This window comes from Simochromis diagramma, unplaced genomic scaffold (assembly GCF_900408965.1).
Source record: "Simochromis diagramma unplaced genomic scaffold, fSimDia1.1 OVJJ01000389.1, whole genome shotgun sequence".
Lineage (NCBI taxonomy): Eukaryota > Metazoa > Chordata > Actinopteri > Cichliformes > Cichlidae > Simochromis > Simochromis diagramma.
This window is the reverse complement of record NW_024387227.1, coordinates 874,142-1,162,499: the sequence shown is the minus strand read 5'-3', so window position 1 is coordinate 1,162,499 and position 288,358 is coordinate 874,142. Positions and strand designations below refer to the sequence as shown.

Genomic DNA, 288,358 nt, shown 5'->3' with positions numbered 1-288,358 from the left:
CGCTTGTGATGTCTAGTTTTAAAACAGCTGCTCCCTTGTCACACGAGGTCACCACAGCATATGGCTGTACATGTTTTATTTGGCAGTTTTGTGATGCCCTTCCTGGTGCCACTCCAAAAGGGATTTGTGTCTCCAGCTGGAATCAAACCTTTCACTTGGCAAGCAAATGTGTAAACCACTACACTATTGGAGCCACACTTTAGGAGAGCTACAGTAGCAGTGGCCAAAATGCTTAGCTAAAAGATTTGGAAATGGCAGATGTTACACTGATCTTTTACGTACAGTCTAGGATTATAGTCTATGGTGCAGTAAAATGTGCATAGAGATGAGGTCTCAGCAGATACATGGGTTAAAAACAGGGAGACTGCGGTTCGTCTTGTTTGAAACCAAAAGTTAATAAGGCAAGCATGTATTTTCCCTGACATGACAGCAACTTAACTAAAACTAAAACTAGCAAAACTATTTATGGCAATATCAGGTTGTGCAAAACTATATGCAGGGGAGAGTGAAGGAGCAAGAGGGGACAAAAAAGGGGGCCAGAGAGAGGTAAACTAAGGAAAGACTAAATAACCCTGTAGGGAAAAAACACAAAAAAGCAAAAAGAATAATCGTGACCATGTAAAGACATCAATAAGTAAGGAAAAAAGTAAATCCCTTTTGCCTTTTTTTTTTTAGTACAACAGCATTAGGCATTACTGTACATCCTGCTTTAGGACTTTTCTCTTTTCTTTTTTTTTCATTGGTGTAAATGACATAAGCTCATTTCTCTGGTCAGAGTTTTAATATTTGACTAAAACTCCTGCTAAGTCCTGCCATGCCTGACCATCCTAATTAGCTTCATCACTAAATGAAATCAGCAGTGACACACACTGTAATAATTCGGCAGCATATACCATGGAGCTGCAGGGAGGAACTGCATGGTTGCACAAGTAAAGTATATTTGCCTTTTCCATTTAGTTTCCCCTCATAAATGAGGTGGTTTTCCAAACAAAGTAGGTTAAATGTAGCTTCAGGAGATTACCAATGAATGATCGTGTTGTTTGAGTCATATGTTATGAAGAACAAGCTCTAAATGCCAACATTTACCATAAGGTAAAACATTTGCTGCTTTAATATAGAATTACAAGACTTGAATTTAGCAGATTTTTCCAAATCGCTGTGTTCTTAGTTCAGCTTCTGCTTGTTTAGTGGTGTAAAACTGATCGTGTATTTGTTGACTAAATATTAAGATTTCATAGTTTTAAAAATTAGTCATTGAAATTACTTTTAATATACTTTCGTGTTGTTTACTTCTTTTTCGGGGGGGATAAAGCAAATCTTATGGTAATTGCAAATCTCTTCTAGTGTTTCTAGTGTACTATATGTACTATATATATTACGTGCATGGTTACATCTACCAAACTGAGTTCTTGTAGCATTTTGTACCATGCCACTAAATGCCATGTCATTTAGTTGAGTGTTTAAGATAGGAGTCTTAAATCGATTTGGTGTTGGAGTCGGGCTCAAGTGGACATTAGAGGAACCACTTGGAGCTTTCAGTACTCTTTTACTGGCTTCATTTTTAAGCTCCAGAATTGGCCACTTAGCCTTAACTATCTGTTAGTATGCAGTGATAAACTTCACCGTGAATAAAAGGGATGTAAGGATGGTGTAATCATTTTTTATTCTAAATTAAATGTGGTTTTTGTCAGTTCATTGTAGGGACAACAATAACACAGAAACACTAAGCTTTGCATTTATTACATTTTACATTTATTTACTGTAACATAATTCAACACTATGTTTTTGATTTTTCAGTTAAATCATTCAGGCTCCAGTTGCTTAGTATATCTTAGTATGATCATCAAACAAAATATATGTTGCTGACCCCTGAGATAAACTCTTGCTAAATATGCTTCAGCTGCTAAAGCCTAGATACTGTTAATGCAGTTATGGACATTTGTTGTTGGTGTATGTGTATAAAGCATGACTCTGTGCCCTGATATGTTTGTCATGTATAAGTGTGTTTGATGTGTGAAGGCAGGGCTTTTTTCTGTGTCCAACGCAGTGCATTATTCTTCATTAGAAACAGATCAGTGACTCTGTCTATTCCAGGACTGCCCCTGGGTTCAAATCAATCCACCACCCGGACACCCACACAGAGACGCTCACTCATGCGCTCTTATACAAATTCACCATGTTTGTCTGAGACCATTAGAAATGAGTCTTGTCCATCAGCCAACATGGCTCAGTTTGTGTTCTGTGTATGAATAAATATATAACGTATTACAGCAAACAAATGCTCTAGTTATTTATCATAGTCTACCCTAATGCTTAACAGAGGAAAGTAAACAGACAACTCTGCCAGAATGGAAATTCCCAGTGCTGCAATGGTAAAAAAATGCAAAAAGTTTTTGTTTTTTTAAATAACTTTTAATTAGGGCGTCCTGTAAGTAATTAAAGTTTGAACGTTATTTCGATTTTTGCTGAAAGGTTTTCAAAGGTGTAACTTTAATATCCTTGCCACATTTGGTCTTTTAATTAGCCTTTGTAGTGAATAACCTCAAAGGCAATTAGCCTCCCTCAAAAATATAAAGCACAACTGCAATTGATACACTTTTACAAATATATATTAACTTATCTGTGATTAAAACTCTCACATTTAGAATATCTTAATTAAAAACGTTCTGAAGCTCATGTACCCTAAAGATGTCACATCAGCCACTTCTCATGCAGGCCAGGTTTTCAGAGGTATCACTAGAGGAATATAAATTGAATTTCAGGATGGATTGAATTGCATGATTTGACTTAATATTGCCTACAGCCACACTGCCGGCTATTTGTTGGATGGAATTATCCAGTATGCTAACGTCTCACTTTTTTGTGCTTATTCAGGATGGATAAAGCCTCTGTTTGGCTTTTTTCATTATGTCAAAACTCATTAGTGTTGTGCATAACTTCATATAACTGTGGCTTTAGCTGATTGTTCTAGAAAAATATACATAAAGTATTATTTAAAATAACTAGTTTCATTTAAAAGGAGCACACAGTGTTACTTTAAACTGGGAACCAAATTTGAAGGGTATTACGTACCAGATTACTTTGACTGGCAGGTGAACAATGGATCCAGTTTACAGTGGTTGTCTGCATTTGCTAAGTCTGCACATGCATTTACAATTCCTTCACACAAAGACAAGAGGTGTATTTGACTTCTGTAGCCTCCACATTGTTGGCAAATCGGCACCACTGTAGAGAGAGCGACAGACAAAGAAAGACAGAAACAAGAGAATGTATGGAGAGAACAGATTACATAAGTCCTTCACCTCACATGCCTGACTATGTGACTGCAAAATGCCCAAGAGACTGAGGGATGGAGGAAGGCAGTGAGAGGAGAGGAGGTGGGGGAAGCGGAGTAAATTGGAGAAAATTAAGTGGAAGAGAGGAGGGATTTGAGAGAGAGAGAGGGATGGGGTGACGGCGAGGGAGGATGAGTGAGCCAGAGAGAGGGAAGCTGATGAGAGGTTTATAAAAAGGAAAGTGAAGATGATGTAGAGAGCATATGAAGTATGCTTCTGTCATTCTAGTAAATGCCAGTCGCCTCGCCTCAACAACAGCAAAAAGACTGCTGCTGAAGAGGGCTCTGATATGCAGCCTGACAAAGGCACTTATCAGATGCAGCACAGCTTGAAAAATGCTGACACGCTGACAAAATGTTGAAATCAAGTGAACTGGGAGGCAGATTGATGACCCTATTTAAATTGCCTGGCTGACAAAACATGACAGAAAATGTGTTTTGTAATCTTTTTTTTTTTCTTCTAATTGCTGCAGTTACCCTGAACATTTTAATTAGAAAAAACTATTTGGATGATGGGATGAAATAGTTTGGCATTAAAAAAACGTCTTTCTCCTTTTATGTTGTGAAGCATATTTTTGATCTATGTGTATCAGAAAAACATGGTTAAGTCCAGACATAATAAGTTAACGTACAGTAGTTTTCTTTAAAGAGATTAGGTTCACACAGCACTGCAGCTGTTACAAATCCAAATCGCTAAAGCCGTTAAGGATTAAGTGTCTTGCTCAAGGACACTTCAGAAGGACATGTGCTTTTTTTTCTTTCTTTATATATCCATATATATATATATATACACCCACTCTAATGGTGGAATGCAGCTAACTCAGGTACCTACATACAAGCTTAAAACATGTTTATTTGACTTAATTTGCAATTCATGCCACCTTACAGCTGCACAGTACAGTTCAGGGTTAATGCAGTACTTCTGTCTATGTCTTACAACAGAATTCATTTATGAATCATGATAGATTCATGAAAGAATTTTCTCAGGGTCAAATGATGTTTTGTTTTGTATTTTTATTAGTTTATTCCTATTAAAGGTAAAGTGAATCATTTATAATTTAGGACCTGTTCAACAAATCCAATAATTTGAAGATGTACGTTTGGCTTTGGGATCATTTTTGAATACACTGCATACGTCACACCCCCATTAAAATACTGCGAAATTATTTACAACACCACGTGCAGGGTGTAAGTTACAGTCAGGTGGTTCTGTTTTTTGAGAAAGTGCCTTAAATTACAGCGCATTGCATTTACTCAAAGGTAACATTTGCTGCAATATGATAATAGAAAGCTAAAACTCCCTGTCATAAGTAGTCATAAGTCATAAGTTAAGTACATGAATGAAAGCCCATTTTCATTATACAGTATGTGTAATATGGGCTTCATCTTTCTTACAAAGATAACAAATGGCTGTGATGCTGCTAGGCTGCCTTCATGTGAACCCTATGTTTAAGTTTTCAATTAATCCATCTATTCCAGAAAATGTTGAAATACTGCACAAAAAATAATTTGCAAACAAAATGACAGAAGTGTAGGAATAGCTTCAGTGGGGCTGGAAAGAGGGATTCAAGAGAAGGAACGAAGGAAGTAGTGTGGGGAGTAAATAAAGGTCAACAACAGTTCCTGCATTACACTGTTTCAGTGTAATGATTCATCACTGACATTTCAATCTCTATAAAACTGAACTGAATTTTAAAAAAACAAAGGGAAAAAAAAAAGCTTCTAAATCCTCTGCTGCTCAGATGCCATTTCGATCTCTACCGCGTTTTTAGGTTCAGCTATTTGTTTAACGTAGAGTGTTGACATTTGCACCTGATGGTTTTGTGTACCTTATGCCAAACAAAGGTTACAAAGTCAACTTGGAGTTGCAAAGTCAACTCTGAGTAAAAGAGAGTGCAACTCATGTGTGAGTAGCTGAGATTTACTCATCGGTTGGTTCGTTTACAGTGAGTGACTGAGTGATGCTATCTAACTGTTCTGAGATTTACCACATTTACAAAAACTTTACTAAAGCTTGTATTGATTCCGGCCACTGAAAAGACATTTTTGGGGGTGTTTTCTTGCACTATGAGCATTTCAGAGCTATATAATGGATGACATACCCTACATGAGAGTTGCTTCTATTTCAGCAGGTACAGAGCTAACCAGAAGATGTCACTGTTGACCTAAAAAAAACACAGCATAGTGCTCTTAGACACTTGCAATATTCCTTTTACCTTAAAGAAAATAGCTAAACATAAAGGGTGTTGATAATCTCAGTATCAGTGATCAGACCCTGTCAGGGGGACAATGATTTATAGGACTGTGGCTTTAATAACAAATCTAATGTCTGTGGCCTCTGATTGATTTCCATCAGAACCATCTGCTTCGTTTTACAAATATTATGACCCCACACAACAATGCACTGTAACTGGCATTGTAATTATGGATCATTATGGGTTGCCATAGTACGGAGTGACGTTAATGAAATTAGCAAGACCTGTGACGTACTCATTATAAGCCACTTGCTGTTGTACAGCAAGTAGAGTGAAGGTTCAACACCACATGCCGAAGTAGCTGGACAGTGTGTGTGTGTGTGTGTGTGTGTGTGTGTGTGTGTGTGTGTGTGTGTGTGTGTGTGTGTAGAATCACAGTGGTTTAGAAGGGTATATATAAGTGCAGTCTCTACTCATTCATACATACAGCTCGATACACACACATTCTCCTATTCACTATGCACGTACTGACACTAGACGCACACACTTACACACACACACACACACACAGAGGAAAGAAATGTGATTGCTCATACACAGCTGTGCACTATAAATAGAAAATCTTAATTGATGTACATTCTACATCATTATCTGCATAATTTTAAAAATAATTATATGAAATACTTGTCAGCTCATTGGCCCCATAGCTATCACAGCACTGTCCTTTATCTGTGTTCATTTTTACTTTGTATCCTGAGTAGTTTTTTCAGTCTGTAAACAATGGCAGGCTTCCTTTTTCATGAATAAATTCAATCCCTCCACTTTCTGAACGCAGAGCAGAGTTACTTGACTGTTTATTTGGCATTTATTGAATGATGGTATTTTCCCAAAGGAGTCCAAAAGTTCAATATCTGGAAGTCATAGGGTGGCAGAGACAGCTCTGTCATAACTGTTGCTTCTTTCTTAGCATTTATTTTAGGCTGCCATTACTTTGATGTCTTATCCTCTCCAGAAACCACACACACTCACACACACACACACACACACACACACACACACACACACACACACACACACACACACACACACACACACACACCTGATGATTTTGTTTACTGCCTACTTTTCTTTTTCCTCTCACTCTTGTTTTTTACCCTTTCACTCCACTCTCCCACCCTTGCTTCCTTCCTCTCTTTCTTTTTCTCACCTTCTAACCCGACCATGTCGGGTGACAGCAGGGTTACTTTTACTTTCCTGAAAAAATAAATAAATAAAATGACTTTGTTGGTGCATCCAGTGGTGTAAAGAGGCCAGCTTGGAGTTACTTACTAGTTCATTTCTATACATCTGCTGCTTGCACAGGTGTAACACAAAGTATAGCTTGTGAATTAAAGCTCCTGCACACCCACACAGGTGTTTACGTTTCACTCTGTTTTCATTAGACGTAACGTTGGTTTCTATTATACAACAGCTACAAATCCATTTTTACATAACAAATGCAGATGGCTTCACCAGCTGTGTAACAGTTCACACTTCATAAATGTACATAACAATGATCCTGAGCCTCTTTTAATGGTTTAAACCTGTATCATCCTGATGGTACAATCACGGCTGCAACTATTGTGTGTGGAAAATGTGTATTTCTCATTAATTTTGACCCCTTCTGAACTTAAGCAGAGTCGTGACAGGGGTTTGCTAGTGTCACCGAAATCCAGACAACAGAAAGGACTAATTGTGTCTCACCCTGACAAGAGCGTGACCCAGCAGTGAGCGAGGATGGAGTGATTGAGACTCGTCACTATGTGCCCACACAGTCCCCAAAGAGAGGTCTGACTGATCAAAAATAAATGTAAACTTCTGCGTACGTATAGAACTGATGTTCTATACATACTCATTAATTAAATATGCTTAAATATTAACCATTAACTCAAATTAATGATTTAAGACAAAATCATGATGATTTACAGTTGTTCTGACCTTCTTACTACATGGCAAATCTGCTTTGCAAATACTGTGCATGTTTATTGTGCATCAATAAACATGATTGCACAATAAAGGATTGATGTGGGTAAATTATTCTTAAAATGTCCATATTATCCTGGCATGTATACTTGTTATAGTAATAAACAGCGTGATTACAGGAAACAGATAAATATTTCAAAATGCATTAAATTTCCAAACTAATGATGATCAATGATACACTAAAGTTTCGGAGTCATTAAATGTTTCTATGAGATTTTTTTTTTACCATTTTGTTTATTAAAGGAAGGACAACTAATTGGCCTGAACCTTAGACTCGGTCTGGTAATTAGGGCCCATTTGCAACCATCATATCGTTCACAAACTATGACTACTGACGCAAAACTCTCAAGAGAGAAAAATGTGTTGACTTTGATATCACTATTTGGTATAGCGCTATGGCAACAATTTTTTCATAGATTTATAAACACAGTCAGCGTACAGATCGTGATTTGAACATAGAAAAATAGACCACTGCTTCTACAAATGTGCCTAATAGTGAGGTCAGGGAGGAAATATCTATCTGAAAAGGCGAATTATCTGTACAAGATTGGCTGAAAGAAGCTCATTCTGATGAAATGTCTATCGAATCCATTAAAATGAAATCATTCTTTCAAATGAACCCACTCCAACCTCTAAATGTAGTGTTATAAAGTCTTCATCCTGTCGTATAGGTAGTACTTCTCAGAATGGACAACCACCTCAGCTCCTCATGCCTTTGCTGGGAAGAATCAGAATTTATTTTATTTATTGCATTTTACAGTTTTTTCTGATTGCTTAAGCACATTTTTTGTAACTATTGGCTAATTTTGCAAAACTCTTCACACAAATAAGAAAACCTGTCACCCAATAATCAAAACATTGTAGTTCTCTTGCAAAAGCAAACACAGCTAGATTAACTCTTCACACCTTCGTAAAAATGGTGTTTCCGTATCAAACAGTACACACAAGCCATCATCTACTAAGCACACAATGCGCCAACTGCACACTGATGGTATGAATACAAAACACATCTGGCTTTTGCTTTCTCTGTGCACAAGGTAGGCTATGTCAGTTTGAGCTCATACTTCTGTCATAGATCCATAAGCATAGAGGGATCCAAACTTCAAGTACTGGTGTTTATTCAAACACATCAAAACAAACACAAGTGTTTATTTCCAAGTATAGGATTATTTGCAATCGCCATAATGACTATATGGGTTACTTGGTCTGCAGTGAACATGCTTCCTCTGCCCCCAGCATCTGGTCATCTAGCAATTCTGTGAAGTAACAATTTCAGTATTTTTACATCAATGGTATTGGTGTGTTTCTCATTGGCATATGGCAGTGCTACAAATCTTTGTGCGAAGTGACTGTACTAACCGATTCTCATTTCAAGATGTCCTTATGATACTTGCTACAGTGTAGCGGCTCGAGTTAGGCTGGACCCGTTGGCCAGCTACCCTCAGGGTCATTCCACGGTTGATTACATGGTCCACTATTGTAGCTCTGATGTCATCAGCAATTCTATTTCTTACTCTTCCTACCCTTCCTCTCCCCCCTCCTCATCTTCCTCTCCCCCCTCCTCGTCTTCCTCTTGCTCCTCCTTGTCCTTGTCGTCCTCTTCATCCTACTTCTTCACCTCCACGTCCTCTTCCTCGGCCTCCTCTACTTCTCACTCTTTCTGCTCCCTCCATTGTACTCCGCACACACAGCTTACCTGTATTATAGTGCTTAGGCTGATTGCAAAGTGAACTAATTATCTAAAAAAGTTTTCACATGTGAAAGTGTGCCAGACAGTTGGCAAATTAGTGTTAATGATAGCCATACATGTGTATACTTTTGCTAGGAGTGTGTTGGAAATTTGGTAATTGAGTGTTGTGCAGTGAATTGTGCCTACAGTTTTGCAAAGTGTGTGTTACAAAATTGCAAACTGAGTGCAAAGCAGTTTTTGTGCTTTTAGTTTTGCAAACTCAGTGAGTGGTTTTGCTATAAGTCTGAATAGTTTTAGAGATTGTGCTACAGGAATCACAGTTATGGTTTAAGCATTCAGAAAAAACTGTAATTGAAATAATCTGGAGCTCTTTGGAGGTGTGATGTACCAAGGGAAATACCAGAATGTTTAAGCTTCACAGTGAGAGCATCTATTGGGTTTGTGATGCTTTTTGGATTTTTACCAGCATGATTTGGATCCACTTGCTGCCTTTGATGAAGGAGGCATTTTTTATGTCAACATCCTGATCAATATAACATGAGAGGGTCACTGAATGGTAGAAAAATTATATGAATCATATGGCCTTCAAAGTCAAATCAAATCAAATCAAATCAAATCACTTTTATTGTCACATCACATGTGCAGGCACACTGGCACAGCACATGCGAGTGAAATTCTTGTGTGCGAGCCCCACAAGCAACAGAGGTGTGCAAACACAACAACACAAACGAGCAAAATACAAGAATGGCCGACCTGAAACTAATAAATATATGTACAATATATAATAGTGTATGCATTTCTGGATGTGTATACTAAATATTTTCCTACGTGTGTGTGTGTGTGTGTGTGTGTGTGTGTGTGTGTGTACACATTTTACAAATTAAATAGTAAAAAAAATATATATATATATATAAATATACAGAGTTGAATATGTGCAAACAAGTGGCATTTATATACAGTGTGGAGTGCATAATGTTAAAGTTCCAGTAGTGAAGCTGAGGTGTCTATGACGTGTTCAGCAGTCTGATGGCCTGGTGGAAGAAGCTGTCTCTCAGTCTGCTGGTACGGGACCGGATGCTGCAGAACCTCCTTCCTGATGGAAGCAGTCTGAACAGTTTATGGCTGGGGTGACTGGAGTCCTTGATGATCCTCCCCGCTTTCCTCAGGCAGCGCTTCCTGTAGATGTCTTGGAGGGAGGGAAGCTCACCTCCAATTATCCGTTCAGAGCACCGCACTACTCGCTGGAGAGCTTTGCAGTTGTAGGCGGTGCTGTTGCCATACCAGGTGGTGATGCATCCAGTGAGGATGCTCTCAATGGCACAGTGATAGAAGGTCCTGAGGATGCGGGGGCTCATGCCGAATCTTTTCAGTCTCCTGAGAAAGAAGAGGCGCTGCTGCGCCTTCTTCACTGTTTTGTTTGTGTGTACTGACCACGTAAGATCCTCAGCCAGATGTACTCCAAGGAACCGGAAGCTGCTCACTCTCTCCACAGCAGCGCCGTTGATGGTGATGGGGGTGTGTACTTCTCTACACCTCCGGAAGTCCACTATCAACTCCTTTGTCTTTGCGACGTTGAGGGTGAGATGGTTGTCTTGACACCAGTGGGTCAGGGCGCTGACCTCCTCCCTGTAAGCCGTCTCATCACCGTTGGTGATAAGACCTACCACTGTAGTGTCGTCCGCAAACTTCACAATGATGTTGGAGCTGTTAGTGGCTGTGCAGTCGTAGGTGTAGAGTGAGTACAGGAGAGGGCTCAGTACACACCCCTGTGGAGCACCAGTGTTCAGTGTGACGGGGGATGAGGTGATGCTGCCCAGTCTGACCACCTGACCAACAGATCTCAGTCCAATTGGACACATGAGGAGATTTGGACAGATGTTAGACGGCTCTCTCTATCATCGTGATAATCCTTCTGTTAGAGTTCCAGACAGACTCATAGCTGTTCTGTTCAAAACGTAGACATTATCAGGGGCTGGGTCTGCCACCCAGTGTTTAGTTTACATTCTTGATCTTCTTATGTAAGATTACAATAATGTTAAGTTCTTGTGTTAGTGTTCAGTTAGGGTTTAGTTGAGTGTTATTCTAGTTTATGCTTGTCCCCGTATTCATGAGTTTTTTCCTGTCTTTTGTCTAGTCTGTTTTGTGCTCTACGTTGAACGTTTAACTTATGCCTGTGCCTTCATCTTCCTTATCTGTTCCCATTTGCCTTTCTTTGTGCTCCATGTCTCCCCAATCTGTCCCCAGGTATTTCCACTTCCCACATTTCCCTTCTGTGTATTTAAGTCCTCTGTCTTCCTCTCTTCAGTGTCGGGTCATCTGTTTTTCTCCCTCCACGTCACATCAGGTTACCCCATGTCCATGTTTCATTTTCATGCTTTTTCGTCACAGTTTCTCGCATGCACCTGCTCGGATTCATGTTCATGTTTTTCTTGTCATAGTTGTCAGAGTCATTCCTAGTTATTCCCAGTATAGGTTTTAGTTTTTGCCTCTGTTCCCTGTGCCATGTTTTGTGTTCATGTGTTCATCTCAATAAAATGTTGAGCATGGGGTAGGGATTAATAAGTATGTTATACTTCTTCCTACTCCATTTCAGACCTAATAATTGTCATTTCATGTCATTTAGATTTTGTTTTATTTTATTTTATTTTATTTTTTTATCTGAGCACATACGTGTGTGTGTGTGTATTTACATATATATTCGTATTTGTAAATGCAAGTATGTGTAGTTGTGTATATATTGGGTTTTTTTTCTGTATATGTCTGAAATAAAGATACAATACAATACAATACAATACAATACAATGTTTTTTCAGCTTAATAAATGGTTCGCTTTTTGTTAAGATTCAGTTCCATCTCTCCCTTGTCTGCTTTTGGGTTCATATTGCAAACTCATCTGCCATCCCGGCCGTGATAGACATTAGTAATGTAGACATCAGCAACAGGAACAACCGTCAGGCAACCCAAATAACTTAAGCAGAAATGTTTTATATAGGAACTTGAACTCAAGAAGAACTAGAGCCCAAAAAGGTATTGACAGTACCTGGATTTATCTTCTACTTCCTGATATGAAGCTTTTGGGGGAATTGCGCATTTCTGGAATGGATACTTCCTAAGGACAGGATCTGACAATTGTAAAGACTATATGACTCCACTCTGGTCAGTTAAACAATTTATCCGTTAGTTCTGGGTAAAAATCCCACTCTTGCGGTGGTGAGTCATTCATTGCTGTGGGTGGACGTGAGACAGCTGGTGAGTGTATACCAGGTCAGCGGTAGATACAAGCAGCCTACCTATATGTAACTCTTGTCAATCTGGAAAAAATATATATATTTATAAAATAAGAAAAAATGAAATCTTAAAACAACAGTACCAGTAGTTTTCCTGACCTCTGACTGGGTGGGCAGCCTGTAAGCCCACTCTTAAGTAATCTAATCAACACTTTCAAAAGTAAAAAGCCAATAAACAAGTTTTCCTCCTCAAGAAACACTGGCTTCTGAAGCAAGACAACCCAAGCAATGTGACAGACAGACAAGTAGTGGGCAGCCAATGAGCTGAGCAGTTTCTTCCTCAGGTTCATTTCACAGCCCTCTGCTGCTTTCTCCTGCCCCGACAAACACATACCCTCACACCCCTACTTGGCTGTGACTTCTGCCCCGGTTAGCTGGAGAAAAACACTAAACCCCACTGGCCCTGATGGCATCACAGTTCTTGAACTGTGTAGTTCCTGCACTTGAAGGGTGACACCATCGGAGCGTAACAACTATGGACCAATATGGACCAATATAGACCAATATGGACGAAGGTATACTGAAAAAAATATATACCTATTAAATTAACATAATGTAAATTGACTTTGTACAATAAAGTTATGTTTAATCAGCATCAGTTTCCTGTGTTAGAATTGCAGAATTTTTATTTTTACATTAACATGACTGTAAAATATTGTTTTTGTGAATTTGATTCATGTCTTTATGTCATGTTAATATCAGATGAAATGATCATGCTTATATTTAAACTTTTTATATGAAGTGTATGTACTTACCTTATGTTAAGCTAACCTAATTATTTCATTTTAATAATTCTATTATGTATTCTGTCATTATATCTACCAAACCACTGTTTAGTGACATGTTTTCAGAATTTGCTTAAGTATTATTAGAAACTACAGTCTTGTTTAACTAATGCCTCTACGTTACTAAATCTAAACACTTTTTGGGCAATAAACAAAAGGACACTGATCAAGTCAAGTATATGTTTTCTCAGGAATGCACAGTTGAGTCATTTAATCACAAATCAGCACAGGCCTTTAGCTCAACCGTCAGAATCTGTCATTTGGGACAGCTATGGTGTAAAAAAAAAAAGAAAAAAAAAGAAGTCCTAGCATTGTATAGTTAATAGAAAAAAGTATAGCACTGCTGCTAGGGCTGTGCGATATGACAAAAATCTCATATCCCGATATAAGACATTTATCATCCTGGCAACGATATAAATCACAAAAATGTATTTTCTGTAAATTCTGTGAATCTTGGGCAGCTCGACTTGCATTTAGTTTTTCCAGCTGGGCGTCCTTTACCTGGATTTGAATGTTTTAACCGATGCATGAAACTATACATTTTTAGACATAAGTTGTAACGGCCACCATTTTCTTTTGAGTCTAAGGTTTATTTTTTAGCACATGACGGCTCTTTTTTGCTTCTCATCTGTAAACTCTCTGCATACTCTTTCACGTGATTCAGTTTATTTTGAAAAGTCTCAAAAGGATCTTGAGCTTTATTGTGAAAGGTTTACGTGGAAAACAAACAAGCGGACAGCGGAGTAGTTTTTACCGTCATTGTTGCTAACAACAACATGTAAAAACAGGCACTTGTCCCTCCATAGTGTGGTTATATTAAATATAAGAGAAAGAGAGAATTTAAGAAATTAATATAGCCACTATAGTGACAGTCAAAACGATGAAAAAATATTGCTGTAAACAGTTTATTTTACGACACCACGAAACAAACGATAGGGTAATAGGAAACGATAGACGTTTTTATATCGTCATCCGATATATATCGTTATATCGAACAGCCCTAACTGCTGCAAAGTTCCATATGTGAGCACACACTAATAAAAGAACTTCATATGTCAAAAGACAAATAATTACAATTTCTGAATGGTACATAGTTGAGCATGTAGAATGCTTTCTAATATTAAATTCTTAGTCACCAAAATGAAGAAAATGTAATATTCATTCAACTTTCATGTTTTATCCACCAAATATAATGGGTTGTACCACAGAAATATCAATAGATTGTCATGTCCAAATAGAACAACATTCTGGTGTTTCTGGATGTTGCTCTAATTATAACTCTGACATATTTTTCCTTTTTAAGACCTGGGTCACTCCCATTTCAAATAATGCAATTTTCAGAGCATTTTCTGCTCCACTATCTTCAAATTGGCTGATTTGAGATTAAATGAACCAGTCAAAAAAAAACTGGAATTGCAATTGCAATTAAAAAAAGAAACATAACGCACAACTGAAAATTTCCAGTCAATATTATGTGTCCCTAAAGTGGATTTATGTAAAAAAATAAAAAATAAAAAAACAGACTGTGAGATAAGGTCCTATGGCAACAGAAAATAAAATCAGTAAAACTGCTGGGCCTTACCATTCTCACTGTGGTCTGCTTAATGGGTCTTTAAAGGTGAAATAAAGTACAATGTCACAGCTGCGTTTCAAAAGCTTCAGCCCTGCATCAAATCGAAATGGAGGAACATATAAGACATATAAGATGGATTAAAATGTAATTTAGCTGAATGAGCTGAATTTCTCTGTCTATCAGTATCAACACACCGACTAGAATAATACTGCAAGTGAAGGCAAACAGCAGGAGTTGAAATGGAAGCGATTTTAGGACACTTAGGGGTCAAGTAGTCAAGTAGGTGCCCCTTTTGTCCTGCACTTCACCCACTCAGGAACAGTGCAGTAGTTTCAAATGGTCCAGCTATAAACAGAAGATAGTGGTAAGGCCATACTGTTTTTGTACATGACTAATACGTTCTGAGCAGAAGCGGAAGCAGACATTTGAAACACCCGGGGCTTAGCCCTAAAGGGTAGTATGCATGTGGGATTTGGGGGGGGGGTGTTTAGAAATGACTGAAAGATTAATTGGCTCTGTTTTGAGTTATGTTCAAAAAAGCATGACTTCATATAGGGAAAATAAATATCACATCTGCAGGATACCTTAAACTAGTTTTTTTAATTAAGGCAAGGCAGAACAGGGCTGCATCAAGACACGAGGACTAGACCCCAATTCAACCAGACCCGGAACTGATCCACAATTAAAACAGGACTACAACAGTTCAAAATCAGGACTACTGAGGACTTAACCAAGACAGAACCAGAATCAGAACTAGATGATAGCAGCACTAAAAATCATCATAGACCTGCACTACACTTATTTTTTTATTCTACCAAAGTACACTATTTAGATTGAGAAAAGTTTATATAATTATTTATCCTTGTTGTGCAAACAAGCCTGCATAACTTAATAAATATAGAATTTGAAAAATAACAAACCTAAAAAGAAACACTAGGTACGAGATACATGAGTACCTATGATACGGTGATACTTTTGGTAAACAACCATTTGACTAACATGTGTGTCTCACCTGCTCTTGTTCATCTCTGTTCTGTCCTCATTCTCCTCTCTCTCCCTCTCTGCTCCTCTCTCTCCCTCTTTGTGCTGACAATCATCAAATATACAGTTGAAACCAGATATTTACACACTCTTCAGAAAACATAAACACTTTTTTAAATGTAATATCAAATCAGACTAAATCTTTATTTTTTTAGATTGATAAATATAAAAAACATATTTGTTAACTTTAAGAGTAAAGAGAGAAACTATCTGTATTTCTTAATTGTAAATGGCACCAAATTGTATTCATAATTGAGCCACACTTATGGAGCTCCACAATTCTTCTCCTGGTGTTTTGGTTGACATCTCTCGATTTTCCCATTTCAAAGAAACAGGCTCTGTGTTTTGCCTTATATGCATCCACAGGTGTGCCACCAATTTACTCACATGGACTCTACTAACCTATCAGAAGCTTCTTCAGCTCAGAATGGAATCGTCTGGAGTTTTCTTATTAATTACCAATAAACTTAGTGTATATGTGCTCCTAAATTTGATGAAAGTGATAATAAATAGACAGCTCTGTCTCTCTTTATTCTGACATTTCACTAATTCAAAAGATATTTCAATATTTATTTATCCAAAACAAAACAAGTTTACTTTAAATTGATGTTGTACAGTAAAAAAAATGTTCTTGTGTTTTCCATAAAGTGTATGTAAATATCCGGTTTAAACTGTGAATATACTGCTGTGTATTGAAATTCCTCTTGTTTTGCATAGAAATATACTGAACAACACACAAAGCATAATATATAAAATAACATCTACCAGAGTTTTTTCTTTGAATGAAGCCCCTTATGTCCATTCTTGTATATCAGTACATCACTGAAACCGATTTATTTAGCCGTGGAGGGTAACAACTGAAAATATAAAATAAACACATGTAAGCTAAGACTCTCTAAAGAAACAGCATTGTTGTTGTTCGGCTTTTCATTTCGCCATTTGTTGATTCACTTGAAGAGCAAGTAACGTAATAATGGGTCAAGTGATCAGTTTGATTTCAATCTTTCGTGATACACCATCATATTTACATTATTTGTACAGTACGAATGATTTGCTTTGGTACCTGGTCGAACTTCAGTTCTCCTCTGTCTGCCTGGCTGCGTTTCTCCAACAGCGCACTCGCAGGCAGCAGCTGCCCCGCTCCCTCGCTCAGGCTTTGTGCCTGAGCTCGGATCATACCAATATTAGGGGGGATTTACGCACAGTCGTAAATTCCCACAGTGTGCACTATGTGCTTCGAATATTGTGTGTAGTTTTTGTTTTATACAGTTGTCAGCCAGGCATCTAACTATGAAAAAATTACACTCCAAAAGACCCCGGGCTTCTGAAAAAACAACCCGGGCTTAAACCCAGTAAGCCACCCCACCCTCCGCCACTGGTTCTGAGACAAGTCCAGGAGGTCTGTGTAGAGTCAACCTACAGCAGATTTCTTACACAGTTTGCAGACACATAACTGCACATTTTGATCTGTTTAAAAGATTGAAAAAAAAATCGCTTAAAGACTTTTTATATACACTTCATTTTCACATTTAACTGTATTTTCATCTCCATTTACAGATGAGTGGGAGAGAGAAAATAAATACATTTGCCACATCATGGAGCATTTTTGAAAATAACAGATATGGGATATGCGCAGCTAAAATAAATGCAGTTTGAATACTCATCAGTACTAGAGAGCATTTGCAGAGACACTCAGAGTGAAGGGAAAACTGATTACTGTATTTCACAGGGGAAATATCAGATATCTGTAAAATATCAATTATGCATTATGCATTTCACCTCAGAGAGGATCAACATTCAGCACATTTCTTTCTTAACTGTGAAAAAAACAGACATCCAACCTGTTGGTGAAGCATGCAAGAAATAAAGTGGTTTGTTGTTTTTTTTTGTATGAGACAGCAAATCCATGTAGTATTTCAGATAATCAAAGTACATATGAATTTAAATTAATAACATAAACATGCCTATGCAAGACATTAATTATACAGTAGACCTTGGAATATTATTTATAATTACACAGATTTCTGTCAAAATTATACTTAAATTTCCAGAAATGTTCATGAAACACATAAATTATCCAGTTAAAAGATCTTAAAAATACTCACCAAAGCACAGGACCTGAATCAAAGTAGAAGTCACTCTGCAGAAACAAGATGTATCATCCAGATCAACACCAGGTATCTATACAGCAACAAAATGAGATGTTACATCTTTGTGTGTCCAAAAGCAGTAAGCACAGTCACCAGTCACTTGTTATTGTAATGAACTCATTTTTCTGTTTATTTGTTATTACTGGTTGATATGTCTCTCTGGATGTAACCTATGAAAGATTTCGATCCAGTGAGCAATTTCCTCTTGTGAGTAATAGCATGTGAGAAATAACACACAGCCTCAGGCTCTGTAAAGTGCATGCCAAAAGGGACCTGAACAGGTGCAAGATTTTCCATAATGGGTTTCCATATTCTGTGCATGTGGTACAGCATGCTGTTTGCTGTTCCACAAACAAAAGCTGGGTCATCACTACAGTGTTTCTGTAGCTTCAAGCTTATTTCAGGGATTTTGGTATCACTGAAAAAGAGCTACTGTTTTGGGGTTTGTTTGTTTTTTATTAATCTTGGCCCAAGCCTGCAGAGGAAAACACCTTTTGACCCTCTGCTGTTTCCTTACAGTCCAAATCTAGGAGCAGTCATCAGCTGCTCATCTGCTGCAGAGAGCATTCCCATATGTGATAGCAACAGCTACAGGGTGAGGATCACCTTCTTTGATTTCTCAAGTGCATTTAATACGATTGAGCCACTGCTACTGAGAGAGAAACTACAGGAAATGTCATTATACATGTCCAGCATCTCATGGATTGCTGACAGACAGTTGGCAGTATGTGAGATTGGGCAGCGCTCTATCTGATTTGGTGATGTGCAGTACAGGAGCTCCACTGGGGGAACTGTCCTGTCTCTGTCCTGTTCACCTTGTACCATGGCCCAATTCTGGGTCATGGCACCTACAAAAATTTGGCAGTGGTTGGACCTGTTATTGATGGGGTAGGAGGGAGAGGACAGAGCACCAGGCAATTATTTTGTGGAGTAGTCTGGAGTGGTCTCCTCCTGAATGTAAAAATTATTGAGGCGGAAAGTGACTTTTGAAAGAAGAAGACAGCTGTTTTGTCTGTCCAGGGGCAGGGTGTTGATATGAAGGAGGCTGAACAAGTTGAACTGGAAGACCAACATAGAGGCTGCTGCAGAAAGTGGAAAAGTAGGATCTACTGCTTATGAAAAAGCTGAGATCCTTCAGCGTGTGCAGCAAAATGATGATTTTGATCAGTCAGTTGTGGCATGTGCAGGGTGCTTTGCTGTGGTCTGACGGGGGAGCAGCATTAGAGCAGCTTGATTAGGAAGACTGGCTCCATGAACCTGGCTTCAAACTTCAAACTGAAGTTGTGGAGAGGATAAATTGTTATTCATCAAAATCTTGACCACCCTCTGCATCATTTACCGGACAGTCAGCAGAAAACCTATAGCAGGCTGATTCAGCTCCAGTTCCACAAGGACAGGTACAGGAAATGTTTCATACCACATCAGCCTCCATTATATATCTGTCTCGCTGCAGATATATTTTATCTGCAGGATAATATTATGATTATCGTCATTTTGTGCAGTAGATATTATTCATCATCATTTCAACTGCTGTAATAAAGATTGACCTAAATATGGTCTATGTAAAGTATTTCTCCTCGTATTATCTTCTCATCTACTGCACAAAATTAGCTCTGATGACTCAAGTTGCCTACAAGTAGTCTCACTGCTTGTGCAACCCCCCACCACACACACACACACGTACTTAATAATACTAATACAATCCACACCAAATCACCAATACAATTTTACAATTACATTTAAACTTTTAAGTGTCTTCACTGGATCGTCTGACACCCAACCCGAGTTCAAGAGTTCAGGACACCCGCTTTTTCTCACAAATTTCCATTCTTGGCACACAGATCACGCAGTTTCGTCATTTCCTTTTCTGTTTTGTGATTGGAGGAATTTCTGACGTTATCATTGCCTCTTACGAGTGGTCTCTCATCCCTGCTGGTGATCCTTACTGATGTCCCATCATCTCTCCATTATGCTGAATGTTAATCATATGCACAATTGTAGCTTAAATGAGTGTTAGAAATGTAAAGACAAACAGGTGTTTCCGCACTCTGTCTGAGTGTTTAGCATCCAGTGTCTTTTTAAAATCTCTTATCTCCAGATTTCGTGGTATAGCTCAATGGAAGTTGCTCACTGCGTCTTGTACAGTGAATCATGCACTGATTCATGCCGCTGCAAATTAAAGTGCGCCAGCTCATCCCGTTCAAGCAACAGGATATTTTTTTATTGCAGGAGTAGGCTCTCCTGCTGGAATATTATAGAAACTCCAAAGTTCATCAGAGGGAGAGAGAAAGAGAAAGAGAGCGCTGAGGAGAGAGTGGGGGGAAGGAAGCAGACGTTTTTCTTCGCAATCCCAACCTCTGCCCCTACAATCCTTTTCTGATTTTCACCGGGAATACACGCTGGAATACGAGGATTTTCTTTCAGATGCACCTCTACATCAATGGCAAGTATGAAACTGTCTACTTTCTCTCGCACTTAAGCCTAACTTATTTTTTTAAACCGTTTAACTTTTTACTTGTTTTAAGGCAACCGAGAAAAGCATTTTGTATCACGACTATTCTTAGAAACTATACATGTTTGAGGCGGTGCTGTAAACCTAAACGTTTCCTGCTGCGGCTCAACAGGTGGTTCTTTGACGCCGACTTGTAGTATTATATACGAGAGCCATTTTTCAGTTTAATAGACGGGCTTCATTAGGTCTCACGGTTCATCGGTGTTATTATGAGATTAGACGGATAATCATATTATGCAATTAGTACCGGATAAATCATCCTTTCCTTTTTTCTGTGACAAGAAGTGCGTTGCTCAAATGCAGAAAACGCGCAACAGGTTTATTTATGCCTCCTGTGAATTTCGTCAGCAATGAAGGTCCTAAATATTTGTGTTGTGGGGGCAGTTGTTGTATAAACAGGGGCTGTATACACAGAGACGTGATTTGCAGTTATAGATAATGAGTCAGACTCAGGCAGAGATAATAAAAAAAAGGTTGCGAAATCATTCAAGTCACTCGAATGTATTCAATTAAATCACGTAACAAGAAGCTCACAATATGTCAGATAAGCTGTAAATGCAGTTATATGCATGCTCGCTTTCCCCCATTTTTCTGTATATCTAACAATTGGCCAGTGCGTTTTCTTGGTAATTTCTGTCTTAAAACTGCTTTTTCTCCTCTTGAGATATTACCCTGTCTGTGTCTGCGCTTGAGGAAATCATGTATAGACCTACCCTGAAGGCATAACACTTTAATTAAATCCACTTTATCCACCCAGCATCCACACCAAAGCTCCACAGTTCATTTATTTGGAATCTAGATTTCTATTTTTTCTCGTAATAATTGTTCCAGTGTCGACTCATTTTAATATCAAATCATCAGTATGAGTCAATTTTCAGTGGACAACATCACTAAAACTTTCCAGCCCCGACTACTGTTATTTAACCAGTAAGATAAGTAGCCCACTAAAGTTTTTTTTTATGTGTTTCTCCTGAGTGTGAGTCATCTTTGAGACACATACACAGATAGATTCCAGCACTGAAAGAGGAAGACCACAGAGAAAGAGTGAAAGAGGATATAATGAGGGTTGGTGTGACAGAGGAGGGATGTTAAGGATAGGATGAGGTGGAGGCTGATGACCCCTGAAGGACCAGCCGAAAGAAGGAAAAGATTAATATGTAGCTTTTGTTTTGTTTCCCCTGTACAGTACAATTCGATTTAAGTGAAATTACATGATGATATTGCCAAAATTACACAGATTAAATCATTTATTAGCATGGGAGTGCAGGGACTGCTGAAAAATGCAAAATGGCATCTTTTATCTCACACATTAATCACAGAAAGACAAACAGAAATGTCACCTGCATCCATAGCAACAGGTTTATTTCAGTCTACTTTCTTAAAAATCAATATCCCAAATAGTTCAGATAAGTGCTTTTCCAGTACCATATTGATATGCTTTAATAAGTCATGCTGTGCTTTTCACATTCAAACATAGTATCAAGTGTAGTGTTGAATAGGCTTTTATCAATCCAAAGGTTCCATCATACAGCGCTGGCAGCATATTCACGGCTCCTTTCCGCCTATGACACAGTTTGTCTACTGTGTTGTTGAAGGGATTCGCCGCCCTCCCTTTGCGTAAGTGTGAAAGAAAGCCAGCTGGACAGTGAAAGAGATGGAATAAGGGAGGTTTTAGACTAATAATAATTCAAACCCAAACTGCAAAGGTGGAAAGATTACAGGAAATGTTTATCTGTGTATTGAAATATTGCATCATCACTGTATCTTCTTCACCTTATCTTTCTTCGGGCGGTTTTCTCAAGCTTTCCTGTGGTCATGTTTCAGCCATGTTCTTTGAATAATGATTTGTGTTTTTATTTTCAAGAGTAAAAGTGTTTAAAAACTCACAGTTAGCTTTCAAATGTTGTGTAGCTCTCTTCACGACTACACAGACACAGACCGGTTCTTTGAAAGGGGCGTTTATTACTTGGACTTTCTCTTCTCCTTAGTTACACCATCGTCAATACGCCGTGAGAACTGGTTATATGAGTGAACAGTGCAAACACATTAGCAACTTTACAGTACACATATTTAGTTCAAAAGTTAAACATAGACATTTTTAAAAAATGACAAAAACCTCGTTGACCGCTTGTCCTGAAAAGAGGTCTTTAAGTCTTTGTGTTGCTTTGCTTTCAATAAACCTTTAGCTTAGCAGCGCTTCATGAGAGACATCTGCTCACCTGCAGTCCATGAAAAGTCTTGTATACTCTCGCTAAGGTTGTTCTCGTGCAACATTAGTTCTTACACATTTCAAGTGAAGACATTTTTTAACCCTAAATTATATTCATGAAATTATGTAATCCATTATAAATCAATCATCCACATCATGAACTCTATACAGAACATTGTTTAGCAGCATTTACATGTCTAATCTTGCCATTTTTTGTGTTTTCCAGATGCTGTTACTTGGGGTTTACAACAAAATGGACCGTAGACTGTGGATAAACTGACCAGGGCTAGTGAAGGAATACACATTTTCCAGAGTGAAAATCAACTTGTCATTATCCATTGAGTGTAAACACACTGATTAAAACCTGCCGTTCCACACATGCCATGGTGTTTAGTTAAACAAGCACTGGATGAAAGCTTTCCAAAATGTGACAGGATCTAGAGGTGTCCATCTCACCTAACATGATGGAATCTAGTCTGTCACCTTCAGCAGACCCTCTACACCACAATGCCAGTAGCTATGTAAACTTCAGCAACAACAGCTGGAGTGGACTCCGTGATGGTGACTCATTGAGGAACAATCAAACCCTGACCTTCCATGATCGCATCAACAGCGCCCTGCTGGGAGTTTTTCTGGGATTTCTTTCCCTTCTCACGATCATAATGAACCTGCTCGTACTGTATGCTGTGAAGAAAGAGAAGAGCCTCCACACTGTAGGGAACCTCTATATTGTTAGCCTCTCTGTGGCGGATCTCATTGTAGGGACCACGGTCATGCCTTTGAACTTGGTATATTTGCTGGAGGATGAATGGAAGCTGGGGCGGGCTGTCTGCCAGTTTTGGCTGATTATGGACTACGTGGCAAGCACAGCCTCAATTTTCAGCTTATTTATCCTCTGTTTGGATCGGTACCGCTCAGTGAGACAGCCGCTTAAGTACCTAAAATATCGAACACGGGGAAAAGCCAGTGTGATGATTTCTGGAGCCTGGCTGCTGTCCATGATGTGGATTATTCCTATTTTAGGATGGAGGTCTTTCACACACGTGGACCTCAAACCTGAAGAGGAAAATAAGTGTGACACAGATTTTCGTTTTGTCACGTGGTTTAAGGTCATTACCGCAGTCTTCAACTTCTACGTACCCTCTGTTTTGATGTTGTGGTTTTACACATATATCTATTTGGCAGTAAGACAACATCTACGGGACAGAGAGAGAATCATTCATCCAACTGATTCATTTGGAGAAAACGACAATGGACAAAATCCTCAAACCCCTGTGAAAAATGACTCCAAGTCACCTAAGAAGGAAAGTGAGGTTTTAATGAAAGGATCCAAAACAGAAAAACTGCTAGACCAGAATACTCTCGAACAGACAGATCCCCTTGAAGACGCTGATAAAAACAGTAAAACTGCTCTATCGAGAGCGCACAGAAAAATTGGTGTAAAGTGCCAGCAGACGTCATTGCTTGCCATGACAACAAAAGGACTCAGAATGGCACGAAAGACTAAAAGGTGCTCTTTGTCTCCTGAGGAGAAGCAACCAGACTGCGAGGTTCCCCAGAGCCAGCCATCGGCACCACAGGACATGATTTGCTCAGGTGGAAATAATGAGAACAAACTTCAAGCGTCTTTAAACGAATGCCATGTGACAGTGCCAAACCCAGTGAGCGGAGTCTGCGATACCAACAAGGTATCAGACGTGCAGAGATACACATCTGTGCTCAGCAACAACTACGACCCCAGCCAAGCTCTACCTTGGGCCGAGGAAGGAGTAGAAGATGCCAAATTAGACGCGGATAATGAAATTACTCTGAGACAGGCGTGGCAAAAGTTCATTGACCAATCACGCCATCGCATCCACAGTCTGAGGATCCACAAAGAGCACAAAGCAGCCAAGCAGCTGGGCTTCATAATTGCTGCTTTCTTATTGTGTTGGATACCATACTTCATAGCTTTCATGGTCATGGCCTTCTGTAGAGAGTGCGTCCACCATGACCTGCACATGTTCACCATATGGCTGGGTTACATCAACTCTACTCTAAACCCTTTTATATACCCGCTCTGCAATGGAAACTTTAAACGGGTCTTTAAAAATATTCTTAACATTCCTTTGTGACTGTAAATGAGCAGAACACAATCACAGGCGTCTAAATGTTGAGACAACAGCAGAATTAGCAAAAAGAAAAAATGTCTCATCAAGCATTGACCAAAAAAGTGTGCTATTCCTTTGATGTTCCGCATTTTATTTTTACAAACACCAATTCTTTGGACTCAAGACTCAAGCTGAGGATAATATGTCAGTTTAATGTTATTTATTTTGTTTATGTTACACTAATTATAATAGTAATTATAATAATAATAATAATAGACTTTGTCACAGAAGAATTTGAGCTTAAAGTTTTGCTAAAAACTATGTAAAAATTGTATTTTGAAAAAAATGTTTTTAATTGATTTTCTGTGCTAGGAATATACCATAAGACACATAATGTGAAATATGATTAATGTTGTTTAAAAAAAAGAACAAGGAGAAGATTTTCTTTGAAAATGACAACCACATTGTGAGTCATTCTCCTTCTTATTATTTAAACAGAGTACGAGACTTTAGATGCATCTTGGTGCTTGGTACTAGTGATCGAGGAAGGGCTGAATTATGATACCTACTGTCTTTATTTTTTATGTTTTTTTTTATTAAGAATGGCAACTCTAAACAAGCACATTCAGTCACCTACACTCCCTTAAAGAAAACCTCTGATCTTGTTCTACCTGTTCGTGCTTTGACATCTATTTCCTGCCATTAAGTCTAATAGGTTAATATATTGAATTGAAAGCCTTTATTGTCATTATACATAGTATAACGAAATTGGAAATATATGAGCAAAAACCTGATTATGAAGACAAAACTACTACCAGAACAAACTATTTGTCACAGTGTTCTTTCGAACTGCAGAAAGGTTTCGTTTCTCTCCCTGATGGGAATAAGTTGCTTATCTGTTATAAGGTGTAGCACATCGCTACACGTCATTAGCCAAAGAGTGTCGAAAATGATTCAAAAATGCTGCAGCACACTATAAATCTGAGACTTCTTTAATGGATTTGTGTCAGTATTTTGTAACAAACGCATTCAAGTGCATCCAGGCTATACACAGAGCTTCATGGTGCAACTCTTTCTCCCAGTAACTCCCGTGTTAGCTATGCTAGCAGCTTCCTTGTAAAAAGAAAATAAGGATAAATGGAATTAAGGACATTTCCTTACACTGTTACTTTTTGCACAGTGTCACTTCAGATTTTAGGGGGGGCAGGGACAAAGAACTGAATTTCATATTTTAATATGTGAATCATAGTGTCTGAAATAATGTTGTAATGAGCGTGGCAATGTTGTGAGTCACTGTGCAGCCAAATCAAACAAATCAGAGGAGGCTGAAATTGAGCTGGAAGAGGTGATGATGGGAAGACGGATGTGTGTGACTGCACAGAGTACACTTCTCATTAAAAACAAGACAAAGGGGAAGAAAATTTCATTTTATATGCTGTTTCTCTGTTGCTTGAAAAGGTTCTGCAAAGAGCTTCCCCTGAGGTAACTCTTTGTAATGAATATTATGTCCCACTGAATGTTTTGCTGTTTGTGTGTGTGTGTTTTTTGTTGTTTTTTTTTAAAGTAGTTTGGATACTTTTATGTCAAAGTGAAGTTGCTGCCTATGCGCTTTTAATGCTGGGTGTCTCATGTTGAGGGCAAAGTTTTTGAATAATGCTTATAATGATCACCAGAGTATGATTAAAACCTGTGGGTGTACAGTGTTCTGGTTTATATTCTGTTTTTTGTTATCGGTGTCTTGTAAGCCTATTTAGGCTGGCATATTATTTCATGCATGATACAGTAATGAAATAAAATTGAAGTCAATCTGAAAGAAAAAAAAATTGATGACATTTAATGTCCTGTTTATGATGTACACCTAAAACTAAAAATAAAACGTTCTAATGTGCTAGTCCTTCGAGCCTCACGTCATTAACACTATTAACTTCAAACTGTTTTTCCTAATTGTATTTTGTCATTAGTTTGAGGTGCTGACTTTGGCAAGAACATTTATGTGAAATGCTGAACACATGACCTAATTAACCTGGGACAAAACCCAATGCCCATGCTGCAGCAAGATTCCATCAAATGTACCCATTGGTCACTTTATTAAGTACACCTGTTCAACTACAGCTTTTCAAACCAATGATCTGAATGGGGAAGAAAGGTTATTTAAGTGACCTTCAATGCGGCATGGTTGTTGGTGACAGACAAGCTGAGTGTTTCAGAAACTGTTGATCTGCTGAGAGTTTCCCACACAGCCATCTCTAGGGCTTACAGAGAACAGTTCGAAAAAGAGAAAATATCCAGCAAAAGGCAGTTCTCTGGAAGAAAATGCCAGGTTATTTTCTCAGATCAGGGGTGAATAGCCAGACTGCAGCATTAACTTAGATAATCATTTGTTACAACCAAGGTATGCAGAAAGGCATCTCTGATTGTACGACATGTTGAATCTTGAAGCAGATGGGCTACAGCAGTAAAAGACCACAACAGGCGCCAGTGCTTCCAGCTAAGAACAGGAAACTGAGCTACAGTTCACAAAGGTTCATCTATAATGGACAAGCGGAGACTGGAAAAACACTGGCTACTCTGCTGAGTCTCAGTTTCTCCTGCAATGTTGAGATAGTTTACCTAATTTTGCCTAAACAAGATGATAGATAGAGCCATCCTGCCTCGTATGAGTGATTCAACCTGCTGGTGATGTAATGATGAAGGGATATTTTTTTGGCACAGTTTAGGTCCTGTAGTACCAAGTGAAGATCATTTAAATGAGCACTGTGTAAATGCCACAGCCTACCCGAGTAATGTTGCTGACCACGTCCATCCCTATATGACCACAGTGTAGCCATCTTCTTTTTAAGCCATATTGGGGAATTTTAGCATTTTTTTTAGCAAATTATGATGCACATATACTGTCAATTAATACATTCATATTTTCTCCTGTGCAAAATGGAGAAATAGCTCTAGAAAAAAAAAAGACAAGAACTTTATTTCTCATAATATAGTGCCACTTAATTTTCTTTGTGGCAGTTTCAATAATATTCACCAAAATCTGCAAAGCTTGTGACTTACCAGCATAAGTATTTTATTTAACTTTTCAGTGTGCTGAAACTGTTATATTTCCTCTCTTGTATGGGACGTATAACAAGGACATTTTCAACAATATGCCAATGTCCCTCATCCCCTCTCTCTTAATAACCCAGCAAGGGCATCATTCATGAGTTTCTATGGCGTGTCTCTCAGGTTACTTGTACTAAAATAAGAACTGTTTTTCATTTAATCTGTAATCTTTAAACTGGAATGGACTCCATGGTACAGATCTGAAAATCTCAATTCAGTTTTACCTCATAGTTTACTGTAATAAACCAGTTTGTGTTGAAGGTCTGAATCAGAAAAACATACACATGCTTTCATCAAAAATTGAAACCTGGAGCGGTCTTATCCAAGCGAGAAAAGTCTGAACAAAAAAAAGAAATTCAATTATTAATACTAACACATATATCTCACCTTACAATAATTAGACCATGAGCTGTTGAAGGGGAGGAAATCAGCCTGTATGAGTAGGAGCAGTTTTATATCAGTCAAGCTTTTTTTTTAAAGATTAGTTAAGAGCAACACAACTCGACACAGTCTGCATCTGCATGAGCATCATTGTGAGATGTTTCCTTGTTTCATTAAACCAGTTAACACAGCTCACACAATGTCCCTGAACTTACCCCGTTGAAGATTTCCACTGTAAACATGTACTCCATCTAACAAAAGGAGTACTTTCAAAGCATTTTATGCTTTCGTTGAACCGCTAGTCTCATCTGCTACTTCAGAGTGTTCTTGTGTTTAAATGATAAGGTACAAGGAAACCTTGAGCACTTGTACTTTCGTTCCTGTGTTTTCCTTCAGGAAGGATTCAAGAGCTCAGTGGCTTTTACATGTGGTAATAGCTGTTCCATGTAGAACAAGCTATTTAAAAAAGGGGGGGGTGCTATTATTACATGCTGTCCTTCACAGTGCAGGGGCTACCACTGGATACTGTGGTTGTCATCCAGGGAAATACAAATACAAAGAGGTGACACTTTGTGGGCTTCATATTATTTTAGATGGATTTTCTCAGTTTGTTTTAGCCTCCTGGCCAAAACATGACATCTTTTAATTTATATCGTGCGTTTTTGTACAGCAGCACAGTTTTGCGACGGTCCCTAACCCTGTTTCCGTACGGTCCGCCGCTCACATACAGCTAATTTCTGGTGAAAACTGAAGTCATAATTGAGCCCAAAAGTAGGAGCAGAAGTAGCTTTACCGGTTTGACCACTATTATGTTGCGTTTGTAATTTCACAAGCTAAAACCGGCGTTCATTACAAACGCTTCAGCCTGTGTAGCAGTCTCCGAAATGAAAAGAAACGGCGCCTACAGGTTTTTGTCTGTTTTCTCCTGCTTTATCGTCTGCGCGTTCTTGTTTATGTTTTGGTTCTTTGTATTTTACTCAATGGTGCTTGCACCATAAAGACAAGAAACCGTAGCAAGTAAGCTAAAGCTTACCCACACTGCACTGCTTTATTTACAAGACTCGCGATCACATGATCTCCTTCACCAGGAAGTAAGGTTTTATGGTAAGTGCACAAGTCCTGTTACACGTTAACGTATAAACATGTATGTATCTGTCTGAAGCGGACATAAATTGTCTGTGTTGTGATGCAGGGATGTCTTATTTTATGATTTATTTCCATGAGAATTTTCGTCGCGTTAAAAAGCGCTTGAAGTGCTAAAGCTGCTGGGTTTCATTGTGCGGTCTCTATTGAGCTGACTTTACTTCTCAGCAAGAGAAAACAGTTAAAGACACGAAAAAAAGTAAACGTAGAATTTAATCATTAACATGCCAAGACTGACAGCCATTAAATGCTTAGTCTTGAAGGTTTGGTGCTTATTATTTAACCAGAGTTTAGGCTCTCTTTGCAGCTGAGCTGGCCAAAAATATTGTAAAATCCTTTATCTTTTCATGGATTATGCACGTGGATGGGATACAGGAAAGGAAACACGAATCCTCTTTTTTTTCTTTTTTAAATGTCCAGTTTATTGTTCATGTAGCTTGCCATCACATATGGGGTTATTTGTGACGGATATACAGTACCAAGAGTTAAAGAGAATTTTTATAAGATGGGACTGAGACCATCCACACATCATAGCGTCTCGTATGGTTTGAAGATTGTGGTGCTGACAAAAAGACGGTTGAGCAAAGTGGTTGAGCTGAAAATGTTCAAATCTTGTTGGGATTGACCAAGGTGGACACGGTTAGAAATCAGTGTATCAGAAGTTTAACGGTGTGGAGGTAAAGTTAGAGAGCCAAGGCTGAGGTGGTTTGGACGTGCAGAATAGTAATAGAGGATGGACAAAGGATGTTGAATATAGACACGCCAGGGAGGAGGAAAAGACGAAGACCTCAGAGAAGATTCACTGATGAAGTGAACGACTGGGACAACAAATGAGCCCTGGCATATTTGGTCCAGGCGGCTGACTATGATCAGTTAATAAATAAATAAATAAATTTTTATGCTTTATTTTTCTTTAACCACGTTGGTACACTTGTTGTTGGGTTAGGAAGTCTTTGTTGTGCTTTAGTGCAGCATGGCACAATTAAAAGCTACCCTTTAGCTATTAGCAGTGGCTTTTGGTCATTGATGGTGGGTTATTTTACTTGAATGTCTCCCTTGATAATCATGTCCTTCCATTTATTTCTTTACCATATTATTTACACCTTCCCCGCTCTCTTGTTGGAACTGCTCTCCCTCCTCCATCATTTCTCCATGGCTAGTGCTGGAAACAGGAGCAGTACTGTGACTGTGAGAGCTTTATAGTAGTGCTTGCTGGTACTACTGTTGACAGTGCAGTTGCTAATATGTATATAAACATTTTGCTGCATATATGCCTAGTTTCTTTTTCTTTTTCTCTCTTGGCTTTTCACTGACACCTTTTTTTTTGTGCTTTTGTTTGTCCATCTGTGTCTGTAGGAGAGGGATGGTTGCGTTAAAAGATTATATTGGTCTATCCAGGGTTACTAATAAAAATTGTCCACTGGACTAAAATGGTAAATGGCCTGTATTTGTATAGCGCTTTACTTAGTCCCTAAGGACCCCAAAGTGCTTTACACTACTAGTGTCAGTGTTTGTAGTGCCAGTGCACCATGGCAGGTGGCCTGTGTGATTATAGCAACAAAGAAAAAAAAATTATATTGACCCACCAGGAAAATGCCTAATATGCATTACAAGTCCAGCCCTAGTAGTGAAGGAGGATTTACAAAGGGTTGGTGTGACTGAGTCGAATGCTAGGGGCAGGGTGAGAAGGAGGCAGATGATCTGCTGTGGTGACCCCTAAAGGGAGCAGCTGAAAGAAGAAAAAGACAACTGATAATAGTGTGATTTTTTTTTTTTTTTTTTTTTTTTTTTTTCCTTCATTTGCATGTGTGGCAGATACTTTCACATATCAAAAGCACATATAGTTACAACTCTGATATCTTGGGCGATGTACTCATCGAGTAATTTTAAACCTGGCTGAGTAATAAGCTTATTCAAATCAGATTCTTCACTGGGTTGTCAATTAAACAGCAGCATTGGAAATTTAGGGCTCAGCAGATAATGAACTGATTATTATGTGATCAGCAGGAGCTCCTGATTTAGGTATCCACTAATCACAGGGCTCCACCAACATGTGTGAGTGATTTTGGGCAAGACATTGAACCCCAAGTTACTCCTGATGGGCAGGCCAGCTCCTTGCAAGGGAGTTTTCCCATAATTGTTGTGCGAGTGTGAACTGGTAATTGAGGCACTCCAAAGTCATAAAACAGTATACAAGTGCAGCTTTTATTCTGTGCTTTTATTCAGACTGTTTACTTCAACAGTGCGAGAGTTACTTTTACTACTCTTTGTGTATCTAAGTCATAAGTTATTATAGTGCCTGCAAGTGTTTCATAGCCGTCTGCTGTTTTATTTCACAGCTTGTTGAACGTGGCGCTCTGTGAAGTGTAATGGCATCTGACATCAGTGAGGCATCGCCGTCCACTGCAGAACTTAAGCTGCAGTTTGCTCCTTTCAGCAGCGCTCTGGAAGCAGGCTTTTGGCATGAGCTTACTCAGAAGAAACTCAATGACTACAGATTGGATGAGAGTCCTAAATGTATCAAAGGATACTATTACAATGGTGAGTATTCTGATGGCATGGTTTCAATAAAAGATCAGTTCAATTCAATTGTATTCATATAGCGCTAAATCATAACAAGTTGCCTCAAGGCACTTTATATTGTAAGATAAAGACCCTACAATAATAGAGAGAAACCTCGACAATCAAACTGCCCCCTATGATGAAGTACATGGTGCCAGTGGGAAGGAAAAACTCCCTTTTAACAGGAAGAAACCTGCAGCAGGACCAGGCTCGGGGAGGGACAGCTATCTGCCATTACTGGTTGAGGGTGATGGGAGGAAGACAGAATAAGCAACACACTCACTCACTGTCAAATGCAGTTTTCCCACTTGATTGACAGATCTGTATTTTCTATTACCAATGTGGCTGATCGACTTTCATGTCTGATAGGTGATCCTCTTGGTTTGCCTACCCGTCTAACTTTGGAGTACAGTGCATTTGATGTGTAAGTATAAGGCATTATGTTGTGTAAAGAAGCATTACACTTCTGCTAAGTTTTTCTGCTGCCATTGAGTCTTGTGATGCACAGTGTCATTGTAAACAAAGCCAAAATAAAAGCATAGCATAGACTGTTGGGGTCACACTGCTGGGCAGGTGGGAGGACAGCGTGGACACCTAAATTGATACCATCTACTAAAAATCTTAAATGAGTTGAATCTCGGTGACCTCCACCTGAAGATCAGAAGTTTTCTGAAAATCTTGTGAATGTGATAACTCAACAAGGAAGTTACCCAGGATGTTTCGACTTATTCCATAGGTGCAGCTACAGTGAGGCAGAGGGGAAGCACTGAAAGCTGCCAGTATTTTTAAATCGGCTCTGAACAGTTACAAAAAGCCTGTGTGTCTAAAGAAAAAAAAAAATGACGTGGCCTTCATCCGATTGTGCAGTTGTCACAGAGATGTTTTGTGTATGTACTTCTATATAGGGAAAAAGAAACTTTTATATAGCCCACTGGTTTCTGGTGGTCAGTATGTTTACACTGAACATACAGTTTAATGAAAAATGTGTTGGTTTTTTGCTGTTAGTGATGGTTCAACTCCCGCTCGTTGCTGCCCAGCTTTGGGAACGCTGTACAACACCAACACTCTTGATGCCTTTAAGACTACTGATAAGAAGGCTCTGTTGGAGAAAGAAGCCAAGGAGGTAAGAGACATCCAGTGGCAATTTGTTCTGACATCAAAAACATGTTGAAAGTGGATTATCTATAAAGTAGGCATTAGAATGGTCATATTTCCCAACAGAACATTACCTGATTAAATTATTGATTATTTTTTCTTTTGTATTATCTCTCTTTGTTGGGTAGATTTGGGATGCTATACAGTCTGGAGCTGCACTGAAGGACCCGTCCATCCTTTGTAGATTTATTCTCCTTACCTTTGCAGTGCGTAAAAATATGATCATATATGTTTGCTTGTTCTTTTTTGCTTTTGTTTTTTTTCTACACTTTAACAACTTCATGTAACCAGTTTCCTTTCATGTTTCTCTCTTGTTCTGGCTACTCTTTTTAAACAGGATTTGAAGAAGTACAACTTCTACTACTGGTTCTGCTTTCCTGCTCTCTGTTTCAAAGAGGCGATAACGCTTGTTCGACCGCCCTCCGTCCTAGATCAGGTTTTCTCTGCAAAGCAGGTTGGATTTTTAAAGATCACCATATAATTTTAGATATTACACTTTGAAGTTATCCTTAAATGACCTTTTCTGAAAAAGTTAAAACTCTACAATTACTATTAGCTGTTTTATATGATGACTACAAAGTGCTATTAGTGTCTTCCACTGCTTCATCTATATAAACCAAAAAGAATTTTACTGAATAATTCGGTTTTCATCCCTTTGAGGTCACTTGGTTGAGAATTGCTGCACTGACTTCAGCACTTGTGATATGTTTGAATTGCTGGATTTTTCTAACTTCTAATTTCTGTCTTAGATTGCAGCCCTGCAGGATGCTTATGATGGCCTGTGCATCAAAACAGGAGCCACTGCAGTTCCTTACTTCCTAATAAAATACACAGATGAGTCAGTTCAGATGGCCGTGCTGGGGGACTGGGAGACATTTTTCGGTGATACTAAGAAGGTTTCAAGAAGATTTTTATATTTATATTATTAGAAACAGGAATTTAAACTTATATGTTATTATTCTGTGTGTCTGCTACTTTTTTTGCACTTAGATTAATATCATAATAGTATGATTTAAAGTATACACCAAAAGTTTCCAAACCTATTTTTGTTCATTCTGTAATAAAAATAAAAAAAAAAAAAGATTCAAACAGACTCGTTTTTTTAATAAGGTTTAAAATTTATTTTGTTGTGGCTTCAAACTGGATTTCTACTGTAGTTTTATTGGCTCATCACATTTTACTAATGTTGTCTACTGTTACACACTCATACAATAACACATATACGCATTCACGCCTTGCTAATGTAAACACACCTTGTTTGTTTTCTCTAGGTTACTGTGGGTGTCTATGATCCGTGTACTCTGTCCCAACATCCGGGCTGGCCTCTGAGGAATCTACTGATGCTTGTAGCTAACCAATGGTAAACTCTCTGTGTGTGTGTGTGCATGTGTGACTGTGTTTTGAGGAAGTTGTCTCAATGATGTTTGCTGTGGGTCATTAAGTAATTTGGAAAAACCTGCTGAATTTCACTATGAGTTGCACATAAATGAAAGGCTCCTCTTCCTGACTGATTTCCCAACCCTGCTGCAGTGTTAGGAAAGCAAACCTTTGTAATTTAAGAAAATTATCAATTTCAAAAAGAGAAATGTATCAGTTTAAAAATGTTTGCATCAGGACAAAAGCAATTGAAACTCTACTAAAGTTATTCTGCTCCACTCGGACTGAAAAAGAAATATCAAGCTGCTGCTTCGTCTCAGTGGTGTTGCAAGAGTTTAGTGGGGATGTGATTAATTTGATCAATTACATGTGCTCCTAGATGACAGCACTTGCTTACAGAAACACGACTGTTGCTTTTAAGCTAGTCCCATTTGTCTATAAGGATATCAATTTTCCAGATAAACAAGGTTTATTTCTTCCATTTAAGCTCTTGCTAAGCTTTAATCTTAAAATGTAAATCAGGTTGTCCAAACAGTTTATATTGATCTAATCTGCCTTGCTTGAAGAGGATGAATAATGATGTCACTGCTTGCTGATTTATTATTTTTTTCCACCTAAAAGATTTTCAAAATTATCTCCAAATTCCATCAGGAAACATTGCCGCTCTTGTTTGAACTACTTTGTGTGGATTTATTGCCTTTATGTGAATCATATTTCTTTTTCTCAGTTGTATTTATATATTTTTTTACATTTTATTTATTCATTTATTTTTTATTGTGGCAGGGAGTAGTTGCGTGGTCTGGGTAAAAGACCATAGCTGGTTTGTTAACTCATGCCATACCTATCTGTGACACACAGCAGCTACTGTTTGTTCTAACCACAGGCGGTGTTGTTTTATTCTTTGCAGAATATTGACAGATATTTTTAACTAGATTTGATCTATTAAAGGTGCTGTTATTAAACACTTTTAACGGAATATGTATATTTCTTATTCTTTTCGGTTTGAAAAGCGTTAGCAGGCTCTCTTGGGATATTCCAAAGTTGATGGAGGGTTTCTATAGCAGGATAGATCGATAACGGTTGTTACTTTCATGTATGTCACGTAAAAGGAATGTATTGTTACATTGTTACAAGGCCACATTAAGAAAATTCTTATTAATCATTTGGTATAAAGTCAAAATATCAAGATCAAAGATGAAATTCTATTTCAAGAAAAAAACTTCAAATACTCTTTTGAGGAAAAAAAGTTGAAATGTGAAGATTACAGCTGTTATTTTAAGACAAAGTGCCATAGCTCCTATACCCTAACGTTTAGATGAGTTAGTGAAACAAATTGATCAGCCGTCTTATCATGTCTTGTGATACAAAGGACATCCTCTTTATTGCACGAGGGTGTAACCATCAGTATCATTGCATCTGTCCATTACTGGCCTTTTCAGTTTGTACAAATCCAACCAATTCTTCCAAGTCCGTGTGTTTTGTTGAAGAAATGTTGTAGAAGAAATCGAGACACGTCAGACCTGGCAACATCTTGTCGCATTTTCTCTTGTCTTTCTACAGTTGTGGTGTGATATCACGCTGCTCTACCTGCAAATAGTTATTTGAGTTAGTTTTGCCTTTCTATCAGCTAAAAGCAGTTTGGCCAATCTCCTCTGGTTAGAGAGCCCCTGCTCACTGGATATTTTCTCTTTTTTGACCATTTTCTGTAAACCCTAGTGATAGTTGTATGGAGAAATCCCAGTCGATCATCAGTTTCTGAAATACTCAGACCAGCCTGTCTGCGACCAACAACTACGCCTTATTTTCCCCGTTTTGATGCTCAGTATAAACTTTACCAAGTCATAACCACGTCTACATGCATAAACGAACTGAGTTTCTGCCATGTGGTTGGCTGATTAAATGTTTGTGTTAAAATGCAGTTGAAGAGGTGTAGCTGATGAAGTGGGCAGTGAGAGTACATATTTATTCATTTATGAAGGACACGTTTTTTTATGTTTTCGAAAATAGTTATCTGTAAACAACACACTTAGATGTCCTCCTACATCAAGGGGCCATTTATTTTGTGGTTAAATTAGGCTCCTTCATGAGTATATGTCACATATCATCAGGAGTGCATTTTTAAAGCAGGATATTGTGTGTTTTCATCCAATCAGCCTCTTTAAGTGTTGTAGGCTGTGATTTTTGCTTGTTTTGAGCACCTTGTGCTTATGCTCAGTGTCTCCAAAGCAGGTGGTTGTGCTTTATCATCTTTAAATATTCGATTATGATTTTTATTTGCTTTATTCAGAAGTGGTTGATTCAACAATCAGAAAATTTAAAAAATGAAAGGATTCATATCCCACGGGCAATGATATATTTTAACCAGCTTAAGTAAAAAAAAAAAGAAAAGGTTGTTTTGTTTATTTTTTTAAAATATTGTATAAACGATGCAGGTGAAAACTGCAAATCATCTGAAAGCTTTTCGGTACTTTTATTTTCAGATGGTAAATAAAGGAGTTGAGCTGAGAAATGAAACTAAATAGTTTTTGAGTAAAAATGTAAATATTCAGATGTAGGAGTAGATATCAAAATGAAATAACATAACCCCATACCTGATGACTTTGAGCAAGAGGAAGCAATCCATCTCACACAACTGAACATAATGTATTGTTATGTTCTGAGACTGTCGGTGAAATTATCTCTGTATGTTTCTAATTGTGGCTTTTATATCAGTTAAGAAGCGTTGCACACTCTTATTTCAGGTCTATACTGAGGAGTGTTTTGTCACAGAGCTTAGTTTTCCCTCTTTTTTTTTCTGGCATTTAAATTTTTTTTCTTCTATTGTACAAAAAAGGAACTCCCACAGAGGCTTGTTTAGCAATAGTCTTCTGTGATATCAACTCGCTGTCAACAATTAATCAAGAGTTTAGCTTGCATGCTCTGCAGGTTTTATCTTAAACAAACCTCATCGATCCTGTGCTTGACTACATTTTTTTCTCTCTGTTAAACATAAACTGTTGATACTGGCATCGATGGCTGTGATGTCTTGCCTATTCAGTTCTTTTATCAGAGCTTGATTGTGTAACATGACTCAGTTTTTCAGGACCATATTAGAGGAAGTGTGTTAGTACGGCTGTATAAGGTGTCAGAGTTTTATTTTGGAGCAACAGGCACGTTAACGTGTATTTCACAATGATGGATGTGAGATATCTACATGTAAAAAAAAAAAAAAAAAAAAAATATATAAAAAAACACCCAGCACGCCCCTGCGGGCGGTTTTATCCTTCAAGCTCGGGTCCTCTACCAGAGGCCTGGGAGCTTGAGGGTCCTGCGCAGTATCTTAGCTGTTCCCAGGACTGCGCTCTTCTGGACAGAGATCTCCGATGTTATTCCCGGGATCTGCTGGAGCCACTCGCCTAGCTTGGGAGTCACCGCACCTAGTGCTCCGATTACCACGGGGACCACCGTTACCTTCACCCTCCACATCCTCTCGAGCTCTTCTCTGAGCCCTTGGTATTTCTCCAGCTTCTCGTGTTCCTTCTTCCTGATATTGCTGTCATTCGGAACCGCTACATCGATCACTACGGCCGTCTTCTTCTGTTTGTCTACCACCACTATGTCCGGTTGGTTAGCCACCACCATTTTGTCCGTCTGTATCTGGAAGTCCCACAGGATCTTAGCTCGGTCATTCTCCACCACCCTTGGGGGCATCTCCCATTTTGACCTCGGGACTTCCAGGTTATACTCAGCACAGATGTTCCTGTACACTATGCCGGCCACTTGGTTGTGGCGTTCCATGTATGCCTTGCCTGCTAGCATCTTGCACCCTGCTGTTATGTGCTGGATTGTCTCTGGGGCATCTTTACACAGCCTGCACCTGGGGTCTTGCCTGGTGTGATAGACCCCAGCCTCTATGGATCTTGTACTCAGAGCTTGTTCTTGTGCTGCCATGATTAGTGCCTCTGTGCTGTCTTTCAGTCCAGCTTTGTCCAGCCACTGGTAGGATTTCTGGATATCAGCCACCTCCTCTATCTGCCGGTGGTACATACCATGCAGGGGCCTGTCCTTCCATGATGGTTCCTCGTCTCCCTCCTCTTTCTTGGGTTTCTGCTGCCTGAGGTATTCACTGAGCACTCGGTCAGTTGGGGCCATCTTCCCAATGTATTCTTGGATGTTCGTTGTCTCATCCTGGACTGTGGTGCTGACACTCACCAGTCCCCGGCCCCCTTCCTTCCGCTTAGCGTACAGCCTCAGGGTGCTGGACTTGGGGTGAAACCCTCCATGCATGGTAAGGAGCTTTCTTGTCTTTATGTCAGTGGCTTCTATCTCCTCCTTTGGCCAGCCTATTACCCCAGCAGGGTACCTGATCACGGGCAGGGCGTACGTGTTGATGGCCCGGATCTTGTTCTTACCATTCAGCTGACTCCTCAGGACTTGCCTGACCCTCTGCAGGTACTTGGTGGTTGCAGCCTTTCTAGCGGCCTCTTCATGGTTCCCATTTGCCTGCGGGATCCCCAGGTACTTGTAACTGTCCTCTATGTCTGCAATGTTGCCTTCTGGTAGTTCAATCCCCTCAGTTCTGACTACCTTCCCTCTCTTTGTTACCATCCGACTACACTTCTCCAGTCCGAACGACATTCCAATGTCATTGCTGTATAGCCTGGTAGTGTGGATCAGTGAATCGATGTCTCGTTCACTCTTGGCATACAGCTTGATGTCATCCATGTACAGGAGGTGGCTGACAACTGCTCCGTTCCGTAGTCGGTATCCGTAGCCAGTCTTGTTAATGATCTGACTGAGGGGGTTCAGGCCTATGCAGAACAGCAGTGGGGACAGAGCATCTCCTTGGTAGATCCCGCACTTGATGGTGACTTGTGCTATGGGCTTGGAGTTGGCCTCTAGTGTTGTACGCCACATCCCCATTGAGTTCCTGATGAAGGCTCTTAGGGTCCCATTGATCTTGTACAATTCTAGGCATTCCAGGATCCAGCTGTGGGGCATTGAGTCATAGGCCTTCTTGTAATCAATCCAGGCCGTGCACAGGTTGGTCAGTCTGGTCTTGCAGTCTCGGCTGACTGTTCTGTCTACCAGTAGCTGGTGTTTTGCGCCTCTGGTATTCTTGCCAATTCCTTTCTGTGTCCCGCTCATGTATTGACCCATGTGCCTGTTCATCTTAGCCGATATGATGCCTGACAGGAGCTTCCATGTAGTACTGAGGCAGGTTATTGGTCGGTAGTTGGAGGGGACCGGTCCCTTCTTGGGGTCCTTGGGGATCAGGACCGTCCGACCTTCGGTTAGCCATTCCGGGTGTCTCTCGTTAACTAGCAGCTGGTTCATTTGTGCTGCCAGACGCTCGTGGAGTGCAGTCAGCTTCTTTAGCCAGTAGGCGTGAACCATGTCGGGCCCTGGTGCTGTCCAACTCTTCATACTGGAGACCCTTTCTTGGATATCTGCCACTGTGATGGTTACTGGACCCTGTTCAGGGAGGTCGCTGTGGTCTGCCCTCAGATCCACTAGCCACTGAGCATTGCCGTTATGGGTTGCGTCCTTCTCCCATATGCTCTTCCAGTATTGCTCGGTCTCCAGCCTTGGTGGTGCTGTTCTCTTATTGTTCCCCTGCCACTGAGAGTACACCTTTGCTGGTTCTGTGGAGAACAGCTGGTTTATTCTCCTGCCTTCTATCTCTCTGGTGTACCTCCTCAAGCGGCTGGCCAAGGCTGTGAGTCTTTGCTTGGCAGTTTCCAAGGCCTCAGGTATGGACAGCTTGCTGTATTTCTTATGCACCTTCTTTGTCGCACCTTTCTGCAACTCCGTTAGTTGGCTAACCTCCCTCCGTGCTACTTTGATCTTGCCCTCTAGCCTCCTTCTCCATGGAGGGTACTGCCCCTTGTTGCTGTTCAACTTGTAGCCAAGCATCTCGCTGATCACTGCTGCCGTATTGTAGATCAGCTTGTTAGTTTCGGTAATCGTGGTTGTAGGTATTGTCCGTAGTGCTGCATTAACATCATCTAGCAGACCTTCTGAGGGTACTTCACGTAATCTTGGTAAGCGGCTACGGGGGATCCAGGTTTCAAGCTTGGCCATGATCCTATTTTTCAGGTCAGTTCCTCTCACACTCAACGGTCCTTCTCCTATCGCACTTGGGGCTATGTACCCAATCTCGGGTGGGGGTGATGATATCTCCCCCCTGACCTGGCGTCCTGACTCCTCCTTGCCGTAGCATTTGTGTTGTACCTCGTCAATCTCTAGCTGTGACAGCAGTCCCTTCTTTCGAATGTTGGAACACTGAGCTACTAGTTGTTTCGCCGTCATTGTGGATGTTGGGTATCGAAGAATCCATAGGTCCCTCATCCTATTCATGTAGCCCCTTCCGCTGGGGTTACTTGCGTAGTAGCATTCCAACAACGCCCTGTTTTCGTCTCTTGCCCACCGATGCCTTCTTGTTCCAGTAGCCCACTTTTCGTCAGGGTGCCCTGGTTCCTCAACACCTGACGCGGACCTTGTTGATCCGGGCGACGTCCGAGCCGGCATGCCTTCATATTTATCTGTCTCGCTCATGTCATATATATATATATATATATATATGAATGTGCTATTTTCAACATTTCATGTAGCATCTTCTGTGTGTACGTGTGCACTACAGGGGGTCTAAGCTGGACACAGTGGAGGTGCTGTGTTTTAGGGACAGAACTCTGCAGGGAAGCCGCTCCATTCAACAGAGCGTCATCTTCCATGTCAAACTACCTGAGCTTCCCAACAACTCTGGTAATCTCTATTTCTTTCTGTGTTTCTCTTTTTATGTATGGGTGCATTGGTGCAGTTTGCATTGTGCTGCTGTGCATCTTTATATCGGTGCATTTGTATTTGTATTCATGTGAATGTGTGCATGCATTCAGATACATACACTTGTGGATATTAATAGTAAATTTAACACGCATTCTTAGTTCACTTTCCACCGAGACTCACTGCTTCTTTTTCAGGACACACTAATCTCACAAAGCGTTTCCATTATTCCTTTATCTGCTGAATAAGGGAAGAAAGTAATTTAAATGGTAATAGCAGGATGGGAAAGCGGGTAGCTCTTTGATCTGCAAAGGTTTTTGTTGAGTTCAGACAAGGAATCTTTGTTTTCCTCAATCTACCTCTGTGGTTCATCATGTCTTTTAATTAATTTGCTGAGGATATGTTCATGCAGCAAAATATGATTCATCTACTCTGATGATTTGATATTGTTTTGAAAAGGATTAACCAATCAACCTTGGCCCAACTTTACACCGGGTTCAGCTAATCCATCTTCTATATTCTGAAAATAGAGAGGGAGTAGACTGTATGTTTGTGAATTAACATCCACACATCTCAATTAAATAAAGGTTTTGGTGTATTAGAAGTTTCATTAAAGTTGTTCTAGCCTGAAAGTGTTTCTGTATGTATGTATGCATGTATGATTTTTGCTTATTTTACATTGCAAGTGTGTTTTTTGTTGTTGTTTTTTTTTTCTTTTTTGATAGCTTGTCCCAAGAGTGTCGGCTGGGAGAAAAATCCAAAAGGAGCCATGGGACCCAGGATGGTCAACCTCAGTGAATGCATGGACCCCAAACGGTGAAATAAATAATACAAGTATTTGAACTTCAGCAGGTTGTCTCGACCACGTCTACATGCCTAAATGCATTGAGTTGATGTCCAGTGATTGCTGATTAGATATTTGCGATAACAAACAGTTGGTGAAGTGGCTAGTGCGTGTATGTCTTCACTTGTCTTACTTAATTTATTATAGGCTTGCAGAGTCTTCAGTAGACCTGAACCTGAAACTCATGAGATGGAGGCTGGTTCCTTCCCTGGACTTGGACAAAGTGATCAACACAAAGTGTCTCCTTCTAGGTGCTGGGACACTTGGGTGCAATGTGGCCCGGACACTCATGGTAAGGATAGAAAATCAAATCAGTGGGTAGACAGGGTGATGAAGCTATGCTAGAATTTGGATAAGTGCTCCTTGGAAAGTGTTATGGCTCTTAATGCATTAGGGTCTATGACTTGCTTAACCAGAAACTGTTACAGAAGATTTTTAAACACTGATGTTAGTAAAGATGAGAAATGTTATGTTTTGATGATGGGTAGTATTTATTTTTTTCCATGCTATGTTAAGGTGTAGCCGCAAGTCAGGTTACGAAACCTGTATAAAGGTTACTGCAACTTACAGGATAATCCATACAAATACTGCTAATACAACAATAATAAGCAGTAGCCCCGGTGCCATTATCAAGACAGTTATCCTAAAAAGTGTAGATTTAACATTATTATCATCTTACTGTGTGTCTCAGATTTCATTTATACAAAAGAGGAAAAAAAGGACTACTACTCTTCTAACTAATATGCTAGCATTACTGTTTCCACTGTTAACAGTATATATACACATACATGATGCTTGTTTGTTCAGAGTGTTTTTGGAACCACTGACTTTCACAGGAACATACTTGAAGTCAGGATTTCATCAAAGGTCCCTTTAACAGAAGCTCATAAGCTTTGCAACAATTGTCAGGTTCACTGTTTCACTGTCACACACCTCAATTTTTTACATTCTTTTTAAATGTCTTTATTTGATAGTTGAGCAGTTAAGATAGACAGGAAATTGGGGAGAGAGAGGAGGGGGAAAGCAGGGGTTGTAGTTGAACCTACGCCACTGCACTCCAACCACGTGGCATGTGTTCACCAGGCATATGGTTTTACAAAGATTAGAAGATGTTCGACGTTAATTATTTTTCATTCTGGGGATGTAGGCAGCACCTCTCTATAAATAAACCTTCTCTTAAACTGATCAGCTGACACACTGTTCACCACTTGTTTCACTTTTGGTGTCTGAACATGATGTGTGCCATAAAGTTTACAGTATACTGCAAATGAGTTATCTTGAATTGCTTTTGCTAACCACTTGAAATTCTGAAACAACTTTAGCGTTTTAATTAATTTGCACTCACAGAACAGAAGCATAGACATGTCACATTATTTGTGATGATATAATCTTGTCCAATTATCAACTGGACAAAATAGATTTTCTTTCATTTTTAAAACAGCTCTGATCTGCAGGTACAATCATCATCCTTGGTGCTTCCTTTTTTTTCCACCAGTTATTTGATTGTCTTTCACACTGAACCTGGTGTAATGTAGAATAGAACTAAAATTATACAGTTGTTTAACCTGCACACTAATGCACCCATTATTTCAGAGTTAGATTATAATTGCACTAAGTATTCATTTTAAATGCACACAAGGCACACCATCTCCCACTCATTGTCGCTGAAACTGTTTACAAAGCGCCATTTAGGTCAGTGTTCATGTCAGTAAATGGTCGATTATGGTTTTTCTATTTTTCTCCAGGGATGGGGAGTGCGACACATTACATTTGTAGACAACGCAAAGATCTCATACTCCAATCCAGTGCGGCAGCCGCTTTATGAGTTTGAGGACTGTCTTGGAGGTGGAAAGTCCAAAGCCATGGCAGCTGTTGACCGACTTACCAAAATCTTTCCCGGTGTGGTACGTCAAATAACAATGCTTAACTGTGTAATATGACGTCTGTATTTCTGCTCATATTTTAGAGTTAAAGCATGCCCTGCTTCTTGGAAGCCAATGATTACAGTCTGTCATAATCCCTGTTATTCATTTCTTCAGAAATCCTGTGATTCTGTTCTGCATATTTCAGCGTTATATTGGAATCGCACCAAGCACTCATTTGAAATGCACACAAGGCACAGTGCCTACTAGTTACTGTCACTGATGATGCTCACGAAGTGCTGCTGAGGCCAGTGTTCATGTGATAAATGGAGGTTAATTATCTTAAAATAACATTGAAAAAGATGAATTTGTAATCACTGTACAACTGCACTGAATGCAATTGCCATTTTACTATTCTTAGGTTTTTAATTGTATTCCTGTTTGAGTTCTTGTAACTTAGATGTGAAGTACACACCATGGAGAATAATAAGAGTTGGTTTTTATGCATATTAATGCTGGTGGTTTCAATACTTTGCAAATTAATGAGTGGGTTCTCTGTGGGTGGGGTTTTTGTTTTCTTTTTTTTTTTGGGGGGGGCGCATCTATTTTAGCAAATGAAAAAGAAAAAGCAGCCTAACAAACACTCACAGAAGGGCTGTGGGTTGGTTTGAAAGGGGGCAGCCTATTAAGCGACTAGAAAGTGCAAAGACTGGCTGCATATTTATAACGTGAGTCACATGTGCAGTATGCATTTCAAAATGAGGTGATTCACTTGTCTGTCCTGGAATATTATGCAATGTTGGGATCAGAAGATCATGAAGCTTAAAAAAATGATTGGGCAGTTTTCCCTTTTATATGTTGGTGGCAGATTTAATCATCTCGGTATCTGACAGCTTCATTGGCTCAGAACCCATTTATAATGAATCTGTGTGTTTCTTTTGTGTGTGTGTGTGCGTGTGTGTGTGCGTGTGCGTGTGTGTGTGTGTTTCCATGACCAATCATACTGTTTTCACATTAGCTATAAACATTTAAGCCAAAAATGATTTCTCCTTCTGAAAACATGACACTTCAAAGCTGGAGTGAGTTGACTGAATCAATAGCAATCTAATGGACAGCAAATACAAAGCTACTGCCAGGAGATTTTTGGCATAGCTTAGAAAAAGCATCCAGACAGGTTGCTTTGCACAGATAATAAAATTAGCCTCACAGCACATCTAATGCTCACAAACCAAACACGTTATCTTCACTTTTAAATCTGGAGCGAAATCCACTTCTGGAGCCTCTAAATCATTTTTAAAGCATTTGAAGAAGACTGACTAAGAAAAGCAGCGTGTAAAATGCTTTCACACCTTCTGCTTCTTGTCAGCTTGTAAGTTTTAACTAAACTGACCATGTGTAGGAGTCTCAAAACTTGTGTGTCCCTAGCGTGCCTGTGCCTTTATCAGTCACATCTCACACAGCGACTCCCTCAGTGTTTAAACATCTGATGTAATTTACCTTAAACTGTGTAAGATTCAAGCCTCATTGTTAAAGGATTGATTTTTCAGAGCTTGCAATCATCTCTGTAATAACGTGTCGGTGAAACGAGATACACTAGGACGGGAAAATGGTGTCGCACACTAAAAGAAATGTGATGTCCTTTTAAGTTGAACACACGCACACACACACACACACACACACACACACACACACACACACACACACACACACACACACCTGTCATGTCATCAACTTGACATCCAGGTCTCTCGCCACCCTGGCCCACCCTTATTTTCAGTTTCTCTCTGAATGTTCTGGGAATGAAATAGAAAGTGAAAAAACGGACACGTGGCCCCGTGTGGTCATGACGTGTCGTGACACTTTGTGTTTTCACCATCAAACTAGCTGCATCCACACCTGCTCCTATTTGTAACAGTGTGAGCGTGTGCCTGCTTGGCTTTCCTCCCTGCTTGTTTTTCTGCAAACGTATGGGTGTCAGGTGCAACTGTGAAAGATGGAAAGACAAATATGAAGAGGGTGAGCTGAAAGTGCAGAAGTACTTTAATTGAACTGGGGGAATATGGTTCAAACAAGGTCACAATGTTGAAAATGTCAGGCAGATTTCTTATTTTGTATGTGGGCGAACACCTGACACAAGTCACCTGACATTTCCAGGAGCTTCTTTTTCTCGCTTAAAATTTGTTCTCATCAAAACTGGATCATCAACAGCGGCTTTCTTGGATTGTTTTATTTTTCCAGAAAGTTTTTTTTCTCACACTCAAAAAGATGTGTGTCTTTCTTGGCTGTAGGTTAAGGATGTTTATAGAGGAAATTGGAATATGATTACCACCTCTGCAGCTTAGCAACACTTACGTCAGTGAAATATAAATTCAAGACTTGGTTGACAAGCTCCCACACTTACAATGTGAGGAGTGAAGGCAGAAGACCCACTTACTGAGTAAAAGTGCCATTTTTATTTTTTCTTGTTCAAATCTCGCACTTCTGCTTTGCCCTTTCTCTCCTTCTCTTGACTATGAAATGACTCTTGACATTTCCGTTTGCCTTGTTGCCGAGTATACACTCCCTGGAGATAAACATGGCACGAGAAGTTTGGCAGTGGACAACAAAAGACTGAACATTGCCTTTTTTAAGGATATTTTGTTGACTTTAAGATGATCTTTTATGTTTTATTTTCATACTGCTGAGTTATACGGGACCATTTTTTTTTTCTGATCTCCCCGGTCTGTCAGTTACCAGACAGCAGAGAAATTTGCTTTTCAATCTGTGACTGAGGAAATCCATATTTTCATGTCTCAGAAGATTTCTGTAACCTGACTTCTTTTTATGTCCAAGGTGCTTTTGGAATGGCACTATTCTTTTATGTCCTTACATATTTTATACTATAGAGATTTGAGCCAGATGTACTGGAAAAAGAATACCTCCTGAGAGTATTAAAAGTTGGTTTTCCCATAAATAATGTATGCATATGAATCAAATACATTTTAATAATGTCAAAGAGAGCTGATTGTGCAAACAAAAGACTTGTACATATTGTACATATCGTGCTAGTTACCACACATGTCTGCTCTATTTGTAAGCCGTTCCTTACCTCTATTTCTTTCTATTGCAGAACGCAGAAGGTTACAATATGAGCATCCCCATGCCTGGCCACCCAGTGAATTTCTCTCAGGCCACTCTGTCTCAGGCCCAGAGAGATGTCGAGCAGCTGGAAAAGCTAATTGAAGAGCACGATGTGGTGTTTTTACTAATGGATACAAGAGAGAGCCGCTGGCTGCCTACGGTTATCGCTGCCAGCAAGAGGAAGGTAGGAAGGAACGGTACAATATGTAGAATGAACGGTCACAAAGCAGTGCGGTAGGATGTGTGTGTGCGGGGGTGGGGTTCGATTATAGCTCCACTTATAGTATTTTACATAAAAACAATGAATGAAATGATGACATGCAATGTGAAAGTGGACACCTGCAACGAAGTGTGCACTCATGATTATTATTAAACTCTGCAGTTTAGCGGAGCTACTTTCAGCTCATTATTTGGTTCTGCACATTCGCCCTGTCGCCGCTCTCATGAACTCGCTTAGAGGAGACAGCTGTTTTCAGCAAAAAAGCTCTAAATCAATCCACTGAGCAGCGTCGTGTAGCAACTAGACAAACTAGTCAGTGAATAAAAGTCAAACATAAAACACCAGAAAGACCAAAATAGACGTAAATATTCAACCTTTTTACCTAAATGACTAGAAAAGTAATTAGAAACAAAGTTTTTAATAGTTCATTGTTTTATACTGCAGATTAAAAGTGCATGTTATACTCCACTTTTTAAATTATTTTATTCTTTGCTATTAGGGACTTTTGTAATCTACACAATGAATTGTAAAGGATTTTATTACTTTGTCTAGTCTGTACTGGTGCATTGTAGTCTAGTCTCACATGTACATAAACAGAACAGGCTTTATGAGCTTTGTTGAGAGTATTTTGATAGTGGCACAGGAAATCAATACCATGGATTTAAACAGATCTGTTTGCTCAAAGGTTACTTTGGACCTCAAGCCACAGTGCAGCACTCTGGCAGGAGACATTAATGTCTTTTTAACTTTGTTTTTCTTTTATTTACCTTTAAGCTTGAATCTGAAATTGGGAAGCCCTTTCACTTCTCCTTCAGGAAACTAAGATTGCTTGATAACTCAAGTCCAACTTTTCTCTTTACCATTTTATATTAATGTTATTTTATAATTTGCCATGCAAAATTGGATTTATTGAACATTGTGTCAGGAACTTGTAATGCTTCCAGTGGGAACAGTAATGCAACTCTTATGTTGCTGTGTGCTGTTAAGTGGGCTGTTGATGAGGTTTTTTTCTGATGGCTGGCTCAACTGAGAGGTTATTTGGCCATTTGTGCCATGGAGCTGTTTCAGACTTCACTGCTAATTGGCATCAAAATTTGTTTCAAGTGCTGCTCCAAAAATGTAGATGCTTTCCGTAGAGGCCAGTAATGTTTTATGTGATTGATTTTTTTTTTAAATAATCCAACATGATGTTCCCTTATTGTCTGCATAAGAGAAGCCACATTTAACTGGTTGAAAATGTACTCAGGGCAAATGGAAAAATATCAGTAATCAAGCCAAAGCAATTTTAATTCTTTTTTTTTTCTGTTGCTTTGTAAAAAAGCTTTTATGACCATGATTTACCATAATTGTTCTTTTCACAGCTAGTGGTGAATGCTGCTCTAGGATTCGACACATTTGTCGTGATGCGCCACGGCCTGAAGAAACCTCCCAACACTCAGAGCGTTTCCACCGAGCCGGACTCCTCCCCTTCCTGCTCCTCTGCCTCCTCGTCATCCTCCACACCGGCCGGTGCTGCGCCCGCTGTCCCGGGATCGTCCCTGTTTTCAAACATCCCAGGGCACAAGCTTGGCTGCTACTTCTGCAATGATGTTGTGGCACCAGGAGATGTAAGGAAACCACACAGATAACAAGTATACACTCAACTAAGTAGCTCACCTAATGCACTCAAAACCAGGTAGACCCTGCTGCAAAGTCGGCTGTGTTGTTTACAGGAGTTAAAATTAGTGATGGTCGCATGAGCGAAATCTCTTTTCAGATGTTATTTTCAAGCAAACAAGGTTTTGAGATGGTCCCAAGCAAACAGAAGCTGAAGTGAAAATGATTGCTATTAAAAAATTACGGTCCCATATGAGATATGAACTCGAATCTCCAGAGTGAAAGTCTCACGTGATTCCTGTTTTTATGCTTAACTGTTAGGAGCATCACATCAGTGTTGTGTTTAAGGTTGCCTGCACACTTCTTAGTCATCAAAAATCTGTTGGTTTTAAATGCAGCATTTGGTTTAGTTATTGTTTGGTTTTCATATTTTTGAGAAAGATGGTTGTAATTGTTTTTCTGTAAGAGTTACAATATGCAAATCCCCCCCCAAGAAAGAATAAAACAGAACTTGCAGCTTCGTAGCCTCGACACCCACATTCCCACATTCTGCTTGTGTCTCTGGATGTTCTTTGTTTTGGGGATTTTGGATTTTCTCCTTCTCTTGACCTTTTCGGAGTAATGCACGAAGATTCTTCATAGGCTATTAAAGGCTGTGGCATTTGTTGGAAACTTGCTGCAATGGGCTCTGACTTCTACTGTAAATGCCATGTGTCGGTCTCTCTGTGAAACATTAAAGTAATACTAAGATTTGAACTTGAGGCAGAGCCTGCTATCAGTATATCCTAAATGTTGATCTAAGGTTGAGTTCAGTGAATGAATAAATATAGAGTTTTGCATATTGTTTTAAAGGCCTGAAGCAAAATGATACAGATTGTCTAAACATATGGGACATATTCAGTGTGAGAATGTACTGCTGCAAAAATAAAACATGACCAGAAAATAAAAATGAAATGCCTTTGACTCTAAAGGGTTACATGTCAGATTTTGTAGCCATTCCCCTGGTAAGCATGTGTGGTCCACAGCGTAATATCCCCAAAATGAATATTTGCAGGTTTGGCACAAACACTAATGATCCATTCATCCATCCATTAGCAATACCCTCTTACCCTTTTACATGTGAGCCGGAGCCTGTTCCAACTGACACTGGCTAAGAGGTTTGCAGCCACTGACACTAATAGTCCATTTATGAAAATACTATGGCATTACTAACACCCTGCTCAACTGGAAGTATCCGCTAGTCATCAGTGTGTCATAAACAGTTTGTGATCAGCAACTTGGTCAGAATTCCCCTGGAGAAGACCTTCGGCCAGTGCCAAGGTTTCTCACCTCTCGTTTCTCTACTTATTGTGGAGAAAGTCCTCTCAGGTTTACTGGATTGACCTTTGGCTTTCTGGAGTTCCAGGACATGATTCTCTATATTGATCTTCTTACAATTTTTGCTGTGTTTTGTTTTGCTAAAATAGTCAACCCGGGATCGGACTCTGGATCAGCAGTGCACAGTCAGCAGACCAGGCCTTGCCATGATTGCCGGAGCGTTGGCTGTTGAGATGATGGTCTCCATTCTACAGCACAGTGAAGGGTAAGGATGACAAAATGTATGTTTGCTACTAATAAGAAATTGAAGTTGTATTAAGGGTGTAACTACTGGCCGTTATACTTGTGTAGATTTTGATGCAAATAGTCGCTGGGACATCACTCATGGGTTTATTTAGAAGTAGATTACTGTTTTGATTACTGGATTCTGTGAACATGAGCGCGATCATATTGATGACCAGTAGGTAAAAGCGAGCCATGCCCCAACTGTACAACCTATTTTATGCTTAATAGGACTGTTATTTACGAAATGAGCCTTGTACTGTATTGAAGCGACCCCGAAACTAATGGTTGAAGCCACAAAAAAATGTTGACTGAGGGAATAAATCGCTGTTAGAAGTACAGTCATCTTCTCATCAACTGCTAAACAGTCATGTCTCCTTTGCAACACGTGTCCTTCATTATTGTTTAATTTGTTTATGTATATATTTACTTATTTTTGACTGTGGTTATGTGTAATGAACAGTAACTGTAGGCTAAGAAGGAAGTGGAGCCTGATGTCACAGAGTTTAAAATACTCAAATATTTACTGGGAGAGACCAGGGTGGACAGGATAAGGACTGAGTATATTATAGAGAGAGAGCTACAGTTGGATGGTTTGGAGATAAAGTAAGAGAGGCAAGGTTGAGAGTAACATGTGCAGACAGAGATGGGAGTGGATATATTGGGTAAAAGGATGTTGATGATTGGGCTGCCTGGCAAAAGGAAAAGAAGAAGAGAACACTTATGGATATAGTGAGAGTGAACATCTAAAATGCTTCATTTGACAGAAGAGTTTGCAAAGGTTAGGGTGAGATGAAGGCATCTAATCTGCTGTGGCAACCCCTGAAGAGAGCAAGTGAAAGAAAAAGCAGGCTAGAAAGATGCTAGTCTAACAGTAGCTTTACATTAATTCTTGATTACAGATGTACACAAAATCATCAGCCCCCTGATGACATTTTAAGTTGTTGTCCAAATTTGCCCATGTGCTTTTTTTAATTTAACAGAATCAGGGATCTTCAAGATAGCATTTCTAAACATATTAGTTTTCTTTAGAAATCATAAAATACTTCAATTTTCACACAATAACATAATTATTATAACAAAAACATGTATTGTTACCCCCCTGAAAAACGACCCTTTTGTAGAGCAATAGCACAAACCAGTCCTGATGTCCTTTAACTTTGTAAAGCTCGACGGATGTAAAATTGAGTTAAAACTAAAGGATATTTTCCCATTTATTCACTTGAGAAGGCTTCAGGCCAGAAACAAAAGAAAATCAGTTTAGACTGGAGAAAAAGAATCGTTGATGCTCTCAAAGCAGGAGATGGATATACAAAGTTATCACAAGGTTTATAATTGTCGAAAGCTGGAATGAGAAGTATAATCAAGAAATTCAAAGAGAGCGACACAGTACAGAGCAAGCCTGGCAAAGGTAGGCAGTGAAAGAGTTCACTCATTCATAGAAGAAGGTCACTAAAACCCTGCACAGAAATGCACTGCAAGGCTGTAGACTGAGGAAAAACTCAATTTCTGCGTGGACACACCTTCAAGCCAGACTCAAGTACACTTAAAACAACCTGAAGATTGTGCATCATTTAATCACATAAAGCTAGACAACTAGAAACTGAAAACTAGAGCTATTTGGCTACAGAGACACTGCTTATGTTTGGAGAAAGAAGGAGAGGCGTAAGAACATCAACCCACAGTGAAACTTGGTGGTGGGAGTATTATGTTTTGAGGATCCTTGAGTGTGACTGGAATTGGGAATCTCGTCAAGAAGAAAAACGACTTTAAAAGAAAACCTCAAGCAGTCAGCGTCAAAACTGGATAGCTGTCTTCCAATAAGACAACAACCATACATCCCATCTGGTGAAGAACAATGTCAATGGTACTGACTGGCCTGCACAAAGCCCTGACTTGGATTCCCCTGAAAATCTGTGGATTGACTCAAGACTGACAGACAGGTAGATAGGCATATAGATACATAGACACTTTATTGATCCCACATGGGAAATTATTGTGTTATGGCAGCAGGAAAGAATGAAAAGAATAAAAATGGTTCAGTCTACAATAACTAAACAACATAGTTATAGTAAAAGTGACGCGGGCACATAGGCATTGGTGGGGAGGGGTAGTTTTTGTAAAATAATTTTGTATTTGTGTGCAAAGTAAATGCCAGCATCCAAAATAAAACTAGTATGTTTGTAAAAACTGTGTTAAAAATCCTTTGCTCTGTTGAACTGCACTTAGAAAATACTTTAAAACATTTCATTTTCATACGAGCTAACAATTCTGTCATCATTATGTCTGTTTAAAAATAAAACAGCGGCTCGTTTAAGCTCAGCAGGACATGGCTATGGTTGTGTAACAAACTGTTAGCTGGGGGATCTTAGACCACTTTGATCCAGCCTATCCCAGCAGTCATAGTGTAAGAGGCAAGGTACAGCCCAATCATATCCAGCCCAGTCTAAGACTAATGGAAAAACAGAAAACTCTTTGCTCTCACATCCACACTGGGAGCCAATCTAGCATCGTCATTTAACATAACATGAGAGAACATGCCAACTCCATAGAAAAGCCTTAGCCAACCAAGAAGTTTGAACCCAGAACCTTCTTACTGTGAGGCATCAGCGCTAATGCGCTGCACTGTCAAAGCCCCAAACCTGCATTTACTTGCTTTCATCTATAAGGGTAACTACACTTACACTTTCTGGTAAAACACTGTCACCTGGTGGTGAAATTTTTAGTTAAATTGTACAAATTCTGATTACACTTAGATACATTTTACACTTGAAAAAACTATATGTGTTAGAAGGGAAAAAACTGTGTGTATACTGAGCTATGCATCAAGGTTTGACTGCTTTTAATGCCATTAGATCGATATTTTAACACAAGAGTCACTTTTGGAGCAGCCTCACATAGTCATTAGAAGATCTGGAGTTTTTAGCTAAATGTCAAACTGGCTTTATTTTTTGACACTGAAGGTTGACCCTTGCCGTGACATTTTAGACCTGTACGCAACCTTCATCTTTTATGTATTAAAATGTATGGTCTGGCCATGCATTCATAGGTTGAAGTGTTGGGCAAAGTGTGAGAGGTTGACAGCAGGTATTCTTGTCTCTTACCGGTGTCAGTGGATATTCCCCAGTGAACACTTGAGTTTATTCTCAGCACAGTCTGCTTGACTCTTGCGTCACACCTCTGGTTTTTGTGTTTCTGGTATACAATATATGCTTCTCAGCATGGTGCTAGAAAAAAATCATACTCAGAATCATAGTAGAAAAAAAGTTTTTATGTCATACTGCCCTCTTCTTTTACACACACAGTCCACATTCCAATCTGGATTTAATAAAACATCCTTGCAAACACTAGAGGGCTAGCACTCTCCTCCCTTAGTGAACGGCCCTGATTACCAGTACCTGTCTGAAGTACTCTCATCAGTGCTTCACTCCAGGCTTAAAGCTAAGGGAGATGTTACCTTTTTGATGGAGCAGCACAGCAGCTGAGGTCTCACTGCGCTGCAGGTAGCATTGGTAATTTGGTTGTAGCACAGTCCCCCCCCCCGCCGAGCTTTTTCTCATTTTCATGCTTCAAAAGCTCTAACACAGAGGTTCAGTCAGCCCTTAAGTTCTCTTTGCAGTCTGTGCTAGCTCGATATTTCCGTCTCTTAGAATGTGTATTTTTTTCTTAACGCCAATGGGGATGTGTCCATGCCTATTAAGTGTGTAGTCATGTGCACGGGTGTGTCTTTGTGAAAATGGAATTGTGTGTGCCCTTTTTGGTGAAAATCATACTAAAGTGGCTGCTTGCTGGGCCTGATAAGACAGCCATTTTCTCTCAGTATGTTTTTGAGATGTTATAAGCTGTTACAAAGCCGTTCTTTCGGTCCTGGATAAAAAGCTTAGAAAGTAAAGGAGAAGGTGAATTTCCATGTGCTTTTTCCAGAACTTCTGTGTTTATGTAGCTCCTTGCTTTACACCAAGATCTCTCTGTGTCTTGCTTCAGCTACTCTCTGTGTCCTTGTTTTTATCTTAGTAGCTGTGTTTGTGCCTTTCTGTATAACCCCAATTCTTCCAGCTCTTTATCCCAAAAAAGCCCCTTACACCAGCTCTCATTTGAAATCTTACTCCATAGCAACCACTGGCTTTAGAAAATTGGCACTTCAGGATTAATGTTGCTGCAGTTTGACAGAGATTTCTGACTTTGCAAAACCACTGTCAGCTCAGCGCGAGATGTGATATTTCACTTATTGTTACCCACACAGAGTAGAACCTTTTAACCCTGATTAAATTTACTGGGGAGCAGGAGCTCTCAGATCACATGAAAAATGTAAAACCTTTTAATATTCAAGGAAGTAGGGTCTATTAGTTCTCAGTATAGAAAACCAAAGTCAGTGTTTCTTAGCAGCACATTTAGATTTGCTGTGTATTATAAAAAATCATCAGAATGCAGTGTATTATAATTTTCTGTGGAAGGCTGTTTAAGCAGGTTTGCTGGTTTTAATTCTTCATCTTATTTATTTATTTATTCTTTTATTACTTATTTCTTAAAAACTGCCAAAATTGCACAAGTGTGTGTGTGTAGGTATATAAACTTATGTCCCTTTTCTTCTCCTTCAGAGGCTATGCAGTGGCCAGCAGCAGCGATGACAGAATGAACGAACCTCCCACCTCGCTCGGTCTCGTGCCACATCAGGTCAGACATATAGATGCACTCATATAAAAATCTGAAATTAATAACTTGCAAAATGTTGCTAAAAATCCAAAGTATGCATGTAAGAGTTAAAAAATAATAATAAAAAGAATTGCATAACAGACAGTAAACTGTAATTGCTGAAGTTGAATTCAGGGTCAGCATATTTACAGGCTATTAAAGTTTTCCAGACACCTACATACAAAGCTCTCAGTGACTCAGGGGAACAAGTGGCAGATTCTGAAGGCGGAGGCTGAAGTATTGCTTTAACATTCTGAAAAAGCTGCATTTCACTGAGAGTCCAGTTTGGGACTGCGAAGAGAACAACAGTGCAGAAGAGAGATAATTGCAAAGGAGTATCTCAGCATTCACCCCAAGAAGAAATGATTATGTTTTGATTCAGCAAGTGAAAAGGGGCACAGTTTGCTGTGTTGTTATGCATACTCTGTGAAAAGAAGGACAAGCAGAAATGATGGAAGTGTTGCGTAATTCAGCAGCCTCGCTGTTATAGTATTTCACTAAGTGCCCTGCACACAACCTTGCCTTAAAAGCTTGGCAAGTCAGTGATTTTTTTTTTTTCAGTTTTTAATATTCTGCTGGGTTTTTGTCCACATCAGTACAAACATACATATGTAGAGACAACATTCTTACATCTGATGTTTTTTATTCTGTAACAATACACAAAGGTTTCCCGTTTTGGTGACTTTAATAGTCATTAAATATGTTCAAACTGAAAGATCAAACATGACTCAAGGTTCCTAATGAGGAGACTTCATCATGCCTGGAAACCATCATAATTAAGAGATCTTAGTCTTTCCGAGCGCCAGAAGCCCATTTTCTGGGACAGGAAGAGATTTTCTGATATGCAAACTTTAGCTGCAGATTTGCATGTCTTTGTGCTTTATGAATTAGTGCCTTTCAGTCCTTTTGTAGAAATGAGTCAAGAATAAGGCGCTACGGCTCGTCATAACAGGCAGTAACTAGACTTGAATTTGGTGCTGCCAAAAAGAACAAAATTAATTCTTTTTCATAGCTCGAGAAACACAGCACTTGAGGTCAGGCAAGGCTCAGCTGGAAGCTGTGGCAAAGTCATAGCTCATAGTGATAATCAATGAGCTGGTTGCAGCAGCTATTATGGAGAAGAAAGGAAAAAGAAAGGGTCCGTGTGCTTATCTGAATAGTGCACCTTTGTGTAGCTCTTTTTCTTTGGTTTGTCATTAGTAAAACGCAATTTGCAAGTTTTTTTTGTGTGTGGTTTTTTTTTGTTTAATGTTTTTTGGATTGTGTTGAGCGTGATTGGACTAATGACCTAATGACACATTCAAATTGGATTTTGTTTACTAATATATTCATTTTTTCATGTAATAGGAAAGTGTAAATATTTTTATTGATTTTGCAAATTACCTAGGACAAACTGTGCTCCTGGCTAAATGGTGGTTTTTCATCTCCTCTATTTACGTATCACCATCAATATTCATCATCATGAAAACTGCCTTTTGCTTGACACATCTGCTGGCAGCCAAACAACCCATAAAAAAATTGGCATTCAAATGTGGTATTTTATGTGTGTGCTCATGTACAGAGAGAAGGTGTAAAAATGATTGGAGTGAAAAATGCGAAATAAATAATATGCTTGAGATGCACACATTTCTGTATAAATGACTGAGGTGCTCAGTCCCCCGGCACTCTGTGCCTATACAGCACTCGGCAGTTTGTTTGGGGTTTTTTTGTGGTGCCACAGTGACAGCTTCTGGTGATTTGCAAAAATTGCACACTTGTATCTCCATTGTAACTGAAGTGCAGCTATACCATTGCCTTCCCCTCGTTTTCACGCGCACTGTCAATTTTGTGCCCTTGAATAGAGCTGTGTTTGAGAGATGTTCTCAACATGTTTTTGATACTTCTGTGTGTTAAGCCCAAGCTAAATCAAATAATCAACATTAAGGGTTACTATAAGTAACAACTACTACAATAGCACTTTACTTTGATATATATAGAATTAAACTGGATTTAGCTATATTGTCCAGTTTCACAAACTCTTAAATTTACTTCAAAGGGCATGCAAGACCTTTTATCTTCAGTCCCTCAATTAAGGTCCCCAAAAAACAAGAATATAAGAATATAAGGGGTGGACAGCCGGGCCTAAGGTAGAAAATAATCCAAAATAGCAAAATTGCAACGTAGATAATGGATAAAATGATCAAATTAAGCATGGCCTTAATGTGGGAGGAATGTTGAGCAACTTGAACTGGGATCCAAAGCGGCACATATATTATCATCCCTTGAAGTCAAAAGCACTGATTCTCAGTGGAAATGATGCACCTTGATTGCTTTGATGTAACTCAAGGATGCTTTAATACTGCATGAAGTAATTAGTGGTCTTACAGTCTTGAATGACATGTCTGACGAGCCGTGCTTAAACAGCAGTTAATCTTCATGTGTTATCCAAACGCGTGTTGAACTGTGCCTGACGTCGACTGAGCACATTACTTGACACACGTATGTCATATGTGGTCAGTTTATGCTCTCTACAGAAAGCTATAGAGTCTGTTCACGACTGTCTCACTCGCCCACGCTCATCCACTGGTCTGACTCACTGCCCCCCCCCCACAGTTTACCTTACTCTCTGGACATGGTGCGTCACCTGTCACCGCAGGTTAACACACAGCATAAGAAATGAATTTGGTGCATATAAGGACGAACACTGATGCTCTTGATCTTCAAACACCAAAAGCCATGAATTTCCACCTTTTCTCCGTCAATGGGCATCAGCAGTAATTGGCCACAAATGTTTGATATACTCGTCAGTCTCACCACCAGATAATTATACCCAGGAAATTGTTACATGCTCCTCATGTTTTGTGTGTCATCAAAAAAACAAAACAAAACAAAAAAACCATTATTGGCTGAAGCTTTTATTACAAAACAGGAAGCTGGGGGTGGATGAGGAAGGCGATTACAAGAATGTGATGTGATAAGTGATACTGCAACATGCATGTATATGATTAATTAGGAGTGAAGGCATTTAGCACTTAAATATGATGAAATGAATCAAATTGAAACATGCCTTTATAACACCAGAGGGCGCTCTCTGCTTTCAGTTTAAACAGCATACAGAAATTGCTGGCAAATTTTCATTACATATGAAAATTTGTAATTTGTTTTGCATTTTCATCATGAAAATGCAAAACATTTGGCATGAAAATGCAAAATTTGTTTTGCATTTTCATGATTGTCAGTGGAAGCATTACTTTTTGCTTTCAAGGAATAAAAGCATCACCTTTGCCATTTCCTAGCAAGTCTCCTGGTGAACACACCGACTTCCAAAAGCTGCTTGTTTTTCTTGTTGTTCATCTTTTGTTAATGTCAGCTTGTCCCCTCTGTTGTCAAACCTTGATCACATAATTAGAATGTCTGCTTTTCTGAATATTTTCTTAAGGGTCTTATTCTCCTCCACAGATTCGAGGCTTTCTTTCAAGGTTCGATAATGTCCTGCCTGCCAGCCTGGCCTTTGACAAATGCACTGCCTGCTCCCCCATTGTAAGTGGCACCAAATGTAACTGAATAGTTCTAATTATGTGTTTCTGAATCCAGTTTTGCAGCAAGACTGTGTTTTAATGTTGAACTGCACTTTGCCAGAAAAAAGTAGATACAATGTAGATGTGCCTTGATGCTTCCCTCAATCATCCAGGTAAGGAAATCCCAAAAAATGGATTCTGTTCTGAGACTAGCACCAATGAACAATGGGCTGTGAGGTCTATATATATATCCCCTGCTTAAAGTATCGAAGTATCAGATTAGATTCTGTTATTATGTGACAACATTGTTTCCAAACACAAATTGCAGCCTTAACAGAAATAGGGGGATTCCCATCTCTCCTATTTCCACATTGTGAAGTCAGTGTTGAAATGCAGTTCCTTGAGGAATACTGAATCCACACAGAGAGAGACACAGAAAAGCTGGTAAAAGCATATGGTAACAATCAGGCAGCAGTTGTTCATTGATGTCAGTAACTGTCGTTGAGTGCAATTAGCTCCCACTGCTGCTCTCTCTTTTTTTGTCTGTGTGTATGTGTGTGTGTGTGCATGTGCATAGATGGGTTGTTGAAGGGTTCACATATCCTAACTAAGGCCAAGTGGGGTAAGAGAAATTGCCCTTTGTGTTATGTTTTTTTCTCGTAATAGGTTGATATCCAACTGGCCAGTGTGGCTAAGTGTGTAGCAATGTGACTCATTGTTTTTACACTGGTGTAAGACTGGAAACCAGGGGAGTCGCGATAGAAAAGTGCAAATTAAAGAAGGAGAAAGTTTTTTGTCATTTCGTGGCTTTTGTTTGTTTGTTTGGTGTTTTTTGTTTGTTTGTTTTTTTTAAATGGGAATAATATCGAGGGTTTATAAGCAGAGGAAGTAGAGCGTTAAAAGCAAGGGTGTTGTGATGAGTGGAGGGCTGGTTCAGTCTTTCATTCTTCCCTGATCTCAATGCACTCTTTGTGTCTATAAAGAGGTCATAAAGCCCCAGATCTATCACTTTCATGTGAAGACGGGGAGAGAAACCAAGAGGCAGCAGGGGGAGGGAGTTGGCTAGCTTGTGCACTAGAAGTTTTTTTTCCACCTACACTCTGACAAAAAAAAAAGAAAAAACGTCTGCAGTTCCAGCCCATCTTAAGGTGTCATGTTTCTGCCTGTGTGACTGATGAGATTATTCGGTCTGCACAGAGGTTTCATATGGTTTGACAGGGATTGGGTAAAGCCTGTGTAGTTGGGAACAATGAACAACATGAGTTTGGAAAGACGATCCTTTGCTGAGGCAGGGATAAAGGTTATGTAGTGAAGCTGGTGAATATGTTTAATCCCACTCACACATCTTTTCCATCTGTTTTGCATTCGCTTATCATCCTTTCAGTCTCTTCTTTTATTCTTTTTTTCAGTCTAGTCCTGTTTTACATCTCCTTCTTTCCTCTCATACATCTTACCTTCTCTGCCTTACTTCTCTTCCTCCCCCACATCTCTCCTCCCATTGTGTGTTCCTCTTGTCCATCTATCGGTGTATTAAATAGTGTGTGGATGTGTGGGTTTTTGTGTGTGAGAGAGAGAGACAGCGAGTGCAGGTCTTTCTGTGTGTATTTCTGCCGCAGTCAGCTGTGTGCTGCCAGGTCTCTATGGAAACAAAACAATTCAGCCCCTGTCTGGGCTGGAGCAGTTCCTGTAGAGTTGGGGCTTTTCGCTGTGTGTGTGTGTGTGTGTGTGTGTGTGTGTGTGTGTGTGTGTGTGTGTGTGTGTGTGTGTGTGTGTGTGTGTGTGTGTGTGTGTGTGTGTGTGTGTATTTCCTAACTCTCTGGGGCTACAAGCCAATAAAACTATACGCCAAAGAGTAAATCACAGCTGACGTGGCTTTGTCTAAAACTGTGCCAGATACCTCTTACTACAGCTACTTGTACACACCACCAAATATGCTTCCACTATTAATAGCAAACATATACTTTTTCTGTTTGGGTTGTAAAGTTCTGACGACATTTGTAACTGGTCACTAACATAACTCACAGTGTTCCTCTGTCAAGGTGGTCTCTCTTTTAAACTTGTACTTGCTTGTGTTGTTTTATATTCAGAGTAAATCGTCCTTAAACCACAGATTGTAAAGATGAAAAGCAAAGAATATAAGGAGTGGACAGCCAGAGAGAGTCTGCGGGTATTTTTTGTGCTATGTCGGCGGGTGAATTTCCATTTCATTGCTTTTGCTGATGTGTGATATTAAGTTTTTAAAGCACCAACCAAAAAAATTAATAGAAAATAATCAGATATAAAACATAGGATGCAATTATAAGTTACCACAAGTGCGCCCTGGGGAAAAAACAAAAAATAGTCCTTTAGATTGCCTGATCTCCTCTTCAAGGTAGTCTCCTTAGACGGAGCTGCACAGCTGCCAGAAGGGCTTCTATTTTGGGAACGCTCAGTGGAAATCTTGTTTAAACCGCTCGCACTTGTGTGTCTGCATTTTGCGGTGGATGTAGTCCAAAATAGTAACCCTTTAACTTGAACTTCATAATGGGTAGGAGGATGAAGATGCAGGGCATCACTTCTAGCGAGTAGGTAAGATGGTAAGAAGGATGATTATGCTGATGTGCCCAGGAAAAAAAACTCAAAAAACTTCTAGCTACACGTTCTTTGCTAGCTGTACCTTCTCGAAAGTGTCCCTTTTCACCAATACCGTTACACCCACAAACCTATAATAATGAGTCAGTATGGAGTTTTTAAAGCATGTGTCTGCATAGGCGTGATGGCCGTTCTTGTTAACAGAGGAAGTGAGTCAGCAGGAACTGTTTACTCACAGTATTCAGAATATATTAGGTGTCACATTATGGAAACACAAAGTCCTGGTAAATTATGTGCTTAAGTTAAAAATGAAACCAGCTTAAACCACCATTAAAGCAGCTGTACTTTGAAAAGCATCCGGTCCCTCATATTCTTCAGTGTTTACAAGCAAATTTGAGTCTTTTAAAATTTGGTTGTAAAGGAGTCCTCTGTGTCACCAAGACCACCCACTGTTTGATATCTTTAGAAACTGCTAGAGGCACACGTGTAGTGTGTGATGCTTCCAGTTAATGCCTTCTGTATGGATCCAGCTTCAAAAAGGAGGCCTGCCAACTGTCAATAAAGCTCGGAGATTCATTTATGTGGCCCCGAGTGGAAGGAAGCTTTGCTACAAGTGCACGTGTGAATCCATATGTCAGCGTTTATGTCCATATATGCAGCAACCCATCTCATCCAGATGTTTGTTTGTTGGTGAATTTGTAGTTTTGCTTAATTTTGCTATCCAGCAGCAGCACATGATCACTATTAAAGCCATCAACACCGCAAAACACTTCAAAATTTTCTCTCTTTTTTTGGAGTCTTTTCATTTCTTTGTTTGTCCAGTTATAGTATTTACAACAATGTAATTACATTTTTATGGGAAATGCTCTAAACGCAGAGAGCCTTTGTGGACATGTTTTTCCAAAAGGTGTGTGTTTGATGCTCTTAGCACTGTGTTTGTGCAGTGACTTTATTAACTTTATCACAAGATCGTCATGGTCATTAGGTTGCTTCCTGTGTCATGAAAAGCTACATTTCAACAAAGTGGGTTATGGCCGTTGGCGTCTCACATAACACACCCCATGGATCGAAGTGGAGAGTCAAAGAAATAAAAGAGAAAGAAGGAAAGAAAAGAGAGGTTGAAAAGATGAATGAGGGGACACATCAGTGTGTATTGTGTGCGGTGTGTCTGGCTCCAAGACTAGACGCCAGTCTGCGAACTCACACACACAGACAGTGATGCACACATTGTGTTGCTGTCTGAAGCAGAGGTAACTCTACACCTGCAGGGGAGGGTCTGTAGGCATCTATGAAAGGCTTTGCTAAGACTAGCAGGGTAGTCCAGAGGGCAGAGGATCTGTGGATGTGTGGTTTTTGGAAAGAAGGTGTGGGTATTTGAAGTCTGTACTGTAGGGGATTATGGTAAACACCGCAGAGTGATTGTAGAGGTGCCGAATTGTGGTATTACAGAAGTTAAGCCTGAGGGCCAGAGTTTTAAAAGTTCCTTTTTTTTTTTTTTTTTTTTTTAAAGTGTTTCTTCCGTGCAAAAATTGTGATCTGCTTTTATGTAATAATGTTTTTGCGGATACATTTTCTCATGTTGTGATTCTTTAGCATGGCTTACTTGTCCAGTGCAAGCCATATTTAATAAGGACACCAAAAGCGTAATGTGTGGGGAAGGAAAACATTTCATAACCACCTTTGGCAAGATGTAACATATTACTAAAAAACACAGTAAAGGTCAAACAGTGCATTTAGGTTGTAGAACCTTTTTTTTCACCTGTGTGAGTCTGACTCTTGCACCTGAGCAAACTAAAAGAGGGCTTCGTCTGTTTAGTCAGCACACACGGCGACATCTACATTTTCAGAAAGAGAAGATTTATAGATTTTATCTTGTAAGTGTTTAAGTCATTTTGTATTTTTCCCAGTTACTTAGCCAGTTCACGATCAGTTTATGCTGATCAGCTGTTTCTGTATACTTTCAGTGAAAGCAGAAGTGTAGTATCATAGCACACATAATTCAAACAATGGTGTAATACCCCAGAGTTGCATTTTGGATTAAATAACCTTTAACTGTTGTTATGTTTTCTTTTGTTTTTTTAATCTAGGTCTTAGACCACTATGAGAGGGAAGGTTTCAGCTTCCTGTCCAAGGTTTTTAATTCTTCCCATTCATTCCTGGAGGACCTGACGGGGCTGACTCTGCTGCACCAAGAGACACAGGCTGCAGAGGTAGATTGCGTCCACACATACACCCACCCACACAAATAGGTGGAGACATGATCACAAAATGTGCTAAGTGTGGCAAACCTGGTCCTTGAGCCATAATGACAAGAAACTGATGTTTGTATAGCTGGAATGAGAGCTGTGTGTGTATTCTTTGAAAGTAGTTAAGCACACTTGTCACCAATTTTGTGTTTTGTTTTTGTTTGTTCTGTTTGTCTTTTTTAAATAATGTTAGCCACCACTGTCAGGTGAAGTGTTGTTGGGGTCTGGTTTGAAAGTGGGAGTAAAGAGCTCTGCGTGGTAGTGCATTAATAGTGAGTAAGTGCTCCAAAGAGCTATGATGATGCAGGTTGTAGCCTCAAAAATATATGGTGTTTTTTGATGTTTGCACTCTGGTTTGTACTTCACCTTAGCCCATGCTGCAGAAATTTATTATTATTATTTTTTTATAAAACTGTCTCAGCAATGACGTTAAAACGAGTGATGAAAAGCTTTGTACTGCAGTCATTATCAGTCCTCTCCTCCGTGCTTCTTAAAACTTCTTTGATTTTATTGAAATTTGCTGTAGCAGTTCCCTTTCCTATCCATGTGCACAGGCCACAGACTGTTAGTTAGCTCCAGGACCACATGCAAGCAAAAATCTGTTGATTGGTTGATTTTCAGTCATTCTTTTCTCTGCATAACTGTAAAGTTACAAAACAGACATGATTGCAGGATCATAAATCTATTTTTTTGTGGGGGGGGGTTGCTACCACTGCTGCTCACCAACAGGAGGTTGTTAGTGGAAAGTTGTACACAGCACTGAAAAGGCTAAAATGGCATGAAGTTTTTACATATTTACCTCAGACTGATAGTTAAACCATGTGGTCCAGTTTTGTTTTGTTTTTTGTTTTTTATGTTTTTCTCTTTTATCTGTGCTCTTTATGGTGACCTCCCTACACCAACAAAAGTGATTAATGTGTTTTTTAAAAAGTTAAGGAGATTGATAAATGAGCTTCTCTGTAAATGCAGAATCACAAAAAATCAGTCCACCAGTTAGAAATATCCCCTGTTTTTCTCATTTCATTGTGCTGGATCAGTGTCGCTGCTCCACATTAATTTTAAAAGACAGAAGTCTGGGCATGAACTTGTTTGCCTGCCCGTACACGTCCAGACACATCTGTGTTATAAGCGTCTTTTATATGTGGAGATTCAACATGAAAACAACACTGAGACAAATTCAGTTTAATGTTAATGTCATAATAATAAGATGAACTTAATATGGAAAATAACCTAAAAATGGGCGGACTTTCACTTGTCAATTCCTGACATCACCTTTAGCACAACCCTGGCCCAAAATATACTAATTGGTCAGATTGTTTGGATTAGATTGTTGCAATGGAGTTGGACATTAATAGTAAAGAGGCCATTCATTAAATCAGCCGCTAGCCTTCACCTGTGGAAACTAGTTACTGCTGGACTGAGGTAACAGCATTAGTTAGATTTGTGAAGATGTTTCAGCTCCCATTGAAGAGACTTCTTCAGTTTTAAAAACAAATTGGTGGGGTCTCAGGTACTTAACCCTTAATGGGGGTTGTCCCCTTGAATGTATTCCTGAGGCTCATTGACTTTGGGTCATGTGATGACTGACATGAGCCATGGGGTGAAAGAAGTCATGGGTCATTACCATCACTGGTGGTTAAAGGTGAAACCCCTGTGAGATCTTGCTTCAACCTATCATGTGACTTACTGAGGTCACCAGAGACGAGGTGCGAGTGGGGTTGCCTGGGAAGAGAAATCAAGACTGCACTGAAAGTGGCTGACAGCTCATGTTGTAAGCCATCACTTTTCTTCAGTGACGGTTACTCACAGTGGACAAAGATGGCCTCCTTTACTCCTCTCTTAAACCATCTGTAGTTTGTCCTTTAGGTGCACACGTACAGCTAAGTCTGTTGTTGAGGTGGTTCTTATATGTTGTACTGTGCATTTGTGAAATGGCTGTTTAGTTTTACCTATGCAGAGGTCCGACCACACCTCACTGCAGAGTATACACAGCATACATTTTTTTTTTTTTCATCTTGTGTTTGAGAGTTTGTGTCTTAGACAAAAATTGGACCAGGTCTAAGGGGACAGCTGCCACTTGGGGTCAAATACCTGTGGCTCTTTATCGTTTGCTTTTAGAACTGAAGAAACCTCTTGGATGAGAGGTGAAACGTCTTCACAAACTTAAAGAAGTCCAGTTGGCTCTTTTTTTCAGGCTCTCTAGAGTGTAGTTGAAATGGTTTGGGCAGCTCGTTTCATATCGGCTTCATGGCTGACCAAACAGATTTCTGAGCTTCTTGCTTTGCCTTCTCCAACCATGACTGAAACCTAAACAGTGGGGCAGAGATTAATGGCTACATAGCTCTTAGATTGGTCCTGGAAGTTTTACAACCCTGGGAAATTCATACCAATATGTTTTTTCACACAGTTTCAGAATGGTTTTATCCTCTTGTGGAAATTTTAATTTCATCATTGGGATTTCTCTAAAAGCAAAACCAAACAGGACCTAAATTATTAAGCAAAGATGTCGTTTTAATCCCGAAGCAGAGATATTTTCGTCCCATAACCTTCCTCTAATTATTGTGTTGCCATAGAAGCACACAGTCAATGTTGACGGAACAACGAGCGGCATGAAGTTCCAGCAAACACCCAGAATACTTTGTGGTGGAATATGGGTGGTTTTCTTCAAGACTTTCCCCCTCTGACATGAGACAGAGGGAATCGGGGGAAAGACAGAAAACGAGTGTGTGTGGGTGGTGGGGGTTGGGATTGGTCCTGTTGAACTGTGGGAAAATCCCATGTACTTTCTCCCTAATAACACATCGATGAGGAGGAGGGGGTGAAAGAAAAGCATGAGAGCCAGATTCAAATGCTGAGAAACATAAGAGATAAGAGACAGTGGAGATTGTAGAAAAGACAAGGATGAAGAAAGAATGGACATCAAAAGAGGACTGGAGATGAAAAGAAAACAATTTAAGGTGAAATGAGAGAAGCAACAAGTGAAGAAGAAAATGCCTTCCTCCTCTTTTCTCTCTCTCCACAACTTCTACCCTTTCTCACCTCTTCTTCTATCAGTCTCCACCTCATCCCTATCATTTCTCTCCATCTCTTGCATTTGTTCCCACCCCCTTCTGTCCACCCCCTCTCCCCGATGAAGCGTGTTGAAGAGTCTGGCATCGGTCCCATTCTCTTCAATCAGAACACGGAGAGATTGTTTTGATTGCTCAGCCCACTAGCGCCAGAAGTCTTTGCGTCTGTTTCCTGTACACAGATTACTTTTTCTGAAAATTACTGCGCTTTAAGGACGTCCCTTAAAAAAAAAAGCCCTCATTTCCAGGAAAGACAGTAGTGTTTTTTTTCTTGACTTTGAAAGCATATTATTACTTATTTCATGCGGGAACCCACTAGAAACAGGCTTGTGGATCATTTTGGGGCTCGACCCCATATTTTGAGAAGTTCTGGTTTGAAATAATGATGATTCTCACTGCAAAATTAGGGGGTTTAAAGGGTTCTTGTGTGATTCTTTTTAATGTGTACATATTGGAATTGGGTACAGTTATGAGTCCTCATGGGAAGATTATCACTTTCAGTGACTTTTCAGTGACTCACTGCTTTTAAAAGGTTTCCCTGAATTGTAAAGAATAGCTATTTTCATGACTATCTCATCTGGTGTGGGTTTTTTTTTTTAGAAACTGTTGACAGATTTTACAAGTATGACTTTTAAACTGCAGGGTCTGATGAGAAATACAATAGTACTGGTCATATATGAAAAAATATAGTATTACAATGAAACAAGTTATACTTTTCAATGTTCTCGCCTTTCCCTAAAGCATGACACTGAATTCATTACAGCCGTTCAAGTGTGTGTAACCATTCTAAACTATAATCTACGTCACTAGATATCACTACTATGTACTTAAGGCCTATTTTGGGTGAGTTTGTAACCTGAGAACTACTTTTTATGCGGTCACTGCAGGGTTTTGTGGGAGTTCAAGTTCGGTAAAAGTTTAGACTGCCTGAAAGCTGTGCCTGTGCGTGTATGTGTGTGGTGTTAACGTGCACAAGTCCCTTTGAATGGCTTCTTTGTGAGATCAGCCCTGCTGAGATTTCAGCCTGTGATGGGACCATGGCAGAGTGGAAAATGTACTATAAATCTGGCAAATCAGTTACTTATATTTGAAACATTTGTATGCAGCATGCCTCTTAAGGCCGTTCATGTTCGTGGCAAGGAAAATGAAACATGACCTGATTTTAATATTTATGAGCTGATCTGTAGTTGTGCTATACTCCTTTGTTTTTTTACTCTGCAGATTGCCATGGTTAGTTTTCCTTGTGTTGTGCAACTGTTACCTCCACTGTCACTCCCGTGTGTATGAGTTATTTTCATATGGTCTAATTGTGTCATACAGCAACATTTTGGCTCATTTTCTGAGATAGACTCTCCAGCAATCACACCACCTTTATGCTGTCATGTGTTTCAGGCCTCTTTTACCCCTCTTGGTCCCTATTTATCTCATAACCACATGAATGATTATGTTTAAGTTAAGAATGAGTGTGGGCCACTATCTCTATTTTTACTATTTATAGCATTGTAGAAGCAAAAGAGATGAGGGAAAAATGTTACACAGCCAGGAAAAGACCATGGCAACCATTCAGACAAGCCTTGGCTATAAAATCATTGTACTTACTTCCTCCGAGGCCGTAAAACTGCCTCATGCCTCGACTGATACACATTTTCTCCTAACTTTAGATGAGTATTTGTAGTTAAACGTTATCGTTGCCAAAAAAAAAACCCATTTACCACAAGATTTTAACTGTTTCCAGCGTGTGATTTATCCAAACCAGATCAAATAAGACTGAATCGGGTCACATGTTCAACCTGTGTCACCATGTTGGTTCAAAAGTTGAATGGGATGCATTACCTGAACTGAATCAAGCTCCGATTTCAATTCACAATAATTTTGTCATTTAAACATGTTTAACCGGAACATTGCTTCGAGTTTTGGCTGCCCTTTCCTTCCTCACTGTAGCCTCATTGTTGAGGGCACGGTCAGACACACAAACACTCAGAGAAGCTGACAGGAAATGAGTGTCTGTACAGGATGCTCTACCTTTCCTACGATGCCCACTGATTGTCTTTGCCTTGGAAGGATGAGTCACTGCGCTCATTCATACAGCCACTTACAGGGATCAAGGACAAAATGGGTTAATTTTATGACTTTAATGTTAACCAAAAATAGAAGCGCTATACCATTATTGAAAGTTAAAGTCATAATAACAAGCTGGCTTTGCTTTTTTACTCATTTGCAGCTCTAATGCGTCAGGTTAGTAATGTGATTGCAGGAGATTTTGTAAAGGAAGTGATGCGTTACACTCGTATACAGTCATCTGACTTTATCAAGGTTAGATATTATTTTGTGGCTGTGCAGTTTCCTTATATTAACATCAAGGAAGCACGTGGTCATTGATCTTCAGTTGTGTATGTTGTATGTCCCTGTCATCATTGTCAGTAAACATGGGAACGAGCGTGTTTCCCGTATGTGTTAATCTGTCAGCCTGTAAATGGCTCAAACAGAGGATGTGTGACCCTTTTAGCACAAAGGGTCTTTCTGCAGAATCCATGCTCCACTCCCTTCCACCTACTACAACTGGCACTGGCAGCAAGTCACGAGTTAGACACGTCTGTGCTGAACTTGAAGAAGAATGTGTCACTTGTCACACTCTTTTCTGTTTTGATTCTTTGGGACGTAGTCTCATGTTGAATACCGTGACAGCTGCTTGATTTTTAACAAAGGGGCCTTTAGAACATGCTTAGTACAAGAATCTCATATCACACAAGTAACACTTGATGTGATTTGCTCCACAAGGATTTGAATGAAAAACTAGGCAACATTTAATATGGGTTTGGTTATGTGAACACACTCTAGAGAGGGTGTAACCTGTGTTTGTGTAACATCATCATCTTATTGTCGCATTTTGAAATGAAATCATTGTGAAATTACTTCAATCCCTTTTTAATAATATAGGACCATCTTGTATTCCTCCTTTGGGTACAGGGGCCCCTGATTTGGGAGGCATTTGTTTTTAAGTTGATACTCCAAATATCCAAGGTTACATATCGTGAGTCAGTGTCTTGCTCAAGATCGGTTTGTGAGGCACACTTTGGGTAATTGCTCTGACAGTTGCTATCTAAATTATTTCGGTTTTGCTGCGTGACCTAAGATTGAACCGTACCTGTCGTCTAAGTAAAGAAGTGATCCGAGTCTTGCTGAAAATTCTTTTGGTCTAATTTTAGTACACAGAAGCTGTGTTCGATAAGATGTAGATACCTGGATCTGTCCAGTGTGCCTGTGGCTTTTTGATAGCAATCTCAGTGCCATCAGATGCCAGTAATCATCACCCTGAGTCATACTCATCCCCTTGAGGAGGAGATGTTACCCAACCACCCACACACATCCATCCATGCTCTGCTCTGCGCTTATCCACGTAAAACAGTGCGCTGACGATAAAGTTGATTTAGTTATGTTGGCCCGTCACCCAGCAGCTTGGAAAGCATACAAGTGCGGATACGCGCACACACACTCAGAGTAACACAAATTATCCAGTCACATGCTTTTTTTTCTTCTTCCTCTCTCTCTCTCTCTCTCTCTCTTTGTCCCCACATAAACAGACTCTCCCAGTGGAGACACACACACACGCGCGCGCACAAACACACACTTACTCTATGAGCGTCAGAGGGCCCCATGTATGTCAGAGCTTTATCCAAACACAGCTACAGTTGCTACATGCTGCAATTATTACCAGATGGACTCAGGGAAAACATATTAAGTCTGCTTTTTCATTATTGCACTGCACACCCTCCTGTGAGAGGGAGAGTTCGAGTGGAAAAAAAAATAAGGAGGGAGAATGAGAGAGACATTTTAAAAAAGTATAAATTGTCTTTAAATTGACTGCAATCTACCGTCCCTGAGTAGTTGCTTATTTTCATTTCGATTTACCATTAAGTTCCTTTGAAACAAAAAAAAAATCACCTATTTTTTTTTTTAACTCTTTATATCTAAGTACAATCCTTTTGTTTTTTAACTTGATGAAATCCATGAAACTCCATTCAGTAAGACTTGGAAAGTATGGAAATTGTGAGTTAACAAGCTGTTGCTGTTCATAAACACCAACTTCCTATCCAGTTGTTAAGTGATGATGTATGAACCCTGCTTCCGGGTCCAAACTACTTTGCGTTTACTAAGGCTGTTGTTTTTTTTTTTAACACTATCTATTTTCTATTTAATTTTCGATTTAATCTGAACAAGCTCATTAAAAAAAAAGGGGGAAAAAAAGTCAGTGAACACTGTCTGCGTTTCTCAGTTTTTATTACCACTATTTATCGGCAGCACGTTTTAAAGCACCGTTTTTTTTTAAAAAACCTTACAGTGTAACTACAGCCCAGCCCATGCAGCAGTATATTAATGACTAACCTCGTATTGTTGATGAATGATCTCGGTTGTGCTTCTGACTGAAGTTTGGTTCGTTTACAGCAACCTGCCATGCGATTGCTAACTTTTATTGAGTGGAAACGTTACTGTGCTAATGTGTTTATATAGCTAGCCACCACGTAGCACATCAGTACATACCAGCTAGCCAAACTTCAGTAACCCCACAAACATCACTGCTGTTTAGTTTTCTGTCTTCATTTATGTCAGAAGTGATAGCAGAACTGTACGTTTTAATTTTTCAGAAATCCCTCAGTTGGAACAGGGTATATTATGTTTAGATGGAAATTAGCAAGCTAACTCCCTGCTAACTTCTAACTCTGTTAAACTTTAACATCCAGGCATCCATGGAAAAAAAGGATTTATTCATTGTTACACCTGGTAAAGCAGCCAGACTTATCATTTAATTAAAGATGAAAAAATTTCAGTTTTTAACTCAGTGATTCCGCAGTGTTTGTTTGACTTGAAGCGGAGTTTGGACCCGGAAACAGCTAATGACATCCGACTGAAAAACTGAATTTTTCCTGTTTCCATAGTCACACACACGCAGAAGAAACTTTTACCGTCCAACCTTTAAAAATGAAACATCACTAAACACCTTCCCACAATCACCCTTAGGTCTTCTTACTTTGGGTTTAGTCAAAGTCAAAGAGCAGTCAGTGGTCCCCTGGCAAAAACTAGTGTCTAGGGGTAGAAGACTATTCCTCATTTGATTAGCAAGCGGTTGCTGGCTGTCGCTATGTGACATCGGTTGCAAAGAAGGTTCTGGACCAAAAACCTCTCCCACGGTCACCTGTGATTTGCCTGAATGATGTTGATTTGTGTGCAAACACTTGCCAACTAATCACTGAGCAGCAGTGAAACTGGAAGTGGAAAATATTGGTTGGTAACACATTGTTTCAAAATTCCCTTGCAACCTGTGTCACTGGCATTACTGACCGGTCTCTGGATCTGTGGCTGGGGCTTCAGCAATCGATTGGACCCGAAGCAAGCACTTCCTGACCTGTTGAGTAATACACATTTTGTCCTAGTTACTGGTGGTTGCTAGGAGGTCACCGTCAAGTCTCTAGGCCTGTGTGACTGGGCCCTTATTGAGTTTAGCAGCAAAAGCCAAGTATTAGAGTGCTCTCTTGCATTTCTAGACAGCTGACTTTACTCTTGTTTAAACTTTAGATTTCGATTATACACTTCCTCTTCACCTTGCTTTTTATTGCTTTTTTTTTTTTTTTTTTTTTTTGGGCCATGCAGTCTTTATTTATTTTACTTATTTCAACATCTGCTATTACAAGCTAATTCAGGAAAACTACCAGGAAAATGAAATGTTCCTTTTGTTTTGGCTGCACGATTGAAACTTCATTTTCCTGGTAGTTTTCATGCCCAGTGGCAGACAGAAGTGCATGGTGAAAGCGACACTTTTTCATGAAACCAGTCTGGATACAACTACATTATGCAACCAACTCTTATTTTATACGGTAATCAGTTGAAACAAAAAAGCATGCCTGATGCATGTTTTAATATCATCTATTACTAGCATAAAACATCACCATTTGAATTATGTATAATATCTCCCCCTTGATCTCAGCCCAACATCTTCTTTCCAGTAAAAACATGTCAAACCACAAAAGAAGTTAAAATATCACCTATTAAGATGCAGAGAGATGAAGCATTTTATATTTAATTGAGTAGAACATTAACTGGCTGCTTTCATGCAGCAGTTTCCAGGAAAGGAGAGGAAAGGTAGCAGTTGTGGTTGAAACACAGAAGAAGGATTCAGAAAGTTATTTGATACCATGTTCCATAATTTGTTTAGAGTTTGAAAGTCAAGAAGAGATTCTTCACAGATCTCATAAAAAGAAATTTCAGTTTAAACATGAGGAAATATGTGATCATTCTAAATTTATTACTGGAAACTTTAGTCTTCATTTCTTTCTTGTTATAATTTGATAGCTTCTAAGTTCACTCTGCCTAAAATACTTATTGTTACAGATCATTTGAATTAATTGATCTGAAGTTTACTCCTTGAATAATCTCAATTGGTTAATTCCAGAAAACCTTCAAGGAAAATGTACGAAAATATTGCTACATTACAGACTTTTTGTGTGATTTTGTATTTCTGTGTATTAATGTAAAAAGTGAAGCGTGCATACCATCATGTGGCACATGCATATTTATGTCCCATACATATGCCAGCTATTCCTGCTTGACATCTTCTGCACTGCTAATTATAAAAGTGTGCTCTTCTTTCTCTGATGCATGCCAGCAGGGAGAGACAGGTCACATCTTCTATCCTTCCTTTCTTTACATAGTTTCTCACACATGCAGAAACTTTGTTCCTATACATAGTCTAAATCATCCCAGTCCCTTACAGGCTAAATTCAGAAGCTTTGTGTCATCGGTGGCTTGACTTTTAACCTCACTTGCTAATCCTACATATGCTAACCTTAACATATAAGTGGGGCGAGTAATTCTTGTGTGTTTGTTTTTATAACTAACCCTAGTCTTCACAGGTTATAGATTGTCCAGCACAAATTGGCTCTTGGTTGTCTGATGCTGGCAGTGAGTGCTGGCAACCACAAAAGGGAAAATAGTGTAGTGCAAACAAGTGAAGTTTGACAAATAGGGATAACAAAGTGATTCAACCACAGCCTGCTTTACTCAATAGAGTTACCGGATTGAATAATACTTGTTCTGTGCCAGGGCAGGTCATTCAGGACTTGGGTCAGGTGTGGCAGCTACAGTAGGCCATCAGTCATTTAACTGCCCCTGTCCCACCTTTCTGATCCTCTAGCTGAGGTAACATGACCCTTAGAACTAGCAGAGCTGCTCAGTGTTTCCATCATTACAAGGTGCCATGTTCAGCAAAATATAAATACCCAGGAAAAATGCAGTTAACATTAGAAGAAAGAAGAAATATCCAGTCAGTGATCCATTTGCCTTATTAGTACATGCTCATATTGCAATATTGTTTGTTGCCTGTTCTTGTTTGGCCGTGAAATTAAAACGATATGAGGAGCTGTAAGTGTATAAATGCAAACAATGGTCTCTTTTAGCCCATTGCAAGGTGATTGCTAGGCAACATGATAACATTGTCATCTATCACGTATAATTCAGCTTTTGTGGTTATAATGGACATGTTATTGTCATAAAATTAAAACAATAGGATCCTTTCATAAGGTGTTGTAGGTGCATAGAGGCAAAAAATACTGTTCAGCCTAGCCTGTTGCTAGGTGGTTGCCAAGCAATTTGATGGCATTGTAATGGTTGCTCAAATCCTCATCATGTAGGAGGAGTTGGCAGACAAAGAGACAAACACAGAGATTTTGTTTTATAAGAGGAAGAAAAGACTGGTCAATTTTAATAGATTACCTGAGTTATTGATTTAGCACTATGTAGGTTTATTATTGTTGTTACTGATATTAGCATTTTTACGAGCTTTTTCACTCAATGTGGAGATAAAAATGAAGAGGTGAGAAGAACAGCAGGTGATATGTTGTAAAGCTTCTTGGCACGGAAATAAGTCCACTTTTCTCCCTTGGTGGGCTGTATTAATACCCTTATGCACAGGATTGGAGCCAGCAAAGGGATGTACTGTAGGATGGGGGTGGAGAAGAAGCATGGCACCCAGAACAGCTGTCCTGTGTCTTGAGCCCAAAGAAGCTCATACAGAATTACTAATCATCAATCACAGGGAGGTATTTTCATAAGTCATAAATAGGATCCATAAAGCCAGATTTTCCTTCACTACATGGGAAAACTTACAGAGGCCCTGTTCCTATACATGGCCTCTCCTCTCAGGCGCCAGTCAGTCCAAAGTGATGTCTTCTTCGAGCCAGGAAGCGAGCGACAGACAGATGGACAGATGACTGGGTGGCAGCAGACAGAGTAGTAGTCTAGTCGTCCCTGTTTAGCTCCTACTCTCCTTCCTGTTCGGTAGCTTAACAACTATTTCTGTATCTGTGTCAGCTTTGCACTTTTGGAGTGGACTGTCACTTGTGCAAGCACCCCAACACCACTTGCTCACATGTGGATCGGTTTGCTACACAGCTGAACTATTCAATGTAATTTTTGTTTTAACATGGACATTATGTTATTGGAGATTAAGATTTTATTATCTGATTTCTGGTATTATTTAGTCCCAATACAAATAACTTATTTGCTAGTACTCTAAAAACTCTTGAATGATTTATTGATATGACAACACCTATATTATGTTTTTCTCATGGTGTCAAAACCCACCGTCACTGGTTTTTGTCTTCTTTTTTGTATACCCTTTTTTTTTTTTGTTAAACTACGGAGAAAACGCTAAGTAATGCACAATTTTTGAAAAGCAAAAAGATACACATTTTATTGTTACTCCCCAACTAGTCACAGCAGATGGCTGCCTCTCCCTGAGCCTGAGCCAGAGGTTTCTTCCTATTAAAAGGGGGTTCTTCCTTCCCACTGTCGCCAGGTTCTTGCTCATAGGATGTCGTCTGATCATTGGGGCTTTCTCTCTGTAATTGAAGGTTTTTTACCGTACAATATAAAATACGTTGAGACAACAACTGTTGTTATGATTTGGCGCTATCAAATGAAGTGAATCAAGTTGGCGAGCTATGTATCATTTAGAAAAATAGATGTTCTGCCATCTATTAATGGATGATGAGGTAGTGTTGTTTTAGGTATAAGTGTGTAATGGAGTCCTGGAAGCCCAGTTTGATAAATGCATAATTTTGAATATAAAACCGTTTATATTACCATCTGTCCATTTTCTGCTACTTAACCAATTCAGGTCATGAGGGACGGAAGGCAGGGTATGCTGTGGACAGGTTACTAAGTGTCTAATATAAAGTCCCATGAAGAATGCCTTCATCTTTGCTGGATGAAGTCTGGTTATAGCAAAAATTGCAAAAGTTCCAACTTTTATGTCATGTGATTGTTTGTTTGGTTTTTTTTGTTCATTTTTTCCCTCACTGTTCAAACTGGAGACTGTGGTACTACAGTTGCAGTGATATAAGGAAGGGGTCTGCTCTGCATTGTTACTGAAACTGCTTTAAGGTAAAAAGAAAAAAAAAAAAACCCCAGAAAAACAATGATATTATATTTAAAGACATATTATATTTAATTTATATTTAAAGATATTACACTTTTCATTTGAAGGTTGGATTATAAACAATAATCTCATCCTCCTTGATACTGAAACTGGTATTAGACAACATCACTACATATTGGGTCCAATCTCATCTTTCAGGGTGAGTAATTAAATTCAAATACTTTGTTTTGTTCCTCACTAAGGACAAAAGGTTTGGAGATACCAGCGCTGAATTTAATGGATGTTTACCTTTCCAGTGAAGGTCAAATGTGTCATCTGTATCCAACTAAATGCAGCTCAGCTGGAACCAAAGGAAGTGAATGTTATCAGAATGTAAGCACACATTGTGCCCAGTACACATTCTATTGTTTGATATGCTGAAACCTGGCATACACAGATGTATTAGCACATGACGAAATCTCCATTCAGGAGTGTTTCTAACATCAAACCCACTAAGAGTTGTATTTTTCTGTTACGCACAACTACTACAACATACAGAAATTTATTTGAAAAAAAAATGTCAAGAGTAATTAAACGATCAGTTTTACATTCACATGAATACAGGTAGCTGCTGTGTGTACATATAACCTGGAGTCTAAAGTGTTTTCCATGGATTCTGTCAGTTCAGGGCTTTTTGTCCTCATTTTCTGGTTTTGGCAAACACAGTAAAAATCTCCAGCTGCATCAAAGACAGAGATAAGAGTCTGTGTGTGCGTGTGTGTGTGCATGTGTGTAAGAGAGAGAGAGGATCTTGTAGCCTGATTCTGGCCTGCCTTGCTGGTCACAGGTAATCTGCCCAGGAGCTCCGATTTGAAAAGGAATTGCACACACGCACACATTGGACATCTGGCCACAGTGCCGGTTCTTATCTTTTCTCCCGATGCCGTCCTGTCGAGCACATGGAGAGCAGTGATAACATCGAGCCCGGGGTTCTGATAATTACACATACATACGCGCGTGCGCGCGGGTGCATGCACGATAAGTACTGCATGATTTGCATACAGCATGTATCTGTACATATAGTATATTTGTGTTTGTCTGCTATCTGTGAGTGAGACTACGACCAACGCTCAGAAATAGACTTTGGCTAATGTTTGACTGACTTTGTTTCTTTTCTTCATATATGAAGTTTTAAGTTGTTGGCAGTGACTGATTCGCAAAGTGCAAAGCCTTGTAATGAAAGACTGTGACTGTCTGCTGTGCTTAGCATCAGATCAAAAGATTGCTTCAACTGTGGTTTACTAAGCACTTTGTCTTCTTTTCGTCTATTAAATGCGTTTGTGTATGTGTGTGTCTGTATTTGCGCGCAGGGATTGCTGCTCTACAGTAGAACGACTGGTTTGAATAGTATTTGCTCTCAATTTGACAATTTACAGATTTTAAAACAGAGAAAAAAAAGAGTTCTCGTTTCATAATTTGCATTCTGTTGAGGGTTTTTGTTAGGCAGAAGTGCGTGAGAGGATCTGTGAATGTGCGCGCACGCTTACCCAAGCCCGTGTGTGTCTTAGTGCACGTGCCCATGGGGCCCTGCTAGTGTTTGATTGCTGCTCTGACCACAAGTTGGGCTTTGACTCATAGTTCTAATTAAACGTAGGGCAGGTCTGAACTGGCAGGGCACACATGCACGTACACACACCGCCTCTGAAGTTGATCTGTTATTGCCATTCGGTTAGTTGCACCCTCAAAAATGGTTCATTACACTGGGAGCACACACACATGCTAATGCCTCGCCAAAGGAGACTGCAGCTGATCTAAACAGAGGCTTCAAACTTTTAAAGGTTTTAATTGTACTGCAGCTGTGGCACACAATAATAGTTGTCACTGTCATAACAGCTGTAACTGAACAGTGAAAACCAGTTTTTAAAAATCATACGTAATCTGTAAAAGTACTTTTTTCAAGCATACTATTATATATTTTACTATGTAGCTAAATTTGATATTTTTTTTTACCCTTTTTTTAAACCCTGATATGACTCTAAAATGTGTTGATAACCTCTGCTGTACAGGAAATGTGTCACTGGGAAATGGTCAACAGGGAACGGGGAAAAACGTAGGGAAGTGGAAGATGGAGAACGATAGCCAGTGGCTGACAGTGAGAGAAAGGACAGAAAAGTAGAGTAAGGCAGACGGAGCAAGAGACTTTTAAAGGAAAGAGGATATGTCAGTTGTCGAACTAAATTTTGTTTTCAAAAACGGTTTCGATCTAGGGAAACATTTCAGAGAAAGGTAGAAAGTCACTGCCCCTGGAAAAAGAAGACATTTGGGAAATTTAAGCCCCTAAATATTTAAGAAAAAAGTTAAGAACATGGAAGAACAGTCCTCCTGCAAAGAAGGGCGAATAGTCTGTTGGTGTCTCAGGAGAAACAACAGAACCCAGCTGTTGCTCTGCAGGCCACCACACCCAGCTGAGAGAGGCTCCATTTGTTGTTGTTGCTGGCCTTCACGACGCTGACAGAAAAAGTGGGGAAAGGGGGAGGTGGAGGTGGTGGCAGCAGACTCCGGCTGACTTAAAGTAAAGAAAAGAGAGAGTGAAAAGTAGCAAAGGAAATGAAAAGAGGATGCTGCATCGCTTCTGGTTTGTCAGTTCTCCGTGAAAGGGTTTGGTCCAAAGTTTGTTATCTGGGTCGAGTATTGAGAATGCCACTGCTTTGTTTGATTACCCCAAGACTCGGGAGATTATGAAAACACAGCCAAGGGGACGTGACCTCAGCTGGGACCTGAACATTAACGCCGTTCCCACAAGAGCTCCTCTAAGCCATCTCTTTTCCCTTTTTTAACATGCGTCAGACGACTTTCACTCCCATCCATGTTATCCTTCACTTTCCGCCTGACGTTTATTTTCTTCAACCTCCTCTCGAGCTTCATCTGTGTTGTCCTGTTGTTCCCATTTTTCCTTGTGTCACTTATTTTCCCTCTGTCTCCAAATGTAATTGCTACACTTTTAACGACTGGGCTGTTTTTTTGTAGCTATTGTAAAACACACTGCTGTCATTTAATAAAATTATGACCTGGGTTTAACCCTTTTTTCCCCCCAGCCTTTTCAGCCACATTTTCCCTCAGCTACTGGTGAGCCATACAAGTAGCATTCCTTTATCGATTGAATTAAATACCTAATAAATATAAGATAATTGGGTATTGGTTAACATTTTTGTCAAGTTCAGAAGGAAATTAACCCCATAAAGTTGCCTAAGTTACAGAGGAGTCACCAAATTTGGATCCACGCTGGATGTGGGGGAAGCTTTGTGAGGGAAAAGTGCTTCAAACATCGACACTTGAGCCTTTCAGGTCTGACAACTAGAGACTATAAATAAGTAAGATTGCTGGGCTTTGAACTGGGAAGAAGCATATGTGGAATAAAAAAAGCATTGGATTTCATAATGAGTCCAACAGTGTTACTGAAGTGCAATGGCAGCTTGATTGAGTTCTGTTACATTTCCATTGGTATGAAGCTACAAACTGATGCCTGCGAGGGTCACTGCATCGATGTAAGATGATGAAAGCTGAGCTGGCTTCCTGTAGCACTGCAGTGATGTCTGTGAGTGCTGGAGTCACACCACTGCTATTCAGTGAGGTGTCCTATAGCGTCACACCCAGTAGTATTTCTAGTAAGTACCTCAGTAAACCACGACAGAGATAAAAGCATAGACTGCATATAAAAGATGGAACTGGTAACCATGACATAAACCAGTGGTTTGTGAAATCGTGTGTTGAAAACCTCAAGTGAGGCATTTTGGCTCCTGCGAACTTGGCGTTATGAAACCGGACATGACAAACACATGGATCTGAGAGAGAAACTGAGATACACTGCACAGTTTTAGAATAGAGTGATAGGCCCACCCTAAAGAATATCCGGTTTTATCCTTTGTTTTTAACTCTGACGGGGACCATAATTTACAAAATGAGCGTCTTGTTACACTCAAAAAGACATGAAACTGGGAATTGAGAACATAAACTCATCAGTAAAGTGTTTACTGAGGCTACAGATCAAGGAAGCAAAATGATCTTTATTTTTGGAGTGAGAGAAGTCTCACTCTGCTGGAAAGAATAGATTTGCTTTACTTTTTCATATCCTAAGGCTGTCATTTCATATACAGATTATCCTCGCATCATTTATATTTTTAGTGATGAGTGTTTATTTTTTTGTAGAAAAAACAAACACTCTTAAAAAATGTTATTATTTAATAAAAAGTTATTGCCTTTTAGTGTCAAAGAGAGGGTGTGTGGGTCTTTTTCTTTTTTCTTTGAACATAATCTGCACATAGGATATGTGTCACCGATAGGGCAGGTTAAGTTAGTAGGTTCCCCTCCTTTTCCTGTCTCCACCCATCCCCTTTTCCTTTTCCTGTCTCAAGTCCCAGTGAACAGATTGTGTACCCATGCACACCCAATTACACGCCATGTTCACCGAGCTCCCCCATGAGAGCTGCAGCCCTGGAACAAAGAGGACATCAGAAAGAACACAGGGGATTGCTGGAGGAAATGGAAGCACGCATAGTGATCATTTCAAAACGAGGGGGTTGGGACTACCTACATTTCGGTCCAGCTGTACTGTAGTACACAAACCCTTCAGATGTGGAATGTCTTTAGTTTTCGTTAACTTAAGGAATACAGTGCGGTGCCATGTGGCTGCAGAATTACATAGTTATTAAGGCCCTGAGGTTTTTCCTCAGGTTACAGTGTTTTCTGGGTGGGAAGAGGACTATAAAGTGCACGTGCAGAGAAAATAGACACAAATGCTCCTTGTGTGAACCAATCACATAATAGTAAAAATCTGTACAGAAGTGAAGTCTGCTGCCATTTATGCAAGTTCCCAGAATTTCAGTATTGGTACACGGAATTAAATTTGCTGTAATTATAGTGTTTTTGTGTGACCCAGTATGACTGTCAAGAGTTTTTAAAATCTGTGGAAATAGCTGCTAGTTGTGAGATGTTTACACTCAGTATATTTAAACAGTCTTGTGGTCTGTTTCTCGTTTAGCCAAACCAAATCTACATCCTGGTTTGACACATGTACTGCTTTGAATCTGTATCTCTTAGTCCCGACATCTTATATCCACCGAGGCATCTGGAACTACTTTATCAAATGAGTGTTTTTACTTCCAAGCAATACCAGTGACAGTTCTGCTTATTGTGTCAGCGCACACTACACGCTGCCTCCATCCATTTTTTAAAATCTCATTAGCAGTCTAAGCAGAGAATCCCAGACCACCTTCTACTGCATCCCCAAGCCAGGCTAGAAACATAATCTCTCCAGCGTGTCTTGGGTCTGCCCCGGGGTCACTTCCTGGTTGGACGTGCCCAAAGCACCTCACCTAGGAAGCATCCTAGTCAGATGCTCAAACCACACCAATTGGCTCCTTTTGATGTGGAGGAGCAGCAGCTTTACCGTGAGCTCCTGCCAAATACATGATTTCCACACCCTGTTTCAGAGGCTGAACCCTTAAAGCCTTTGCAGGAAGCTAATTTCCATTATTTGTCTCGGCTATCTTATACTTTAGTCGCTACCTAAAGTTTGTGGCCATAGCTGAAGGTAGAAACAAAGATTAACCAGACAGATATGTTCTGCTATTATTCCATTTCTTTCTAAACTTTTTATTTCCTGCATTTGTCTTGACATTTTCACCCTACTTTAAACTGTCTCTCAACCAGTAAAACCCCCAGACTGCAAAATTGACTTGCAGAATTGACAGACTACCCACATGGTGAAGAAATACCACAGAGGAATTCAGGATTGTTGTTGGGAATACACCAACAGTTGGTGTTGCATAGTACCCTATGATGTCATTTTCTTGCCTGAAAATGGGAGCGCACATGCACTTATGTTTTGCCTGTGTATTTGTGTGTGTGTGTGTGAGAGACTGTTTCAAGTGTGTTGCGAAAGAAGAGACTCAGTCAAAAAGAGTTTAACACTTTTAATCCTAATTGACCTTTTTACTGGAATATGACACATTAAGTTTACAAACCCAGATTTATTTCAAGCAATGTTTTCCTATAAATTGCATATGAGTCATAATGTATCACAAATAGCAGCAACTGAATAATTACTGGCTGCCAACAGACTTGTTGCCAACTTATTCTGCAACACACAAATACTCCGTTGATCCCTTTGTTTTCTATCATCCAGTCTTTCAGTTCTTAATCTATGAATTATTTTAAAAATCATTTAACGTTCAAAGATGTTTTATTCCATAGTAGATGCATATCATGTAGCATGATGCTTCATTTGGATCACTTATGATCACTTAGTGATCGTTTATGTATCAGGAGTATTGGAATAGCTGAGAGGCAACACGCTGTGCCAAAATTGGTCCACCCCAAGGATCGGGTCCCCCGGCACAAACGGAGTAGTATAGTGTACGCTGTTAAGTGCCGTGAGGATTGCCATGATTTGGTTGGTGGTTGCTGATCAGTGGTCATGACAGTATGCATATTAACAGTCAAGAAACTGACCTCACAGTCCATTGTTTGTCAGTGGTGCTAGTTTCAGTCATTATGCAAATGAACTGTTTATAAGGTTGGAGAAAACTGGAGTCAGCTGAGACTGAAGAAGCCACTTAGATGAGTGACGAAATGTTTCTCCCACTGAAAACACTACGTCCTACGGTTTCTTTACCTGGATTTTTGAGCGTGCATCAAGATATATGATGTACCCTCTCTACTTTTAAGATTAGGCTGAAAACTTTCCTTTTAGATAAAGCTTATATTTTTTACACTCACCTCTTTTCACACTTTTCATGTATTTATTATTAATCTCCATCTCTCTTCCACAGTGTGTCTTTTATCCTGTCTCCCTCTGTCCTCACCCCCAGCCAGTCACAGCAAATAGCTGCTCCTCCCTGAGGGACTCTGTATTAAAGACTCTGTATTACTTTGCTAACAGAAGTCCATGTGTTTTTCTGTTTTTTGTGGTCATTTGATGCATAAAAATCGATTTTCTGCTTGAGTTAATTCAAAACCATTTAAAAAAAACAGCGGTTATAAAAAAAAAATCATTTTCAGTCCTGGTGATTTTCCTTTGGGGGAAGGCCAAAACCTCTTTGGGAGGTGCCATTATGTACCTTATGCAGATTGGTAGCGGTCAGGAGACTGTAAACAGTTCATGATGGATTTCGAGGTCTGATTTTGATCATTGTCCTTTTTGCAGAACCCGGGATCTTTTCACTTTCACTCTTTTCCTGAGTTTGCTGGAATTTTTTTCTTTTTTCTTTCTTTTTTTTTCCTTTTTTTTTTTTTTTTTTTTTTTTGCATGTAGCACTTCAAATCTTTGGTGACTATGACAAAAAAAGAGCCAAGTTTACCTTCATATGTCTGTGGAACTTGTTTCCAAAAACCTGCAGCTTATCCTGATGTTTGTGCGTCAGCACTGCACAGTAAAATGACATAGTAGTACTCCTGTGTTGGATTAAACCTTCCTGCAGCATCTCTGCACACCTTGGGGTGTGTTGGTCTGCTCAGACTTTCCAAGTGGGAAATCTGAGTTGAGGGGACGTTCCACAAATAATTTCCCAGTAGGAACCCGGAATTTCCGACTTATTCAGGAGCACACCATAAATCCAGACTTAGGATGAGTCCTAAGTCTGGATTTATGGTACAAAAAACCTGGAGTTCAGTATTTCTAGTTCAACAATTCACCCTTAAAAAATTTGAATGTGTTTTTTTTTTCTATGCTTTAAGCTTTTAGGATTTGCTGAGACGTTGCACAGAAATGGAGGTGTTGTAAAATGTTGTATCAGTACCACTTCCACCATGTTTTTGTTATGTCTGTTTCAGTTATTTTTACTTTTTTTTTCATCTGATGAGTGAATGTCCCACTAGCATAGTTTACATACAGCCTAAATGCCCTCCAATGAGAGGCCACACTGTGTATGCACAGATATATGAACAGAGGTTTGTAAATACTTTTATGAACTATCCAAGATCACCTACACGAACCAAAAATTTTCTTCCAACTGGATATCCCTCGTCTTCATCCTCAACCAACAGCGCACAGTCAGTGTTGTATCCAGCAGCCATAAACCACATCAGTCTGTGTGGTCCTCTAATTACATATCAGATGGAGCCAGTCTCCATGATGAAAGCTCGACTTTGCACTTTGTGCTTTGGTGTCAGTCCTAATATGTAAAACAGATGTGTGTTTAATAGCAAAGCCCATCAGTGGTTGTGTAGCACTAGCTAGTTGAATGACTTTAGAGGCTGGATTCCCACTGGGGCCACCCGCACTTAGGAACTATTCCTGTAAGTTGGCTCAGTATTTTGGATCGGCTCTCCTAAGGAGCAGCAACCCTTGTCAGTGAAATGACAGTGATCTGAAAAGTTTCTCCCTGATAAACTGTGATTTCAGGCAGTAAACACCGTAGCTCGGGCACTAGTTTTCGAGATAAACGTTGCCCTTCATGCTGAGGCTTGTGCTCCATTTGCGGGGTAGCAGCAACAATCAGCAGCAGCAGAGAGTTGGCTGTGATTCTACCAGCCTCAGCTTCCAGCTAAAGCCTTCACTATCTGATCAGATCCCGGCCTTGTCTCAACAACTAGCCTGGATTATAGTTGTCATATCAGCCGGAGCCCAACTGATTACAAACACATTCGCACAATGATTACATGCAGCTTACTGTTGGATGTTATGAAACATCCTGCAATCCTTTTGTTTTCAAACCTGCGGTGGCTCAAGGTCTTGAAGCGATAAGGCGGCTTCAAAGGTAAAGATGTTTCATCGATTGTGTTGTTGCCAATTCCTTTGAGGGTGTGTGTGAAGTAGAGGTCAAACAGCCAAGACAAATATAATTAAAGCTAGAGCTGCAAGCAGTCATTAGTTTTATTGTTGATATTTTTCGGATTAATGTAGTCCTTCAAATAAAAAAAGAAAAACTGAATCCTGCTTCTTGCTTTCTTCCATCTGTTAGAAGAGTCAAGTTTTACCTTCTCACGCAGCTTTTTATGGTGATAAAAGTTGAACATGCACCAAGTCTCGCAAGACATAAAAACAGGCTGGTGGCTGCCCCTCCCTGAGCCTGGTTCTGCTCGAGGTTTCTTCCTATTAAAATGTAGTTTTTCTGTCCCACTTTCACGAAGTGCTCGATCAAAGGAGGTCCTTTGATTGTCGGGGTTTTCTCTGTACTGTTGTAGGGTCTTTACTAAGGATGGGATTTAATAAGAATAGAGCGATTCTGATTTCATTATCATTGTCACGTATCGACTTGATTCCTTATCGATTCTCCTGTTGATTCTCATTGGGTTCCATATAGCACACTGGGTATTTTCTCTCTCTGTAAACTCAAGAGATGGTCACATGAGAAAATCCCACTAGATCAGCCATTTCTGAAATACTCAGACAACCTTGCCATGTTCAAAGTCACTCAAATCACCTTTCTTCCCCCAGTTTTAAGCTCAGTTTGAAATTTGACAGGTCTCCTTGATCACATCTGAATGCCTAAATGCATTGAGTTGCTGCCGGGTGATTGGCTGAGTAGATATTTGTGTTAACAAGCAGTTGAACAGGTGTGATTGTACATGTGAATGATGCAAGAAGGAGTTTGGGTTTCAGTAAGTTTCCTAATTGGACAGAGCTGAGAAGTGATTTATTTCGATCTTGGCTTTACAGAAATCTGCTTATGTGTTGCAGCAACAGAGGTGGCTTCCAATGGTTGAGAAACATCCCAAGTATTCAGCTGAGCTCGAAAGAGTGTAGTAAAGTTGTAGGCTTCAGTTTGCTGGAGCTATTCGTGTTACATAAGGTTCACACACACACACACACACACACACACACACACACACACACACACACACACACACACACACACACACACACACACACACAAAATCTCCCTCACTCTTCTACCTCTACCCCCCTTTCCATTTTGCGGGAAAGATTTCACACAGGCCCACATACTCGCCATCAGTGTGGCATGGCAGCCATCCAGAGAGGGGCTCCAGTGTCACTCCCTTTCAAAGAGCTCTTTGCTTGCTGTCCTTTTGATGGCTGCTACCCAGCAGCAGTGGAGCAGAAGTGCAGAAAATCCAGCTTTCATAAAAATTTGTCCTTGATTTTCCACACTTAGTTTATGAGGGGGGAAAAAAGCTTTGTGAAAACTTAGCATTGCTCTGGTGCTACACTCTGTCTTTTTTAAAGACCATATATTCAGTAGTGGCAGAGCTGCTGTGGAACAGGTTGGGCAGCTTTTTCTGCTGGCACACATGATTTTTAGCCACAGGAGCACCTGCGGTCCTTACTGTGTGTAGCACTACCTACGCTACTTCCTGTCAAAGCAGGTTTGTCAGGAAAAGCTAAAGTAAAAGCATCACTGAAATATTCTTGTTTAAATAGAGTCAGATGAGGAGGAAAGAAAAATAATGGAGGAATCTGGCTCAAAGAGACTATAGTATAGCATCGCCAAAACAGAACTCAGTGGCCCATATTTATAACTGCTTGTGATTTAAATGTGAACTTTCTCCTTCAGGTATCAATAAATTCTTTATTAAAGTAAAGCTGGTGTCCTCTGGCAGTTAAGATGTTTAAAGTGGGGGGATTTACATACAAGTAAATCTAACTACAGTTATTAATCTTTCTGTCTGTAGTAAGGTGAAAAAAAAAGGACTAATCCTGGGCTGCTAATAGCTGGAGACAAGCTGTGCTAAGCCTGGCTTAACTTGTAGGGAGGAGAGGGAAAACTGTTTCTTTGCAAAGTGTGAAAACACTTTTAGACCTGGTCTTTGGTTGGTGACGCTCTCATGGTTTGATCAGTCTGCTCTGTTCTGATTCTGTCTATCAGGATTTGATGTCCCTCTCGGGGAGGGGTGGAGGGGGTTACTTGAACATGCGGTTCAGACTTCTCCTGAAAGTTACTCAAAATACTGTTGCAGTGACTTTTAGAAAAAGTGACCCCCGAGTGCTCATTCAGACATGAAGCTGCCGCTTTTAGCCGTGTCAAAATCTCCGAAATGGTGACGTTGCCAGGTTTGGTACCAAACAGAGACGTGCTGTTGCACAAGCTGATTGCACAAAGGCTACTAGGTGGAAGGCTAAACCGTTGGTGGTCAAGCAATAGTTAGAGCAAAAAACATCAGCCACAACACACAAGCTGCATGTTTTTGCGTCTCTGTTTGACACACATTAAACACAGTTTTAAAGCGGAGCCTTTTTTTCCCAAGTGACCGAGCCAGTCTGTTTCTCCAGTTGCAGATGCTAAGCTATCTGTGTTTACAGTGGAGTAACACAGTATTGTTGGACTTGGCACCACACAAAAAACTACAATAATAGTGCATTTCCCTAAATGTTAACTATTCCAACAACCGTAATTTAAACAAGAATGTTCCGACCGCGAGAAAATATATTTCATTGCATTCACACAGTAATAAACCTGCTGATGTTCACACCAGGATGATGTTGTCTTGGATATAACTCCAACACCTTTGTTAAGCTACAAGGCATCAGTAATGATTTATTTGTTTGCATCCATTTCTGTGAGAGATGTTTCCCCTCGGTGGATCATCTAAGAACACAATCTCTGGACATTTGTCAGAATCTAAAATAGGTCAGTCTCTGTTTTAATGAGGCCAACGTGCAGGAGGGTTATGCTTGCAGTAAATTGGTGTATGACATTGATTGTTTCACATAAACCAGCCAAATCTAAATGTATAGTATAAGTAGCTAAGTTGTTATGTATACTATTGATGACATATTTTAAGTAGAAGTGGCAAAGCCATTGGCCCTCAGTGCTGAGCATTCACCCTTACTGTGGGGTGGGCTTCTGTATAATGTCTGTATGTATAGTCTCTCTTCTCTTTGACATAGAAAATCCTACATTAAAGGACAGGTGCAATAATTATTACACTGTTGGTGTAATAATTGCTGTTAATTTTTATTCATGTAAATTTGACCATTAATTTAAACATAGTTGATCATGCAACAGCGAAAATAAAATAAAAGCATAAAATGAAACAATAAAAAACATATTTATTGAATTTATATATGATAAAAAATAATAATAATAATAATAATAACCAACCAAATAAAAAAAATATTTTTTTTGCAATTTCATTGCAACTGCTCTTGGAAGATGTGTGACCTTGTTCTGAATGACCTTCATAGAATTCAAGGCGATAATCAAAGAGACTCGGCTTCACTTAAAAACCATTTGAACGTGTTGGATTTCTGCTTCTTCCCTGAATTTCACATTTCAGCGCTGAAAGCCGCGAAGCAGTGCTTTCAGAGGACGCTGTGTGTGTGTGTGTGTCAGAATTGCGTGTATTTGTGGTTGTGTGTGTGTAACATTCCAGAAAGTGTCAGAGGTATGCGAATTACGTCTGACAGAGGAAGAATGTGAAGACTTCTGCTGCCATGTGAAGGCCGCTGTTGTTTACTGACAGACTCATGCAGAAGAAGTTGCTCAGGTGTGTGTGTGTGTGTGTGTGTGTGTGTGTGTGTGTTTGTGTCTTTTATTGCGTCACTTCCGGAATGTGGGAGTTGCATCACATTTCTGACATAATTGTGTTTCGTGTAAGTTGCACTATACTTTTGGTGTATGTAATTCCTGGTACTCCATTTATCTGAGTCAGAAATATTTTAAACAGATTATTGGGGAAATAAATCTGCTTAGTGTACATGAAAAAGCAGGACTGTTGTGGAGGGCCACGCCAACGTCTTAAAAAGAGATCAAATTGATATCACGCAGAATCGAGTTTAGCTTAGCTTGGGAAAATTAATTACCCATCCTGTGTTAATGTCTTGCTGAATGAATGCGTTCATAGACATAAGTAGGCTACTCACTGTTGTCAGGTACACAGATGACTGAAGTGATGAGAAGCATAAACATTCACATTGTTGGCAATTTTTCCAGCTTTTCTTAGTTTTAAATTCCTCATATTTGTTTTGGACCATAGCTCGTTGTTCTTGTGAGAAACTCTAAATGTGTCCATGATTACGATTGGTCAACAATCAGTGGTGGTTGTGCAGCTAGGCTTTGCAATATGGTCAAATGGCAATGCACGCTAGCAAGCGCACTTCAGCAAGAGACATTTTAAAATATCTTTGCTCAGCTCATTTGTAGATACAAGAACCTGAATAGTAAGCAAAGTTTTTAAGCTTTTAAGCTTTTAAATGTTTGAAGTTGCATCATTGATCAGTGTCTTCTAAGAGCTGCTCTACCTGTCCCTACAGGAATCCCTTTAAACACTTACTGTTCTGGAAACACAAACATAACTGATGTGTTAATTTTGTCTCTTTTTGTCTTTGCTGATCTTTTCTTTTCCTGTTTTTTGTCTCTTTCTCATCAGATTTGGGACATGAGCGACGATGAGAGCATCTGAACAACTGGCGGAGCAAGCACTCAGAAGGACTAAACACATCCATCCATACAAAATCCTGTATTTACAAAGACCAAGTTGTTTACGTAATCAGCACCAAGCACATGAGCAAATAAATAAATAAATAAATAAATGCTTTAAAAAGGCTGTTAAAAAGCTTTAAAATTCCTAATAGTCCTCATTTGGATTCAAGATGGCCCAGATCTTCAGAGCTGGGAAGTAATCTAATAAGCAATTAAGAAAAAGGCAACAAAACAATAACTGAAAGCCTGAACAAGTTTTGATTTTTTTTTTTTGCTTTTGATATGTAAAACTGTTGAACTTACTAAAGAATGTACCTGTTCCTGTCACCTGCTGTTGTCTAAACACACTTTAAGTCCCTGAACAAAACAACAAACCTGCAAAAAAATATTGGAACTAAAGAGTCTAAAAACACCAAGAAACCTCTCTGAAGTGCCACAGTTTCAATCCCCTCCCAAGGTCTCTGCATCAACACATTTAATGATTTTACTGGAGAGATCTTTGGCAAGGCAGTTACGACATCTGTTCACTTATTCAGTTTGAGAAAGAGCTTCGGATAAGTTTTGAAAATAAAATACAGTTCTGCAGATTCATCCATTTTTGGGGTCTTTTGATCAGAGGCTGTGACACGTACAGTAGAAGTGATGCTTAAACCAGCTTTGTTGCTATGAAGCTTTCACTCAGAGAGGACTTGCATACAGATGTTACTGTGATATAATTAGAACTGTGGAAACTGTTGCTCTTGGTTTGTTGGTGTTGATGCATGTACATGTTTGTGTAACTATGTTTTTTGTGTTTCTTCCTCTGCATTGTCCTGGAAGTCTCATCTGCAGTGATGTATTCAGTGTATTCACATGTACATTTTAACAAATGCTTGGATATTTATGAAAGTGATTGAGACTGACTCGAGTTTCAATCATGAGAAAGGATCTGGTTTGTTTTCTGATTAATCTCGGAGCTGTTTTTCTCTTCTGTATTAAAAAAAACTGGAATAAAATCCATTATTTCTCTATTAACATCTGTGAGGTTTATGTCGCTATGCAACAATGTCCTTTTTACTTTAGCTCAGTCTTTCCAAAAAGCTGTTTGCCGCTTTTCGAGCAACTCTCGTAACCATTTCACAAGCACAAACACACCAAACAATTACAAGACAAAAACCCACACAGTCAGACTGTGGTTTAAAAGCACTTTATTGTTCATCAAGGCTACTTTAACGTACAAAAAAGGTGGCCTGCCAAAACCTTTTAAGTAGGAGACACAGAGCCACAAATCTTGATAGAAATTTTATTACAGTTCAGAGTATTACTACCATTAAGTACATGCTACTTCCACTTCAAAAAAGACCTGGAAAATGTGGTGCAGTCCGAGTAAAGACCGACTCCTCTTTGATTTATTTGCTCGATTTTCATGTTAACTTGATTAAGAATGCAAAACGACTTCAACAGATGGAAACTGTGGTGACATATTTAGGAGTGACATCCCCAGAACTCATTTGCTTCTTAGATCATCTACGCCTCGCTGACTGGCACCAAAGCAGATGATCCGCAGCACAAATCTACAGTTTCATCAGTTCCAACAGCAAATTCAACAAATGCTGACTGATAGTTTTACTTCACTCATTTCCCATCCATAGATGAAAAAAGTCATGAAAAAAAAATGCTATTGCTTACGTGCTGTTTGAAATTGTACCTGCCTGCTAGCCCGTGACTAATGGGGACTTTGCTTATATTTTTAAAATGAACTCTTTTGGAAATGGCAAGCAAGACAGAATGGGCTAGAGGCAAAATCTTCCAACAACACAAAACATGCAAATTGCTCAAAAGGCCCGCAAAACAAACTTTGTTTTGGCTTACTGGTAAGTCTTGTTCAAATGTCTCTGAAGTCACATGATCGAACACCATGGGGACCAATGGAAGTAGCGATTGTCACCGACACACCTGTGGCTTACTGTGGTTTCACACGTTTTCTGTGCTCCTGCACTTGAACCTTTACTCTAACAAGACAAACTCTATAAACAAAAAAGATCAACTTTTTCACAAAAAAAAAAAAAGAAAATGCAATGATTACAATATAAGGACAGGGAAAAAACAATTAAATAGCTACATATCATTAACAAATTCATTGTTCCTCAAAAAATACCTACGATTTTTTTTCTCTGTACATTCGTTACGCACAGCGTAATGATGGTCTTATAGTTTACCTATTATAAAAAAGTATTTTTTTATTAAGTGATTTTCCTACAGTGCGTAGGGAGTGTGTGCCAAAGCATAAAGAGAGCCTACCTACAGGGTGGTAGTGAAATGATAACGAGAAAGAATAACAGAAAAACAAAATCCTCTGGACACAGAGTCCATTTCCCTCGTGTTCGGATGTTACTGACTGCATACAGGCTGACTGAATCTGAGAGGTGGGGGGGGGAGGCAACGCTGAGTGGCAGGTGAACATGTCCTGGCTCACAGGTCGCGCTTACAAAAGCTCAGCTTCTGAAAGCTCAGCCTCCCGCCCCAACACTCTGCCTGCGAAAAACCACCAACCCAATCCACTCGAAACTGGTCACAGAAAGCACAAGTACATGACAGAACTCCAGTTAAATGTGAATCTCGGGTAGCATTGTAGAACTTCCATCATCTAGTTCTAGGTTCTGATAGCTGAGACTGGAATGTGTAGACGCTTTCGAACGCGGTACAGAACTCTAATGTACGTACTTGCCATTCTTGACACAAATTACACAAAGCCAACGAATCAAAACCTCACCACCTATCTGCCTTAGCTCAGAGACTTTAAGTCAATCTGTAGTTTTAATGCAGGGTGAGTAATGTTTTCACTGACTGCTAGTAAGACCCCAAGTTCTCTAAATCAGACCACTAAATGTCCTCAAAAATTAAAATTCAGTTGTTCCTTTATTCTCTTTATCTTTTATTCTTCACTATGGCCAATTTATTTCTTAAAAAAGGCAAATGGGGCACCTTTTAATTCGGGCAAAGACACGAGAGATATTGTTGGGAGGGGATGGGGACAAGTAGCCCTCACTACTTATTAGCTCCGCCTGTTGATATAAAGATAGCGAATGCATTGAGGCCTGTACAAAGTTGCCTACAGCAGGAATGTATGCCACCTTGGCGCAGGTTGCTTTGCAGAGTAAAATTCATTTCCTTAGACTGCAGCACTCTAGTTTAAGTTCAGAAAAGAAAGAGAGAAATATGTATTTATATATATATATTTATAAAAAAGGTCTAGACACCAAGTCGGAACACAAAAAGTCAGCTGATGGAGGTTGAGCGAGGTGAAACGTCACACCATAAATTCAGATAACTAATTATCAGCCAAGTGTTTTGTTCTCTAGCGTCTCTCTGCTAGGTCTGCCAATGCTATTTCCGTAATGTCGTCTTTTTAGTGCCGTAACTTTAAGACACTTTTATGCGTCAACAAGATGTTTGAGAGCCATCGCGAACCAACTCTTTTTGTAAACAAACCCTGCTTCCCAAAAGCATCCAGTGCCTGCCAAGGTGACTTTAAGATGGCAGCTGAACAGGCTAGATGCTCAGATGCTTTTGGAGAAAACAAGACCCCGCTGACTTTTTGCTGTTTGTGTGGTGTCTCAGCTCAGTCAAGCTGACGTTTGTAGCATCCTGTACCACTGATGGATCAACATCTTAAGAAAACCTTAATGAGCTTTGGATCCCAAACCCAACTAAACCCCAAGACGATCGTCACTCTGCTGCGGGGATGAGCTGATCGCCTACTGGGTTGAGATGATTTTAGGAAACGTAGCTCTCATCATTTAACAGAGCCTGTCCGGAGGCTGTCCCACTATAGATGTTTGTTACCATACTGCTAGTAATGGAAAACAACAAAACAAAAAAATACAAAATTGTAATAATAACAATAACAATATGGAGTACAACTGACCCAGCAGTGAGTGTATAGTGTCTATGTCTGTTACTGACAACGAAAGAAGTAACAACTAACGTCTGAATGAAAAGGCTAATAAAAGTTATGTTTGAAATGCTAAAAACACTAATAGATACCAGCTATTAAAAAACAAACAAAAAAACAAAACAACATGCATTAATTTACCCTTAAAACCTTGTAGAAATCTACCAAACCACAGTGTGTAGGAGAGGGAGGGAAGGACAGCAGGGTGTATGCCAAATATAATTACTACACCCACGATCAAAGAGACCAAACCCCCCCCCCCCCCAAAGAAAAACAACAAAAACAAAGGTGTGTTTGAAGAGATCTGAAAAATCTTCTCTCCCCCGGTCGAGAAACCAGACTTTTTTTCTTTCAACCACAAAGTGACGTGCAGCGTCATCTATCCCCTCATCACTGTCAGCAGTTAAGCCCGTGAAACACATCAAAGCACGTCCTTCGGCAAAGCCCAGCCTTCAACACACTCGGTCAGTGTTTTCAACCCTAATCTCCTCTCATTACGGTTGTGATGGCCATGAACATCACAGGAGCTGACGGTTTTTTCATTTTTAACCTGACTGTGCTCTTAAACTGAAAGCCAACAGTTTTTATTATTCGATACAAATCAGCGCTGCTTAAATAAGAATCTGGATGTGCGTAGAGCCGATACCAGAGGACCGGGCAGCATGACATGTTAAAATATAATACCTCCCAGGATCAAACCAAGGGGTCTTTTGCTTTTTAGGTATCTGTATAAACCACATACAAACATTCATATTTACACATCTTATGGCCACATTAGACCAAATCTGCAAGCTGCAATTCTAGTGTTTAATTCAACCTACTTATAATCTTGTTCTCACAATATGATGTAGCGGTTTGGGGACTAATGGTGGATGGTAAATTTTTAAGTCCCTCCAATAACTTTTCTCTTTATTTATATTAATACTTGCAGCTCCTTAGTGAAGTGCTGGTGGCTGTTTGAATCACCCAGTATCTGAAGATTTTCACCTATGTGTGTGTTTTCAGCTAACAGCTTCACTACTGAAGTTTCAGTGATGGAGCATGGACAAACGCTAGTCAAAAGCTTGCTGTGAGTCATGCGTCTACTGCCCAACGCCATAAAGGCGTGTTTACATTTTCCTAAATGCTTTCAATAAATAATGGATAATGACCTTGTTCACGCTTTTCTACCAGCGCTGGGGTGGAAATGTGCACGGGTAGATTTCAGAGAGGAGTTAATGGGATGCAAAAACGGCTGTTCCAACAAAAGTTGGAATAATATGCCATCGTGTCAAAGTCAGCCTCGTCCGTCCCAGTGTGTTCAGTGCCAGATCGCAAAATGACATGCCACCCTTTACTCTCTACGGCAGTAGTGCAAATCAGACCGAGTCGATCACTAAAGTATACACATACAGTAACAAAACCACGAGAACACATACACAGAAGAGAGAGAGGAAAAGTGGGGGGGGGGGAAGGCAGGTGAGAGGATGAAAGAAGATAAAAACAGAGGGAGGTGATTGCAAGATGGCTTTTTGTTGTTTTGTTTCCGAGTTGGGCATGGATAAACATCAGCGTCTGAGGTTTCTTTGGTAGAACAGTCAGGTGGTTTATGTTCATTTTCTCCAAAGTGTTTCTCGCTCATCTTTCCTTTGAAACGTCGGGCATCGCATAACACAGAAGCAAGTACACAAAACTACCGTTAAAGAAAAATAACAACAAAGAAGAAAAAAAAAAAAATAATAATTAAAACACCTCCTTTTCCGTTCTCTCCGTATTTACATATAACTACAGACACTTGCTCAGCTCCAAGCTTGACATGCAGGATGATGTATGACTGGAAGGAGCAAGCTCATGCTCCACCTAAGCTCCAGGCTAAACCCTCATCACTCATTACTGATTGTCTGGCATTAGCATACCAGAGGACAGATGGGAAAAATGACTGTGTTGTTATTGCTCGATTGATCCTCTATGAGTGCACAGTGAGAGAGCGGGCTTGAGGGTTTTAGATATTTTTAGCAGACCAGCAGACAAGCATTCCCTCTGGGATGCTGGTGACAGACCAAAGTGATGGGGGCATGGATGTTAGAGCCAGGATAAGGATTGGGAAAACTGGGGTCTATCCACCCCCTTCAGGAGACGACAGAAGGGGAGTGGTTGTGATTGACCATGCGACTGTCAGGGGAGGAGTTTGGGCTGCTGCCAGATGACGAGGGACTCCCTTTGTTTTTGATCTGCAGCCAGGTTTCGCCGAGCGCCTTGGCAAAGTGGTCATCCACTGAGCCCGTGATGGACACCGAGTTGGTGGCGGTGGGCTCGGGCTCCTTGTAGTTTTTCCCAAGGCTGCGACGGAAATGTTCCTCAATCACAGGGTCACACACTGTGTTGGCTTATGCAAGAAGAAGAGAAAAAAAGGGTTTTAGTTACAATTTTAGTTAAAAAAACAACAACAAAAAAAACTAAAATACAAAGAAATGGTCAGCAGGCAATTTGTTTTAATGTGCATGCGAGTTTACTTTTTTATTGCAGGTTTTCTTTTTAAATCAACATTTTAAACTTCACTGTTAACCTCAATGAGATCATAGAGATTTCACTGGGATCATAAAAACCCACAGAAAACATGAAGGAAAAAGAAAACAAATGTTTTATTGGCCAAGGCCTCGAGTGACTCTGTGGGTACAGAGATAACAGATAAGATTGTAATTAAGTATGTTTAAACGCTATCATAACAACGGTTTCGCTATAAAAACAGAAGAACCCTAGCATTACTAGCATTACTACAATACATTTACATCTGAACGTGGAGAGTATGAGCTGTTTTCTCTCTGGGGTGCGCATTGCTGTTGCAAATGCATTTGCAAACGTGTACTCACTGTTGCTTCTCCTGTAGTTATTGGTGAAGTTGGAGCAGCCGTTGTGGGAGACTGTACAGTGAGACAGGTTGCAGTTGCGGTTGTTTGCTGGGGCGCATGTGATCACTGAGGGACGATTCTGAAACACAAAGAGTCTGTGTTAAATGTCGAATTCAGTCTTATGATTGCCGATCAGCAATTTGCTAAAGCGTGTTAAAAGAAGCAGAGTAAATGCAAAATGAACAGAACAGCAACTTTTCAGAAAAGATGGAGAAAATGAAAAGACGTTTCAAGTTTGAGGCAGCAGGAATGATCCAGTGACCACCAGGATTTTAAAACATGGTTTGCAAACAAGCCAAATAGGAAATGTGTACTTTCCACCAACCAAGGAGGCAGGTTAATGAAAGCATATTAGTCACATCATGTGGGGGACCTACCAGAGTTGAGGTTTCACTCGACAATTTAAGAAAAATGTGGTGCGCATTAGAGCCAAAGACAGGACGGGTGTGTTACCTGCTGGCGTTCCACAGTGCTGACTGTGTGCAGCACTGTAGCCATAGCTGCTGTGTTGCTGCGCGCTGACTCCACCATGCTGTTTTTGGTAAGTGCCAGTGGCTGGTCCATGGTAGCTAAGCTGGCCAGGTGGAGGTGATGGGGGTGGCTGTACATGTGGTTGCTCGGCACTCCCAGAGCACCCGGCACCACCACACGTTCGATGGGGCTCCTGCTGCGGTCCTTGGAGCCAGGAGAGCTGCGATAATCTCCATTAGGTTTCCTGAGGAACAGCCAAGTAGCCAAAAAACAAACGCACGTTATTCATCCTGCACACTGGATAAATTCATGTGTATTCTGAGTCTGCTAGCACTAAATTGACTCTGAAGTCAGTATCATAATTAAAATGATAAGAGAAGACATTTGGAGCTTAAACATAACGATCCATGGTTATCAAAAACACAATATTTGGTGTTTGGGATGAGATGAAAAGTAAACATGACGTGCAAAGAGTGTTGACAAACGATGTAAGGAATGGGCAAAGAAAAAAAAGCCAAGAAGTAAAGAGACAGAAAGATCACAAGGAGTTCAGCTAAGACAGGGAGAATGTGACGTGGGGAAAAATAAAGATTATAAAAGGACAATTGTAAATGGTGCTCTGTGTCAGCAGGAACGGCAAAAGCTATTAATACTGGTCTAACAAATACACACTCTCATGGACACACAGCCTTAGCTCTCAGATTGCTGGTGAGGTTTGATAAGACCATATGGTGCCAACACAGGCTCACACACTGTCCTCAGATGGAGGAAGGAACACTCTCCTAACTTTATCCAACATGGACAGACTCCAAACTTATCTCGACACAGGAGGGACAAATGGGCACAAAGTTCAAAGCTCTTGAGAGGTTTCCCCAGCAAAGCAAATCAACTTCATCTCTTCGGCAAGCTGCACTTACTGCAGTCATAATTTAAAAAAAGAAAAGAAAACTACTAACGGAGCATAGATGCAGGCTGATGTCACTCAACATTCAATTAAAGTCACTAAACATCCTTTCTTTGAGTTTTATTCCCCGTCCACACTTACAACAATGAAGTGATTAATGGAGGTAAAAGGAGGTTAGCCATGCACCTTCCATATGAAAGGGAATTATTTAGCAGCACTGTTATCACCAAGCAGTGAGCTCATATTTTAATCACTGCAAAACAGATAAGGATAAGGGATTAAAGTAACAACAGTTTAACAAAACAGGCTTTCTTCCAGCTCTGACGATAATGATTGTGATATGTCTGATATGTAGACAAGTGTCTGCGACTAAAGACCATTGAGTTGTAGTTTAACAAGTTAGTAATTGTTTTGGTCCCTGCATCAGATTTGCTCTGTGTTTTTTGTTTGTGTGTGTGGGTGTGTGTCCGTGTGTGCGGTTCACTCCCCTCTTACAAACTGAGGCCCAGCTACAGGGAGCAAGATTTACTGTACTCGCCTCTGTCTCTCCTTTTCGCCCCAACTCCATAATCCATTCACAGATAGAGACATCGACTTGCTCATTCCTACACAGAATACGCTACACACAAACCATGCAGGCTTGATTAAATTTGCAAGAAATAATACTGAACTCAAGCGAACATCGATTATTATATATAACTTCCTCATTCTCCACCGAATACTATGCAGGGGCATTTCCTAACCCGCACAAGTTAAAAGGCTGCAGGAGCCCTTTAAGTTGCAAAACAAGCTCAAGAAAGCAGTTGTAGATCCATGTGACTAAGCAACCTGACTGATGGGTCAAGCATCTGGAGTCCATGGCACAGTCCTCCACAAATAAACAATCTACACAGAATACATAAAGGGGGAGAGGAAGAGCCGAGAAGAGGTGGGGAAGGGTGAGTTGCATGTGAATGGTCGGGACCTCGACTTTAAGAAAGAGTGAGGTCAGTAGTTTCCTTCGTTTGTGCCGAGAGCTTACATTCACGGAGACCCGCTCTCTTTTTTTTCCTCCCCTTTTTCTCACAATCAGCAGCAAACTTCCTGAGGGTTAAAGAAGGAAAGGACTTGGCAGCGCTTGCATAAACCCTGGCCGACAGCTCACCAACAAGCTTTTTTTGTTCTTTCACAGTGGCATCAATTCTCCATTTCATCTTCATTTTTTTAAACAGTACAAAGAAAAACATACATTCTGGAGCTGATCCCTTTAAATCAGGTCATAATTAAAACTAAAGCCTATTCAACTGAATAAATTGTTTAAATTATTACTACATGAAACATCCACTTTTAATCAGACAATATAAAGAAAGGTCCCCCTGCATAATTTCTCTATTATTTTCAAATATAAACAATCTCTTGATTAGCTAAGAGCCAAGCAGATAACAAAGCTCTCTCATCCCTTCCCAGCAGCTGGGTCTTGAGTTGGGTTGTGGAAGTTGTTCCAAACTTTAATCACTGCCAAAGAGCAGGCATGCCCACATCCTCATTCAAGAGGGCCCATTGCAGGAGCCAGTGAATGGGATCAACAAATCTGACCAATGAATGGAATAGCTGTCGAATCCACCGCCGCCCCCGCCTTCCCCTCGCCTGATTGCCCACCAAACCCTGGACCACATTTCATGCCAGAGATCAGGCTTTCAAAACCCACCCTGTGCCTTTGTCTCTCTTACTCACCTCTTAATTATCATTAAGGTCACAGCTGGGGAAGGAGGGAGAGGACGGACAGGGTAGATGGCAAGGGCTACACATGAAACATGGCCACTGAGCGGTAAAAACGGCTAGAGCTAAAGAGAGCAGGCTGCCAGGACAAGAGGAATAGATGGGAGCTAAAAGTGGGAGAGAGAGAGGGAGAGGGGGGGGGGGCAGCCTTTGATTACTAAATAACACAGAGACTTGGCCCCTACAGTGGGCACTGGGAGACAAACAGCATTTTAAAAAAAAAAGAAGGGGGTGAGGTTGGAAACAGAGAGTAAAGGAAGCCCAAATCCAATAACGTATAAATAAACATGAAGGAAAGCAGTTTACAAACAACAAGTGAGCTCTTACCACCAGCAGTGTGATGACAGGATTCCTCTTAATTGGCAGAAAATGTTTGCTAAAGTGACGTTTCCTAGATAAACTGGCCAAACTACAAAAACCAAACTAAAGCTTTTTAAACGTAGAGCTCAGTCAGAATATGTGAGAATATTCAGTCATATCTTTTTCTAACGTCTCTGATCCCTTTTTTCAGTTGATTCACTTTGTAAATAGGAATGATGTAAAGGACATCAAAATGATCTGTTTGAGAAATGAAATACAGAGAAAATATCTATCTGACTATATTTTACTGCAGGCTGGGTTATATGCAGCCTGGTATTAGTGGTAGTCACTGTGGTGGGCACCTACTGAAAGATCCCTTAATTTAAAACCCAGAGAGTCCAACCCTCAATACATAAATGATATATTCATATATCTTTAACAATGTTACACTACTCAGATCTATCATTAAGCATAGCCTTTTAAGTAACCACTCACATGACATCCGGCCCGCAAGTCAACCTCAAGTTAAAGATCATACTGCGATCATGTGTTTGAATGATCTGGGGGGGTGGGGGGGGCAAGTAATTAATTCATGCTGGCTAGAAAAGCAAGTTTGTTTGAGCTAACATGCCCTAATAGCCACGACAGTAAACTACATAAAACAAATAGAAACATATGAACCAAGAAAAATATGGGTTCTTTTTCAAAGTGTGCCAGGGTTAATCCTGTATGAGACTGCCAGTTTGGTGAATTTGCTATATTTGACTATGAGGCAGCGAGACAGAAGCTATAAAAGCTCGAGGCTTTTTCTCACAATTGTGTTCCAAGGTCTTTAGAGAAAACCTCCCTACAAATCTTTGGTTGGGCAGAGGTTCATATCCAACTCTTTAATAAATGCATTTTTAAAAAAAAGCAAGACGAGAGAGGGGGGGAGAGATACACACAGGAAACATCTGGGAAGAATCAGGGTGTAGAGGGAAGACAACAAAAAGAAAAAAAAGAAGTGGAAGAGGATGAAGGGCTAACCACAGGTTATAACCAGAACCAAGCTCTACAAGTTCTACACAAAACCACAAAAAAGAGATATACAGACACATACACACTCACAGACTGTGAGCCACAGAGCTTATTCAGACTATGTATATATAGTATACAAACATCTCAACACCGTTTACTCTGCTGTTTGAAGTCTTTAGTAGCTGGTGTGAGCGGAAGTTAGCAAAAATATCTGCATCCTTTAGGATCAAAGCCCAGAGGAAATGCCCTTTAATCAAATATCTGTTGAAACAAATGATATATAATACTTCAATTCTAAACCAAAGACTAGCTTGTTCACTGCTCTCTACACGCTGGTGCTGGAGCCTTCAGATTGTCAATCATGCAGAAATACTGATAGAAACAGCACATTTTTGACAGTTAACTGACTGCAGAGACAGAGAACTGAAGAAAATCCTTTGTTATCAAAGCTGGGACAGATCGGATATGGGAACAACCACAACAAGAAGGCAAAGAAAACAACATGTGAACACACACAGACACATAGACACACACAACTAAAAACAAAAACCCACATCTCCCCTCCTTTCCTCACATGCTCGCTACATAAATAGTTTCATGTAAAACAAGAGGGTAACAATGACTTCACCAGCCACACTCACTCAGTCACTCACACACACACACACACACACACACACACACACAGCCTCTTTCCACTCTTATTTTCTCCCCATATAGCCTCTAGAGAAACTTCCATGAGAACAACTTACTGATGAAGTTCCCAGTAGAAAGCAGCTGTGGTTTCTGTAAGCTACAGTATTCTGTGCAGCAATGTGATTTACTTGGATTTTGCATTTAGTGCCTATAGATACAGCCGTACATTTGGAGTAAACTGTAATACTGTATACTGTTTCAGCATAATGTAGCATGAATGCAACTGCAGATCTTCAGGCTTTCATTTCAGATTTTCATCGGTGGTTAAAATTCTGCAGAGTGAAGAGAAATGGAAATTCAGAACTATTATCAAGTGCATGAAAAGCAAATATCTGTTCCAACCAGTGACTAACCAGACATAGTTTGCATTAGTCAAGGTCCTCATGTTTTATTGGCGCATTCACAGAACCAACAGATTTTCATGGTATTTCAAAAAAAACAACAAAAAGCAAACTAGTACCTAATGAGTCTAATGTATTTTGACTGCTGAAAATAAACTTTCCTGTAGTTAAATTCACCAAACTACAGTCAATGCAAAAACTATGTCAGTGGCTTTTAGTCTCAAGGAGCAATGAAACTGTTAAGGACTCTCATACTGGCGAGTCTACAACTACAGAGTGGCAGGCAGGCACACAGGCAGGAGCAAGCTTCCAGCCCGCAGGCTCCAGTGGACAGGATAAGGCTTCTTTGTTCAAGACTCCTCCTACTACTCAGAGAAAATGAAAAAGTAGCCCCTGTTGCCTGACCTCACCCCACACAGAAACACACACACAACCACTCAGATGATCACAGGTAGGAGAGCACACATGCATGTGTAAACAACACAGACAACAGCACATGTGCATGCCTGCACAAATCGATGGATACATGTAGACTAGGGCGACATATAAGCACTGGCAGTTATTTCTATTAAGACTTCAATATTCAGGATTTTGAATGCCAAAAACCCTTCTGTGTTGCAAGAGTCTGTTTTCATTGGGACTTACAGCAACAACAACAAAAAAAGGAAGATATTATTAAAACAATAAGCCTGCTGAGAAAAACATACTTACGGCCACATTCTTAAACACACAGGCAGCCGACAAAAGCAAAATGCATTCACTTATCATGCATGTTCATAAAAAACAAACATAAAAGCTTCAGCTGGTTCAGAGAGTTTACTTTTTCTCACCACTGCCTGTGCACCTCCCCCTAACTTTAGCTCGTAGTGATTGGCCAACAGAGGAAACTTGAGCGTCCCCCCTTCATAGCCCCGCCCTAATCGGAGGTGTCAGGTGTCTGTGTGTGTTGAGGCTCACAGAAAATATGACTGAACTTAAAGACAAAAGAAAGCCAAATACACGGAGCTCGACAAGTCAGCACAGAGGAAAGCAGAGGAAAGCTGCAATACGAGCAAAAAGAGAGAAAAACCCACACTTTTCAGAAAAAAGAAGAATGAACACAAAAGCTTCTGCATGGGCAGGGACACTCAACAGTGAGCTGAGCAATCAGTGCACACACACACAAAAAAAGAGAAAGCAGACAGACAGAAGCAGCCAGGAAAATCCAACAGATAGAGAAGACGTGGGAACTGCTTCTGTGTGTGGTTTGGGTGGAGTTTCATTTTTCTATTGAAAAAAAACCCATTAAGGGCAAAAAATAAAGTGCTGTATGAATGTGAAGGTGAATTGGTGAATAAGGGATGCGGTGTAAAAGTACTTTACTTATTAAGAGTAGAAAAAGCACTGTATTACAGTATCAATCTCCTTACATGGCACAGCTGAAAGGAAAACAATGTATGTTAAAAATCTGGCTGCCCTATGTCGTTTTTCATGTGGGGAGGGTGTTTAAGGAGCATTTTTAGCTCAATTTTCTCTGTAGCAACATCCCATCATTTTCCACTTCACTCCAAGTTCTTTGGAAAGGGAGGGGAGCTACACCTAGGAGGAAAGTGTTTCTGGCTGATGCTGGATACAAGTTTCAACAAGTCGTACAGCAGTTACCAGGGGAAGAATGCCCTCAGAGAAACCTCAAATTAGAAGACTAAAAAAAGACACATTTGGGATGACCCGAGGGGAGCTTGGTTTCCAGGATTAAAAAAAAATATCTTTGTGAACTAGAAAGGCCCTGGATCCATCTTCAAGCTGCAGCAAGTCAAGTAGCAATTGACTTTTGTTAGGTAGAGATTAACCTGCAGCAGCAGGAGTCAAATGACTTCAAGGTCATAATTAAAATGGAGATTAAATACGGGGATTATGGCTTGCGCCTTGGAAATAATCATGGTAAAACGAGCGGTCTAAAAAGCCCTAAACATCACAGACATTTGAATCTTTTTTATTTTTACAGAACCTTATTCTAGTCAAACAACATGGTTGCACGTAGGAGCTGTGGCGAGGATCTGTGACACCAACTGAAAGCTGATATAACAATAAGCTCTACTGTGCTTCATAACACCGACTTACGAAACTTGTGATACACAAGTAGGAGCACTTGCGTATCGATGCATGCAAAAGTTAACCACACAGTGCATATATAATGTCCCACGTGGAGTGAAAAACAACAGAGACAACAGAATAATACCACAAGCAGTGGATGGATTTACTGCAGACTATAACCCTAATGCCCACACAACTGCCACAGAATAACAGGAAAAATGATGATTCTGCACAAATGTCAAATCTCACAAGCTAATCCTTTGTTATGTGTCACAAGATTAAAGAACAAAGACCCTTACCCACAGCCTCAGTAGAACAGCTTAATTCAAAAGTCAGATGCAACCTAGTCTAACCCTGCCAATGTCACACAGGCAAATGGATATATGCAACTTGAGCAGTTACTGTTGTTTTGTTCATGCTTCACAAGTCAAACAATAAATACATAAAAATAATCATGACAATAAAACGACATTATCTGTATGCTGCTATAGGTTCTGCAAACAATTATTGCTTCACAAATATCAGTAAATACACAAACTAGTGTGTAATTTTTTCCATTTATCTGCACTGTGGAGTGTTAGAAAACAGTGCCAGTAATTTGAGATACTTCTGCAGAAAGTTTTTTGAGATTTTAACTTGTTTAACTCGATTTTAACTATTTGGCCAGAGTTGCTCGATTATATCATAACTATTTAATGTAATCCTAAAATCAACATTATTTACTCACTGACTTTTCAGACATACAAACTCATTTGTTGAAGGTTATATTCGCTCTTCCTTGTTGGACTCCCTGAAGCAAAGTGTTTCCAAACAGCTGAACTGGTTTTACCTCTCTTGTTGCCCTAGGGCTCTTTTCTTCATCTTGGCTCGAGGTGAATTAAACCTGCCACAGCATGGCGAGAAATGACTTTGAGCTTTTTAGGGAGGGGTAAAAGGGCCACAGTTGTAAAGGAAAGCGATGCTCTGGAGTCATAACAAAAGAAAAAGCAAGTGCATCAGTGCGAAGCTAAACGTGGCACAAATTTTTTATTTTTCCGGTAACTTGTATTCACAACTACCGGGTGCTAAAACTAACTGATGATGAAAATCAGGTGGTGGGCAACCATAGAATCTATCTACACGTGAACATTTTGTAGGGTTGCCTTTAAAATCTGTTGGTTTCCAAGTCATCTATTCTCAGACACTTGTGGGATATTCCTGTTTGGGCCAGTGGCACCATGTACTACATGTAAGTGTGTGACTATATAAGTTTAGCTATATAATAACAATGCTTGTACCCATTCTCTCTTCTTCCAGTTTCCAGTATATCCAGTCATTCATCTACTGCATCCCATTGTGTCAGTTGAAAACTTCAAGAAGGATAAAAACAATCCACATATTACTTGTATTGTATTTTTGCATGAGGTAGAAATGGGCTTGAATATCTCACTCTTTGGATATTTCCTAATTTTATAGAATATGTAGTTTTCTGCTGTTAAATTTAAATTCATATGAGAAGCAAAAATATAATTTTGCTGCCCCTCTTCCTTTTCTCAAACTGATCATTTTATATACAAGTATAGCCAAAAGTCATAGCACAGCCCTTGTCTAGTCATTTGGCAGACAGCGCTGTGGTTATAAAAATATGTTTGACTTCTGCTCCGCTCCCCACCCCCAACCCCTACCCCCAGCATCTGGACATACTGACATACTGCACGCAAAACTGTACAGCTCTACCCAGCACCCCTTGACTCCATCTGCAATAAATAGCAATGGCTGGAGTCCTATAACTGACTCAGTCATGTCTGACTCTGACTCGACTGCCCCTGGCCCCAGCAGTCCTTCACCACCACCAACCAGGACTCTGGAATCTCTGGTATTGGGAATGCGGGAACGACGTGAGTAATCGTTCTGTTGTGCAGTCCCTGTTTCCAAGCTTCCAGAGATCTGCAGCTATAAGGAGTTTGTAACACTGTTGAGCGAGCTAAACCTGGCATAGCACCCTGGAGTCCAAACTAGGACTTCTAAGATAGCGCCACTGTGCACCGTTTCACACATGGATGGCAGAAACATGTGCATTGACAGGAAAAACTGACTTCTTTTAAAGGCCCAAGGCACCAAGGGTTCTAAATATGCATTCTGGACATGTATGAAAAACAGTTCAGTGTACATGGCCATTCACTGGCTACAGTGTTTGTTTGTATATGAAAGAGACAGATGGACAGGAAAGAGAAATGTGCACTGATAGCAAACTACAAGTTCATTTTCATTTCCAGATACTCATAAAAAAGTGAGCATCTGGAAATTATAACTCCAGATGTTTATAAAGCTTTTTATTAGAATGTGTGTGTTGTTCAGTTGCATGTGTATATGTACTCACAGCTGCGCGGCAAACAGTCGACTCATCTTTGCCACGTGCTCGTTTTCATCCATGTCGCTGTCCCCCTGATCACCACTCAGCTTCCTCTTAGTGGGGCTGATGGGAGGAGGACCCGTCCTGTGGCTGGAGGAGGAAGATGAGGAGGACGATGATGAAGACGAGGAGGAAGACGACAGGGACAGGAGTCTGGGGTCTCCTCTCAAAGCTGCCTCACCTGAGGAGGAAAGACATCAAGGGAGGAAAGAAAGACGAGACAGAGGGTTATTAGTGCTGCTGACACCGTGTTCCAAAACACGATCATTTAGAAGTCTGAATGAGTTTGAGGTTGCTCCACTGCTGCACAAACTCTGAAAGAAGAAAACATCAGGTGAAACGCAATACAACATTAGGAGAATGTGTCTTAGAAAGTTTGCAAAAGAACTGCTGCCTGCACTTTTGTCATTTTCAAAAATGAGACTAGAGTGACAGTTGTGCGGCTGTGGTCACCTCACGTGGTTAGCTTTACTAAGATTACTGTAAAATAAATGTCAATTATAGTAATTAGCCTAAATTATAGCATTTAAAAGCAGAAGGTGACTGCTGTATTGCCACTTTAAAACAAGGTGTCTACCGCATGACAACGTTACAGGCTGTGTCTGGGGTTTTGTTGACTTATACAGTTTGCTGAGAGAGGCACAAACCTCTGGCATAAAAGAAGGAGTATCTGGTGAGGAATGTTTTGAAAGAAATAGTTGCGGATGGATTCTGCATATGTTTGTGTGTGGGGGGGAACTATTTCTCCCTCTGCAGCCTTATCCCTCGTACAGAAGGCCTACAGAGTTGTCAGTGAGTGGGAGTTTAGAGCAAGAGAATCAGGAAAACTACCACTGGCTCTGTCTCAGCATGGGGACTTTCCACTGCTTCTGCCTCATGTATCTGTCTGACTTTACCCAAACAACACTGAAAGGCCTACACTAAAACTCCTAGTCCAACTCACATAAAAACGAATTAGTTACAAACACTTGCTAACTGTTAGTTCATCCTTCATTTCAAATTATTTTGTATAACAAACCAATCAGTATTGATTAGATTTTGGAGAAATATTCTTCCTGCATTTGTAGAACCAAAAGAAAAACCCAAAACACACATACATACACACACACACACACTAGTACTAAGTAGCAGGACATTAGACATTAAACTGAATTCTTATAAATATTTATTCTTCTTTTCTTCAGATGAATAAGGTCATAAAATCTGGTTGAAAGCCAGTTTAAACTAAAACTGAGTCATTCAGAATGCAGCAGCAAAAACAGCCTAAAGACTATGAAAAGACTTTGTTCCTCCACCATTCCTCCATGCATGTTAAGCTTCATGGCCTATGAAACACAGCTGCAGCTCCTCCCCTCACCCTCTCTCTCTGGCATGTTCCTTCTCGTGCTACTGTGTACCATGGTAACAAGGGTGACATCATCTTTTTTGGCAGGGAGAGGGATGGCAATAAAGGAAGAGAGACTGACACCACACTGTCCAATCAGCATCCAGGACTCGCTTATCACCGAGTAAAGTGCTCAACAAAAGAGTGAATCTGCGAGTGGCAAGACATTCGACCGTATGAGGTCAAACACTGTTGACCTGCGCGACAATACAACTGCTATTGCACACTAATATATACTAGGTTGTCATTCAAGTGTAACCATCTGACACGACTGCAGCCTTTGAGAATTTTATTATGTCCGCTTTTTCTTATGAGTTATAGAAGATGATTTCACAGCCTAATGCAGTTTCAATACACACTAATTCTGCATTAGTCATTTGTGTTTTTTTAAACTAGGGATATACAACAAACTGGAAACTGGTTGCATAGTTTTCCTTCTGAAACTAACCTGTATTGGTGATAATCTGAAGGACAATGCAATGAAATCATTTTCTGCAATTTATTCTCAAATCAAAAGGCAAAAAGAAACAACAAGAGCAGAAGTACTTACACATTAAGTTTTTATATATTTTTACACACAAGAAATGTATCTACATATAGGAAGTGATTATTTATAGTACATTTGTTTAAATATTTGTTCACTAAATACATTTCATTTACATTAAACCAGCAGACAATTAGTGGGAATAGAGCCGTAACCCAGAAGCCAAACTCCACTCTGTCTTTTCCCCTCTCTGCTCTCTGAGTTCATTAGGTCCACATGATCAAAGCCCATTTCTCCTGATAGAACTTCAAACAGCTTGGATCAGGATGAGATTGGATTACAAACTGAGGCGAGCTTCCCTCTCCATCGCTCTCATTTCCGTCTCTCTCCCCCTTCCTCGCTCTGTCCTTCCCCCCTATCTGATACTTAAAAAAAGATGGTTCCTAGCATGTCTTCTCTCTGCAAAACAGCTATGTAGTTATTTTTGGCTGAATTTCTCAGTAAATTGAACTTGGCCCTCTGGCTGCCTTTATTATCCGAGTCCATGGAGGTTTTACACTTTAAATACTAAAAAGGAAATACAAAAAAAGCTCATCCACAAAAGTCCTGGACTGTATGAGACTGACCTGAACTTTTAAACCCGATGTTAGATTTGTTTGACCTCTGATATGAAAATGGAGGCACACAGACAGACAAAGAGAGAGAGAAGAGAGGGGGGAAAAAACGGAATAAATCGGAATAAATCCCTACAGGGCTCACATTAAAAAAAAAGATTCAGTGTACTATTTGGCAACATGGTTTTAATTCTTAGCTAAACTACTGAGCATCAGAAATGCTGATTGCTTCAAGGTCAGCTATGATGTGTTAGGGAGATTTTAGACAACTATATCAATATAAAGACTGCTGCTTATTAAAACTCTAAATTCTATTCTCCATATTTTGGTTAAAATAAAGAGATGAGATGATGTTTTGTGCTGTGCTTCAGTGGTCAAGAGTCTAAGTTGCAAGTAACAGCAATACAAAACTAGTTATCTCTAGTTCATCAGATTAACTAACTTAGAGAAACAACCTGGACCTAGTGACCCTCTTATTGGCTTTTTAACCCACCAAAGTTGTAACTGCCTTCACAGTAACTCTACAACATAATTCCTTCACTTTGCCTGTGTTGCTTCACCATGGCATCACTTCTTTGCTGCCTGCTGTGTACGTTAGACAAAAATGATGTTGTATGATGTCAATCATGAATTCATTTTTTTGTTGGTAAAAATAATTGCTTTGGCTTAACTTTGTTTTTAATTCATAGATCTGCCACCAACTGCATTTTACAGTTTACAAAAATCCATATTTTGCTCTAAATCCAAATGAGCCATTTGAGCCACTGAGCCCTGAAATCTCTTTACAATTAATTAGGTGACAGCCCCAGGAAGCTGCCAAAGCTGTGACCACTGCTTGTCGAAGGACTACTTATAAACATTTAAGGAACTGTTTAAAACTCATATCAACTGAGCTTCAAGTTTCTGAAAACTAAAGGGGTGTTCAGTGAAGTAGGAACATCATAGAAAGTCGATGACATTCAGCAACTTCAAGCAACGATGCAATGGGTCCCAAGTTTTGTCAACTTTAAGGCAACTGATTGAAGCAACTAGCAATTAGAGTGAATGGTATTGCTGATTGGCAAAGGGGGCAAATATATTAACAAGTTATCCAGGCAACATTAGCCTAGAATGTCCACAAGCAACCAACCACAGGCAGCAAAGCGACAGCCAATGAGCAAGTATGGTGATAGATCAAGTTTTGGGGTTTTTCTTTTGGCAAGTCCTATCCCCACTTCAGCCAGTATGTCACATGTATGTATTTAGTATGTATTTAGTTTGAACATGCAGCACATCGAACATGGCTGGAGAGCATAGAAGGAAAGTGTTGAACAATGTCAGTCGCAATCAATACGTTGTTTAACCAATCTAATTTCAATGCTGTGGGCCCACTGTCAATCAGCTCTGGCCAATCACAGATAAATCATTACTGTTTTTCTCCTGTATATGCTCTTATGGCTTCTTTTATAAACAAACATAAAGCAGAAAGATATCTGAGGAAGTTTAGAAATGACAACACTCTGTAGTTTTTGTCAATATGGCAGCCCCAAAACTACAGTATTGGTGGGCTTCAGATTTGAATGACTACTATATGGAATTTGTTATGAAGCACACAGTTGCATACAATTTATGACATGGCATAAACTTCCAAATTTCACATGTTCATCTGTCCAACCAGGAGTGAACACACATTTTTCTTTAACTCACAACTGAGATGAATTAAGTCATAAAGACAGAAAGGAAGACGATTAATGTCACTGTAGGTTCACGTCACCGTCATAGCACATTAACCACCCCTGGTGAATGAACTTGAGGTCAGAATCTGTTTTTCCATGAGCCAAGTCAAGACCCTGAATGATGTCAACTTTTTTCTAATTCACTACAGCTGATTTGATTTGTTTGTGCGAGAATTCACTAAACTTTGTCACTTACACAGTCTGTAAAAACAATATATCTACCTGCACAACAAACAAAATGTTTAACCTGAGATTACCTAGAAAGTCACACTAGTGCAGACTATCCAAGCTGTTCATCCATTATTACTTTTTTTTAGCAGCTATTCAGTTGCATTATAGGCAGGGTATTCAAATGTCCCATCTGCATTAAATGTTGTTAAATGTCAGTGATAATACAGGAGCAGTAATAGCTTCACAACAGGACAGTATACAAGTAGGAGCGTGATTGTTGGGAAATGATGGTGTAGTTTGGCTTATGCATATAGTAACAAGTCAGAACACCCACAATATCACAAAGCACTTCTATCCCTTTCTTGGCTCAACAAGTTTGAACACGAGGGGCTTTCCTTTTCCCCTCTTCACTGATAAGCTTGTCCTTTTAGGTTTGTTTTCTTATCATGAAGCTCAGATTTTAGCTCAGTCAGCTAAAAACCATACACACTCTCTCTCTCTGTGTCACACACACACACACACACACACACACACACACACACACACACACACACACACACACACACACACACACACACAAAGAAAACCAAACTGATTGTCTTAATAGTGCAGAGATATGCTTCCAGACACAAATTGTATCCAAACCAGCAGATATATAAGCACAAAAACACCACTACAGAGATGTTATCTCCATCTTTACTTATGTCATTTTATTTAGAGTTAGATGACAGCTGTGAAGAGTGAAGCTTCGTGGTGACACAAACGCTCATATTCTGACTAGCAAAAATCCCGGGCCAGTGGCAGGCTTATCTAATACACCTGCACTGTGCAGAAATGCCACCAACATTTCTCAATAATGGCATGTGAGCTCAAGCTTCTGAGAACAGTTTGAAGAGTCATGTGCCTAAATGTAAGCAACAGCCAAACAGGAATTACAGCAACCCAAGGCTTTTTTCCCCTTTCCCCAGAAGCATTAGAAACAGATAAAAACACAACAGAAGCCTTAATCACATGTCAAACCGCAAAAAAAAACAAAAATTTTTTTTCTTCTGCTGCTGGTAGCATAGGTTCACCAACAAACAAAACAGAAACTAACGTCTGTTTTAATCATATGCCATTGTGCAAATGTGCAAAATGGGTGTCAGTCACAGCATATTTAAAAGGAGCTCCATTACAAGTTAATTATATGTTAAATGATGAGGCAAGCTGAAAGGCACAATAGCAGGGGAAAGAAGCAATGTGACTAAAAACAGGAGAAGAAAAGCCTGCCAACCAGTTTATTAAGAAAATGCGTTGTCTTTGTGTTGCTGCTGCTTTTGTAATAGTAAAAAATAAGATAAGGACTAATTATCAGTCACCACGTTATCTACCAGTCTCAAAGATTTACTTTCTATCTATAAAACACATTACTTTATGTTCATGTCATAAACTGAACATTTTGACCTGACTTCAGCTTGACAGTTGAGGACCTGCTGGTGAAATTAAACAAGGACATGCTTTTTTTCACTCTTGGATTAGACCCTAGTTGCTGCAGTAGAGGCCAGCGACAGGGCAGAGGGAAAACTTGGACATAGCCCCCGGACAGACAGGGTAATCTTACAAAGCCTGACAGGAGACGAGAGCCTTTTCAAAGTCAGGCAGTTTGCAGAGATTTGGAATCTTCTACTCTCTGATTTCATGACAAAGACATAATATTGAATGAAAAAGTTACCTTAATGCCACGAAATGACTTGCAGCCCACAGAAAGAAATCTCTGCACTTGTAAAATTAAACAAAGATTAGCAGCTGCAGCTTACAGCGTGCTGTAGGGGGTCAACCCCACAAAACAAGATGTGAAAATCTTGGACACATCCGTTCATCTGAATGCAAACGGCATGAATAATAGGACACCACCAGAGAGCTCGCTAACTAGTAATACTGTGAGTCAGTCTTATGAGAGACCATTAAATGGACACACGACTTACAGACAATTAATTCAGCCTTTTCTTTCTAGAGTTTTATTCAATAACAAAAACAATGATATGACAAGTGAATAAATGCACTTCCAGCCATTCAGAAAAGGTCAAAATAGAAAGAGCGCTTACACCAACTCTACGTAAAATGCGTTACAATCGGGTTAAAAACAAATGCTGAAAAACACTACTCAAGTCTGTATTCATAAATCGTATACAAGCTAAATCAATGCTCATGTGTACAGAGTGGCACGTTTTATCTACCGTGCTTGCGGGAAGAAACGACTAACTAGCGAAGCAGCGTAAACTGAGGAGAAAACTTCGACCAGCTACGTCGTTAACGTTAGCTCGCAGCGTAACGCCACTCCGAAGTTTAAAAACAGCCGTACGCCCACAAACAGCCCAAACCCGCTAGTTTACCTTCATAGCAGAGAATGCCAATGTTGTTGTTCATCTTGTCCAGGTACTGGTAGTTCAACAGGTCCATTTTCATTAGTAGCATTTATCGGGCTTTAATTAAAAACAAAGGGGAAAAAAAGAAGACCAGCTTGTTTTCTCCCTTCTCCTCTGAAGCGACGGTAAAAAAGCTAAAGGCCCAGCCTCCAACTTTACTTCTGTGGAAACTCAACAAAATTTAACCCGTGTGGAAAGTGATCTCAGTAAGTTTACTTTTTGAAATACGGGTAAGTATGCAGCGGTGACAAAGCGCAAAGAAATAAAATAATACAAAAATAAGAGTAGCGTCAGTTCTCCTCACAGCCAGCTGTAAGTCGACTGCACTGACACGCAGGCTATGCTTGGTATGACTCCTATGCTTCACCAGCGGTTTCCACTGTTGCTGAGAGGGACGCACTGGGCATGCTCGCTAAATCCGTGGAGCGCCTCAAATATCAGGGATATTTTACGCACAAGATCAGCCTCTCCAAACACATCCAGAGAGAAAGCGAGCGACGGGAGGGAGAGAGCGAGAAAGACACACACACACACACACACACACAGATACCAAAGAACTGCAGCAATCCCACATGAAGTCTTTAGGAAATAAATACTACAGTTAGTAAATATTTTAAGTCCAAGTGCTGTAGTTTGTTGTTTGCTTGTTGTTGTTGTTTTGTTGTTGTTTTTTTGCAAAAGGGTTTTAAATATGTAGACGTGCAATCCAGGCACACTCCATCTAGGAATACAGAGGTCATAAGATTAAAGTTGCCATAAAATATTTTTAGGTCGATATAACCTTATTTGAGGGAGAGTGCCTTACTCTGATGACGGTGCTTTATTGTAAACGTTTCTATGTGTTGTAATAGTATAGGGAGACCTGCGAGATGTCAGGAAATTAGGAGAAAAAAATTTGAATAAAAGGGTAAATAAAAAAGAAACTGTGCTTCAGTTTTTGGAGATGCTGTTCATAAAGCGTTTTGGTTACAGCCAAGATACTTTCCTACCAAAATATTGTTTTTATTCATCTGTCAACAACATACTTTATAGCACAGAATATATTGTTTTTCATTCAGGAGAGGCCATGAGGATAAAGAGCAGGGATATGCATTTTCTAAATTGTCTGTCGGCGTTTATTTGGACAAAAACACAAGCAAACTTTAGTGTGTTGATTTAAAAAAAAAAGGGTTTAAAAGGGCCTGGTGGGCCTCTAACATCCCGAGTGGTCCTCTTCTGCCCCCTAGTGTTTGACGTTTGACATGGGCTAATATATATATATATATATAGATAGATAGATAGATATAGATATATAGATAGATAGATAGATAGATAGATTGCACTGATCAGGCAAGGGGGAATGAAAAGAGTACATAGACTCATGAAGCTCAAAACACTGCATAGCTTGTTGAGAAGAGAAAATAACAATTTCCTCAGGACATATGACAACACACCTCACTAGGTGTGGCTGTGCTTTAGTGTCGGAGTTTTTCATGTGACAAATACATGCAGAATACCTGTGGATATTCACTTTTACACTCAAAATAAAATATTTATAATGGAAAGACAGCAAGAGGAAAGAAAATAAGCAAAAGAGTGAAAGATTCCAAATTAAAGGGAGGAAAACTTATTTAGCCAATATGACCATATATTAGTGTTGCATGTTTGTTTTTGTTTCTGGTCTTGGTAACCTTACGTAACAACATACAAACAGGCCAAATAAGAACAAGGAAGGGTAATGGAAAAGAGCACAGTGGATTTGTTTTGTGGGAAATATCTGATGGTGTGGATTTAACTTTACATGCTAAGTCTACATTTCTCATAAAGCACAAACAGACCTCTATCTCTGTCATTTAATAAAAGACCCCCAAAATCTAAAACTGCTCAAACTAATGTAAAAGGAAAAAAAACGTTACCTCCTGTCTCGCAGAAATATACAAATGCAACAAACGCAGTACGCATCCATGTAAACACACACCCACTTCATCCTGCTTCACAAACACATTGGTTTATACGCCTTCTCCTTTCTTTGTTGTGCAGACACAGACACACAAAAGCCTTTCCTCTCCTTCCTCCTGGCCTCCTCCTCCTCCAGTGGTGACTCAGAACTGAGGAACACGGTTCGTGTCTATTCGGACGGCCATTGTTTGCAGTTTCAGTCACATAAAGGTTGATTTCAGGCTAACTCCTTTCAGTGCTTCACATTATTCTCCGGACAGAGAACCTTGCACAAATATTTTGTGAAGCTTAAGTCTGTTTAGTGCCACAACTTTTCAGGATACACCGAGCTGTTGTAACAGAAGAGATAAGGAGAGACAGGTGCTATCCATCTGTGTACAGAAACTCTCAGACAATAACAGATTGGTGCCCTCTTATGGCCAATAGAGGCTTCCATTGACCAACAAATAATAAATATCAATCAACATTTATAGATGTGTGCATTTGACTAGATAAGTCCAAACCATGCTGGTGGTCTTTCATGATTATACATACCATATTTAATGAGACGTACAACTAAATACCAACATGTTAAACTCATAATGGCATTGGAGGAAATATCTGGGAATCCCCACAGCTAGTAGACCTCGAGACAACATCTATTACAACTACTACATGAGAAATTGTCATAGTAATCTATTAAAAATGGTTACTGAATTTAGAAAACAGCCTCCTTTCATGTCCAATAAGGGTTAGCTGGTGGAATGTGTGCAATATTAGAAATAGTGCAAAACAATAATTGAGTGAAAATTTCAATTTGAAGCAAACTGTGAAGATAAGTGTGAAAATTAGCATCAATATTTGTCATATTTAAGGAAACTTTCTTATTTTCACTCTGACAAAACTATGATAATGAAGAACAGAAGCTTACTGGTGAGCCACAGCTTAGCCCCACATCCCTGTACACAGGAAAGTTACAAGGGTTTGATGTCAAGTTTCTTCCTTCTGAACACAGGTTTATAGTCCCAAAGTGAAAGAAGTAAAAGAGAGGTAAATTGTAACATCGTGGACCTCAGTTATATAAACTGAACCCTGACTTTTTTTTTAACATAATAATGGATAAAGGATGATTCCAACTTTTGAGACTATGTTATACTATTTATACTTACTCTTGTAAAAAATACTGAAAGCCATCAAATAAAAGAAAACTGTAATTTTTACATTTTGCATTCCAATAAAATACAATTAACAACATCAGCAATATCATCAACAACAGCATTTGGGGCATGTTTGTTTTTCCTGAGTATAATGCGGTCTGATTGCAGCTAAAATAAAATGCATGAGTATTCCTGTGGTGGCTACATTTACTTTAACGTGCATACCAATCATGCAGTTATCACAAATGCATTACACAGAGTTTGCTTACAAAGAAAAACACATTCTCCAACACAACATTCCTTGTTCTGGCCTTGCAGGCTGTAAGATGAATAAGTATAATAAGCAGATTAATGGTTACACAACAAGCTGGTGAAAATCCACCTCTTTCTTCCGCAGTGGCAAGTTGTTACACACAAGTTAGCCTAAGGAGGAAATAAACCTTTTCTCCTCACTGTTTCCATAGCCTGCTTTCTTTTGCGCAACTCATATGTGCCAGCTCTAGGAAACACAGTATGGCCCATCAGCTACTGATTATTTATCTTTACCTTTGCCTACTACGGACCATAGACTACATTTACAATAACACCTGTCCTATTTAGACTTTGCTGATCAGGTTTGAATTATGCTTAGTTATAATTTTGCTTAGTTTAGAACCTAAACAGGAGAAGTTGATCCATTAGTATTAGTAAGCCAAACCTTTCCAGCTTTCCTGCCATCACCCCCCCCCCCCCCCCCCCCCTTGCTTCCTCTGTACCCATTCATTAATGTAATCTGCCATGACGAGGTGCTATCAGACCTAGTTTTTTGATCTCCTCCAATGTTTACGTGTCTCTGATCAGGTCTGGGCTTCTCCAGAGAGTGGGTGTGTCAGGAATAGCAACGCTGCACAGGCAAGGTGGTAATTCATGTTAATGCTTCATCAACACACTCTCATGTTGCGACACAAACACTGACAGAACATAAAAGATGACGCTGATTTTAAAGACTATAACAAAGGCTCTCTTGATTTGCTCATGCTTCCTGTTTCTTCTCCGTATTCTGAATCCTCTTCACGCCTTATTGAAAAGTGAGAAAAGAATAGAGGTTTATCACTTTCTTTGTTTACACAAAATAACATTTGTGTAAACAGAATCTCATTAAGGCGTGGAGCAAGAACAACTGTCACAGTGGCAGCGGCCAAAGGTCAAACCCTTGATGACTTTACAGCGTCTCTGAAATATCCCCAAACCATTACTGGCTTTGTTTACACGGTGACATAATGCATCAAAGATGTTTTTCCTTCCTGAAATGTGTCGTCTGAGCCTCTTGTATGAGGCTGGTTACTGAACAATCTCTTTTCCACATACCTCGAAGTTGTAAAAGGTTTGATCGCAGCTATAATGTCTGCAAACAGCTGATGTTCTTATATTTTACATCATGACACAACACAGATTTTAACCAACTCCACGTCACTATGAATTAATCCAAAAGCTTTAGTTTAAACATTTAAATCTCCCCGCTTCTTTACACATGGTTTCTGTGAGCACACACTCCCACAGGAGGAAATATCAGGTTGCTGCACTGAAACAATGACAACAACAGGTGACTGTGTGGAAGCGAAGCCGTTCAGTCATTTCCCGCCTTTGTCTGGCGTGGGGTGAAAAGCTGAAACCTTTTGTTTATTATTAAGCACGGCCTTGTTTAATATTAAACACAAGCTCGCTTTTGGTGGGACTGTTTAACCATTACATCACTGGAGTTTGTGTTTTTGTTATTTTGGGGTTTTTTTTTAGCCTGTCATCACATAAGAGACACCGACCTCGAACTCGATTAAAACCTACATACTAACTCTGTAATATAATACTACTGACATCATAGATACAACAAACTTAATGGGAGACAAGAGGTAAATGCCGGAGATCACCATTATGTACGATATGCCCTACTTTTTGCATTATATCCAATTACTAAACCTTAACGGCAAAAATACCTTAACCTCCTAGGACCTGCCGTCCACATATGTGGACATCACATTTTGGGTTATTTAGACCAAAATACTCAATTTTGCTCTACATAGGCCTGATATCCACTTACGAGGACATTATACTGCTACTGTTCTATCAAAATTTTAAATGAATATCCTCATTTGTGGCTCTCATTTTTCTTAAAAACAAAAATAAAGTAAAAAAAAATCTGGTAATTCTTTGTTTTTACATTCATCGGGCCCCAATATGCCCGAATATCAAAGAGAAATTAAAAACGCATGTCGTGGAAGAGTTCGGGTCTTAGGAGGTTAAGTTGTATAATTCAGAATGTATTATTTTAGGACATTTAGCAAACTTCTATCATGTTACAAAGGTTTAAATATATGTAGAGGAAAGTATCGCAATAAATACATTATTATATACAAATATTTTTGGAATCTGGGCCACGTGGACACTGACAGCTCTGAATAAGAGTCAGTACACCATTAAGGTTGAAGATTCAAGCTTGAGCTACTCCAAGGTTCATTTAAGGAACAAAGACCATTTCATGGTGGTGCTGCCTAATGGCAACCAGATTCCTTTGTTCACATTTAAGTGCTTGCCTTTGAGTATCTATCAGATCTGTTAAAACTTTATGTCCCATATGCCTCGCTTAGGTCATGAGAAATTTCGAGTAGTTCCCAGATTTGCTCTAAAAGCAGACTGAGCTTTTTTAGTTTCAGCTCTGAAACTCTGGACAGTTTCACCTTTCAGATCAGGTCATCTTCCTACAGTCCTCAACTCACCTCTACCTGTTAGCTGGGTTAGGTCTCATTCATAGTGGTGTATTGTCAAATTGCTTTAATTCTGTCTGGTTTCCATTTCTTTTTCTAAATTATTTTACTGTGGTTTATAACTTTCCCTTAATTTTATCTTAATATTGTTACAAATGCGTGTTTTGCAGTACTTGAGTCAGTGTAACTATTATCAACAATGATGGTGGTTTCTTAGTAGTGTTATATGATCTTTAAAATCAACATAAGCCTGCTATGTCCTGTGCAAAGTGTTCTCTCACAGCTGAGACATCCTAGTCATCTGTGACCTTCTCTTCAGTATAGTCCATCTGTCCTGTTTGGCTTTTTGCAGTTCGAGCAGGCTTCCTCACTCTTCTTCTCTCCACGTGATCTCTTGCTCATCTTTAGAGTTTTTGTCTGTCAGTGCTAAACTTGATTTGCACATCTTCTATCTGCCTGATCTTTTTTCTCCCTCTGTCTCTAAGTGTTTTCATCTACTCCTCCCCTGCAGCGTGCCTGCCAATATTTGTTTACGGCATAAAGAAAACCGTCTTGACAGAAACTGGCTGGCACTGGCTACGCTGGCTTCAGGCAATGCGAGGCTGGATACTAATATTATGCAACTGTCAGAAACACATCTCCAATCTTATGTACAGCAAGTTGAGATTCAAATCTCTCAAAAAAAAAAATGCTGATAACCACCAAAAAAAGAGAGAAAAGTTTCCAAATATGGCATCCAACTTTGACACAGAAAAGTTGAGGGTGGTCAGTGTCTCTTTTGTTGCTAATTAAAGAATGGTTAAGCACTTCAAATATATCACACCAAACAGATTCTATTTCTAGTAATGGAAAAGGATAACTCCGCCCATCAGCCATTCGAACCTATCACAACATTCTTGCCATGCTAACAATTAGCTTGTAGCAAACCAACCCCGGGGGAATGTCTGTGCCACTGCCACTCATTTTCTCAATCTTTGTTTTGTATCCTGCTTTGCTATGCTGGATGCAGTGGCAATTAACACAATATATTAGTTGATATTCTTAGTGTAACCCTGAAATTCCCATTTGAAAGTTAAAATGTACAGAAAATATAGAAATCAAACCTAGACAATGATTCATCTAGGTGAACACAAAAGAATGCAATAAATAAATGCAATGCATTCTTTAAAACTGCTGCCTTGCATAAGATGTGTGCGCATTTCTTTTTGTATGCTTGGACAGGTCAAATGAACTACCTTTGTAACAAAAAAAAAATGAAAAGTAACAATGACTCATCAAAATGCTTTTCCTGCACTAGAAAAGTCAACCTTTTTTTGTGAAAGGCAATGCAATCCTATTTTATTTAATTCTCAGTAGCTATAGCGAGCGCTATCAAAAAGAGAGGAATGTCAAATATGTGTGGTCAGCACAGCTCTGAGAGAAGGTTCCCTCACTGAGACACAGAGCTGCTATAAGACCAGCAAGTGTGACATTTACTGAAAGCAAATCTAGGACACGGTTTCTTTTACATTTTAAATGTCAATGTTAGGACCCAAATTCAACCACCGCCTCTTGTCAGCTGAGTTCTCTGAACGTGACTTGACTATTTCACTCATTATAGAAAACTTTCATGTAAAGAAAGAAGAGAGGAGCTTTACATGAAACCTGGTGGATACCCAAAAGTAAGGAGTGTGCTGGATGATCTGCGTGTTTCTGCAGTTACTTAACTTTCTAATAATTTAAATTAATCAATAAAGATGATAATTCTTTGTACTTTTTTTCTCAATACATATTTCATACTTGATGCTGCTGATGTCGTAAAATATTATTGCAAAAAGCCTGATTTCCATGCCTAAAGGAGTCTGCTGTGAAATATACCACATTGCAGTGTAATATCATATCGAATTTGAGAGACAAGTACTTGCTTATGTGTAATATCTGTAGAGAAACTATAAAAAAAGCAATTGGTCAACGTAAGAAACTCAAATGACATTTTTTAACAGACAAATACAAAACAATCTGAGGTTTTGTATATGTGTGTTACAGGGAAAACTGTGTGTAACAGGGAAAAAAAGGCTTGGAACCATGATCTTGTGACACTTGACTTTTGACCCTGCAACAATGGCAGCCTGTAGAACTTGTCGCTTTAATAGCCGTCTGCTGAACCGGCGGTGATGCAATACCTGAGTAAGTGTGCATTGGTCAAGCCCTATGTAAATACAACTGTCAAAGGAAGTGTATAGTGTAGAGGTAAAGAAAGATGAAGTCATCTTTCATTTACTGCTTGTTACGCTGCATTGGGGAAAATCAGCCATGGCAGTATTCTGTACACAGGAACAGGAGGGGAACATACCCTCAGGGTCATTCAAATTGTACGAATGTATGATTCTGAGGAAGGTCAATCATCAAAGAACTCCAGGGCACTCTCTGGCACTCTTTCTGTCTGTTGTTTTTTTTTTAAATACAGATGTATGTAAAGTCCCTTTGTTTTCTATAAAGATCATAAGATAAAATATGTTTTTTCTCCCCTTGCTATACTGTAAAGATAGTAGAACCAGTATCAAAACACAGTACACTGACTTTGGGCTCAAAACCTAGAGAATCCAATAAGAGCAACCACTGCAATCATTGCTCAGGTGTATTATAGACTAAGAGACTAAGATTTCACACTTGAAAGGAGTTTAATATTAACTATTTTATTGGGCTATAGTGGCGCTAGTGCAAAGTTTTTTACACTGGTAGTGCAAAAAGACGTTTGGAGGATGTATTAGCAGAACACATATACCATATCCACAGATTAATTATCTCATGGCTAGACATGGACTTCCGTAATAGTAATCACCTACGTCCACATTGAGCATATTCCTTCATCCTGCAACATGCCACTTGGGAATTGTTGCTAGCTGGTTATGTTTTGGTGTTTGTTTTACTATTTACTTTCGTTACTTCAGCTAATTTTTTACTAGCATACTACATGGTCTATGTTTATGTGTCAGGTTGGGTCTTAGACTCCACCTCTCTGGGAACATCTCAGGCCACCCTGAGTGTGAGGGCCTGTCTCCCCCCACTACACTGATGCCAGTCGCTGATGCCCTCACCCGTCAGTGCATTGGTGGTTCTCAGTGTCCAGAACTGGGCGCTTGAGTGTGTACTGGCTCACTCCCAGCGGCTGCTTGGTGGGGCCCTCAGATCTCGGCTCTCTGGGCCCAGGGGCTTGGCCCGCTCTGGCATAGCAGGCTGCCGGCAGAGCCTGCAGGCATGTCACTGCAGCCCCCTGTGGCTTCTGCGCCATTACTGCTGGTTTCCTTGGTGTGTTGTTCTCTTTTGCTTGTTTTCTTTTTTTTTCCAGCAGGTGATCCATCGGATTTTCAGTCTTTTCTCTCTGTCCCTCTCCCCCTCTGTTTTTCTTTTCCTCTCCTTTTCTTTAACTTCTCTTGTCCCCCAGTCTTTTGTGTTCAGATTGTAATAACTTAAAAGTAAAAAAATAAATAAATAAATAAAAAAATAAATAATAAGGATCAGTCAAGTGGACCAGCCTGGCAAAGCCGTAATGATTCACTTAGGAAAATAAAATCTGTTGGGCATTTTTATTGGCCTTCAGACAATAATCCTGATTGCTGCAGGCAACATAAATAAATAAATTAAATTAAATAATAATTAAGTTGGACAGTGAATATGGACTTAACATGGAGAGCTACACATCATTTGTCTGAGAAGTAGTAGTAATATTACTACTGGAGCAGTAACATTCATAATGCCTAAGAGTCCATTATTACTTTATGCCTTGTTTTTATTGGCCATCAGAATCAAATAATGCTTCCCTCTTTGCTTTTATCATAGTATAACAGGCTTATAGTAACAGTTAACTCTATCAAACTGGAGGATGATAAAAAATAATCCCAGTGCAATTCCAGTCACTCTTTATCATTTGACTCATCCTACCCAGAAACAGCCAAACACACTGCAAAGCCTTTGGTCCAGTAATATTTTACATACCATAAATGTCTTTTGTTATGGTAAAAAGAAGACCATAACAAACAGATGTGAAAGAACTATGGAAAAAGTGTACCAATAAAATATGAGATAAAATGGGATGAGAGAAACTTTTACATCACTTTGCCTTAAATCCCTGTGGTCGTTACAGCTGATAAAGACCTTTCTGACAAACAAGGCTTTTCTACTGCAGACTCTTTGAACTATAGAACAACTGATAGGGGCAATAACCCAGACAGGCCTAACAGTTCTTGTAATACGTAGTCTGTAAAATAATGAAACATAAGAGATACCGGCTACAGGACTGATAATAAAGCTGACCAATAAAACAACTGAACTAGACACAATACAGGACACACATAAAAGGCATTATGAAAAATAACTGCACTGTCTGCCATCATGTGCCACATTGTCTTCCATTGTTTTGCTTGTGGCTGATTCTTGCTGGTAGCTTTTACTGTAAATTTAACCACTGTCTAAAAAACAAGACAGAGTTTGTCAGTGAAAAACATGGACTGAATCTATATGTATGTATTATAATAGAGATGTGCCATGGGGCTATTAATGGTCATAGGTCCAGCTGCTATATATAATGTATCGTAGTCTAATGTTATGGATAGATTAAAAAAAAAAGTGTGAAAAGTGTCAACACTTAGCATTTTTACAGAGGCCAGAAGTTCCTTCATTTCTTTTGAGTATTAATGTCTGTTTAAAAATTATAATTTTATTCTACAAGTAGAGGGCAGTTAGCTTAGCTTCGCAGGCAGGCTTTGTTTAAAAGTTAATAAAATGTCACCTTCTGCCTTAAAGTTAAATACTTTTGTTTAGTTTGATGACAAGTCTCAACTTTATATGAGGTACATGAGACCATTTCAAGAGCACTGACTTGCTGGATTTCTCTACTCTGTGTGAGTTTGCCAAACAATCAGAAACTCAGAAAGGTATCAGTTAAACAAATGTCTATTTTGCATGTATGCAGTCCTTTTGTGAATCATGCAAAATGTTATCATTGGCTCCCAATGTTGAATCAAAGACCCACTTGTTTTTCTTGTGAGCCACTGGGTTACCCATACATACAAGATCGTGTTTATCAAGATCTAAGCCATTTCCTTCAAAATGCCCCACCAAGCCTGATGCACTACACAGAAGGAGCTGTGCTACTCATTATCTACATTTCATGTTCACTTAAAACCTGTGTCATGTTACACGGGCTGAACTGAAGAAAAGTCAGAAACCAAAACAGGTTTGAGGGCAAACCTACTCTTTCCTAAGGAAGCCCTAAACAAAACCAAACCCATCCCACCCACGGGCACGAATTCTCAATCAAATTACCTCCCACGTAGAATCCCTCCGGATGGGTTTAGACAAAGAGCAGTGATGCAAGGTCTCCGATTTCCCTTTCAGTGTTAATCCAAGTACATACAAATCATTATCGACATGCTACGACTAGTCCGGACAATACATTTGCTCGAAGAACTTCTACACCACCCTTTAAGAGTTTAGAAAAGTGCCAGCTCAGATTAACCAAACTTGCCTCTACCGTTGCGGTACACCTCAATAAACATCAGCTGTGTGACTAAACTGAGGAGGTTTACTGTCGTTTGCAAGCACAGTGTCAAAGCCAGTTTCATGAAATCCATTTGATGAACATTTAATGAGCTTAAGAACTGAAATAAAAACAACAAAATATAAATTTAGCCTTCGGGTGTTGTTAATCCCCTCATTCTCCTTTTATAAATCTGCTCTGGATTTTTTTTAATGGTATATTATCTTTATATTTAAATAAGACTAATAATTACCGAATACCACTGTTCCTACATTAGCATTTCTAGCTAATGCTAACACCAGCTAATACCAATTCGCTTACCTGCTAACAATGATAATGCTACTTTGCTAGTATTTATAAGAAAATGTTTGTAGAGTTCACTGTCATAAATGAAAATGTGAGTGTGCTAACATTTGTTTAATGTTTATTACAACAACGTATGCACAGAACTTGGGGAAGAAAGCATTTTCTTATAATGCTTCTTATACGTGGAACAAATTACAACAGGATCTGAATCTGTGCAGCTTAACTGGACTGAAGGGTTTTAAACAGATTCTGAGGATGATGGAGAAAGCATTATTGGATGGCTGTTCCTGCTCTTAATGTTTTATTGCTACAGTCTTTTATTTTATTTTTACTTGTAATTTTCCAGTTATTATTATCCAGAATTGTAATAACTATAGTATGTTTAAACAAGTTGTAGATTTTTATGGATATTTAAAACAAGACGATCTTGAAAATGAGAGCTCGTGTCACAGTGAGATTATTGTGAACAATTTATTTAAGTTTTGCTAATAAGCACTAAATGCAAAATGATGAAGTGACTTTTTTCAATATACAGATTGGAAAATAAAATAAAAACTGGCAGAACCAGAAAACACAATGTTTGTCAATCCGTCTGTCTCTCCATCCATCCAATTTTTGTTACTGTTATATGAGAAAGCAACTACTGTATGCCACTCATCACAATCAGTCAGAATTTAGTATAAGTGAGGAAGACAGTTGAAATAGTTGGAAAAAGAATGAGTGCTTCAACAAACCATGGAAACTATAACAACAAAGGGTGTATTCTGAAAGTGTGTGTGTGTGTGTGTGTGTGTACGTGCGTGCGTGTACGTTTATTTTATAAACAAACAAGTAGGATTTGAGTGCACCATACGAGACCACAACCACCTTCTCTTGGCACCAACTCCTCCTTTGTTGTGGTTCCTGTCAAAAACAAAAGGTCCGTATTCCATCTTTTCAATAGAGCCCTAAATAGCTGGCTCTCTTTGGAATGACTGGCTTCAGTCTGACGTCCACGATCCAACACGCAATCTGGGCCTGCTCACTGAGAGCGCTCACCGAATTTATGAAACATATTATGTAACTTATTATTCAGGAAATATGCATGCATATTTTATAAGACGCAGAAAACGCGAAGCTACAAACAAAAATAATTAATCTGTCCTTGAAGCTGGGCTTGCAATGCATTCTAGACTGATTTTCAAATACAGGTCTGCTTCCAGGAAGGGTGGAGCACACTGTGAGATCTTCCAAGTAGACACCAAAATTGCTATGGAGGGTGATGACAAGTATTAAGCATTTACCCACATTCACCATTAAATACAAGGCACAGTTTACTTCACTGTTTTTTTAGTATGTGTGTAATTACCATATATTCGGCTTCAGGAGCATAAAACCTGTCATTAGTGTTGCATCCAGACAGTTTGTCCTCAAACCGGAAGGTGGCTCCCTGACAAAGACCGGTACTGCTGAAGAGTGTGTGTACTGTAGGCATGTATATGCAAGCATTGTGCTGTTTCATATTTGGAGTAGGTTGAAGTATATTTATATACATTTATATAATTTTTTTAGCAGGCTTTTTCCCTATAGTGGTTAAAGTTGTAGTTTCTCATCGAAGTTTTTTCAGATGCGGATGAATTGCTTAGAGAAACATACAAAAAATATGGTGCAAAGAGCCACTTTATCCCAGCATGCAAACATCGCCTTATAGATGAAGTAAGTGAAAGTGAAAGGGAAAGTGAACTGCAAAATTGATCCAGGTATCTTACAGAATGTCAGGGTGGCTGTGCAGCTGGAGCTCAGCAGAAGTTCTAAGCACCAAGCCAGAGCCTTGGACATTAATCCTGCAGAGATGCAATGCATCTCTCACCGTGAGAGAGCCTTCAATGCTTAGCACAAACGATACGGCAGAATTAAACCAGTTCTGTGAGAAGCCCAGAAGTCTGACTTTCAGGTCTGACTACCCATATGGAAAAGATATATATAAATCTTATAAAGTTTGTATCTGTCTTGTGTGAAACTTGTATGAAAAGCATATAAGAGTGAAAACAGATATAAGATCCCTTGAAAAATTATATAATGAAACTTGTATGTTTTGGATACTTACTAAAACAATGTATGAAAGTAATGAGAAAGTGGCCACTTTCATGAGTAAATCATGTAAGCCTTATATGTGATTACTCATGAAAGTGGCCACTTTCATGAGTAATCACATATAAGTTTTTACTATTTCTTTTCCATATGGGTAGCAGCTAACAGCAACGTTTAAATGTTTGTTTGGTTTTGTTTAATGATAAGTGTACTGTAATCAGGAAACTTGTTGTGTTGCATTAGTTTAAGAGCACTGTCTTTGACTCAGATCACATTCTATGGAAAACCAGTTTTTCTTTTAACTGTACTCATAAACCTGCAAGGCGACATACAAACGTAGATCCAAGGCTATGATATTTCTATACTTTTCTAACTGTCGGCAGATTCTCGTGAACAAAGCCGTTACTGCTATCAGCCCATCACAAGTACAAAAAAAGGAAAACAAAATGTTTGAATTGTATAAACGACAAAAACTTCCTGGTCTGAAATGTGAAACCAATACAGAAGTGCCTTTGTATATCAGAGTCAAAAAGGAGGATAAAGAAAGGAATGCTTTACAGTGTGACTGACAGGTAATAAGCATATGAGAGAAGCGCATCGTCTTCACAAAACTAAGCAACATCACAGTGACTGCATCACCTCTTCTATACAATCTATGGGTTCTCCTTGAAGAGTTGCCTCATGTTGTTAGAACTAATGGAAGTACAGTTTCTTTTTAAGCTTGTATAAGCTTTCATATTCAATTAGCCTTAATATTTGGGCCTGAGCCAGCAATTCTATTTCTAAACATTACTGCAGTAATGTCAATACATTAATTATGTTCAGTAATTTTATGTCCTTCAAGACGGCATTTCTATAGTTCCCTGAAATATTTCAAACAGTGATGGCTTATCTGCAGGGGTATGCAGGGGTATGGTTGGAACAGCTGATCTGATCCAAAGCACTGGCCTAAGTGAGCCCCACTCATTCGACGTGAATTAAATCAGTTGTTGAAAAGGCAGGCCTGAGCCTCTCCCTGATCTGTGACAAGGCTCTGGTGTCAAGTGCTGCGCGGTCTCTGCAAAGGCTCGTCATAAATGCAAATGAGCCCACAGAGGTTGTTGACTTAACTGCCTGTTGGCCTGGTTGTTCAACTAACTTGAAGCTAGTTTTGGCAGACTCGCTCGTTAGCTGACTAGTGTAGCAGTTAGCTCAGCTGGCTCTCCGATTCAAGCCGTTTTCTCCGCACTATTGTGGAAACAGGTTGCGTGCATTGTCTTTGGACAAAGAGGCCATACACAGCTGACAACAAAAAGTGGCATCAGTGCAGGAGAAAAAAACAAAAACACTGCAGGGGAGCGAGGGAGCAGAGGAGGAGGGGTGGGGAGATCCCAAGGCCTTTTACTGAGAAGTACAAGGAAGCAGATATTCCACTTAATTTGAGTCAGAACATTACAGGAACACGCTGGTGACACAGCAGTTCTGATTATCTTACTGTATAATGACTTGCTTATATGTGCGTCAACTTAATCAGCTCCAAAATGGGGATCTTCAAATAACCTTCTAGCCGGTTTTATCAAAGTGAAATAGACACAACAGGAAGACTGAATCTCTATAAAATAATGATACTAAGAAACACTTGTCTCAGTGGAATTCACCGCATGTCTTGTTTCTTTTAAGAATTCAAATCATGGTATTTATGGAAATAAATCACAAAAAATTCACAAAGTCAGAGCTTCTAGATTTTTCTCTCATTTCCAATGCCACTCTACCAAAGACCAATTATTAAAAGTCAAATAAACAAACATACTGTGTTTCTGTGCAAAATATCAAAAATAACAAACTGAGCTGCCTCCTCTAAACAGTGCATGTCAATTATCAGTGGTATCCACTGAATGTTAAGTGTCCTTGTAGTTTTCGCTCAGCTCTGGAGCCTGCTGGCTGCAGGGAGGCCTGCTGAGAAGGACCGGCCATTTCTCGTTAATCTCGGAAGGAATTTTTTTCTGCACTGCCAGAAGCACTCAGACATGATTAGGGAAAGAGAAAGGAAAAGACAGAAGAGGCCAGAACAAAAAAAGTAAGATAAAATTAAGACAGCGATGAAGTGAATGACTGGAGAAGAAGATGGACAGAAATCAATGAGAGTGACACAGACACAGAGTCAGCAGCAGGAGAGATAAAACCCCACCCTGATTTCAGTAAAAGCAGGTTAACAGCGAGCTGCTGGTTAAAAAGAAGTAGTGATGACAGTTGAAGGCCGTTGGTCTAATTTGCCTGCAAATCAGAAAGCACAATTGTACAACACAAAGACACCTATTGTCTTATGAAAGAAAACGTGGCCCGGGGGTTTAGACTGTAAATACAGTTGCACTTCATCTATATGTAGCACGACTGTAATGATACAAATCATTTGCCTGCACCTTTCAACGGTACAACAGTCAATAGAGAGGGAGAGGAAGCAAAAAAGCGGCATGCATCTGAACTCGATTTCTGCAGGCTCATAAATACAAGCAGAAATGGAAGCTTGATAAAACTTACTCTCTTCCTCATTCGCGTGAACAAACGATGCTGCTCTCGACAGAACATCCAGTGGCGTCTCCATGCTTGGATGCCTGCAGGGCAGAGAGGAGGGCAAAGTGTCAAAACTCTTTAAAACTCACTATTTGTCAGTTTAAGCAAACAAAAAAAGGAGTTAATATTTAATTTCCTTAAAAGCTCCAAAACTGTTTCAAAGTCTCATGGTGCAAAAAAGTAAAAAATAAGAAATCTGACTGCTTTAACTGATGCAGAATATAAATATAAAAGATTCTCTCGTTTTTTCCTCATTATATTACAAAATGTTGCTTCTCTACTCATCACTAAGATGATTGTGCTTAGTGTTCCTTTAGCACAATCACCTGTCCAAGACTTTGCCTTTATACTAGAATAGTCTCACCTGATTTAGGTATAAATATAAAATATAATAACAAAGACATTGTAGTCAAACATTACAAGCCAGTGTTTAATAGTTGCGTCCTTTCAGCACTTGCTAATGAAACAAACCAGCCTTTACTCAAAACAGAAATAAAAATGCAAATTTCTTACCAAATATATACTGTCGTCAATATTAATATGTTTATTTTTTTTTATTTAGTATTTATAGGTGAGGTAGGTGTGTTGAGAATCTTAGCCGCATACACTGGACCTTTCCCTTTTGCAATAAATGATATATTCCCAGTGAGCGTGCTTAGACTACGAGTGTCTTTGGTGCACGAATGCTGAGGGTCTACCAAGTGCACATGTGCAACTCCTCAAAGATAACCATAACCCTGAAGTGAAAGGTTTACAAACTCTCTTAAAAGGCTACTTTAAATGCAATTTGGAGCAAAGTAAAGCGTGCAATTAATAATGTGATTAACATTAAACAAATCAAACACTCCTTAAATGGCTAAAATGTCTTTGTTTAGTTTATGTCTATTTCGTGGTTATAAGTGGACTGTGTTTTTAACTTTACAAGCTTTTATTTTGTTGATACTTCTATCGTTTATGTCATTAGACTGTGAAAATTATATCAACATATGGGTGTCAAATATATGGCTCATGGGCCAGAACATGCTGCCAAAGGGTTCAGTTTGGCAAACTGAATTGATTTAGAAAAAAAAAAAAAATATATATATATATATATATATATATATATATATATATATATATATATATATATATATATGTATAATAACAATAAAATTAGCTGCAAAATAATTACATTTTTGGGAAAACACACTGCTTTTCCTGGTGTGGTGATGGCAGCATTGCTATACAGCAGAGAAAATGTATGGAAAGACTTCCAGAGCTCCAAGAGTTCTTTAAATTATTAAATACTAATCTGTTTTTCTGGGTTTTTAAGCTCCGTGACACTCTATATGTGAAGGTTCACTCTAAATTGTGATGCACATGTAATTACTAAATGTAATTACTATTATCAAAAACATTATGATATAATGGATTTACTGATCCAACTCGCATGAGATCAAACCGGACTGTATGTGGCCCATGAACTTAAATCGGCCCTGTAATAGCAGATCATAATCATTAAAAAAGCCAGGTGCTTTCACTGAAATTCAAAATTATATGAATGTTGTTTCATTGTACTGATCAGACTTGAGATCACATGTGTGACTGGTCCTTAAGAGAGTCTTTGTTGGATCCAGCTGATTGTCAATAAGCCTTTCACTTTTGGGCCAAGTTTGGGATTAAGAGTTTGCCGCACTGACAGCAAACCCTTAATCCAGATGGATTGTGAAAGTACCTTCAAACACTTGTGTGGTCTGCGAGCCTCAGTCATCAACATGAAGAAAGCATGGCCTACAATATATATCATTTTTTGCTGTCTTGTTCAGTAGTCGTTCTATAAAATAATTATGCTTCCTACACTGTCATTTATCGTCAGCAGTAGTATGTATAAACCAGCCATCTGTCATTCCTGATGTAATTACACTTCATTATTACCACTTAGAGCTTTTTTATTCACTTTAGAGTTGTCATATTCTTATTCAGACACAGAGTTTTGTTTTCTTAGTTTTCTTTTTTTTTAGGATTATTTTTTTATTTCTCTCCTACAGTGTTGACTAGCTGAGCTATGAAAGGTATTTGTGGATTAAAAAAAATGCTCCAGCGCATTTCTCTTCCCTCTTTCTGCATTCCTAGGATACCTTGTTACTCAAGGAAAACAGAGTATCAAGCATCGTTACTACTGAAAAGTAGCCCGTACTACGACTTCAAATCAAACCGCAAACGCAGCAGGGTTACGCGGGGATACCTCGTTACTACACGGTGGTGAGCGTAAAGGAAACTCGACAAGCATTTGATGGGACAGGTCTGCGCTGAAAAAGAAAAAAAAAAAAGCCGAATATAATGGTAGCAAGTGCGTCCACTTTTATTCCCACCGGTGAGAGTATTTATATCGGTCTGACTCAGTGCTTCCTTAACAGCGGTCCCTTAAGATGAACCCTATCCAGGAAGGATTAGAGCAAAAGGATCTGCACTGAACTCTGCCTGGCACTGGAGAGGAAATGCATAGCCTCTTGATATTGATAAGCTTTCACTCATTTCCTCCACACTCACTGCAAACAAGTGAAATCTCTAAAGGAAAAGCGTGTGGCCGAAAGCATTATAAAGTTTGGGAACCCGCCAGCACTGCTTCATATCGTGAATGAAATGTGTAAGAAGGCTCCGGATAATATTTCAGCCCTATTTTTAACCGCTCCAATATACAGGCTTCATTTACAAGCTTAATATTACAGGGAAAAAAGGGTCCAATATTTGTCCTTCGCAGCTTAGATAAACACTGCACTCTCACACTACTGGGAGAAAAAACAAAAACGAAACAATGTCAGTGACACACAACTTCATGTTTGGCAGCACATACCTCCTTCAAGCGCCACTTTGGTATCTTCCAGAATGATAGCGTCCACACAAAGATTAACCGAAATAAAACATATGGTCCCAAAGAGAGTGCCAGAAAAATAAAAAATAAAAAAACTGAAGCCGCGACTGAGCGGTCCCGTACGAGGCCAGACAATAGTAGCAGAGCTGTCGGGACAAACTTGCTTGTAAACGAAGAGGAGGAGGAGGAGGAGGCAGGGAAGGGAGGGAGAGAGCAGGAATGCCTGGAATGATGGAATTCAGTTCCTAGCAGGTGGTGAAAGTGAAGCGCGCTGATTGGCGAAGGACGGGAGCAGTGATATCAGCATATATTATGATAATGACGCATTGCATCACATCCTCTGGAGGTTTGTAGCCCTTGCTGTCACTGCGTGCAGCATTATTAGGTCTTACTCTGAGACTGGGAGATTGTGAAACGGTTAGTAGGTGACTCAAGGGCACGTTTACACCCGCGCACAGTGCGAGTGTTAACCAGTGAGAATGGGGTGTGGCAAGTATTTAGACGGACTGACATGAGACGGGATATTTTAACTGTCAAAACTGTGTTTCTGACACCTTTTTTTAATATTACCGCGTCGAGAGGGAACAAATTCTATGTACTGTTCAATTAATTCATAGAGCACATTATAAAAAATACCAAAGAGTACATGAGTACACTGGAAGGCTTTGGAAAATATGAAGGAAGGGATATATTTTTAAATGTTCCAAGTATCAGCAGCTTTTTTCTGCTGATAAAGACCCTCCCCATGGTCATAGTACACCAAAGTATATAAGTAATAGATAAACAATGAATTGATGAAAAGGTTCCTGTTTTTTCACTGTGCACTTTAGAAATTTCAGTGGTTCTTTGTTGGGTTTTTTTGTTGTTGTTGTTTTTTTTTTTACAATGGGCTCACATAAAAGGGGCATATTCTATGAAATAACACAACGCTTTGTTCTATAATTACAGGGCAATCTGGGCAGTAAGCTACAACAACCCTTCCTGTTTTTTCTTTGTCTCATAGTACAATATCACAGGGATAAAATGTGTAGTTAACCTTCTTTACCCTGTCAGAAAGGGGAATTTCACTGGTTTGACCTACTTAAGCTCAAAGTTGGTTTGTGTTTGACATCTCTGCTTTATTAAGAAGTTTACAAGTTGGCATTCGGACGTGCTATGATGTACACTTTGAAGACGGTGGCATTAACAAACGACAGGAGGTAGTGTTGGAAATGTTAGGGTTTACGCTGGGTGTGACCAGGAGGAGCACGATTAGATCTAAAAGGGCCGTTTGAGTACAGAACGCATTGTTATGTTCCTGAAACCAGTTTGAGATGATTTGGTCTTGGCGAGCTTGGGTGATTGGTAATAAGAGGCCTAAAGCGTGTCTAAAAAATATCCTCAGCACCATGACACAACCACCACTGGCCTGAACCCTTGATATAGGGCAGGATGGATCCATGCTTTCATGCTGTTTACACCAAAATTTTGCCCCTACAATCTGAGAGTTAATGAAATGAACAAAACTATGGAATATCTCCATAAAACCCTGAACTCAATGCAAAAAGAAAAGATAAGAAACAAAACAAACAAAAGAGGAAGTATGGTTAGTTTTGTTTTTTTAAGACACCATTTTTGTAAGAAGCTTCAAGCCAAAAATATTTACTCTCATAGGGTTCTAAAAATGTAGCAATATAACACTGCACAGGAAAATTGTGATTAACTGCAGTACTTGTATAAATCTAGCAACTTACTTTCCTACACTAACAGCAGTGTTGGTCGATTTGTGGAACTGCAAAATCAAACAAAAATGTGTTTAAGCGCAGGTCATTAATAATGCAGTAAAAGTTCAAATAGTGTCTCGATGATTCATATGTGGCGATTACTGAAGTATGAGTCATGATAAGTGCAACTAAAACACAACAGTATGACTAACTGATGTTGCTCTTTTATGATTGTACTATACTGTGATGGAACAAAGGACCTTTATGCTTTTTAGTTTAAAGAAGTTCCCTTTGTAATTTGGATTTTAAGAAGAATTATAGCAAATATGTTAGGAAAAGCTTTTGTGATTAATTTTATATCCATGATTATGACTGAAGCTCAAAGATATTGTATTTAAACATAAACTATATGGACAGTTATTTTGGGGAAATACCTATATCCTGGAATATGTACTCATTTTGAGCTTGTTCGGTGTCTGTCTTGCTTATCTATCATACAAAAATGCAAATTCAATTGAAACAAAGAATAACATTTTTCTTAATCCTTAAATCATCCTAGGGGAAGAGGTAGGGTATACCCTGGACTAGTCCATCGTGGGGCTAACACAAACAGATAGGGACTCACTCTCTCACATATCGACACAAACCGAGAATTTAGAATCACCATTAACCGAAAAATCTTGTCTGGACTGTGGTCGCAACTGGAGGTACACAGAGCCAGTTAATCCAATTTAAAAGACCAGCAATTTTTTAAAAAGGAGTGTTTAAATAAAACGAGGTCATAGGATGCAAGAAGCCAGAAATAACATTCCTAAACATGGCTAAATAAAATCATGCCACTGGAGAAAAAGTCTCAATTGATGTTATATTAGAAATTTTATTAAAACAATTTCTTGCAGCTGAATTACACTACAGGCCTGTTTGTAAGGAACCAATCAGTGCATCTTCCCATTAAAAGGTTCAGGTTTCCATTACAAGCTAAACCAAATAATAAAGTCAGTGAATAAAGACACACAGACTAAAGAGTTGAACATTAGAGATCTTTGGTGAAATGTGTAGGGAAATAAGTGTGCCATCCTCGTGAGGACTAGCTTGTGTTTTAGACTAGTGGAGTGAGGACGTTTTGGCCGATACTCACTTCTTCTTATCCATTCAAAGGCCTGGTTGAGGCTCAAGACTTAGTTTTACAGTTGAAGTGTTAGGCACTCAGATGGGATGGTTATGGACACGGTAGAGGGCTCAGGAAAGCATTATGTCACAAATATCCACACAAATATGGGTGTTTGACACACAGATCCATCCACCTGACCTGTTGATAGCACCGTTCACAAAGAAAACTCAACACAACACTGACATTGTTTCAGAAGACACACATGCGACCAAACTTATTCCTTCACAAAACTTGAGGTACAGGTTTCAAGTTCTTAACACTGATTTTGGGCCAATTTTACTGCATGGCCTTTAAAAGTAGCCCATTCAGACCTTTCAGTATGTCATCAGTCACTGTAGTCCATCATCCAGAAAGGCTAATCTGTACTACCAGCAAATGTCAACCATTACTCAGTCCAACTTAGAAAATGCCACCCTTTATTCATGAATTATATGAATTTAATGAGGGCTCAAGCACAGATGGTTCTTATTTTTCACACACGGCCTTACACCTGGTCATAGGTCGCATACGTAGACACTACAGAGTGATACAACCATAGGTTAGGGTGTGATTGTTCTAGATGGGGTTTAAAAAAACGACGGGCAGCATTAGATTGTCAGACTGACAGTAACAAAGACAAACAAGTTCCTGGTAAACCGACAAGGTCAAGACATCTGAGAGACCGACGGCTTCCTCCTCCCGCCCTTCCACATCTTCATCAGTTTTTTGGAGCTGTAGGATACAGTCTTCCACAATCCTGGAGGAGGGAAAGGAGCACACGGACCACCCATTAACATGCGTAACATAGTTCTCTTATATCACCCCAATCATTTTTTTATAATCTAGATTGTGTGTAGAATAATCAAACAATATATGATAGACACTGAGCTTTGGAGGTCTTGTTAGGCAGGTTGTCTTTAGAATGCACCAGTTTGACCAGTTCCCCCTCTCTATCTTCAGGTAAACCATTCATCTAGCTGTGGCGTACACACAGACACAATACACAGTACATAATATAAGATTTCTTACCAGCTGTAGCAATGCCTTTGATACTTTGTGTTATACTGGAGGATTTCACAATGGATGAGATACCTGGGAAGCAATAAAAACAAGCTCAAACATGTAATTAAAACACACTTAATATCTGTTTCCATGACCCATTTCTTCCTCCCTCACTGCCTCTGCTTATGCCAACGTTCCTCTAAAGAGAACCGATCCCATTTCTTCGTCATCTTTCTTCTCTACCTTGTTGCACAACTGTTCCACAGTCAGGATCCTGAGCCACCTGGAGCAGGATCTCTTCCACATCCCGGTTCTTCCCTGGAGGATCAACCAGCTTTGTGATCCTTTGTTGGAGAGTCCGAGGTAACGCCATCAGCTGAGTAAATTGACCTTCTGGGCTTTTGTCAACCTTCAGGAAAACATACAAAAATAAATGAACAGAGATACATATAGTTGGCCAATGATCATTAAACTGACCTCACGGCCCACTGCTCGTTAGTGGTGCTAGTTTCAGTCTTTATGAAACTATACCGTTTATAAAGATGTGAAAACCTGACTGAAGAAGTCACCTGGGTGAAACAAAATGTTTCTCCCACTGAGCAGTCCAGATGAACACAATCAGCTTTCAGTGATAGCTGGCAGAATAGCTCTACAGGTGCTTTACATTGTAACTATTAGGAATGAAAGTGCATTTTTACTTTTTTGTCATCTTTTAAAGTATGCTTCTGTAGAAGTTTATTCAGAAATCAGAGTCATTGGGGATCTCTGCAGCACTGTAAATCAGGTACATTTTTTAAAAGTTAAAAAGAAAAAAAAAAACAAACAAACAGCCAATGCATCTCTGATCTGCCGTTATCAGACATAACCTAAGAGGCATTTTGTGTTCACAAAATTGGTCCTATTGCTCCAGAATATTTATTTACAGCTGCGAAGCTCAACATGACATATATAGGTCAATATAATTCACTAACTTCAACTATTTTAATACAAAATATGGCTTTTAAAAAGTATTAAGCTTTGATGAATAGGTAATGGTTTTATGATCTGATCTGCACATCAACACATGCACACATAGGCAGCTGCTAATGCTAAGAGTTGCATAATATTACTGTAACCTCACTGAAAACGTGCCAACAAAAGCAGCAAAGGCGGCACCTCGCATGTTGCCATGTGTCATGCTTTTTTTTGTTTTCTTTATAAGTGGGCTCGTGTTTACATTGCAAAACTCCCCATCTTGCAACAGATGACTGCAAAAGATATCACACATACAAAGACATACACATTTCTTGGCTCTTCTTCTCGTAATCGCTCAGAGTCATTTCTCAGGTATTCAGTGTTTCGTTGGAAAAACAGGGAGTGGTTGCAGCATTTAAAAAGTACGCAGATTTGACTGCAAAGAAATTTGCCATTTATTGAGTAGACACACAGTTACCACACTATACCATTAATTACTGTATGTAAAATAATAAGGGAGACTTTTAGTGTGAAAATCTATTTGTGTATTTCACAAAACAGGGACGACAGCTGGATAATTTCACTGTTTATAAAAGGTTCAAAGGCACTTTAAAGAATTTATCCATCTTGTTATATTTCTGGAAATATATCGGTAGCTGTTGTTTCATGGTATTACATTTCAACGCTTAATAAGGACAATTTCTGAGGTACAGCACTTCAGTTTATTCAGCTGACACTCTGTAAAAGTACCCAATGTCCAAACTGAGCTGCGTTGCTCAAATATCAGAGATGCTGAAAGAAAGTGTGTATTCTTCTGGTGCCTGTTTACAGTATCATACCTCAAGTTTTCCTTGGTGAGGTTTGTAGACCACTTGAGGGCAATCTCTTAAGATGTTGCTATACAAAATCCTGAAGTGTTGAATGTTGTCTTTGACGATATTGGCCACCTTGGACTTATCCTCTCCAATCACCATCCTAAAATCCCCTTCAGAGGAGCAAAAAAAAATAACAATAACACTTCAGTTTGCCTAAGTCAGGTGTAATACAGAATATTTGCTGTTATCCGTTTTAATTTTCAAAATATGTGTCTAATTCCCAGAAGTAGTAAGACAGTCATTAGCACACTCATAATCATCTCCCATAACAACCTGGAGTGTTACACAGCACTGTCATTGTACGCACACTCTTTGCTTTAAGACACTGAAAGCCTCATGATGAGGATAACATGTGTTGACTTCAAGCCATTTCACTGCATATTATCAGGAAAATTAAAAAGTTTAATTAAAATGACGTTGAATAATTCTGAAGTCTTCTGAACAAGCAGTATGTTTTTCTAAACTACAAAAGCTGGAGCATTACAGCTTGGATATTAATCCCTGTGTTGACTCTGAATAACACAAGCAAGCAGTATATGTGTGCACATGGGAGAAAAAGATCAGAAAGAGAAATGGTCTTATTCTGATCTAAATCTGCAACTTGAAAGTAATTATGAAAGTATGCAATCTTCTTAAGCTCTGTGCGGTTTTATAAATCTGCTTACCAGCATAAGAAAGACCAGCTATCTGCAGGAAAAGGTCTTCCTCAGTGAAGCTCTCTGGGAGCATCAGGAAGGAAGCAGTCACAGCGCTCTTCAGGTTGGCGACCAGGGCAGCGCGGAGCTTTCGGCTCTCACTCTGGACCAGCAATCTCACCTAAACACAAGTGCAGACCAATGCAGTACGTTATCAGAAGAACTAAACGTGAATGCAACAAAAACATTGTTCTAAACCCTTGCATCCCATTTCAGATTACACATTACAATAATTATTCTAATAAATGTAAATAATCAGCATAGTTTGTCTGAGGGTTCAATAACAGTCCAATCTGGATACCAACCGGTTTGTGCAGGCGCCCAGCTACATACATGGTCTTCCAGTGTATCAGGTCGTCAATCAGAGAGTCTGTACTTATTACCCCATATTTTATTATCTGAGAACAGGAGAAGAATTATGCAGTTAATAAATTAAACCCACAAAAACCTCTAAAAGTAAATGCACATCTGAACATGCTTGCATCACCATAAACAAATGAATGATTTTTGATTCAGACATGCATTTTGTATAGAGGTGATCCTATAAACTAACCTACAAAGCAACACAAAACACCATCACTCCTGTGACAAATTCACAGGTTATGTGAGGAGTTTTGTGTCTGTAGTTAGAGCAGGGCACATTGATGGTGCAGACATAGAGAAAACTAGAAAAGACCTACAGATGTGTTTAGGTTTATGAGAATGTAGTCATTTACCCTTCCATCCACAGGCACCAGCGTGTTGTAGTACACCGAAGCTCCGTGATCATTTTGTATGGAGCTGATCACCGTGGGACCCAGCAGCTTGAGGATGGAGTAGTGTTTGCGATTCTGCAGCAGATTCATGGTGTGCCACGTCACCGGGTCGTCCACCGCAAACACAAAGTCCAGCATGTTTTTCTGCGTGCATCAGAGGACAACAGAGGATCGAAGGCATTTCACTACATCACAACTTCAAACTGTTAAGGAACAACTTCATAGGTATCGCAGTGTATTGTGTGATTTCGTGGTAACATATACATATTGTAAATGCATGTCAGAAATATAAGAACAATCCATAGTTACACGTGTGCAAAAAGTTGTGATGTAATACACAATATGGTGTTTACATCACTGAAAACAATTTGATTCCTTCATTTTTTTTAAAGACTGTATGATGGTTTGAAGTATTGCAGTGTAATGCGTCAGGAATTATCTATGTTGTGATAGGACTGTTATGCACAAACAGCCTCATTCATGGACAAATACTGAGTCCATGTCCCAACATACACATTTTCACTGATGTGTGTATATTATAGAGAATACAGCAGGGTAGATGGCTCCCTGCCACAAATACAATGTTGTACAGTTAACTTGCGGATTAAAAAAGTGTAAAGTATTTTGTATACAATACTTACAGTGCAGATTTAACGCCATGAGTACTCAGAAACAGCTATGTGTCTTACCTCCATTTGACCTTGGCTGGTCCCATGCTGTTTAAAAACGCCAGATCCGTAGGCAAAAGCTAAGCTGATGTCCTGAGGAAACTGTGACAGTATCCGTCTGTAAAGCACGCTGGTGTTGTGCAGAGCTGGAAGAGTCATTTTGAACTAGCCGAGACACCTGTCCTGCAATAACACGAGCTAGTTAACGGCGGGAAAACCTATTAAATAAGTCGTAAAATACAAACTCGACTCTGTGAAGTATGAGAGACATTACAGACGGAAGGCCTCAGTGCCACTAAGCACGACCACGGCCAGTGGACAGGATTAAAATGACTCAATTTATCGTTAAACGTCCATGGTGTCAGTTTAGCTCAGCTGTGCACTTCATAGTCGACGAAAATATGCGTCACAGACGCCGCTCCGCACCGGGGGCTGACGGGAGATGTGGTTGGTAATGGGAGGTAAGCAACGGGAGCCGTTAAATTCCCTTTAATCACCCTTAATACACGTGTGTTGTATTTTTTACAGAAATACTTGTATATTTCAACGTATTACTACAGTTTACTACTTGGAAAACAATTTGAAGACGTTTGAAACGCTTTATATTTAGCCAGTAGATGGCAGTTTTCCATTAGGTTTAGCAGGAGGGAATGAGGTCATGCTAATTTCCTATGTGGAGTCGCTTTAAAAAAAAATTGAACCAGGGCGAGTTTTTATACGTAGTTTCTTTTTCAAAAGTTATAACTGAAGGTTTAGAATGAATTTGGCTCAGTATGTTACTTCTCTAAAATAATTAAAAGATTGCTTAGGAGTAGTTCTTTCTTTTGTTGTTCCTGTTATGAATAACTGAATCATGGACATGCCTAGAACTGGTGCACAAATGTCTATGGATACATATAACACAAGTTAACATAAGTTAACAAAATATGTCTTCCTTGAACTTACAGAGTTAGAATAATATCTGTGTATGATTCTCAATTAAATTTCCTTCGCTTTATTAGTAAGAACGCATTTGTAGTCCAAAACTTTACCCAGTTAATATAAGATAACTGTGCCAAACTCTTTTGTAGTGGTAGGAATGTCATTTATTATCATCATCATCATCATTATCATATTATTATTATTATTATTATTATTATTATTATTATTATTATTATTGTTGTTGTTGTTGTTGTTGTTATTGATAGAATTACAGTCTGCCAAAGAGTGATTGCCGATGTTTCTGTGTGTTTTTATGTCTAATATCATTGCTTACATTAGTAAATACACTGTATTAAGATAACATCACAGGTAGCAGACATCAATTCATATTGAAAGTGATGATGTTGATCTTTTATACTACCTTTATACTGTCTAGGAGTTGGAAAATCAGCCTTTTGGCTTGTGAAGTTTTTTAGTTGCCTAAATCCACAAACAGCAGAGCCTCAACAAGTTATTTTGTGCCTTATTTCTAAGTAATTCTTTTCCTCATACTGCACCGTTGCACAAAATCGGAGGCTATGCAAATACTGATGTAAACGGCAGAACCTATGCAAAGCAGTATGCAACCAAATCAAACATGTTTGTGCCCAGTTCTCCCAAAAAAGCAGGATAAGCAGGGATTGTAGCACCAGTGAGCATTTTTCATTGTTTTTTTAACACACGCTTTGATTTCAGCTCTTGTACATTAGTTTTGCTCTTCTTTGTGGCTAGCAAGGACCAACAACCATGGTGTAAAAACCAAAGTGCCTTAAGTCTGCATTCTATCGTAAGGCCAGCAGATGGCGCTAACTGTGGTTGCAAAAAGCCCCTCTGTAGAAATCAGTTGGAAAAAAGCTCTGTCTCGACCTCTGCAAAAATGTTCCTGCTGAGTTTATGGGCTCAGACACTCACTTTGGGGTCATATTGAATTAAAAAGTTTATTTTGTAATCAGTGGTCATATGTTTTAAATTGGGAGGATGATCTGTGGTATGAAACCACATGCTCATGAGCACAGGTCAGACCCATTTTCCTCATTTTTTTGCAACTAAGATGGCGACAGCGGGAAGTTCCAGATCTCTACAAAGTTCCAGATCTCTCAGGATTTCAAAACTGGTCTTCAGAAACCCCTGTGCGATGTCACATCAGCTACGTCCACTTTTCAAACTGCTTGTAAAAAACGCACAGTAGCCCACAGACCGAATTTCTATGACAGTAAAAAAGCTACAACAGGTAAACGATTGCCAGCAAAACTGTCCCTACGGTTGGTGCGCTACAGTATTATGTTCCAGTCCTGAACCTGGCTGCTCTACCACTGAATTGAGGCTGTAGCCCCTCTAACTGGTGTAAGGCTTTGTTCTTATTAACTTTGCCATCTCTGCCTGAAATTCTGCAGTCAGGTCCTGTGGTGTGCGCTCTGCCCTAGGCTGGTACACCATTAGGCCTGAATATGGGTATTCTGTGCTTAAAAAAATAAAGCAAGAGAAGTGATAGAGCTCCCTTTTTCAGTTTCTCAGTCCTCGAGAGGTAACGACAACGTCTCCTGAAAGTTTCTGAATACAGATCTTTCAAAATTCAACATTTTAAAACCTCAATTTAGAAAGTCAATGTTTCTTTAAATATAAGAACTGTATACAAAATAGAAAATACCGACTTTCTATGCTGTTTTTGTTGAATTTTGTAGAGATCTGGAACTTACCATCACTATTTTTATTCTGCAGATTGAAATTTCCAGTGATTGTTTTGAATGTTAACATAATGAGCAAAATCCAATATGATGCACACACATTGCAACACATACACACACACAGCGGCATGTGCAAATGCATCCACGCACACACTGAGTTATTCAGGTGTATGAATTGCTGCATAAAACCTGCTGCATAATTTGCAGTATGAAATTATTTTTTTAATGAAGTCAGCATAAGGTCACACTGTTTTATTTTTTTAAAAGCTTGCAACTTGCAGCCAGCCACAGAGCCACCCTTCCTGATCAGTTTAGCCAGTCAGTTGGTGTCACTTGGATCAATAGGACTGTGGTGCAATAAAAACAGACACCATGAAGGTTCTAATGTCAAGCTTTTGCTACGCCTGTTTTAGAGCAGTCATTCTGTTATTATAGAGTTGATATAAATCATAGTAAAATAATCACCTCTATACCTATTAGAATAATAGTAATAAAACAAATTCATAAAAATGACCATAAAATTACAACATCTTGAACTAGATTAAATGAGCATTATCTCAGTGACAGTAACAGAACAGTTAATACACTGCATGAGCTGGAGCCTAAATCCATTTACCTTTGAATATCCTTGTTTTCTTTTCTGTGTAATGGATTTTTTATTTAATTTGAAGTCAATTTGATTTGTTAGGGTTTTTTTGTTTGTTTTTTAAATACATCTGTGAAGTGCTAACTTGAACCCTCATGAAAGCTCTTCAGGGAAAGAATGGAATTGGTTGATCTTTGTGTGGCATTTAAATTTCATATTGAATGTCACATCTTGTTAAAAAAACAAAAAAACCAAGAAGATAATGTAATTCTACTGACAGGATGATGAGGTTTGTTCCTATCAGCTCCTAGACTCTCAGATTGTGCACCAGAGTGTTGTGACTCCAGAGAACAAATTCAATAAAAGCAATTAAAAGCAAATATCGAATTAAATCTACATCAAGAAAGGCTTCACTTACCAGTCTGAAAATTCTCATAATGCTAAAGGGCTGCGAGTTTTTCAGTGTGGGAATCACGTCAAATACAGCGGTGGTGGTAAAAGACAGAAGACTGCTGTGGCTACCATCAGTCTTACCCACTGGATTAGCTGCTAGTCGTATGGGCCCGATGCTCACATCTATCTGACTGAATTAATATTGAATGTAGCTACATGACACATCAATGTGTCTGCAGCTCATTATGGGAGTGTCACGAGTTGGACAAATATTATCTTTTTTGGTGATTGCTGTGAGTCATCTTTTCAGCCAAATGAATATTGATAAGATTAGTGAATCCTGACTAACAAGCTCTCTCAGTGCATTAAAGCACCTTGTTAAATCAGCAGTGAAGCACCAGAAGGAGTAAAAAAGGGTTTATTTTATTTTATTGTATTATTATTTTTTAAATATTAATGCTATACATGCAGTATATGCTTTCTATTGACCTTTAGTGATTCTACTTAATGCTTTTGCATGACCTTGTAATTATATTATTGCATTTAAATAAGATTCATAAAATATATTCTTTTTTCTGTTTCCACAGCTAAACAATCCTTATTAACGGCAGTTAATCTGAATTATTCTGGACACAGATGTCAACTTGTAAAACTGTGTTAGTATTACTTTGTGAGGAAAAGCAGCAGGATTAGTCCATTCAGCAAATGACCATCCGCATTGAATGATACCAGTCCACTGAATGGACAGACTTCGAAGTGGTTGCCTGAATTCCAATGGCACTCTTTTTTAAGAGAAGGCCCTAAAATATCTGGTACAAATTGGAAAATGAAGCAGGCAGACATTTTTTATTATGTTTCTCATAAAGATAATACGATGTCTAATGTAAGAATCCACGCACACACACACTTACTATCCAAGAAAATACCAACAGTTAACAATTCAGATTTCTAAAACAGTTTGAAAGAACCAGTAATCATCTATTATTTCTAAATTTATATGCGTGTGCTTTTGTTCCTAGATTCCACTTCTCGGGAAGCTGCAGTGGTTTTTTTACGAGTCCTCTTTAGTAAGGGCTCGCTGCACTCCAAGCATCTATAATCTGCTTGGTTTATGCCGACAACACACTGGATAGTTATTGATGCCCGACATTCAAATGACACCTTAAAAGCTTGTCATCCCAGCGCTCTATTGTTTGCTTGAATGAGACTGAGATAAGACTGCGGTAACTTATCTTCGCACGGCCATCATTACGTCGCCTCACCACCCTCACTTTAACACTCCTGATGTGTACGTTCTGAACTGTTTCTTTATTCCATACCTGAAATCAAAATATTGGCATTTACTAGCAATTAACAGAATCACCTAAATATGAAAATGTTTTAAGTCAAGACAGGAGCACATGAAGGAGAGTTGGAAAAAGGTCAGTACAGGGAGATTACAGAGGCAGACAGATCGAGATATGCTTTTGTTTCATTTTTCAGCTATTTAAATTTCAGAACAAAATATATTATTAACTGTTCAAATTACCTGTAAACATCGCCTTATCCACTGGGAGGCGAAAATTGTATTCCTCTTGGTCTGAATCTGGAGTACTATAGTATTCCTGTAAGTAGTATTCCTGTACAACAGCAGTATAACCAGCATTGCTTGGTAACTTTAGGCTGTAGGGATTATGACTGTCAGTGTTGGGAGCAAATCTGGATATTGGTTAGCCTTATTAAAGAGTACAAGTGCATATAGGGAAATCATGCATATTTTAGCTGCTCTATTTAATTTAACCAAGTGAAGTTAACCTGTTAAATTTAACAAACAGAGCTAGTTACTTTATTACAAACCACATTTGCTTAACCAAGTCTGCTTGGCCAAGTATAAATTACCCCACTGACCGACCAGCATGGTCATGGATGTCCCTTACATATTCTGGCTTGTAAGCAGTTTTCATAGGTTTTAGTGTAAGCTTGCTTGTTGCTTTATTTTAAACAGCACTGGCCTGTAATATGGAAAAGTTGTAACACAAGATTATTGTAAAGATACAAAGACCACAGTATTAAAACATATAATAATAGCTCCTCACTTTGTAACAGCTGTACAGCACTGCTGCCTCACAGGAGGAAAGTCCTGGGTTCAAATCTGGTAGTTGAGGTTCTTTGGGGAGTGTGCATGTTTCCCCTGCAGTTATGTGGGTATTTCAGCTTCATTGCACAGTCCAAAAACACCCTTGTTTTGGTTAATTGGTCTTTAATTGGCTGTAGGTGTGAATGGTTATCTTTCTCTATGTGTGTGCCTTTTGACAAACAGCCAATGTGTCCAGGGTTAACCGAGCACTGACCCCACTCTGACCCTGAATCTGGATAAGTGCAAAAAATGGATGGATATGTGGACTTTGTAATTAAAATGTACACACACCTAAATGACAGTACTTTACATCCTGTGTCATCTATAGAGGCCCCAAAATGCTGTGCATGTTTTAGTATTTACTCTGCATTAAATTAAAGAAAAAGGAAAAAGATTCTTCCAACCTTTTATTCATTTTTAGTAATAAACAGTTGATGCTGAAAGGTTTGTGTAGTCAGTCACGTTCTTTCAGCCCAGTCTCAGTCTCTCATGGGCATTAACTCTGACATCGATCAAGACAAATTTGTATGTAATATTTTTTAGTAGGCAGTATAATTCGTGTGTACAGTAGAGGCAACCGAAAACCTTTATAAATCCCAGTTTTTTAATTATTCCTTTTAATTCCTGCAAATCCTTGACATGAAACTTGGTTGTGACTGTAAAATATTGATTTTGTGTACCCGGGTACAAATCAGTGTGTATGACGGGGTGAGATGAAAAATCGAGTTCAGGGACATGAAACACTCAGTTACAGATTATCACTATTTGGTTCTTAGGGGAAACTGTGAATGGAGGTTTCCAGCTTTTGGCCTAATAAAGTAAAATCTTATCTTTTAAAACAACAGTAAACTAGTTTCAGATGCCACACTGCAGAGAGAGTCCTTCCATGTGTTTTCACAGTATTTCTGGAGATTGCCTGAAAATAAGTGCAGTGACTGGAATTAAAGCAAGAAATATCTGTCTTTCTGATTGTAAAATACCTAATTAAGAACTAATTAAACCAAATCAATATTTGTGGTGGTTGCACATTGATTTCCCTACTAAGTGGTCTTGGTGGTGTCCTATAAATTACTGTGAAAGTTCCCAGTGAAACTTCTGCAGCAGATTAAGTGGCAGCCTTTATTCAGACGCCACAGCTTTGACAGATTAGCCTTGGCAAAGACTCAGACAACAGTTCATCTTGCTGTTAACTGTTGCAAACTTTTTGGTTTTTCGAATTTCTGTCAGTCTGAATCATAGAAGTACAGATCATGCAGATTGGCTGTGAGGCAGTTAATACACTAGCTATAACTACGTGTCTGCACAAACACAAACATGTCCAACAAATGACTAACCAGGAGGATCTTTTTCAGCGCTCGCAGGACTGTTGCCATGGAGATTACAATTGCTTCCCATGCCTGGTGGAACATCAAAAGAAAACGCAACATTAACCAGGCACACACAAACACACATTTAACTGCCCAAGACCTGCAGAAGAAGAGCGATACAGAGGCTTCTGATTTTATCTTAGCCCATAAAGGGGTTGCACTGTCACCAAGCATGGATTGGGCCAATGTCTCACTCAGAACCAAGTGAAAGTGAACCTTGAACCCACATTTGAGGTAAAAACATACCAGTTTGCAAAACAGTTCAATTATTTAAAAAAAAAAAAATAGTGATTATGTGGATCATGTATAGAATCCACTTCCTACTGCTGGCAGATAATAATCATAGCTTTCCTGGGTTGTGCCCCCCTTTGTTTTAATTAACTTGCCAATGCATCTGAAATTACACCCTGCAAGGAAAACCTCCATTTAGAAGGTTTTTCATTCCCTCAGTATTTGCACTCTCATTTAGTTTAAAAAGTATGAATTTGAGAAAAATTGAAAAAGTGATTTTAGTGTCTTTACATACAGTTTATGGATGCAGCTTGACAGTCAAGCTTGCTAACGTTAGCTGGTAACTTAAATGTGGTCACTTTAAAGTTTGCCGCTACACTGCTAGCTGGCTAGCCTATGTGTAGTCATGTCAGTAATGGTTGTTTTTCATATTCACAGAAGTATCTGCACAAAGTCCTGTGAGAAGTGTTTCCCAAATGTTAGAGGTTCATTTATAATCCACACTTGTGATATGAATGATTCAATAAAGGACTAGATGTTACAATCCCCGATAATGCATTGCTTCCAATGGAGAAAATCTTGAGGGATGGCTACTATGAAGAAAGGCAGCCCAGAAGCTTTACCAGTGGGACACATCATCAGTTGTGTGCCTTAACTTCACAGGGGTGTTTCGGCTTTTTACCACAAATTATACCAATTTTATTTCTCAGTTTCTTTTTAACTTCCTTGGTTAGGTTCAGGGATTAGAAATCTGATCTAGAGTATAATATTTTCTAGAATTTATTTTCTTCTATCAATTCACTCCAAAACCTATGTAAGGAAGTGGCTTAGATTTCCGAAATGCCTCAGCAGTGTTGGACTCTACAGCGACGGGATACTGTCATTGCCTATCCCTAGCCTGGTAGAGGAGTTTAAATGTGCAAAAGTGAGGCTGGAGATGTCACGCACAGACTCTTGGGACTCCATGGTGAGAGGCGCTGCTCCCACCCTAGCAACAGGGAGGAAATGGACCCCAGCTACAGCTGTGCTACAGGACAAATCTGCTCTTCGCCATCGTGACGTGGTGAAAAGATCCTAGGCGTTCTTTGCAATATGGTTTGTATTTTAACCATCACTCCTCTGCTAAATCTTTCTTTGCGTCTCCTGCTGTTGCACTGCTGGCATAAAAGCTTTACTGCAGCCCAACCTTTTCTCCACCATTTACTAAAGTCTGAGTCTTAGTTTCCCAAGGGCAAAGTTGTAAGGTCACTCGCTATACCCCGCTGTGTTGCACATGGAGTATTAATAGGGGAAGTGCAACCATAGCTAAGCACGCAAAAATAAATATTGTGTATTTGCATAATTGTGTAATTGTAGATAAATAAATTTGCCACACGAAATGTTTCAAATGCAGGGGGTTATATATCACTGTGTATAGCTCTGCATTATTTATTGTTATTGTTATTGCTTACTGAGCCAACATCTCTTCTACTTGTTGCCATGGCAAGTTTGAATTCTTCATTTTATAACGTATAAAACATACAGTACAACTGCTTGACATTAGAATTAGTCTCTGTAGCACTGCTGCATGCCCTGAAGAGTAATTTTTGATCCTTTGTGTCTGTGTGTGTGCGTGTGCCTCTGTGTGTGTAGCTCACAAGCCTTGTTAAATGGTGTTTTGGGGGATTTGCAGTAGATATCTGAGTTGTGTGTGGGTGTTTTAATCTCGAAGCTCCATCCATCCACACAGTGCTGTTAAAGTTCATTCAGAGAGATTTTTTTTTATAATAGCTTGGATAAATCCACAGTATTCCCTGAAGGAGAATCAAGGCTAGAATACCCTTTTAATATTTGCTTTTTCCCAGTTTTTCAACCATTTCAAGTGCATTGAAACACAATCACTCACTTCTAATGCACGAGATGCAGAGATGAGGTGACCTTTGTGACAGTCTGCTATTATAGGACCTTGTGTAGAAGCAGAAATAATAATAATAATAATAATGGATTGGACTTATATAGCGCTTTTCAAGGCACCCAAAGCGCTTTACAATGCCACTATTCATTCACTCTCACATTCACACACTGGTGGAGGCAAGCTACGGTTGTAGCCACAGCTGCCCTGGGGCAGACTGACAGAGGCGAGGCTGCCATATCGCGCCATCGGCCCCTCTGGCCAACACCAGTAGGCGGTAGGGTAAAGTGTCTTGCCCAAGGACACAACGACCAGGACAGAGAGAGCTCAGGGATCGAACCAGCGACCTTCCGGTTACAGATACGCTTCCCAACCCCCTGAGCCACAGTCGCCCTAGTCTGTAACTTTATAATTGCATAGCCAGATAATAACCATAGCTTCCTGGGTTGTGACCCCTGTGTTTTAATTAAGTTGCCAGTGCATCTGCATTTACTCCCTGCAAGGAAAACTTCAGTTTAGAAGGTTTTATTCCTCAGTATTAGCATCTCATTTATTTTAAAGGCATGAATCAACAGAAAAGAACACTGGTTGAGTTAAAATTGAATTGGGCAATTAATTATAATATCAACGTTTGCAATTATATGGATGGCTTTTTAAAGTTGTACAGTGATTTATACCATGTCTTGATCACTGCACAAAGAACTGAAATATTCCAAATTGTTAATGCATTATCTAAATTTAACCACAAGAGGTTTTATCACCCACACACACACACTCAGAAATCTGCAGCAAATCTGCAAAGCAGTTTATAGTCATGCTTGTGCAAACCAGACACATTGACATGGATAATATACATATTTACAAAAACCCTTAATATCATTCACTCCGCTAGAAATACCACCCTGTATTGTTTGTTGTTGTCCAGTGGAGATGGAGAAGGATCACTTTTTTTTCTCCCGATGTTTTACAGCCATGTTTTTCAAGAAACAGTGACGTACACAGAAGGGCTCAATGTGCTCCTCTGGATCTGTGTTTTGTGTAGACGGCAGTGTGTACGTGTGAGGATGTGTGCGCACATGTGCCAGTGCTTGTAATGTATATAGCCTTGTGTCTGTTTTGACAGATGAGAAATGCTGCAGGCGTAGTGGGTTTGCTAAGTCTGCTCATTCTTACTGTTTTTCAGGAGCGCCAAACAAATCATACTGTCTCCTTCCAGCTGTAGCAATACTATACTCAACAATACTTACTCAAGTCAGCACTGGGGTGATTGAGAAATAGAGTAAATAGAGCACATCTTATTTTTAAAAAAAAAAGATGCCCTAATGGCTGAGAGGTTAGGCTGCATATCACGTGGGCAGTGGTTTCTGTTTCGCCTCTCAGCTGTCAGGACCTTTGGCTTTGCTGCATGTCATTCTCATGTTCTCTTCCCCTCATTTCCTGTTTATCTCTCCTGCCCTGCAGAAATAAAGCCCTAAAAGTGTTTGTTGAAGATGATGATTGCAACAAATCTATTCTACAAATACCAGAATATTCTTTGTAAGTGCTAAAGAAAAGTAATCATTCAAGAAACCTTTAGCTCCACGAGTTACGCAGAGCTTTTCTTTGACTTTGTTACCTGCATAGTTTTTACCCATATTTATTATATAATGGCTCTCTGGAAACATGTTATGTGATGTGTGTAAGTGTCATGAAACATGTAGGCCAGCACGAGCTTAGGATGTCGCTACAGTTCACACTGCAGCTCTGTGACTCACTCTGGCTCTCTTCTGGTTCGCTAAACAAAGCCTCCCTCACTAGACCTGACTCATCGTGACTTGCTACAAATGTGAATCCTGTATGTTATGCAAAGAAGCCGAACAGAGATCCATTAAGTCTTTTATACCCCCAACATACTACACTGGGTTACTTGTCAAATCTGCCCTTGATCATTTCTTTCTTTTTTTTCTTCTTTTCTTTATGTAACTGAAAGCAGGGTCACCTTTTTCTGTCATCAGCACTTTTTCAGGAACGGTGAACATCACATAAATTTCAATGTACCCTTGAGGTATTTCTCTCCAACCGAACATAAGGGGATAGTAAAAGACAGGTGCTGGTGGCTGACGGAAATTGGTTGTATAACGTGCACTAATCTAAACAGCAGTCACTACTCGCCTGAAAAAAATATGTATCCATTTGAGTAGCTTAGACAGCCGTTGAAAAACAGCCTCTCAGTTTGAAAATACATTTCCATCAGTTGAGAGTCTCTCGGTGGTAAACCATGTTGAAAACAAGAGCTTCCAGAAATCTCAATTGCTGACATATAATGAGAGGTTGGACATGATAAATGGGTTTGGTAGTGGGCTAAATTGGTAAGACTGCTTTCCATCCTTTAAGAAATATTTTCCCACTGAAGATGAGATGAAAGCGGTGTACTGTAGGTCTGCATTTTTCTTCTCCCTAATGTGGCTCAGACATGTGTGGGATTTTCTTCCTGCATGAATAATCGTCTTTCTCCCTCTTTGTCCTGTCGTCTTTGGACTGTTTTTTTCCTTCTTTTTTTCTTTTTTTGGGAGCAAAGCTTAGAGTAGCAAATATTGCACTCCGCTCCTGCTGCCGATGGCTTTCAGCAATCGTGCTCTTCTCATGGCCTGGAATAGTGAATTTACAATGAAGCTAGACATAGGCTGGAGATAGTCGTTTAGTAACGAGAAGCGTATGACTCAGTTGTTTGTGTGTACGAGTTTGTGAATGTGGTATCTATTTGTTTACACCCTTTATCAATGCTGTAAAGAAAATTGAGATGTGCTGCTGATTTGCTGTATAAACAGATGTAGTCAGCACAGAAATGTACCATGTATTGCCCTTTCAAGTGGCTGCATAACATGCTGATGCTGAATTGCCCTCAAGTTAAGTAAAATTAGGAAAATCTTACTGATATCATCGCACATCCTGTTACAAAGATCAAAGTAAGGTGAACCTAAATGTCATACCTATATCGCTACCAAGAGCAGATATGTTTAGCCAATACCACCATTAAAGAATAATATAAAAATCTGTTAATAAAGTCTAAAAGATATAGATGCATTTCTGCCCTTCTCTGGTTTGCCTTTCTTTTCCTGTCCTCTTGTTCTCTACATCTCAGGTCAGTTTTATTGTGCACAAATCATAAATTCACCTTAAGGGGCTTTACAGTATGTACGTGACATCCTCCTTTCACTTTTGATCCATAAAAAAAGATCTGGCTAAAAAAAAAAAAATCATATTTACCATTGTAACTGGAACGGGGACACATATAAAACAGAGAGAGACAAGGACAACATGGAAGCACAAGGCAGAAAGACAATGAGCTACTTCTCCGCTGTATTTCAAATCATCCCTGCCATTTGTTATGCCGCATGCTTTTAGTGGTAGTGCACTGGCAAGGATACCATCCTAGAGGAGGTTGTTTTTTCTATTAGAATTTATCTGCTGTAGCAATGCATCAGCGAGCTGACGTTAGATGGTGGGGGGAAAAGATTCAGGGAAGACATGCTGCACAAGCGGCTGAAAGATGGATGGATGGTGGGGGAAGAAGGTGGGGCTTGCGGAGAAGGATGGATGGCGTTTCCATCTGTGAACTCCACCTTATGCACGCTTGCAGGAAACCCCTTCCGCTGATTGCACACGGCACGCAGCGTTACAGGGCTGCAGCACGACACATGAACGTAATCTGTGATGTAGGAGGATGATGACAGGAGAGAGGAGGAGGGCAGGGGAGGGGGGGCAGCCAGCGAGCACAGCGAGTGAGAGAGTGAGTGAGGGAGAGGAAAAGGGCACGTAGAGCATGAGCGAGTGAAAGGGTGAGATAAGCGGAGAAAGCAGCATCTCTTGAGTACATTCAGCTCGCAGCAGCACAGCAGGCAGGAAGGCAGAGTGGAGGGGGGAGAGCACCAGCACCTCACCAAAGGGGGCGACACCACACCTCTCTCTCCTTCTCTCTCTCTCTCTCTCAGACACACGCTTTCACACGTCACACACGCACATTTGTGAGGAGGCGTGAGGCTCAGCAGGAGGAACACCACATACACGCGCGCTGTTTCGCTGGCTTAGCTGCACTTTGGAGAGCTGTCTCTTGAAGACTGGACCAGAGCTGTATCCATCGCTTCATCCATCCTTTCCTTCCACAGAGGCAGCTCTCTGACACGCATCCCTCAATCATTTGGACTGACTTGCTTTCTGTCACTCATCCGACCACTGATCAAGCCTGCCTCTGCTTTCACCCCGTTCAGACCTAAAATCAGAGGAGAAACTAACTGACCGACTGAGGGACCCACCTTTCGACCGCAGTCATGAACTTCCTCAGACGCCGTCTCTCTGACAGCAGCTTCATGTCCAACCTTCCCAATGGCTACATGACAGACCTCCAGAGGCCTGACCCACCTGCTCCTCCTCCCCCCACTGCCTCCTCCCCTTCCCAGCAGGGTGCAGCGCCGGCTCCTGCCCCGTCCCCAACCAAAGCTCCAGGACCGACCCAGGTGCCGGCCAGCTCTCCTGCAGCTCAGGAGCGGCGCCCTAGCCAGCAGGCTCAGCAGCCTCAACAGGCCCAGTCCTCCACCAGTGGTTCCTCTGGCTTCTTCAGCTCCTTCAGCTCCATCACCAATGTGGTCAAACAGACAGCCGCATCTGCTGCTGGCTTTGTGGAGCAGTCGGCTCCCTCTCCATCCCTCTCCAAGAAGTTCAAGATTCTGTTGGTCATTGATGAGCCACAGCATGAGTGGTAAGTGTTCACTGGGCTGATTGGCAGAGGGTTTTCCAAATGCTTGATGGGGAAGCTGAAGCTATCAGCAGTAGAGCTGAGTGTTTTTGCTGAAACGAAACTTGAAATTTTAGTGACCTGTTAGAGACGGGCACACTGTGTCTGAGTTTTTGGAAGGCTCTTCAGTTTGGTGAAATAAAAATATTTGCTTCATCATCAGCCAGAAAGAACATGATTTACTGTAAAAAATAAAGAAATAAAACAAAATAGCCAAGTTAAGTGTGGGTGCATTGGCTTTATACTGACTGGCACTGATCAATATAAATAAATGCTTTACAAATTCCAGTAAAGTTGCTACACACACTCAAATGAATCCTTCTACCTTTTTTTCCTGTAGTTTGTATCTAGCTTTAAAATGAACTTTGCTTCCTTGCTGAAGCTGCTCCCAAAATAGAAACAGGCCTGTTAATCCAAACAGACAAGTCAGATTTTCTCTTGGGTTTGGATTCAAACGTCTCACCAGCCAGCAGTGTTACCTGTCTCAGTTCCTGTGAGGCTGTCTTAGTGTGTGTGTGTTACAGAAGTCTGAGTATGACTTGCCATCCCTTGACAGTACAGGTTGGTTAACAGGAGATAATCCTTATGCAATGAACTCATACATCTTACACTGTCATAAAACAGCGTGTATCCCTGAATAAAACACAGTCTTCTGCAAGTGAAATGGAAGCCGTAGGCTACGTATTGTTGCTATTCTACTTGCTGCTTTCTGTCTCTGCGCACCTTTAAGCTATAAATGTTTTCTTAAGTGGATGTTGATGTTGGATTTTACAGCTGTTCAGCACTGTCGTTATCTAAGTGTAGTTTAATCTTGTCAACCTTTCATTGAAAAATGGCAGCCTCCTGAGACACTTGTGACCTTTTCTATTTATTGGATGTCCTGCAGTGTTGCCATTTAGCAATTACTGCTTAGTAGCACAGATAAAAGTGAATATGATGCTAGATTGATATGGTTGAAAGCTCCAAAACAAGGAAATAAGTGGACTGTGATTTTTAGTGGGTCAAGTGAGTCAGTGGGTCATTTGGAAGACACATTTTCAGTACATTTACACTGGATGAAAGTGGACTCCCTCATTCGCTGGACTCATCGGGCACTTTGTTAGATGCACTTTGCCTTTTGCCTTCAGCATTGCCTTAATTGTTCATGGCATAAGATCAACAAGGTCCTGGAAACATTTGTCAGAGATGTTGATCCATATCGGCATGATAGCATCATGTAAGTGCTGCATGTTTGTTGGCTCCCCATCCATGAGCCAATCTTGTGTTTTACCACATCTCAAAGGTGCTTTTTTTGACTGACATCCGTTGACGTAAAGGCCATTTGAGTACTGTAAACTCATTCTCACGTTCAGGAAACCAGTTTGAAATGATTTCAGCTTTGTGAAAGGGCACGTTGTCCTGCTGAAAGCAGACATCAGAAGATGGGTACACTGTGGTCATAAAGGGATGGACATGGTCAGCAACGATATTCAGGTAGGTTGTGGCGTTTAGACAATGGCCAGTTAAGGTCCCCAAAGCAGCCTCGGGCCTTTTACTGTGTGCTTCCCCCTGTTCTCTCGCGACCTTCATTTCAACTGTCCTGCCAAAATAAAGGCCAAAAAGTACTTATTTCGAGAAATTAAGACTTATTTATGGCCTGAGGTTTTTGTTGTTAGGTGAGAGGAGTGGCATGAATCCAATTCTGTTTAAAGTGGAACTGTAAAGCATTTTTGACTGCTATCTATCTTATGATTTGGTAAGTGTGAATTAAAGAAACTCACAGCTTAAAATGGAATAAATAGTTCTCAACACAGTGAGTGCAGGATTATCTCTTCAGGGTACAAATGTGTGGAATCAGGCATGAAAATTGAGGTTCCACTATTCTGTGCCGACTGAATGTGACTCTATCTTATGGTAATGCTGTAGTTCATACTGGGACTGTTTTGGTGGCTTATGATTGGACGGCTGCCATCCATGATGTGGCAATCTGAATGTGAGACACTGCCTTAATTCATAAAAGACATTTGAATATGTGGCTCTAGTTCGTATAATCCATCCTTTTTACAAATTTACAAAGACCAAACAGAATGTCTCTTTTTATAGTGGTCTCGAATTGTTATCGATCATATCAGACTGTGCGTGGTAATAAGAAATCTGGTTTTAGCATATGTTTGAATGCGTGAGCGAGTGCTGTTGCTGGAATTTAAGCTCCAGTTTGATAATCATTTATAGCTACTTTGGTTCCAGCTATGAATAATGTACTCTGGATTTGCAAAAACTCTTTTGTGGTTTATGGTTACTCAACTCTAAATGCAGGCTTACAGTATGCAATTGGACACTGTCGTTGCCTTGGCTCACACAAGAAAGATTTTACATCGTGTAATACAAAATTAGTCGCAGGTCACAGGCATCTTTGGCGATGCCAAGAAAGTAAATATGATTCACAGCAAACACAATATAATGGAATGAATTGGCAATTTCACTGGCATAATTTCAATGGCCTTTTCATTTTGTTTGTACACAATCTTTCTTTCAGAGAACACAGATTAAATATTAATGTTTATTCATTGGGAGCGATGGGTAGACTGAGCTTTCCTTTAGGCATGAGGACTAAAGAGGCATTCTGCTAGACATTATTGATTATCCATCAAGAAAGAGCGGGCTTGAGGCTCTTAGTGATATAAACTGAGAAACAGAAAGTAAAAACTGAAACTACTGCCTCTAAAATGAACCTGAAGGCCAGTCATCACTCATGCATGAGAGGAAACAGTTTTTTCTTTCTGTATGTGCCAATAATCAGGGCATTTTTGTATCAAGAATCTGAATTTATGATCTCCTTTATTATTAGATTTTCTTCTTATTTTAAATAAAACCTTCCATACATTTAATTTTCTTTAACTTTTTTACCACTTTACTCTTTATCTTTAGAGTAAAGTATGTTTACACATGTGGATAAATAGAATATATCAATACATACAGTACATACATTGAGTATGTACGTAGAAGTATGGAGAAGTACATAGCCAGCAGGCATCTCTAGGGATGCTAAACATACCATCCATCCCTCCTTTCTTTCTTTTTTTCTACATCTCTCTTATCCAATTTAGGGTCCTCAAATGGCTGACACTTTATGTGTCAGATCACATAAAATTACAGAGCAGGGTTGTTGAGTGCTGAGACTGCATAATCACCAACATGCTGCTGACTCAATAACTGTAGTTTCCAAAAAACCTCTGGAGTTAACATCAGCATAAATACTGCATGTCAGAAGCTTCACAGCATGGATTTCCATGGCAAAGCAGCTGTTTATTTTATTTTTTTTCTGTTTAGATTCAATGTATAGGTATCCCAGTACTTTTGTCAAATACAGTGTATGTGTTATGTATGTGTTATATATGTGTGTGTGTATATATATATATATATATATATATATATATAGATAGATAGATAGATAGATAGAGAGCGAGAGAGAGAGATGTATATACAGATATTTTAAGGATTTTAGAAGCTCTAAAAAAAGCTGCTTACAAAACCAGACTTGGAGCATCAGTAAGTACGCGAGTGGATATTCTTAACCATGTTCAGGCTTGAGGTATTTTATGAACCTTTAAAGAGTTCTTAAACCCTCAGGTCCTAGGCCTCTCATGCCCAAAACAAACCCGTATTTAAATAGAAATAGCTCTAAAACTTTCAAGCCAAAACAAACAAAGTTGGATTTCATAGGGAAGAGACAGCTAAAATACAATAGCTATTTTTGTCCCTATTACAGGCCAGAATACAACAGGATTTAAGTAAGTAGCAAACAGCATCCATTTTAATCATTGGATAACTAGACTGCATCTCCACTGAATGCGTCCGTTCTGTAACCTCAAAATGGCAGCAGGTTGCCTTTTAATATCAAATATGACCTGGTTCTGGAAGAAGGTTAAAACCAACTAATAAATGAATATTTAAAATGCATTTTAAAAATCACCGAAAAAACATCAATTTAGAGCTTATTCACTTCTGCTGGGCCAAGGTAAAAGCAGCAATTAAAAAAAGGGCCTGAGAGAGATGCTGTGTTGCACTGTGTTATGAAATGTTAAGGCAGAAATTTAGATTTTTGGCAAATACAACAAACATAAATTCCCTCTGAGGAGAATTTATTATATAAGTCTCACTGAATGCCAGATTACTTGTCTTCTTAGAGTCTAATAGAAACAAAGCCCACTTTACAGCCATATTCACGAGTTACAGGAAATGTTTTATCAACACATTCATAAACCCTGAATGGAATTGGCATGCAATAAGCACTCGCCACTTGTACCTGTCATGATGATGGCAATAAAAACGAAGCTTTGGCTTTTTCTTACTCTCCCCTTTTAGTTCTCTGTACTTTGATTATTCATTTCCATAAATTATAATTCTTTGCATCAAACCTCGCATCTTAAACGCTTGAAGATTAGGATTAAATATTCATTTGGCTCGCCCTGCAAACTAATCGATCCCAGACATGCATATACAAATGGTTTACAGCTCCAAATAGAATTTGCATGCCCTTTTAACTGCTGAGTGACTCGTGTATAAGCAGCCATGGGTATCATGACTGTCTGTGCATCTTCCTCCACGTTCTCATATATTGACTGTGCTATAATGATCGGTTTCTCTGACAGTGCCTCAAAAAGAAGCCACAATGGGAGTCCAGCACTAAATCTGCAATGTGAAAGAGTGAGTGTATTTTCAGGCAAATCTGGATCTGGCTCTGTGTTCGAGTAGACTCTTCTAGTCTTTATGTAACAGACCCAAGCCTGTGAGATGGATGACGAAAGAGACAGTGTCCTCCAGGGCCTCTCAAGGTGATATCAGCACCGAGGGGAGGATAAACAAAGGGGGAGGGAGGATATTTGGGGATCTCCCTTTTATCACTTCCTCTGGATGTTTGCGCTCTTTCCTGTTTGTCTGCTCTTCTTTTGTGGGTTTTTCCTCTGTGTCTTCCCTCTTTGCTGTCGTTCTCTGCCTTTTATCACAACAGGCACTCTGTGTTTGCTCCAGAGAAAGTGCTCCAGGTTCACGATGCGATAAAGTAATGAGAGGAGACGTGGTGATTCAGCAGTTTCAGCCCAAAGGCCACATCTGCTGTCCTTCCTTTGCTCTCTGTATCTGTCTATGTCTCTCACTCCCTCTTCTTCCTCCTTTTTTCCATCTCTCCATTTATCTACTGAATACGTTCTCTGCAGTTTCTGCCGGAGTGCCAGTGAATGTATTCACAACCTATATTGCATAAGTGCCCATCAGAGGAGATTAGTTTGGATTGTTGACTTTTTGAAATGACTCATGGTGGATGGTTTTTGTTGGTCTGACTGCAGGTTGATGGTGAATGGCTGCATACTGATTGCCCTGCAGATGTAGTTTGAGCTGTAGCTGGTTGGTGTTTCAAAGAATAGCTATGACATTTGAACTTGCTTCACTGAAAGCAAGAGGTGAACAAGCAGTTATTGTGACTGGGAAATGCAAAAACTAGATCACAGTAACACTAAAAATAAAAATCTGCTTCGAGCTAATTGCTCAAAACGCTAAAAGAAGGTACGTTTTTAAAAAAAAAAATCACATTCACCATCTCAGTTTTGATGGTGAAGCCTACGCTTTACCAGCTGATTGGTCATGCAGGCCTGCTGCAACAGATAGACACTAATGTTAGAACTATTATTAGTCCAGACATTTCTAAATATGCCATTTCTGATGTGTTAACACTCAAATTTGGGTGTTGGGAATACCATTACTTTTAAACTAGCAAACCAATCAAATAGACAATCCCGAGATCACAGCCCTACTAGTTTGTTGTATCATGCAGTTAGACATCAAAGCCGCAAAGCAGCGGAGCAGGGATTGAGTTTAGGTGTTCCATGAGGAGTCTGAGCACTTTGGAAAAAGCAATTCTTTTCTTAGTATGCTGTTTCTATAAATCATCCAACATTGTTGGTCATTGCTACACAAGTAGTTGCAACATTAATTTGTCTTATACCTTTAAACTTAAACAGATTATTTATTGTTGGAACACCAATGTGTCTTCCTCTAGCCTGCAGGAGCAATTTAAGAGCAAGAAAAACAAAGTTAGAGAACGAAGATGGGTCTTCTTTTTAATCCTATAGCTTAAAACTCCATAAATAGTAAAGCCCTACAGCACCAGCCCTTGCAAGTTAACATATTCACAAAGGCATGCATAGGAATGGTATTTGGCCTTGCAGAAATACACTGAACAATTTTAAAAATACACCAAAGTTTCCTATCTTTGGGGACATGTTTCTTATATTCTGTAGCAATCCATTTTCATTAACGAGATATTCATTTAGGGTCAAAGTGGTGGATCAACACAACAGTGGGCCGCCAGTGGGACTATGAAACATCACAATTACTTGTTTGTTTGTTGCATAAAGTGTGTTTTTTTTAAACAGCTGATTTATATTTTTCCTATGTTTTGCTGTGGTAGCACTGACCTGGTTTTTAGCATTAACTGCAGTGTATGTGCATGTCTGGGCACTTGCACTAATGCACTGCTGCTAGTGGAGACAGAAGTACACAGAGAGAGCAGGTGGGGAGGTGGAGCCTTGTATATATCCATCAGCATCACATACACATGCAGACACACTAACAAGCACCTGGATTCTCTTTCTATTTTTTTCCATCTAATTAAACATGATGAAAAAAGTGTTTTCCTAAAGAAATGTAGCATGTTTTGATGATATGTTCATTCTTGCTGCTGTCGATTGAGTTTACACAAGAAGAGTGGGTTGGAATTAAAGTCATTTATTGTTGAAACTTGTTGAAGACAACACTTCCTTTGCAGCCCAAGTACGCCTTTTCACATTACACCCACTTCCAAAACAGTAAAATTCACAATAAAGCACAAAAGAGTGCCTTTTTTTTTTTTTGGATAGTTGTGATTTGACTTTGTGGCACTGATTAGGAATTATATGTGGCATTATGGCTCCCGGCTGCAGGTCGTATTTCCAAGCAGACAGGCTAAGAACTGACCTTATTACAGCCAGTGGCAATGTCATGTTGACTTTACAGGGTGCTTCTGGAATTGACCCTGCTCGTCTTGTCTTAGCTGTTGTCATACTAGGCTGGTGGCCTTTTGAGTGCCACGGAGGAGGCAGAAAGAGCTCCAGGGTAAAATGGTAACATACCTTTTTTAATAGGAAGTGGTCACTTTACAAGTTAAAGCAACCTGGGTATAGTGTTGAAGTATTATGCGATTAAAGCTAGTGTGTCGTTAAATGGCAGTGACAAACTACCAGATTTTTGTTTAAATGAATGATACAGAAAAGCTTGTTTACAATGACTAGTGGCCACAATGTGATCCCTGATCTAGTTTTTCTTATTAAACCACAGTCTTCATCATTACCAATTAGTATTTGCATCTAACCTACAGAAAACCTACATGTTATGATATAGTGGGAGATAAAGGTGTTATCCTGCCTGATGGAGATGGAGTGAGTAGAGGAAGTGGCTTATTTCAGTCATTTTGGAAGATTTATATGTTTAGACATACGCTTTGATTTCTTGTGTTTGTCTATGTACATCACAGATGTTGAACATCTTAGATCAACACACATTTGCTGCAGTAAATGTAATAAACTTTTACAGTTTTTATTGTGCAGTAGATAATAATTAGAATACATATAGCATATTGTCTCAGTGAAGAATGTGTAAGCGAACAGAAATTGTGTGCCTGCTCCCATGAGACCCGGCTACTTGTGAATGCAGATTTGAAGCACTGGCTGTGTCAACAGCAGATGACTATTAACTGGCTTTAAGAAGAGCTTTCATCCCTAAGACCATTTGGGATTAAATATCACAGATCACCCACTAAATCCATGTCATGAATGAGGAGAAAGCAGTTTTCCCTTTTGCTAATTTGAATGTCACAGGAGGCCAAATGTCCCGTCTCTGAGTTAGTTAACATGCATGTTCCTTTTTGCTTTTTCATGTCTTTGCCAGCTTTTTCACACTCTGAACTTTGATGGACATTTCTGCAAAGACAGTTAGATAAGGACAGCACTCGCTGCCTGTGCTATCTCCATAAATTTACACCTCAACAAACTGTTAAACTAAAAGAGCCAAACAGCTTGAGGGGCTTTATTCCAAAAATTGAATTTAGCTAAAAGCCACAGACAGCAGTGTAGCCTGAATGATTGGCTAAGTGAATGATGCCAAAGCAAAGGCCAGCTGATCCCTTATTACGACAAGAAACGAAGACGTTGACCGGAGACAAAAAGTTGTGTGACGCACTTGTGAAGGATTTGTTTTAACTTGGCAAACACCTGTGCATAAAATGACACCCATGCTCAAAGTACACTACTTATTATGTCCTTGTGTATCTTTGGGATTCAGTGGTGTTATATCAAGCAGAGAGGAAATTGTTTTCTTTTGGCTGCTGGATTTTACTGCTTCTCATTCCAGAGAGTTAAACACTGCTGTTTCATCAGAAGCTGCTGGCGGCACTGAGATAGAAACAAGGTGTCCTTTGGTGTCAGCGCTGTGACGCGCCAGCATTATCAAACAGATAATGGTCCTGTTTAAAGGAGCGACATCATCAAGAAGAGTGTCATATCTGGCTTTCAGATACATTGAAGTATCTCCTACAGAAGGCTCTATTTTTACTCCATTGTAATGGATTTACTTAGACTGTTTACTTTTAGCTGACTCAAGCAAAGTGGAGTTTTGTAGCTTTGGGTCATTTTATGACATTTCTGCTTTATTAACTTAAAGTGGAGTTACTGGGGCACTTTGGCTCATGGCCTTTTGAGTTTTCTTATAGCTGTGGATGATGCACTGCACTGATTGACCAACAGAATGACCTTTACTATCTTGTGTTTGCAAATGAAACACAATACAGGGAGAACTGCCATACAAAAACACAAAGAGACTTGAGTTGTATTGATTTTTGTTGTTAGCGTTGCTGATTTCATTTGTGTCGAGAGCTTCTCCTCTGCAGTAGAGATAAAGCTGTTACTATGAAGCATGCAGATACCTTGGAGGGTCGTAAACGAGACTAATCGACATCGCAACATCTGGTGAAATAGCCCACTGTTGCTATGACAACAGGTAATCCTCCTCAACAATCTTGAAACTGTGTGGTTCTAAGGAGGGGTTGATATCAAACAAACAATTAGCCTTTACATTTATATGTTCTGCTTGATCTGCACAATTAAATGGAACAATTAAGACAGTCCAAGTTGAAAAGTTCTTATCTGACATCTCATTTTCTCCTCCTCGTGTTCGTTCCTCGTCTCCCTACATCTCACTTTAACATTTGCACACTTTAAACAGTTGAATTTGAAGGAAATGCACAATTTAACTCCCTGTCAGGAAGGAACAGTGCAAAAATGTAAGTGATAAATGAGTTAATTCATGGAAACTCTAATCGACAAACATATGTTATGGAGAGGGGTTAAGGAAAGTGATATACTGACACAGTTTTATTGGGAGAACAAATAACTCATAAATGTTCAAGAAAGGATGTCAAGTTATTGCATCAGTAAAGTATTTTCATCTCATTCATATGTGCAGGGGTCAGAAGGAAACCATGGAGTTCAGCCAAGGGTGATTCTAAAGAGTATGCTCCTGCTTCAGGGGCCAAAGTGCCACAGCCGGTTAAAATAGTTTCTACATGCTGAACGTCCTCAGTGTTGCTGAAGATAGATTTTTTTTTTTTTTCAGTGACAAGATTGGCTTGATGAGGGACTCTGTATTTCTCATTTACTGTAGGTGAAGATGTGAGTGCAAGTGGTTGTTTGGTTATGTTATTGACAGGTAACCTCCCCAGGGCCCTCCTGCTTAATGTTTGCTGAGCTCCAGCTCTGCTCTGCGACCACCTAAGCATGTATAGATAATGGATGGGTGGATTATTTAAGAGGCCTTGCATAAAATCATTGCATTCCAAACCATATTGTTTAGCCTCTGCTCATTATTAGTGGCACACATGACCAAATTTTAAGATATTTGGGATATTTGTTGTTCTCCTGACATGTTTTACTTACAAAGGCGTGAATATTCCAACTTCTGTTAATGAATCATGTATTTTATTATTCATTTTTGTACTTTTGTATTTTTGTTCAACCAGAAGACACATATAAAAAGTATATTGCTGTGGCCTCCATTTTAAGCTCTTTGGCCACATGATAAGATTATACTTTGAGTGTATAGTAGCAGTCTGTAGTATAAAGGTAGCTGTTGAGCCGCTGCCGTAGTGCTGAATCCCGCTGCTGATTGAAACTAGAGAGCACAGATGTTGCTCCAGTGGAAGCCTCCCATATTTGGAAAACTAATTTACTTCTAAAGCTTTGCTCAAACTCGCTTGTAATAATTACCGGTTGTTTGAATGAATGAAGCAGCATCACGCTGGATTCTATTTTTATGAATGGATGGATTGCACCTGCTGTGAAATGACCAGCTTTCTGTGGAGAAGTGCAGCAGACGCTGTTTGTGAGGCTGATTTTTTTGAAGCATTATTGTTTGGTTTCTTCTGGGTTTTCTACAGTTTCTCAACACAAAGAGAAAGAAAATGTTCTCCATGCTATCAGAAGTTTATTTCAGGTGGTATGGATCATTACATATCAACAAATAACTCGTAACAACTAAAGACTCAAGCTCCCTGTTCATGCTGGGATTGTTTTCTCAAATTATCCCCATGAGGTAAGAATGAAGACATTTCTCTTGATTGCTCTTTGTTTAATAAAGCAACTCATTATGCAAAATATATGCAATTTATCTTTTTTTTTTTTGTGCCTGTTTTCCTTCAGTTGCCAAAAATGAAAGATTTCTCTCTGCTCTATTCTTCAATACAGGCAGGGGGCTGTGCTGGGATCATGTAACATTAAAGCCAATTGGAAATGTCACTGCAGCTCTGCAGAAAGTAACAGGCTCAATGACTTACAGTTCACATCCTGAATTCACACTTTATAAAAAAAAATAATTCTATTATATTATTTTTTAATTAGAACAGACTCTATTCATAATAACTCACAATAACACTTCAGCAGTCATAGTCTGACATGACCCAGACAGTTTCTTCAGGTTCTTTCTTTTTAGCCTCTGGCTATAGAGTAAATGTGTGTGTGTGTGTATTGCTGTGTTTTGGGGACTTTTTTTTTTTTTACAGTTACAATTAAGCGTGTGTGTGTGTGTTTCTGAGAGAAAGATAGTGAGAGAACAGTGTTAGCACTTGCTGTGATAATATCAGCAACAGAGGAAAGGGAGCTATTATGTCACCACAAATATTAAGCAATTTTTTTAGTCTAATTACAACCAAGCAATGCATTCAGAACAAGTTTTAACAATAAATGGTAAATGGCCTGTATTTGTATAGCGCTTTACTAGTCCCTAAGGACCCCAAAGCGCTTTACACATCCAATCATCCACACAATCACACACTGGTGATGGCAAGCTACATTGTAGCCACAGCCACCCTGGGGCGCACTGACAGAGGCGAGGCTGCCGGACACTGGCACCACCGGGCCCTCTGACCACCACCAGTAGGCAACGGGTGAAGTGTCTTGCCCAAGAACACAACGACCGAGACTGTCCAAGCCGGGGCTCGAACCGACAACCTTCCGATTACAAGGTGAACTCCCAACTCTTGAGCCACGATCGCCCTCCAATAGTGGCCTTATGCACTGGTGTTCTGTGTAACAGACCTGATGTTGCAGAGAGTCTCGTGTCTTGTTAAAAGGTGGTGATATCGAACTCGGATGACAACAGCAAATAACTTTCCAGCAAAATTCTAACTTTAGAATTTGCTATAGCAGACAGCGTTCAGTTTCCTTTTTGATATCAAAGTGGAACAAGCTTCTGTTCTGTCCATCTCTTTACAACAGTCCGTTTCATGTAGGTAAGTGTGAACAGACATACAGTTAGATCCATATATATTTGGACAGAGACAACGTCTTTCTAATTTTGATTCTGTAAGTTACCACAATAAATTTTAAATGAAACAGATGCAGGTGGGATGCAGACTTTTAGCTTTGATTCAGTGGGTAAAAAGGGGGGAACTAAAGCATTTTTAAAACAATCCCTTAGTTTCAGGGGTTAGGGAGTTAGGGTTAGGGTGTTCATTTCTAACACTTGGTTGAAAAACCAAGTGTTAGAAATGAATGGTTTTTTTTCCATTTATTTATTTTTGCCCTTTACTGGCAATGATAGTGTGGAGTCTAGAATTCACCAGATTCTGTGTTTCTTTCTTTTTAATACGTGGTATGTTTTGGATCATGAGCTGTTCCACACCTTCTCCATACTTTTTTCTTGCCATCATTCTGGTATCACAAATACACAAGATAAGCACGGGCTGGGAACACCAGGGTCAGGGCCGCGACGGCTGGCCGGCTACTCGCTCGTTCCACTCTCTCTCTCCCCCCTCTCGGAGCTGTCAGAGCGGCCTTTTGAAAGTAGTCAACCGCTCCATGGTCCAATCAGTCGCTCACGACTCCTCATTAGGGGAGGGACCTGGAAAAGTCTTAAGCACAGTACAGAAAACACAGACAGAAAACAGCCCACACATGGCCACAGCCGTAACACGGTTGAGGTTCATTTCATCTGCCCATGTTGTTCCAGAACTGTGCTTGCTTTTTTAGATGTTTGTTTGTTTTTAGCAAAGTCTGATCTAGCCTTTCTGTTCTTGAGACTTATGAGTGATTTGCACCTTGCAGTGATCCCTCTGTCTTCACTTTCATGCAGTCTTCTCTTTATGGTAGACTTGAATAGTGATACACCTACCTCCTGGAGAGTGCTGTTACCTTGGTTGTCTGTTGTGAAGGGGTTTCTCTTCACCGTAGAAATGATCATCCACCGCTGTTTTCTTCTGTTGATGTTCGGGTCTTTTTGGATTGTTGAGTTCATCTTTGCTTTTTTCTCTTAGGATGTACCAAACTGTAGATATGGCCACTCCTACTATTGTACGAATCTCTCAAATGTTTTTTTCTTCTGTTTTTGCAGCTTCAGGATGGCTTGTTTTACCTGCATGCAGAGCTCTTTTGACCACATGTTGTCTGTTCACAGCAAAATCTTCTCAGAAATCATCTCAGATCAATTCCAGGACTTTTATCAGCTTAATTTATCATGACATGACAATGGAAATGCCCACACCTGCCCATGAAATAGCCTCTGATTCAATTGTCCAATTACTTTTAGTTCCTTTAAAAAGAGGGCGGCACATGTTAAGGGGCTGAAACTACTAAACCCTTCATCCAGTTTGAATATGGATATCCTCAAATTAAAGCTGAGAGTCTACACATTGTGTCCCTGTCCATTATATAACTGTAATTGGAATACGTTTCAGTAAACAGGTAAAAAAACAACAAAAAAACTTGGGTCAGTGTCCAGATATATAACAACCTAACTGTATACAGTTAAATGGGTATCATGAATACGACAGTATGAAGCAGATTTGTCTGCAACAGTGTTCAGGTAGGTGCTTTGTGTTCTCATCCCTATGAATACCAGGACCCCAGGTTTCCCAGAAGAATATTTCCCCCTGAGTGATTTTACAGTTACAGCTGACATATCCATTGTCACACAAGATACAATGTAATGCACCATTTAAATATTGATACGTTAATCATTTTTTCTACATAACTGGATTTGCATTATAAGATGCATGATTGCTTAATAACTCTTCCCAGGCTTAAAGACATGGCGGCATGGTCTGATTAATGCCATTGTTTTGTCTAATTTTCCCAGGATTGGGCTTGTCACTAACTCACTGACGTCACAGAAATGCTGTTTTTGTTCTCCTATTGTTTGGTAGATTTTGATCCAAGTGAAGAAACACAATATTTGATGCTATTATTTGGCATGTTAATGAATCCTAACTGACCACAGGTCATAAGGGACTGTGTTTTCAGTATAGCAACTACTAGATAGTTTTTTTTCCACCCCCACAAAACAAAAGATGCGATGGTGACTTTACATCAATGATTTATCTCGGCTCAAACAAACACAAAGACACAGTTGGTGTACTTCTGCTGTCCTAGTTGCTGTGGAAACATGCTAATTAGAAAGTTTTGGATTGTGGGGGTCGGCACAAAAATATGTGCTGAACTGTTGTGGTCACTGGTGTAAAGTTGCCACCTATTATAAGTGTTAATGGTGCAACTTATTTCCCCCCAAATCCAAATCAGTTCTTGACTGTTCTCAGAGGATTAGCAGAGAAATATAACAGTTTGATTTTTTAAATGTCCTACCACTTCCCACTCTGTGCATGTATTAAAACAGGAGTTCTTGTCAGTCTGTGCTCACAGAAGTCAAATCAAACGGTATCGCACGGAAATGTTTTTCTTTTTTTAATCTTAAAACTCTCCTACTTTTATTTCTGTTAGGCTTGCTTGTGTATTTGAAGATAGATTCATCTGACATTTTTTAAAAAAAAAGACATCTATTCACACGTGTGAAGCTGCAATGCTTTGACTTGAAGAAAGATGCTAAACAAGTCTTTCTATTATGACAGCGGACAAAAGTGGACTTGACAGTCTTGGTGATATAAGAAGAGCATATTATAGCCTATAGGTTATATTACACTGTCAAGCAGGTGAAGAAGACTGAAACAATTCAGGTTTGTCTCAAATTTGTCTCCATCCCTTGCCCCTTAGGTTAGCCTTTTGTGTTATTCAAATTTCTCTGTGTGATTAAAATAATTGACCTCTAACAATTTAGTGGACACAATGAAGCACAAGATTTAGCAGTAAAATAATGGAACTAATAAAATACAGTCTGGTTACACATCCTTTGTTTGCATTTAGAGGAGGCAGTGGACCAAACCATCATAATGTAGATGAAGGGAGTCCATCACCCCAAACTTTTTTTTCTATCTATAATTAAATCAGTAGCTTCAGTGCATGTAAAACTATTTAACATTCTCTCTGTACCTTTCCTAATCAGTTATTACACCAAGTGTCTTGTCTAAAGTGAAATGCAGAGGAACAGGTAGAGAGAGAGAAACGGCCTGAATGCATGCATCAGTGTGCGTCTTTGGGATGTTCTACTGTGTGCTTTGGATGATCTGCTGAGAACAATCTATAAGCAAGCATGAAAGTCATGTCTGATGTAGATGTAATGTGTAGATGTTCTGAGACTTTGGTGAACTGAAATTTTCCTCGTTTTTCTTTATAATATTAGTGTTCATATTCACAGCTGGTCAAAATAACATTTGACAGGAAGAGAATCTGGTGAGCAGGATAATTATTTTCCATTTATTTTAATAATTGTCTCTGTCATGTATTTTATCTTGGGTTGCTTTGGCATCATAGTCAGCCCTGTGAGGTCTAATTTAGACTAACACTGTGCATTCAAAATACATAACTTTTGGCTTTGCCTTTACAAAATATAGTGCTTGTTTAATTCATATGGTTAAGCTCACAATTAATCAAGATTAAAATATGAGATTATAACATCAAGTCTATTTGTTCTTTTTAAAAATATTAGTCATATACGATTGGCCTGCACATCTCAGGAATTTTATTTGTACCAAATACACAAAAAAGTGATGCTCCTACATGAAATCTAATGATCTGTGTTTACCAATTTATGCAGTTTAGGATACTCTAATTGTTCTGATAAGATACAGAATGTGTTTAACAATAAGCACTGCACAATAAGCCTCACCCAGCCAGAATCAAGGACCCCCCCCCCCCCTTGAGTGATTCCTAGAAGGGCTGAAAGCTCTGTATAGATTCTAGGAAAGAAAGTCCTACCAAAGTATCATATACTGTGCAGTAAGTCTGCTCTGTGATCAAACAAAGGCTCTGGGCTTTCTAAATTAATTCTGTGAATTCCCTGTGGTCTATGCTCTGCTCAGCTACGTTCAGCCTGCCTTTGTTTCCTGCATTAAAATGGGGTTCATGTGAAGCCCTGTTAGTTTTGGAGTCAATAGGGAGTCAGAATATCTGACAGACAGTGGAAGTAAAAGAAGCGGAGAAAAAAGAGAAATCAACATAACAGCGGTCATGACAGAGAAAGATGAATGGAAAGCACAGACAGTAATGAAAGCAAGCGAAGATTGGGGAGAAAATGAGCTCAGCTGAAGTAAAGCTTGACAATCCCCATGTTCCAGCTATAGCTATCAGATACTGATGAAGTATTGGAAATGTATCAAAATGGGCTCTTGGCTTTTCTCCCCCTGCTAACTTTCTCTTAGTGTCTATTACTCCTTCCTCTTATTGCTTTCACTCGCTGTCCTGAAACCATATAATGAGAGGCTCCAATCCATCAAAGGATCAGATAGGCCTAAAGCCACTCTGAGCCTCTGGGTGCTCAGCTCACTACAGGCTTTTGGTTTTGCCTGCGTATAAGTTGCTGAGTAAGACTTTGTTGTACAGCAAACAAAGGAATTACAGAACAACCGATTTAATGTGTCTAATATATATTTTTCAATCCCCTGAGATATAATATCTCTTGTAGATAAAGAGAGCTTGCCAAAATGGCAGCTTAGATTAGTTGACACATACAAACACATTTAATTTACAGTGTTCACATATCCCTCATTAAAATAGGACCCAAGGGGAAAAGGAGATCCTAATTTTTAAAAAAAACATTAAGTTGCTATTGTGAACACACTTTATCTTTGAGTAGAGAGTCATTTTATGGACAAAGATTTTCAATCCACCACGGTGGATTTGAAATTAATTGATCAAATGCAGTCTGCAATACAGCTGTTCATGAAATCTGGTCATTTTATACATGGCACCCCATTTTCAGACATTCAAAATTTAAATTAAAAATATTTGAAACCACCCATGTTGAGGAGTTTGCCCCCTCTCATATACTAATGTGCCAAAAACAGGACTTTAATCTGTCCATGGTGCACACTGCCTTTCACCTAAAGTCAGGTGGGACATGCTCCATATTCCCTGCAAGCCTGAAATGGATAAGCAGTTAAAGGACTTGATGGATGGATTAGATGGATGGGTGGATGGAGTTATAATAGTATGAAAATCAGTAAATCCAGTGTCATCATTAAAAGTCTCTGCAGACTGAGTCTTGTAATGGAGATTTATATCTGTCAAACCTAGGAAGAAATGTTAAAATTCAAAATATTTGAAAGGTGAGGTTTTACAGATATTTTGTTATATTAATGAGACTTGGTGAACGATTTAGATGATGAGATGAGCTCTGACTTTGATTCTTTAGTGGTCTGTTATTGCTTGCTGCAGCAGTCTCTGCACGCTATCAATAGAATCACCACATAATAACAGGGAAAGTGCAGACCCTACACATCCTGTGTGCTGGTATACAGTACAGCAGCTGCACCCGCATCCATCTACTAATTTGTTCAGCCAAAATGTTGCATCTTCTGATGTAAAAGCCTAAATTCATGTTCAGGGCACTGGAGAGTGGACACAGTTGAATGCAGCTGTGACTGTAAATTCAATGAGGTGCTGATTGGTTTTTTTTTGACAGCTGCAGCGTAGTATCAAGCAAAAATTCTCCAAGGTCTTAAAGAGCACGGCTGGCCATATGGTGTGAGGTGCAGTGGTGCATTTTGGCAGGACGCACACAGAGACGTGTGTGTGTACTTCTGTTCTTGACTTTAAACGACATGTCTCGCTGCAAATTCTACTGTTTTGGCTAATCAGGGACTTAAACTACCCATTTAACATGTCTGAACAAAATATGCACAAAGATAAATGCTCTTCCAAGACAACAGCAGGTGGTCTGTGAGATTCAAATGAGGGTTTTTTTTTCAGGAAGACGACTTATGGAATGATAATGGATTTATTTTTTCAGGATAATTTTGATTTAACACAGACATTACCAAGAACTGAAGGAATGATGTCCAGTAACTGAAACTGAGATAAAAAATAACCCAACAAACCCTCATTTAAAATAAATGGGGAAAAAAACACAAATTCTGTGATTTTCTGATCAGAAATCAGAAAAAAAAACATATATGTTTAAAAAATATGTAACAATAACTGCGATAAAGTAGACACATTTGTTTGTGTCATTTGTTTTGAAATTATAGATAAATAATTATCATTATTATTTTAAATTATAGTTTTTCCTGCTTTTGCCCCTAATTCAGTGAAGGTTATTTTTTTTTTTATATTTTTGTGATACTCTTTACTTTAAAATATAACACATAAACACACACTGATGACTTCAGCACAATCAAAGGTAAGCACTGTCAAAATGGTTTGCAGTTGGGCAAATTTGCACAGTAAAAAAAAACAACTACGTTGACTCACAAACGCTGCAGTTTATTTCCTCACATGACCACTGCTTCACCAAAATCATTTATTTACAAAGTATTTCAACCCTTTGAAGAAATTAAAATGTCACTTTCTCAATATGTGCTTACTCTTTGGACCTTAACCACACACACACACACACACCAAATATCCCTTTGATATTTTCTGTCTTTATCCCTGGCTCCCTGATCCTCATATACATACACATCACATAGCTCTGCCATGACGCGGTGCTCCGTAGTAGGTGTAAGTGCCAAACTGTCAATATCGAGACAGTAGAAACTGCAAAGGCCAAGTGAGAGACTGCCGACTGTTCTCAGTTTGTATTTGTTTTTTTAAATGCACACAAACAAAATGCACACGGTAAGATCCCGTTAAAACACAGAAGCACAAATGAAAACTGGCAAGATACATCATTTATCAACTACACTGCAATGCAAAGTTATTCGACTAATTACATCTTTATGAAGTATGCAAACGTCACCGATCCAAAACAATTTTTTTCTGAATTTTGAAGATTGGTTAGGGGTTTCTGTTGGAAGTGACCCAAAGGGCCAATTCTAAGTTCTCTGTGTCTCGGTCCCATTTTGTATTTGTTGTTTTTGATTTTATTTATATTATTTTCTGTGCATCGCCTGTGCCTTAATTCCTTATCTTTGTTTTCCCACCAATTTCCAAGTGTTCCCACTTGTCTTATTGACACCTTTGGATTTTTCTATCAGTCCGGACTTTTTGTTTATTTTTTTCCTGCTCATTTTTCCCCTGAATGTATGTCCTCTCTCCTGTTACTGGTAGGCACTATGCACTGTAACATTCACTGTAGTTTTCATCCTCAAAGTCTTTTTGTGATGCTCGTCTTTCTTGGTGGCCTTGTGGTCTTTCTCTGGGTTTGGTTTATATTGTTCACAGGCATATGAAGGTTGAAAGGAGGAGCTGTAGGCAAAACATAGAAAGCACCTTATTTGAATGAAGGGATGAAAACCGTATTTGTCTGAAGTATGAAACCCTCTCAGTGGAGGACACCCTCATCCTCGTTCTCACTGATACCAACTGAAAACAAAAGAATCTGCATCTGTCATGTACTGTGTGCGGCCGGCAGGAAATGGAGCACCCGAAATGCAGACTCCAGGAGGCGAAAAGTAAACTCAAAAGAAGCTTTATTGCTGAACACTAGGAAAACCAACACTAGCTAAACTGGGACTACAGAATAGACCAGGTGGTTGGGCATACAGAAAACACAGTGAGAGACGAGATGAGAAGAACACAAAGGGCTTAAATACACAAGGAATAACGAGGGAACAGGAAACACACGGGGAACACAGCTGGGGCTAATACACACAACGAGACAGAGGACGCAAAACTCACAACACATGAGACGAGGTACCTTCAAAGTAAGAGAAGCCAAACTGAACATGGCGTACACAGACAGGAGACTACCAAAGTAAAACAGGAAGTAAAGGGAACACACATGCAGAGACGCAGACAGACACACAGAGACACACAGAGACACGACTGGGAAAAACAGGCAACTAGATAAACATGAAGACAACGCAGGAAATGCTGGGGAGGAAACACACAGGGGCAAGACCCACACAACATGACACAGCCAAAACCAAACATGAACAGGACCAAATATTAAGACAACCAAAACTAGAAGTACTAAATAAAGAGAACATAATGAAATAAACAAGAATCAAAGAACCGAAAACACAAAACAACGGGTCAATGACCCAGGTACCCTAACAACATCCTACATCTGAGTTTAGCTTTTAAAAAGAAAAAATTTCGAGTTGATGGAGTTTAAAAACAGTAATCCAAATTCCTTCTGTAAATAGCTTTTTCCCTAATATTGAAAAAAATCATAAGAATTTTGAATCTTTACCCTTTTCAAGCTTTATCTTTTCTGGAAGTCTGGTCATTTACATGTAAATACTGAAAGAGAACTAGAATATACTGTGAAGGCCTGAAATATAAACAATACGTAAGGGTTAAAAGGCAATATCAAAAATTGTATTGCTTTATGTAATCAAGTGTTTATCGTTTTTTTACCCTCCGGTGTCTCTCCCTGAGACAATTTGTTATTTGCAATTTTTGTAATTGACAGTTGAGGCCATGTCTCCCTGCAGCTGACAGATATTCATTATTTATATGAATGTAACCCTTATAAATCCGTTGTTAGTAATTGAACCACTGTATGCGACAGCTAGAAGCAGATGTCATTACATCTAAACAATCTCCTGAAGGAATAATTGAAGCTACGCTAAAGAGATTAGGAGAGAAAAATTGACGTGTCAACATTTTTTTTTTTTATTTAATGGAAAACTAATTGTGCAGGCTGTTTTCTGTTCTCTGCAGATAAGCATGTGTGTCTTTTATGCACGCGCGCTAGGTGTGGCTTTGTGTGAGTGGAAATAGAGCGACTGACGGCGTGTGCTGTCGTGTCATGCCTTCCTTCCCTACTGTAGCCATTCACACACTTGGATTTCACGCATGCAGGGGAAGTCACATGACTCCTCTAAGCGAGCACTTTTCTAAAATAGCTCCAGGAATTATGGCAGGAATACATCAACACTGAGCTAAGCATGTGCGTCTGTGTGTGTCTCTGTGTGTATTTGCGCATGTGTGTCTGCATGTGAAGACCGTGCTGGCTTTTGAGTCGTGACCAGAAAATATCCTCCCTCCTGAGCGTGTCTCAAACACCCACATTGAGGTTTTGCTGCTGCCAGTGTGGAGCTGCAGTATATGCTGTGCTGTGTATACATTTGTTTGCCTTAGTGTTAGATGTGACAGGAGTATAGGACAGAAAAGGAGCTCTAGTGAAATAGCAGCTCACTCCCTCTAAAGCCACAGGAATCCTTAAAACATCAACTTCCAACTGGCAAAACACCAAGTCTTAAGCCAGGAGTGATGAGGCTTGATTAGACCCATCATCTAGTTTCAGCTTGTTTCTCACAGGTGGTGCAGCTGCTGTGGATGCTGGCTTTAACCCCTGCTGCTTTAACCCTGTAGAGTGCAACAGGGAGCAGTTTATCATAGATCAGACTGGTCTATGATTGATCTGACCCTAAGGGTGGTCCCTTAGGGTCAGATCAATAACCCGCCTCATCCACATTTCACTCGACACATTTCTGGCCAGTAAACAAAACGTGGATACCGTGTCTTATATCAACTCTCTCTTCTGGTTCTCTAACAAACCTATCTACTGTGATCTTTTTTTAATCGTCCACCATATTTATGTGTGGCTATGTGCTTAATATCCTCATTCATCTTTTTGTGACAAAGAGCTGTAATATGAAAAGACACGAGGCAGCCCAGAGGGTAAGGTTTGTGTTCTCTGATAAAAGATCCATCCCTGCAGCCAATCGATTTAAACCAAATCACAAAACATATATGTAATGTAAAGAACACATGTGTAATGTCGCTGTTTCTTTTGACATCAGCTCTCTTAATGCATATAATTTGTAAGGATTTGAATGTTATAAAAACAATTCCCAAAAGCTATAAAAATGTTGATAAACCTGATACCCTAGATGGTTTAAATAGTCAGTTTCACCCGTATTGCAGAATACGATCATTACAGTAAGAATATTACTGTTGTTATTATTATTATAACAACAGCAACAACAATAATAATATCTCAGTGTGACTCTGCCTTTTTGAAGTGAGCTTTTCAACATGGTAAATTTGGCATGAAAATGAGGCACTCTAGGAAACATTAGCTCAATCAAATAAACACACCTTCCACAAATTAGACTTAAATCACTGACGACTGCCCTGACAAGTAAAAGAGCTACAAGTAGCAAAGGTCATGGAAAATTAATCCTGCTTGGCTCCACTGAGACACTTTACATAACTGTGGTTTATTAGTGTTAGTTCAGCAAAGGATACTGGAGGCTCCTCTGCAACCTGTTACACTATTAGCTATTCTACCTCGGCACCTCAAGGGGCCAAAATTGTCATGTTAAGTAAACGATTGCATGATTATTATTTTCATTCTTCCATTAATTTGTAAAAATTTACATTATCCCAAAGCATGCTATAAATTTCTTTCTTCTAAATTGATTTATTCTTTTAAAAAAGCTGATGGCTCATCAGCTTTTAATCTGATATTCTTCTTTAGGTCAACCTTGATAATAGGCACCTCTAGCCACAGTACAAAAATAACAAAGTAGTGTTAGATTGATCTTTTAGACAGTTTGAGAAAACTGAAACTGCACAGCTCAACAGAAATCTTGTACACTTGTAAATGGAAATTCTTTTAAAATAGTTTAAATGAGTCAAACATAATGTTTAGCAGTGAAACTAGTATCATGATCACTATCATCTTTTACTTGTGATACTAGCTGGTATAGTAGAGTTTTTAGAAGATTCCTGGTTTAAACATATTTTCATCTCGATAGTATGTAGAACGACACAAATGAACTCATATAAATACCACAAACGATCTCTTGTGTACATAACGCCACCCAATTGCCACTCTTAGTAGCAATAACACGAAGTAATCATTCTCTTATTTCTTTATCAGTCTCTCACATCGGGGAGGAGGAAGTTTTGTTCATATTAGAGAGAAGAGGCTTTCGCCTGGTAACTCTTTTAAACAGGACATATTTCTTCAGTGTTTTTTTAATTGCACTGTCGTGAACTTTAACATTAGACGCGCACAATAGCTACAGTCTGAGATGTCGCCTTTGAGTTTTTTTGTAGTTTCTCTGAGCATTGACTGGTTTGACCTTGGGGTGAATTTGCTGCGATGCTTCGGTATTGTGTTTACCTAAATGTCTTTACCTGGTTGCCTGAATTCTAAAGACCAGCATGTCATGTCCTACTGCAAATTCAGTAAGGGTGTACTGCACAGAATCCTATGGAAAATCTTTTTCACAGAATTGTACATAATGAAGATTTGAACAGAACAATGTCCAATAAATATACACAGTATATATTTGTATTCTAACAACTTTGAGCTTTAAAGTCTTATTTCTTAGTCTCTTTTGTTAAAATCTACATATCTACCTTTTACTCTTGTTTTTGTATAATTCCCCCTGTTTTATCCATGTAAAGCATTAATGTTAAATCAGGAACAGTCCTCGGTTAGTGGGGGAAAATAACAAAGACATGAAACCATCGCAGGTGTCTAGAGTCAGTTTCCCCCAAATGTTCATGTATTTTCAGTAATAACACACAGAAGTGTGATTTTTGACAAATCTGTATTTTTAGAAATGAAAGTGCAATTAATTTGCTTCAGCGTGTGAGAAATATAATTCACGGTTTTGTTATGACATGATGATTTTCCATAAGTGAGCTCCAAGGAAACAGATGCTAGGATGAGAAAATGAGAAGGAGAAAATTACTTGCTGGGGCCACTGGCTTCTAAATCACAGAGAACACAGATTATTTAGCATTTTGATGTGTTTTCTAGTCTTCTAGCTGGTAAATATGGAAAGAGAACGATTGTATTTCTGCTTTTAGGAAAGAGAGATGAATGTGGCAGATCTAGAATGAACTGAGGAGAATCAGGCTTCACCCTCAGCCTGTGATGTCACTAGGTGTTGTTAACACAGGAGTGTAGAGCATGATTGGAAGTGAATGGAGGACAAAATAATTGCCAGTGCATGCTTTTATTTCCCAAAGGATCAGAGTAGAGGACTGAGGCGTTAAAAAAGAAAATGTGACAGAAAGACAGACATACAAGGAGATGAAGGAAGAAAGATGATGAAAAGGCAACAAAAAAGAATAACCATATGTACGTGTGGGTGAGGTTTACAGAAACAGTTTGTCTCTGAATGGAAATCTCTGCAACACGTTTTGAGCGCCATGGCACATGACTGCCCCTAGGGCTGCTACACTCAGCCATGTCATGGCTGAACGAGCTCAGCACACACAGAAACAGACACACGAAACAGGAGAACCGACAGGAGGACAAGAGAGCGGGATGGACGGTGAAGGAAATGGAAATCGAGGTGTGAAGAGATGTTGATTTAAGTGGTAAGATAAGGCTCATGTGGGGCAACTTCAGATTCAGATACCGAGCTCCAAATGAATCTGTAAAACCAGAGAGCAAAATATTGTATGGTTCAAATGTTGCAGCTGTATTCCCTTGAGTCTGCTGTTATTTGTGCATAGGTGAGCCCAGATATCTGAATAATTGAAGTTCATTTAACACAGCTTGACTGGAGAGTAATGAGAATACATGAGCTGTGCACTGAGAGTCGATGGAAAACACTGGATAGTAGTCTGGATCCTCAGTATTTATTTTTATTTATTTTTATTGGTTTTCTACTTTTTGTTTATTTCTTTTTTTTCTTTTTGTTCTATTAAGAAAACTGAAACCATAAACTAATACCCTGTAAATGTTAGTACGTTATTACTGTATGATCTAAGACAGTTGACCCTATTACCTATCAAACAATTGCATCTTTGATCCTTCTGGGGCCTTTAGCATAACAATATTCTAACAATTAGAGCTGAGTCATGGTTTTCACGTCAGTCTTGGCCTCATGGCTCTGTCTGCTAAACTCTTTTAGTATTCATTTGAAACCAGGCCTTGCCTGGTCTGGAGATTATAATCAATCTTCTGACCAATCTTGCCTTGCAAGGCCATTCAGATCCCCCAGGTCTGCCAGTGTGAATTTTAACCTTTCTAAAGTTCAAGTTTAAAGTGAATGATCGGGTAATAAAAAGCGTTTGCTATGCTGACACCTTGGAACAACAGGTCTCTGAGCACCATCTCAGATTTATGCTTGAACTGTTTTCATGTTTTGTTTTGTTTTTTCATTTATATTCACAATACACGGAGCTTGAAAGGTACTCTGCCCACTTTGTTAGGTACACCTCTTTAGCTGCTCATTAAGGATCATATGTAATTAGCCAATCACATGGCAACAACTCAATACATTTAGACCTCTAGAAATGGTCAAGATGACCTGCTGAAGTTTAAACTGAGCATCAGAATGAGGGATAAAAAAAAAGGTGCTTGAAATGAATTTGAATGGGGCACAGATTGAATCTTGAAGCAGATGGGTGAAGAAGAAGACCACACCAGGTGCCACACCTGTCCACTAAGAAAATAAGACTAGAATTCATATAGGCTCACCAAAGCTAGACAGTAAAAGATTGGAAAACAACATTACATTCAAATGGTACGGTCAAAATTTGGTTTAAACAACATGAAAGTATGGATTCATCCTGCCTCACATGAACAGTTCAGGGCAGTGGTGGTGGTGGTGGTGGTATGACGTGGTTGGGGATCAAGTGAGAATCATTTAAACAGCACCACGTATTTGAGTGTTGTTCCTGACCATGTCCACCCCTTTATGATTACAGTGTGCCCATCTATGGTGATTGGGATTGGATAATAGAATAATGCACATGTCACAAAGTGTAATTTCACTTTAAGATGACAGTGAATCCACTGTATTCAAATGACCAGATCGTAATTCAACAGATCACCTTTGGGATGCGGCGGAAGGGAAGATTTACATCATGGAGGTACAGCCAACGATTCTGCTGTGTGATCCTATCATGTCAGTATATCAGTAGCTTAAATTCAGCTTCACTTTGGTTGTTTAGAATTTATAAAAATCTTTTTTATCGCTGTGTACGTGCACTCTGTCTGATTCCATGTCCCAAACCTGACTGATTATAGCTCAAGCCTAGAATCTGGACATAGAAATAATGTCTTTGTTTTAAATCTGTTTATAAAAAATCCAGGAGAAGGAAGGAGAGACACAACCAATATGATAATGACTTTTTCTACATATGTCTTTGACACACACTCACAGACACACACACTACAATCCTGGGTACTTTATAACTAATGAGTTGCACTGAGGCAAAAAGAAGCAGAGGTCCTTGATATTTCCATTGTGTGACAAGCTATTATGCAGAGCAGTGACAGAGGAAAACCACATTAAATGACTGTATGCTTGCACAGTATCCAGAGCAGAATAGCCCTTGGAAGTCTATGGCTCTGAGCCTTAGTTTAAATGATGACAAACAGACATGCTGCCTGTCTATCACTATACATTGTTAATTAATTTAAGAGAGTCTTGTGTGTCTTTGCACAATGGATCGGAACAACCTGGTCTACACTGTTTTACCTGAATATAATTTGAATTACACAGAGCCAGTGTGCAGTGACCGTCATCTATAAACAAGAACGTGGGAACGAATTTCTTTTGTAACGGCAGCTATTTGTGACTTTTTTAAAGTCAACCACACAAGTAAAACCATGGTTTCATGTCCACTGATCTATTTGTGATCTACAGATTTTAGAGCATCTTCAGTAACTAGATGTGTTGCTTAAGTGATATGACTATGAGGGTGGTATTCCTGTCTTCTGCTTGGCTCTAGTAGTCTGTCTCTGTGTTTTATTGACTCACTAAAAAGTGGCTTAGCAAATATAGTATGACACAAAGCTGTAGTAAGTTATGTAGTTGTATATGACTCGTAGCCTCCAACCACAACCTCCCTCAGTCCTGTAGTCGGATCATTACACTCCCACACCACTCTGAACAGGCACCTTATAAACTGGCAGGGTTTACTCCTTCAGTCTTCCCACCCAGAAGCACTGCCAGATCGAATAAAATAAGGAAAACTGCAGAAATGGATAAATCATTTGTCTTCGAGCATTGTAAACACAAAAACGGCTTCATTTTTGATGAACGCATTCTATGTTTTTGCTGCAAACAAGCTGGAGAGGCTGATTAACCTAGACTACGTTGTGTTTTAGCCTAAATTTGGTTTTATCAGTGAAGAATCCTGAAGTCCTTGAAGTCTGAATAGAAACAAATGCCATCTGAATATAAGCAGCGTCATAATGCTCGTGCCTCTTTGCATCTGTGTCCATGAGTGTGTAGCATTTCAATTAACTTGTGATGATAAATGGTAACTTCCTCTGTCAGCTTAATCTCTATTAACCCCAATGCTTGTTACTTCCACCTTTCACCAGTTCAGCTAATTAATCCACTAGAAAGAGGCCCTTTCTCAGTTTCTTTTCATCCTCTTTCTCGTTCTTCCCTTTCACTGCTAATGCCTTCCCGTATGCCTCTTGTCATCTTTGGCTTCCACTTACACTCTCTGCTGTACAGCCTGAGAGTTAAAAGGGGCTACACAATGTTACTACAGTCAGCTGCTGCACATGTCTTTGAGTTACAACATTTTATAATATTAAGAAAAATCTAAATGCCACAAAAGGAGAGATATTACTTTTTCTGTCATGGGGTCATAATGACCCCTTTGGCTTATTTGCCAACTGAGTCATCATAACCCCAGGAAACTGGAGGAGTTAAGCTAGAACCAGCAGTATACTTCATTGCAGGCTTAGTCATGGATCAGTAGAATAAATATATTAATGTCAACAGTAAATTACAAAAGACCAAAGAGCAGTATATATATACAATGTAATCAGTTTATCTACTTTATGCCTGCAGTATGTTTTTTAAAGTTTGCATTAGAAATACAAAAATAGAAATCAAACTCAGGGAAGACTCGTTTCAGGTAGAGGCAAAGTCTTTTCACTGCAGCGTTTCACCTTCATTGCCTTGCCATCCTGAAATGTATCTGTAGCCTCAAGGAGTAATCAGTCAGTTCACTTAGCTGTGGCACGTAGAGGACAGACTGCTTAGCCATGCAAATTGCTTTCCACAGACAGCTGGCACATTAACTAAAACTAAGACGCTATCTGAGCTCCTGCAAACTTAGATTGTGGGGAAAACTTTTAGGATAGCAAAATAAGTAAGCACAACACCCAAGGGTGTATTTTCAGTCCTGTCCAGTGCTCAGCGGTATAGAAGCAGCCCGAGTTCCTCCCCTTGGAAGTACTCTGAAGCCAGTATGGCTTAAATAAGGGCATTGCACTAAAATTATTATGAATATCACGTCGCTAAAGAAGGCAGAATCCCAGAATCAAGAGTACTGCAGCTGTCGCTTTTCTCTATGGCACACCAGTCTTTAACGGCACAGTATGAAAGTCATTTCTTCCCTGTCTCTGCTAAATGTTTTATTCAAATTACCCTGGAGAAGCAGGGAGCAGAACTCCCACCAAGGTTCTAAAGGAATGGCTGCCCTTTCAGGGGTTGAAAGTTCTGAAAGGACATATTCTAACTTGTGTTTTTCTCTGGTTTTGCTTTTTAATGTGAAGATTTAAATTCTTTAGCTGCAAAAAACTTGAGATTCAACTCACCAAAGTAACTTACAGAAACATAAAAACACGTGGGACGACAAAATTCACTGACCAGTAATATGAGACAAAGCGTTATGTTGAGCCTTTTGCTTACAGAGGAATTGTCAAAGCACCTCAGGGTTGTGCAGTGCACAACAAACACTTTTTTAATACCATTTTTCAGTTACCTCATTTTGATTTCACATTTTGTGCAAACCTTGCTTGCCTTGAAAACTTGTTTACAAGACATTCAGCCTTTGAAGCTGTTTATATTTAACTGTCTCAATAAGCAGTAATTTGAAGACCCCTCTGGTGGGTCTGCTGACATGGGAATGGTTTACATTTCTACTTTAACAGGTTTCAGTGTTATACCTAGAAAACACAAAGGGGAAATTGACTAGAAAATGAACAGGCCAGTTAAAGGGCTGGAAAACTGCCAATACCCCTGTAGGATTGGTACCTCTTTTGTGCAGCAGTGCATTAAATTACCCAGGCTTTAATCACCATATTTTCTTTTAGTACCAGTATCAGTGGTCCTGGTGTATATTAGTATCTTTTACTTAACAGTATATTGTTTGACTGAGCAGCAAAACCATTTTTGCTTGATTGCTTGTTTTTAAATGCTTCTGGAGAACAAAAAGTGAAATAAGATGCAAAGCTGCCGGTGCAAATTAATGAATGGTGTCCATTTACATTTGGTTAATGTTTTTGTGTAGCTGCACACAAATGCAGTTGTGTGAAGTTCCAGGTGCAATGAGTCAGCTCAGTGTTGACCAAGCTGTGCGGCTGTTTTGATACTCATTTTGAAGTGAAAAGTGATTATGGGATTTTAAACACCCATTTAAACCACTTTTTGTCATAAAAACAAACTCTGCTATTTTAGTGGGTTTAGTTAGCATGCAGAGGTGTGAATACTGACTAATTCAAAGTTGAGTTTAAGTCAAGACAGTTTGTCTTATTTTCTTTTTTTGTGACATTATATTTTCATTGGAAAAGCTTAAACAAACTAGTCAGCCTCTCCTTACTTGATCAGGTCCTGAAAAGCTATACATCGCACTGGTTCGTTTCTGTAGCATAGAATTAGATGACATCAGGACCTCTGCCCTGCCATCACTTTACCTGGCATCGCCTTCAGGACTGGATGATATTCCCTCCCTACCTTTTTCCCCACCTTTCCATCCATGATTTATACAATAAATATATCTTTATTTTGTAGTTTTCATCTACATCTACTGAAAGATTTACTGCACCTGCTATCTTTCTTGACAGTTCCTAGATAAAACTGATGATAGGGAATTTTATGCTTTAAAAGGGATCATCATTTGTCCTTGGAAGTAAGAATGAGTCCTATAAAACTCTACGCCTCTAACAAATTTCTCTGAAAGAAAGCCACCCCGCCTCCCCGATCAGTCCACGGGGGTAGGGTATGCTGCGTTTAAAGAGATGTCATCAGGCATCGCTAATAGCCGCTCCAGTTCCCCCTGCTGATAGCGTAATCATCTTCCTCCAGCCAATTTTTAGATTGCACCATATTGCACCACCATTATGTCACTCTATTCACATTTAGCAAAAATTACAAAATTTGTGCCGCAAAAGTACTTTTTTCCTCAACATTTCAGAAGCATAGCAACCAGAACATCCCTAATTCTGCCGAGCAGCAGTTCGCACTCATTCATAAAGGAGAGAATTAAAATTCCAGTAATTGTTTTGTTTGTTTGGCTCCTAGCAAACACTCGCAAGACATAAAACAAAACGGCTTTATTTGGAGTCTTGTTTTGGGGGATGAATGCAATGAATATGAGTAGAATAATCATCTTTTATCCCTGTTTACCTGTCCACCAGCTCCAGAAGGAAGTATCGATTTAGCTGCCAAATGCTTAACTACTTTAATGAGCTAGTTAAGCTACTTAACAAGACTAATTCTGTTATGTCTGTCTTTTTTCTTTTTTTTCTTTTTTTGCTGGGCAGGCAGGTGGATTTGTCATGTTGTGCAAAGTTGCTGTGAGGAGTGAGATTGAGCATAACGCTAATCAACATAAGTCAACACTTTGAAATAATGAGCAGATCTGCATGAAGTATAGCCTTGATGACACATCTTTAACTGGTTGAACACAACATTTTTTCTGGCACACATTATTGCCATATTTCCCCTCTAACAGGTGACGTAGTATTTGCTGCATCATTTACTAAATGTCCAGTGTGCTGGCTTTGATAACCTGGAACTTTTTGTTTGTCACTCTTCCTGTTCAGTGCCAGCAGGTGAATTGGCAATGTCCTCTTTCTCTGTGTGTGTGTGTCTCTCTGTCTCTCTCTAAATTTAAACTCCATGCTCCAAGCATTGTCACGACAATGTGGGTGGTGAAAAAAAAAACAAAAAAAACACATGTACACACACATGAAGCTGCTCACCATAGCCCTCGACAAAACAGAACAATAAGTGAAGTGATGATGGCTTTTCAAACAGGAACATTGTGGCAGTGACACAGTGTGTGGGGAGCTTTTTGTAGGTGTATGCTGTATTAAATTATAAGTGTCGATATATATGTGAGAGTAAGGGGGTGTGGGTGCTTCACCCCACTTGGCGGTTGTTGTATAATCTACCATGACAATTTTCTGTCATTATTCTGTCGTTAGATTGATAGAACAGTTGAACATAGTCATTTCTCAGATGTCCATTTTGCAAATCTATGAGATTGTCCTCCCAGAGGAAAGAGGAGCAATGGTAGAGCTCATCATATCTACTACATTCTTATAATATATAAAAAAAATAGACATAGCAGCTGGAATATAAAGTGCTAAGTTATCGGCTAATGCTAACGAGATTGGTTATTAAGCTCTATGAGTGCACAGACACCTGCTATTTAATGCTTAATGCTACAGTTGAGGCATCCAGTTAAGTGATATGAATTTGCTGAGGTGATAAGTGATGGCCTAGTCATCATCAAAGGCTGAAAACAGCCTATGGTTTCCATTCCACTATCCAATAAACTTGACCACTTGCTTATCAGAGCAGTAATGACAATGAGGTTCCTCTATTTTAATACAAAACCTGTCTTTCCCCAAAATCTAGGTAAAAAGAGATGAAAATGACCTGTGCTTTATTTCATGGTGCCTGTAGGGCCCGACCTTCTTGCTCCAGTCAAAATATGTTACAAATGTCTTATTTTTGATGCTCCAGCAGGGTTAGGCAGTTCATTTTCCCACAGGGCCACATGAGAAACTTACAAAGAGATACAACTGAGCAAAACGGAGTTCAGCTCAGCTTACAACAGTCCCTGTTTCTCATGTGGCCCCTTGGGAAAACATTTGTTCTTACCTTGCATTTCTCATGGCTGCTTAGCAATAAAAACCTGTTGTATTTTATCATCTGACGCTTTCAGTTTGAATTTGCAGGAGTAAGAAGTCTTTAGTTTACATTAGTAGTAACATACATTTTTGATGACCAGCAAGAATTACCACAGCAAGAGGTGATTATAAAAACTAAATGCAGTCAAAGATAATTTAGCAATTTAGCAACTGAACAGAAATACATTTTCTCTTGAATGGTGCCACAAACACTGCGAACTCTTTGTCTCTATGAAGTCATAGCCAGTGCTCCTCCTACAGTGTCTGAAGGGAGAGTCAACTTGTCCATATCATAACCTTCAGAAACAACATTAAATATGAATCCTGTGCCAAGACTGAAACCCGTTCTTACTCAAGTAACAAGGAAATTCACCACAAAGAGCCTACAGCTGATATGAACCTGATATTAAAACGTCAGCCAGCCTTGAAGTAGCCCTCTTGACTTTTTTTCTCTATTTGTATCTGAGCATATGTGTGCGCCTTTCACATCATGTGTGCTCACAGGTGTGTCGGCACAGCAGGTCAGAAACAGACATCTGGATGAAGGGCATAAAAAGTGTCATTTGTGCCGAGCTGCCGCTGCATCATCTCTGATGATTTATGTGATCAGACAGGCACTCTGTCTCAACCCAACATTAAACCGGGAAGAATACTCACCTGAGCTTCACCACGCTGTGAAATGAATCAGTGGGTGTCTGTCTAATCCCTAAATTTAAGCCTTCACTCAATAAATAAAGCATTGAACAGGAGTGGAAAACCCAATCTTTGAAACTGAGAAAACATTCTCATAATCTTAAGTAAGGTGTGGACGGTGTATATCCTGGCCGGGCACATGGAGGAGAAAAGGGGGAAAATGGAAGACAGGCAGATTTTAAGTTCAATTTAAGTATAAACCGTGAATTTTTAGCTTCCTCTTGAGCTCTTAGCCTAAATGAACACGCTTGTCAAATCATTTTTTCCCCTGTGTTCTCATCCCAGCACATAGCCAGAACACAGTCACAGCAAGCTGTAACAGGAAGTAATCTTACAATTAAATGGAGAAATCTGACTAACTGGAGCAGAAATTAAACAGAAATGTCAAATTAAGAAGAAACAGATCTCAGCCAGTGTAAGTGTTAGGCAGAAATTGAGCCCTGAGAGGCAGAAATGTCAACACCCAGGGAAGTAAATGTTGAATTTTTCGCATGAATTTGAAAACCCTCCCCACAGAGGTGATGAAGTGCTAAAGGTTGTGGTACCTGCATTTAACCTGCTGTGTGTGTTCGTTGTTCTAAAATTCCACCTGCTAGAGTCAAAATGATTTGTTTATTCACTGATTTATCAAATGACGAGTTGGATGGAGTGTTCCTTACTCCCTCCAGCATTTTATATCTCAGCCTGTTGGATGGGTGTGAAAAAGTTCATTCATGGATTTTAGAGGATGACTTTCTTTTGATCTTATGATCTCATTTTAATCTGTGGTTCACGTGTGTTTTGTTGAGTGAAATGTTGTTGCTTTTATGGGTTGAAGTTAGTCTTTTTTCAAGTACAGGATAGTAATATATCTAGTCTTTGCCTTTACTTTGATATAAGCAAATGTCTGCTAAACTAACCAGAATTATCCTATGTTAGCATGCAAACTTACAGAAGAAACTAAAATGCTGAAGATAACATAGATACACTAACGCCACACTTTGTTACTTTGTGCTTGTACCGGGTTGGACATCCTTTTTTCTTTCAGAACTGCCTTAATGCTCCATGGCACAGATTCAACAAGGTGCTGGAAAAGTTTCTCAGAGATTTTGGTCCATGGTGTGATGATAGAATCACACAGTTGCTGCAGATCTGTCGGCTGTACATCTATGATTGGAGTTTCCTGTTCCAACACATCCCAAAGATGGTGGAGTGTGGAGGTCGTTTGAGTACAGTGAATTCAATGTCATGTTCAAGAAACCAGTTTGAGATTTTTTGAACCTTGACATGGTCCATTATCCTGCTGGAAGCATTCATCAGAAGATAGCTACACTGTTGTCAGGAATTATACTCTGATTGTGGTGTTAAAACAACGGTAAAAGGGGCCAAAATGTGTGAAGAAAACATCTCCATGTTACATCAACTTGAGTTGTACACACCAAATCCTGACCCTGCCATCTGATTGTTGCAGTAGAGACTGATACTCATAATATCAGGTGGCATTTTTCCAATTTTCTACTGTCCAATTCTAGCCTCAGTTTCTTGTTCTTAGCTGACAAGAGTGGCAACCAGTATGGTCTTCTGCTGCTCTAGCCCATCTGCTTCAAGGTTTCAGGGGTTTTGCATTTAGAAATGCTCTTCTGCATACATCGGTTGTATTGAGTGTCATTGGTAGTTACTGTAATGTTCTGTTCTGAAATACTGGGATCAGCCCATCTGTTAACAATAAACATACAATGTTTGGAGTCTCTTAGGCTACGTTCACACTGCAGGCGAAAGCGCATCAAATCCGATTTTTTTGACCCTATGCGACCCATATACGATCATGGTATGACAGTGTGAACGGCACAAATCCGATATTTTCACATCCGATCTGGGTCACTTTCGTATGTGGTACTGAATCCGATACATATCCGATGTTTCAGAAAGCGACTGCTGTGTGAATGGTCAAGTCGCATTAAATCCGTCTTTTACGTCACTGACACAAGACAGACGCCAATTATCAGCGCCGGAGAAGCGCCCGAGAAGACATCGCGAACGCTTCCTGGCCATCCGGTGAAACTGCTGGGAAGACAACGTTGGAGAAACATTAACATTTTATTTGTACTGCATAATCTGCAGATTCTGACAAATATCTGCAACTATCCTTTGAAGCACCGCTCCTCTCTAAAACAGCAATAAGGATAATTATTAGGTTATCTACATTATTATGTAAATAACAAAATAACTTAAAGCAAAAATTGGGAAAGGTAAAGTCCGAAGTCTTTATATTAAGGGCCATCAGTCAAACAATATTGTTTGCTCTGGGTCTAAGCAGAGCGCGTTGTGTGTGACGTCTTCTTTTGCGCATGCGGGCCGCTTTGAGCGTTCACACTAGAGCGCGTTTGCTGTCGCATTTTATTTGTAGTGTGAACGAGCAGACAAAAAAATCGGATTTGATCAAAAAAATCGGAATTGAGCATTAAGACCTGCAGTGTGAACGTAGCCTTAGATCACTTTTTCCCCATTCTGATGCTCTGTTTGAACTTCAGCAAGTTGTCTGGAGAATGTCACCATGACATAATGGAGTTGCTGCCATGTGATTTGCTGATTAATACCCAGTAAAACTGGTGTATCTAATGGAGTAGTCAGGGAGTGCATCTGTACCTGCTAAATATCAAGGCATTGTCCTTGTGACAAGGTTCACATGCTAATCTTAGCATTTAGCTCAAAATAGCACTGCAGACTCACAAAGGCTCCTCTTAAATTGGTAATTAGACTCTTCGTGACCACAGAACAATGTGCTGATGTTTAGCAGGTTGTTACATTCACTTAAAAGAACACAAAGAGTATACAGGAGGTTAATGTTTACTATGTTGCTTCCTGGTCCTAAACCTTTAGATTCTACCCTTTCTTACTTCCCTAATACTGGCTCCTGATCATCCTGCTTTTCATGTCATTGGCTAAAGTCTGAGACCTGAAGCCAATGGATGCTCTCCACGGCCTATATAAGTTGACCAAAGCTATACACTTCAGGGTTGATGTTGTTGTTGTTGTTGGCGGTGGCGGCTGCTGCTTTCTTGTTTTCTTAGGTTTCTTTATGGCGTCTAAGATCTGATAGAATTAGCCTTTGTTTCTCTCTATTACAGTGGCCAGGGCATGTTTTTAGGGGAGAGCTGTAATTTTCTGTGTTATTCACTGTTTTGTCCTGTTCTTAGTTGATGAGGGGTTGAGGTGTCGGTTTGTAAGCTTTCTGTTGACTAAGTTACTAAGTTGATGGCGTTTTATTTAAGTCAGGACTGTTTTATTCTGTTGTGTTGGCAATGGCTCTCGCTGAAATTAACATATTTGCTAAAATCCTGGTAATCCATTTTTCCAAACCCCTAGAACTATTTCAGGATGTAACACACATACTAAAAAACAAAAACAAAAATAACATCAGCACTCACTGATTAAGTGCTCCTTAATGGGTGAACACGTTTTGGCTATATGCAACAGTGGGATTTAAAAAATTAAACAGAAATGATAATATATAGAAAGCCCAAACCAAGAGGATTAATTGCATGACAGAAAACATTTGCAGATAAACCACCCCAGAAAGTTGAGTGCATCTTTTATCACATTTATTATGATGCTAATGTTAGCATGTGGTACAAACTTCATTTTGAATAATCTGGATGCATTAGTATCATCATAATGGTACCCAAGTTTCCAAGTTGTCTATTAAAAGACAGTCCACACACACAGTCCATGCACTGAATACAATTTCAACCCATCTGTCAGAACAACCTGGCAACCCACAACCCATTTCAAGGAGTGTGTGCAGATAATCCGTGCACAGACAGATCACTTAAATGCTGAATTAATTGCCTGCTGTCTTAGCTACTGTTTGACCATTTCAGCTCCTTTTCCTGCCAAGACACAGTATAGAGAGAGACTTTAGAAAGCGTTCTACAATAAATCAGGGCAATTAGAGCAATGTGTGCCACTCTTCGGGTGTGTAACTGGGAGTTTTTGACTTTGGTATTGCTGGAAATATATTCATCTACAATTAGCTGTTGCCCTATTCAACTCTGTGCTTTACTAACAACTTATTAAGTTAAATATGTTTTTATTTTTGTTTAGTTTTACTCTGGTGTCCATTGGAAAACATAAATGCAACAGTCTCAAACAGTCAGAGTTTTACCACAGCCATAGAGGCTTTTCTGACTCAGCCACCAATTTGCAGTAATGAGGAGGTTAGTGTGCTTCTACCCGGAGAAGCAGTCTTGCCACATATTTGTGATAATTGTCTGGCTTTGTCATCCCACTAATTAGTGAAGTACAAATACCACAGCATTCAATGTGAGCGGAAACAGACCTGACTGGCTGTATTGGTCACACTATGGCTGTAATGCTTTGGGGGTTTTGTTATTGTTTTGTTTTTAATGTTGTGTTTGGTTTTGTAGTTTTTTCCCTCATCTTTGCCCTTACTCTGCTTAGCTCTGCTTTGGTTACTGCCTGCTAGAGCAGGGCGATATGACCAAAAATATTTATCACGATATACATTTGAAAATTTGTGATAACGATATAACTGACGATATAATTGACACTAGACAAAAAAAAAAAAACTTTACAACTGTCTTCATGCCCAATGTGATAGCAAAACCATACATTTTAGCTTTTTAGAAATCCCTCGGGCAGAACATAATGAGTGACAGCTAGCAAGCTAACTACCTTCATGGATGACATGATGTTAAACTTTATTCTAATAAAGTTTAACGTCATGTTAAATAATGACACTGATCATTTTATTGAAGACGAAAACATTAGGGTTGTGTCTAACTCTCAGTGATGCCACAGTGTTTGAGTTTGGGAATCAAATAAGATTTTGGACCCAGATATTGGCTAATGACATTAGACTTAAGAGGCAGATGGCAACCAATAAAATAAGCTTAAAAGGTTTCAAACGGACATTAAAGAATAAAGTTTCTGTATTTTTATTAGTATCAACATACTCGGTGTAAAGAATTTTTTTTATAAAGAGTATTGTAAAAACTGTTTTAAACATGTCAGTGAGTTTTATATAGCACTTGATATGAAAGAAATAAACACCGAATATGTGTTATTCTGTAGCTGAAAATAGTCCAGAAGAAATACAGTTGTTGACAATATAAACAATGGCAGATTTGTTCTTTACAAAACTTGAGTGAAGAAAACCTCACAGGAGACCCGATGAATAACTGTAAGCTGGTAGAGGGTTGGCAAGAAACAAGAGAAGTTATGAGAGAAAAACAAAGAAAGCTGCAAAACAAAATAAAAACAAACTCGTCAAATTAAAGGAATGACATAAAACAAATTGCTGTCACTCCCTCCTTCTTTACAAGGATACCAACCATAATAATCACACACTTAGACACAAAACCAAAGCCACACTCAGCACACACAGCCCAACGACAAATCATCTGCATGTGGGGTTGAGCGAAACCTCAAGAAAACAATCATCTAAGGCTATTAGTTTCAAAATGCTCCCTATGAGTCCTTTTTCATTAGCACACACACTGTGCTGTATTTGGGTGCTGTCATACATGCAAACTTAGAAGCATGCTTCGGCATCTACACGAGAGGGCAGTCTGCCCCACAGGTCTGTGTTTGTCACAGTAATGTAATGCAACCACGCAGGCAAAACCACACAGATAAGTCCTCTTCTGCTGCATGGACATAAACACATCTCCAGCCCCATTTATCACACTGCTGAAGGAAATGTACAAGCGTGGAGCGGACCATAAATATTTGGTTATATGTATTTTTTCATGTTCTGTGCTTAAGTGCATACAATTTTAAAAAGAAATATAAGATTTATTTTGTGTTGGTTTGCATTAGAACTGAATAAAGTGTATTTTTAGTTTATACAATGTTTGGGACTTCAGAAGTAATTGGACAAGTCAAGTCAAACAATCATATTTTATCCAATTTATGTACAGAAATCAACGTCACATCGACCCTCTCCATGCAGCCACCTGCATGTCGTGGAGTCTCCTTCAGCCTGGTCTTGAAGTGGGCTGCTACACATTAAGGATTAGCTAGTCCCAGGCAATCCACTCCTAAGAAGCTATTTGATTACTCTGGCTTTGGCTGTATATTTGCTGTGAATGGTAGCTATTTCTAATGCACAGAGTTGGAACAAACAGAAAGCTCACGTGTGCCTCTGCATTCGTCATGTTGTTGCTTCCATCAGCAGCGAAACAGTTATCACTCACTGACAGTTAATTCACTGCCGTCCCAAAAAACTTCAAAAGAAAAATGTATCTAAAATTTATTTCTCCATTTTAAATTAAAACCCGAACAGCAAACATATTTAAACCATTTTCCTGTAAATTCTAATACTTTCAATATTCTGTATTTAATTGAAATCAGAGGAGCCATAATTTATCATATGACCTGCTTTCCACAACATGCAGTGGTTTCTAGACACACAAATGAGCTTCAGTCTCTGGGATACCTGCTTTCCTGTAGGGCTCACTGAAGGAGGATGATAGCAGGAGGAGTTACAGCCCCCCTGGTCCGCGGCTAAATAATTCAAGCGACATCTACACCTCAAGGCAAGAATGTACAAGTCAATACCACTGATTCAATGGTTTCTATGCTGTGTCTGTTCCATCAGCACAGCCTATCAAAAGTCTGGCCCTCCTGACCAATTTTAACATTGAGCAAGAGCACGGAGTGTCAGTAAAAAAGACTGATACCCTGCTTAGTGAGAGAAAGGCAGGAGAGTAAATTATGTTTGCCTATTCATGCCTTGATCTGTCAGTGTCTGTGAGTTTCTTAGTGATTTACTGTGGCCTTCTCAACTAGCATGAGTCATCAGAAAGCTGCTTGTCACAACATGGTCAGACAAAGCTTGGAAACTAAATTGATAGATTATAATAAATCAGTGTGAGCAGTGTCAAAGAAAAATTAAAGATCAAATAGACAAGTATACTTGTAAAAAATGAAAAATAAATCCTAATATCATATACAGTAATGTAAAAAAAAAAGGTTTTCACAGGTCTCTAAGAACTCTTTTGTATAACCAAGTTCATTTCATGATTCTGTACCCTGCAGAGCCACTTTTAGCAGCAATAACTTGAAGTAATTCTTTTTTGTATGACTTGATCAGACTCTAATATCACACTTTACAATGTTGCTTCAGTTCACTGGAGTTTGTGGATATTCGTTTATGCACAGCTCTCTTAAAGTCTTGGGACTGCATTTAAGTCAGGTTAAGGTCTGGACTATGATTAGGCCATCACAAAATTTTGCTCCTTTTCTTTTTCACTTATTTTTTTGTAGAATTGTTGCTGTGCTTAAGATCTTTGTCCTGTATTATCATTCAGTTTCTACTAAGCTTTATCTGTCACATCCTTACATTTAACTCTAGAATACACAGAGGAGGTCATTGTCGACTCAATGTCTGCAAGATGCTCAGGTTCTGTGGCTGTGAAACAATCCCAAATCATCATCCCTCCACTACTGTGCTGTGTTTGGTTTTCACCAAACATGGTGCAGTGCATCATGGGCACACATCTCCACTTTGGTCTCATCTGTCGAGAGAAAATTGTTCCAAAACTTTGAAGGCTGAAGCCATGTTGCCATGTTAGGTTTTTAGAGAAGGCTTTCTCTTTTCTCTTCTTTTTGCGTTAACACACACGCCTGAGTACTCCAGACCAGCAAACAACCACAACTTCTGCTTTTATAGGTGTGGTCACACTTGATGATGATCAGGTGATTTACTCTCTTAATTCATATGGAAGAAGTAGGCGTGTACTTTTCCCCAGTTTTCCCAGTACTGCATAGAGTTCCATTAAGTATTTTTCACTTAACTGTATGTCTGTATTCATTCAATGTTTATCATATATTGTTTTGAATTTTAGTGCATTTAAAGGAAAGCAGACTGTTTTTTTTTTACGTGAAATATAGTGTACCTTTGAGGATTTTATTTCATCCAACAATAATTAATGCTCCCCATCAATAATGAGCATAGTCTATCGTTTACTGGTGTTTAATGAAGCTGCCTGTGAGGACCTGTGCGGTGTCTTTTTGAAGACAGTCTTTTTGGCTCAGAGGAACTGTCCTCATGCTCAGTTAAACACCAGGGTTTCATTATATTGTGGTTAGAGCCAGTTTGCATTGCTCTGTAATAGGAGTTGTAAACACCACTGTATGAAATCTACAGTTTAACATGACAAAATAGCAGGTATCCCTTTTTGAACAAGAGTGTATAAATACATACTCCACTTATATCCTGTTAAGGATTTCTGTTTTCTCACACCTTTCCTTGGTAGTCCAACATAAACACCTTAGCCAGTGATTTCAGATGATGCTATTTATTCATCTTTCCACCATATGACACAAAAACTTATACTCAGGATGTAGTCCGAAAGTTTCCATAGAGACTGGAAATGAATTCTTGATGTACAGCCTGCAAAGTTCACCGATCCCTGTGTTTCATTTTCATGCACCTACATTGTCTGTTTGCACCAGCTGTCTCTCACTACACTTGAGCAGACACTTATAATGCCCTTCTACCCCAGCAGCCGGAATCTTGATTTCCACAATGTCAAGTGTAGATCCAGTAGAGGCAAAGGCGAATACTGGCTCGGATTGCCACAACAAAAGAAGGGACAGCAGTCATGTTGTAAAAATTAAAGCATTCTTGATCATATGAAACTACAGTAGATCAGCTTTCATTTATTAAAATCACAGCTTTGTTCTTTTCAAAATGTTTGCATAACTTGACAACTTACATTTTTCTCTGTCTTCTCTACTGGTAGGCAAGTGTGTCAGCAATATAATATTTCCACAATTAACACAAAGTACCTTGCATGATCACTTGTGCACAACTCTTTTGTTTTCTTGCATCTTTTAGATGCACCTACACACTGAATCAATTATCAACCCTAACTACTGAGTGAGAGGTGGAAAAATGCCTCTGAAGGATAAACAACAGCTAAAATAGGAGAGAAAAGAGTGGAGAAATAGAGTGCCAAGGAACACTTTCTATCATAATGTTTATATATGTATGTGTAATAGGATATAATAGGCAGCAGATACAGTCATTATACCACGATTATTGACTGTATACTTGCCAAGTAAATCTCATTGTATGATACAGGACTTTAGGCCATGTATACATCTTTCAGGGTAGATATTTGTTGAAATGTTCCTGTCTATTTCATGACCTTTTAGCAGCCAGACGTGAAGTGTGTGGCTTTTGGTGTGAAGTTTCTCTCTTCTGTGCCTAGGAGCCTAGGAGCAGAGTAAAAACTTTAAGAACTGAAAAATCTACTACTATCTGACTTTTTAGCAGAATTATGCAGAGCGTGATGCTAGAGCTATTGCATGTTATCTTTATTTTCTGCATCTGCAATACTGCTGGCACTCATTTCTTTGCCTTTTGCTCTCATCTGTCTTTGTCATCTTTTCCTCTTCTCTTCCTCTTCTTATTGCTGTCTCTCTGCCATTACTATGCATTGATTTGAAAGGCTTAATTTCCACAGGCAGACTCATGGACTCCACCAATCAATAGCAAAAGTGGAATCATATTAAATGATCGTAGAAAAATGAGCTCAACCGTTACATTTAGACCAGTAAGAAGTCCTCGATAATTTGGCCTGCTGTTACTGTAGTTCACAAAATATGCATCTAAACCATCTATGTCATTTGAGATAGTAACATTTTATAATGGACTGCATTGCTAAACTTTACAGACAAATGTGACAAATGGTGTGCTGAGCTGAATATGAGGTTCCCACAGAGTAATTTCTACAGTTAAAAACATCATAGAAATATCTGCATCTGTTCCAGAAGTTCACAATTTCAGTAACACATCCACTTAACACAGAACCATTACTAATTGCTACTGTGTATCGCTTCTCTTTTTACTAAATTGAAGCCATTTGACTATTATGTAACCATGCAGACATTTCTTTTATCCCTAACTCTTATCAACTCAGTCCATTAGAAACTTACTTCAGGTGCATTTAGCTGATGTTCATGAGTTGAAGCTTACATTTACTTTTACAAAGACAATTCCCCAAATTTGGAGGTGCTGTGTAAAATGTAAATAAGAACAGAATGCAATGATTTGCAGATCTCATAAATTCATATTTTATCTGTGATATAGAAAACATATCAAATGTTTAAACTAACAAAATGTGCCAAATGTGTCGCATCCCTTCAATTTTTAACAGCAGTAAATGTCTGGGAACTGAGGAAACCAGCTGCTGGACCTTTGGGAGAGGAATGTTGTCCCATTTCTGCCCGACGTAGGATTTTAGCTGCTCAGCAATTTTGGGACATTGTATTCTTCAAATGTTTTCAATTGGTGAGGCCACCTGGAGTCTTCTGCGAAGCCCTGCTGTTGTGATAGATGTAGTAAACAGTTTAGCATTTTCGTGCTATAATATAAAAGGTCTTCCCTGAAAAAGGCATGATGGTGCCTTTCCAGATGTGCAAGCTGCTAATTCTATAGACTCTGATGCATGCTGGAACAGATGTAGGCTTTTGAACAAGCAGCATGGTCTCTCTGTTCTTTAGACTGGAGCAGGCAGCATATATGTTTCCAAACATAATTTCACATTTCAATTTGTATGACCAAAGAATAGTTTCCTTTTGCCTCAATCTCCGCATTTATGGATGACACAGTGAACTGTGTTCACAAATTTCTGCAAGTGTTCATGAACCCATGCTATGATTTCCACGATGGAACCATGAAGGTTTTTAACGCAGTGCTGCCTGAGATCATAAGCGTCTAATGATGACGATAATGTTGATGGCTTTCGTTGTTAGCTTTGCTTTATTTCTAGTCACATTTGGATTCTTGCATTTATGGTGCTTTTAGCTTTTTATGTAGCAGTAAAAAGTTTCAGTATCTGAATCTCACCTTAGTTTGAGCCACATTTTGCAATCTAGTTTCTGAGCTGTAAACTCATTTCTTGGGTTTCAATTACAGTGGGGCAAAAAAGTATTTATTGTGCAAGTTCCCCCACCTAAAATGATGACAGAGGTCAGTAATTTGCACCAGAGGTACACTTCAACTGTGAGAGACAGAATGTGAAAAAAAAAAATCCATGAATCCACATGGTAGGATTTGTAAAGAATTTATTCGTAAATCAGGGTGGAAAATAAGTATTTGGTCAATAACAAAAATACAACTCAATACTTTGTAACATAACCTTTGTTGGCAATAACAGAGGTCAAACGTTTACTATAGGTCTTTACCAGGTTTGCACACACAGTAGCTAGTATTTTGGCCCATTCCTCCATGCAGATCTTCTCGAGAGCAGTGATGTTTTGGGGCTGTCGCCGAGCAACACGGACTTTCAATTCCCGCCACAGATTTTCTATGGGGTTGAGGTCTGGAGACTGGCTAGGCCACTCCAGGACTTTCAAATGCTTCTTACGGAGCCACTCCTTTGTTGCCCGGGCGGTGTGTTTTGGATCATTGTCATGTTGGAAGACCCAGCCTTGTTTCATCTTCAAAGTTCTCACTGATGGAAGGAGGTTTTGGCTCAAAATCTCACGATACATGGCCCCATTCATTCTGTCCTTAACACGGATCAGTCGTCCTGTCCCCTTGGCAGAAAAACAGCCCCATAGCATGATGTTTCCACCCCCATGCTTCACAGTAGGTATGGTGTTCTTGGGATGCAACTCAGTATTCTTCTTCCTCCAAACACGACGAGTTGAGTTTATACCAAAAAGTTCTACTTTGGTTTCATCTGACCACATGACATTCTCCCAATCCTCTGCTGTATCATCCATGTGCTCTCTGGCAAACTTCAGACGGGCCTGGACATGCACTGGCTTCAGCAGCGGAACACGTCTGGCACTGCGGGATTTGATTCCCTGCCGTTGTAGTGTGTTACTGATGGTGACCTTTGTTACTTTGGTCCCAGCTCTCTGCAGGTCATTCACCAGGTCCCCCCGTGTGGTTCTGGGATCTTTGCTCACCGTTCTCATGATCATTTTGACCCCACGGGATGTAGATCTTGCGTGGAGCCCCAGATCGAGGGAGATTATCAGTGGTCTTGTATGTCTTCCATTTTCTGATGATTGCTCCCACAGTTGATTTTTTTCACACCAAGCTGCTTGCCTATTGTAGATTCACTCTTCCCAGTCTGGTGCAGGTCTACAATACTTTTCCTGGTGTCCTTCGAAAGCTCTTTGGTCTTGGCCATGGCGGAGTTTGGAGTCTGACTGTTTGAGGCTGTGGACAGGTGTCTTTTATACAGATGATGAGTTCAAACAGGTGCCATTCATACAGGTAACGAGTGGGGGACAGAAAAGCTTCTTACAGAAGACGTTACAGGTCTGTGAGAGCCAGAGATTTTCCTTGTTTGAGGTGACCAAATACTTATTTTCCACCCTAATTTACGAATAAATTCTTTACAAATCCTACCATGTGAATTCATGGACTTTTTTTTCACATTCTGTCTCTCACAGTTGAAGTGTACCTCTGGTGCAAATTACTGACCTCTGTCATTATTTTAAGTGGGGGAACTTGCACAATCGGTGGCTGACTAAATACTTTTTTGCCCCACTGTATATGCTGCCTCATTTTTCTTCCCCCGTGTCTTTTTAAGTCTCCATCTCGCTGTTCGATATTCCCCTGTTGTATTTTGGTAGCTGTTTTCTTCTGTGGCTTGTTCCTGGGTTTACATCCTTTGTCTTGTCATTCTTGATCAGTTTCAGCTGTGTCTGGTTACCTTATGTTTCCAATTTTCCGATTAGTTCTTGTATCTGCAGACCCTCACTTTGCTTCTGTTCTTTGTCATGTTGTACTGTTTAATCTGCGTGCCTTATACAGTTTTTGTTTCTCCTGGAATTTAATCAGCCTAAATAAACAGCTGTATGTTATTGGAATGCTGTTTTCTTTCGTCCTTGCATCTGGGTCCGAACATCTTCATTCTCCAAATGTGACAGCCCACCTTTACTACTGAGAAACTGCCATTCTAAGAAGTTCTTTGTAACGCTTGCATGTGTTTAAAGACCCCAGCATGACACACATACAGCCTGCGTTTGCCTTGCCACAACTCTTTTTATATCCAATCATGTCACTGACCTGCTACCAATTAACCTAATTAGTTCCTAAATGTTCCTCCAACTGTTTCTTTTCAGTGCCACTTACCTTTCCAGCCTTTTGCTTCCCCCATGAGACATGTTGCTGCCATAAAATTGAAAATGAGCTCATGTTTTTCCATAAACATTTAATACATTGTGAATAAAATATGGGTTTATGAGATCTGCATTTCGTTGCCCTGTACCTGTGCATGTGCAATGACAATAAAGTTGAATTCTATTCTATTCTATTCTATTCTATTCTATCTGCAAAGCTGCAAATCAATGCATTCTGTTTTTATTTACATTTTACAAAACAACCCATTTTTTTGTAATTTGGTCTTCTATTTTTGTCTGTTAGGCTCATTTTGATAATGTCTACCACAGTCTTAATGCATATATATCTATATATATCTTTATATATAGATATATATAGATATATATATATTTAGAGAGAGAGAGAGAGAGAGAGATCAATATTAACAACAAATGTTGTTTACACAGTTTGATGGTGGGGTTCAATGTAAAATTTCATTTACATTGAATTGTTGCTTTAACACAAGCTAATAGACTTTTGGGGAATTGCTCTGTACATATTTCCTCATAATGTTGATCTCTGCTGCAGTGCACTTTAATGCCGTGTAGTCCGTCACTGCTGATGGATTGAACACACTTTTCGGTTTTCTCTAGAATAACAAAGCAGCAGTGGGTGTGTGTCTCTGGGCAACACTATTAAACTCTGCTCAACTATATGTGTTTATTTTTTAGGACATTAGTGGATGCTATGTAATAAATACATGAAAACTTAGGAATAACCTGTCAGAGATGATTTGTTTTTGGCAGCTTTGGGATGTATGGCATCCCATAGCCTAACAGAACTAGTCACACTATCTGCCCCCTGAGAGTGCTCATTATGCTGAAGGAAACAGAGGCTTGAATGGATGTAACAGAGAGAAAGCTTTCAGTATAACAGTCTTTGCCTGAGGGTGCATACAGTGGCTTGCAAAAGTATTCGGCTCCCTTGAACTTTTCCACATTTTGTCACATTACAGCCACAAACATGAATCAATTTTATTGGAATTCCACGTGAAAGACCAACACAAAGTGGTGTACACGTGAGAAGTGGAACGAAAATCATACATGATTCCAAACATTTTTACAAATAAATAACTCAAAGTGGGGTGCCGCTGAGCTCCTGCGCCTTCGCGGGCAGCTATCGCTCCTGTCGCCGGCGGAGCTAGGTACCATTTTCCACAAATTTGATCTTCAGTTTCACTGTTTTGCTGATGACACCCAGTTATCTCTCTTACAAACCTGATTCCTCCCTCCCACCTTCCTCCCTTTCAGAATGTCTATCTGAGTTAAAATCCTGGTTTACCTCTAATTTTCTAAAGCTCAATGAGGATAAAACTGAGATCCTCCTTATTGGCACCAAATCCAACCTTCTGAAGGCGAACCATTTCTCACTCACCATCGATAACTCCACAGTTTTCCCTTCTCCTCAGGTTAAGAGCCTTGGTGTCATCCTAGACAGTTCACTTTCCTATAAATCTCACATCAATAATCTCACCCGTTCTGCCTACTTCCATCTACGTAACATTAACAGATTGCTTCCTTCTCTTTCCACCCAGTCTACGTCCATTCTTGTCCATAGTCTTGTTACCTCCCGTATTGACTACTGCATTTCTCTTCTGCATGGTCTCCCCCAAAAATCCCTCCATAAGCTCCAACTGGTTCAGAACTCTGCTGCTCGCATTATCACCAGAACCCCCTCCTACCAGCACATCACCCCTGTTCTTCAGGAACTTCACTGGCTCCCTGTGAAATTCCGGATAATATTCAAACCTCTGTCAGTGCGCCCCAGGGCAGCTGTGGCTACAATATAGCTTGCCATCGCCAGTGTTAATGTGTGTGTGAATGGGTGAATGACTGAATGTAGTGTGAAGCGCTTTGGGGTCCTTAGGGACTAGAAAAGCGCTATACAAATGCAGGCCATTTTATTTCTTCTGCTCACCTTCAAGGCCATTCATAACCTCGCTGCTCCTTACTTTTCTGACCTGTTAACCACTACCTGTTCTGCCCGTTCACTTCGATCTTCTTCTTCTATCCAGCTTGCTGTACCTTCCTTCCGCCTCACCACCATGGGAAGCAAAGTTTTCAGCTGCTCTGCTCCCAGGCTGTGGAACTCTCTGCCCCCAGAAATAAGAAACATTGGTTCTCTCTCAGTTTGAATCCCAACTCAAAACTCATCTGTTCAAATCTGCATATTCACTGTGAATCCACTGTTTGTTAATTTTATCTTGTGCTTTTATTTTATTGTTCTTATTCTGCCATTGTTTTACTAAGTGTTTTATCCTATTGTAAAGTGTCCTTGGGTGACTTGAAAGATGCTCATAAATAAAAAATTATTATTATTATTATTATTATTATTATTATTATTCAGCCCCCTGAGTCAATACTTTGTAGAACCACCTTTTGCTGCAATTACAGCTGCCAGTCTTTTAGGGTATGTCTCTACCAGCTTTGCACATCTAGAGACTGAAATTCTTGCCCATTCTTCTTTGCAAAACAGCTCCAGCTCAGTCAGATTAGATGGACAGCGTTTGTGAACAGCAGTTTTCAGATCTTGCCAAAGATTCTCGATTGGATTTAGACACCAGATAGGTCAGGGATAAAGTTATTGAGAAATTTAAAGCAGGCTTAGGCTACAAAAAGATTTCCCAAGCCTTGAACATCCCACGGAGCACTGTTCAAGTGATCATTCTGAAATGAAAGAAGTATGGACGGCTAGGTTTACAGTTGTTCCATACTTCTTGAATAATTACACACACACCCCACTTTTCAGTTATTTATTTGTAAAAAATGTTTGGAATCATGTATGATTTTTCGCTCCACTTCTCACGTGTACACCACTTTGTATTTGTCTTTCACGTGGAATTCCAATAAAATTGATTCATGTTTGTGGCTGTAATGTGACAAAATGTGGAAAAGTTCAAGGGGGCCGAATACTTTTGCAAGCCACTGTAAGTCTGTGCTGGCATGGCAAAGCATTGTTTCTACCTTTATGCCTTCTATCTTATTGTATACTATTCTGGGTTTGCTGGAAACTGGGTCGTGTGTAAAGGGTAACTTCCTCCTACTGACCTACAGTGGTTTACTTTGACTTGCAAGTGAAACTGCTTTTTTTCCACTAGGTGAGGCAAAAACCTTACCTCTTTTCAACGTGGTTTTAAGCTACTCTAAGCTGTGTTACATGCATGATTGTTGCATTATTTGAGAACCAAGTAGTTTTAGCTTCAGGTAATGCAAACCATTGAACTGTATGTTCCAGCTAAGCATTTGCACTGTGCAATATTTAAAGCTATGTTATAGATATATTTACTAGCCTGCAAAACTAATTTCCAGCCTTAGCAAGCAGCAAAGATGTAGTACAGATGTAGTTATAACATAGCTTACCCGGTGAATTACACTGTGGAGGATTTAGCTGCTAAATAATTAGACATTTCCTTTAAGTAGTGGCAAAAAGCACAAGTGAATACAGGATATATCGAGTTGCACAAACACATAACTAGATGCAGGCTAAGGTCGCTGCTTGTGTGCTGGATATGTAAAAAGTCACCTGTTTGCATTTACTTTTGCTACTTAAGTGTGACAGTGTCAGTGGTCAATCTTTACTGAGAATAAATCGCAGTAATACAGCTTTGTGGACATCTGATACAACAACATTTTGTCATCACACACACATTGAATGTACAGGTCATCTCTGTTCCTATCCAGTAAAAATTCACTCCCAGAAGTTCACTTACAGCTCAGTTGAGGATATTTATGTGCACGTCCTGCATTTTGCTATGTGACAGCAGCATTATTCTTTTTAATGGAATTAAACAAAGAGGCTCCATCAGCTGTCTTTCAGTAGAGCTCTATAATTGTCCATTAGTGTGTTGCCCTGGTATTGCATATCTCTGTGTATTGTTTGCTTCATGCACCAGATACTGAACACATACTGAACCCTCATTTGCTCCTAAACCCATTCAGCAGCAGAGGCACCAGCTATGTTTGACTCTCAATACTCTGTTTGGAGGCACTGTGGTGTAACTTGTTGAGTCAATGCTGTGGGAAGTGATGACATTTTTCATTCATAAGTATGATGCGTGGCATGGGGTGGTCATTTTTCACGATGCAGTAGAGGCTTCAGTGGTGAATTCATGGGTGTCACCAGTGCAGTGTGTTTAATCAGCTGCCTGTGCTGAGACACACACACACACTAAAACGATCGCTTTCTAGTAGGGCTAATAAAGATATATTGCTGCAGTTATAAGGTCACCAATTTTGTTGGTGTGGTTATTGATTGTCAGAAGTTAAGGCATCATATCCTCAAAGTGTTTCTCTCACAGATGGTCTAATCCTAATGAACCACACTAACGAGCCAGATGCCTGCGTGCCGCATTACACGAGGTCCCTGTGAGGTTATGTGGAAAAAATCCCTGCAAATATTTTTAATTGACAGCACAGAGAGGAACCATGTGTGCGTGTGCAATCTGATGTCATGATAAATTGTGGTACATGAGCTGGCATAATATTTGTCGAGGATGTCTGTTTGAATGAATAATTGAAGGAGGTTCAATTAGGAGTGAGATTAGAGAGGGAGTCGTTTTACCCGGGATCCAAATGTGTTTGGAGAACTCACTTCTCCATCTTTTTAGATGCATCTCGTCTCCTGGAGTTTCCTGAAAAGACATCTCACAAAGTATTTCATAATAAATTTGGTGAAGACTCATAAAGAAAAGCTATCAGATGCGACTTCCAAAACATGTCTGCTGTTTTTGATTCATGTTCTTGGTTATTGCTTCTTCTTTTTTTTAAGAGTCAGTGTACGGTTTGATGATGGATGTGCAGTAAACACTCTGCGATCCATTTGTGATGCCTGTGTATAATAAAAACATCCTGCTTGTGTTTTGGCTGACGGTCTTTGTGCCTCTATTGCTCTTCTCATTCTCTGTGCCTGTCTGTCTTTTCCTGCCTGCTCTCCATCTGTCTGCCTGTTTGTGTTTACTTGCAATCTATTTCTACGTCACTCTTGAGCGATTGGCGGCCGAGATATTAGTACGTAAACATCGAACAACACACTTATTGGAAGCATTTATCATTCAAACTGCAAAATGTTTTACAGTTTGGATCAAAATTTAACGTCACCACCATGACCAACTGCAGTTTCAGCACGGCCTTCTTATCTACTGTATCTTTTGTAATATGTTCACAAAGGCTCATTAAAATATGCTTCGTCATGCAAATATGAGAAAGTTTGGCCATTAGAAGTGCACAAACAAAGGCCTCCATTTTCTGTCTCCCATTTGTGCCACAGCAGCTATATTGTCCAGTAGAGGGCAGCATAGACAACTGAGAGGTTTGGTGTGTGCAATAGCAAACTAAAACACTTCTCTTCTTTTGCAGGGGCAAAGTGTTTCGAGGAAAGAAGGTCCTTGGGGAATATGACATCAAAGTGGAGCAGGTATCATGCTGGATTTAATAAATATGTGATGCTACAGAAAAGAGATGCCAGTCATCAAAGTGAACTGACATTCTATTGAGTATCATTAATAATAACAACAGAAGATGCTTTTCGCAGCTGTAATGATCTGAGAGGAATTTAAGTTTTCTCTTTAGTTTAGCTTAAATCTCTTGGAAAACTAGAAACATTACTGTAAACATCAGTAGTATTTTAAGCCACTAGGTCATATTATGCTGATAAACATTTTAGAATGCTAACAGGCTAAACACAAGATTGTGTGAACCTGGTAAATGTTACCTGCTTCACACCATCACCACCAGCATCGTCAAACAACATATGAGGTTGATGGTGTTAAAATTTACCCCCAGGATTCTCATATTGTCACCTCATAGCAAACTAAACCTTAACATTAACACATACAGCTGCTGTCAAGACATGACGTCTCTTTAATGTTGAAATCTAATGTTGCTGATGACCTTGTAAACGAAGCTGTTTGATTTGGCCACATTTTCTTACGTAACCTTCACGTACAGTAATACTTTTTTGAGGTGTTTTGGTGCGGAAAAATGGAAAAATAATCAACTGTTTTGTATACGTCTGGCTTTACATTGATTTACTTTGTTTTTTAAACATCATAAAATTTTATTGTCCTCATCTGTCTTCTCCTTTGTCCAGTAAAGTGAGTGTCCACGCATGAACAGTTGGCTAGACTTGTAAAACAAAAAAAAGTACAGTAAAATATACAGGACCTGTGTATTAGGCTGTACAGTTATTTTTGCTCACGTTGTTTCAGATGTAGGATTTGGCTGTCACAGTGGTTTCATATTGGTTCAGCCAACTAACCAGAAAATCCTTTTGCAGTGCTCGGTTACTGCATTTGAGATGACTATTCTCTGGGGTTTCACACCAAACAGTTTCACACCTAATAGATGTTGACAGTTAAATTACAACCTCAAGCCTCACCACAGATGTGAAATAGACACCAGTGGAGACAGAAGTCGGCAGCTATGAGTCACAGACAGATCTTCGCTGTTTTTTCGACCACACCAAAGAGCACCCATGTACATTGTTTTGCTGCACAAGCACACGGTTTATTTACGCTGCATAACACAACGTGACTGCGTAAGTAAATAACAGCAGGAAAAGTCTGTGAGGTTGAAAAGTGTCGTTTAAGGACATTTGATAAAAGTGGAAGTTTTTTTTTTAATTGTTTGTTTTGATTGCACCATGACTCATTCATTCAAATGATTAATAATGAATAATGTGCATGCTGTGAAAGTAGCTTTATGAGAGAGAGAAATAGCACATTGGACAGAATTTCCTGCACAAAAACCTTCAACAATGAAACAATGTTATTTATTAAAAGCACAAATAACCAATCATAAGCATCAGATTGTATCAACATTGCATAACTGATTAAATTATCCTCTTTTCTCCTTCGCCACGTAGGCTGAGTTCTCAGAGATCAACCTCGTCTCACATTCAAACGGGACCTGTAATGTGGACATGCAGGTCATCAGGGGCGGGACCAAAGTTGTCAGGTCAGCATCACACGTACACAGACATTGTCACACACATAGAGTAATTGTTAAAACATCATTATCCTAATGAGTAAAATTGAACAGGAATAATCCCAAACTAGAAAGAGAAACAACACAAATTCATAAACAGTGTAAATGACGACAGTGCATACGAAAAAACCCCAACTTGACTTCTACCCACTCTGTAACTTACCAGCAAGACACCTGTCAGCAGTGCTTTAGCTTTCGGTGTCATTCATCTTTTCCTGATGTTACTGAAAGTGAAACAAAACATAAAGAGAGACAGGAGCAGGCCATTGTGCGGTATGGTGTTCATCAGAAACAACACAAATTCATAAACAGTGTAAATGACATTTGTGAGATCTTTGTGAGATAATTTCACTTTGGTTCTCACAGAAAATAGTAAACGCACATGAAGTGCACCAGTAAGCAATAAGAGCTTTTGATGGCAAACACAATGCAGCTGTAACCATTAACTAACTTTTCCTACAGTAATGCCATGAAGCCAAACCTACACCATCTTCACAAAATCACCAAACTTTGTAGTTTTACTGCTGTTGCAAGGGCACACAAAGGAGCACCAGGCACAACGCTCCACGTGACACAAATGATTCTCCTCTTAAATTACAGCCACTTAACACAAATAAGTCCTTGGAAAATTACCACCACTTTGAATCCTTGTGAAAGGGCAAGAGCAAACTTACAGTTTTAGCCCTGATTTACCACATTTATGCATCAGTTAGCGTCGTTTCTGTAAGACAGAAAAGCTTCAGAGTGCATTTGGAAAGAATGAACATTGTTTACTGAAAGCTCTGATCAGTGGAAAAAGAGCAGAGGCGTTTGACCACAACCATCACCCGCAGGGCGGTACAGTAGATTTGCCTATACTGTAGACATGCTCACACACCACAAACCACACTGACAGAGACACCAGTATCCTGGCTGAAGACTGGGACTTATTAAGCAAGACGGTAGCTCCTACTGGTGTAAAACAAGCAAAAAACCAACAGGAAATGAAGGGTGTAGCATTAGTTTTATGATGGGCTGGCCTGCACATGCTCACACAATGACCAGGGCCAAATGCTGAAGATCATGTGGAGTAAGGCAGACTTTAAATTACTGCGGGCAGAATGATTCACACTCGTCTGTCCCAGCTGTGTCATGTCTACGGAAGTCTTATTCTTTGTGTGGAGGCGATGAACGAGTTTCCAACATAAACCTCAGTGTGTCTTGCTGTCTGCCCGTGTGATGCACAGTTTTTCGACCTGAATGCACCTACAATTGATTCTGTAATTACAGCGTGTTCATTGATTTCAAGTCAAAGCGGGGAGTTCCTAACTGCTCAGATACTGCGTTGCTAAGTAACCTCGATCCCCGAAGATCTTTTATGTCTAGACTTTAACACTGCACAATCTACATCTATACTGTCTTTACTGAACAATTTCTGTTTTGTTTTTTTTTTGTTTTGTTTTTAATTGTTATGTATGAAAAATGAAGCAATAACAAAAAGTTTTGTTTTCTCATTATTTACGTTGAAACACTTTGCACTTTTTGCATTTGGGTGGTATTTTAGCAGTACTCACAGAGCATTTGGCAAACTCTTCAGTGCATGTATGCATAGCTAGCCTCCACATACTCAGACACACAAACCAAAATTTGGATTTAATTGCTTATTTTTTAATGTATGTTAATGCACGTTGGCCATAGTCAGTATTCATAACATCAGTATGTGAAACTCCCCGAAAAACAGCTAACGTGGCTAAGTCTATTACAGCAATTTCAGTAAATGCAACAGTGTTGCATTTACTCATTGATTGTTTGTGATCTGAACCATTTTGGGTCTGCTTATCCAGGAAAAACTGAATCTCTTTTGCTAATTGTTGTGGTGCGTACATGGAGAGCATCCATATGCTTAGCCACACACATAGGATTTCAGGCTAAACAGGAAAAGGCTCCGCTAAACGAATCATGCTATTTGATGAGAAGTCTTCAAGAGGCCATTAAAAATGTTTTAGTTTTGTGTTTTGTCTGACTTTTGTCTGCTTTATTGAAGAAATTACTATTTATTTCTAAATAATCATCTTTTTGAGTTAAAATAATTTATATTTAGAGTCACAAATAAATGTGCTAAAAGGCTAAAAAGTGCTATATTTAAAAGGCCCTCTTTTATAAATCTCAGTCATTGTTCTCAGTCGTTTAAGCCTCATTTCCACTCCCATATTTAGCCACAAATAAATGGGCACACGCCTTAATTTCGTCATTTACAAAATTGCTCTTCTATTTAATTATTGGACAAACTGCCAAGACAATATCCTGGAAGAAGTTTCTAAAGCACAGAAAATGAACTTTGGGTTGGTGTGGTTCACTTATGGAATCTCAAACAAAAGAAACTAAGGATAACCTGAAAGGGCTTGGGTCAATGATCCTGGCAGTGACAAAACAATCTATAAATAAAGATATACGAACAGTACTAATATTAGGGATAGTGGTAAAAGTGACTGACTCAATACAAAGCAGTACACTACAAGGATGTATGTGAGTTGGAATTTATGCATAAATTACTAGCGGGTGAGTTTGTAGACAGAAAAAATAAAAAGATAATAAGAAATGTAAGCTCTGTCTCCACTTTACCTGAGTGGGATTGGCTTGCTCCAAAAACCCAGTGCATGCATGGCCAGAGTATGCCTAACGTCTGCATATTCGTTTTCAAAAACCAGTTAATGTGTGGGGAAAATTGTGCCTGTTGCATCTATGTGAATACATCGTTTATACATGTGACAACCATCGCTTTAGTTTCATTTCATACTGAAAGCTTGTTTGGATGGCTGTGACTTTCTTGGCAACATCGAATGAGGGTAGTACTGATGAGCCTTACTGCCAGTAATGAAGAGGTTACAGTCACATTAATTGCTCTGTCCTCTCCACCAGAGTCTTTTAGTTTGTTGGAGTGTCTGATTAGTATTCTCAGTGCATGAAGAGCTGGTGGTGGTCACACTGCGGCAGAGTTTTCACTCTCTGTCTGTCTTCTTTCACTCCTCTCTACATCTCTTTCTTCACTGTATTCTTTCTCACACCTCTCTCTCTGCTTTTCCTCACATTCCCTCGCTGTCATACGTGCATGCAGGGACAAAAGAAAAAATAACAGGAGTCATGTCCTGTCAGCGTCAGCCATTCAGTGAGTTGAACTGCACTGAATATTGTTTCTGACCTTAACCCTCTGGTCATAAATTGCTTCTCTGAGCTTCAGTGCTGTGGGTGTTTTTTGTATGGAGACCTACACAGTTTCAAATGTAGAATATTACAGAAAATCAACAAAAAAGACTTTAAATCAATAAAAGCCCCACTGGGAACATATTACTCTCTGCAATTTAGCATTTATTTCTTTTCACTTGTGCATAACAATCCCTCATTACCTCTCAGTAGTTAGATTTTACTGCACTGCAGTCCTCATCAATGTTAACTGTGCACAGCTACCTCTCTGACAGTAGTATTTTCACCACCTTCATTTTCACCTGCCATGATGGGATTTCCCAGCAGGACAGAATGTGTGTAAGGCTCAAACAGCTTCTTGCCCACCCCAGTTTTACCTCCGGCTTGGGGCAATAAAATAACTTGAGGTTTCAATGTTATACCAAGAAAAAGCAAGGTGAGATATACAAGTAGTAAAACGCACTGTTTTCTAGCAGCTAATTTAAGTAGCAAAGTATTTGGGTTGTCCAAAATTTTATGAAGGGGAGGAATATAAGAGAAATATGTCATAATTTAGAGTTACTACATTGTTGATTGGTTACTTTTGAATATGTTTTTATTGGCAAATATAGTGTTTAATGTTTCAAACGTAATGTTTCCCTTTATCAATGCTGGGACTTTTTTTTCTGACAGCAAAACAAAGATGTCAGGTTTATTGCAGTGGAGCTTTTAAATGGAGACCTTTTTTTCCTATTCTGTTTCTGCAGTAGAAAACAGTTTGCTCAATTTTCTTAAAGGGCTTCCAGATCCACAAGTTTTCATCCAAACTGACTGTTTGAAACATCCAAGTAGAGACTCCACACAAAGCAAAACAAACCTTTCTCACTCTCCGTGTGGACACAGAAGATAACTGTGATGTTTTGAGTTGCTGGTAATGCTTATCAGTGGGCTGTGTCATTTTACTGACACATAATGTGATACATTTAATTTCAATTAAGTACATGAGACTTCTTTTACCTTCATGTATTATTCAAAGAAAGATTCTCTCATAAGAGTGCTTCAAAGATGAGAATCTACTCTTTGAGGAGAGATCTAAGTTTGTATTTGTATTTTCGCGCTTCATTTTTTGTTCATGGATAAACCTAAGCTTATTTGTTTTGTAGCTGTGCGAGTTTACTTACTTTTTCATAATCTTTGTCATTTTCCATCCAAAAGTGCACCTTATGCCCTCCAGTTTTATTTTAATAAAAACGTAACACCCTCATGTCGCTTTTCTGTGGCTTTGATCACACAAGAACTCGTGAATATAAGCACAGAACGCCTAGAAACCAAACCTATCCATTTATTCTTTATTCACCTGCCTTTATTTTTGCATTCCAGGTCATTCAGGCCTGACTTTGTGTTGGTGCGCCAGCATGCCTTCAGCATGGCCCAAAACGAGGATTTTAGGAACTTAATCATTGGTCTTCAGTATGCTGGCATCCCCTCAGTCAACTCTCTGGACTCCATCTACAACCTCTGTGACAAACCTTGGGCTGTAAGCAATTTCAACAACACAAATTTACAGCTGTAATTATCTAAAGAGTATTTTAATCACTCTACATCGTAATTGTACGAGTTTTTTTTTAAGTTGTCAGTTAGGAGACTCATGTAGAATAAACACCTAACAGAGTGCAAGCATTATAACATTATTACTATATGATTAATCTGCATATATTTCTTACGTATGCACCATATTGCTGCTTCTCTCTTTTTTTCTTATCCTCTAGTTTTCCCAGCTGATCAACAATCAGAAGAGGTTGGGTTCAGATAAGTTCCCGCTCATTGATCAGACCTTCTACCCCAACTACAGAGACATGGTAATGCTATTTTCTGCTTACTGCACACTGTAAACTGTGTTGTGTTTCAATTTGCAGAACACTCACACCTCACTGAGATCTGGAGCTGGCATGTGGCAGTGTGATGTGCAGATTATTATATAATATATTGTATTTACTAATTTACAGTAATTGCCTGTTTCAGCACAGCGACAGTCTCTGAAAGGACAAAACAGTGTAGCGCATCAATTAAGTTTCGGGATGCCTGTCAAGTTTTTTTCAGTTTTGACGTATTTTTAGCAGAAACACTACAACACCATTGCACAAATCCTTGCTAAATATATGCATCTCAGCTTATGAGAACATAATAACAATATGAGAAAGGTAAGTATTTTTGTTTTTTAAACAAAGATGGGATAAAAACTGTTGAAAATGCATGGGTTTTTATTATACGTATAAGAAAGGAGATGGTGCCTATTTCCCTCTTGCATTTTATTTACCAGATTTAGTAAAGCAATCATGTGGTATAATATAGAGGTAGGATTTAAGACACATTTACTTTTTTAAAAAGTGTCATTAAGTAAAAGTCGCGATTAATCTATCTGAGCTCTTGCTGAAGTCCTGCAAGGTTTATTTTCTTTGATGTTTGGTAGCTGAGGAGAATTTCTAAAAAAAAAAGCACATGACACACAAGTCATCTGAGACATTTTATATACAATCTTTTTTGGTACATGGAAATAAAAAAGACTCTATTCGGACAGAAACACATAAATACAAACCCGAACAGGTCTTACAGTATAAAACAAGACATGAAACTGCTTAATGCTTCACTAAAGCCATACAGTTAGGATGCATTACTATCATTTTACTATGTTCAAATTGACAGAATCCAATGTACAAATGACTGCGTAGTGCAGGTTAAATGTAAGTAGTTATTGTTAAATGTGACCATAATACGATGTCGAGACATTCTTGACGTTGATGTTCACAATGCATTTTAATCTGTATGACTTTAGTCATGAACAAGACAGGGGTCAACTCACACTTCTTACTGAGTCATTATATTGAATAATTTTAACTGTTAATTATTGTTCATTCAAGGTTGTCAGCTATTTCTCTTTTTTGCTGGTTTTGTCAATTTTGAGATGAATCCACTTCCTCTTTTACTTTTTTACTTTTGTTTTAAGTGAATTGAGCCTTGTCTTGTTAAATCATTTCCTCTATGGAGAGGGGGGCAGGCTTGGCTTCTACAGATGGCAGTGCAGTTGTTAAAGCGCTGGATTAGATTTTTTTGGCACAGGAAATAGTACAACCAATGAAACTAAACACACAAAAACACAAGAGAAGAATCTATATGCTATAAGAACAAATATTGTTAGCATTTAAAATGTTAATTGTCACAAAATACAATATTTACAGTCTCGTAAATTTGAGGGGGAAAAACTGTGATTAAGGTGAACGAGACTCATGGTGTATATATAATTCCTGCATCAGATTTAGTAAAAATATAATTAATTCGAGAATGTCGGTGGTGCTTTGCTGCCTGTAGGCACTTTAAGTTATTATGCATTACACAATACCATTTTTATGGGGCCCAAATTCAGTATGCAGCATGAAACAAAATAAAGAAGCATCTCAAAGAACAATCGTTAGAAGAACAAAGAGTCCTGCAACAGATGGTATGGTCCTCATAGAGCCTTGGAGTCTGAATCATGGAGTCTGAATGGGTTTACATTAGGTGACAAAAGCAATGGAGACAGGCTAAATCCAGCAGAACATTGGAAAAATACTCAGAAACGCTTAGAACTGTACTGAGGTTACCACTGAAAAGTACACTAACATACAGGCACCCTTTGCCTTGGATTTACATGCAGAAACATTGCCCACACCAGATATGGATCAATTCATAAAAATGCAAAAATAAAAATAATTTTTTATGGTAGACTTTTGAAAGAGACTTTCAGTTTTTTAGTGCCTAAACCTTCCACACAGATTTGTATATACTGTGTACTTTTATTTGTATTGACAGTTAGCAGATACTATTTAAAGATATTCACTCCCAGGAGGTGTGAAGGAAAAAGGGGGGAAAGGAAAGCTGCTGCAGTGGGTCTGGAATTGGTTCAGAAAAGGTTGCGACAGCTTCCTTCTATTATTTATTTACCATTTTTGTTTCCTGATATAACTTTGTCTTATTTTTGCAGCAAATGAACACCTTTATGCTTCATACTTCATGCATAAACAAATGTAAGGCCTTGTATAATTTTATTCATTTGCCTTCAGGTAAAAAAACGGTCTAAATTAAATGATGAGTCTAATCTGGCGTGAGAGAAAGAAGATGATTCACTGGAGTGCTGCAGTTTGGACAGATTTTCCAAGATTTACTGTAACAACCACTCAAATCTCACGGTTACATTATGCTCCCTCAGAATTAATATTCGCCCAAATTTTTTTTAATGAAATCAGTTGCTGTTTTCAACCCCAAATCTGATCTACATAAGCCAAAGCAAGGTTTTGTTTTTTTGTTTTTTGTTTTTTTCATGAGGCATATTGGGAAACATATGGAGTAAAATGAATCTCAGAATTACAGGTCAAGGGTCAGTCATGTCAAAGAAGTCTTTCTCAGACGGAGGCCCACCCCGGTACCAGCTACAGCTTGTGTCAGAGCGGCGGATGCAAGCGTACTGCCGAGCCTGCTCGCCGTTTAGGCTGTTATCCAGCAGCCAGTCAGTCCACAAGCACTCGTTTTCTCCTGTAGATGCACACGGCACTGTGTAACAGGTGTTGATCTAAGAAGAAGAGAAGAATAATCGATTCGTCATCTCATCTCTCATCTCATCATTTATTAGTGAAGTAGGTCTCCCGTGTATTATGGATTACAGTTATGCAAAGGTTGGAAGAGAAAACAATGTTCACACATTTTAGACAAAATAAAAACAAACAATTTTTTTTTGAATATAGAGAGACGGAAAAGAGGCAAAGCAGCAGGAACAGATGAGAAGAGTGGCCTTTCTGCTGTAACAGCTGTTACACTGTTTCTTTAGTCTAAGCTCATGAAGACGTCTCTGACACAGACAGATGAGTGTGAGAATGATAAATATGTATGAATAGAGAATTGACAGTCCTTACTCACTCTGCATTCACAGCCCATCTGGTATCTATAGTTGAGATTCTTCTTTTGCGACACTGATAAGTTGTCCCAAGACTCTACCAGATCACACTGGCCAATAGAAATCCTCCCATCACTCCACATGCTCCCTGTTTGGTGACATCAGCATTTAGCCTTGCATTCAGTAGAATAGATTAAATAACTATTGCTGTGTCCAAAGGCCTCCATAAGAATCTTAATACTCCTAATGATAAACCAAATTTTTAAGAGCTTCATTGGTATACAGCTTTAACCTAGTGTTTTGGTTGATGATTGTCTCACCTTGTGGAATAAACCTTACATGGGTGGTGGTCTAATGAATTTGTTTAGCGCTGTCCCCGGCAGACAGGAATCAGTCTCAGTGAAAATGAATGGTTTCACTCCCAAAAGAAAAGCCATTTAGGAAAATTTCTCTCTTTACTGATCACAGCACCAATGTACCAACTTGTTTTTTCTTTCAAAGCACAATATAAAAAGTTTTATTGCATACTGTACCTGAGAGCAGATACCCTGCCTTATTGTTGGAGTCCAGCTTGACTCCACACAGCGATGAGAAAACTGGAGTGTACACATACTGGATATCCTTAGCCTTGTCAAAACCTTTGAACATCTAGATACAGATGAGAGGAAAAGAGCAGAAACGTTTTGTACTTTTTAAGAATGGGCTTGGCATAATGTAAATTTAATGCAGTACAGTATGTGCAGCAACAGTGTCGTGCAGGAGGAATAATAAAAGAACAACTCTAGGTTTCCAAATTACAGCAGCAGAGCACATCCTAGTGCTTAAAATCCAAATGTGCAAATGAAAGTGTTGCATATTTATAATGAGCAGACATTTTTATGAAGAGCAGATGTTAATCCTGTTCAGTAGTCATTATTAACACCATGAGGTCATGTGGAGATAGACATTTGGAACATTTCAGCTTGATTTTTTTTCTCATTGCTCTAAAAATATTTGGACATTTTGCCTTTATTTGACAGTTAACACAGGGACAGGAAGCACTTAAAGACAGAGGGGAGTTTGATGTCAAACAAAGGTGGGAAATCAAACGGTGGATGTTATACTGTTATGTGTGTGCCATTGAGACATTTAACATGCATGATACATTTTACTTTATAGGGGGCAGGCTATATGTAGCTCCACATAAACCACACAGTTTAAAAAGGATGACCAGGGCTCTCACCTTGATCATTTTTATTTCGTATTGGATCATCTTCATGTAAGGTGAGGAGCTGTTGCTAGGCGACACAATCTTCTCTCCAGATATCTTGGCTCTTATCACTGTTTGGGAAACACAGAAAAAAAAAACAAGGATTAGGATCCTGCAAGTAAATCCAAGATAAGATAAGAACATTGCATACAAGAAACAATGAAAAACCTGTGCAGATAGATAGATAGATAGATAGATAGATAGATAGATAGATAGATAGATAGATAGATAGATAGATAGATAGATAGATAGATAGATGCATTTCCTCTCAGTAGTGATACAGGATGTGTCCTCCTCTCCTCTGGGAGGGAAATCAAAACCCACATGGAATAACAAGTAGCTCTCTGCTTGATCACTCCCATTAACTACCAAGTCCTCTCCACAAGCACATACTGTATGTGAAGTATGAGTATATACTTCACTGTGCATACACACACAGCACATTTTAATGTTACAACCTCTGAGAATATTAATCATAATCAAAACATTAATAACACTGATTGCTTTAAGCAACCTGACCCGAATATTAGAGGCTTTATGTATACTGAGCTATTTTTCTCTTCCACCAAGCACATTGAATCTACATTTTTAGACATAGGCATGGGCTGTAATGATGACTGACAAATTAATTTCACTGTTAGATGTTTCTTTTTCAGGCTGATAACATACTGGTAAGGCAATCAGTCCAAGAGAACTGACTTTATTATTATACATCTGAGGTTCAATTTAATCAAAAGTGAAAAGCAGTGGCATCACAGAAAAATGTATGTGACAGCTACTTATAAGAAAGTGAGTTAAAAACATGCATGGAGTGTTTCTTTTCTTTTACCATAATCGACAAGTGCTACCACATTCAGATTACTAGATTACTGCTTACATTAGTAACACAGTGTTAAAGTTTGTAATATGTTATGGTTGCATTTCACATTACATTAAAAACTGGCCTGTCAGTGACTAATGAATCTCCAGCAGAATGAGGCATCTATATGAGCTAATTCTCACCCTCAACACATTGTAATGGGTTTTTTTCAACATGCAGCGCAGTATGATGGACTTTTTGTTTGGAATTCCCTTCATGTTTGAAGGTAAATGTGCTCTGTAATAGCACTAAAATCCACTTAATTTGCTGTAACAAGTTTGGCGTTGTAACATTTCAAAAGGGTGAATTTTAACCCTGGTCACGAATAAGGCTTTCATAAACCAAACTATGTAGCTTGTGTGGCTAAATGCCGTATATATAGCCATATCAGAGGGAAAATCAGTGCAGGTATTACAGTAAAAACACTTCTTTTTGAAAGCAGTTGGGTCACAGTTTTATACACATGCAAAGTCTCGATAAACATGTCCATCAATGCCTCATCAAGCAACTTGTAATAATAAATCTTTACCAAACTAACAGATGATAAAACTAAGGATATTTCCTCTGTATTTTTATTTTATTTTCGGTAACTAAATTGTTATTTTTCACTTCTCGTTTTAGTTTAGTTTAGTTTTCATTAACTATAACAATCTTACCCTGCATGTATGAGTGATAAAGGCATACCCACTACACCTGACAAACCTTGAATATGTAAAGAGTTGTGTTGTTTTATCAGACAGAATAATATTGACCAAATACACTGGGTATTTCTTGTCCTAAAAGCATTTGTGCTTTTTCTCTGTGAAGATATTCTGCATGATGGATAATATCCTATATAATGAGGATATAATATAAAATATCCTTTAATGAATTCCCTGTAAATTCATCTTCCACATCTATTCTCTGTAAAAGCAGGAGTACAGTCCCTTGTAGTGCAATGGTGAAAGAGAGGGGGGAAAGGAGCCAGAAGTGAATTGAGTAACCTTTGTGAAATCATGAAAGAGAGAGAAAAGTAACAGTGTTAGGGAGAGGGAGTGAAAGTGTGAACCTCACTCTCGCACACAGCTAAGCAAACCTCCTCGCTTGTTTTTTCTTTTCGCTCGACACATAACTGTGCCACGGTTTTGTGTGCTGGTAAGAGGAGGAGGAGCTCAGCATGTTCTGTGAAATTGGCTCAGGAGAAATAAAGACTTTTTTTTTGTTCATCAAACACACAAGTGGAAAGATGGGCAGGCAGACAAATATGTGCGAACCCGTATAACGCTTTAATCGTTACGCTGCTTGCAGCAAAAGAGCTGATCAAGGAACCTTCATACATTACCTTATAGAAAATGTCAGGGAGCATGACTGTAGATGCCTCTATGCTATTTGATATTCTTCATTGTTACACTGCATAATTCATAACCGGAGGCTCAGATTCGGTGTGGTAATACATTTGAAAGCATTAGACTTGCAGCCATGCAGTAGTTTTCTTGAGAATAGCTGCTGTAGTTGATAACTTGATCATCTTGGCATTATCCAAAACTTTACAGTGACCACGTTCCCTGTAGTACCTTACCTTACAGTCTGACCCCTACAAAGACACACCTGCCCATTAACCCACCTACTGTGTATACACACATGCAGCTGCAACCTCAAAAAATGTCAGCAGAGTTCGGTTTGATTAATTAGCTGTATTTGTTTAAGTAGGCACTGTCAAAGCTTGAGCTGTAGACGACTACATCTACAGCTACTACTGAATCTTTTCACTTTCTCTCTATTATATTTGATCAAAGTTGTTCTTTTTTTTCCATAATATCCAGTTAGCACATTGAATGTGGCACTAGTAAAATAATAGGTTGTACGAAAGTTTAATGTAACAAGTTTGATGTGTTTAACATTCTGAAAGGATACATTTTAACCGAGCTCACGGTATTAGGAGACCTGTTACTTTTGATACTAAAATACATTTTGCAGCTGATATTTTTGTATTTCAGCTCAAATATCTGTATGCAAGATTACAGTATTATTTAGTTAATATTTTATGTATTTAGTTAATAATTTAGCTTAGGTATGTGACGCTACATCATTTTGGATTAAGGATTTTTTTTTTTTAAATTCTGGTTACCGCACAGGAGCCGGTGTATATATTTTATTTTATTTTCATAAGAATCTTTCAAGATCTCTCAGTCCTGCTCTATTGTGATGTAAAGTGTGTGCATGGTGGAACACACACACACACACACAAAGAAACATGTCTCAAGATAGACAAAGTACTTTGGAAAATTAGCTGTCACTCTGTGTGCCGTATTAATGGTCAGCAGTATACCACGGAATAGATATGTTCTGTGGAAAGATCAAAAAATTAGCAGTCTTGGCTTTGGTCGTGTGTCAGTGCCAAAATAGAATCTATAGCTAACCAGCCAGGTTGGTGATTTTGATCTGTAATTGAGGAACTATTGGTTGGGTAAGACAGAAAAATTCTAGATTGAATTTGCAAGAAGCCATAACAGTTTTTGGAAAGTGCATTCCATGACATGTACTTAAGAAATTATCTATAATAATAAGTGAATTGCAAAACCTTCCAGTTGTCTTGGCCTAGATTATCTGAAATGTTTACCCCCACACCCCCACCCCGTCTTTGAAGTGTACACGCTGGGTTACCAGCTAATTTCAGTTACTGCAGCTGTGTTATGAACGGGAATAAGGACAGGCACGCCTGCTGAGTGAAAGTAGCTGTGCATCTGCCCCACAGTTTCATAACCAAAGAGAAATATTGCAAACTTGTACCATGAGAACCTATCTGTAGTAAGTAACTTCCCCCTCCAAGATGAATCGGCACCCTTGTCATGCTCACAAAGCTGGACTGTCAGTGGGCTTTCACACTGATATTGTTAGTATGCAGACCATTAGACCAAGCCTATAGACATGGAAATGAAGTGGGGAGAGACTGGGGAACGAGAGAGAGCGAGAGAGATGGAGTAGGCTGAGTTGGCATGGCTTGGCCTCTGTCCAACAAACAGACACTCACATGCACACAATGTCAAATACACAAACATGGCCAGGGAACCATCCAAGGTTTGTCCAGATGGGATATTACTCAGATGTTGAGCTTTATTCAAAGAGCTCATCGACTCTGACAGCACTGTCAGGTCAGCTAAAGGACACCACCAGCCTACTCTTAGAAAACAACCAAGGATGGCCTCAGGTGCCACCAAGTGAAACGATTTTGAGTCTCCTTTTTTGTTATGCATCGGTCCAGAAAATTATATCCTATCTGAAAAAGGCCCAGTATCCATATCCATTAAGAGACAGGCACATACTTTTGGAACTAAAAACTTGCCACAGTTCAAAAGAATTTTCAATTATCTTTAGTAATTCTTCTGAATTTATGCACAACTTATGTAAAAGGTTTTTCATGTGATACAACCTTTGTAAGAGTTCACACAATAAGTGTGTGTTGAGTTGGAGTTTCATCTGGGCTCATTTTTATCGTTTATTTTTACTTACTGTTTACATTATACACCTATTGTCAATGCCACTAAATATTACATGACTTTAAAATGTAGCTGCGGACGATCTCTTTGGGGACATATGCCATTTATCCTTTTTTCACTGCTCTAAATCTAGAATTTGTATTGATCAATTTTGTTTTGTTTCTGTTCTGACCCATGTTTAGATTATTCACTGTATGTTAAAAATCGATGTAACTACCAGCAGGGGGAGACAGTTGGAGTTTTACCTGGGTGGTTCCACAGTGTAGTTAAGAGAAAAATTCCTGGTTTGATCCTGGAGGAGACAAAAATCCCTTTGGTACTGAGTCAAAAAGGGCATCAGCCTTAAAAAAAAAAAAAAAAAAAACCCCACATGACACTGCGGTGACCCCTTGTGAATAAGCAGCCAAAAGTAACTTGTTTTTATATAGAAGCCAATGGAAAAATGACCCTTGACCTCTGCCTCAATGTTTTTGTCAAATAAGTGTCCAGATCAAAGCTAAGCTCACCTCATGAGGTGCAGTGCTGGGAAAAAGTACTTTTACCTTTCCTGATTTTTTTTCCCCCTTTTTTTAACTGTCACACTTAAATGGATCAGATCATTGTCTAAACAATAGACAAAGTGAACCCAAGTAAATACAAAATACAGTTTTTAAATTATCATTTCAAGGGGGGAAAGCTATTCTAAGCTACCTGGCTCTGTGTGAAAAAAGTAATTGCCCCCCTAAACCTAATAGCAAGATTGTGCCATGCCAAGTGTTTGTGATAACTGACAATGATGGCAATCTTTCACTGTGGAAATATTTTGGCCCACTCTTCCTTGCAGAACTAATTTAATTCAGCCGTCACTGTTAAAGGTCATGCCAACGCATCTCAATCTGATTTAAGTCCAGACTTTAATAGCTTGGATAGCAATTTTCCCCACAATAAACAAAATCACCATGTAAAAACTAGATTTTGTAATTATTAGGGTTATCTTTGTGTGTATTAACATTTGTTTGATTATCTAAAACATTTAAATGACAAAACAATGCAAAAAAAACCAACCAAAAAAACCCCAAAGCAATCAAATTATCTTTCACTGAATTGTATATTTATCTAAAACTGTGTACTTTTTTCTCAGTAGATTTTTGTTCGTTTCAGTTTTGTTGTAATCAGTAAAAGGATAAGGTAAAAACATTCTTGTCTACAAACTGCACCTTTCTACAGAGTCCAAACTAAACACCCTGCAGATGGTGAGGTTTTGTCACAGTTTTCATCTTAGAACTATTTTTCAAAGGTTTTGCTGGATAGTTTCATGTCTAATTGACTACAACAGGAGTTTTCTTTTGTTATTGTTGTTTTTTAAAAAAGGCCTACATTATGTCTGACAAGTCTCCACTATGTGAGTAATTGGTGTCCTTCAGTTGCTCTGTCAGATCTGCAACATGCTCAACAAGTCCAGTTTCAAAATATAAAGATAGCAACAGCAATAATGCTCGGTTCAAGGTGTCTCAGTGTGACTTCGCTAATCAGTGGCTGATGTCCATCTTCTGTTTACATTCTGTGTCTTACTGAATAAGCATACCTGGACAAGCAAATAAATGTGTGACAACTTAGCAGTTAGAAACCTGCTCTCTACAACCAATGATTAAAAAACAGGGCACAGCGCCATGCAGCTGAAAACCAGAACATTCCAGCTTGAGATGTTATTCTGGTTAGTTCAGGTCCTCTACTAGTTTTCCTTTATAGTTTCAGGCTTTGAAGAAAGCTCAAAGAGCCAAATATTCATACTTGCAGAAATGTAATCTCAGCCATCAATGGCATGTGTCACATGTAAAATGCTGTCCTAAAAACCTTGTATTGAGATAACCAAGATCTAAATTGGCTGTTCACCTGGAGATTTTGAATACAGGTATTGCCTTTCATTTAATCCGGCCTTTGTTTTAAAAGCACTGTAGAGAAGTTGACCCTTTAAACCTAAAGGGATTTGCAGACCAACTAGAAAACATGACTAAAATAAAAGCAATTTCCTCTTCTCTCTCTCCCTCTCTCCTCTGCTGGAGTGTAACCTTTGACCAAAGCACATACTCCAGCTTTCCACACTCTGGAGCCAAGTACTCAAAGTCAGAGCAGAGTGTTGGTTTTGGCTTGTGCTTAGACAAGAAAGAACTGGATGACGGGGGCGTCGGACAGAGAGACAGGCACACAGACAGACGGACGGACAGAAAGTAGGCCAGGACTTTTTCTTTTTTTTTAGGGGTTGTTTTTACGTGAGTGACAACAGGAAGGTGCTAATTTCTTAAAACAGATAGCACACAAGAAAAAGTTCATGTTAAGAGAAAAACTGCATCCAAATCAACTTATTGAAATACTGCTATAAATATCAACCATGAAATTATGTTCAGATAACTCACGTTTTCTATGAATAATAATCATAATAATCAAAAAGGCCACAGTAGCTTAGCCATGAACCTCTATTGATTAGTTCTTGTAAAACTAATTTTGCACTGTGGTTTGATTTTTCCCCCTAAAAGCATGTAATTAATCTGATCAGTAATCCAAATAATTAGTTGGATTGTCAATATGTAAGGACATTGTCCAGATTAAAATAAATAAATAAAGCATGCACCTATTTTCACACATATAACCTTGGTTATTCTACATTCAATAACTTACCAATCTCAGCACTGCAAAAGAGCTGTTGTGGGTGTGCTGGGTGGCAGCTGCATCCCTCCACAACTTCCTCCAAGCCTGCACCAAGCAAAATGAGCACCCAAAGCCCCAGACACACACTCCGCTCCTGGGACACGGCCATGATGACTCTGGCTACCTCTGACCGCTCCACCACTTGATGAAAGCTCGGCAACCTCTTGTGATCCTGTTAAGTTCCCCTGGAAGCAAGTCGGGTGGGCAGTCAGCAAGAGGGCAGGGTGATAGATAAGATGGTGGGGTCGAAGTGGTAAGATGAGCTCTGCTGAGCCGAAAGGCAGCTGTGGATAGAAATGTTTTCATAAGTTTAAAGTAAACCTATGAATTCAAGCTGCAGTGAAGGGAAGGGAAGGCTGCTGCTACTGTTGCTGCTGCTGCCACTGCTCTCTTTTCTCTTCTCCTCTCTCCCTCTCTGTAGACAATACGCAGAGGAACTTACAATAGTTGGATCCCCTCACACTCTGGTCTTGAATGCTGAGAGGGTCGCACACAGGGAGCCTCTTATGTGCTCAACAATTTAGGGACAGCCTCCTCTAACGCAAGAAGAAAAACTACCATCCTTTGGCTCTTCTTCTGCCCTCTTTTGATGTCCTCACTCTCCTCCCATAGGCTGGCATAGGTCTCATTCACTTAGTCATAGTTTCATGTTTCATGTAATCACATCCACTTGGGAGATTAGGTTTGGTTTTTGGATTTTGTTTACAGAGCTGCAGTGGATCTGTGTACATACACGATTCCCGGAGGATGAGTCCCGCTGATTTTGGTGATTCCTGACTTGTCCTCTAGCACCACCATGAGCATCACATGTTAGGATTTTACTGAAATAAAGACACATTTTTTTGTTATTTTTGCACAGTGTTCATGTGACTTTCATAAAATGTTTACTGGCATTATTTGAGGATGAATTTTACTGACTTTGATTTGAGTTTTTGTTTATTGCAGCAGTTTTACTGCCTTACTAATAACGACCACTGCTAAAGGGGCCTCTTATTTTTCACTGCAGGATTTTCCAGTTTGTTATTATAACTAACATAAGGTGTCATTATGCTTCTTCATCATTATTTATCCATCAGTTATACTGTTTATTTGCAGATTACAACACCAAGCTTCCCAGTGGTGGTGAAGATTGGACATGCTCACTCTGGAATGGGAAAGGTAATTGGTTTATTTATTTACCAACTGACATATATACAGTTAGATTAACCATTTAACCACACCTGCTTTACTTACACTTTAGCTACCATTCAAAGATATGTGGGGATTGAATATTACAGCCAGGAAATAGTTTTGGCTCTGTGAATGGAGGACAAATCATGTGGCTATTATAGTAGTTAGCTTAGATGGTTAAATGGTAACCATAAAGCACCACTACATCTAGAATCACATTTATTATACTTGTTAGTGCTTTTGCTGGCATACGCGTGCACTTAATAGCCTTCTCCCATCCTCTGCTTCCATCTTAGATGTCTTTCTTTATCCCTTTCCTCCTATCAGTTCATCATTTTTATTCTCTCTTCCCTTTTACCTTTTGTCCAAACATTGTGCTGTTATTGATTGACAACTGTGTTAATATTTTCTGGCTGAAATCAGAGTGGAGCGTTTCTACCGCTCCTGATCGATCCACCACACATCATTCCCCTGAACTGCTCAGTTCAATAAGCCATTTTCACACATGCACTGCAGCCCCGAACTTTTCTGCACATTAAATGGAGAAGCTTTATGTGAGAAAGCAAACGTCTTAACCGGTCAGATTGGACATTAGATTGGTTAACAGTGTAAAATCAATGTTTGATGGCCAGTTGAACCAATGTTAGAATCAAGCAGGTCAAACATTGTCCAGACAGTTTGCAGCAACTGCATTGTCAATCGGCTTTGAACACAGTCAGTCAACTTCATGAGTATGTCCAGTAGTGATCATGCATTTGTTTTTAAACAAGCTTGTGTTCTACATTTGAGAAACGGCAACTTCAAGCACTGTCCTGACCTGACTCTCCTGACATTGTGATCCATGTAGTGCCACTCTGTGCTGGGTTACCCTTATTCATTAAATATAATTTATTGTGACACAAGAAGGTATTATTTGTGTATTACAACCGAGTTACAGGAGCTCAACAACCACTCATCCTTGAAAATGTTCTACCCACACGTACCATCACAGTCCTTCCGGTCTTAAAAGTAAAGCCAATGGAGAAGCGCTTTAACCTGCACTTTTTCTATTTACCAGCAGGGGGTGAAATGTACATTGGTGGTATTTGCATGACAAATTGTAAGACTGGGTGCATTTTGAGAGTCTTTCTTTATTTGAATAAATAAATTAAGTATTTATATGTTTTACTCCACTGTAGGTTAAGGTGGACAATGTGAGCGACTTCCAGGACATTGCAAGTGTGGTGGCCATCACTCAGACTTACTGTACTACAGAGCCATTCGTAGACGCCAAGTACGACATCAGGGTCCAGAAAATTGGCACGGACTACAAAGCCTACATGTAAGTGTGCTATCCTTGTGCGTCATTTGGATTTAGGGATGATATATTGTGCGTGCGCGCTCATGTACCAGCAGACAGAAATATAAATCTTGAAGTTTACCATACCACATCTCCATGTCTCATGTGCCTTTAGTTTAGAAAAAAACAAAGAGCATATGCTAGCATATGGTTATGAAACTGCCATTCAGACAGAGAACCTACAGCTTTGCTCTCTGCCTGACTGCAGTTAGTAGCTGAAGCCACAAACCTCCTGCTGCAAGGATGCTTACTTCTCTCTATCTCTATCTCTCTATCTTTTATTGCCTGCATTTATAATATCTATACTGAAGGGCTGACTCTGTAATGAGGCTTTTACATAATAATTTAATGCACAATTTCCTCTCCTTTTCCAGGCGAACATCTATCTCTGGTAATTGGAAAAGCAACACTGGATCTGCCATGTTGGAACAAGTAGCCATGACTGACAAGTGAGCACCGCTTCCACATTAGTGATGCTCAGGCTGCCCTGATGTCACACACATCTCTCTTGTGTTTTACCACAGTTAGTCAGTGTACTCAGATTAATTCAGCTGAAAGCCGTTGACATTTTGTACCACAACTGTTTTCACATCATCTGCTCATGGGTGAAGCATGCATTTCAGCACAGTATTGAGAGCACAGGTATAGTAAGTCAAACTGTAAACAGTATCTAGTGCACTTTCAGCACCGTTATCTGTGTACAGCAGCCCTGGAACAAACAGTGCAAACATTATTATTCAAATATTATTTATAGAGTTGCAGTTGTCAAACAACTTTTAGCTCAGTTTTCAGTTTTTCATGGACTCTGTTATGCTTATGCAAGCTACCAGGGCTAGAACACTGGATTAGAGTACATTATCCTTCAGGTGAGTATTGATCCGTCTGTTTTGACCCTAGATTGACTGGGAGGAGTAAAGCAAGGAAAAAAACAGCACCTTCATAGGTTACAGCCTGGAGCTAGAGAGGCTCAAGAACGAGTTTGCCATTGGGATCTAAGCCCAAACAACATTTCTGCTACACGCTGTGCTGAAGTGATAAATCAATACCACTGCTTAATTAGTGTGCAAGAACCAAACTTTTCATTAACAATAAGGCAGGAAAGGTTCACCATCATCTCCCACCTTGTTTTGACACAGCAAAGAAAACAAGTTAACTACCTAATCTTGTTGCACATTGTCACCTATAGTCGCCTTTGACAGCTGTTAATAGGCCTAATTTGTCACGCTTTTCTTTGTGGCAGGTTTAAACTGTGGGTCGATACCTGCTCAGAGATCTTTGGAGGGCTGGATATCTGTGCTGTCAAAGCCATATGTGGCAAGGATGGAAACGACTACATTACAGAGGTGAGAAGGAAAGGAAGGGAAGGGAGGAGTAAAACAAAAGAACTCAAAAGATTTTTAGACTTTTTCCTGCATCACTGTATTTATTGACTCTTGCGTTTTGTTTGGAAACTTTCGCCACGTTGACATCAGCCTGTGGGAGCTGTGTTGCATAAGCATATTAAATTTAGCATGTCTGGCCCAATTTACACTGCTGGGAGCAGAGATTGTCTGGCTGGGAATAAACTGATTCAGGTAACCTGAATGCACATTAAGGGTTTAATAGCTGATGTCTGGTGACACTCTGACGTGCATATATTACACAATTTGTGTCACTTTATGTTCATCTTTTACACCAGATTTCTCTGTCTTTGTGTTTCAAAACTTTACTATCTCTCTATTTCTCTTTCACCTCTGCCTTTCCAGTATTTTTTTTTTTATCGCAAACTGGTTTTTGTGTTTTGCAGCCTTTAGTCGTGATGACAGCAAAGTAGAAGTATAAATTTCTTCTGCTGTAATGCTACCTTTTATGTAGAAAATGTTTACATAAACCAAAACCATTAACACTCTTTTTAAAGTTTTTAAAGGCTATAAAGTATAAGAGCTTAGACTTAGTCCAGATTGGACAGATTGGAGGCGTCTGGCAGGATGACTGCACCAGATTCTCAATGTTCAGGCTGAGATAGAGCCATGATCAAGAGAAGCTGACATAGAAAGAGGTTACAATAAAGTATGAGGAGCTTTGAGAATTGGTTTTCTGGCTGTATTGGTTCTCTTAAAGTTGGGTAGTTAAGGCACTTCAGTGTGGCAGGTTAAGCTTCAGAAACTGATGGGAGTATGTTTGAACCCAAAGGCAGAGAACTGATACAAAAAGAAAAAGTATGAGCTGCAAATAATTGGAGGGACTCAGACTATCGCAGCAACACTACTACCAAGCTGTTGAAAAATAGGTAGAATTCAGGAGCACAAGGCCAAAGATGAAATGTTTAGTGACCAGCAGCTTGACCAGCTTGGGTTTGTAGGGCAGAAACTAAAGTGCTCTAGAAAGAGCTGCTTCTCCGTGGAACAATTTTAGCAGTAAGTACAGAGCATCATAATTATGTGGGTTATTGCAGCTTGCTCATTTATGGGTCAGTTCTTATCAAAATTGTGATAACTGGCCACGAAAAGATGGAACAAAATGGTAAGCACACTTCAGATATGGTAAAACACAGCCTGCTTTGTGAAAGTCAATAAAGAAGCCAGAACAGACAAACCAACTCGATGGTTCTAGACGGCAGCTAATCAACTTATAGAAAGAGTAGAGCAAAAGCTGAAGTAGTCTAACAGCTAAGAGTGTGTTTGTGATAAACAGATTAGACAGATGGAGGGGGAGATATGGTGACAGTTTTAAAATAACAGGATTATGTAGTGATGATTCAGACAAGATGTGTTTGTGGAAATAACTGTATGACTAAAAATGATAAAAAAAAAAAGAGACCATGCATCAGAGAGAGCACAGGGAAATTATCCTGGAGCCGACATGACACAAAAGGCTTGTCATCCATCCCATTTAAGCTTTGAAAAAACTTGACAGTCATAAAACTGTGTACTATTTAAACTGAAAGCAGATTTCATACTGAAACTGAAAAAATAGGAAACAAATAACAAAAACATACCTCCACAGTTCCCATGAGTCACTTTTTATAATGATGTAAAACTGAGGGCAGTTTTTGCTCATTAAAAGACAAAATCCTGTAATGGTGTGGGTGTGTTTTGTTTCTGTTTTATTTTTTTATGTTGTCTTTTTTTATGATTTTAAACTACACTTTCCCTGCAATTGGAGAAATATAACAGAATCACCTAGATACTCGGTTCAGACCGCTGTGCTGTTTAACCTCCTTTTTTCTTCAATGTCCTGACTTTGTTAGCCAGTCATAGTTCGTACATCTTCTCATCTCTCACATTGTTGTCTCCTGTTATCCAGGTTGTGGGTTCATCTATGCAGCTGATTGGCGATCACCAGGCAGAGGACCGCCAGCTCATTTCAGAGGTGGTGCTGGCTAAGATGAACCAAGCACTGGCCTCCAGGTCATCTAGCGTTTCCCGCTCACCAACGCGCTCCCCTCAAAGCCAAAAGCCAGCTACTGTGCAGCCCCAACAGGTGAAGCCTTTAATATGTTGCATTGTGTAGCATTTGTTCTACAAATACAAAAAATTTTGCACCGCTAGACCTCTTCCAGTGTGGCTGCTGTTTTAAAATCTCCCTGTGGAAATCATGTCCTGACCACTTAAAATTGTGCATCTACAAAGGATCCTGATGAATAACTTCAGGTCTAAAGATACTGTAAGCTTCTTTAGAAAAGTACATAGATGCTTCTGGTTATGCTCCCAACTGATGGACTCCTATAAAGGTTGCTATTTGGTCTCTGGGTTCGAGCTAGAGAATTCATTCTCATTACCAACGATAATATTTTAACATTAAAACTGGATCAGCTTTACAGAGATGGCTGATGTTTATTCCTTGGAGATCAAACATTGAAAGCATAGCAATCATAAATATGGTGGAATCAGGAAATCCACAATGTGATCTAAAAGTAGCAAGTGTTTCCAAGGTGCACAGGAAGCACCTACTGTAGTCCTTCACAACTCACTAGTGCATCCTTACCTTCGTTTTCCTTTATCCCCAACCATTTGGGGTAGATAGTTGCCCCTCACTGAGCCTGGTTCTGACGGAGGTTTCTTCCTATTAAAAGGGAGTTTTTCCTTCCCAGCTTTGCCAGGTGCTTGCTTATAGGGGGTCGTCTGATTGTTGGGGTTTTCTCTGTATTATTTTAGGGTCTTTATCTTACAATATAAAGCGTCTTGCAGCTGTACTATTGCTGTATATACCGGAGCTAGGTAGTGTAGTGGTAGCACGACTCACCTTTGGAGTGGGAGCTGCAAGTTCGAGTCCCACGCATGAAGGGTCCTGGCTAGACCCTTCATGCTAAAAACCACAAAGCCCTGGAATGGTGTGTCTACAAGCACGGACACAAAAGTTTTCACTGCGTCTTGTACTCTTTATGATACTGAATGTGACAAATAATGAAAAAGCTTGCTGTTTTGTTTTGAGGCCACTGTTGTTGTGAAATTTAATTGTATATAATTTAATTTCCCTTTCTCGTTTTTTGTTGCCTTGCCAACTCTTTTTTTTCATTGATCCCTTGTCTCCTCTCTGTCTACTAGACTGCTGCCCCTAAGGAAGGACTGGCTGATCCTAACAGGACTTCAAGCCAACGCCCTCAACCTCAAGGTTTCTGAACACTATTCACCAATGTAAAAGTGCTGCTGCTGTAGCATGTCTAGAAAACACTAACTAAATTCATCATTGGACAGTCCCCTTGCTAACATCACTTTCTGAGATGAAGTATCCACTAGCTGTTAACTTGAACATCTTCCTTATCAAACAAAGTACTGCCATCAGAAAGTAAACAGGTGGGAAATAAGTATTCAGTGCTTTCACATCGTTGTATTGGGACTTGATACTGTAACACATAGATGCCCGATCATCCAGTTTACCAGCGATCTGTTAATAGACCTGTTTGTTTTTTTCTGCCAAGAATTAGACAAGAAGACCAACAGTAATGTCTTCTCTGTACTGTAGATATGCAGCTACCATTAGCTTTGCCTGGGCATGGAAACTGGAAAAAACAGCTTACCTGGCAACCCGATCCACCAATAAACACCTTTAGAACTCACTGATTTGCACTTTGACGTCATGTGTTGCTCTGTGGCTTTCACAGGTTTTGTATTCATCAAAATTATGACACACATCTTGTCAAAATGGGAAACTTTGATCTGCTATGGTTTCTTTGGAAAGAGCCATGCTAGCTGTTTCCCCTGTTTCCAGGCTTTGTTTTTAGCCTACCTAATTACCTACTGAGTGTAGCTTCATGTTTACCGTATAGGTACAAGAGGCATATTCATCTTCTCATCTAACTCTTGGCAAGAAAATGAAGGAGTGCAGAAGAGTAGAAGCAGCTTGTATTTTGTGAGCATACTGATCCTTGTTCCTTGAACTCAACAGTTTCCTTCATTACTGCCTCAAACTAGTATATTGATATCATGGCTTCACTTCGGTGTTGACAGAAATGATTGGTGCACTAGTCTGGGTCCAAGAACAGCAAGAAGCCTCTTCTATCTGTCAAAGCTATGCCTTGCCTCTTTTTAACTTGTGGCATTCATTTATATTAACAAGCCAGTGTTGTCTGTTTTTAACTTGTGGCATTCACTTGAATTAACAAGCAAATGTATATTAAAATGCACTTAGCCAGCATGTTAAGTTTATTTGCAGATGTAATGTAAGTGTTCAAACATGTGTGTGTGTGTGTGTGAGAGAGAGTGTGTGTGGTGGTGTTTGTGCTCAGGGCTGATGTTTTAAAACTAAGTGTGCCTACTAAACGCAGTGGTAAAACGCTACCCAAAGTGTTACATTAACAAAGCCATTAATGTTGGAGTTGTTGTGTTTGTCTTTGTGTGAATTTGGGTTTGCATGTTTGTTCATTGTGGTTTCTCATTTTTTGCATGGGTGTGGCAAATGCCTGTACTCCATGTGGTGGTTAAGATGTTGTAGAAATAGCTTTTTGTGTCTTATGTGAATTGATAGAGATAAATATGTGCCTATTGAGTGTTAAGATGTGCAAATCGGACTTCACTATATATGAATTATGCATTAATAACAATGCCATATGTGATACTAATTTAACACTGTGAAAACATGTGCACTTATTGGTGGATTAATATTTTATTTTTATGTGTTCTTTAGTGAAAAGCAAAATAACTTACAGAGATTACCATCACTCTGCTTGTTAAATTTTGGCCAGCTCAATTGGGTTTCTGTGGTTTCTGCTTAAATCATTTTTATAATCTTTAAATTGCGTTTTTATGCTAAATAAATTGATTTCCTTCTGGCTGAGCAACAAGATCTTGACTTTTTTTGTGAGTAGCTGATTAGAGTTTGTGTTTGGTTGTAAATAAGCCTCAACTGTTTTGTGTTATAATACTTGAAACAGGCAATCTGGCTTCATAAAGTGCAAAATATGATGTGTTTTTTTTCTCACAATTACGACACCTGATTAAATAAAGTTTTAAAAAAAATTAGCATACTTTTCTTTGTCTGCATGATCATTCCTCATTTGCTTGGATCCAGACCATTGAATTGCTAATATTTGAACATCTGGCTATAGATTTGATGAAGATTTTGATTTTTAAACCTTTTCTAAATAAAGAGATTAAATAATATTTTTAATAATATAGCTAAAATCGTTTGCCACTTTCTGTACTTGCTTGACTGATATGGCGAAAATCAATTATAATAGCCGTCAACAAAATATTAAGCAAATCTCTAAACACAATGTTCCCTAATTCTGGGTTTGTAGCCAAGCAAATTGTTATTGTGTCTCCCTTTATGAATTATGTTTGTACAAACTGTATTTTCTTTGGTTTTTATGCGTCGTGAGTCCCAAGCAACCATTGGGATGCTTTATGACAATCTGATCAAACGTAAGACTCGTGGCCAATTAGCTGCTTGACAGCAGTGACTCTCTGAGAACACATGGGATGAATTTTCATGAAGTTTTTGTAATGAGAAAAAATATATATAAATTCATAAGTCCATAAACAGGATTCTGTTTACATTTTTCAAGCTGTGTTCAAAGAGGCTTTATAATGTAATTTACATTCAGTAATTCTGTTTTGGAGAAAATGAATTCTGAACTGCTGGAAACTCATCCCTGCCCTGCCGCTTCTAGCTCAGCTTGTGTAATCACTTGATTCTTTTGTGTTGCATGTCCCGCCACGTTGCTGCTTGTGTTTGGATCACTTTTTCTAAACCGGTATTTCTCAGTTAGCTCCTGACCTTTTGTTGTTTACTGTCTTTCTCGTCACCGTCAGTCTGTTTCTTTCCTGTCACTGCCTGTTTTAATTAGCGCACTAGTGCTGGTCACATGACTTACTGTGCATAACACTTGGCATGATAGGCGAATCACCGCACCTTCTTTTAACTGCTGTTCTGCCTCCCCCTGCTGGTCATTACAGCCAAAACATTCAGAGCCTGCTTTGCCCCAGTCTATTCTTGATAGATTAGTTAGATAGGATTTCTATGAATGTCTGAAATCATTTTGTGAATGGGCATGTTGAGATTCAAGCTCATTTTCTATGTCATGTTCTGCTTTGGTTTTTGGTGAGTGTTACAAATGCCTGGTTTTCTAACGCTGCACTAACAGTCTCTAGAGTTTAAATACTGATGCTTGTATGTTCTATTATTAACCCCCTTTTTGCATTTGGGTGTTGTATAGCAGTGGAAGTACAAGTTCATATAACTATATTTCATCTTTTAGGTGCACCAGTGAAAGCGCAGAGTGTGGACACATCATCAGAATCAGCTAAGAGAGCATCTGAACCAGTACCAAAGCCCAGCCAGGCTCAGAGACCTGGTCCAGGTCCAGCTCAGAAACCAGCTCAGGCTCAGAAACCAAGCCCAGTGCAGAAAGCTGCCTCAGTCACAAAACCACCAGTACCGAGGCCTCCACCAATGATGAGAGCCCCGTCTGTCACAAAGCCAACCCCAGATTCTGCTTCCACTTCAGCCCCAGCCAAAGCTTCACCATCATCCCCTGCAAAAGTACCGGCAGCTGCAGCTCCAGGCTCTCCACCAACCAAAGCAGCAGCCGCAGTTTCTGGCCCCGCTGCAGCCTCAGCTACAGCTCAGGCTTCTCCCCCAGCCTCTCCTCCAACCACAGAGCAGCCCAAGCCCCAGACTCAAGGCTCCCCATCCCCAGCACCTGGCAAACCAAAAGATCTTCCCCCCAAACCCACACCACCTGCAAAACCCATTCCTCCTATGCGCAGAAATTCCAAACCACAGCTCCAGCCTAAGCCACAAACCGCACCTCCTCCGAAAGCTTCGCCCACACCCCAGCCCACTGCCCAAGCACCAGCTCAGTCTTCAGATACAGCCTCGGCCTCTGCCCCAGCACAGGTTCCGTCCCCAGCCAAAGCCAGTCAGGTCCAACATAATATCCAGTCTCCAGCTAAGGCTCCAGTTCAAGTTAAGCCAGCTGCCGCTTCCCCGAACCCTGAGCCAGTCCCAGCTGAAGCAGCCGCAGCACCGGCTGAGGCCGAGGCAACAGTGGAAGAACAATCGCAGCAAAAGACTCACCCTCTTCTGAAGTAAGAGCTGAATTATCAACACGCTTATTTAAAGACATTCATTCATTCATTTGAATACAAATTCTCCTTTATCTGTCTTTTCTCGATTTCCCCCTCCTTTTCTCCATTCTCTTCCCAGTAAATCCCAGTCCCTGACCAATGCCTTCAACGCCTTCAGCGACTCTTCTTTCTTCCGCGGGGTCTCAAGCTCCGGAGGCGAAGGCCAGGAGGAGGCAAAGGCCGAGACCATTCGTAACCTTCGAAAGTCTTTCGCCAGCCTTTTCTCTGACTAGACACACCCTCCATTTACCATTGGCCAGTGATGACTTGATTGACATTAAATGTGAACCAGTCTGAGATTAAAGTTTGTGTGTTAACTGTACTGTATTCCCTCTGTCCCGGTCCCTCTTCTGCTCCACTTTTAGCTTTCCTGTGTGAGTAACAGTGAGGCCTGCTGGGTAGGATGTTCCGTGAATGAACCCAGACTAATAGGTCTGAAGGAGTTAAGTCATTGATATAGAATATATTATGATATAGTAGAAAGAATAGAATAAAAAATTATTTTTTCCCAGCGCACACAAAGGAACAGAGTCTAAGGTATAATGAAAGTATAATATTAAAGACTACAGATGGAATGTACATAAGTTTATATACAGTATATAAATGCAGTATAAACACAACTATAATGGGAGAGAAGCCAATAATAATAAAAAAAGAAATCAGCAGCACTTTTTGATTAGCTTTGCAGTCAGTGACATAACTCTTTCATTCAGTAGCTGGATTTATACAAATGTTAATGTTCAGATATGACATTTGGTTTCTCCTACATTTGATGGTTTCCAGTGAATCGTTGTTGGTCAGCAAGTCAGTAAAAAGGGAAGAAGAAAAAAAAAAAGAGATACTTCTTTAAAAGATTTGTTCCTGTCTGTGTAAATCCAGCCGTTGTGTCTCTGGTCCTTGGCTACCGACTACTGGGCTCGTCATTGCTGCCCCTTTTTGTCTATAAGCCTTGAAGTTCATTTATGTGTGCGTGTGTTTTAGGGGGGGGGGGGGGATATCTGTGTGTTCATTTGTGTTCACTTGTTGTGCATGGCTCCTCCAAGTGTGTGACTTTTTGGAGCAAGTGAGAGCTCTATCAGTGTTAGACTTTGCCCTCCGTTGCCTCTCTCTCTCTCTCTCTCTCTAGATGTTGTAGCCTTATTGTGAACATGTTTTCAATTCACAGCTATGTGTGTTAGCTGTGCAGACCTGGGTCAATTGCATATTAAAATGCATTCATTCACTATGAAGCTTTTAGCATTGGAATCAGCGTGCCGCTGCTGTTTAGGAGGAGCACGGCTGGCGAGTAAATGAATGCATTTCACGTGGTAACTCATGTCTGTAGTTGTGACTGGTGATTTCTTGTTTCACCTCTGTGTAGATCTATCAACAGTATTGTACTTTGTTGATTATTCTCATGAAAAGACATTGAGACAGTAGTGCAATAACACCTCGACATGACTGTTGAGTGCTGTCACCCCTATTATATTATCATACATACGGGATCTGTGTATGTGTTGAATACCTTACTCTTACATTCCCTTTAAGATTTCTTTCCATGGTGACTCTCCAGGTTGCTCTTTACGTGCAGTCAGCATCTGATCTGAGTACTATCACAACTGTTGGTGTTTCGTCCTTAGCCTTGTATGTATAGGTGCAATGAATTTTACGCAGCCTGGATTGAACCCTCTACCTTCACCGGTCATTTTTGGTTCAGTTGTTGCATTTCAAGAACGTACGCGTAAAAACAAATCCTACGACCTGCATATCAACCTGTCGGCTTATCCATTTCCATGACTATGTTGCAAGTAAACTTTGACATATTGTATTTGTCAGAAGTTTATTTATTTTTTTGTAATATATTTATTTATTTTTGAGGTTCCATATTTATGGTAAAGTATAAAATGTTTGTTTTATATTGTGTTTTTATTTGTAATGCAATCCTGCTTTGCATGATCTGGTGACTGGTTTTTTTTTTTTCTGTACAGATAAAAGTTAATAAAGATGTGGTTCCATCATCCCACTGATTCACTGAGAGTCATGCCAGTGGCTGTGTCTTTTCTTTGAGTGTTTTCTTCACATGGGCACATCTATTTCACACTCATAAAGAAGTGTGGTGCATCTGTGTAAGCATATATGGCCTGGGATAGATGTGGATATTCACCAGTCAGGGAAAGTCTAATTAAAAAAGCTGCTGTTGAGCAGACTAAAACCAAGTTCGCCACAACCACTGCTTCTTCTGATTTCAAACTACAAACCTGAAAAAAAGTAAGTTTCTTCTTCTTTCGCTTCCTCCCTTTAAGGATTGCCACAGCTCATCAGCTGTCTCTATTACCATGTCACCAATCCTAAAATACTGCAACATTGAAACCGCTGTGAGTAAGTTAAAAACAAAATATGCAACTGCTAAGACAAGATTTTGACTTAGGTGTCACCGACGTCCATGTGATTGTGTCACATGGACGTCTGAAGAGCTGTATGCACTGGCATGGCTTGTCTAGCAGGAAATTTGAGACATACCACATATCACAAGACAAAGCTTTGATTAAAGTGATTAAAAGGACTTTAAGCTTTAAGACACATGACTGTTAAAAGCATCTGTTGTTGTATCTGTTGAATTGTGAACTCAACAGATTTGCCCCAGTGTGAAGAACTACACCCTAATTTACCAGATAAATGTTTTTTTTTTAAAAAAGCACACGTGGCACAGCCTACTGCTACTGACAGACATCAGCTAAGAGGGTCCCACATTCATTCGTCACGCTCTTAGAAATATTCACACTGAAAATCTTTACTGAGATACATTGTTTAATTTGTTGGTATGTCATTTTGCTCTCAGCATATATATTTATTTTCCTTTAGATGAAAAATACTAAGACATCCACAACAGAGTCTCCCTAACAAATCTAGCAATGCCAGAAGGCTTACTGTATATCAAAACATTGTAGAGCGTTATATCTTACACAGGCAGCACAATATTTACATTTTAGGAAAACTTAAAAGTAGAAAAATGATCATTTGCCAGTACCATCACATAAATTTAAGCGAGCGAAGTGTGAATTATTGATGTCTTGTGGTGTTTTATTTAAGAGGCACTGGGTTGAATTTTCTCATGTGAGGCAGCAGATGGCACTGTGTATATGTGGAAGTGCTGTCAATTGTGTACTTGCCATTTCTCAAGATTAGCATTTTATAATTATTTATTACACTCTTTAAAAATACCTTACATATAAATATCTCTAAAACATCTCTAAACATTTCTCTAAAAACATTACTTATACATACAGACGTGTGTAAAAACACATATTAATGACACTTTAAAAAAAAAAGTTCTTTGTCATATTTTCCTCATCCTGTTCTTCTTTCATATCCTGCCTTTAATGTCACGCTTTTGTCACGCTTTAAGAAGGCGAGTGGCGGAAGGGCCCTTTTCACATGTGCCACTTTAGCCTTTAACATAAACCACAATACTTTTGCGTGAAACAACTTTTTTTTTCCTCTCTGTTGTGTAAAGATGCAGACAGTGTGTTTACTGTATGCAGCATAAAAAAATCTGACATAATCAGATGCTTCATCTACATCGCAAAGGGTTTCAAGGTAATGTCAAGAATAAACGATTTATTAAGATCGCTCTTTTTAAAATTAAAAACAGAACCAGTTCTTCAACAAAGTCTGCCAGCGCTGATAACATGTATACAGTATGCACAGTGAAGACAGAGGAAACACACTTTGCTTTTGGCTCTTGGTCCATGGGGCAACCAGTCAACAGAGATCTGTGGGAACGTCTCCATCACGTTGCTCAAAGGGACATTTATGTGGGCGGCTAACTCACCAAGCAAGCCTATACTAGCCAAATCCTGTTTGTCTTGGTGCTCATCCCAACCTGCTGGAGGGAGAGATGGGAGATTAAATGTTATAATCTAAAGATTTAGTTCATTTGTCATCCCATACATACGAGCATGGAGGGACAAATCAAGCCAGTTTGGCCGATTTCTTCTGTCATAACGTTAACTGTGAGGGTTTCAATTTCCTCACTAAAAGCCACGTTGATTTTTGAGCAGCTTGCACCCCTCCTAAGCCTGAAAAATGACAAGTCTTTTCCACTTTATAATAATCACGACAGCGTAGGAGAGCCCTGTTAAGATACACAAGTACTTTGATGATGAACATTTTCAGATACCAGAGCTCCAGTCTGCTGGGATTCGACTGTATAAACAATCAGAAATTATTGCTTTGCTTTGTTTGTAACAGCCAAACTCTCAGGGGTGTCATTTTTTTTTATCTCTGCAAAAAAAGAAAGAAATTCTGCATGGGGAGGATGTTATGCATGTGAGACAGAGTGAGAGAATATGTGTAAGTGTGTGTGTGCGCGCGTGTGTGTGTAAATAACCAAAGTGTAGCAGCTGTCTCAGTCCACCATACTGAGTTATAATAGATCAAAGGCAGCTAAACTGAAGCTTACTGTTGCACTCACAGGGTAGCAAAATTAACAGCTGCATTTACCTGCATTTGAAAGAGTTTTTTGGTTTTTTTTAGAATTGATTGCAGTGTTGAGCAGTGAGTGGCAGGGCTTAACATCGGTTGCGTTGAATTGCTTCAAAAGCAGGTTGAAAAGTCTCCTCACAGAGATTCTACCTTGAAGTTTGAGAAGTAACACCACCAGGTATCTGTTCACACATTTGCTTTAGTTTGGTTTTGACACAAATCCCACTATAATTTTTGGACTTGTTACATTTTTATTGAAAGACCTTCTAAGAATTCCAGCACATGCTATAGATTCATATTTATTTGTTGCAATCACAGTAACACGACGACGGCTAATAACAGAGGTCTCTATTGCAAACCAAAGATTACAGTTTGCTAAAAAAAACTTCCTGAAAAACCATGAATGCAAACCAGGACATGCAGTTCTGCGCATGCTGTTTCAACGTCATACATAGCCACCTCAAAGCGAGCAGCCCCAACAGGTCAGACTCTGGTCAAATGACACTTTGACCAAAAAAAAGGGGGTGGGGGGCAGCTTTATTGCTTTGTGTGTTTTCTACAGGCCTCTTTGTACCTATTGGGCTGTTGTACATTTCAGCACTGGTAAATGTTTAAAACAAAATCTAATATGTGGGTTTGTTCATGGGTTTTGTTTAGCCAGCTGTACTCATGCAATGGCACATTTCAGTCTAAACACCCACCTGCACCATGAGTGCTGAGATGTTTCATTCGTAATCTTAAGAATAGCTCCTTCAGTCTGTGGTAAGTAGGGTATTTACAGCAGTTCAACATCCGATATGTAGTCAGATATAACAAAATGTGATTTCAAGATAAGGGTGTTAAAAAATATGAACCGCATCTGCTTTCAGTCAGCAGAGTAAAAAAATTAAAAGTAGCCCTTAGATTCTGTGTCTAGTTTACAGTTACAAACAGAGCGAGCTTTGTGTTGACGTTAGTTGAAGATCCTTAAATCTACAACAAAGTCTAAAAAGATGCAGCACGCAGGCAAACTTACTATTCATTGTGCACCTGTTTTTGCACTAAGCTGAGTTTCAGCAGGCTAGCTGACTGTCCGGATGGCGTTTCATGAACTAAGTGATGCAGCAGAGTACAATTTCAGCTTCAGTAAACACATGAGAGGGTCGACAGGATGTTATCTGCTAAACGACACTCGCAGGATTTCCTAGTGAACTAGATGACTTAATTGCACAGTCAAATGATCACCCTGTTGTCTTTCAGCAGTTGAATTCAGTCCCGTCTTCTGAGACCAAAGACTGTGATGTCAGAAATATGACTGTAATCAGCCCGATAGTCATCACTGGTAAACTAAGTGACTAAGAGGGGGGGAGCCCGACAGACAGCAACAAAACAAGCAACCACTTACTGTCAAGTGACTGAGTATCAAAGGAACAATTCACTATTATTGGGGAATGAACTTAATATCGAAATTTAAATTAGGTGGTTAACAGTTTAGTACAGCTGCTACTAATGAAGTAGTTACAAGTTAGCTTTCAGATTTGATGTACACAAGACGTCAGCTTAGAAAACACGTTGCACTGTTTTCGATTAAGCTACCGACCAGTACTGGAACTAAAACGAGCCCCACCTTAAGAAACTACATCAACAAACCCGTGCTTACACGTGAATGCATCAGTATTAGTGATCCAATAATATCAAACAAGAGAGTTAATCCAAGCTATGACTTCTCAGTGTGTGCCTCCATAATGAAAACTGTCAAAGTTTAAGTACGTGTAATTGAGTAATGGAGTATGTTTTATAACGATTCTAGTGAATCACGATATATAAATTACATTAACCTGAAATGAATTTTTCTTGCCATGTTCAACTGGTTGTCTTACTAAAAATAAATAAATAAATATATATATATATATATATATTTTTTTTTTTATAAACTTAAAAAAAAAAAAACCTTACCAAATAAAATGTAGCCTTACTTGCTTAATCTGCAAAACCAGTATCAAAAAGCCGAACTAGTTCTTGGAGGGGAACAATACTTTAAAGAAACTCACTTGTTCCATACACAGTTCCCGGAAAAAAAAACTAGCGTGACACATAGCAGGTAAACGATATACGAATGCAGTTTACTATTGGTGCGTCTTAGTTAGAGGAGCTTCTCACAAGTGGTAAGTGGATTTTATTAGTTTTTAACCATACCAAAATGTGATTTTTTTTCTTTTCTTTTAGCAGTCTTTGGTCTAAGGTAACCCACTGAGCTCTTTCCTATAGTCAAAATTATATCAAACTATCTTAGCTACCTGTAAGTTAGGCAAGAAAGTGAATATGTGCTTTGCTGAAAAGGTGGAACTATTCCTTTAAGTTATTTGTTCCACATGGCTAAACACCTAAGAAACAACACTTTTAGGTCTGAATTTTACATTACCTGTTTCTCCCATATGGGGCAAACAACTGAGAAAATCCACTATAATGGGTAATTTGATGCCTCTGCCTGTGTCCTCAAGATCCCGATCGGTTGTGTTGAGAGGGAGGAGAGAGAGCGAGAGAGGCAGGCAGACACGACCACAGCTGCTGCTGCTGTTTGAGCAGAAAACCGCACAGCAAACACACCGGACCTCTTTGACGCCGCGCTCCCGTGCGCACGTTGCGGACGCCACGGTTTGTTTGGGTTTTCCGTTGTTTGTTTGGGGTTTTTTTTCGAGTTTTGAAAGAAATTTAACACCACCGAAAATAAAAGACAAACCATCCAGCTTCAGAAACAGAGAGTGTGCGCTGTCTCCTCTGCGCCTCAACACACCGATCAGGTCAGTCACCTTCCGGTCGGCACAGAGTCTGCCGCGCTGAGTGTTGCGGTTGCTGGGCTGGGTGAGAAAATACAGGAAAGCACCCGTAGGGGGAGAAAAGTTATTTAAATTAATGAAGACTGGGTTAATATTACACTGTTGCAGTCTAATCTGATATTAAATATTCGTGCACGTGAGCCAAAAAAGGGTGATTTGATTAAAAAGTAGTTTAAACAGGTAGATCCCAGCTGAAGACTTGTTGATTTATCCAGCTGTGTCTAAATCAGGTTTTATTTGTGCGTATTGTCCCCGATGTAAATGTTAAGGTCGACACGCACAGGTAGCCTACAGTGTGACAGGATGGCTGTGGCACACAGTTTGGGGGTGGCAATGACGGGGGGGGCGGGGGGCGGCCACAGGACTGACAACTGACACAAAGTCAGGTGTTGGGCCATAGTGTGCCTGAAGGCCGTAGTGTGAGTGTGAGCTTGACATGCAAACACCAGGCAGAGATTTTACCCATCAAACTGACCACAGCCTCTCTGGTGAGTGCGAGGAATGCTTTGTTTGTTTCTGTGTATGTCGTGCTGAGAAACTTTGTTGAATACCTCCATAAGCATTTATCTGAGTAAAATAGGCTTTTTACAGGGCCTATACAATACATTCTTGGATGTGTACTTCTGTGAAGTCTATACTTTTTGTGTCATATGTGGAATTTGTGGATATGTCACACACGCTTCAGGCAGTTTTGTGTTCTTGGAATTGACAGGAAAATAATGGTGGTGACTCAGCAATATTGCTGACTGGAGCTCAGAGTTAAACACTCGTTTCTCTTTGAGGCTTGCTGCACGGCTGTGTGATAGGTGATGTCTTTATGGTATTCTTTTAAGACTCAGTAATGACACATGGTGAGAAAACTTGTAAGAGCCCCGTGTAAAGCGTAAGAGTGTCACAATAAGTTCAACTGTTTTCCTCATCGCTTTGTATGATCTTCATGTCAGTCGTCTCATAATGTTCAGAGACATTTTAGAACAGCAACAATCACCATTTTATCCATTATATCTTGCAAATCACAACTTTTGGTTGAAAACTTAGTTTGCTATTTACATACACAAGACATTTCATGTGTTTGGTCTGTTTACTTTCCTCTGAGACTATTATATGTTATATTTAAAATCACAGCAGCTTTATTGTCACGGTACGTTGACCCTCAAAACCAAAGACTGGGAATCAATCTATGGCAAGTGTAAAAACAGCTCCCCAAGTAAGTACATGTCAGTGGTAGTAAATGAGCTGAAGCAGTCATGTTTTATCATAATATTCAGCAAAGATAAAGATAGTGGAAAATCAGCAGCAATATATTTTTAACCATTAAGTCAGAAAGTCAGAGAAACGGTGTCGACAAAAAAAAGAGGAGTTATTTTATTTAAAAGTAGCAGTAGTACATTTTTAAAGGTGATCTCAAGTAACAGCAGCATTCGTGCTCAAACTGATCCTGTGAATTATTAGACATTTAGCAGAATGATCTCACAGATTAAACGTCCATGCAACGTGACCCTTGATGTAATACGGCTATTTTAAAATAAGAGAACTTAAAATATGACAAGTTATAAAAAGATTATTTTTTTCTGATTAACTCCTAGATTCATGCTGTAATATTGTTTTACTGGGTTTACAACATTTTGTTGAAGTCATTTGCGTTGCTGTCATGTAAGTTTGGTAATACTCTGTTTGACAAAGACTTTTTGTTAGCTTTTTGAATCTTTTGTTTCGCTGTGTCTGATACGCAAACAGATTCAAATATTTGTGTCTAAAATCTCCGGGAACTTTAATCAGTTAGAGAAATATCTCATATCTTTGGTGAAATTAGCCTGTAATCTCTGCATACGCTGCTTAAAATCCGACACTACACAATTGAGTATGTTGATACATCATCAATCAGTGCATTATTGCCTGTCGGGTTATATAACTGCTGAAGTGAGGCGTGTGTGTGTGTGTTGGTGCGTGTGAGAGAATGACTGTGATAGATTTGGACTTTGCTTAGTTGCCATAAATGAAAGGAGTGCCTCAAGATACCATGCTATGTTTTTGTTGTCCATCACACGTGCTGAAAGTCTTGTTTGACTTTCCGTAGATGATATACTTCTGCACAAAGCCACAGAGACAAAGTTCAGCCTCTTAAAAACACCTCCGCACAGAGAATTGCCTTAGTTCTTGAAAATCTGTGTTAATTTGAAATCTATGATGAGAGAGTTGCCGCTCCACTATCCAGCGGTTTTAAAATGTTACAAAACCTCGCTAAGAGCCAAGCATAATCACTGCATGAAAGGAAGGAAGACAGTGTGCGCATTTGTGTCTGCATAAAATCCAGATAAAAGAGAATGGCACGTTCCTATACAGCCCACAGATAATTAACCACTTTTGTTTCTACACCACCAACACTTTGGTTTGTTTACTATATATCAGATTAACTTATTCTGACTGTGTTTTTCAAAAGTGCCTGTTTGATTTCCTTTTATCTGATGACATGCGTATTTGACGCAGTTTAGCCTTAAGGTCATGTATTTGTTTTTTCAATTGGGTGTAATTATTAACTTCAAGGCCAATCATTTCACCATTTACTGTAAGTTTAAAGCAACATTTCGGCTGCAGAATTCTACTGACAACCATGTCATGGCACAAGCAGGTTATTTACGAATGAAAAATTCTGCTTTACTAGTTAAACTTATATGTCTGGTCTCCCTTTCTTCAAACCAGTGTCCCCTCCTCTTTGCTGTAAAATTTGTGCCTTTGTTGATTTCTATACTGATTTTATTTGTATTGATAAGCATTATGAGTTACTTGATTTTTAGCCCATTTTTGCGGGGTCATATTTTTACATTATTGTATATTTAGAGCTGATCAACATCAACTGTATATTTGGGAAATGTCAAAGCTTCCCTCTGGTTAACATTTCACCATTTCTTAGACTGAATCAGAAGATTGAGTCTGACGTTTAGCATGCCGAATGTGTTAGATGTGGGTTTTTTAAACAATGCAAATTGAGTCGACAGAACCTTCGGCAAAATAAACTTTTTGCAACCACAGCACCTGTTCGCATTATCACTCTCACAATGATTCCTAAATCACAACAACACCTGCTACCTGAGAAGTGACTCATGTTTCTCATTTCTTTACATGCTGTCCTAAATACATCTGTGTTTGTGTGGTAAGGGAACATGTTTTAGTTGCCAAGTGTAAACATGATGCCTTTCAGGTATTTCTCTTCTGATGCCCGCTTAAAATTGCAGCCTCAATTTTAGACTGTGAACATGAGAAATCACGTTTTCCTGGGGCTCGTATTAAAGCCCTAATAAAGGCCCTAATTTTATTAGAGATCTGTCGACCTATCCAGCCTTTACTGTCATATATCTTTACTATTGTTTACTATTGTTATTGTCATGGATTAATCTACTGATTGTTATTAATTTAGAGTTCTCTGCAAAAATTCATTTTACCCTGAATATTGAGAAACGATTTATTGATCGTTAAGATTACCCCTGCTCAATCATCTGCTAATCTGTTATCAACTTTCACATGCTTGAAAACGAAGAGACGGTATGTCTGGAACACAGTGGTTTTATCTGACATACATCATGGAGGTAGCCAACCAGTAAACTATTGCGTTGCAATATTCGTAGAGCCTTTTAACAAAAGTAATTTTTAGCGAAAAGATACCCAAGTACAATTTTACCCGGACTTCCTAAAGTTTGGAGAAACTTCTTGGTTCAGCTTTGATCAAACTCATACTGGATGGAACTGCCGTGACGTCATGTGTTTATTTTTGAAGTCCCTATTTGAGGCTTCAAGATAAGCATTTTCACCGCTGCCATCTTGGTATTTTGAAACCGGATGCAATGAGAGCTGGTTCTGACTGTGAAACTGCATGCCTTTTCTCTAATGGCGGTCGATCCCAAGTCATTAGACAATGAGCGTTCCGCATATATTCCTCATTTCTGAAATACAGCACGGTCAATTTTATTTTCAATGATTTTTTTATTTAATATTTATATTAAATAAAATGAGTTCTTGAGTCTGTAAGCTAAATACTTCCAGTCGTTTTCCCATAGGCTTCAATTACAAGTTTCTCCCCTGATGGCCATCGTTGAGTGCAAGTTAAAGGCATGTACGCATTGGCTCCACTTTTCAGACCCCAAAAGCTACAGCCATCTTTTAGACTGTCTATGCTCATACTTGGATGGAGTAATGCTTTATTAATGGTATGTTCATATTTAATCTGTTTATTGGTTTCAAATGACACTGTTTAGCTAATCTGTTGGCTGCATGATACTTTGAATGTTCAGCCCAAAAAGTTGATTCAGATTTTTTTGATTTCCTTGCCTGGATGATTGAGGATGGCCTTGGATGTTCACGATTGATATCCTTTCTTTTTTTTATAATGGTACAATTGTATTGTTACAGGTAGGGCTGCCACGATTAGTCGACTAGTCACGATTACGTCGACTATCAAAATCGTCGACGACTGATTTAATAGTCGACGCGTCGTTTGAAGCTTTGTAAGATCCCAAAAGACGCAGGAATAAGTAGTAGGATTTAAGAGTGTAATAGCGGACTAAAACAGAAGATGGCAGCACTGCATGTACAAGGATGCCAGCTGCCGTTAAACCTCGAAGAAGAAGAAGCTGTGTCCCAGAATTCATAGCGCAGCCCAGCTCAGTTTACAACAATGGCAGCAGCTAGTTAGTTTTAATATTACTCTTATTATTCTTTCTGGGTCACAAAATAAACGTTTAACATATTTTCAGGCGAGAATGTAACTGTATAAACCTCAAATATCTGCTCAGTTTATCAAGACACCACATACTATCAAAAGCGCTCTGACGTTTTCGGAGACACCTGTTACCCACTAGCTCGATAGCTAGCCGGGGGCAAGGCTCACTAGAGCCCGTGAGAACATCGGACTCCCGGCAGATCATTTTCAAACCCACCGCCGTCTTACGCTACTCAGGTTAAATATATATAAGTCACTTAGATAAGTTCAAAATGTTATTATTTGGCTTTTTTTAGTATTTTATTTGTTCCTGAGTAAATCGGTTTTGGCTGAGATTAAAATTATAGTTTTTACACAGCTGAATAAACGTCAAGAAGACAACTGATTATCAGAAGTGTGAGATGCTCGAGAATATACTCCGGTGTCCCGTTATACTTTAGAGAGCAAGGAGTTTATTAAACTTCACCGAAACAATCTGCAAATTTCATTAAAATTTAATAAACTATCATCTTGTCTTTATTTTTAGTTAGCACATACCTTAAACACTTAAAGCTGTAAGCTAATGATAGTTATATAAGAGCAGATGCTGCTGGTGCAATAAGCTGTACGTTTTACGTCCAATGGATGCATGATCTGATTAGTCGAGTAATCGCAAAAATAATCGGTGACTAGTCGACTATCAAAATAATCGTTTGTGGCAGCCCTAGTTACAGGTGATACTGGGAGAAACCTTACTGAGTATATACCTTACTAAGTGATATAAAAACACAAAGAAATACTGGAATCTGTCATGTGAGGCAGGTGTGTGTCAGGCAGAGACTGGACCCAAAGTGCATCACAGCTGGAAAGAAACAACTAACTAACCAAATTACTGTACAGAGTGGGGGATAAATGGATGGACTGATAGGGTTATGGAAACGCACACACCAAGGGGGACGAATACAAGATATACACAGGGAGAAGCTAAAGCAGAGAGGACACATGGGGAAACACAGCTGAAAAGAATCTGACTGATGAGACAGGGTAAGCAAAACTAAACTCTACATCAGTAAGGAGACTATCAAAATAAAACAGGAAACAACACAAACTGAGATCTAGACTGAGACACATGAACTTGGCACAGGAACTCGTCCACAGATGAATTAACATGAAAGGACAGGGAAACCAGATAGAACACAGAGACAGAGATGAGACCAGGAACAGAGTAGGCATGAAAGACGAGTAACATAATAAAACAAGTTTTTCAACTTGAAAAAAACAAACTCAGATGAACTTGAGAATACAAAACTCAAGACTAACTAATACAGAACTAAAACTAAAAGATCTCTTAAATTCCAAAGAATGAAAAACAAGACGATAACAAACTCAAAAACTGTGTCCAAGACCCAGGACCATGACAGAATCCTCCTTTACCAGTCCAACAAAAAGGGTATTATTGAAGAAAAAAACTGGTGCTGTAACATTAGGAGCTCTTCCCATTATGGTGCAAAAATAGTTGTGGACATTAACCTGGTAATCTGTTGACTAGCCCTTCTAGGTGTTTTAGTGGTGAGTACAAGACAACAGATGACCTGCGTGAAACTCTGACATTACTAACACCATGTTCTAACCTACTGAGCCAGAACAGTCAGTACAAATCTCAGACTTACATTGCATTTAGCCAACATTGTTGAGACACTAATCCTGCATCTTGAGCCAAAAATAGTCATTGTCGGAGAAAAAAAATGCAACATGAGGCTGAGGTTAGAGGGGGATTTGGTTTCCAGTCAATCCAGATTCATAATATGGTCCACTGTGTAATTTCTCATTATTAATTCTAATAATTCACGCAAAATACATGAACATTTTACAGCAGTTAGAGCCTTAGCCAGCGACTGCATTGTAAACCGTTAGATAAGAACATTACTATGAAAATGTTAAAACAACTTGCAGAAATTATGAACACAGCAAATCGATACTGACTTTAGTAGAATAATAAATTATACTGTGTTACAAGAGTATCGTTTGCATGTAGATATACCCCATCAGGATTCTCCTTCCTAATTTAGCTTTCTTATAGCTGATGACCTGGAACTACCCAGGGAAAGGACCCATCCTCAGATTTACCTCTGCATCCTGTCAGACAAAAAAAAAGTTAAATTAATGACTTGAAAACAACTGGAACAAACTGAACCTGGAGCTTCTGAGGCCTCATGGGAGTCTGGCACAATCAGTCCCAAAGACACAAAACACGCACGTCCAGTCGCACAGTTACACACATATACTGCCATACACACGCAAGAAGGATTTTCTTGCCAATGCACTTTAACACAGAAATTATTCAACAGACTGTAGGGATATCTAGTAACCTCTGTCCTAATTTCCCTTTTAAAAAGATGTGGGAGCAAAAAGCATCTCATCAGGTCAAAATCTGGTCTCTATTGGGAACTTGAAAACTGACTCATACTTGATGTGCATCGGGTGCTTTTTGGGTTTACTGGATATGGCATTGCTTAATGCCATATCCAGTTCAGATTCTTCTCTGAATGATCTGGCTGATTTCTGCAATCCACCTCCTCAATTTAAAATTGGCTAATCATAACCAAATGCCAAATAACCTAAAAAAAAAAAATAAAACAGGAACAACAACTGCCAGTAGCTTGCGTCTTTATGGAATTTTTTTTTCACCTCTCCAAGAAGGGGTGAAAAAGTTTCCATCTGAATTTATTTGTCGTGCTTATCAACCAATTTTGTCATTAATCTCTGTGAATATCTTTAGTGTTGGGTAAGCTCTCATCAAACTGGAGTCTATCTCAGCTTTCACAGGGCAAGAGGAGGGGTACACCAGGCGCAAGTTACCAGTGAAGTCATCACTGCCAGATCTGGCTAATAGTTTAAACTGTTTTTAAAAAAATGATAAACAATCATTGTTTTTTACAGTTGACTCAAGTCTAAAGCGTTATGTCAGTGATTTTTAGATATTCAATGTTTGAATGTAAATGTCCACTTGTTATTTGCACTTACATGTGTTTGGCTGCTTAGCGTTCATGGTGAAATGCTTTCAAGTAGCATTAAAACATTAAGCTGCCAAAAACATAACAGCATGCCAAGGACTGGACAGTGTTTCATCCAGTCTTACACTCCTGTTCATGAATATACATTTATCTTTGCCACCAGTCCAGCGTGTGGTAGAGAGCACACGCCTCCTGAGCCAACTCTGACCTTCTTCTTATACGTCCTTTACCCCTCACAGAAATTTTGTGATGTTTCTTTCTGCATACACCTTTCCTGGCACTCATATTTACAGTGCGTCTTTTGAATGAGATTCACGTCATGTGTCGCTTTGTTATTGTCCAGTTAAGTGCAGCTGACGGGAGCACACTCCCGTCTTTTCCTCTCCGCTTCGAGGAACAGGGCATGACCCTTCCCACATTGCACCTCTCCCCTTTCCTACCATATCACCCTCCTTCTCACTGTTTATCAACACACAAGTTTAGCAATAAATCATTGCTTGTGCGTATTCTCACATGACTTTCACAGCTGGGATCATAAGCATATAGAGTGATGATTAACGTACGTGATCATCATATAGGCACATGTGTCACAGCATGAAGCAGTGATCCCACTGTCCTTGTTTGTCATATTATCCTCATTGTTTTTATTCTTGCTCCATCCTTTTGTTTTTTTGTTTTTTTTTTTAACCTGTTTCATGTTTTCAGTGCTAGATGTCTGAAACACATGTGTCTGGACTGTGCAACAAAGATAGATAAAGTCTGACTTTGTTCTCTTCTCATAAAGGAAAGGAGTGCCCCGGGCCGTGCTCCATTTATGCTGTGCACACATGTCCTTACATACATGTCTTGTACATGTGACACCATTGCTCACACAGGTAGTATTTGCGAGTGGATGTGTAAAAATCTGTGTGTTTGTGACCATGACAACATGCAACCACTCCTTCCCCTTAACCACTGAGGAAGATCTTGAGGCTCAGGGGACTCATCAACCATTAACTCATAGCTATTTAAAGGAACTGGGTGAGAGTTCATGTCCTCAAATTATTGTGAAAACTCATGATTCTAAAAACAGAAGCATATATGGAAGCAGATGCATACATAAAAAGCATTACAGCTTAAAAAAAAAACAAGGCAGGTGCTCTATCGCTCTTTGTTTGGCTTTTCCCATGTGTTTATGTATAGCCTACTAACCAGCAAACACAGCAGATGAAACGTTGTTATCTCAAGAAAGCTGACCTGGAGATGCATACATGGACGTTGATTTTGTGTCCATTTACATAAATATCAGTCATCCATCCAACTTAGTGTCACAGAGCCTGTGGCGGCTAATAGTGGGAGGGTGTACTCTGGATAGTCAAAGGAGCTTGTAAAGAAAAGCGTCTGGACTTCTTTAAGTTGCTTGAAGACCTTTCACCTCTCATCCGAGAAGCTTCTTCAGTTCTTCAGTTCAGTTCTGAAGCTTCTTCTTTAAGAAGCAACTTAAAGAAGTCCAGACGCTTTTCTTTACAAGCTCCTTTGACTACGATGACCTGGATGACTGAGAACCTTCACAGACATATACTCTGGACAGGTTGCTAGTCTGCTGGAGGGCTCACACAGAGAGAAGGGCTGTATCTTGAGGGGAAATCCATGCAGGGACAGGGAGGACATGCAAACTATAGACAGTAAGGCCTAAGCCACCCAGGAGATTAGAACCAAGAACCTTCTTGCTGTGGCATGTCGGTGCTAACCACTGCACCACTGTGTCGCCACCAGTGGCTTGATATGTATTGTGATAAAGAAGGCAAATGAATGTTCCTTTGTTTAATATTTATAATACAACAGTATCTGATTGACAGCTTATTTGATTATGAAATCCAAAACATTTCCTGCTCATAAAAAACTAGTATTACCAGATTGCCCCCCACCCTTTAAAAAATGAGCTTGCAAAAATGTATTTCTGACATGTAAATTCTTCTGTCTTATATGTTGTATGATGAACGTATGCATCTGTGTTTATCTCTCTGCCTCCAAATGCCAGCAATATAACTCAGTAGTGTGCTTTATTTAATAAGTTGAGTAGATCAGTAAGATAGAATATGGTCTTCAGATCAAGAGCTCTTGAGTTTAGGTTGCCCTCTTCTCACTCAAACAGTTCTCGCTCTTTCAGCAAGCGAGAATTTTTTTCGTTTGTTTCGTTGTACTCTAACTGTCAAAAGTCAAATGTAAAACAGTTCTTGCATGCACACTTACCCTTGCAAGAAAATCCGAGAAGGGCATCCAGGAGATGTTTTAGAAGGATCTTGAGCACATGGCAAGGAAACACTGCAGACATCGCACAACTTTTGCAACAATTTTTTTGAACCAAGGCGATGTCTAGGTTTTGAAACATCTGCTGATCCCTTTGTACATCGTTTCCCATTTCTTATTTTTCTTGCAACATATAAGCAACAAACAAACGCAGCATATTGTGTATGCGTCCTTGCACATCTCACTATGTTTAATACGATCAAGAGCGTCCAGTGCTATAGGAGCCGCACTGTCATTTGACACAATGAAAACATATTTTGAACATCGCTGTGTGTACAGATGTGTGTGCATGGGTGATTCTGCCAAGCCATTGCAGAGAATGACAGCGACCTTTTCAACGTTATAGAGTCATATGAGCGAAAATATTTGGTATATAAGAATGAATATATTTTTACTGGGACCCAGGCCAAGCAAAATGTGGTTACTCATTATGATTGTTGAGTGGATAATAAATAGAATGATATTTTAAGGATAGCTGATATGATGACTGATCAGCGGAAGGGATACTATGAGCAAAACCAAATGCATCTGGTGTTGGCAGGGCGATGTTGTATGACTGCTGTTGCACAAGTGTGATATACTATCGTTAAAAACCAAACTGCCTAAAAATGGCGAGAAAGAGGTAAACTAGTACAGTGGTCCCTTGCAATATCGCGGTTCACCTTTCGCAGCCTCGCCGTTTCGTGGATTTTTTTTTTAGTGCAATTTTGCATGCTTTTTTTTTTTTTTTTTGATAGAGCGCATTGTGTTCTGCGTCCCGATCGGCTGTAGACCATTGTCAATCAAGCTCCTCTGTCCCGTGTCTCCTGTCCAGTACAGAATGCATTCAGCTTGTCAAATTTACATAAATCATCGATCACTAGCAGTGTCTCTGAAGTTGGTTTCATTCTATAATACTGGAGTTATTTTTCTACGAAGGTTTGAACTTTGAGAGTGTTTAAACAAGAGAGAAAGATGTAAAAATGTTCATGCCTGTCTGAAAAAAGTGTATAAAGTGTGTAGTGAGGGGTTTTACAAACTAAAAACATCTATAATAATTGTAAAAAAATAAAGCTGACTATTGCAGGTTATTTTTAGAAAGTAACTCCCGCGATTAACGAGGGACTACTGTATTATCTCATTGGAATAAATAATTTTTTCACCTAATCTTATCAGTCTGCAGCTAAGAATTAAAAGAGTAGTTTAACATTTTTGGTAAAACAGTCCATTTATTGTTGTTACAGCTTATGATTTACATTTCTCCAAGTAGTGACACATTTCATTTAGTAAGCTTTAGCGGTACTGGTAGGTGTTTTTATTTTTAGACATAGACATCCTTGATGCTTCTCCATTTCCTGTTTTCATGCTAACTTAAGCTAACTGTCTGCGAGTTCTAGCTCTTGTTTGATCATCTCAGTCAAAAATCACGTCCTCTGAAATACCAAACTGGTCATTTAGGTTCATGTCGTAACCAGCTATGACACTAATCCACGTATTGACCAGTCATTCTCATGTGTGGTTTTCGCACATGTGTTCATAGTTTATAGCTAGTGTTCAAGCATGTACTACCCCGCCCTCACTGAGCTAATGCCACATTTGTGCTAGTTACATAATGCAGCTCCAAAATGTTTAGAGAGCTGGCAGCAAGAACGTAAGAACAATTATGCATTAATTATGCATTTTTCAGTGTAAACACTCAGAATGAACACAGAAATTAAGTATTATGCCACTTTCACTTTCGCATATGCAGATATGAAGTAGGTAATTTGCATATTGTGCCCCAGCGGGACAGTTGTTCTGACAAATCTGCCACATTGTGTTCTAATGTCTAGGTAAAGAAGATAATTTCCTACTGCAGTTCTTGGGTTTTTTTGGGTCAAATCAGTGCCATCGTTGCACCCTGGCATTTGCTATAATGCAAGCCGAATCATAAAATATGCACATAAAACTGAGCCTGTACAAATGTTCTCCTCTATGGTAGCCATTATTTTAAGCTAGTACATCTCAACACCTTGGCTACAAAGACAAGTCTCACATTAAATTCACAATGAATAGCATCATTTTCTAACGATTGATTTCATATATACAAAGAAATCTCTGTTTAATATTGGTTAAACCAACTTATATGAGTATCAGCACGTATGATATATACAGAAACACGTATACCATGATGTACAAAGACACAAAACCTAGTCTCTTGATAAATGGAAAAACAGTTGTATGATATGGTCAGTGAGTCATTTTCAACAATTTCCCCCCACACACCTGAGGTTTCTCAGAGACAGTTTCAAGTTGTACCTGAGGTTTGTACCGTCAAAACTACAGTTCTCTGTCTCGTTCGAATTGTTAATCCCGGTGGTATATCTGCGAATGTGTGGGCAGCCACCTTGTAGTGTATGAGTTGTTAGATTAAGATGTGAATGGCCTCAAAAAATAAGTTATTTTACATGAAAAATGATATTTACAAGCACAAATGCTGCATTTTAAATCTGCCCAGTGCTTGTAAAATTCACTCTGATCTAACCATTTTTACATTTTTTAAAAGTATTTTTGCTTTATTTTGTTTTTTAATCTTTATAAGAACTGAAGACTTTAGTTCTTAGAAAATATTTGGGTCATTCACTATATTGTTGGAAGGACCGGTTGTTTCCTCTGCACACACTAACTGTGAAAGTTTCAAACTAAACCACTCTCCTCCTACCTCTCCAGACTTGACCCTTAGGGCCAAAATGACAGGCTGTCAATGACTGTTTGATGTTAATATGCAAACAGAGACTCTGTCTCTGGATTTTTTTTAGTATGTCAATCACTTGTCTCTTTTTTGATATGCTAAATGCCTTTTTGGAGATAATTTTTCTAGGTTAAGTTGCGATTTGTGCATTCTTGTGGAGTCACATGATGTACAATTGCAGATGGAAGCTGAAAGAAGAAACCACTTCTCTATTACTTGGCTTTGGAACGTGAATTTGGTCGAATTTCTCATAATGAGAGATGAAAATTTCAGTTCTTTCTTTAATATATAATTGAAACAGACAACAGATAAACTGAAATCAAACAGAATCTGTCTATAAACCAATTTGGAGTCACACAAGAAAAACAGTGTGCTGTAAAGAGCTGGAATAATCTATCAGTGCCATGTATTTGTGCATACAGAGACTGAACTATACAGCACATCTGTTGTATTGAGGAGTTTGCTACATTGTTGAAATCTGTTCAGATTAAATCTCAACAACAAAAGAGATAGTGAGCGTCTGACCCCAGCTCATGAGGTTAAACAGCGGTGCTTTTCTTGTAAGAAATCAAATCAGGGAACTATTATGTTCATGTTAATGTTCTTGGGTTAGAAATTGCATGAGGAGCGAGTGCGTCACCATGGTCACATCGACACTGAGTGACTGAGCGGAGGGAGAGAAGTGCAACCAAAGAGGCATGATGAGCTTGCCTGTCAGTGTGTAGCAACAGGAAATCATCTGCATCTGATGTCTACCACCTCACACACACACACACACATACACACACTTAGACACATGAAACTAGAAGAAAAACTGTATACAAGAAAACAACTTGAAGCACATGGCCACACATACACAAATATGCACTGTCTATTTAATACAGCAGCGACATGCGCACATAAAAATATATAAAAATGAATGACACATATAAAACTGACAATAAAACCACACACACAGACACACACACAGACCACATGATAGTTTGCTGTCTGAACTTTTGCTGAGCCCAGACTCTGTCAGAAGGAGAAAATGTGTGTGTAGTTCCCTTTCTATTGGTCATCACTTCCTGAGGAAAAACATGACCACACACACACACACACACACACGCTCACTCACAGTAGTCTCTGCTCATGTCACTGCCACTGTCACTTCTTGGTCATTTAGCGGACACTGAAGACTCTGAACCAAAACAGGAGAAGCAGGGTGAGTGGACCGTGCTGTACCCCGTGCGCGCGTGTGTGTGTTGCTGTCATTCGGTTCATTATCTTGTCTGAACATTAGCTGCTTTGGATAGCCTTAATAAACCAACAAGTACAAAGACCAATCATGATCAGGAAGCTGCAGTTAAATCGTACATGTAATCGTGGCATCCAGTCAGTTATCTGCGAGCAGACAGCAGCACTGATCAGTGCGATACTAGAGGTCAGCCAGTTTTATTTGATTTGCCTTGACAGACCGTTTATCACTTTATGGACATGTTTTGGTGTGTAAGCAAGATTATCGCGATATTTGGTAGCATCACTGAAAACAAAAACCTTTGGGTTTTTTTCTTTTTGTGTGTAGTAAGAGCACCAATTCAGATTTTTTTTTTAAATGTGTGTGTGGGGGTGTATTTCTGCGAGACTCCTTTCAATAGAATAAATTAAATTTATGATTAGCAGGACATTTTAGGATTAGAGAACAGCCTCGGTTTTGTTTTGTTTTTGTCTCTTTTAAAGAGGGAGGTGCATTTTCTTTGATTTATTCGTACTTATGTTAATTTTGCCTCTCTCCTGATCTGACCTCAGGTTGACTTAGTGTTATCAGTGCTCAATTTTCCTAGCTTTTGAAGTTGAAACAAAAAAAAGAGAGAGAGACAAAAATCAAATTGAAATCAGAGAAAGGTTGTCTGGATGCTGTTTTACTCAGAGCTGTGCCAACCAGACAAAACTTGTGGTTTCTAACCTCCCACTGTGTCAAACTTTGAAGATTTCTGGTGAGTAAATTCAGTACCAACCAAGTATGTGGGTTTTCAGACAAGAGGAGACTCTCGATTCTACTGACAGGGCAGTCCAAACCTCTGCCTGACACCTTGGGTGCACATGGTTTTCCATCACTCTCCTGTTTGATTGTTCAGGTGCAGAGGGGGAGGCCCTTTTCAGGTAATTCTGTCCACTGTGGCTTCACACCACCAGAATTTTTTTTTAATGCGTATGACGATGATTTTTTTCTTTCTGGGTATTTTTTTCGTCTTTTTTTGCATTTGAACTGCATTCGGCCTTTTAAACTTTGCTGGGGCTTTTTAAGTGCATCTCCTACCATCTCATATTGTAAACTAGGTTGCTTAGTCAAATAAACCACAATATTTTTTACAATGCATGCTTTTTCCAGTGTCCCACAGCTTCCTTATGCAGGACTATCGAGGCAAAAATAAAGCGCACTAATCTTTTCAAAGAATTTGTGGGGACTGTGCAGACGTGCAGGCGGGCATATCTTTGTTTTAGTCACTGACAGCGAACCACATACTGTTTTACATGAAGAGGTCAGGAAGTCACAGAACTCTCTGCACTAACTCTCTTTCTTTCTCTCTCTGTCGCACTTCAACGCATTCATGTGCACAGAAAAGCTGGTAAAATAAACAGCTTACTGTGCAAGAAAGAAAGAAAGAAAGAAAAGAGGAAAAAAACGCTCTCTTCTACAGGGGAAATACTCTGCAACATGTCACTTTATCGTCAGGATCTCATAAAAGCAACGGCTAGAAAACTGTTAGACTGTTAGACTAAGGTTTGTTTAGTAACTATGCAGCTCTTCTTTGTAGTGCACGTCTATATTTATCTATTTTTCTTCACTTAGTTGTGATATCTGAAAAAAAACTTGTTGCTTTTTTTTTTTTTTTTGCAAGAATTTTTTTTCAGCTTTCATGTGGAAACAGAATATATTTCCAGCCACATGTGTTGAATGAGAGATTGCCTGGTTTGATATGCGTGGTTCAGCCCTCGCCTTCAGACAAGTTGAATAGTTTTTATTCAAACAGCGAAGATAAGAGTGTTACTCCCTTGAATGTAGCAGGGCAGGTTCTCCCTTTACTAAGTATACGAGGCTGATTTCTGCGTTAACGTCTCTCATGTTCTTAACCGCTCTTTACTCTTGCCTGACTTATGTTGAATAGCACTCTTGCTGGAGTGCTGTTAAACACTCAAAAAGAAGAATTATGATGCTGGATTTTTTCTGACTGTAGGGGTTTTTTCTTCTTCTGCACATTTTGCATCTTTAAGTGTTTTTGTTACGCTTTGCTAGTAGTGCTTTAAAAGGTAAGTAAGAGGCTTGTTCCCTCGATTGTCAAAACAGTGCTCAAAGCTATAGACAGGGCTTTAAACGCTTTCTGTGAAGTAATCTGATCTCTTGCATTTTCTTCATTCTGTTTTGGACCAAATTATTGGCGCTGTGAAGAAATATGAACATTAAAAAGCGTCACATTTGTTTTGCAACTCGGTCCCTGAAGGAAAGATTTCACATCTCTCAGTCTGACCCCCTGTTTTTCCCTCCTTTTTCCAAAGTTGCTGCATCCAGGCTGAGAAAAAACAACACGACACTCAACTCTTACAGTTAACATTTTGGTCTTGCTGTTTCATGTAATAATAGCTTCTCTCTCCTCTAAAGTAAGTGGACACTTCGTGTCCCTGTTTGTATGAGCTCATTTCGCAGAAAATGCTGATGTGTCTCACTGTGTGTTTGCTCCCACACACACTGTCTGGCTTGTTCAGGTACAGCAGCCTGCCAGACCTGCCTGCCAGATTGCCGTTGGGCCTTTGTTATTAGGTCGCGAGTTAGGCAATAGCCAATAGAAAGTACTCCTACACACTGTACTCTTACGTGGAAATCAAGTTCTGACTTGTGGAAATTTGAGAACTGGCAGGAAACAACTGTCACACGTGCTCACATGTACACACCTTTTGAAACATACTGCGTGTCCCTCACTAGTCATCCCTCACTTTTTATAAACTCTGACAGGTTGCTTTCCCACAAACCAGTCTGATAAAATCAGGTTAATTTGGTTGCTTTTGCACTGTAGCGTTTCCAAGAAGAGGAGCTATAGGGAAAAAACTTTTTACCTTTGATTGCAACATAATTTAAGCACCTTGGTTTAACTGCCACTCTGCAGCCTCCTTCCCTTTTTTTTCCTTCCCATGTGGTGGTGAGCACAGAGCATGAATTTCCTAAGATAAGAGTTTTTTCAAAGTCTCAGGGGTCCAGCTTGATTTCTTTTGGTGGTCTGGGAACTCGCTCTCTTTCACCCTTCCTACTTTATCTCTCTTGCCTTTTGTCAGAACTCACTCTCCTGCTAATTTTCTGTGTCCTGATGACTTCATGCCAACGAGAGCGCAAGTTGCTCCGGTGCTATTTTAGCTTGAGATCAGCTGGCAGCTGGCCAGCATATGGAAAAATATCCAGGTTTCTCTGTTTATTAATAGTCACCAGCTTCCAGGGCAGTGGAAGTTACAGCATGTGGACACGCAGATGCCTTCTCTCACTCGCTGTGAAACAATGTCACAGTTGATGTGAATTTTAAGTGGACCCCCTATTGATTTTCGCCACCACATTCCAAACAAGTAGAGAGGAAACAATATGCAGTTGAGGAGGATGAGGAGGATGTTTGTTCCACAGGGATGTTGTGCCAAGTAATTTGGAGCCATTTCAAGCCATTTTTATAGCTAGTGCTACTGTGCCACCTGAGTATTGCTATTTTGGCTTTGTCCTGTTGCATCATTTGTTGTATTCTTTTGTTACACTTATTTTTTTCCAAATCAGGCAGTAAAGGTTGATGAGCGGAGGGAGGTTTATTTTGAGATTTGGTGGTGATTGTGAAAGGTGGTTTGGAAGGTCACTGAACTTTTTCCTCTATTGATTATTTATAAATTGCCTGCTGTCCTCTGTGTTTTTTCAGTCTCTTCAGTTTAAATCAAGGTCAGCATTTCGGCACAGTCCTGTCACAAGCACAGGAAATATATCCAGTTTTCATTGCTGATGTTTAGAAAGACGCCAGATCGGCCTTTATCTTCCCATCATAAACTAGCAAAAATAAAGAAATCTAACAGACTGTTAGACTATGGACCCCACTGTGCATTGTGTCAAATGTTACTTTAATCCAGTGAGTATTAGCACGTAAGTTAATTTGACACTAACACAGCAACATGAAGAAAGTAGATGCCCACTAGTGTAGCAGTGGATATGAGCTAAATATTCACATATAGTCATTTCTACCATAAAAGTAAAATTGGAAATAAATAACATTAAAAAGTGCAGTACATATCTGATTTAAATCTGCCAGTATATTTTTGGGGTCCCTCTCTTTTATGGCATGCAATCTGCCCCCAGTGTGTACAAGTGTGTAGTAATAGTGCTATGATGCCATTTATTGGTTAAAGCATTTCTGCTCCTTCCATGTTGTTACTTGTTTTTTACATAAACCTCCTTAGTTTTGCTGTACAGTTGCATATTTTACCATAAAGCCAGAGCAGCGTCGACATTATGCTGAATTGTGCTGATAGATAACCAGATAACCTTCTGGTTAGCACGACCGAGGAGGACACGGAACAGCAGGGCATGTGCAGGTCAGACTTTAGGAAGTACTCCTAATTTCTCTTTAAAACTTGAAACAGATCACTCATCGGCTTGTGAAAGTAGTTTTAAAGCATGACCCCACTGGAAAATTACAAAAGAAATGAAAATGTGGTAAAAATATTCTGCGCTCACAGTCATTTTAACCTTTGGTGAGTTCACTGGTCCAATTCTTTGCCTAGAAAAAAAGTCTATTCTGTCATTCTCCTGGTTTGCCTCTGTAGTCTATTACATTTTGGATATTTTTGCACCTTTTTTAAATGTGGCTACATTTCTCTGCGAGGGTGTAGTTTAAAGTAGCTTGTTTATGCCTAAATTTGTTGTGTTACCTGTAAGGGTGGGCCGGTTTAGGTTTAGTAATGGTCTCTTTTAAATGGGTATCGCTGTGCTTGTTAGTTTACAACCTCTGGGCGTAGCCTGTGTGAGTACAAGTGCATTTCTTTATTTATTTATTGATGTATTTATAGGCAACACCAAAGTGACTAAGTGACTTGAGCCAAATGTCATAGTTGGTTACCCTCCAGTTAATACGCTCTAGTGACGACCCTGAACCAGAATCAGGAGTCCATTCAAGATCCTGTAGGTTCCAGCATTGCAGTCCTTTAAACTCTTGCTGTTTTCTAAACTCGTAAGACTTTTGTGCTGAAATTCTGACCTTTATTTAAACTGAAAGAACCAAAAAAAAAAACTGTGGGCACGTGGTATATAATCAATAGAGGGTAACGGTTGATGAGCTGAACTACAGAAGCTGCCACCAGATCTCAAAATAAACCTCTGCCAATCAACCTTTAATGTCTGATTTTGATAAATATATCAGCCTCCCTGGGAAAGTCTATGCCAGGGTGCTGGAAAGGAGAGTTCGTCCGCTAGTTGAACCTCGGATACAGGAGGAACAATGCGGTTTTCGTCCTGGTCGCGGAACACTGGACCAGCTCTTTATCCTCTCAAGGATACTTGAGGGTGCATGGGAGTTTGCCCAACCAGCCTACATGTGTTTTGTGGACTTGGAGAAGGCATTCGACCGTGTCCCTCGGGGTGTCCTGTGGGAGGTGCTGCGGGAGTATGGGGTGTCTGGCCCGTTGCTACGGGCCATTCGATCCCTATACAACCGTTGCAAGAGCTTGGTTCGCATTGCCGGCAATAAGTCGGACTCGTTCCCGGTGGGTGATGGGCTCCGCCAGGGCTGCCCTTTGTCACAGATTCTGTTCATAATTTTTATGGACAGGATTTCTAGGCGCAGCCAAGTGGCGGAGGGCTTTCACTTCGGTGGCCTCAGAATGTCATCTCTGCTTTTCTGAGGCCATGGTTCTCAGCCGGAAAAGGGTGGAGTGCCCACTCCGGGTCGGGGATGAGTTCCTGCCCCAAATGGAGGAGTTCAAGTATCTTGGGGTCTTGTTCATGGGTGATGGGAGAAGGGAGCTGGAGATCGACAGACGGATTGGTGCTGCAGCTGCAGTGATGCGGACGCTGCACCGGTCCGTCGTGGTGAAGAGGGAGCTGAGTGTAAAAGCGAAGCTCTCAATTTACCGGTCGATCTACGTCCCTACCCTCACCTATGGCCACGAGCTGTGGGTAGTGACCGAAAGAACGAGATCACGGATACAAGCGGCAGAAATGAGCTTCCTCCGAAGGGTGGCTGGCCTCTCCCTTAGAGATAGGGTGAGAAGTTCAGCCATCCGGGAGGGGCTCAGAGTAGAGCCGCTGCTCCTCCCCATCGAAATGAGCCAGCTGAGGTGGTTCGGGCATCTGACAAGGATGCCTCCTGGGGCAAGTTGTATTTTTGAGGAATAATTTTATTATTGAACAACAACCATGTTCTCAATGAACCCAAAAAACTCATTAATATCAAAGCTGAATGTTTTTGGAAGTAGTTTTTAGTTTGTTTTTAGTTTTAGCTATTTTAGGGGGATATCTGTGTGTGCAGGTGACTATTACTGTGCATAATTATTAGGCAACTTAACAAAAAACAAATATATACCCATTTCAATTATTTATTTTTACCAGTGAAACCAATATAACATCTCCACATTCACAAATATACATTTCTGACATTCAAAAACAAAACAAAAACAAATCAGCGACCAATATAGCCACCTTTCTTTGCAAGGACACTCAAAAGCCTGCCATCCATGGATTCTGTCAGTGTTTTGATCTGTTCACCATCAACATTGCGTGCAGCAGCAACCACAGCCTCCCAGACACTGTTCAGAGAGGTGTACTGTTTTCCCTCCTTGTAAATCTCACATTTGATGATGGACCACAGGTTCTCAATGGGGTTCAGATCAGGTGAACAAGGTGGCCATGTCATTAGTTTTTCTTCTTTTATACCCTTTCTTGCCAGCCACGCTGTGGAGTACTTGGACGCGTGTGATGGAGCATTGTCCTGCATGAAAATCATGTTTTTCTTGAAGGATGCAGACTTCTTCCTGTACCACTGCTTGAAGAATGTGTCTTCCAGAAACTGGCAGTAGGAGTGGGAGTTGAGCTTGACTCCATCCTCAACCCGAAAAGGCCCCACAAGCTCATCTTTGATGATACCAGCCCAAACCAGTACTCCACCTCCACCTTGCTGGCGTCTGAGTCAGACTGGAGCTCTCTGCCCTTTACCAATCCAGCCACGGGCCCATCCATCTGGCCCATCAAAACTCACTCTCATTTCATCAGTCCATAAAACCTTAGAAAAACCAGTCTTGAGATATTTCTTGGCCCAGTCTTGACGTTTCAGCTTGTGTGTCTTGTTCAGTGGTGGTCGTCTTTCAGCCTTTCTTACCTTGGCCATGTCTCTGAGTATTGCACACCTTGTGCTTTTGGGCACTCCAGTGATGTTGCAGCTCTGAAATATGGCCAAACTGGTGGCAAGTGGCATCTTGCAGCTGCACGCTTGACTTTCTCAGTTCATGGGCAGTTATTTTGCGCCTTGGTTTTTCCACACGCTTCTTGCGACCCTGTTGACTATTTTGAATGAAACGCTTGATTGTTCGATGATCACGCTTCAGAAGCTTTGCAATTTTGAGACTGCTGCATCCCTCTGCAAGATATCTCACTGTTTTTGACTTTTCTGAACCTGTCAAGTCCTTCTTTTGACCCATTTTGCCAAAGGAAAGGACGTTGCCTAATAATTATGCACACCTGATTAGGGTGTTGATGTCATTAGACCACACCCCTTCTCATTACAGAGATGCACATCACCTAATATGCTTAATTGGTAGTAGGCTTTCGAGCCTATACAGCTTGAAGTAAGACAACATGCATGAAGAGGATGATGTGGACAAAATACTCATTTGCCTAATAATTCTGCACTCCCTGTGTGTGTATGTGTATATATATATATATATATATATATATATATATATATTAGGGGTGCAACGATACACAAAATTCACGGTTCGGTTCGGTTCGATACTTTGGTGTCACGGTTCGATATTTTTTCGATACAAAAAAAATGTTCATGCCTTTTTAATTTGTCATTTATTAAAATTATAAATATATATTTTAACTCAAAAGTACAGTTTTTAAATTTAACCCTAACCCTAAGTCTTATTTGGCTCAGCAGAACTAAAATATATATCCTGCTGCTTTTACACACGCACTCACATAAGCTCAGCGATTCTCTGCGCGATCAATCTCTCACATGTTTAAGCTTGCTGCTGGAGATTTCACTTGTCATGTTTGCATAGTAAGCTAACGATTAATAAGACGATGTCAGAGGAATTGGTGCACAAATTATCATCACTCACAGATCAGTGCTGTCGCTCTCTATACACAGTTTGCACGATTGCAAAGTGAAAGCAAAAAAACAAGCGCAAATTCAAACGCGATTTGACATAATTACCCAGCTACATTTCCGAAAGAATGCAAAAGCATTGACATATATTTTTCCTTCCTACAATAGCCCGACGGGCAGGGAAGAGATAGATTTTGGTAGCCCGACTGGAAAAATTGCTAGCCCCAGGACGTCGGGCTAGCGATATTGCAAGCCCTGTATCTGATTGAGGAATCACTCATCTTTGGAAAAGAGAGTTTATTACAGAGAAATGTCTCTTTCCAAAATAAAAGCTATACTATCCGCTTCTTCTGGGCTATATTCTCAGCAGCATAAGGAGAATCATGTGCTAACAGCTGTCTAAATGACTCGGCTAAAGTTAGTAGCATGCTTGTTGTTTTTGTCTTTGCACTAGGATGATGTCGGCGTAAATGTGCAGTCATATTCGTTGTGTTCCCACTAGTGCTTTCAGGTTAATCTCGTTGAAATGACCTTAACGCCACAACACGGCAAATCTCCGTTAACGAGCTACCGCCGATCGCCCCGAGCATGGGGCTAGACGGCCAACACGTTAATGAGCTAACTGCGCTAACACACTAGTTCCCACCCATGTAATTGAGCATTGCATGGCACATCCAACATACTGTTTTACTTTAGTCCATGACGCGCTTACCTTCAGGGTCATACGTCACATGAAAACCAAAATAATTCCAAACGCCAGATCTGAATGAGGGTGGGGGAGGTCCATGTTGCAAGGAGAGCTTAACTTCTGTCTTGCTAGCTTGCCCTGCGCTCTTCCTTCTGACTATGCTGTCTGTGTTGAGCGCTCAGTGGATCTGCGCTCGACAGTGCAGCCTAGGCGGAGTAGTCGAACGCAGATTCACTGAGCGCTCAACACAGACAGCATCGTCAGAAGGAAAGTTGATAAAATAAATTACAAATGTTGTATTGTTCGATACATATGCGTACCGAACCGAAAGCACTGTATCGAACGGTTCAATATCGATACGAATATTGTTGCACCCCTAATATATATATACATATACACACACACATATATATATATACACACATACATACATATATACACACATACATACATATACACATATATATATGTATGTATGTATATATATATATATATATATATATATATATATATATATATATATATATATATATAAGATATATAAGATACTGCGCAGGACCCTCAAGCTCCCAGGCCTCTGGTAGAGGACCCGAGCTTGAAGGATAAACCGCCCGCAGGGGCGTGCTGGGTGTTTTTTGTTTTTTTTTTATATATATGTGTGTGTGTGTGTGTGTGTGTGTGTATATATGTGTGTGTGTGTATATATATGTATATGTGTATATAGTTTGTTTTTTCAAATAAATATATTTAATTCTACAACTGGATAAAGAGTGGTCTCTAGTACTAGAAAAGCGTTGCATAAATGCACTCAAGTGAATTGTACTATCCTTAGCTAGCTGAACGTTTCCACAATGCGAGCATAGAAATGTGGACCTCGGTGGCTTATTGCGGTGCCAATTAGTTTCCCCTCCAGCGGGTGTGGTTTTCAGAGAATGACTTCCTGTCTTTATTTGTGAGCTTACTTGGAACTTTACCAATGAAAACTTCAAAAAACACACATTCAAGAAACCGCAGTTTTGAGCGTAAAAAAAAAAAACCCATGTAACCTGTAACCTATTTGCAACAGTCTGCAAAAGTCTAATTTTTTCCATTAATACTGCTTTTCTAATACATTATCATTCTCATACTGCGATTTAGAGTGGACGCTAATTGCAATAAAGAAACAGTTTCATCTTAAAAGATGCGTTATGGCAGCATTTTGACCTGCTGTCGGTTGCTGTTGAGCAGTTTGACATTGTTTTGCAGTGATAAGAATGCTGCAGCGCAGAGCCAGGGATGAATTTGCATGTCATTAAATCGGTGGCAAAGGTTTAGATTTACAGGTAGGCCATTCTGAGAAAGTAATGTTCTACATAATTTTGATATACAGCGATGTTTTGTTTTTTTTTTTACAGGTTTAATAATTGCCAGGGGGACAAACTTCAACCCATATGAGTGGCTCATTTTAAAGAGCCACTGTCTGGGAAGGCCATTTAAATAGCCTACATCCTAAAAACAACATATTCTACAACTTGTACATTACATCAGGGCCTTGTGCAAAGGTAGCCAGGCTTATAAAGGCTCGTATGTGGTTTGCTTTCATGTGGACTGCAGTAACCTCGGACTAGCGGACTTTGATCATCTGGGCTTTTCTTTTTTCCTTCCAATCTTTGACCATCTGCATTAGAAACTGAAATGACACAAGAACTTTAATTTATTTATACTAACAACAAGCTGAATACCCAGAGGGAGCCTTTCAGTAGAAATCAAGAGATTGCACACGTTGCTTAGGAAAATGTTTTCTCAGTGTCAACAAATCCCATGAAAAAACATTAAGAACCAACAAAGACGTGGATCATACCCATTTGTCATTGTAGCCAAAGCTTTTTTTTTCCATGTAACTGTTAGCAATGATTAGAAACCCATCAAAATGCGAAATCATGGTCCTGGCTGCTGTACTTTGGCAAGTGCAACAAAGAGAAAACAATAAATGCACCTTTTTTAAGGTTTTTTTGGTTTGTTTTTTTTTTTTTTTGCTGTTGCTCCTTTTAAAAAATAATTTAATTCTCTGACCTTTTTCTGAAGATGCAGAAAAAGTGCAGTCTCAAAGTATGCAGAGACAGACAAAACATTCCAATGAATTAGTTATCAATTAGAAAAATAGTGGTAAACACCAACTGTTTCCTTTAATAGAGTTGCACAAGATAAAATCTTCAGCAAAGGAAAAGTAAAATTCCTAGAAGTTGAAAAAGATACTGTTCAGTTTTTACCACCAACCCAGTCCTTAAGACCAGAGAAGTTGCCGAAGCTAAAGGCCTGCATCCTTGGCCTGCTTTGTGTGTCCTGTGGTTGGGCAATCGCACAGCAAGCACCCAAACAGCAACAGAGGAAGGCAGTGTTTTGAGCAGAAGAGACGTTCCTCAATGCCAGAGTTCATTTTGTACTGCCTGTGACACAATCAGTGTTCCCTGTTTACTAGATAACAGACACACTGCAGGAATGAAGTAAAGCACGACGGGTACTCCTTGTAGTGTTTTTAATGGAGTGTGTGCGCACGCCCAAATGTTTAGAATTTTTCTGAGAGGTCCTTTTTAATTATTAACAACTGTACAACAGTGCATGTGGACTTGTCTGCGTGTGCTTTTATTTTCATATACAGTTTTCTGCTTCCTTTTATTCTCAGTGGTTATTGTTTTTCTAATTATGTTAAATTTAGCTGGCAACTGATTTTTGAATTAACTCGCATACTTGCCTTTTCTCTCTCTTACAGTAGACATGGTGGACACCCAGCAGCTCCTGGCCTGGCCTGTTGGCTTCAGTCTGAACACAGCAGATCTGCCAGAGCTGGAGGACAGCTCCCACTCGCTCGAAATGAAACATTTGTCCACGTTTGACTACGCCTCCATTTCCTCCTCCTCCATCCCTTCCTCCCTGTCTCCCCCGCTTGTATCCTCCATCCCTTCCGCTGGCGTGGCCTATGACCTAAGTCCACCGCAGAGTGAAGAACACCTGACCAACATGGACTACACAAACATGCACAGCTACAGGACACAACCAGACATGTTCAGTAAGCACATTGACCAGAGACGAATGATATAAATGTAAAATATACTTTAGGTGTAACAAAGCAAGCGGTGACCTGAATGAGATGTAGACTGAGATTAAGAGATGTGCTGCATGCATCAGAGTAACTATTAAAGCCAGTTATGGGTGACAGGATGCAGATTTATAGAAGCAAGGTTTAAGCAACCGAGTGCTGAACTTTTAAATGGATGTAAGAGGTGAAGTTTGAATTTTGTGTGCTTTCTGTCTGTCTTCCTTTCTGCGTGATGGTGTTTCTTGATCAGATTCCATCAAGCTGGAGCCCGAGTCACCTCCCCAGTACTCAGATAGTCCCGTGCTATCCAAGCTCCCAGACGATACGTCGGCGGCAGCACTAAACATCGAGTGCCGCGTGTGTGGGGACAAAGCGTCAGGGTTTCACTATGGCGTCCACGCCTGTGAGGGCTGCAAGGTAAGGCTGAACGATCTCACAAGGGAAGATGAAAATGCCGATGAGCGTAGAAACATTTCAGATCGTCTCGTAATCTCTTCGTTAAATTCCTGTTTTTTGTTATGTCCAGGTAACGGTTTAAAACCTCTAAATATTCAACGTGTTCTTAGAACAAAAACAATCTTCACTGAGGTTTGTCATTGGTTACAATTTTACTAAACTGCACACAGCGGTTGATATGATTCATGTTTAAGTCAATTTGTGGATCAGTCGATACATTTTAAGCAGTGCTCCGTCTTTGCTCAGTTTTAGAGAGGATTTTTTTTTAATGGTTTTCAATCATCACAGAAATGATTCATGTGTTAAATCATGATTCATATCAGTAGAGAGTGCGTTAAGTCTTTTTCTTAACAAGTAATGCTCAGATGATTATAAATCAGCAGTCATACTACTTTCAAGTCGTGTCAGGAAATGGTAATGGGTGTAACAATTTCTGCTGCAGCTCTTTTCTCTCTCTGCCACTCTTTTTCTGTCACTGTGTGTCACCCGTCGGTGAAACTTGTTGGTGGAATAAATAATTCTATAATGCATGGAGAGAAATGTGCTTTTTTTTCATCTTTTTGATGTCTGCCACTCTAACCACAAGCCCCATACATTTTCCACTCAGCGAGGGCTCGAGATAGGCGTGTGCTTCTTCAGACAGCCACCCATTTAAACTCTCTGTCTGTTTGTCTGTCTGTATAGAGTATAAATAACTAATAGAGTGTGGGTGAAGTTTCAGAAATATTTCCATTTTCTTTGAAATATTGACACATTACAGAAACATGAACATTTTTCTCCAAACACATATGAGATGGATTTTTCAGAATCGGCAGACCTGTCTGTGCATCTTTTGGTTTACATCCAAGAAGCTTTTGCACGTCTGAAATCAAACTAATTTGAAAAGAAACCTTCACTCTGGCGCTTTCACAGAAAAAAGAAACTGAAATGCAGCAGCTTGTTACTGAGTAGTATGATTCAACTAGTATGATTCAAAGTGCAATACAAGAGGCCTACTATATATTGCTTACTTACTAGGAAAAGTCCAGCTGAAATATTTTGTAGTTTTGTAGGAAATGAAAATTTTGTGCTGTTTTCTGCCTAATATGATTTATTTAGCTTTGTTAAAGAGTGTAATTATAAAACAGTCCACACTACAGCCCACGCCACACTGGTTGTGTGGCTCATTTATGCTGGTTTAATAGTTTTCCATTTTAATAGGTGACTTATTCCTTGTTTATTACGATTAACTTCATTTCAGGCTGACATCACATGTAGTAAACACAAGCTACCAAGGCAAATTTAGTCTTAGTGAGGTTTTGCCTCCACGGGTAGCAGAGTCTATTTTCTATAGACATGTTCGTCTCTATTCTTACACACACAGTGCACAGTACAGTGCTTACTGTTACAAGGCCACTGATACCACTCAGTGGCCTCGGTGCCCTCATCGCTCGTCAAGGTGAAGCTACGAAGCTTCCAAGGAGTGAACAGCTTCATGTGAATACAGACCGTGAAAGTAAACTTACAGACCCGCATATCTGTTTCATGACAGTTATTGATGGATTTATAATCCAAATGACTAAATTCAAAGGGTGAATGTGTCCTTATGAACACAAGAAAATAGTCATGCCATATTCACTCAGTATGAAATACTGTGTGAGAAAAAGGGCTGATCAAAGAAGGGGGCCTTTTTTCAAAATAAGAGTTTTCACTAATTCGTGGACTCACTTTGTTTGCCTGCCTCACAAACGTCCTTCCAGTGGATCGTAACCGTGGATTTGTTTTTGGTTGGCTTAAACCCTACCTCCCTAGAAGAATGAACAGAGCCGCAAGCTACGCATGATTTATTCAAACGATCAGCTTTTCTTATAAAATTTGGACTCGTACTGAACGACATAATGCTGACAGTATATTTTTTTGCAGCTTGCATTGTAAAAACAATCAAAAAGAACACGACCACTGACAGTCACCTTGAACTCCACCACAGTGTTAAAACAGAAGCTCTTTGACACTGTTGCGGAACAAGGGTCTCTGTTTTTCTGCCGCCATAAGCTGTCACTCTGTTCCGTCAGGGGCTGAATGAAGGTGAGGTAGAGTAGTTATTGTTCTGCTGATGTCTCAGGGGAGACTCACCAGAAGAGGGGGGTCAGCCAAGCAGGCAAACACTTAATTGTTTTAAAACAGAAAACATTCTTTATTGAGGTGGAGTGTTGACCCCTTTTAACTTCCTTCTTCTATAAATAACCTACGATTAAAAAAGAAACATCTGTGGATCGTAGGAATGTAGATGCTTATTTGAAAAGCCTTCGCACAAAGTCCTGATGTCAGTTTTTATTCTCACTGAAAATTCGCCTTTCAGAAATTTGCAACCCATAGGATTTTTTCTCCTTTTACATTGCTCAGGGTGTAGGAATGTATACTATAAGTTTGACCATGGCTACACATTAATAGGTGAGATAAGCTTCTTTGGTCCTAAGGTTGAAGACATAATGTGTAAATTTGCACAGTTAACTTTTGAATAGACTTGTTGGTCCAATGATTGGCTTCCATACAGATTAGAAAGAGCCAGGTGTCTTATCAGTATTTGTCAGTCAGTAGACACTGCGTTGAGCTACTTTTCCAGCAATTAACTTGATTCAGAATTTGAATTATTAAATGAAATGTTAAAACTTTTTTATGCCCCTCAATCCTTTTTGATGAAGGGATAAAATATGCATTAGAATAGGGCTTATTTGAAAAAGGGTAGGCAGAGCAACCATAAGGACTGAAGTCACTACGTGTGTACTAATCGTATTCCTCTTTTTCACAGGGTTTCTTCAGACGCACCATCAGGTTAAAGCTGGTGTACGATCACTGTGATCTTCACTGTCGAATTCACAAGAAGTCGCGTAACAAATGCCAATACTGTCGCTTCCAGAAGTGCCTCAACGTCGGGATGTCACACAACGGTAAGCCGGTGGCATACATACACACATTTTCATGACAGTCTGCACACAGTCAGAGCACGCCTGGGTCGTATTTTTCATTAAACTCAAATATGAACTAAAAAAAAAGTTGAAGCTTTTGTGCATTCAATCTTTTTTTCATTTTCACATCCATCCCTCAGACAGGAATGAAACCCCCTATTTATATGTCTATAAATAAGCAGATGTAGGTAAAAAGACTGATTCTTCTTTGAAATTGAGGTTCAGGAAGCGCCTCTTCTCGGACTGAGTACTTATGCCCTTTGAGAGCCGCAGATGCGTGTTGACCACACTGCTTCCAATTTAGCCTTTGAGGTGTCATAGTAATGTGTGCAGAAATCTATATCACTGTCTTAGATGTTGCCAATTCTTTCATCTGTGGTCTTTGGCCATTGTTGCAAATCTTGGTTCATGTTTTAGTTCCCATCATTCGCGCAGTGTGTACCCACCACCCCCCAGCTGATTCATATCACAGTAGAAATTCAAAGATGAGATTCTGGTGTATAGCTAACTATAACGCCTATCAAAAGTTCTAAATTTTGACCTGCCTTTGTGCTTTATTCAACAAAGGCCTGATAGTGACAGATATGATAGGTGTGAGTAGCACACCTATCAGAGGCATGCTACTCACAGCCTGACTGTTTTCACTCCATATCATCAAAAATGTGTTATAGCAATTCTGTCAGCGTTGCTGCTGTTTGAATGTGTGAAAAGTTGCCAGCTTCGGTTTTATTTGCACAAGCATTTGGCTGATTGTGTGCACTAAGTTTGTACATCAGCCACGTGAGTGGGTCTTTTTTAAAAGAGTTTTTAAGCTTTTAAAAACTGCATGTACAATTTAGAAAAAAATGAAAACACACATATGTTTGCCTTTCATGTACCAGACAATTGTACGTGGAGCTTTTTACTGAGATACAAGTAAACAGCTCCTAGATGACCTCACCATTTGCAAACTACTCCACAGAAGTACAATATGCAGAGAAACCGTCTACTTCAAAAGAAAAAAAATCTCTTCTTTCATCCGTCGCTTTAGAATAGTTTTGTTTTGTTAGCTTTTGTTGTCCAGTCAACAAGCACATCTGACTCCACCTCCTCAGCTGTGTTTCATTATGAACCTCGTGAGTAAATAAGTATACTCTGGCTATGTTTGATTGATGTCTTCCTGATTCTCCTGTTATATTTGTTGCACCTGTTAGGGTTGGACACGTTATGGCTCTTTCCCTCCTCGGCGCACTTGTAGCATACTCACTTCGGTGAGGTCGAAAAATTAAAATAACTCTGCAAATCATGACAAGTCAGAAAGCCCTGCTTCCCACAAAGATCGCTTCCCCATTTGCACTGAAAAAAGTGTGTGGGTTATGTAATTTATAATAAATAGTGAGCATGCATTAGCTATTATTTTGGTGGCTGTAACACCACCAAAATAATAGCTTTCCTGTCGATTGCAAACACAGATTTGAGCACTCTGATGAGGTAGGTTTGCCTGTTGCACAACCACTGGTTTAAAAAAAAAAAAAAAGCAATGACAGCGACAGGAAATTCTCTCATACATTAGTGGAAGTGTGGCTACACTGAACTCTGTGGTCAAGTGGGCAAGAAGTTGACAGAACAGGAAATAACAAAAGCATGATGGTAAATTATACAACTTTTATCAAACACTGATGTTGTTGATGCCCTGTCATTGGCCTTGCACTTGCTGAAGCTTACCCTTTTTGTATTTGGCCATATTGCTCTAGAAACAAGCAGAATTCCCCCTTTCAAAGCAAACAAGGTGATCTTTGAAGAGCTCCGAATAATCCTGCTTCTCAGGTAAATTAATGGGGGCTGCACTTAAGACTTAATTAGACAAACCACTGAAAACACTGGCATGCTTGCACGGTATCGTTGTGCTGGATCCAGAAGAAGTCTTTTTTTTCCCCTACTTGACAGCTTGTAATTGCAGCGTGTTAAAAACAGTATGACACTGTAATGGAGACCAGGAGCTCAAAACCTTCTGAATGATTGATACTGGAATCACTTAAGTATTTTTTAAGTGGCACTTTTTTTAAGGGGCAGTTGGACTGGAAGGTGAATGAACACAGAGGAGATGGCCATCTACCAGAGTTGAAAAGAAAGCCTTAATCAGAACTGTTCACAACTTAAATTCTGTTGTATAGTGCATTAAAAGAGTGTGTCTATATATATATATACATATATATGTTAACAGTACTCAGTGTTTCTTTAACAGGATGTAAGTAAAAGCAACTCAGTCACCTGCTTACGAGGCCCAGGGACAAACCAAAGTAACATACCAGGGGAGTTTAGTCATTTCTTATATGTGTAGTCATTTAAAGCATATGTAAACAGACTGCTTTGTGGATAGTTCTTCATTTGGTTTTGTTACAAACTTAAGCCATTCCAGATAAAAAGGAAACTAGCTGCATTTAGTGGTTTTGTTAGTTCTGCTCTAATAGTAAATATTAAAAAGTTGATGAATAAATTTTATTACAGCCTGATGCCTCTTTGGTGTCAGGAGTCTTGACTCTGAAGAGTGAGGTGAATATTAAAAGGTGGGGGGAAAAAGAATGATTTTAATGAAGTAGTAGATGGTGGTGGAGGTGCCACAGCTTACTTACCCAGTGGGCTAGAGCAGGAGGCAATCCTGACCATAGACTGCATATGTGGGCAGATGCAACCTAAATAGTGAGAAATGGCATATTTTACCAAGACTGAGGCCATAGCTTGATTATTTGCTACCTTGGGCAGGCCATCTTGGGGTTTGTCCAGTCTGTCAGACATAGCAGCTTACCTCCACCAAATAAGTTCCCCAGTTCAGCCATTGCCCATCATAAATACACCGATTGTAAGAACAGGAACAGGTTTAAGTCATCCCTTGAAAGAAGCTCACCTGGTAACTCATACATATTAGTCTGGTAACTGTTACATGTTAGTCATTTGTAACTGTGCTGCCCACTGTCCTAAAGCTTTGCCCCTGTGATGAGTAAAAGCCAAATTATCTGCTGCGTTTTTTTTCTAGGTAGGCATAGAGAGGTGGGGACAGATTTTATATCCAAACTTCTACAACAGGTTTATCACCTACTAGGTTTACATACCACCTCTAGTCAAAGCGTTACAGCACGACCCCGAGGAAGATGCTGCACAAATTTGACAATGGTTCAGTAATTCAATTCATCACTGAAAACACTGGCATAGGTGCGTGGCATCTGTGTGCTGGATTCAGAGGCTGAGGAAACAAGCTTTTCCTACTTGGCAGCTTGTAACTGTAGTTTATTGAAAACAACATCACATTAACGCAGATGTGATCTTATCTCTAAGAGTTTGGTGTCAGAGTAATTATACATTACAATCTCACAGTTTCATGACCAAAAGGTTCTTAATTCAAGCTTTTTTTTTAATCCATGTCTCCTTTATCTAACTAATGACCTTATTGCTGGTGCCGGTTAGCACGAAAGGTTTTGTCAATCATCATGGCAAAAGTCGGCTGGACTCGTTGTCACACTTTAATCTTAGAAGTGACTTAAATTCAACAACATTATGAGCATCTGCTATCAATAGATATGTTTTTTTCTACTCTGCTGTTGCTTATCTCTGCGTCTTTCTCTCTACCTCCACCTTTTCTGATATCACTCTGGTGTAATAGGTATAGCTGGAGTTGTGTGGGTTTTTGTTTAATCAATGATTGACTTGCGTTGAACTGATTTCTCCAGTTTGCTGTGTCACTGCCGTGGGCGCGGTGCCCAGTGGTAGAGCCACTTTAGTTTGTATGCATTTGCTTAGGGTGTGCAGTCAGCATTACATAATCACGTACACACTGCAGTAAATTCAGAGCTGGGAATGAAATGGAAATAAGGAATAATGACTTCCACTAACAGAAAAAGAATGGTCACACCTTGGTGTCAGATTTCTTAGAAGAAAAGAAAAGACATCCACATTAGCCATGTTACAACCACAGTGCTGCTTTCATGTACACGCAGCAGGGCAAGGGAAGCATTCACTTGAATGCTGGTAGATAGATGTGCCGTTACCTCCTGCTTTCAGCCGCCAGTGGACCATTTATTTCTGTGGGGGTTCACAAGTCACATCTTGCAGGGTTTTTGTCTTTTTTTTATGTGTTGTTTTTATTTTGTTTCTAATTTTACAAAACATGGGTTGCATTTTATATTCATTGACAGATATCAGACCTTACTGCTTTACAAAGTTACAAAGTCTAAAACTGACACGTAGTATTCAGAGAAATTGTCAGCTTGTAAAACATTTTGTCACTTTCAGCATAAAATAGAGGCTGACTATAAAATTTGAAAAGTGCAATGCAACTCTAGTAATATAAGATAATTTTATACAGGTATATTTTTGATCAAATGAAATATAATCAATATATTTAGTTAAGGGGCATAAAATACACATAATTTTATCAGGAGTTAAATAATTTTGCATTCTGTGAAAATTACATTAATGTAATGAAAGCTGTTACATTTCAGGTCTGTTTTTATTATATTTTATTTTATTTAACCTTTTTTTATACAGGTAGTCCCACTGAGACTCAATGCTTCATTTACAAGAGAATATATTTATCTCAGCTGAATCCTAAAATAAATACCTATTCAACAAACAACTCATCTGTCGGTGAGCTGTGAAAACATCGGTCCGTACACAATATCAGAGTCAACAAAATGTTCTAATTGCCTCATAAGACACACCTCAAAAATCACAGCAGAATCATTTGTCATCTTTTGATGCCACTGGATTTTCCCTTTCATTGAAGAAGCCATGAGTCATATGACTCATGTGACTTTTTAACATTCAGAAATCTTTGAGTTATTAGAGCAACTCGGACAAGTTTTCCATTACTTAAACTCCAAGCTTGAAATATTGTGACATCGCAACGGTTTAAAGAGTAGTTACCTAACATTGGCGTTGTTGCATATCAGGTAAAAGAAACACGTCCCCTGTCTCAAATGAAATGTCCCACATTTACATTTCATTCTTTGTTCACTGGGGTTTGTAGCGCTTCAGTGTGCCGTAAAATCTTGTGTGTTTGCTCTAGATGGGTAATTCTGTTGACATTAGCTGTTCAATTTGATTCATTGCTCATTGATCAAATATTAAAGATGTGATAAAGAAATTAAACATTCTAACAGAAGGCAAATGGGGTGATGAAAAAGGTATTTAAAGCCTTTACTTAAGCAGATATTGTACTCCAGTGACTTCAATATAAGTATAAAAAATTACCAGCTTTTAATAAAGTCAATTTTTTAAATTTTTCATTTACTTGCGTAGAATATTGTTTATCAACTGGTCTGAAATAACAGGGAATGGATTTCAATCACAAGACAGATTTATTTTTGTGTATGCTAATCCATCACATGAAGTCACTTCCAAAAATGACCTTTTTGAGCGGGAAAAAGCTGGGATTCATTCATGTGTACATGGCTACACATGAATGAGCATATTGTACTTGATGTTACAATCTGATACACAAATAAATAGTGTTTTACTTCTGTTAAAGCTAGTTTACTAAAGGAAAAATGTAGTTTAGAAATATTTTTTAGGGTTCCCCATGTTCTTTGAATTCATTATTCAACTTTTCAGTCTAACTTGTGTTTTGTAGAAGTGAAGTAGCACATGGTAACACGTGGTTTGAGGTCGAAATGTCAGTCAAAATGGTATTAATTCAAACTGGGACTTTTGAGGTCGCGTGACTCCAATAAATTGACTCAGGCTTCAGGTTTTGCGTATTTGCTGTGCACATGTGATTATGTCTGTTTTTCATGGTTCACCAGAGTGTTCTTCTGTTTCCTTTCCAAGCTATTCGTTTTGGCCGAATGCCTCAGGCGGAGAAGGAAAAACTGCTAGCCGAGTTCTCATCTGACATGGAGCACATGCACCCGGAGGCAGCAGATCTGAGGGCTCTGGCCCGGCATTTGTACGAGGCCTATCTGAAATACTTCCCTCTCACCAAGGCCAAGGCCAGGGCCATCCTCTCTGGGAAGTCCGGAGACAACGTGGTAAGCAGCACTCTCTAAATTTTCATTTGCTTTGATTCGGATGCGTACAAAATCAGCAGACAGATAGCGCTCAACATTGGCATTCTCAGGACAGAAAATAGATCAGAAAAAAACTGTATATGAGCACTGCTGCTTAATATTAGACCAGCATTTGAACTGATAAGATATTTGCAGGTGTGCATGTGGTTTCACTTGTCTTTGCATTCCAGGGATATATCAACCATCTACATATACTGAACGTTCTCAACTCGCTGATGAGAGCTACTGAGCCAGTTTCTCTTTCCTGTTTGCTTTTTCTCCACTAAGAACGACATCTACAGCACAAATTTGACCTATATATATTTTTTTTATATCTCCCATTCTGGAAACTATCACAAGCAAGGATGACATTAAACAGAGTCAAGATCATACTGAACAGGCCAGGGTGAAAAATCCATAACTTCATGCAGTATTTTACCAAAATTCAGAAGTAGGACATAGAAAAAGCCTTACTGCTGTATTACTCTTTAGCTTCACTTATACAAGAATTAAATTTAGTTAGAATTGTTATTAATACTACACCATTAATATGATTTAAACTCTAAGTATTTTAAACCTTTTACTCAGCACGTCTTTTAACACTTGTCAGCATAAATTCCTGTGAGCACGCTCAGTTTTGACTCAGATGACGCGATTTAGGCTGTTGCTGCTGTGTTAACTCAAAAAGTGGATGGACTGGTTTCAACATGTCTTGGCTGTTAGAAAATATCTCAGGTTACAATGGTCAAACTACAGAACAGGGTGGTGTTGCTTTTAGCAGTCTTTTCTTTTACAGCCATGGCTTCGACAGTCCTGCTTAAAACATCAAATGATTTCATAAAGACATTTGGAAATTTAGAAAAGTTGAATGGAAGAAGCTATTTAGAGTTTAGAGTTTTCCAAAGAGATCTAATCAAATAGCATGCAAGCAGAACATAAAATAGATGTCAAGTGAATATTTTTATCCACTTTGCATTATTTTATTTTTGCTTTTAATTTATCAGTTTTCTCCCTTTTTTTCTCCTTATGATGCCGCTATTCCTATATGTGAAGTTGCTTTGTCTGTGTATTATTCACATAGTAGTACTAGTAATATTACATTGAGTGTGGCAACTACATTTCTTTAATCAGACATACATATGTGATCTGAAGATTATGGAGTTGGTTTGATATCAGATAGTACCGTCAGCCTGTTACGCTGTGTTTGCATTATCATTCATTGTTCCAACTGTAAGTAGTTTCAGTTGGGGATTTGATTTTAGTCTCTCCAACCAATCAGCAGAGACCAACATATCTGCAAGAATCCAATGTAATTTTAAGTTGACATTGATACATAGCCATGTCATCATACTGGTTTTGCTGGGCTTTAAGGAGTGGAGCGGAAAAAAATAAAAAGCAAATTCTACTGGTACATGCATATGCTCTATGTGTGTACCAGTAACCATTGTTCCTTCTTCTTCTTTTTCTTGGTACTGATGCTGTTTGACTAATACGCCCATGGTGCACACTGGACAGTTTGTTTTAACCGATAAAAACACAGGATCGTGTCACAAGATGTGAGATGAGTCACTGGAGGTCAAAAATTCAATTGTCTGTTTCCAGACAAATGACGGTTAATTATTGAGAATATGAAAAACATGCTTAAAAACTATCAGCATGAAGATATTTACAGTATTTGTGAATGTGTATGTTTTTGTAGGCTTTTCTGTGAAACCTGATCACTTCATCTTCTTTGATTTTTTTCCCTCACAGAATAAAAAAGTGGATTAAAAACTTTGAGCGTATTATATTCTTAAAATGTAGAAGGAGATTCTTAGTTTTTGGTTTTTTACTCGTGTTCTCGGATAACTCTCAGCTCAAGGTTGCGCCGCATCTCTTTCGTCTGCTTGTTATGACTGTTCATCGTGGTGATTGCAGCCAAATAGCACCAAATCATCTCTTTGTTTGAGGGACTGCTTGGTTATTTACTAAACCAAAGCAATCCTCCTAAAACAAATTGGGAGTCAATGATTTTAACTTTCGTAGAATATTTACATTTTTTAACAAGCAGAACCTTGATATGAGTTGATGTGTAATCAGTGTTTAACTGCACCGGAACTCCAGACACACCATGTGAGATAAAGGAAGCGATTTTTTTCCTTAACCTTGGAAAACCATCATTGTTTTGCTCAATTATTTTGGAAACGGAGCTACAACGTCTCTGTGCAAGATACCTATTATTTTACCTTGTTGTATGAGTGCTTCAGATAAAATGGAGGTTTGATTTCTTTGTTATACATAATGTTCACACAAGTTCAATTTAGCTTCCAACAAAGCTACCCAGTATAGTGTTGACTTCTTTTTGCACATTTAGTAATGTTGCTAGTGGCAAATGCTAAAACGTAGCATTGCAGTCGCACAAATAGATTAAAGGTATCTTTATATAGACTATATTTGTTTAGCCTATATGTTTATAGCAGCAATCCTGAGTGTGTTGAAAGAAATTTTATGAAAGCTGGCACTTATAAGAAAATGGAGGCGTTCATTGTGCTTGCACTGAACAACATACATGCAATTGCTGTGTAAAGACAAAACTAACAAACAGATTCCTGCACAGTGAGCACATAAAGACATTTCACTCCCCCCACTCAGTTTCATTCACTCACGCAGGAAATGGGTTGTTCATTTCACAACTTCTAGAGAATTTCCTGCTTTAATTCCCTCTATTCCCACTACAATGAAGATTTATGTGTGTGAATAGCAGCATTCATGTTTCAGGCCAGTGCATGTTAGTTTTACTAAAGTAAGCGTAAGTTTGCTCAGATACCTGGAAATAATGGTTTTTTTCTGTGTCGGCCTGCAGCTAAGACTTTCTTTATTTGCCTCATCATACAGATGAGACTAAATGTCCTCAGAAGACCTATAATCAACTTAATTTTTTCTCTTTTTCTTTTCTTTTTTCCTTTTCTTCTGCCTTCTCCCAAAATTTTCCTTGCACTCTACCTGTAGCCTTTTGTCATCCACGACATGAAGTCTCTAATGGAAGGAGAGCAGTTCATTAATTGTAAGCAGATACCAGTCCCAGAGCACCAGCAGCAGCAGCAGCAGCACCAGACCTCCGCTCTTCCACCTGTACACGGAGGTGGGTAGTATCAAATTACTCTGTTAAAGAACACCTTTTGTTGCAATGTCCAAAACATGTTGTTTGTCTGTTATTGTTCTGTTTAGTTTTAGGAATGCAATTAGCTACAGCAATGCAGAAGATATTGTTCCTATTATTCCACATTAAAAAAAAACTTTACATTGGAATTAATAGTAATAGCAATTCAAAATATACAAAACAAAGGCTGAAACTCCTTAAAATGAAAATCCCAACTATTCAAACTTCTTCATTTACCAGTTTCACCCAGTGTTGTCAATGTTTTTTTTTGTTTTCACATAATCAAGATAATTGTTAAAGCACACATATTAACCCCAATTCATTGCATTAGTTTTTCTGGGGAGAAAAGTGCAGTTTTTACATTTTTCAAGTCCAGTTTTACTGGTGCTGATAAATTATGTTACCTGTTCTCAATCGTACCTCTGTATCTTCTGTCATATTCTCTTCATCAGTCGATAATTGTATTGTTATTTTCTAAAAGTCTTGCAGAAAAATGGAGATGAATGAGGATTGAGAGATCTAGAAAGACACAAAATTCAGCAATTATCTGTTAACTCTTTGTTAAGTTATTTTTAGCTTCTTATATAGTTAGCTTCTCTGTTTTTCTTGTACTCCTCCAACTAAATTAAGTACCTTCTCTCACATGGTATCAGGCTACACGGAAACGCGCCCAATGTCAGAGAGTGAGGTTATGAGAATGGCAGTCTTCGGTGGACAGGGAGAAGCAGACACTGTGGAGCTGCGTTTCTTCCAGAGCTGTCAGTCTCGTTCAGCAGAAGCAGTGAGAGAAGTGACAGAGTTTGCCAAAAGTATCCCTGGATTTGTCGATTTGGATCTAAATGATCAGGTGAGATTCATCAGTGGTTCATCCGTTCGGTCCTGATTGTTGTGGAAGATTTTTTCTGTTCTAAAACAACTTTAAAATAAACAGTTTTGGACAATTTCCATTCAGAAAATGATCAACGTAAATAAGTCGACATAATGGTTAGCGAAGCTCATTGCTGCTTGCAGTTCTAGATTTTGAATGAAAATGAAGTTACGACCCGACTATCATTTCTACTAAACTAAAGATCTTGCCAGATTTTGATACAGTCATTGTGTTCTTTATTTTCAGGTTACTTTGCTGAAGTACGGTGTGATTGAGGTTTTGATCATCATGATGTCGCCTCTGATGAACAAAGATGGGACCCTCATCTCCTATGGACAGATTTTTATGACGCGGGAGTTCCTCAAGAGTCTCAGGAAACCTTTCTGTCAAATGATGGAACCAAAGTTTGAATTCTCCGTCAAGTTTAACACGCTGGAGCTGGACGACAGCGACATGGCCCTGTTTCTGGCTGTTATCATTCTCAGTGGGGGTGAGTGTTTTTATTATTGTTTGTTTTACTATCTGCCCCCAGTTCACCTCTCCTGACCTTCGGAGGAGGAATCTGGTTATGTGAATGGTTTGGAGCACTTCTCTTAAACCTCCTAAAACACTCACAGATTCATTACGTCCACTGTTGGACGTTTAGAGTTCAGATTTGATTATGAGTATATCAGCACTTTATTGGTGCTGATATACTCATAAAAGAAAGCGTCTGCAGGTATACAGACATGATTAACATGGCATCTGTTGGACTGATGTGTTGAATGAACCGTTTTTCCATATATGGCAAGAGTATGATTGCATACATAAGATTAGCCTGGGGGCGGCTAATGGTGTCGACAGATTTTATTGACAGTTAAAATCTCGCCTCGGGTTCTCGTTCAAGAATAAATAACCCTTGCTGACCACATCGACCCAAGTACTTTGTCATCCAGATTTTATTAGCCGCCTGATTTTTTTTTTTCTCATTGCAAGCTATTGCTAACATTACAGCAAGCGATTGCACCACAGTCTCCATTTTAGTCTAGAAATGCAACCACATGAGATCACTCACATTGCTCCCTCTGGCCTAATATTTCAAATAATTGTTTTCTGTATGTGCACGATGAAACAATTTCAAAATTGGCTTGGATTTTAAAACGTCTGTAGTCTGAGTTTAGACTTTGAGTTAACAGGACTGACACCATTATCAGTTAATATCTGTCTATTAAAGTGATGCTGCACACAGCTTAACCTTGCTTTGCGTAACAGCTGGAAGCAGGGAGAAATAGCTGTTCTGGCAGTGTTCCTTATTGAGGTAATCATGGCTGGCTACACAGTGAGAGGGATTGTGAAAATGTAATCAGTGGAAGCTATTGCATGTGTGCAACCCCCCGAAAAAAAGAAAAAAGAAAAAAAAAAGCACAACAGCATGTAGCAATACGTTAAGTGTATGTAGAAAAATTGTCTTTAACACATGCAGAAAACCCATCAAAGATCAGCCAGCACCGAGAGTAGCTGCAGTGCACAGTTCAGTGTTTTTAACACATGGTTGACTCCACTACAAATCTTGGTCACATTGGGTGGTGCAGCGCAGTGGTTAGAACTGTTGCCTCACGGGAAGAAGGTAGTCATTTGAACCTCTTGGTCACCCTGGGCCTCTCTGTGTGGAGGGTTCCCTGTACAAGTTTCCTCCCATAGCCCAAAAACATGCATGCTAGGTTAACTGGTGAGTCCAAACTGGTCGTAAATGTTCATGTCAGAGCGTCTGATTGGCACAAGTAATAGTTGTGCCAATCAGACGCTTACTAAGCCTTACAAGCCTTACTAAGCATGCGCCACATATGCGTGACATTGCCCCCTTGTTGGTAGCTACAACATGCATACGTGGGTCTGCAAAGTTCTATGTAGCATGTAGCAATGCACTACTGTGTCAGCTGCTTAGCACAGTAAGAATACCATGATCACCTACCAATAAAACCACTTGTGCAATCTCATTTTTACGCCTTTCTGTTTCTGTACAGAGCTAAGCTAACCGCTTCCTGTTTCCTTACCGATATATATTAAACAAATACAACACTGGCGACCCCATTCTCAGCTCAATATTTGGCAAAAGTTAAACAAAAATACTTTTTTATTTTAAATATTTAAAAAAAAAATCATGATTCCAAGGTTATTTCATGTTATCGCTGTGCTTCTGCCAGACAACGTGACTTTAATTTACATCCATGTGTGTATAAAGTAACATAGTTAGCTGTTCCAAGTAAATCCAAGTTATCAGTTCTCTGTGTTTAACACTCTATCTCCGGCCAGCCTCGGCCCACTCATAGATGTATTGGATGTTTTTGGGAAGGGAGTCTAGCAGAACGGCAGTAAACAGCAACTGCATCACGTGCAGGGAGATTTACAAACAGCAAGTTGCATGTTGGTGACAACATTTTGACTCACTGTATCTTAAAGAAAAAAAAAAGGTGAGGTTTCACTGGCAACCACATGAGCAACTTACAGTCACTCAGTCGAGTTGTTTTTATACAACTTTGACATCTTTTAGCAAACATTTTTGTTCTAGTAATATCACAGTAAAGCAAGCAGGGACCTAAGGGTTTAAAATCTAAAATGTTAACAAATCAGACCAACTTGTGAACACTTGAGCCTCACCCTCTTATGTCAACAGATCCTAACTGCTTAGTCTAGTATTGGTGATTAATATAGTGCTGCTTGATAAAAACCTGACCTTGGATAGCATGATGATTAAAATCAAACGTTTTATTTAAATATTAACCTAAATGACAAATATTATCTCTTGAAATCGAGATAAGTATTCTTAACTTAAACTGAGATGTTTTCTGCCAGTGAATGTGGATAATGTTTAGTTATTTGCACCTCTCCATCCAACATAAGTTTTAAACTTTAGGTCATTTTCTATCGGTTTTATTTCTCTTCTTATGCCAATTTAAATTTTCATCTACCTGTTTTAATGGATTTTGGATATATTGTGGTCAGTCTCTCATTTATCCTCCTTATCTCTGTAATGTGTCCAGACCGGCCAGGCCTGCTGAATGTGAAGCCCATCGAGCAGCTTCAGGAGACGGTGCTTCATTCACTGGAGTTGCAGCTGAAGCTAAACCATCCAGACTCTCTGCAGCTGTTTGCCAAGCTGCTCCAGAAGATGACAGACCTGCGTCAGATAGTCACCGATCACGTCCATCTCATCCAGCTGCTTAAAAAGACAGAGATAGACATGTGTTTGCACCCGTTGCTGCAGGAGATCATGAAGGACTTGTATTAGAATTCAACAGGAGAAGAGGACAAGTACAGAAAGGGGTGAAGAAAAATACAGTGCTGTGCAAAAGTCTTGAGTCACCCTTGATTTAAGAAGTAGGTTAGCAGTTTTATTGAAACATCTGAAAACACACATGGGAATACGTTATATAAATCAAAAACAGAGTGTGTACTTTAAGTAGTTCTCTGGAATAGCTCTCCAGGCTTCTTGAAGGACATTCAAAGCTCTTCTTTGGATGCTGGCTGCCTTTTGTTCCATTCTCTGTCAACATGATCCCACACTGCTACAGTGATGTTAAGATCAGGGCTCTGGGGGAGAATAGTCCATGATAATGTGGTAATGTTCAATCATGTGTTTTTTCTATCCAGGTATGCTTTTACTACATTGGCAGTGTGTTTGGGACCATTGTCATGCTGTAAAATTAAACCATTGCCAATCAAACACTTTCCAGATGCCTTTGTATGGTAGATCAAAATCTGAGCGTAATTCTCTGCGCTCAAAATTCAGTTTTGACAACATCTCCTCCAACACCATTGGCTGAAATGTCGCCCCAAACCATGACAGAGCCTCTGACGTGTTTTACAGGTGGTTTTAAAGATTCACTGTTGTGCCTCTGTCTTGATCTACAAACTGACAAGGACAATGATTTGAACCAAAAAGTTTAAGTTTGGATTCATCACTCCATTAGACTGGTTGCCTGGATTTCAGTCCATTTTTTGTGTAACTTTCTCCTTGTTCCCCTTTCTTAAGAAAGTCTTTTTCAGTGATGGCCATTTCTGATGAGGCTTCACTGAACAGTAGATGGATCAGCTGAAGGTGCAGATGCATCTCTCAGGTCTTGTGTCAGGTCTTTGCTGGTCTTTTCCTATTTCTTAACATACATTTCATCTGCTGTTTTTTAGGCCTGCCACTTCTTCCTTTGTCCTCCACTTGTTCTGTTTCTTCAAAGTTTTTAAAGACATACTGCACACTTTGCTGAGATATGCCAAGCTTTCAGCTAACAGCACTCTTGGAATCACTTTGGTGCTGAATTTTATTTTATGCCTGTCAGACTGTCAGACTGTCAAACTTACCTTTAGCATTTTTATACATTCAACTAAATAAATTATGCACTTTTGCAACGGGCTGCTGGTAGCAAAGTGACTAAAGACACATTTTATTGGTTGTTTGCTAACTTGTCTGTAAAGTAGACAATTGCTTATCCTTACAGTTTGTTGTTTTTTTAATCCTCAATAGTAAGTGTTGAACAAACAAAACAAAAACATTCCTCTGAAAAGAACCAGGTATAATGACTGGGCTACAAATGAGTTACAAAGCAGTCAATGTCTACAGAAAAACTTGAACTAAAACTAAAGACATTCAGAAAACCTGGAGAACAATTGCTCAAGACCATTTGACCAAATTACAGGAAACTCTGGCTCCTTCAAAGTAAAATATGGAGAAATGAGAGTGACTGAAGACTTTTGCACAATACCATAAAAGAGAGAAAAAATGAAAAGAGATTGCTTTTAAAATTATGAGTTGAGATAAGCACTTTGTGCTCTGTGTATGTGTTTTGGTTATAAAGTCATGTAGCCAGACAGACTGACTAACTGAAATTGAGAAAGAGATGAGGAAGAAGAGGAAAACAGAATTCAGGGAAAGAAATGCAGAATCTGAGTATTAGATCTTGTCTAGACAGTCTGCATGTGAATAACTTGTGGTGCACAGTCATTTTAGCCTCTGCTGAGCCTGAACCCTCTGCTGAGCAGGGTGCCAACTTAAATATGAAACTACCACCTATTGCACCAAAAGTAGCGTCTGGGACAAACTGAAAGTGAGGGGATTTTCTTACTGGCGAGCTCGAGGGTAAAATTGTGAATGTTCAACACAGCCAGCTTCAAGTGCCTCAAGGAGAAATGTATCACTGTGAATATATGACACCATGTCTCATACAATACAGTATGTGTTGTTCGTGTGCAGCTTATCTACACGGTCAATTGCAGCCATCATAAGCAGCACCAGCAGCAGTGTGTACGTGCTTCAATACCTCTGTGAAGACGCACAAATACATGAATGCTTACACACACGCTAAAGCAATGCTCAGACAGTCCTTTTCTGTTTTGGCATCAGGGTGAAGGTGCTATCTCTTTTTAATCAGCTTTATCCAAAAACAGAAATCAGATTATTGCCTTTAACATATTTTAGACGCCTGCAGAAACTGTGAGAAACTGTTGAGCTGACCAAATGCAAATTGCCATGATGATGTTTGCTGTTTGCTGAAAAATAAAAGTGTATGTGCCATATTGTGCCTTCAAGAGTTTATCTTTAGCTGTTTTTGTTTTGTTTTTTGTGAAGTTAATGTCATTTTAAAAACATTATATATATTATACATATTACATGTATGGTATGACTTTTTTTTAATTGTCAGATACAATTGATTTTTTGGCCTTGGTTTTATTTCAGATTCTAAAATACTGGTTTGAGTTATAATTTTTGCTAAGAAATGATTTTGTATCTGTGGACCAAATCTACTATATCTGATCCATCAAATGTTGTTTGTGCAGACAAAAAGAGTGGACTGATATGTTTGTGGGGAAAACGGAATAAAGAAGATGTAAATAAAATATTTTTTAACTTTTTACTTGAAGCCTGTCTTTTCTTTAAAAGTCGTGGAAGCTTGCTCACACATGTTTCACCAAAAACCATTTTTAAATACTATACTTCCCAAAGGCATTCCAGTCATTCAGACTCTTGGAAATCTGTTTTACAGTCATTACATCAGCTGCTCCTCGGTGTCTATTACCAAACACACACACGCCCTGTTGAAAAGATTGCAACACATGAACTATGTTGCACTGTGCCGGAAGACCAAAGTCTGTGGATACAAATATGAACAGCAAGCAGGGAAGTGGTTTTACTTTTTTAGAGTTCTGGTTTTTTTGGTTCTGTTTTTTTTTTTTCTTTGCTTTTTTTTAGGTGGCATTACATTTTGTCTCTTTGTTTTGACAGACAATAACAAAACAAAAAAGGTGTGTGTGTGTGTGTCGGGGGGGAAACTTACAGAAATTCTTGGAAAAATAGGATTGAGATGGGATCGCGTGCGACAACAAGGTCAAACTCAGGACATCAATTATTAACCCACTCGGACATCAGGTCAACTCGATGCCTGGCGCAACTTCACAAAGCTCTCTGACTGGCTGGCTCTTTGCCAAACAACAGCTCACAGAGTGTGTGATCACATGATCACATGCAAGGGGTTAATCTCGGTGACAAAGAAACACTCTTGGGGGTCAGTCCCTACAAAGTTAACACTGTTAAGATTGGTTAATTTAGTATAAGTTCTTAAACTAAACAGGTAAAATAAACAACATATGCTACTGAAAAGTTAAATTGAGACATAAAAATGTTATCTGTCTCCGTGTACAAATATGGTATTTTTCTTATGTAATTAATGAACTTCAGTCTTTATTTATCAGCCTTTAACAGTTAAACAGTTAAACAGTTAAACAACTACTTTTGTCAGTGAATCAGACATGCTTATGATCATCATCTACACCCTGCCTCTTTATGAAAAATAAAACCATGATTTTTCTTCTTTTTTACTTCCTTAACATGCCTACACATACACAGAAACGGGCTATTTGTACTGTAATAACTAGTTATACGTGTATTATTTTTGTATATAGGAACTTTATAATCCAGCTGATGAGCTGTTTCCTGGAAACCAGTGGCCTCTGCTCTTTCTCTTTCTGACTACCCTCAAGTGCAGTCTTGTCGTTGTGGGCAGGAAATAACCCTAAATTATTAATGTGTCACACCCTTAAACTATAAAATATACAGTTGTGGTCAGAAGTTTACATACACTCATCATGAGCATAGAAGCCATGGTAATTTGTGGCTTTTAATAATTTCTCTGAACTGTTCTTTTTGATGGTACAACATGCATCTTTGACCTTTGACCTTACAAAAATAAGAATTGGGTGCACAAGTTTGAATTTATTTTGGCTCAAATATATGCATACACTTGCTTAAATCTTTTAATGTGATGCTGAAAGCTCAACAATGTGTTTTGACTTGACAAGGCCTAGACCTGTTAAATTCTCATTATGCCAGACCACAGACAAATTATTTTGTTTTGGCAGAAAAAGGATTTGTTTGACAGAACTTGATGGACTGATTAGTAATTAGAATAATAAAAAAAGTCCAATGAACTCAGTAAAGAGCGAAGAGGGAGAACTTTAGATTTACACAGGTTGGGAAGGTGTCTTGGAGCCATTTCTAAACAACTGCAAATTCCAAGATAATCAATTCAAACTATTGTACACAAGTACAAGTTATTTTGATGTGTCACGACTTTGCACAGGCCTTGAAGAAGACCTAAACTATCCCCCTCAAGTTAAAGGAAATTGGTCAGGGTGTTGAAGAACAAACCAGTACCACCAAGGCTCAAACCTGCCATGAACAGGAAATTCTGAAACACCGGTGTCTATGTCAACAGTGAAGCAAGTTTTACATTCCCATTGTATCGGCCTCGAAAGATGCCTTGGCTCCAAATCAACACCTTCAGGCTCGTCCAAAATTTGCAGCTGAAAAAGCAAAGTGGCTTCTGGAGAAAAGAGTTATGCTGATTGACCTTTTTGGCCACAAGAGGTGAAGGGAGCAAAAGTGAGATTTTTAAATCTAAGAACACTGTACCAGCTGTCAAGCATGGTGGTGGTAGTATCATGCTTGGGGGCTGTTTTGCAGCCAGTAATACTGGTAC

General features: G+C 39.3%; 7 protein-coding genes and 1 long non-coding RNA gene across 17 annotated transcripts; 4 read left to right on the top strand and 4 right to left on the bottom strand.

The window, feature by feature from the left end:
* The first annotated feature begins 23,029 nt into the window (after window positions 1–23,029).
* On the top strand, window positions 23,030–26,770 carry hrh1 (histamine receptor H1). Its single transcript, XM_040052304.1, has one exon. The coding sequence runs from the start codon at window positions 23,260–23,262 to the stop codon at window positions 24,910–24,912; it is 1,653 nt and encodes a 550-aa protein (XP_039908238.1). The 5' UTR covers window positions 23,030–23,259; the 3' UTR covers window positions 24,913–26,770.
* Window positions 26,771–28,982: 2,212 nt separating this feature from the next.
* On the top strand, window positions 28,983–91,521 carry atg7 (ATG7 autophagy related 7 homolog (S. cerevisiae)). 2 transcript variants are annotated; one of them, XM_040052295.1, is made up of 20 exons: window positions 28,983–29,472; window positions 31,851–32,052; window positions 32,443–32,497; window positions 33,079–33,196; window positions 33,357–33,434; window positions 33,566–33,682; window positions 33,978–34,124; window positions 34,500–34,588; window positions 41,228–41,349; window positions 42,093–42,183; window positions 42,359–42,503; window positions 43,957–44,115; window positions 47,183–47,377; window positions 48,775–49,020; window positions 50,476–50,591; window positions 55,207–55,282; window positions 58,739–58,819; window positions 63,456–63,578; window positions 85,771–85,882; window positions 89,421–91,521. In XM_040052295.1, exons 2-19 carry the CDS (start codon window positions 31,881–31,883, stop codon window positions 85,834–85,836), a joined length of 2,196 nt encoding a protein of 731 aa, XP_039908229.1. In that variant the 5' UTR covers window positions 28,983–29,472; window positions 31,851–31,880; the 3' UTR covers window positions 85,837–85,882; window positions 89,421–91,521. The 2 variants fall into 2 exon arrangements, with proteins under 2 accessions (XP_039908229.1, XP_039908230.1); XM_040052296.1 differs by lacking the exon at window positions 85,771–85,882 and having other exon boundaries at window positions 28,989–29,472.
* Window positions 71,239–78,340, bottom strand: LOC120746801. The gene is made up of 3 exons (XR_005698938.1): window positions 78,326–78,340; window positions 75,065–75,069; window positions 71,239–71,408 (listed from the first exon to the last, which is right to left on the bottom strand). It is a non-coding gene; the product is annotated as an uncharacterized LOC120746801 (long non-coding RNA).
* Window positions 90,644–132,309, bottom strand: vgll4b (vestigial-like family member 4b). Of its 3 annotated transcripts, XM_040052300.1 has the most exons (6): window positions 132,107–132,309; window positions 129,241–129,314; window positions 106,212–106,425; window positions 96,749–97,022; window positions 96,257–96,374; window positions 90,644–95,772 (listed from the first exon to the last, which is right to left on the bottom strand). In XM_040052300.1, exons 2-6 carry the CDS (start codon window positions 129,302–129,304, stop codon window positions 95,516–95,518), a joined length of 927 nt encoding a protein of 308 aa, XP_039908234.1. In that variant the 5' UTR covers window positions 129,305–129,314; window positions 132,107–132,309; the 3' UTR covers window positions 90,644–95,515. The 3 variants fall into 3 exon arrangements, with proteins under 3 accessions (XP_039908234.1, XP_039908232.1, XP_039908233.1); XM_040052298.1 differs by lacking the exons at window positions 129,241–129,314; window positions 132,107–132,309 and adding an exon at window positions 112,985–113,597; XM_040052299.1 differs by lacking the exons at window positions 129,241–129,314; window positions 132,107–132,309 and adding an exon at window positions 112,985–113,541 and having other exon boundaries at window positions 96,749–97,010.
* A 2,375-nt stretch (window positions 132,310–134,684) lies between these two features.
* tamm41 (TAM41 mitochondrial translocator assembly and maintenance homolog) lies at window positions 134,685–140,363 on the bottom strand. The gene is made up of 8 exons (XM_040052297.1): window positions 139,948–140,363; window positions 139,220–139,402; window positions 138,809–138,901; window positions 138,474–138,624; window positions 137,773–137,918; window positions 136,223–136,388; window positions 136,007–136,069; window positions 134,685–135,734 (listed from the first exon to the last, which is right to left on the bottom strand). Exons 1-8 carry the CDS (start codon window positions 140,083–140,085, stop codon window positions 135,643–135,645), a joined length of 1,032 nt encoding a protein of 343 aa, XP_039908231.1. The 5' UTR covers window positions 140,086–140,363; the 3' UTR covers window positions 134,685–135,642.
* Window positions 140,364–152,912: 12,549 nt separating this feature from the next.
* syn2b (synapsin IIb) lies at window positions 152,913–234,659 on the top strand. Of its 2 annotated transcripts, none has more exons than XM_040052232.1 (13): window positions 152,913–153,890; window positions 204,813–204,870; window positions 206,320–206,411; window positions 210,981–211,137; window positions 211,370–211,459; window positions 223,889–223,951; window positions 225,142–225,284; window positions 225,677–225,751; window positions 226,543–226,645; window positions 228,588–228,764; window positions 229,829–229,895; window positions 232,990–233,812; window positions 233,931–234,659. In XM_040052232.1, exons 1-13 carry the CDS (start codon window positions 153,463–153,465, stop codon window positions 234,082–234,084), a joined length of 2,430 nt encoding a protein of 809 aa, XP_039908166.1. In that variant the 5' UTR covers window positions 152,913–153,462; the 3' UTR covers window positions 234,085–234,659. The 2 variants fall into 2 exon arrangements, with proteins under 2 accessions (XP_039908166.1, XP_039908165.1); XM_040052231.1 differs by having other exon boundaries at window positions 152,914–153,890; window positions 232,981–233,812.
* On the bottom strand, window positions 212,112–223,853 carry LOC120746769 (metalloproteinase inhibitor 4-like). 2 transcript variants are annotated; one of them, XM_040052239.1, is made up of 6 exons: window positions 223,236–223,853; window positions 222,764–223,077; window positions 215,747–215,844; window positions 215,058–215,172; window positions 214,548–214,672; window positions 212,112–214,203 (listed from the first exon to the last, which is right to left on the bottom strand). In XM_040052239.1, the coding sequence occupies exons 2-6, from the start codon at window positions 222,900–222,902 to the stop codon at window positions 214,006–214,008; spliced, it is 675 nt and encodes a 224-aa protein (XP_039908173.1). In that variant the 5' UTR covers window positions 222,903–223,077; window positions 223,236–223,853; the 3' UTR covers window positions 212,112–214,005. The 2 variants fall into 2 exon arrangements, with proteins under 2 accessions (XP_039908173.1, XP_039908172.1); XM_040052238.1 differs by having other exon boundaries at window positions 222,764–223,853.
* Window positions 234,660–240,828: 6,169 nt separating the features above from the next.
* On the top strand, window positions 240,829–283,737 carry pparg (peroxisome proliferator-activated receptor gamma). 5 transcript variants are annotated; one of them, XM_040052237.1, is made up of 9 exons: window positions 240,829–240,949; window positions 266,598–266,894; window positions 267,175–267,341; window positions 270,169–270,307; window positions 276,128–276,327; window positions 279,334–279,466; window positions 280,138–280,331; window positions 280,599–280,842; window positions 283,373–283,620. In XM_040052237.1, exons 2-9 carry the CDS (start codon window positions 266,603–266,605, stop codon window positions 283,618–283,620), a joined length of 1,617 nt encoding a protein of 538 aa, XP_039908171.1. In that variant the 5' UTR covers window positions 240,829–240,949; window positions 266,598–266,602. The 5 variants fall into 5 exon arrangements, with proteins under 5 accessions (XP_039908171.1, XP_039908170.1, XP_039908168.1 ...); XM_040052236.1 differs by having other exon boundaries at window positions 240,904–241,095; XM_040052234.1 differs by lacking the exon at window positions 240,829–240,949 and adding an exon at window positions 241,495–241,619.
* Window positions 283,738–288,358: the final 4,621 nt, after the last annotated feature.

What these genes read in the sequence shown, in the direction of transcription:
- hrh1 (XM_040052304.1), top strand. Translation starts at nt 23,260, where the DNA reads ATGATGGAATCTAGTCTGTCACCTTCAGCAGACCCTCTACACCACAAT.
- atg7 (XM_040052295.1), top strand. Translation starts at nt 31,881, where the DNA reads ATGGCATCTGACATCAGTGAGGCATCGCCGTCCACTGCAGAACTTAAG. An exon ending in CCAAAATCTTTCCCGGTGTG is followed by an intron (nt 44,116 to 47,182) that starts GTACGTCAAATA and finishes TTTCTATTGCAG; the next exon opens with AACGCAGAAGGTTACAATAT. An exon ending in GCACTGCCTGCTCCCCCATT is followed by an intron (nt 58,820 to 63,455) that starts GTAAGTGGCACC and finishes TTTTTAATCTAG; the next exon opens with GTCTTAGACCACTATGAGAG.
- vgll4b (XM_040052298.1), bottom strand. Translation starts at nt 113,066, where the DNA reads ATGCTACTAATGAAAATGGACCTGTTGAACTACCAGTACCTGGACAAG. An exon ending in TGGCATTCTCTGCTATGAAG is followed by an intron (nt 106,426 to 112,984) that starts GTAAACTAGCGG and finishes TTTCCTCCTCAG; the next exon opens with GTGAGGCAGCTTTGAGAGGA. An exon ending in CGACTGTTTGCCGCGCAGCT is followed by an intron (nt 97,023 to 106,211) that starts GTGAGTACATAT and finishes TTTGGCTACTTG; the next exon opens with GCTGTTCCTCAGGAAACCTA.
- tamm41 (XM_040052297.1), bottom strand. Translation starts at nt 140,085, where the DNA reads ATGACTCTTCCAGCTCTGCACAACACCAGCGTGCTTTACAGACGGATA. An exon ending in AGCTGGTCTTTCTTATGCTG is followed by an intron (nt 137,919 to 138,473) that starts GTAAGCAGATTT and finishes GCTCCTCTGAAG; the next exon opens with GGGATTTTAGGATGGTGATT. An exon ending in TGGAACAGTTGTGCAACAAG is followed by an intron (nt 136,070 to 136,222) that starts GTAGAGAAGAAA and finishes ATTGCTTCCCAG; the next exon opens with GTATCTCATCCATTGTGAAA.
- syn2b (XM_040052231.1), top strand. Translation starts at nt 153,463, where the DNA reads ATGAACTTCCTCAGACGCCGTCTCTCTGACAGCAGCTTCATGTCCAAC. An exon ending in GATGAGCCACAGCATGAGTG is followed by an intron (nt 153,891 to 204,812) that starts GTAAGTGTTCAC and finishes CTTCTTTTGCAG; the next exon opens with GGGCAAAGTGTTTCGAGGAA. An exon ending in TCTGTGACAAACCTTGGGCT is followed by an intron (nt 211,138 to 211,369) that starts GTAAGCAATTTC and finishes CTTATCCTCTAG; the next exon opens with TTTTCCCAGCTGATCAACAA.
- LOC120746769 (XM_040052238.1), bottom strand. Translation starts at nt 222,902, where the DNA reads ATGGCCGTGTCCCAGGAGCGGAGTGTGTGTCTGGGGCTTTGGGTGCTC. An exon ending in CTTTTGCAGTGCTGAGATTG is followed by an intron (nt 215,845 to 222,763) that starts GTAAGTTATTGA and finishes TTTCCCAAACAG; the next exon opens with TGATAAGAGCCAAGATATCT. An exon ending in GGCAGGGTATCTGCTCTCAG is followed by an intron (nt 214,673 to 215,057) that starts GTACAGTATGCA and finishes GTCACCAAACAG; the next exon opens with GGAGCATGTGGAGTGATGGG.
- pparg (XM_040052233.1), top strand. Translation starts at nt 254,969, where the DNA reads ATGTCACTGCCACTGTCACTTCTTGGTCATTTAGCGGACACTGAAGAC. An exon ending in ACGCCTGTGAGGGCTGCAAG is followed by an intron (nt 267,342 to 270,168) that starts GTAAGGCTGAAC and finishes TCTTTTTCACAG; the next exon opens with GGTTTCTTCAGACGCACCAT. An exon ending in TCTTCCACCTGTACACGGAG is followed by an intron (nt 279,467 to 280,137) that starts GTGGGTAGTATC and finishes ACATGGTATCAG; the next exon opens with GCTACACGGAAACGCGCCCA.